Source organism: Anomalospiza imberbis, chromosome 10 (assembly GCF_031753505.1).
Source record: "Anomalospiza imberbis isolate Cuckoo-Finch-1a 21T00152 chromosome 10, ASM3175350v1, whole genome shotgun sequence".
Classification (NCBI taxonomy): Eukaryota; Metazoa; Chordata; class Aves; order Passeriformes; family Viduidae; genus Anomalospiza; species Anomalospiza imberbis.
The window spans coordinates 8,764,208-9,016,485 of record NC_089690.1 but is presented as its reverse complement, the minus strand read 5'-3'; the positions used below and the strand labels follow the sequence as shown (position 1 = coordinate 9,016,485).

The 252,278-nt window shown below is 56.6% G+C and overlaps 20 protein-coding genes and 2 non-coding genes across 59 annotated transcripts; 14 read left to right on the top strand and 8 right to left on the bottom strand.

Annotated features, from left to right (window-relative positions):
* Window positions 1–11,283: 11,283 nt before the first annotated feature.
* Window positions 11,284–29,509, top strand: EIF2B5 (eukaryotic translation initiation factor 2B subunit epsilon). The gene is made up of 16 exons (XM_068200488.1): window positions 11,284–11,465; window positions 12,557–12,681; window positions 13,060–13,245; window positions 13,342–13,519; window positions 14,705–14,785; window positions 15,482–15,559; window positions 15,640–15,952; window positions 16,600–16,745; window positions 17,032–17,167; window positions 17,621–17,722; window positions 18,361–18,468; window positions 19,359–19,449; window positions 20,215–20,338; window positions 24,988–25,113; window positions 26,615–26,725; window positions 27,788–29,509. The coding sequence occupies exons 1-16, from the start codon at window positions 11,313–11,315 to the stop codon at window positions 27,851–27,853; spliced, it is 2,124 nt and encodes a 707-aa protein (XP_068056589.1). The 5' UTR covers window positions 11,284–11,312; the 3' UTR covers window positions 27,854–29,509.
* A 3,573-nt stretch (window positions 29,510–33,082) lies between these two features.
* DVL3 (dishevelled segment polarity protein 3) lies at window positions 33,083–67,305 on the top strand. 5 transcript variants are annotated; one of them, XM_068200483.1, is made up of 17 exons: window positions 33,083–33,394; window positions 54,761–54,830; window positions 58,581–58,702; window positions 59,097–59,203; window positions 59,770–59,905; window positions 60,169–60,262; window positions 60,638–60,707; window positions 60,994–61,133; window positions 61,312–61,388; window positions 61,899–62,011; window positions 62,327–62,377; window positions 62,499–62,648; window positions 63,396–63,527; window positions 63,757–63,924; window positions 64,541–64,753; window positions 65,044–65,442; window positions 65,898–67,305. In XM_068200483.1, exons 1-17 carry the CDS (start codon window positions 33,228–33,230, stop codon window positions 65,927–65,929), a joined length of 2,241 nt encoding a protein of 746 aa, XP_068056584.1. In that variant the 5' UTR covers window positions 33,083–33,227; the 3' UTR covers window positions 65,930–67,305. The 5 variants fall into 5 exon arrangements, with proteins under 5 accessions (XP_068056584.1, XP_068056586.1, XP_068056585.1 ...); XM_068200484.1 differs by having other exon boundaries at window positions 33,084–33,394; window positions 61,899–61,966; XM_068200485.1 differs by lacking the exon at window positions 62,327–62,377.
* Window positions 67,306–67,880: 575 nt separating this feature from the next.
* On the top strand, window positions 67,881–95,632 carry AP2M1 (adaptor related protein complex 2 subunit mu 1). 11 transcript variants are annotated; one of them, XM_068200463.1, is made up of 11 exons: window positions 67,881–67,971; window positions 78,363–78,475; window positions 83,833–84,098; window positions 85,489–85,571; window positions 89,680–89,815; window positions 89,912–90,053; window positions 92,357–92,476; window positions 92,995–93,130; window positions 93,859–93,956; window positions 94,085–94,196; window positions 94,512–95,632. In XM_068200463.1, exons 2-11 carry the CDS (start codon window positions 78,402–78,404, stop codon window positions 94,644–94,646), a joined length of 1,302 nt encoding a protein of 433 aa, XP_068056564.1. In that variant the 5' UTR covers window positions 67,881–67,971; window positions 78,363–78,401; the 3' UTR covers window positions 94,647–95,632. The 11 variants fall into 11 exon arrangements, with proteins under 11 accessions (XP_068056564.1, XP_068056565.1, XP_068056571.1 ...); XM_068200464.1 differs by having other exon boundaries at window positions 67,941–67,962; XM_068200470.1 differs by lacking the exon at window positions 67,881–67,971 and adding an exon at window positions 68,132–68,153.
* Window positions 95,633–96,430: 798 nt separating this feature from the next.
* Window positions 96,431–107,280, top strand: ABCF3 (ATP binding cassette subfamily F member 3). 2 transcript variants are annotated; one of them, XM_068200461.1, is made up of 21 exons: window positions 96,431–96,586; window positions 96,759–96,906; window positions 96,989–97,068; window positions 97,395–97,450; window positions 99,157–99,254; window positions 99,370–99,492; window positions 99,764–100,030; window positions 100,231–100,311; window positions 100,859–100,918; window positions 101,249–101,305; window positions 101,509–101,531; window positions 102,099–102,154; window positions 102,290–102,490; window positions 102,646–102,722; window positions 102,966–103,010; window positions 103,358–103,490; window positions 104,078–104,166; window positions 104,374–104,465; window positions 105,011–105,143; window positions 105,497–105,584; window positions 106,379–107,280. In XM_068200461.1, exons 1-21 carry the CDS (start codon window positions 96,514–96,516, stop codon window positions 106,535–106,537), a joined length of 2,139 nt encoding a protein of 712 aa, XP_068056562.1. In that variant the 5' UTR covers window positions 96,431–96,513; the 3' UTR covers window positions 106,538–107,280. The 2 variants fall into 2 exon arrangements, with proteins under 2 accessions (XP_068056562.1, XP_068056563.1); XM_068200462.1 differs by lacking the exon at window positions 100,859–100,918.
* A 2,057-nt stretch (window positions 107,281–109,337) lies between these two features.
* Window positions 109,338–113,642, top strand: LOC137479841 (PHD finger protein 13-like). 2 transcript variants are annotated; one of them, XM_068200477.1, is made up of 5 exons: window positions 109,338–109,699; window positions 111,238–111,330; window positions 111,641–112,253; window positions 112,565–112,603; window positions 112,715–113,642. In XM_068200477.1, exons 1-5 carry the CDS (start codon window positions 109,598–109,600, stop codon window positions 112,939–112,941), a joined length of 1,074 nt encoding a protein of 357 aa, XP_068056578.1. In that variant the 5' UTR covers window positions 109,338–109,597; the 3' UTR covers window positions 112,942–113,642. The 2 variants fall into 2 exon arrangements, with proteins under 2 accessions (XP_068056578.1, XP_068056579.1); XM_068200478.1 differs by having other exon boundaries at window positions 109,343–109,699; window positions 112,568–112,603.
* A 174-nt stretch (window positions 113,643–113,816) lies between these two features.
* LOC137479840 (uncharacterized) lies at window positions 113,817–117,352 on the bottom strand. 2 transcript variants are annotated; one of them, XM_068200475.1, is made up of 2 exons: window positions 117,332–117,352; window positions 113,817–115,700 (listed from the first exon to the last, which is right to left on the bottom strand). In XM_068200475.1, exon 2 carries the CDS (start codon window positions 115,674–115,676, stop codon window positions 114,537–114,539), a length of 1,140 nt encoding a protein of 379 aa, XP_068056576.1. In that variant the 5' UTR covers window positions 115,677–115,700; window positions 117,332–117,352; the 3' UTR covers window positions 113,817–114,536. The 2 variants fall into 2 exon arrangements, with proteins under 2 accessions (XP_068056576.1, XP_068056577.1); XM_068200476.1 differs by lacking the exon at window positions 117,332–117,352 and adding an exon at window positions 116,118–116,131.
* Window positions 117,353–118,437: 1,085 nt separating this feature from the next.
* Window positions 118,438–131,575, top strand: VWA5B2 (von Willebrand factor A domain containing 5B2). Of its 3 annotated transcripts, XM_068200458.1 has the most exons (23): window positions 118,438–119,698; window positions 122,682–122,787; window positions 122,963–123,118; window positions 123,473–123,634; window positions 123,958–124,183; window positions 124,289–124,443; window positions 124,871–125,002; window positions 125,115–125,239; window positions 125,367–125,543; window positions 125,626–125,736; window positions 125,832–126,034; window positions 126,336–126,450; window positions 126,524–126,709; window positions 126,807–126,966; window positions 127,043–127,332; window positions 128,425–128,650; window positions 128,735–129,079; window positions 129,150–129,287; window positions 129,365–129,484; window positions 129,702–129,779; window positions 129,980–130,049; window positions 130,275–130,383; window positions 130,690–131,575. In XM_068200458.1, exons 3-23 carry the CDS (start codon window positions 122,980–122,982, stop codon window positions 131,296–131,298), a joined length of 3,876 nt encoding a protein of 1,291 aa, XP_068056559.1. In that variant the 5' UTR covers window positions 118,438–119,698; window positions 122,682–122,787; window positions 122,963–122,979; the 3' UTR covers window positions 131,299–131,575. The 3 variants fall into 3 exon arrangements, with proteins under 3 accessions (XP_068056559.1, XP_068056558.1, XP_068056561.1); XM_068200457.1 differs by lacking the exon at window positions 122,682–122,787; XM_068200460.1 differs by lacking the exon at window positions 122,682–122,787 and having other exon boundaries at window positions 118,439–119,698; window positions 123,958–124,171.
* Window positions 131,576–131,708: 133 nt separating this feature from the next.
* Window positions 131,709–134,835, bottom strand: ALG3 (ALG3 alpha-1,3- mannosyltransferase). The gene is made up of 9 exons (XM_068200482.1): window positions 134,612–134,835; window positions 134,117–134,216; window positions 133,883–134,030; window positions 133,543–133,703; window positions 133,286–133,406; window positions 132,817–133,022; window positions 132,523–132,599; window positions 132,194–132,338; window positions 131,709–132,097 (listed from the first exon to the last, which is right to left on the bottom strand). The coding sequence occupies exons 1-9, from the start codon at window positions 134,760–134,762 to the stop codon at window positions 131,908–131,910; spliced, it is 1,299 nt and encodes a 432-aa protein (XP_068056583.1). The 5' UTR covers window positions 134,763–134,835; the 3' UTR covers window positions 131,709–131,907.
* Window positions 134,763–140,692, top strand: EEF1AKMT4 (EEF1A lysine methyltransferase 4). The gene is made up of 3 exons (XM_068200480.1): window positions 134,763–135,049; window positions 135,908–136,191; window positions 138,589–140,692. Exons 1-3 carry the CDS (start codon window positions 134,878–134,880, stop codon window positions 138,889–138,891), a joined length of 759 nt encoding a protein of 252 aa, XP_068056581.1. The 5' UTR covers window positions 134,763–134,877; the 3' UTR covers window positions 138,892–140,692.
* CAMK2N2 (calcium/calmodulin dependent protein kinase II inhibitor 2) lies at window positions 139,898–144,094 on the bottom strand. The gene is made up of 2 exons (XM_068200481.1): window positions 143,837–144,094; window positions 139,898–141,206 (listed from the first exon to the last, which is right to left on the bottom strand). The coding sequence occupies exons 1-2, from the start codon at window positions 144,003–144,005 to the stop codon at window positions 141,136–141,138; spliced, it is 240 nt and encodes a 79-aa protein (XP_068056582.1). The 5' UTR covers window positions 144,006–144,094; the 3' UTR covers window positions 139,898–141,135.
* A 5,368-nt stretch (window positions 144,095–149,462) lies between these two features.
* LOC137479836 (mitochondrial ubiquitin ligase activator of nfkb 1-A-like) lies at window positions 149,463–152,940 on the bottom strand. Of its 2 annotated transcripts, XM_068200456.1 has the most exons (5): window positions 152,806–152,940; window positions 152,218–152,355; window positions 151,899–151,986; window positions 151,694–151,814; window positions 149,463–150,932 (listed from the first exon to the last, which is right to left on the bottom strand). In XM_068200456.1, exons 2-5 carry the CDS (start codon window positions 152,329–152,331, stop codon window positions 150,236–150,238), a joined length of 1,020 nt encoding a protein of 339 aa, XP_068056557.1. In that variant the 5' UTR covers window positions 152,332–152,355; window positions 152,806–152,940; the 3' UTR covers window positions 149,463–150,235. The 2 variants fall into 2 exon arrangements, with proteins under 2 accessions (XP_068056557.1, XP_068056556.1); XM_068200455.1 differs by lacking the exon at window positions 152,806–152,940 and having other exon boundaries at window positions 152,218–152,569.
* Window positions 152,941–153,421: 481 nt separating this feature from the next.
* On the bottom strand, window positions 153,422–162,106 carry ECE2 (endothelin converting enzyme 2). Of its 4 annotated transcripts, none has more exons than XM_068200452.1 (19): window positions 161,591–162,105; window positions 159,859–159,948; window positions 159,339–159,483; window positions 158,935–159,150; window positions 158,736–158,860; window positions 158,445–158,591; window positions 158,303–158,368; window positions 157,942–158,130; window positions 157,387–157,529; window positions 157,157–157,271; window positions 156,794–156,904; window positions 156,503–156,601; window positions 156,338–156,415; window positions 156,052–156,155; window positions 155,641–155,751; window positions 155,263–155,330; window positions 154,455–154,645; window positions 154,278–154,373; window positions 153,422–154,153 (listed from the first exon to the last, which is right to left on the bottom strand). In XM_068200452.1, exons 1-19 carry the CDS (start codon window positions 161,630–161,632, stop codon window positions 153,977–153,979), a joined length of 2,313 nt encoding a protein of 770 aa, XP_068056553.1. In that variant the 5' UTR covers window positions 161,633–162,105; the 3' UTR covers window positions 153,422–153,976. The 4 variants fall into 4 exon arrangements, 3 of the variants coding, with proteins under 3 accessions (XP_068056553.1, XP_068056554.1, XP_068056555.1); XM_068200453.1 differs by having other exon boundaries at window positions 159,859–159,945; XR_011002546.1 differs by lacking the exon at window positions 153,422–154,153 and adding an exon at window positions 155,024–155,082 and having other exon boundaries at window positions 161,591–162,106.
* A 1,187-nt stretch (window positions 162,107–163,293) lies between these two features.
* On the top strand, window positions 163,294–170,661 carry PSMD2 (proteasome 26S subunit ubiquitin receptor, non-ATPase 2). Its single transcript, XM_068200451.1, has 21 exons — window positions 163,294–163,467; window positions 164,203–164,259; window positions 164,636–164,800; window positions 165,047–165,168; window positions 165,542–165,766; window positions 165,870–166,028; window positions 166,298–166,442; window positions 166,632–166,692; window positions 166,954–167,100; window positions 167,271–167,377; window positions 167,767–167,894; window positions 167,974–168,061; window positions 168,403–168,565; window positions 168,661–168,762; window positions 168,850–168,995; window positions 169,214–169,297; window positions 169,430–169,598; window positions 169,697–169,791; window positions 169,957–170,083; window positions 170,171–170,289; window positions 170,371–170,661. The coding sequence occupies exons 1-21, from the start codon at window positions 163,333–163,335 to the stop codon at window positions 170,551–170,553; spliced, it is 2,727 nt and encodes a 908-aa protein (XP_068056552.1). The 5' UTR covers window positions 163,294–163,332; the 3' UTR covers window positions 170,554–170,661.
* Window positions 170,662–171,820: 1,159 nt separating this feature from the next.
* Window positions 171,821–190,086, top strand: EIF4G1 (eukaryotic translation initiation factor 4 gamma 1). 11 transcript variants are annotated; one of them, XM_068200437.1, is made up of 35 exons: window positions 171,822–171,927; window positions 173,006–173,066; window positions 174,352–174,460; window positions 174,558–174,644; window positions 174,944–174,976; window positions 175,553–175,573; window positions 176,103–176,276; window positions 176,621–176,720; window positions 178,442–178,554; window positions 179,615–179,707; window positions 179,788–179,854; window positions 180,217–181,098; window positions 182,027–182,115; window positions 182,319–182,505; window positions 182,861–182,994; window positions 183,248–183,385; window positions 183,577–183,750; window positions 183,830–184,027; window positions 184,290–184,436; window positions 184,531–184,767; window positions 184,848–184,952; window positions 185,363–185,516; window positions 185,624–185,721; window positions 185,821–185,923; window positions 186,043–186,145; window positions 186,771–187,027; window positions 187,123–187,238; window positions 187,413–187,585; window positions 187,719–187,844; window positions 187,928–188,009; window positions 188,233–188,331; window positions 188,446–188,580; window positions 188,669–188,750; window positions 188,825–188,965; window positions 189,081–190,086. In XM_068200437.1, the coding sequence occupies exons 3-35, from the start codon at window positions 174,386–174,388 to the stop codon at window positions 189,260–189,262; spliced, it is 4,905 nt and encodes a 1,634-aa protein (XP_068056538.1). In that variant the 5' UTR covers window positions 171,822–171,927; window positions 173,006–173,066; window positions 174,352–174,385; the 3' UTR covers window positions 189,263–190,086. The 11 variants fall into 11 exon arrangements, with proteins under 11 accessions (XP_068056546.1, XP_068056538.1, XP_068056543.1 ...); XM_068200439.1 differs by having other exon boundaries at window positions 171,907–171,927; window positions 173,010–173,066; XM_068200438.1 differs by lacking the exon at window positions 171,822–171,927 and adding an exon at window positions 171,994–172,085.
* Window positions 182,161–182,237, top strand: LOC137480301 (small nucleolar RNA SNORD66). The gene has a single exon (XR_011002796.1). It is a non-coding gene; the product is annotated as a small nucleolar RNA SNORD66 (small nucleolar RNA).
* On the top strand, window positions 183,428–183,502 carry LOC137480303 (small nucleolar RNA SNORD66). Its single transcript, XR_011002798.1, has one exon. It is a non-coding gene; the product is annotated as a small nucleolar RNA SNORD66 (small nucleolar RNA).
* Window positions 190,087–191,479: 1,393 nt separating the features above from the next.
* FAM131A (family with sequence similarity 131 member A) lies at window positions 191,480–197,331 on the top strand. Its single transcript, XM_068200448.1, is given in 7 exon segments — window positions 191,480–191,876; window positions 191,878–191,921; window positions 193,483–193,607; window positions 194,399–194,492; window positions 194,756–194,938; window positions 195,150–195,278; window positions 195,649–197,331. Coding segments are annotated over 7 exon segments (1,080 nt in total). The 5' UTR covers window positions 191,480–191,820; the 3' UTR covers window positions 196,098–197,331.
* Window positions 197,332–197,855: 524 nt separating this feature from the next.
* On the top strand, window positions 197,856–199,859 carry LOC137479832 (heat shock protein beta-7-like). The gene is made up of 3 exons (XM_068200449.1): window positions 197,856–198,055; window positions 198,820–198,971; window positions 199,504–199,859. The coding sequence occupies exons 1-3, from the start codon at window positions 197,914–197,916 to the stop codon at window positions 199,690–199,692; spliced, it is 483 nt and encodes a 160-aa protein (XP_068056550.1). The 5' UTR covers window positions 197,856–197,913; the 3' UTR covers window positions 199,693–199,859.
* CLCN2 (chloride voltage-gated channel 2) lies at window positions 199,814–212,740 on the bottom strand. 2 transcript variants are annotated; one of them, XM_068200446.1, is made up of 24 exons: window positions 212,509–212,740; window positions 207,976–208,120; window positions 207,388–207,519; window positions 207,145–207,273; window positions 206,491–206,624; window positions 206,328–206,405; window positions 206,140–206,218; window positions 205,415–205,540; window positions 205,263–205,347; window positions 205,062–205,163; window positions 204,893–204,977; window positions 204,660–204,815; window positions 204,152–204,221; window positions 203,857–203,967; window positions 203,414–203,627; window positions 203,182–203,315; window positions 202,918–203,069; window positions 202,732–202,837; window positions 202,591–202,664; window positions 201,997–202,047; window positions 201,070–201,108; window positions 200,754–200,858; window positions 200,595–200,681; window positions 199,814–200,515 (listed from the first exon to the last, which is right to left on the bottom strand). In XM_068200446.1, exons 1-24 carry the CDS (start codon window positions 212,557–212,559, stop codon window positions 200,300–200,302), a joined length of 2,661 nt encoding a protein of 886 aa, XP_068056547.1. In that variant the 5' UTR covers window positions 212,560–212,740; the 3' UTR covers window positions 199,814–200,299. The 2 variants fall into 2 exon arrangements, with proteins under 2 accessions (XP_068056547.1, XP_068056548.1); XM_068200447.1 differs by lacking the exon at window positions 201,997–202,047.
* Window positions 212,741–214,818: 2,078 nt separating this feature from the next.
* CHRD (chordin) lies at window positions 214,819–222,958 on the bottom strand. Of its 2 annotated transcripts, none has more exons than XM_068200432.1 (23): window positions 222,468–222,958; window positions 222,036–222,139; window positions 221,392–221,518; window positions 220,854–220,991; window positions 220,660–220,777; window positions 219,660–219,756; window positions 219,414–219,555; window positions 219,200–219,340; window positions 218,610–218,692; window positions 218,374–218,521; window positions 218,170–218,276; window positions 217,969–218,085; window positions 217,725–217,881; window positions 217,391–217,632; window positions 217,191–217,304; window positions 216,753–216,965; window positions 216,580–216,673; window positions 216,413–216,469; window positions 216,220–216,323; window positions 215,984–216,086; window positions 215,727–215,881; window positions 215,468–215,561; window positions 214,819–215,304 (listed from the first exon to the last, which is right to left on the bottom strand). In XM_068200432.1, exons 1-23 carry the CDS (start codon window positions 222,874–222,876, stop codon window positions 215,237–215,239), a joined length of 3,132 nt encoding a protein of 1,043 aa, XP_068056533.1. In that variant the 5' UTR covers window positions 222,877–222,958; the 3' UTR covers window positions 214,819–215,236. The 2 variants fall into 2 exon arrangements, with proteins under 2 accessions (XP_068056533.1, XP_068056534.1); XM_068200433.1 differs by having other exon boundaries at window positions 221,392–221,515; window positions 222,468–222,957.
* Window positions 222,959–229,631: 6,673 nt separating this feature from the next.
* THPO (thrombopoietin) lies at window positions 229,632–232,170 on the top strand. Of its 2 annotated transcripts, XM_068200429.1 has the most exons (5): window positions 229,704–230,188; window positions 230,980–231,107; window positions 231,191–231,277; window positions 231,482–231,646; window positions 231,744–232,170. In XM_068200429.1, the coding sequence occupies exons 1-5, from the start codon at window positions 230,149–230,151 to the stop codon at window positions 231,924–231,926; spliced, it is 603 nt and encodes a 200-aa protein (XP_068056530.1). In that variant the 5' UTR covers window positions 229,704–230,148; the 3' UTR covers window positions 231,927–232,170. The 2 variants fall into 2 exon arrangements, with proteins under 2 accessions (XP_068056529.1, XP_068056530.1); XM_068200428.1 differs by having other exon boundaries at window positions 229,632–230,188; window positions 231,482–231,877.
* A 271-nt stretch (window positions 232,171–232,441) lies between these two features.
* POLR2H (RNA polymerase II, I and III subunit H) lies at window positions 232,442–234,910 on the bottom strand. 2 transcript variants are annotated; one of them, XM_068200430.1, is made up of 5 exons: window positions 234,746–234,907; window positions 234,314–234,397; window positions 233,503–233,596; window positions 233,041–233,124; window positions 232,442–232,919 (listed from the first exon to the last, which is right to left on the bottom strand). In XM_068200430.1, exons 1-5 carry the CDS (start codon window positions 234,816–234,818, stop codon window positions 232,802–232,804), a joined length of 453 nt encoding a protein of 150 aa, XP_068056531.1. In that variant the 5' UTR covers window positions 234,819–234,907; the 3' UTR covers window positions 232,442–232,801. The 2 variants fall into 2 exon arrangements, with proteins under 2 accessions (XP_068056531.1, XP_068056532.1); XM_068200431.1 differs by lacking the exons at window positions 233,041–233,124; window positions 233,503–233,596 and having other exon boundaries at window positions 234,746–234,910.
* Between the last annotated feature and the right edge of the window lie 17,368 nt (window positions 234,911–252,278).

Sequence of the window (252,278 nt, the reverse complement as noted above, 5' to 3'; positions counted from 1 at the left end):
CAAGAAGGTTTCAAAGCTGTTGCAATGTTTGAAGTGTACTCCAGTGCAGAAAACCAGTTCAGGGCAGTTCATACCTGGATTGATTGTTTGATTTTTCTTCTATAAACCTGATAATTCAAAGGACAAGATCAATTCAAGGGCAAAGCACTGCCCAGGGACCAGAAGCCGGTGCAGACCTACACGGGTAGCAAGTTTAGTGATTCCTACGCCTCGCACCACACCCACGGCTAATGAGTAATCGATAGAAGCCGGCAGCACGGGTCAGGCTGGAGCCTGCCTGCTCTCACTGGCACAGCAGGCTGTGTTGTATGGCTGGTTATTTGATGAAATTAGTGGAAAGGACAAACAATGCTGTGATAAAAAAGCTGGAGATGTGTCTGGATGAGCATTAACGGGCTGGGGTGCATTCTAACTATACCACTCTGGCCTTGGGAGTTAGGTCCTTTCAGGTGGACCCCTGGTTCATTTCCCATACTCTGCAGATGTGCAGCAGTGGCTTTGGTTAGCCTGAGGCATGCAAGGAAAAACTCCTCTAACCCCTCTCCAAAAGCAGCCCAGGATTGTCCCCAAGCCAGGGCATGGAAAAAGGAAACAGCCACATCAGAGTGTTATGTTCAGTTCAGTTTGCTTTTCTGAAACAGTTTTCGGGTTGGCCAAGCAGCCATGGCTGGGGTCATGCGTAGGCTGTGGCAGGGAGAACTGGTTTAAACAGCACAAAATCCAGAGCTGGTGGCCAGAGCATTATACAGCACAACCTTTCTGCTGGCTCCCAGGGACACGGTCACAGCCTGGTGCCAGGGCAAAGCACCCTCTGTCCACTCCTCATCTGCCTCTGTGAAAACAAAGCTGTGGGTCCACTGAGGTGAAAGTGTCACCGCTTCCAGCTGCATGGAAACAGCAGAGCCAGGCACAGCAGCAAGGCCACTTGGCTGGCTGGTATTGGGCTGTGAGTTTCTGTTGGTTGGCTGCTTATGTGGCTGTGCAGAGCTGGATGGGCACCATCAGGATGTACCGTGGAAAAGCAATGTGTGGCTGCAGCAACGACAGCCCGGTGTAAAAATGCAAAGTGCTGCCCCCTGCTGCTCTCTCTGCCAGCACCCACAACACTGCAGCTCCTCTGAGCAGCTCCTGATTCATGAGCTGCAATTCAGACATTGACAGACACCACCTCTTTCAGCTTGCAGCAGATGATGAGCTTGCCACCAGCCATGACTTCACTCCCTTTACCCCAAATCCTCCCCATTTCCTATTTGTTGTCATGTGACCCTGCCAGCAAAGGGTTTGGGGATGCTGCATAGCAGTGACATCCAACACTTTCCTCTGCTGCTCTCTCCTCCCCCAGGACACGGTTCATGGGTGCCATCAGCTCTCTCACCACCTGTTCTCATCCTCTGCTTGTTGATGACAGCTCAGCTGGTCATTACATACCGGGAGAAGGCACTGCAGGGACTGCCACTACTTCTGGAGTCAAGGTCTCCGTTTCCTCGTGTCCTAAAATCCTGGGGCTTTTCCATAGTGGAAATACAGCCAGCTTGTATTTGCCTCCATGCTCTCAGGTGTCCCTCTGAGATGCATGGGAAGGATGAGCCAGCCTGAGCAAGCACACAGCAAACAGCCTGTGGGGAGAGGGCTGTTCTGTCCCATTGGAAACAGCATAAACAGCACGAAGGAAAAAGGCTTCAAAAAAAGGAGAAAAATAATTAAAAATGCTGGGAGCCCCTGGCGGTGCCTGGAATCCCACGTGGTGGAGAAAAGGCTGTCTGGGATGCCAGTTTTGGAGCTTGCCAGTGTGATCAGCCAATTTTAGAAGCAAACGAGGACAGCCAAGGTCAGAGAGCGTTGGGCATCTGGGATCATCGCTGTGCAGATGAAAACGGGGAAAAAGAGGAAGCTGCAAGTCAAACACAGCTCTGTCCTTGCTGCTGCAGCTGCACCTGGGCTCTCCCAGGTCTCAGGGTGGCCAAGCCCCAGGGGCTGGCCCCTGGCTGCACACAGGGATAATGGGGGCAAGAAGCTGGGTTTTTTTGGAGACTCCTGCTTGGGGTTGCAGGGGAAGGTAGGCAGTTCTGTGTTCAGAAAGCAAGGTGATGGGAACTCTAGGGAGCAGTAATTGTAAGGGCTTGGGAGACTTGCTGTGTTCTGCTGTGGGGGAGAAAGCAGAAGAGACAGTTGTCTCCTGCTTACCCCTCCCAGAAAGAGTAGAAGGTTTCCTGGGGGCTCAGACAACCCCCCTGAGTACATCTTGTTTTGCTGAGCTAATTGCTTTTGCTTCCTTGGGAAGTGCTGCCTGAGCACCAGCAGCCACTCTGCACTGCCATCACAGCCCCCAGGCTCCTCAGGAGCCCCATGCTCCCGTCTGTGCATTGCTAACCCCAGCCTCCACAGGGCTTGTGTGGGTCTGGCACGGTGAGGGGTGGATGAGTGTATGTGCCCTGGTGGACTCTTGGCCCCTGAGCAGTGGATTAGAGCCACAGTGCAAGGAGGCTGGGTCTCAGTCTGGGTGGCCACGGCACTCATTCAAACCTCCTCTCAGTGCTTCAGCAAGTGGGACCATAGGGATGGCCATTGTGGGCCACCAAAAAATTTGGGACAAAGCCTAGGCAGCAGCCTGGGTTAGCCATGGTGAAGCCTGCAGTGAAGATGTATACCCCAAAAGCAAATGCTGATCAGTCTGAAACTTAGAGGCTGTTGAGGCTGCAGAGATCCCTGAAAAGGAAGGCGTATGCCTGGGGTAGGTTTGTTTTGCCACACAGAGCCATGTCATGTGCTGTCCCATGTGCTTCAGGCAGGGACAATCCCTCAGCTGTTCTGAGCTACAAATAGGAAAAGCCCCCTGTGTAATCATGGCTTAGGTCAACTGGAAACAAAGCACTCCAGCTGCTGTTTGCTGTGCTCCATCATGACTTGGGAGGACAGGAACCCCCCCAAGCTGTGGCTGCAGGGATGAGAACAGTGCTTGAGGAGTGGGAAGCAGCTCAAGGGCCTGCAGTGTGGTTAATTCAAAGCACAGCCCCACAACCCCACAACACTTAGAACAACGGCCTAATACTGACAACCAGAAAATAGCCCAGCCTCCAGACTCCCCCTGCCCTCTGCCCAGGATTGGGAGTGCAGCACGTGGGAGCTGAGGGATGTAAAGCCCTTGAAGCATCAGGACCACTTCCTCCAGAATGCAATTACAGGGTGAGAGCAGGGAGACAGTGGTGAATTCTTGGGGTGGTCAGCAGCTTGTTATGTGACCACAACTGTACCACATTCCAAAAAAATGTGGCTCAGTTCCTCCTCCTAAGAAATGTGTGACTGCTGGAAGCCATGTGATAGAGGCAAAGGAGAGTCACTGTATGAAAAGCAGAGCACAGTCTCAAACCACTGCTGGGCAGAGGATCCTCCCCATGAGGGAGCAGCCTCTGGCTTCTTCTTAAAGACAAAAGATTGAACAGTTTGAACTAAAGAAACATACACTAATCAGACCCAGCTCCTTGCTGAAGTGAGGCACATGTACCATCAATCACCAGCTGCTCCTGACTTGAAAATACAGCAGCTCCTCATGTGGGTGGGAAAAATGAGCTCCAGCATTGTGCAGCTTTTGTGAATCCTACTGCTGCCTCCTCTGTCTTTAAAAGAGCCAGGGTCTGCACTCTGCAGTGCACCTACTGTAGCTACAGTCTGGTCCAAATTAAGTTCAACTCTCAGTATTTGTTTGTCCCCTTTCTGTTTCCTCAACGTGTTTGCAGTGATGCACAGAGATGGTTTTAAACAGATTTCACTGCAGGCATTTATCAGATCAATCAGATAACACCCTGATATCCTGGTTGCAGGCAGAGATAGGATTTAGATCAAGTTTCTGTCTGAACACCTGTGTCACCTCTAGGTGAGAGTAGGCCTGGGTAATGTCCCTGTAGGGAGAACCCCTGCACCATCCAGCTGTGGGGGGAAGAGCTGGGCCCTGCCAGTTCACTTAGAGCTGCATGCTCTGGACTCTCTTCTCGCATCAGCACGGAGAAGTTACTGCAGTCATGGTAACTTGGGCTTACCTTTGGGCTTGCCTTTGCCCTGTTTTGCACTTATGTCATTGCAAACAACCTTTCAAAGTCCAAACCAGGTTTTTACAATGCCCCTACCCAAGAGGTTGTGACTCCCTGAATTTCAGGGGTCAGAGCTGTTGTTATCTCTAAGAGCCAGGGATCAAAGCTGAGTATTACGATCCTGCTAAGTGTGTTTATTCCCATATATAGTATTGGCACTGCAGTCGTGTCTGAAGTCACTCTTTGGAAATAGAGGCCCTCCAGTGGGGACAGACAGGCCCAGAGGCAATCCAGACTGGCTCTGACAGCATGCATCCAGTCTGGCTGGGTCAGGAGCTGTCTGAATTCTGAGGAGGGGGTATATTCCTACCTGGTGGAAATAATAATTTCATTTCATCTCAGGTTTGTGACAATAACTATAAGGCAGCAGGTGCCAAAGCTTGTGACTGGTGGTATCACCAGTGCTTCAGATTGTGGTTGATTGCAAAAGGGTGAAAAGAAGTAGAAATAACATATCTGTTTAGGGCACCCAAGCCAGCACTGAAACGAGAGAGCTGCAGACAAGTGGAGACTGGGAAGCTGTTCCGAGAGAAAAAACATCCCAGCTGCCTGTGCCTAATACTCCCACTGATGTGACAGAAAAGTGATGGGAGCACTGAGATTAATTCCTCCATGTATCTTAGGTACAGACACTCCTCACATGGCTGAGCACATTGTGTTATAGCATTATTAATTGCTTTGACTTGGAAGAAACAGAAAAAAATAATCTTTAATCTAAGATACTTTATCTTTTCTGGTTTCCAGTGTATTACCTTTTCTTTGGTATCTACTACAGCTGGAACGACCACATCTACACTACAAGGAAAAAGGTCATTAATCAGCAACTTCCTTCAACTTCTGTAACCATGTGCATGTTGCACTTTGAAATATATCCCTCACAAATTAAAAGAAGTGTTGGAATGAGTCCATGGGAAACATAAGTTCAGTAACCAGATCTGTAGTATACAACATCTGTCAAGATAACGTGATCCCTCAGCAGCTTTGATGTGGTGGAAGGGGGCCGCTGAGTTTCCCTGAGAAAGTTTGCCTTCATTCTCTCTATTAATTAGATCTGTAAGCAGCCTCAGCAGAACCCTGGGTGCATGAACAACTGAATGGATCCTTGAAAAGGCACAGTTACTGAACATGACTCAGTTTCCAAACTTCCCTAGAAATCTGAAGCCCTTTGGGCTGAAAGTTCTAATAAATGTGCCTTTCTTGTGGAGCTCCAGGCTCACAGGGACAGAAGGGTTAAAGGAAATGTGCCCTCTCCTCTGAACAGCGCCTTGCAGGAAAGGCAGCGATCAGAGCACAGATAGCTGTGCCTTGATCAAAGCTCCCCCTCACTTCTGGCAGACAGGCAGTGGGAAGCAGAGCTCTCTCCTTCCTGAAATGATGCATCTGGGGCCAGCAGCAGGGAGAAGGCAGAGGGATGGACTCGTCATTCAGCATCTTCTCCAGGCAAAGCTGGGGTGGCTGTGAAGGGAATGCTGCAAGAGCCCTTTTCATCCTCTGGACAAGTTGAGGGATGAGGAATGGCCCTGCCCTTGAACAGGGGAGGAGCAGACCCATTTCAGAGCAAGGGAGCAGGAAGAGAGCAACAATTCCAGCTGGTGCCTGCTCTGTGTTGGTGACATAAGGCCTAGGTGGGAGGAAGTGGAGGGATGGGCTGGAGTCAGATAAATTGCTCTGGAAATGAGGGCCTGGGTCAGACAGTGGCCAGCCAACCTTCTCCTGAGTATTTGTCCTGGCTGTTTAGAAACAGGAAGTTTTCTCCTTGCCCCTGGCAGCCCTGACTTGGCACCATGGGTTCCCTTCTTGTGATGCAGGCAACACTAGATCTTGTCCCTGTACTGCTGTGCAATATGGCATTTCTCTCCCCATCTCCACAGTTCCAAGGTTGTGGTTACCCAGCCCCACACCTTCTTTTCTCTGGCTCATCCCACGTATCTCTTCCTAGGAGAGATTATTGAAGTGCGAGCCTATCTGGGCTACCCTGCTATACCTCCTTGGGGAGGCTCTTCCCAGCTTCTCTTGCTACACATATCCACACATATCAGAGCTGGAAATGGGTTAGCTGGGAAAACAGGAGGCAGCTCTGCTACCTCCCACCTTATGCACCACTGAACTGGGAGAAAGAATCTGCTCAGAGGCTGCCACCCCATTTCAAATGGCTCAGTGCAGAGACAAACAGGGGCACAAAGCAGGGGGTAAACCCTGCACTAAGGTAGGGTTTGAAGGTCAGAGACTCCAGGGAAGGAGGTGTTGCTGGTGCAGCAGCAGTGCAAAACATTGTATGTGAATAAGGAATTCAGAAAGGGCAGGGGAACTCTGCAGACTGAGGAGCCTTGTTCTAGGGTGTTCATGCTCAGGCAGTCCCCATGTGACTGGGAGTGCCTGTCCCTGTGACTGCTCCAGCACTGTCCCCCACGGGAAATGTGCTTTGCTTTTCAGGCTTAAGCAGCTTCTGGGGTCACACAGGGTGGCTGCCTCCAGGGACTGCTCTCCCTGTGGCTGGAACACATGCCAAGCTCAGATGGCCGCTGACTCATTTTCCACCCCTGGACAGGGTGTCCTCACTGAGCTCACTGAGGAGCCTGTGCCTGCCATGGCCAAAGCCTCCTCAGTCTCTGAGAGTGACCAGAGGGGTGAATCAGCAGAGGATGGAGCAGGAACAGTGACAGTAGAAGGGCAGCACACAGGTGCTCCTGCATCTGCACCATGGTTACCTGGGCAAGACCATGTCTGTTAGTTGGACATGAGCATCATCATGTCTCATCACTCTGAGGCTGGTGTTTCTCCTCAGGAGAGCTGCTGGTGAGGGATAATGGAAGCAGTGTCCTGAAGGATGAATCACATGACACAGAATTCATCCACGAGCTACCTAAGAACTCTGGAAGGAGCTATTGTTTGCTGAGGCCATGTGAAGAAAGAAAAACCATTGCAAGCAGGAGAAACTGGAGCAAAGCTTGTAATGGAAACTCAGCTAAAATATCCGAGGCACTATATGCTACTGCTCAGCCTGTGTCTATGAGGACAGAGACTGGGACCAGGAAAAGTCCCAAGAAAAAGCAAATTAGAGAGAAGTTTACCCTGGGACCTTGCTGTGCTTTCCCTCTCATTTCAGGTTCCTGAGCTCCAGGCAGGGCTGATCAGTGGCAGACAGTCACATGGATTTCCCTTCTCTAAGTAAGCAGAGGGGCACTTCTTCAGTCCCCTGTCCCTCCAGGGAGACCTGTGCCACCTGTGGGGAACCTGCTCAGCTTAACATACCTGTGTGGTATCCAGGGACAGAGGATGAACATTCATCAGAAGCACCTCTGTGTTGCGAATGCTTTGCTCCTTGCAAATGGACCCCTCCAGCCCCATCTCCATATTTTGGCAGCTGGGGAAGTGCTGATGCAGCTCCTGTCTCGTTGCATGTCCCAGCTGGTACAGCAGCAGCTGAGTACAGGGAGTTGTGGTAGCCCAGAGCTCAGGCAGCAGTAATGCATTCTCCCTGTTAGCAGGTGAGGAATGCTGGGCACATGTGGTGGAAAGGAATACCAGGGAGTTCTGCAAGCACTTCCCCAGAGGAGCTGGAAACACAGGGGGATGCAGACACGGTGGCTTCATGTCTGGTTCACCTTTTCAAGCCTGTCAAACCAGGATCCAAGAGTGGACGAGGCCCAGCAGTTCATCTGGCAGAAACCCTCTGCTGAGAAGAACAGAAGAAGCCCAAATGAGCAAAGAGTAGCCTGTGAGTCAGTTTCCCTGCTGTCCCTGCTTGGCCAGAGCCCAGGGCGTGGGAGGGAGGGAGGCAGAAGGGTTGGGGTGTAGAATCTGTCTGGCTTTCATGCTTACTGACTTACTTGCATTCTGCAGTTTTTCCCTGCAGAATTTGGTTCAGTGCTCAGGTAAATCTTGTGTCAGGCACTGAGTCATTCAGATGTATAAGAGGACTGGACAATGTGCATGTCCTGGCCATTGCCTACCTCCTCTCCCAGGGGCAGGAGCTCCTCCAAGGGTCCTTGGGACAGGCAGATCCCTCTCTAGACCTGCCAAGTGAGCGTCAGCTGTCCTGGGTAAGTCCAGGACACTGCCCTGTGTGCCCAGGGTTCTGTGTGCCAGGGTTCATGGCCTGCCCCTGTCACCTCTGCCACTGTGTGGGAATAGCCCCAGGCAAACCAGGCTCCCTGCCTGCATGCAGTGGGCCAAGAAGAGCTGAGTTTAAGCACTAATTGCATCCCTAACCTGGAGCTGAGATGACAGAAGTCTCATAGCTTTGCTGGAGGCACAGAAGGATGCTCTAAGGGCATCAGAGCTGCTGGCCACCAGGCAGGACACATGAGTGGAAATGAGGCTCGTGTTAGGTACATGGTTCTTCCATGCAGACTTCCTGTGACCCTCCTCTTTGCAAGTCTCACCACTCTGGGGACGCCCTGATTCCACTCAGCCTCTGTGGGGCCCCTAAGCTGTCTAAGATAGGACTAAACCAGGAGCTACCATAGGAGATGCCTCATGGGCCATTGTGTCGGCAGAGTAGAAGCCAGGAAAGAACCAAATGCTCAGAGAGAGTAAATGAAAAGAGAAAAGGGTTTAAAATGCAGGATCAGGGGCCAGAAAGATGTCCCAGAAATAGAGCATCCTCACCAGGCTCATCATTCCCAGAGTTGGTGTATGCTGCCCTGTCCAGGGTGTATGCTCTGTCCTGGGATATCCAAGGATGAGGCAGCAAGGAAAAGTCCCACAGTCTCTCTGTCTTCCCACCACCCTGCCCAGGCACTGTAGGATACTGGGATTGATAGACCTCCAGTCAAACCCAGTTCCATCTCATCTCAATTTTCATGAGGTAATTTCAGTTTTCAAAGCTCCCCTGGAATTACATTGCTTTCAGAAAATGTTTGGCCTTGGTGCTGCTGGCCTGCAAGTTCCTGGTGAGACCAAAGGAAAATGTGTCTGCAAAGCCTGAGGAATATTTATCAAGCCGATTTTGAGTTTAGTTCATTAGCAATTACCTTGATTTGTCTTCCCCTCTTCTTGCCAATTTACCAGGGCAACGTCTTGGAAAGTCGCCTCATTTGGAAAGAACAGGATGTAATTAGCCAGATAATCTGCTGATTCCCCTGTCAACCTCTCTGCGCCCGGTCCCAACACGCACAGTGGCTGTGCAGGCTGGATCAGACCTGATTTCTGGTGCTGTTTATGCACTTAGTTCCACACAGGCAGGAACTAAGATGCTGTCCTGCCCTCAGGCAATGACAAATCCACCTCTTGGATCACTACTCAGGCTGTAACCCCTGGACTGAAACCATCTGGGAGCTTTTGTTCTGGCGTTAGCTCCTCTGCCAGGGCAACAGAATTCCCAAGGGTACGCAGATACGTATTTTTGAAAAGGATGAGGATGAGTTACTTCCCATGGGCAGCTCCTCTCTACTTTCTTGCTGTGTCCATCCTTGCTGCTTTTTTCCAGACCACTAGCTAAGGTCAAGCGACTCAGCTGCAAGTTGCGGCACAGCAAGGGCTCAGTCACAAGTCACTGGGCACAGATGGCACCACGCAAGTGATGCCTGAACATTTTAACTGCTCAGGGAAATTTCAGAGAATACCCAATGCTGCAGAGTCCTTCAGGAGACAGGAGACTTTGTTTTCTACATCAGTCCTGGACCTTCAGTTCAATCGGTGGGGAGGAATACTGCATGTTGCCTGTTACAGCTTTCTTCCCTTTACTAAAGACCTCTCAGCAATGCCACGGGGGCTGTACAGCACTGCCCATGATATTGGGGCAGTGCTGTAGGTCTGTGGTTAAGTGGTGCCTCCCTTAATTTCCCTCCCTCCGGCCACACTGTGTGCCTTGGGCTGATAAGCATGTGCCACCTTCTGCCCTTGGGAGAGGCCCTGCCACGGAGGTAGGGGTGCAAATGCCCTGTACTTCTCTCAGACCACAATTGAATTTGAGACTCTTTAAATCTTTGGCTTGGCTTGCCAATCAGTAGCAGATGACAGCAGCGAGGACCAGAGCAGGGTGTCACAGTGGGCCAATCTGTGGGGACAGAGGGGCAGCAAGAGAGGCTGGTGAAGTGACAGAGCAGGGGCTGTGAATGGCTGTCCCATGTGGAAAGGGGCAGAAGTGTGACAACGGGGCAGGCAGCGAGCACCAGGTCCTGCAGCAGCCAGCACTAGAAAGGGCTGTCCTGCTGCCAGGCTCAGGACTCTCCATAGCCCTTCTGCTGCCATGCTGTTAGGAGCTCCCCTAGGGAGGTCTTTCAGCCTGTTTTCCTGGTTTTGAATGCAGGGTTATCACACAGCTTTTCCTGGGTGACAAATGAGCAGGTGACGGTGCTGTGAGAACTGTGCCAGGTAAGTCCTGCAGCCCTGGGACTGGCGGCAGGGAAAGGCAGCAGAGGGACCCAGCTGAGGGCAGGTTTGCTGTGCTGAGGGCTGTACATGGCCCATCCCCTTCTGAAGACCAGGACAGTACGGAAGCACAATCAGAGCTGTGCGAAGATGGAGCCTGGGCTGGGGCAGGAATGGCCGGAGGGAAGCGAGATCCATGGAACTGACAGTGTCCGAGCAGGGGACAGGCAGACACCAGGCCTGCAGCACCCCAGCTGCTTCACCAAGCTGAGGGGAACAAAAATGCCACCCCCACCCCCGGAAAGCACGTCTTCTTTCCTCCCATCCACTCTGGAAGGGTCTCTGAGCGGGCTCCGAGGGGTCTCTCAGGGGCTGCGGGTTTTGGGCCAGCTTTTTGATGGCAGGTGTGAGATGCGCACTGACGGGCTGCTTCACATCCAGGCTGTCCTTCGCAGAAGGAGCCTCTGGACATTTGGAAACGCAGCACAAACACGTCGCTGCTAGGAAGTGTATCAGAAAACATCGCTGCTCCCAAAAGCAGACACCACCAGGGTCACATCAAAGCACTGCACACACCCCGAGGCCACCTGGGGGTGTGTGTGGGACATTCAGGCCTCCCCCAGGCCGGGTCCCGACCGTGCCCGGCCATGGCAGGGAGCTGCGCTGCTCTACCTCCGCTCCCTGCTCGGGGGATGGCGATGAAACGCCTCTCCCCGCCGATCTTCGCCACGGAGGTGACGCCAGGAGGAAGGAGACGACGGAGAGGCAAGGAGCAGCTCTCGGCCCGCTCCCGCCCCGTTCCCGCCCCGCTCCCGCCGGGACGCGCCGCCCCGCGCTGTTGTGTCCCCGCCGGGCGCCCGTTGCCGCTCCCGTCGCGAGCGGAAGCGGAAGCGGCGGCGGCCGCGTGCGGCGATGGCGGCCCGCGGCACCGCGCGGCGCGGGGCGGGCGGGGGGTCCGCCCGCGGCCCCGACCCGCAGGAGGAGCCGCCGCCGCCGCTCCAGGCCGTGCTGGTCGCCGACAGCTTCAACCGCCGCTTTTTTCCGATCTCCAAGGACCGGCCGCGGGTGAGAAATCCCCTCTGGGTGCTGCTGCCTGCGCCGCGCCGGTGCCTCCGGGGCCGCCTGGCCGGTGCGCACTGTCCCCGGGGTGGGCAGGGATCTGGCGAGAGGCCGGGCTGGGTCGGGATGGGGCGAGGCTTCTCCCGCCCCCCTGCGCTCCGGCAGTTCTCGGCCGTGGGAGTTTCTGTCCCCCGCTGGAGAGGCGGCGAGGATCGATCGCTCTGTCGGTGCTGACCGCTTTTCCCTACGGCGTGGCGAGCTGCGCTGTCGGCTCCTCGCCTGTGGCTGGTGCGGGACTGGCAGCGAGTTTGGACAGGCTTTTTTTTTTCTGATAAAGGAAAGAAACGAAAACTTGGCCCTTGCCAGCCGTAATGCGTGAAAGAATATGGCCAGAAAAATTGATGGGGATAGTACTTCAATTATCCAGCTCGAAGGCTGTGTGTTAAAGGAACGTAAAAGGCTTCCGGAGACTTTAGGTCTGAATAATTACCTCACCTTGTTTGCTGATTAAGTGTTGGTGGTGCTTGTAATTATACACGCGAGCTCAGGCCTGAAATGAAACAGCATCAGAAATGAATTAAGGAATGGTATGCCATCACTCAGGTGTGACTCAGTAACTCAGTTTAAAAGTGTGAGTTGAATCTCAAGTCAAGAAAGTACTTACTTCACTTTAGCTTGGGTTTTTTCCCCTTGTTTAATTCTGTACACTCATATTTCTGCGGCTTCATCATTCATGTCTGACAGGTTTTTCTTGAAGCAGTCAGAGCCTGAGTCAGGGAATCAGCACTTCTTTTTTTCCAGTCTCTGTCATTTATCTGAGTCTTCTTGAACAGTTTTCACTGATAACTTCACATTTTTATGCCTTCCTTTCTGAACTGAGGATCTGCCCCTAGAAAATCACAAATTAGCTCTTACGGTTTAGATCAGCTCCAGAAGATTTTTATAAAACCTGGTGGAGCAGTTACTTGTGTTATGTTTCTGGTACTATCGATGACATTATATCCCCACGTTGGAAGGGGCTGTTGCTGATGTGGGGGTACTGAGTGTTTGTTCAGCTATCTGTATGGTTTTTTGGTATTGTTTTTTTTTTTTTTCAGGCTCTTTTACCTATGGCAAATGTGGCCATGATTGATTATACCTTGGAGTTCCTTACAGCAACTGGAGTGGAAGAAACCTTTGTTTTCTGCTGTTGGAAGTCAGCTGAGATAAAAGAGCATTTGCAGTAAGAATTCTCTTCTTCTTTTTAGTTTTATCATGGAAAGTATTCGTCTGCCCTCCAACAAGCCTCAAAGGCCTCACTGATTCTTATGAAAACTGTAAGAGACACCCTTTCAGCAGTGGTCTCCCAGCATATCTCAGAAAAGACTGTCCCTGCTGTGTAGGAGGGCAGTTGTGCAGTGTGTTAAAAGGGTTGAATGTTGTGGGACTGCTCCTCGGTTCCCCTTCTGAGTGTACCTGAGCCTGGCAATAGCAGGCTCGCTGTCACAGGATGCTCCTTGCACCCCCTTATAGGTGTGGCACGCACTGGGACTCTGTGTCCTAGTGTGTCTGTGGGAACAGCCTCTTTATGGCTTCCTGATGGTTTTTTTCCTTCTTCCAGAAAATCCAAGTGGTGCCGGCACACGTCTCCCAACACGGTGCGCTTTGTCACCTCGGACCTGTACCGCTCCCTTGGTGACGTGCTGCGGGACGTGGATGCCAAGTCCCTTGTTCGTTCCGACTTCATCCTGGTCACTGGCGATGTGGTGTCCAACTTCAATATATCCAAAGCCCTGGAGGAGCACAAGTAGGTGCTGGGAGAGTGGATGCTTGCCTGGTGTGCTGAGACTGCGGTCTGTAGCTCTCTGAGGAGTGTTCTCATAGTTCTGCCCTCCTTTCTCAGGTTGCGTCGTAAGATGGAAAAGAATGTGTCGGTGATGACCATGATATTCAAGGAGTGCTCGCCTGGCCACCACGCCAGGTGCAAGGAGGATGACATTGTTATTGCTATGGACAGTGCCACAAACCGTGTCCTTCACTACCAGAGAACGCAGGGGCTGAAACGATTCCGCTTTCCTATGGTGCGTCTGGAACCTGGCAGGTGAAAAAGGGCAGCCCACCCAAGGAGATCCTCCTTGAATGAGGGCTGGGGAGCTGTCCTTGCTGCTCCTCTAGGAGGAGCAGATGATAGGAAGTAACTTGGGGTAAACTGGCTTTTTCCCCCCTTTATCTTTATTTGAGGCTTGGTGAAATCGTGCTGGGACACACATGTTTGTGACTCATTCCAGTTTGAGCATGAGACAGATGATTTCTCAGAGTTCAGGTTTTGCCCTTTATTTGCTTTCCATTATGTAAAACAAGGCAGGGAGATTATTTGTGATATCACAGGGTCTCCCAAATTGGGGTGCGTATACCACTACCATACAGAGACCACTTTTACAAAATCATTTAGGTTGGAAAAGAGCTCTGACATCAGAGAGTCCAAACTTTGATCAGCCCCTTGTCAACTAGACCATGGCAGGTCCAGTCATTTCTTGAACACCTCCAGGGGTGGGACACCAGCACCTCCCTGGGCAGTCCATTCCAGTGTTTAGCAAGCCTTTCCTTTTTGAAGTGTTGTTGAGCCTGACATGGGGTGGAATTACAGAGGTGCAAGGAGTGGTACCTCCTTTTACCTGTTTGTTCACCTAGTAATGTAGTAAATGCTCTGTAAATGTCTGTGGAGGCCCTTTCTCCATGAGATAGATAGACCAGTTTCTTTCTTCAACTCAGAACTAAGGCTGTGATTGTATAATATTTTCATCCCCAAATCAGTAATCAGGAGATTATTTCATGTCTTCAAATGGAAGTACAAACCACTGTAGGAAACAGAAAAGGAGAAACAAAAAAAAAAACCCAAAACCCAACAATACAAAACTGACCCCCAGCTGTAAAAATTGTATTTGGGTTTATCTGTGGGTTTTTTTTGTACAGTTGTAGCTCCCAGAGACTGAGGTAAGGAGCTTCCTGGAGAAAAGTGATTGTTGGAAGTACAGGCTGTTTCTGGGAGAGCTGCACTGTGTAGGTGCAGGGATAGTCTCTTCTGACTGACACTCAGCTCTTTGTGTGACTGCTAAGATTGGGTCTAGTGTAGATTGTAGATTTCTCTGATCCTCAGAACTTCAGCTAGTTTAATAATTCAGTCAATACCGCCCCTGACTTACAGAAGGCTTTTGGGGTTCGATACTGCGTGAGGCACTCAGGTCATCTGAATTATTTCCTTTCAGAGTCTGTTCCAGAACTCCATTGAGAACGTCGAGGTGCGCCATGACTTGTTGGATTGTCATATCAGCATCTGCTCTCCACAGGTGAGCCCTGCCCTTCCAAGGGTCCAAAATTCAGTCTGCAGTGCTCCCTTGGCACTGCTGGTGTGCAGGGTGTGTGTGGCCTGAGTACCAGGTTTGGGAAACAGAACTGGCTGAGCTGAGAACCTGGGTGATCATGTGGTGGGTGCTGCTGTGTGGAACACATGGGGCCCTCAGTCTGTTTCTGGCATCCACTGCTCAAGCCCAGGAGATCTTAGAACTACATGGTGGATGCATCCAGAAACTGACTGATTTGGCACAGAAATAAACTATTTCAGGAAATAAGTGATTTCACTTTGGGTATAATAACATCTGTGGAGCAGAGGTGGTGGCTGTGCTGTGGAGAAGTGTCAGTACTTTTAAGCTGGTACCATGTTACGGTTACATTCAGGGTTATTCCAGCTAAGGCTCGCTAACATATCTTCCAGATCTGATAAAGTTTGTCTGCAGCCTTCCTATGGGGGTTAAACTACAAAGTAAGGCTGGGAAAATTGCTTGGAAATGCTAAAGCAATGTCTTGCCCCTTTTGAAAATCAGAATCTGTTCATGGATTCTGAAGGAGTAGTAGGGGGAGGAGATAGGAGGATCAATATTCCTAGCAGAAGGAGTCAGAGCTTTATTCAAGGCAAGACCATCACTTTCTTATATTGTATAACTTGGCTCTAACTGTGTTATTTCCATGTACTTTATTCCTGGCAGGTGGCTGAACTGTTCACAGACAATTTTGACTACCAGACACGGGATGACTTTGTGCGTGGCCTGTTGGTGAATGAGGAGGTAAGGAGAGGGTTGTTACAAGGGAAATCCTGTTACTTTGCCTTAGAGAACCTTCTGATGTGCTCCTGCCTGTCTGCCAGGTCCTGGGGAACCAGATCCATATGCATGTAACAACAGAAGACTATGGTGCTCATATATGCAACCTGCTGATGTATGAAGCTGTGTGCTCTGACATCATCCGGCGCTGGGTTTATCCTCTCACTCCAGAGATGAACTTCACTGATGACAAGAGCCAGAGTTACACCCACTCTAAACACAACATTTACCGAGGGGTGGATGTGAGCCTCGGCCATGGCAGCGTGCTGGAAGAGAACGTGCTCATCGGGCAGGGAACGGTCATTGGCAGCAACTGCTCTATCACCAACAGTGTTATTGGGCAGAACTGTAGGATAGGTGAGTGCAGGAGTGGGGGATGTGCCAGCCGTGCCAGGCCAGGGCACACATTTGCTGGAATTCAGTTTTTAAAGTGCGTTTGGCACTGAGAGAAGGTGATAGGTGGGCACTGGTTGATTGCTAATGGGGATAGAGGAGAAAAGCTTGGTTTTCCAGCAGAGGAGATAGATTAAAGTTTTCAGGGTACCATAATGAAGCTGGAAAGTACTTCATGAAAGTGAGTTGTTTCAGCAGCAGAGAATGCATGACCTTTACTGATCTAGAGTTATCAACCACCACCATCCTGCAAATGAGGAACATCTGTCCTCATTTTCATGAGCTGTTTCCTAGCAGCTCGCTCCTAACCTTGCTCCCTCCTAGCTCACTCCTTCTTAGCCTTGGCTGGATTTTCTTTTTTTTTTTTTTTTTTTTGTCCAAAACTGAGATGTCAGTTGTTACTCACAAGTCTCTTTAGAGAACAAATTTGTCTTTCAACTTTGGGTAAGAAGTGGATGTAGGTCTCTGAGGCAAATCTTCCCCTGTCGTCTAACATCCATCATGCATCAAGGGGGTTGGGAGGCAGTAAGATGCTTTCTAGTGGACTCAACAGTGTCAGAGAGCACCAGACAGCCTTCCTCAACATATTTGTACTTGGTGGTGTATAACAGGTGATAAAGTCACTTTGGATGGAGTTGTTCTGTGGGACCGAGTGCACATAGCAGATAATGTGGAGATCCACCATTCTGTTATCTGTGATGAGGCTGAAGTGAAGGAGAAAGTGAAGCTAAAGCCCCGCTGTGTCCTCTCTTCTCAGGTGAGCTGATTTATGTCTTTTCTGCTTTCTGCCTCTCCTGGCAGCTTACTCATCTTACACTGTACTCTTCCAGAACACAGGCCAAGCCTTTTTGCAGAGGTGGAGACTGTGCTACTGCTCCCACCTTTTTCTTCCCTTTGCTTGGCTGGGGCAGTATAGTATGGAAAGTAGCAGTGTTGGTGTCTTCAGTTACACTTATTAGTGACAGCTTGTCTGGAGCTGCTGGTGGAGGTACAAGTGGGCAGTCAGAGTGTTTGTCGTTGAGATGTCTTTCACATATTTTCAGGTAGTAGTAGGTCCTGGCATCGCTCTCCCTGAGGGCACAGTGATCTCTCTGCACCCCCCAGATGAGGAGGAAGAGGACGATGACCAGTTCAGTGATGATTCTGGTGTGAACAAGGAGAGCAAAGTGAAACTGAAAGGTATGAGAGTCTCTGTGCACGAAAGCTATGCAGAAGGTTTTGTCTTCCATGATCTTTTGGGGTCTTTACCAGCCCCATTCCAGACACTGCAGTGCCAGGGTGGAGCTTAGTGCTACTTTCAACCTGGAACCTGTTTTTTCATCAGGGCAAGCAAGGATACTCAGCTGTGTCCAAGGGCTTTGTCCTTGTGAAGTACTGTTGCTACATTGTGGGTTTGTCAAGGGATCTAAACATGGTCTGCCAAATGTTGTTGCTGTAAGAAGGGGTAAGCAAGTCACTTGTGAAGGCATGTGAGAACATGAAAGCTGAAATCCATATGCATCTGCAGGAATCCCAGCTCTCTCTCAATGAAGGCTATTTAGGGGCAGTAACATGCAGGTTATACAGTCTATTTCAGGTTTGCCTGTAAGCAGATCCGTTACATCCACACTCTGCTTGCTGATTCTTTTTCAGGTTACAATAAAAAGGACGTCGGCTCAGAGGGCAGAGGGTATCTCTGGAAAGCAGATGACAAGAATGAAGAGGATGAAGAAGAGCAAAGGCAAAGCCTATGGGGTGAGGAAAAGTTTAGTGTGGTCACCTGGGGGTGAACAGACAGGCATGTGTTGGGGAAACCGGCCAAGTGGAGTACTGGTAATTGTGTCTAGAGCAAGACCTGGGCTTTGTGAAGCAGACTGGCTCCAGATAACAGCTATGTGTGGAGGGAAGGTGAGAGGTAAAAGCAGGTCATGGACCAGATTCTCTACCTGTGCTCTGTGGAAGGTGTTTGTTAGATATTTGCCTTGCACTGGCACACAGAGCTGTCTGTGCTGGGAATGCTGCACTATGGGATATCAGGCCCTTCCTCAGATGGAAATATGCTTTGGCTATTCCAGGTGCTGCTGGCTTTCTTCCTGCCAGGGGCAGTGTCTGCTGACATTGCTCCATTGTGACTCAGCAGTCTGCACAAAACGCAGTTGCTTCTGTCCGTGTCGGAGTCTGCCTGCAGACTCCCAAAAAATTCCATTATCCTAGTGCCAGCTGTAGTGTTCCCTCTGCAGCAAATCTAATCATCTGGACCTGTAAATAGAAGCTTCCTTGCAAGGACAGATAGTTGCTGACTTGGTTGGGAAGTCCCTGGGACACCTGGTTCCTCATGGCATATGATGGTTGCAGCTTTTGAGTGCTGAATGCTGCATCTGCTCCTTCCTCAGGCCCAGCTATGCACTCAGAGGAAGAGAGCGAGTCTGACAGTGACCTGAGCATGGGCTCTGAGGAACCAGACAGTCGGGCAGCTTCCCCTCAGCTGGATGACATCAAAGGTGAGATGGGCTCTGAAGAAGAACAGTGACTGTGGATAATGCAGTGTGTGAAGTTTGTGCTGCTTTCTCTGGGTGTATTGGAAAATCTGTGCACCTCTGTGATGTGTTGTTTCCTGATCTCACTCCCTGCATTTTCTACAGAGTTCGTTAATATTCCATGTATCACTGCTGGGTTAACCCAAGGCAGACAAGGATGAGAAACTAGCAAAGAACCTCCATCTTTCTCATTCCTCATCACTGGACCTTCATGAAAGAGACCTCTCTGAGTTGTCTGTTTAAATGGCAGGGTCATTGCCCAATTCTAGAGAGTATGGGAAGGTCCAGCAGAGTTACTCTGTATGGACAGCTTGGTATTGTAATCATTCTGGAGAAATAAATGTCCTTGTAGGAGCTGCCTCTTTTAGCAGAGATGTTTTGGTTTTCTGTTTTGTTATGTTAAGCTTACCTGGATTTGAAAGAGGTTCAGGCCAAATTGGAAAAAACCAAAAACTTTGTCATGTTGGAATATTGCCCCAAAGGAAATTAAACCAATAAATTTTAGATTTGAATTAATACTTTCAGTTATGGGAAGATGAGGTTTGTCTGAATAGGAAAGGCTAGATTGTGAAAGTATAATAGAAACTCTGCTCTAAAAGGCTGCAGAGGTAAATAGCTTTGTACTGGTTTCTGTGGATAGATCAATGACATTTAGTAGGTGGTTTCCTTTGTTTGAATTATATCCAATATTTATAAGCATAGTTGCTGTGGGTTTGTGTCAGCGTACAGAGAACAAATAAACATCTGTGTCAGAATGCTTTTTTTTGTGAAGGGCATCGTTCCTTCAGTAATGAGCAGTTTGAAGAATCTGTGCTTTTCCCTCATGTCTAACTGCCTGTCCTTTCTTTCATTAGTTTTCCAGAATGAGGTTCTGGGTACATTACAGAGGGGTGAAGAAGAAAACATTTCCTGTGACAACCTGGTCCTGGAAATCAATTCCCTCAAGTGAGTTGGGGATGTCCTTAGGGATCCTCGGGGTGTCCTTAGGGCTATTGTCCCTTATGCTGAACAGTTGGGATTGACAGCAGGTATGTCAAAAGAAAAGGAGAAACCACGTGAATGCCCATTGTTAGACATTTTGTCAGTGTGGAGCATGAGAAATGCAGCTTAGACATCATGACTGAATGACAGCAAGAGTTGATGGAGAGCACCAGCTGCACTTCTAGCATCCTTGGTTGTTAGGCTTTTCCTGCCCCATCTCTGTAACAAGAGATTGAATTGCTGCTAAATAACTGTGGACTGAAGAGAAAAGACCAGTTCTTGGCACAACTTCTGGAAGTTCATGCAGAGTCTGTTGCTCTGGGCATTGCAGCATTCAGCCAGCTGCCTGCAGCTGGGGCTGTGCTGTGGCTTGTCCACAGTGTTTTTACAGCAGCAAGTCTAGAACACATAATCAGAGTGCCTTTTCTCTAGTGTTTCTCAAATCCAAACCTGTGTGCCTTCTTTTGTGCAAGAGCATTCCTGCAGCACTCTGGTAAATGTGAGGGTGCTGTCCCTGCAGCAGCTTGTTCCAATTGTGATAACAGATTTTCCAGGCCTTATGCAGGGCCTGATGCAATGCAAAGTATTTTATTGTCTGAATATTTGGAAAACAAAATAAACAAATAAGAAATAGGTTGAGAAGTTGAAAATCAGATTGTCTATCTCTGTGAATAGCCACAGTCTGCAGAGATCAGACAGTGTGAAATGTTTTTGCCTTTTTCATTGTAGGTATGCATATAACATTAGCCTGAAGGAGATGATGCAGGTGCTCAGTAAAGTGATCCTGGAGTTCCCACTGCAGCAGCTGGATGCAAACCTGGACTCCCAGAACTATTTCTCAGCGTTACTTCCTGTGAGTCCTGCTCCATTTGACAACTCTTTGGGCTTGTCTCCTAGTGTGCAGCAGTCTTTCCTTGTGCCCTGGGTAGTTCTTCCCTGAGAAATCTCTTTGTTTAAGCCTGGAGCCACTTGAACTCCTTGAGTTCATGAGCCTCTTTGTCTTCTGTAGAAGTAAAAATTAACTGAAACTGTTGTTCCTGTTTGACAGCTCAGCTGAGACTGTAGATGTGGGAGCTCTACTTCAGTACCTGTAGTTGTTTCTGTTGCCTGTGTGAGACAGTAGAAGTGCATAATTTGTGAAAGAGAAAAAAGAAGGTCTGTTAGAGATGTCTTTACAGGCTTGCATTCCAGCAACCCAGTTCCAGTCCATCTCAAGTCCTGTCCCTGGGGCAGTGGGGAGTACTCCTGTCCCAATGGGATCCTTTCCAAGGTCTTACTTGTCTGCATACCATACTTGGTGCCAATTTTTTTTCCAGCTAAATGCAAGGGCATGATATTGTTGTCTTTGTGCAAAGATAAAGTTCTGCTTTGTTTGTAGGGAGATGGGTTGTATAGTTGGGTGTACCAACTTCTATTTCCTGCCTTATGGCAGATAAAATAGGGTAGGCTGTGTTTTAAAAAGCAGGCAGTCTTCTCTTAATGTTTTTGTTCACCCAAGCTGAAGTCATTGTAGTATGTTTGTCTCCTTGTTGCAGTCCATTTATGTATTTGACTTTGCAAACTACAGACTCTGAAGAAGCTCTTTCAGAACGAATAGGTCTGACACATGTTTGGGACAGACTACTTCATTTTTTTAAGGACTTTTTTTTTTTAGGAGATTAAGAGGAACACTAGACTTCCTCATAATCGTTTCTCTGAGGAAGTATGTGCTTTCAATTGATGGGAAAGGGTGGAAAACTAATTCTCCTTTGTGTAGGTGTAAACATGCTACTTAATTCACCCCTTGGACATGTGGAGATGCCTTTTGCAGGAAACATCCATGTAAGCTGATCTGTTCTTCAGATGGCTCACTCTGTTTAAATTCTGCTTGCCTTTGTTCATTTTTCCAGACTGTTTTCTTGAATAGCATGTCCTGTCCTAGAAAAAGAGAATTGAAGGAGGAGGACCAAAGAAAATGTTGGAGCAGGTGTTAGATTCTGAGTGAGAAGCCGTACATCTAGACAACATCTTGTGTGGAATTGATAGCTATATAGGATGGTTTTTTTTTTTATCCCAGCTGGGATATGGCATCTCTTGGTCTCCCAGATTAGGCTCTTACTCTGGCATGAGTGGGAAAGGAGAATATCTCTGCAGCACCCAGTCAGATGATGTTCTAGTCTGGGATGAAGTGTGTAAGTGCATGAAGTTTTGTGTAATTGCCCCAAACCCCTAGAAGCTAAACACAATGGTAGTACATGAAGAGTTTCTCTGGGTAACTTTGTCCATATCTTTTTCATCAAAGGAAGGCTAATGCTCATGTTTAGCAGCAGAGAGAGCAAGTCAGCTCACCTTTAGTGAGAAGTAGTAATAATCAAAATGTGATGTTTAGAGTGGGCAGGTGGCATTTGTCTAGGCAGGGAATTGTGTTCATTTATGAAGTACAAATTGCCCTTAGATTTATCAAAGAAAGCCAGGTGTCAAACCAATTGACCATCATGGCAGCCAGTTTCTCCAGATTCTCCCTTGTGAAGAACAACCAGGAAGTTTCTTAGAGAATCCTTCACTGTGTTCGGGATTGCTGTGCTGGCTTTCTGCACTGCATTCAGCACAGGAGCAGTGTCCTGCTGAGCTGCAGGAGTGTTCACTTGCACTTAGGGTGTTTGTCACTGTTACAATAACCCGATATTTGGGATGAGATATACTAATAGATGTAGTGACCCAGCCTTCAAAGGCTTATTAAACACACATCACTGTTCTTCTGAGGCAGCAGCTTTGTGTATTTACCAGCAGTGCTCTGCAAAGATCAGTTCTTCAGGCAGAAGTTGTACAGCATCTGGAATGGTGGCTTCTCTGCAGCTTGCAATTCCCCAGTTAATAAAAAGTACACTTCATTAATTTACTAATCCTTATTTATACTCTGCAAATCCCAAGCACAGGCTCGGTATAGCTTAGTATGTAATGAAAGTAGTTGCTGCTGAAGTTTGCAGCTAAAACTGCCTTAGGCAATAGCAGTTTTGGGCTGAGAGCAGCTCATGATGGAGTAGTTATGGAAAAGTGTTATTTTGTGCGAGATGGGGCTACCTGCATTCTGAGAGTTATGGGTATCAGAAGCCCACTGAACCTTACAGATCTGTTTTATCTTTCTTACCCTCTTTTTAGCTCAACTCTGACCAAGAGATGCTGAAATAAGATGGGTTGCTTATGTAAAACCTATGGTAGAGCAGTCCCAGGCAGCTCAGGAGAGGAAATTGTGGGAATGCCATAGTTATGATGTATGGTTTGACTTGAAACTGCACTATGTGGTCTGAAGTGCTGGCCCCTGAGCATGAAGCTCTAAAGTGTTGCAGCAATTTTAGGAAACAAGCATCTGGTAAAGGATATGCCCATGGGTATTTTTTTCAGATGAAACATGGAGGCTTGACAAATAGAGGTATCCAGTTTGATGTATGTCAGGCATCTCATTCAGCTCTTGTACAAGTTATAAAGCAGAGAAGGTGCAGAAATAGACCTTTCCTAGAACTACAGACCTTTCCCAGAACTGGGATTCTGTAATGGTGTGCATGTGAACACACCATGGAATTGTTTATTTGGAGACCAAATGGATTTCTGCTGTCACTGAAGCCATTTATGGTGATCAGCACAGATGCTGTTGTGCTCTTACTATCCCCATTAGCACCAGTTACAGTGCAGTGCATGTTCTCAACTTGACATGGTATATTTTTTCTTTCCCTTATCCAGCAGCAGGCACACTGAATTGAGTCCTGGGGTTGTGAGTGTTTTCTATATAAATAACCTGCTTTCAGAAACTCAGTAGCTTCTGGTTAGATTTGTGCCTGCTTATGATTTGAAGGTGTTAATAGAAAGGTATTACAAAGTGTTTCTTAACCTGGAATGAACTTTCCAGCAGGATAATTTTCTTATCCAGTAATAATGGGGAGATGGTTGTAGAGGAGGGAAAAGTGTTTAGCATTAAGCATTTTGCTAAAGTACCTCCTGTAAATATGCCACAGAACCCTCAGTTGTTTTATTGCCTTACCATGATGATCAGGATCATTCTGTGCTGTTACTGTTGTTCCTTGAACCAGTCAATGTACCACTGTTCAGACGAGTTTGCTTGTACTAATCCACTTCTTTGTTTCTGCTTGAGGCATGCAAATTCCAGCATGGTTGCATAGCAGATGTGTCTGAAGAGGTGATGGAGTGCAGTACTACAAGTAGATGAGCACTGCTTCCTAGCTGAGGCTACCTTTGCTAGTCCACACCAGCCTGGACTATCTCCATAGCCTGGGCTGTAACTCTGCTGTGTGTCCTGGACTCTCCCTCTCTCAGGTCTGCTGCCTGTTAACAGTTATCCTGGACAGTATAATGCTGATTAACCCCAAATGTAGGTGACTCAAAGCATCTTCATCACACCCAAAGCCCCTGTGAATTGCCAGTTTTCCCTCAAAACAGATCAGCTGTGTTCTGTAAGCAGACACTGCTGAAGACACAGCAAAGCTGTGTATCTGTGCAGGCATGCCAGGGGTGTAGTTTCAGGATCACCTGCTGTTGAATTACTCCATTTAAAAAGATGTGGAACTCTGATTTAATTTCCTACGATGCTTTTGTAGGATGGACAGGTCATGATCTAGCCAATGAAGGATTTTTGTATCTTATCCAAGTTCTGATTCCTTTTAAAATTTTTATGGAGAGGGATCTAAGTATTATCTCCTGTCCCAGATTCAGGTCAGTCTGTGCTGCTTTGCAGAGCTCCCTGCTGTATATTTCCCAGATACGTACAAGGGAAAGAGCTGTGGGGGACTCAAAAATATTTTTTGAAGAGGCAGCACTAAAATCATTACACTTAAGACTTTAAGAAAAATAAGCCTTGGAGGAGAGAACAACTAATAGTGTAACAACTTTTTGCCCTTCATCCTTCCCACTCATTCCCTGCAGCAGGCTTCAGGATCCAAACAAGCCTCTAGGCACACAGCAAATGTGTGATTTGCACTTAGGGGTTGCTCTGACACGTTCCTGTTTTAGGGGTGGTTGTTTTTCACTGTTTGCTTCTACTCAGCTGGTAATTAACCTGGCATTATCTTTTTCTATGTTTCCTTATTCGTCCTTCTGCTTTGAAGGAAAATTCCACTGAAATGTCATCTGCTCTGTGGGGGGAGGCTGTGAGTAGCATGTAGGTATCTCTGCTTATCAGTGTGCGGTGAAGAGATTTTGTCTGAATACCAGACTTCATTGAACACATTCATTGTGATGATCTGGTATTCCATCCAGAGAGACAAAACCAAGAAAGCTAATAGATATTCTGAAAGCTTCTGAAAGTTAATAAAACCAGCTTCTGTCCTCACATGTGAGACTCAATATCATCTGTTTCATGGACAGAGAGGGTCAAATACCTGAAGTAGTCAGCTGAATAGTTTCATAAAATGCTTCCCTGGGTCACTTTCTTGGTGTAACACAGCTGAGACACAGGGCTGAGTGCACCCATCCATCTCAGCTCAGGAGCTCTTCTGTGTTTTCTCCCTGCAGCTGTTGAAGAACTGGACCCCGTTGTTTAAGAACTACATAAAACGAGCATCAGATCACTTGAATGCCTTATGTGCCATTGAGGAATTCTTCTTGGAACATGACAGTCTCTGCACATCGATAGCTAAAGTGAGTATCCTCTCCCAAATCTGTTTTTGCTAGATTCACCGTGGAATGCATCCTATTTACATCATCACCTCTCTGCTTCAAGGGAGGGAATTTTGGAGTCTCGGTGGAGAGGGTGTGTAGAAAATCCATTTATAACAATTTCTTAAAAAAAAAAAATAGTTCTGTGTCTGCCTGTGCCTCTGAGGGAGCACAGCTGAGGGTGAGTATTAATTACCAGCCTGCAGCCTGTGGGGAGCTATTATTTTGCAGCTTCCAACACAGATGCCCTTGTTGTGTGACGCTGGAAGAGGAGAGGCCAGAGACTTGCTCTAGGAAGAGCTTCTCTTCATTTATCTCTCCGTGGTCCCTGGGATCTCACTGCTAAATGGTTTATCCTACTTTGGAGTGCAAAACACAAAAGCTGGGAATAAAAGTGGAATTTTATTCAGGCTGAGCTAGTCATGAAATTGGGAGTAAAGGGAACCTGTCATGTGGCTTATTATCTGTCTCCCTGCTGCTGAGAATTTTCCTATATTCCTCCTCACCATCCTTCACAAATATTTTGTTCCACATTCTGTCTGCCTTATCACATAGAGAGCATTTGACTTGGATTGTAAGGCTCCTTTAGCAGCAACTCAGGAATCCCCTGTCTGTTTTGGAAGAGCTCTCCTTGAGCCTGCTTAACTCTTGATTCCTCAAGAAAGAGTAATCCTAACTTCTGCTACCAGTGCTTCTGGCTGATGGCAAAGCACTTAGGACTTGAGCCAAAAGCCTTCAGTTTGGTGAGCCAAAATGTCCTTGAATTACAGCAATTGTTTGGCATGTGTCCATTGTTCTAGGGGCCTGGGTTTCCCTAGAGGCTGGGAATTGAAGTGACACTTTCTATTCGGAGTTGGCAGCCAGCTTTGTTAGTGCTCTGCTGCAAGGAAACCGACCGCAAAGTGCCTGCACTGCCTGAGCACAAAGGACCCTGAGAAAGCCTGATGGCGTCTCCCCCTCGCTCACGGGGCAGGGGTTTGAGCTGAGGAATGACCAATTGCTTTGACACCTGCCATAAGGCACTGCAGAGAGAGAGCTGGCAGGAGGAGGGGCAGAGCTGGATAGGTTCATGCTCCTCTGCACGTGTCACTGTTGAATGTGAGCCGGCATCAGTTGCTTGTTGGATCTGCTTTGGGGATGGCGTTTGGGTTGCTTTAAAAAGAGAACTTACGTCTTGAACTGATGTCCTCTGTGACCCCTGGTTGCCCACTGCTCTCAGTCATACCCAGCATCCTCAGAGCTGAAGCTGATGGGCCTTGAACTTTGACTCATTATGTGTCGCAGCATCTGTCAGGAACATAAGGCTTGGTAAGAGAATCACGGTTATTTTTAACATTAGAAGGAAAATGAAGCAGACTGAGTGCCTTCTGGTGAAGACAGAGCTGAGAGACACAGATTACGTGCAAACTTTGTACTTGGACATGAGCTAGTCCCTCCCAAAAGAGTTTATAGAGAGCCTGTTGCTCTTTTCTAATTGATGCAGGTGTTGATGACATTTTACCAGCTGGAAATTCTGGAAGAAGATGTAATTCTCAATTGGTTCTCTTTGCGGGACACGTCTGACAAAGGAAAGCAGCTTCGTAAAAACCAACGGGTGAGTCCCAAAGGTGTTGGGAGAGGCTGGGGTGGGGGGAGAGAGACAGACAACAGCTGCTGAAAGAAACTTAGAGTAAAGTTTGGTGTCACTGTCACCTTCTGTGGAGCAGCTGCCATCACATGGTAGGCCAAGAAACACACCAGTGCACTGAACACTAAGCAACACAGATTTGCTCTTCAGAAAAGGCGTTTTTGTACATTCTGCCATAATCATACTGTTTGGATGAGGAATGGAGGTAGTATGAGAATTCTTTCTAGTGGGATGTCTGTAGCATGAGGCCAGCACTTTCTGGAGTAGCAGCACGGCTTCTCTAAGCCAACACCCATTTGAAACGGGCTTTAGGCCAATGCCCTGTGTGCTGGCCCCATGCAATTCCTTTGAAGCTTTCATTCCTGGCTCAGCAGTCCCTTTAAATATATTTCTAAGCATTTGCTGTACTGAGTGGTTTCATTTGGCTTCTGTTGCAAGGAGCATATAAACTTCCCTCCTCCATCAGTCAGAACTTTGTGCTGCAGTTTGGCTGAGCCCTGTTCCAGTCCTCCCTGGATCTGGAAGAGAAGTAGAGGAAAAAAAGCCATCTAAAGAACAACTTTGTTCAAGACCTTTGCAAAGTCAGCTATTAGTATAGGTCAGCAGTGCTTTCAGCTGCTTGTTCAAACCCAATTAAAACATAAAATGAGCTGCCTTTTTAATAGCAGTTTCTGAGGGATGAGTTTTTTTCCCAGCAGAGTTTTCCTAACATGTCAGCTAAGGTGCAGCTGCCATCTCTTTGCCCTGAAGCTCTGAAAACCTCTCAAGCTTTTGTCTTTTTGCTGAGTGTTGGAGGGATTGTCTGACTGGAATTAATTTCCTGTAGGAATTTAATCAGTCTGCATTTGTCTGTGGCATCACAGTTGTTTTTCACCTAATTGTCTCTCACTCCCTCAATCTACCTCCATTTCTGTTTCTTCTGGAAACACTTTCTCTTTCTTGTGCATGGTAGTGATGCTCACCCACACAGTGTATTTGTTATCTCCTAGGTGTCATTTGTTACCCAATTACATTTCATTCTCTCTGCAGCTCCAGAAGTTTATCCAGTGGCTGGAGGAGGCAGAGGAGGAGTCGTCTGATGGCGACCAAGACTGACATGGTGGCTCAGCATGAGAAGAGGCTCTCACTGCCTTTCTGGGCCAAGTGGGCAGGGCAAGATCAATGCCAGTGCATGGTGTATAGATGTGGGGCCTGACATCGAAGTGACTGACAATCCCATCATTAATTTAGTTGTGTGTTCCCAACTTTGCCACTTCCCTCCCTCCCTCCCTCATTTGCACCTTGTGTTGCAACCCAGTATAAAAACTATAAGGGAAAAGCAGGAGGCGGTGATACCCAAAATCCCTCTGGAGCCTGGATATGATGTACTATAAGCTATCTTTTGGGAGGTTCTTGTTACTAATACAAAGGGAGAGAGTAGATGCAAATGCATACGATGCCCCTGTAGATCTAACCATCAGGGTTGTGGAAGAATGGTCATACAGCTAAGGTATTTGGAGTCATTGTTGCTTCTGGAGCTAAAGGAACTCCTGCTGAAGAGACACCGGCAAGGTTGGTGAGAGCATGTGGATTAGGATCTGGAGTGCAGGACTAGAATTCAGGAGTTTTTGTGCCTAAAGAAGATGCAGCTGTCTCAGGATGCCCAAGGCATTTTGCAGCCTCGAAGGCACTTCTGTGATCTTTCCAAAAGGGAAAATCTCTTGCCATCTGCCATGCTAGGATCTAACGCAAATTGCACAGTGGAGTTGGTAAAACCATGTGTTTCCTGTGCTGTAGAACTGGGGGTGATGTATTGCTCAGCTTCCCCACAGGGTTGGTTGATGGTGGATGGCTGTATGGATCACCATATCCTGCATGTGATCATTCTTCTGTGCCCCCATCTTAGCAGACATGTTTTAGAGAAGTGGCTGTTTCTTAATTTTTTTATGAAAAGGGAGCAGAGGTGCCTGGCTCCTCCTGCTGCACCAGCTACACTTGTGTTTTGCCCTGGGGGCATTGACTGCACCAGCTGCTTTGAGGAGAATGCAAGTTACTAAGTTATGCTCCAGTGTGAAAAGGAGCAAATGGTATTTCCTTCAGCAGCACATGGTCTGTATATCCACATGATTTCAGTTACATAAGCTTGCTTACTTCATGGCCGTTTATTTATTTGATAACTTCCCTCAGCAAGGAAAGTGCTGCAAACCCACTGTGAGGCTCTGCAGCCGCAGAGCAGCTCGGCAGGCAGCAGGGAATGAGTGTGCCTCTGGCTCAGACAATGTGTGGCAGCAGCAAGGCCTTTAAGAACATCTAACTGGGAAGTGTCACTGTGCTGCATTCTGCCCTGCTCTCAAAGAACAGAATGAAAAGGGTACCGCAGCCATCAGCTTGTGTTCGTGGGTGGAGTATTTGTTGGATGTGCTGACCTAGCCTCTGCCCCTTCAGGAGGAGCATGGAATAAATCCTTTGCAGGGGGAAATGCACTGGAGCTGCCCACTCAGGATATTTACTTGGCCGTTCCGTGGTGCCACAATTGTCAGTGAGGGAACAGCATTGGATGCTGGAGACCAGGGATACTGCCTCTAAAAAGCTGATGTTCAGGCAGGGCCATCTTGTGCACTCACTATCAGTTGCCAGGATTGTGCATAAATGTCCTTGTTTTCTGACATTGCAAACTCAGTCTTGTAAATGTTGGGGAAATAGTTGGTATCTGAATTTTCTGTATCTGCCAATATTTAATTCAGGGAGCAAATAAAAACTATCCTGGTGTTACCAGCTTGTTTGTTTTTTTTTTTACTTGATATTGTATGTCTCCAGTTTTACATGCCTGAGCAGGGCTTCATGTGTAAGTTAAATAACTCATCACTGCTTTTTCCTCAGATCTTTAGCACACAATAGCCAGGTAGGAAATCAGCACAGCATTGAATTGGTGAAAATGTTTGATGGTAACTCATGAGCCCTGTTTGCAACTAGAGAACGATTCATTAAAACTTCTAAACTTGGAATCCTGAAGTGGGTGAGGTTTGGTTTTGTACAGAATTGTGTTGCAAAGATGAACCTTAAATCCAAAGAAATCTGTTATAATTTGTCATTATGGGAATTGATGGGAATGTTGGCTGATACATCGTGCATTGTGTCCTCCTGATGCTGGGAAATAAGAACTGGCAGAGGCAGGGAACTGGCAGAGGCATCTACAGAGCCCTTAGTAAAACCATTTACAAACCAGCTGCAAGGCTTAGTAATTTTAAAATCTCCTTGGACATCTCAATTATTTTTTTTTCCTTTTACAGGGTAAATATGGCTTAAGAATAAATTTAACATGTAGTGCTGTAAATGGCTCGGTTTTGCCAGAAGTTCTTCATTATTTCTGCCAAGTAACAATTCCACTTTTGTTTTTTCCACATTCCTTCCTTCTTTGCTCCAACTTTGTGGTATGAGCTGCTTTTTACCTGAGAGTTAAAATCCAAGGCAAGAATGTTGCTCTATGGCCACATCCTTCAGGCATTGGTGGTGTGTGTGGTGGGGTAGTTTTACAGATGCCAAGAATAGAGTAGCAAAAAATTTCTAAACAAATTAGAACACTTGATACTCTCCAAGGTGGAGTTCTGGCATGGTGAAGCATCCTTATGTACTGATATGTGTTGTACTTTTAAAAGGAGCATTTATTCCATTGCTGAAGTGTAGGGTGGGCTTGATGCTTTATTGTTGTTTCAGTCAAGATGTTTTTTTGGTTGGAAGACTAGAAATGCCTTTGAGAGCAATCTTGAATGTGGAATCATTGCTACCCATCTCTGAGAAATGTAAACAGTTAAGTACTTTATTTTCCTGAGACTATAATAATCAACAACTTGTCTGCCTTCCCATCTGACAGGGAGGGAGGGAGGGAGGGAGGGAGGGATGGATGGATGGATGGATGGATGGATGGATGGATGGATGGATGGATGGATGGAAGGAAGGAAGGAAGGAACCTGGTGTTCCTGTATCAAACCTACAACTTCAGTTAACAATAGTAACCCTTTTAAAAGAAGATAATAATTAGGGTTTGCTTAAAGGCGTAAGTGATGGAACTCAAGTACATCCACCTCTGCTTTGGGCTGTTTCAAGATGCACTAAAATGTCTGAAGCCTGTGTACTCTGTAAGGAGAAGCAATGTTATCAATGCTGCAATTTTTAAGTTGCAATAATTGCAAAAATAAGCCAATAGGCAGTTCAGAAACTTCCTTGTGGACCTTGGAGTGCACAGCACAATCCCCTCCTGCTAATTTCTTTGGCACTGTGTTCTTAACTTCCATTCAGTGAGTCATGCAGCACAAGGCCTCTGTGAGCAGTGAAACTGATCTATCATTGAGGCTATTCAGTCACTTGGCCTGTTTTAAAAGAAAAGGCAGCTGTAGCAATGAGATTTCATCTACTACTACCCTGGGGGTGTGGCACCCCTCCCCTGAGCTGCATGTACTGCCTTGGGAGCTCAGCACTACCGAAAATTGCCCTTTTGGTAACAAAGGTGTCTGATGTGTACAATACAGGCTCCAAGGTGCACCCACGGCTGTGCTGCGGGGTGGGTGAGACAGTGGTCCTGCCAGGGACACACTAGGATTCTCTCACATGTGCCTGCTTTTGGGGCAGGGAGGTGTTGCAAAAGGACTTTAAGATTACCTCTGTCAGGGTTGACACAGGAAGAAGCAACTTAAACTAAACTTTTCCATTCCTGACCTGGATTCTTCATTCCAGGTACACCAGCTTTTACCACAGAGCTCTGAGCATAAGGAAATTACAATCTTCCAAGAACTGTTGTGGAAACATCAGAGTCTCAGACCTCTTACAACTTCTGCTTACCTGAGGACTTCCCTTGAATTTTTATTCTTTTTTCAGTTTAATGTCAGGTTCTTCCCCCAGTCTAGCAGTGTTGCCCAGGTAATTACTAGCAATGCCTGCAGGACTCTTTAATGCATTAGAAGGCTTATTTAGCTCAGCCTGCCTGCCTGAGGAACTTGGCTCTGTTCCCTGTAGGATCTCTCTGGCTCCTTTTCCTACGGCAGGGGAGTCTAGTTTGAGGGCTGATCTAGTCTCATGCCCTGTGCAGGCCCATGGTGCTTCCTCTGCATGTTCCTTCTAATCCAGGATGGTGTAAGGCGGTTCTTGCCCTTCCTGTTGGTGGGTGTTCCCAAAACTCCATCCACCCCAGCTTTGCTCTCAGCCACAACTCCGGGAAACTGCTGATGGAGATGGTTCCTTGGTGCCTGCTGGGTGCTGGCAAGGTGTGCAGAGTGGAAACCAGACAACCTGAGACTGCTGCGAAACAGAGGCAAGTCCTAGGGGCTGGGGTCACAGTGCCGATGACTACGGGTAAGAATGTGCTGGGGTCTGGGGAGACAGGATGGGAAGAAACCACACAGCCAAAGGGTGCCCAGTTGAAGAAGCCATGGTATATGGAAGAGAGGATTCTCATGAAGAGCAGAGGAAAGGGTCTGCTTGGTGAGGAAAAGGTCTGAGCACTGGGGTTAGTTGTTGGATGGTGACAAGGGGTTCAGAGGGAAGCCTTAGCTGGGGAGGAGCTGGGGTGTGTGGTAGTCTGTGTGTGGTGGCCATCTGAGACAGTACGGGGAGCTCAAAGGGGTCTGTACATGGGAGGATAGGGTAGAGATGGATATGCCTCATGTTTTGTAAGCTGTACTCATGGGGCACACGCTGTATGAGGAGCATGGGGAAGGCTGGGAGGTGTGTGATAAAGGACCAGGGCTGCAGAGATAGAATGGGAGGCCTGGGGTGTGGACAGAAACAGAGGTTGTGGGACACAGGAATGACCCTGTGTGTGAAGCAGCATCAGAGGTTGTAAAGGGGATGTGAAAGCTGAGTGAGGGTGGGGACCCTGGGAGAGGTGTATTCCCAGCTGGCACTGGGAATGTGGGTACACGGGGAGTACCAGGCTGTGGATAGGAGAATGTGGATGTAAAGTATAAATCCCAACGCACCCACGGGCGATGGGGCTGGAGGTGGGCAGTCCCAGGGGCCAGGCTCCCACATGGGGCACAGCAGCACCGGGGGTGGATGGGTGTGCAGGGGGGTCCGTTCCAAATGAGAGTCAGCTCCAGCGAAGGGGGGGCCTCCTGTCGATGCGGGATCTGGCTCGGGGGCAGCGTGCGGGCCAGTATGGTGGGGGGATCTGGGCCCAAGCTCCCGGGCTGCCCGCTGAGCCCGGTCCCATGCTGGGTCCCGGGGTCGCTCCCGCGCCGCGGCCCCACGGGGCGCCGGTTCCGGTTCCGGCGGGGCCGGGACGGCGGGCGGGGCGGGGCCGGCCGAGGCCGAGCCTGCGCCGTGCAGCCGGGCGGCGCTGGGACCCGGAGAACAAGGGGCGCGGGGGGACCGGGCGTGCGGAGGCCGCAGCCGGGCCGGGGCACGGGCGGGGGCCGGGCCGGGACTGGGGGTCCGGGCCGGGGCGGAGGAGGCGGCGGAGGCAGAGGCGGGGGCCTGGCGGCCGGGCAGGGGCGCCATGGCGGCGGCCGAGACGAAGATCATTTACCACCTGGACGAGCAGGAGACGCCGTACCTGGTGAAGCTGCCGATCCCGGCCGAGCGCGTCACCCTCGGCGACTTCAAGGGGCTCCTCAACCGCCCCAACTACAAGTTCTACTTCAAGTCCATGGACGACGACTTCGGGTGAGCGCGGGCCCGGGCCCGGTCCCCCGGGGCCACGCGTGGAGTCCGGGCCCCGTGAGCCTCCCCGGGGAGCAGTGGGGGGTGGCTGGGGAACTACTGCCCTCACGGGGCCGGGGCCGGGGCTGGCTGCCCCCTCGGCCCCGGCAGCGCTCCCGGGACGGCGGGGCCGGGACCCCCGCGATGGGGAGGTGCCCCTCTCGTTCCCTCGTCGCGGGGAGGGTGATCCCGATCCATCCTCCATCCCCATTGCCTTTCTTTGGCGAGGATGGGGATGGTGACCCCCTTGGGTTTTGTCTGGAGGGACACACCCTCCGTGCACCCCAGGACCTCACCTGTGGGAGGCCGGAGGTGATAGCCCCCGTGCACATTCTCTGGGGTTCGTTGTCCCCAGGTGCTGCCTCCGGGGACAGCCGCACATCTCGGATCCCGCATCTGCTCTGGGGAAGCTGCGCCATGCTGACTCCTCAGTGAGGGAGCTGGTGACACCCTGCTTCAGGTGCCAGAGGCACCTTGGAGGAGACCATCATCCCCATCTGAGGGTGCTCCCTCCCCGTACTCAGGATGTTTGGCCAACACCTTGCCTGAGGTGGTATCTCCCATGCAGCCCACATTGGGGTGTCTAGGGTGGCATCTCCAGGTTATATGCTACTCAGGACTGTCACTCCCCACCAAAAGGGCCTGGGCATCTCCCACTGTGCCTGCCTGGGGAAAGTGCCCCTTGCTTCCTCCTCCAGAAGGGTGTGCCACCTCCATCAGCCCTTTCCATGGAATGGAATTGGGGACAGTTTTGGTCTCCTACCATCCATTTTGGGGAGGGACATCCATTTTGTCAGCTTTGTCCTCTGCATCTCATTTCTGGGAAGAATGTAGAGAAGACCAGCTTTCTCCTCCCCTACCTCCATGGAGAAGGAGTGAGAGTTCTCCAGGTGCTGCCCATCTCTGAGGAAGATGTGTGTGCAAGACCCATGTAATTGTCCCATCCTCAAAATGAGATGTCCCATGCTCAGTCTCTGGTATAGAAGAGGGGTGCAGCCCTGTCTCATATCCCATCTCCTGCAGGGCAGCTCTCTTCCAACAGTGGTGTTTCCATCACTTCTTTTGTGATGCCCTTTGGTTCCTCCCATCACAGGTGACTCTTTGGAGGTGAGGAGGTGTATTCTGTCTCTTGTTTGGATGTTGTACTCACCTATCTTCTGGGCAGCCCCTGCTGTCTCCTACCTGCATAAAGTTGGTTACTGTTCTGGGGAGCAAATACCATGTAAAGCCAGCTCCCTGTAAGACCCTTTGTCCTCACTCTGTTTTGTCCAGATTTCCTACATCTGACTTTCCTTTAGCCTTTTTGAGGACCTCTTTTTCCATCCTGGGACCCTCTTAGTTTCAACAACATGTGACTCTTTACCATTCCTAGCACTTTGGTGTTTGAAGGAGTTATGTGATACTTCCTCCTCTGAAGATTTAGTGTTTACAGCAGGTTTTGTGTACAAAGCTGGGATTGCAAAGTGTTTTCAGTTTTATATTCTTCCCAGTGTCTCTCACTGCACCAAATACCTCTCTAGGCTGTGATTTTGGCTTGTACCCCATGTTGAACAGGGCTGGGCCTGTTTGGGGCTTGGATGAGATCTGTGTGGCTGCCTCAGCAGGGGGTGCTCTCCCCTCCTCAGCCAAATTATCCCAGTGCCCAGGTTCCCGTTAGTTTGGGAGGTGCCAGCTTTCAGATGAGGCTTGAAATTTGGAGTCACTCCTTTGACCACAGGCTGGGACGCTTTGCCTCCCTAAATTCCTCCTGACCCAGTGGAGAGCTTTAGTCTTCAGAAGCTTTGCCGTTCTCCCCTGGCAAATAAGAAGTCTCCAGCCCTCATTTTCCATAAATTTCCTCAGCAATATCAGTTGTCTGTGGATCGTTTCCTGTCCCTCAGCTGTTGAGTAGCGTTGGGTGCTATGAAACAGCTGCCTCTCCCTGTCTCGGAGGGGACCATGTTCACTGGGGGGAGAAGTGACTTCTCCATGCATACTGTTTGTAAACAAATGCTTTGAGATAATTTGAAATGTTGTTCTTGAAGTGAATTCAAACTTGTCTTGAATGAAACATTGCCATGTGGGTGGGAGAGTGTGCAACTATAAACAAAGTTTAGTAATAAATAGCAGCATCTTGCATTGGGAAGAGGGGTCTGGTGGCAGTGAAGTTTTGTGCTGTGCTTTTTCATCCTCCTCTATCTAAGGTTCTACAAGAGGAGCTAGATGATAGATTAACAAAACTCAACAATAAAGCAGCATAGGGAGTTATAGTGGGTGATAGCAGGGAGAGGGGAGAGTCAGGAAGACACCACAAGATCAATTGCGTCAGAAATGTATGGGATGAGATTTTTGTTGTGACCAGTCCAGCTAATTTTTTTGGGAGGCTTAAACTGCTCTGGAAGGGGAAGGTGCAGCTGAGAGGGGGTCAGGGGCTGTGTATGGGCAGCCTGTTCCTTGGAGAAGCCCTGGGCCATGAGTTGTGCAGTTGGAGCAGTGTGTGCAAGGCCTGGCGTGTGAGAGAGAGAGCAAGCCTCTGTCACCATGGATGCTTCATCAGGAAAACTGTCTCTGCTGCTTTCCAGAGAGCTGAAGAATGAGCTGGTGGTTGGCTGGAACATGGTGGGAACAAGCAGAGCAGTCCAGCTGCAGCCTTGTCTCAGACGCCCTGAAGCCCTGGGCAGCACACAAAATTTCATGATCCCTGGTAATTGATGTCCATGAGAAAGCGAGCCATTGGCCTGCAGGGAGAATCAGAGACAGAAGGGCAGGAGGCACCTTGGCTGCTTGACTGCAAATGCATGGGCAATTAGTGAAAACTAGACTGGAGGTTAACAATGGTGGCATTCAGAAGCTGTGTGACAGGGAAAAGCATTTCTCTCTCACACATGTATTCCTCTCAGCTCCTTCCCTGAGGGGATTCCCTCAGGGTGCCTTCTGTCTGGCTTGTGCTGGGCTGCTGTCTGTCAGCTGGGCAGTGTCCAGGAGTAAGACCCAGGTTAAAGCCCCCTCAATGAGAGAAGAAGTAGAAGGCCTTAGGGCAGCTGATCAGTGAGGAGGAGGCCTGCAGCTCCCATGGTTCTGCTTTGGACCTTCTGCTGGATCCCTGTGGCATAAAACAAACTTTTGTTCTCATCTTATTAGGAACAGAGACATCTCACCTTCCAGAGCCAGCTGGAGTAGAATCGCCAATGTTTCCTCTCACCTCTGTAGCCCAGTCTGAATCTTTCTCACTCTTCCTCCTTTTTTCCAGGCTGTGGATCTCCAGTCTGGTATTCCCTTCAGCTAACCCCATCCCCAAGGCAGTATTACAGCCTCAGTCTTGGTGTGTGGGATTTTTCATTATTTTGTTTATCTTGTTAATATTTGTTTGCTCTGAGAATCAGAGTTGTGATGGAGCAGCTTCAGTGTTTACATCTCCTTGGAAATGTGAACTGAGATTCCCCTGGGTGGCTGTGGAGTTGTCGGGGTATGGCAGTAGTTAGTGCTCAGCTTCAAATAATTAAGACCCCAGAGTGGTGTCACTTCTGGGTGGCAAGGAGGAGAAATGAGAAGAATTCCTGCACCTGGTCCTGGAGACAGGAGTTGTGAGCAGCAGGAAGGCTGCAGGGTTATGTTCCTGATGCAGTGGGCTACAGCTGTACATAACAGGGTGCAGATATTTGTGGCCTTGTTGGCTTTGTGTGCTGCTAATCCCAGAAGTGGAGGCACATGAAGGTCAGCTGATGGATGGTGTGAGTGTGGCAGTGCACAGATGTGGTAGACTCTTCTTGGACCTGAGATGCTTTGTGTGGATGTGTCTCACCATGAAGTGTGGAACTACCCTTGGCTGCTAACATTGCACTCATTAGAGAGGGAAGGTTTCTTCCCGCAGCTTGAATCTTTTCATTCAGTGTTTCACAGGTAAGAGCTGTGTGCCAATCAGCAGGAGAGCACCTTAGATCAGTGCAGTGGTGTGACTGCTTTCGAGATCCATATTCTTCGTCAGACCTCCCCCAAGTTTTTCATGGGATTTTGAGCAGACTTTTTAATTTCTTTTCTTTTTTTCTTAATCCATAAAATGGAATTTCCAACTGTGCTTTATCTTGTCCACTTGACACTGGGAGCTTCTTGGGCAAACATCTGTGTGTCTCTTAGCATGACAGAGCTCTCAGTTCCATAGAGGTGCTGCAAGAATTTACAGGTGCTGTAAATTCTTCTGGGCACCTGTGCAGTTGGGAAGGGAACAACCATGCTGATGGTCTGTAGTTTGTAGTTTGCTGGGACATAGGCTTCAGTCACGTGTAAAATGTTGTCTCCTACCCAAGTCCGTCATGAGAAATGTACGTGGGCAGCATGGACTTCTCACCAGCCAGGTATTGTGCCCTTTTGCCTCAGCTGAACTATTTGTTTATTTATCTGGTACAACTCTGAGAATATTCTTATATCAGCTGAAATGTGATTTCTTTTGATTCGTTTTCTGTTTCTTGTTGATACTGCTCATTTTCTGTTGATCAAAATGTGCTCCCACAGGGGCATCCTAAAGTTTAAGCTAAACTTCTCGGAGCATTTTAATGAGTGCAGTTTGTGTGTCCAGGTAAATCCTTAGCACCTGGCCTGAAGTTCTGCCTTGTCTTTCCATAAATTGTGGAGTGCCTGAAAGTTTGAATTTCTTTTGCCCGTGAAGAAATCACTTTGGTGATAATTTCATTTATCTTCACTCGGCCACCTCCCCTCTTCTAGATTGGAGAGCAGAAAGGCCCCATCTTCTGCAGGGGGACCACTCCTCCCTCCCATCCTACTGGTTCTGCATTGCTGGGAGAACACCAGTGATCTGAGGTACAGTGGTGGGATGGTGCTGCTCCTCCTGCCGTTGCTGGTTTCTCCCTCTTGCAGGTCTCCATTCCAATTTTAGTTTCATAGCTGTGGTGAGTGATTCCTTGGTCTCAGCTGTGAAGTGAAAATTGGTATCCAGCTAATCACTGGCCCAATAGCTTATCCAGACCTGCTTAATTATCACCTGCTCTCCAAAGCCGGGTACGAGGCAGTGACTAGGACAGCGCTCTGGAGGCAGAACAAAGCGGGCGCTGCGGGAATTCCCAGTGTAGGGGTCAGATGCCATTGGTATTTGGCGGCCTCATCTCTGCACATGTGCATGAGGAAACGCGTTGATGCTCTCTGAAAGGCTGAGTGATTTATTTTTATTGCAGGGTCTTTTTGAAATTGATACCAGTGGTGACTGTCCTTCTGGCTGGAAATGCTGGGAGCTGGGGAAGGGATCCTAAACTTAATAAGCAGTGTCAGTTTCTAAGCAGTGGTGAGCACTGGCATGGTGCCCCTGCATTTCCTGCCAGCTCTTTGTAGCATGTGTTGGGGGAGTTGTTTTATTTTGATTTTGGGAACTTTTTAAAATTTGCTTTTAATTGGAAACTTTTGCTGTCTCCAGAAGACCTTTGCCTGTCCCATGTCCCTGATGGAGACTGCTTCCATGTCAGCATGAATTTCATGCTGGGAGAGGTTGGCAAGAAGTTTGTGAGTGAAAGGGCCTACAAAACTCCCTTGCATGCTCACGTCCTTTGTGGTGGTCTAAGTGACAACACTGGCCTTACTGGAAGGCGGCCATCACTTTTTTCCAGTTTCTAGTCAGTCCCTGTTCATTCCATGTGGAGGGGAGCACTTTACAGATGAAAGGCCACAGCACCCCATCTGTTGTGCTCCAGAGGATGTGTTTCCATGCCTGCTGTGAGGTGAGCTGCCCTGGTTAGCAAGGGCCCACCAGCAGTTACTTCAGACATTTTACATGTAGGTTACTGCAGCCTGTGCCTCTGTCTCCTGAGCTGCTGAGGATTTGGCAGAGAGCTGCTAACCACTGTCTGCATTTGTGGTGGGGAGTTCCTGTAATGCTGCCCGTGTTTGGGGTGGCCCATGGACACTGGAGCTGATTCTGGCTGGAGCTGCTGCTGGAGGCAGTTTCCAAATGTTGTGGTGGTGGTGGGGGCTACAGCAGTGCCAGGGTTGAGGTGAAGATGGAGATGGTTAGTTGACAGTGTTCCCTGCTTCTCTGGATTGTATTGTCTGTGCCTGGGCCCTGTGTATCCTGCTGTTCAGACCCAGCTATTACTGTCTCTGTAGGTGTCCAGCATTCTCAGTTGTGGTTGAAGCTGTGCTCTCAAGGCCACATTGGATGGCAGTCCCAGCCTGGTTTCTTTGCCCAGGGGTGGTGTTTGGAAAGCCAAGTTAGCCAAATCAGGCTGCAGACCAATTTCCCCAAGGCCTTGCGAGTCCTGTGCAAACAATGAAGCTTTACAACATCTATTGAACTAGTTTGCAGCCAGAACTGGTCAGAATTTTTTTTTGACTGAATGTATTTTCTCCCAAAATATGGTGTCATGTTGAAGCCAGCATTTTTCTTGGAGAGGCATTGTTTTCAGTTATGTGTTTGATGGGAATGCTTCTTAATTTTAAGCCTCTTTTGTCATTTCTGGAAAAAAAAGAAAGGTCAAGAAACCTTTACTCAGCCATGTGAATGCAGCTGTTTTGGTGCAGTTCAGTGTTCTGAAATCATCTGGAGGACTCCGGTCCTCCAAATTCCAGCACAGAGCAAGAACCTACCTTGATGTCTCAGAAATTGCTGCAGAGTAAATCAGTGTGCCCTGGCTGTGGTACAGCTGTTCTCCAGCATGGTTCAGCCTTGGAGGTGATGGCAAAATGCCATAAAAAATGGCTCATAAACCACCATAATTTGGGTCACAACCTGAGCATTTTTTGTTGTTATGGTATGATAGTTGTGGCCCCACTGATCATTTTTCTGGTTCCTGCTGAGATACATCTTTTTTCTAAAGTGAACTCTAGAATTTCATCTACAACTTTGCCATTCCCAAATCCTAGACATTGGCTCACCCACAAAGTGGGTACTGGGTCTTCTGGGTGGAAGTGTAAGCAGTGATGTTTCTTCCTACATGGCTGCAGCGAGAGCAGGGTGTTGCTGGGGAGGCTGTGTTTCATAATGGACTCTGAGAAGGGAGATGCTGGCATGCAGGGGTGGAGGTAGATGGTCCATGAGCCCAAGGTCATTGTGCTTGGAGGACTGAACTTTCAGTAAGTCCCTCTTTTCCATCATGCTCCTGGCCTCTTTCTCCTGTGATTTCTTCACCTGCTCTCCTAGCAGGTGTGAATTCTTATAGGTGGAGGCCACCCATTGCTATGCACGTGGGAATGCTCAGGAAAGAAGGGTCTGTGAATATAAGCAAAGAAAATCTGGTTTCCCCTGCAGCTTTTCTGCTGCACACATGGGTTTGGCTTCAGTCCTCTGTCAGGGTGGGCATCAGGCCCTTTATCTAGACTTGAAAGCTGTCTGTGTAGAGGTGTAGGGAGCATAGTTGAAATTCCTGAAGTCCTTTTTGAGTTCAGTGTACTTAAAGGGGTGGGAAGCCTCTTCCATGTCTGCATGGCTGTTGCTGAACTGTTCTGAGCTGAGGGTACGTGCTGTAATGAATTGCTACTCCTCCACCCTTGACTGCACCCAAATAGGTAGAACAATGTTGTGGTTTAAGATATTTGATATGTGAAAAAGCCCATGAAGAGGAGCTGGGCTTGCAGAGCACAGCAGATACTGAGTCTGCAGGAAATTGCCCTCATGGTGCACCAGCTTTACATCGTGTTGCACATCTGATGAAGCAGCAGTCAGGGCTGTGTGTTTTTGGTGTTTCCTATTGATTTCCTCCTCTCTCCATCCCTTGTTTGTTATTCAGAGCCTGCCCTTCTGACCTGTGCTGGATGGATTGTTGTTTTCCAGAAGGGGGATGTGGCACCACGTGGCTCTGTTACTGTTTGTCCCGCTGGTGCTGGCTTGTTAGGCAGCAGCTGGCAAGTTAAGTAAAACTTAATCCCGCTGGTGGCTGCCGTTGGAAATTTTTGGACCAAATCCTTTTGTAAAGGCTTTTTGGAAGGCGTTTCAATAAGGTACAAATAGGGGAATTAGTCTAATCTCTGTGACTTTGTCTGCTTTGTCCATGTGCTTATCTGTGTAATGCCGTGGTGGCCTTAGGAGAGAGTGTGAGCTTTTGGGCTGTGGTCCCTGAGGATTGCATTAGCTTGCAGAGCTGAAGCATTAGTGTTTCCCTGAGCCCCAAAGCTCTTGGTTTCACTTGTTTCCATTACTATGTTGTTACTACTGTAGCACTAATATTAAACCCATCCAGGAATGGGCTGGAGCTCTCGGGAGGCTTTGGCAGGCAGAGATGCCTGGCGCTGACCTTCCTGTGCTGTGTAATTCTGTATCACAGTGGAGGGTTGGGACTGTTGTGGTTGTTGTATCATTTATTAAAGGTGACATGCCAGAGGCGTTGTTTTTTCAGTCACAGCTAGCTATGGAAGGTAGCAGAAGCAGCATTTGGGTACCCTATTCCACTAAATCCTTTGTGGTGATTATCTCCTCACTGGGGTATTTGTCCTTGTGTCTTGTTGGCTACAATTTGTTAGGATGTTAGAGCTGGAGGAAAAGAGGGTGCAGTGTGAGCAGTGACTGAGTTGCTGCATGGGAGTCTGTCCTTCGGGTCCTGGCTGAAGACAGAAACTGAAGTGGGGAAGGCTTCCTCACATGACTTGGAGCAAAGCTCTGTTTCTGGGAGAGCTGTCACTGGCTGCTGTGTGGGGAGGTCTTTCCTCTGCTGGTTTTTGACCTGCCCCTAGGGTTTGGAGAGGAATTTATTTGCTACGTGGCCCCTCTGACTGCTGGCAGCTGTCTCTGTGATAGGCTGGGAGTTCTGGGTCTGGGTGACAGAGTTTGTGGAGTTTTCCTTGTTTGCTGGTGGCTACAGGCTGGTTCTGGGGACACCGAGAGTCTGCCAGAGGGGTCTGTGTTTCAGGAGCTTTGGCTCTGCATGGATTATTATAGCAGGGAAGCCAGTGTTAGCACAGTAACCTGCCCCTGCCTGGGCTTCAACTCTTTCCCTCAGCATTACTCTGACTACCTACTCATGGTCTTTTTGTGTCTCATGACCTGTGAGCAAATAGGTTGTCCCCTGGACACTGCATTGTGCTGTGCTGCTGTTGTTGACAGCCAGAGCAGTGTCAGCAGCAGGTGACAACCTTGGCTTGGTGGCCTGATGCCATCAGGGCAGGGAGAAAGTTGCTGTAGTGCCGATGGCTGTTGCCTGGTTGGCCCCAGGGAGCAGCAGCTTCTCAAACTGAAGCTTTTTCCAGAAGCTGTGGTGGATATGCAAACTCCATACTTGTGTTTGCATACAGCTAACCAGCTGTCCCAGTTCATTCAGCCCTGCCTAGCTCAACCAGTATGTTAGTGCCATTCACACAGAGACTGCCTGTGGGCCCAGATGGGGCTGTGCCTTACTAGAAATCCATACAGGGCCTCAATGCATGAAGTCTTGCTCTTGCACTGTGTTCATTTGAGTTTTCTTACTGTTTTTTGTGGCTCTGAGAGGGGTGGATATTAATGGTTCTGACTGCAGAGCTGAGTCCCTTATGGCAAACCTGCCTTAGACCTAGAGCTGGTAAATGCACCTTTAGGTCCAAAAGGGGTTCCTGTGAGGTGGATTTTTCTTCTAGAATAAAAATGTGGTGTTTCAGCTGGAGCCAAAAAGTTAGACTTGGGAAAACTCTTTAAGACTATTCTATTCCTTGTCTAGTCTTCCTGGAAGTGTCAGGGGACTTTGAGGATGTCAACATCTGCCTCAGTTTAGGGTAAGCTCTGGGTTTCCTTGGGGCAGTTCCAAACTAAAGCACGGTGTGCAACACCTCTGGCAGTGTGCATGATGTTAAGAGCTGGGTCTGACTTAGCTGTGCCATGTAGAAGGGTTTGTAGACGTGAGGTGGGGACTGTGTCTGGCCATGTTGACTGTAGGGTCCAGCTGTGCTCCTGGTTGATCAACACGTGGTGTTGGTACTAAGTGTTTGTGGTTGCTCTACATGTAGCTTACAGGAGAGATGCTTCAAGGGAGCTTGCTGTCAGTATTGGAGATAATTAGGAAGCTCAAAATCAGAGTGGTCTTGTAACTTGACTTACCAGCAGATCCACAGGCACAGGAAATGGCCCTATTGCAATAATAACATGTGATGAGTATTTCTGGACTGCTTTGGGAATAGCTAATGTGTAGAATGACCAGTTCAACACAGTTACCTAGCTCATGGGATATTTACAGACTTGTAGACAGGTTGTGCCACCTTCCCCTGCACTCTTCTGTCCTTGAAGGACCTAGGAGTTGGCAGTTGTGGCTTTGAGACCCTCCACAAGAGAAACATTCCATGTCCTATGATGGTGATTTCTGGAGGTCAATGGCCATTAACCAACCTTTGGTGCAGTTGTCAGAGACAGCTGGTGGAAGGTTTTGCATGGTATGTGACAGGGTCAGATCCAGGAGTTCACAGTGTCAAAGAAAAGCAGCAGTTGGACCCGGTGCTATAGTGATCCAAAACACTGCTCTTGTTGAAAAGGAAGATGATTCCTGGTGTAGAGGTGAGTCCTGGTAGGACCTGAACTGAATTCTGTACGTGTCAACTGTGAAGACTTCTAATTTACAGTATTGTATTGGGTCCTACTGTATGGCTTTTATCTGCTTTCTGGACCTCTAGCTGAGAAAGTTGTGTACCAGCACGATTGATTTGGTTGGGACTTGAGCACCTTTCTTGTCTCTTTCTTTGAGCAGTTGAACAGTATTTTCATGCTTGCTGGGTTGTTGGCTGGAGGGCAAGCCTGGCTGGCCTGGTAAAGGATGCTTGGTAGGTTACTTGTTGTATTCAAGGGTTTGTCCCTGTGTCTTGAACAGAGTTTGGTAAATAAGACTGGTGTTAGTGAAATTGATGAAGTATATTAAAGGCTACTAAAATGTGCTCTATTTGCTGTTTTTTTATACAGGGAATTTTTTGTACCATCCACTGCATGACACTGTCAAAAGCAGATGAGGAAGAAAAATAATTAAGTCTCCCTGGCCTAGCAATGGTTAGAAAAATTTCTTATGAGTGTTCAGACCCCTCATGCTCTCTTCTGCCTCCTGCATTTTAGGACCAGAGGGATGTAGTATGAGTGTTTGCCCATTTTTCAGAGTGCTGCCATAGCTTATGATCTGGGACAGAGTTCTGTCTTTGCCACCATGCAGCTGTTGCGACTCTTCTTTGCGTGAGTAATTTTCATTGTCTTTGGCAAATGTTTTGTGGTGAAAGTTTGTTGTGAGCTTTATTAACAGCCTGTTGGTTTTACGGGGGTTCTCTGTATGTCTTACAGACCCAGTTAGCAGAGCTGTTGCTGATGGCAGCCCAGCTGGATGTGCAGAGTAGGTGCAGCCATCTACAGCCTGTCATGCTTCAAGACCCTTTCCAATGGGGTAGGAGGTTGAGTCGGTTTCCTGGGGAGACTCTTGCAAAATTGTTTATGCAAGGAGAGAGTAATGTGAGCTGGTCAGTGTCTTGAGGAAGGACACATGTGGAGGCTGCTTTGTCATCTCCTCGTGGAGATCTGTCATTAAATTAAATTAATTATTAACATGATGAGGGGAAATGAACCTTGCTCCTCTTCCCCACAGACATCTGCCTTGGTGTGTGTGGTCCCAGATCTGCTCTGGAGGTATCTGGCTGGCAGAAGGGTGCTCCTAGAGCATAGGGCTGGTGCTGGGCAGGGCTGTTGTGCTGGCAGCCCATGACGAGGAGGTGCTGGTGAGCAGACTGTTCTGTGCTTCCCCAGGTGTGGAAGTCCAAGCTTTCAGACTTTGTTTCCCACCCTCCCCCTCTTCCCAATTTCCCCCTCCTCTCCTTTCCTTGGTCTCCCGCTGAGTTGTTGCTTTTCCAGGAATGAGCTGTACTGCTGGCCCAGCACATTCCACAGCAGCAGCGCTTTCTTGGCAGGAGCCTCACTTGCTGTTGGAAAAAGCAGGACTGACTTGGTGTCCCTCAGCTGAGGGCCAGAAAAGGAAGGCCTGGTCTTGCATTCCTGATGGTGCATGCAGAGCCTTCTCAGGCATCACGGCCTTCTCCCTTGGTTGTGATGTATGTGCAAGCCTCACCCTGTCCCCCCAGCAGCCCTTGGGGCTCTTTACAGCTCCTTACAGTTGTCTTAACCAGTGTGAAGTCCCTGAACGTTGCAGGGGAGGCTGTTGCTTTTCTAGCCAGCCTAGAAAGGGGGGAGTGACTTCTCACTCATGGGGAGTTGCTAGGAGCTCCCTGTGGGGCCCAAACACCTCATTCACAAGCTTCTTGATAAGCTGGTGTTGTCCTTTGTGTTTTGCAACCAGCAGTAGCCAGATAAACCCTTTGTCCACCTCTGCACTATTTTCACCTTTCTCCCTTTCCCTCTGTCGGCAGGAACTGGTGTTTTGCAGCTCTGCCTTTGGGCTCTTCCTGTTGTCTGTGTCCAGATGGAGCTAAGTGTCACAGCAGACCAAGCCTCCTTCCCCCAGTGTGCTTGCTGTCTCACATTAGTGTGAACCACAGCAACCACATCAGGATTTTACCCTCATACACATATATGTCTCATACATATCTCTGACTGGGGCCTCTTTGGGCCTGTTGCCTCTCACACCCTGAATACAAGCCCAGCTTTTGGCCACTGTTACTATGTGTGTGGAATTGTCTCCATTCCCTAAATGTCATTTCTGCAGATGTTTAACCTCAAATCTTTTTTTCTCGCAGTGAGTCTGTGCACTTGTCTTGTATCTTTGTGTTGTGTTGTATCTTTATGCAAGCTTTTAGTCACTGAGGAGCTGAAATTGAGCTAGCAGCATGAAGAACCTGACTAGGCTTCTGCTGGAAGTTCCCGTTTGTCCTGATTTCCAATTCAAAGAGACTGAAAGTGTCGCTGAACCTTCGGGGGCCTGCAGAATGCGCTCTTTGATGATGTCTGTAAATGGTCTTCTGGAGGTTGGAAGCATTGCTTGGGCAGGGCGGGATTAATTAGCGTGGAGGTGCCTCCTGCAGTCCCCGTGCAGCTTCCTGCTGCCGCTCGCTTGGTCGCTTGGTCGGTGGAGGACAGGCCTGTCGGGCTTGTTTGCAGAGCAGGGCTGCAGCCAGATGGTCACTCTGGGATCAAGGTGGGAGGGGCTGCTAGGGCTCTGCGTTCACCGTGAAATCAGTCTGTAGCTTTGCTTTGATAAGTGCTGCTCCTGGGCAGGCCTCTGAGCCTGGGTGGCTCCTTCCTAAATGCCATTCCTTTTCCAGTCTTTGGACTAGGTGAACAGGAGGTCTGATCTCTGTCATCTCCCACCCAGTGACACCTGTAGGACTGAGCACAGGTCTAGCTGGAGCCAAGTGTTGCCCAGACTTAGGGACTCTGCTTATCCTGGTGTTTGTCCGGTGGATTGGTTGCAAATGTATTGATGAGGGCTTCTCAGGGAAAACAGTTGGCATCTTGGATGTCTGTTCAGCCCTTGCCTGACTGACCATGGAGGGGAAAGCACAGAAAGCTGGGCATGGTGCATGAGGAGGCTGTGCGGGCAGCAGAAGTGAACATGGTTGAGGGAAGCTCTAGGCCCATAGCAGGGGGACTGGGACTAAATGATCTGTAAGGTCCTTTCCAACTCAAACCATTCTCTAAAAATGAAAGAGCCTGCTCTTGAGGAGTGCAGGTAGTAGCTTGAAATGGAATTACCTTTGAGGACTCCTTGTGATGCTCCGTGGACTGTTACGAAGGCAGGGGTGGCCATTCCTGCACAAGTGCAGGTGCTAACACATGATTTGTGCTTCTTGATTCTTGAAAAGCACACCAGGTATGCAAAGGAGTTCATGTTCACATGGCGTGCAGGGACAGACAGGACAGCAGGTCTGAGAATGAAACCATTGACAAATCTGCATTTTCCCGTTCACCTTGTACATAGAGGAGCAGTGCGGAACACCCTGTCTGGGGGCTTGGAAGGGGAATTAAATGTGAGAGTGACAGTCTGTTTATGGTCAGAGAGCCCTTCTCACCCCATGTAATGCAATTTGTACTTCTCTTCTTTGCACAGGAGGTGAAAATACAGTTAGGGAGACCAAGGAGTGCATTGGCTTAGAGAGACAGACAGCTCAAATCCTCTAATCCTGTTTGATTCATCCTGTTTGCCTGCAAAGCCCGAGGTCTCGCCTATACACGTGTGATCATTGCCATGTGTATCCTTTAGTTGGGTCTCTAGTTCTTGGGTGAATTGTATCCCCTTGGGAAATACACATATCATATCTGGGCTTAATCTAACAGGCACGTATTTCCCAACTGAAATCTCAACACTCATAGAGAATTGCTCTGTCCAGTTTTCTGATCTGGTGAAATGGCTGCAGAGTTCATCCCTGTGGCTTCAGCATTATCTTACAGAAGAGATGAGGATTTTGCTCTAGAGCCAGGAGCTGCTCATATTTGGATAGTAAAACACGAAGGTGCTTCCTTTTGCCATGCAGCATTATTAATATATACAATCAATTGGATGCAAGGCATCCCTGCCCTGAGGGCAGTATACTAGAGGTCTTGAAAATGAGATCACATTTCTAGTGTGTAAATCCCTGAAGCTTTTGCTGTTGGGTAGAAGTGTTTCCTGATGGGTTTTTTTTTGTTTGGTTGGTTGGTTGGTTGTTTTGGTTTTTTTTCTTCCTTTGTAAGTTGTAGGAGATGGGGGTTGTTAAGGTTACAGGAACAACCAACCTAATTGTGCACTTCTGGAATGTTGTAAGAGAAGATTGTTTATAATTTAATTTCTGGGCTTTGCACTGTTGGAAAGAACGTTGCTGCCATCTTCTTTCATCTGCTGTACTAACTTTGCATCTTTTCAGTATGAAATTGTCATTGCTCAGTTGTCTTCTCAATCTTGCATGTCCCCTATTTTTCATCCTGGCCATCAGGCTCTCCAACATGCTTGAGAGGTCCCCAACCCTACCTCCCTTCTTGGTACTGACCCCTCTGATGCCAGATCCAGCTTTTGTGTTTGCCACCATGTCTGTGATTTCTTCTCTCTGAGTATCCTCCCCGCTGCAAGCCCTTAGATAGGCAAGTTGGGGGACAGGACTGCCAGAAACAAGCAGTAATCGCTGCTGAACTCCTAGCTTGCCTCCAAATCTGAGGTTCAAATCGTGTGGAAGCCTTTGTCCGTGCCTCTTGGATTTCTTCTCTTGCTGGGCTTGTATTACTCCATCAGAGTTCTTTGCAGGGACCTCGCTGTGGCTAGCGGATGCTGCTCAGGAGAGACCAGAGCTGGCTGAAGCTAGAAACTTCCTTGTATCCACAGCCTCAGCCAGGCTGGAGGCCACTGAGGGGAAACGAGGAGGCTGGAGCAGAGCAGCTGCGCTGGCGATGTGTGCACAGCCGGGGTCTGACACGGCGCAGCCGTCTCCGCGGCTTGGGGTTTATGGCCTCCTTTCTCTCCTGTGCACACTCTCTTGTTCCCCACCTTCCCTTCATTCCTAGGACATGACTCTGTGATATAAAATACCCTCTAATTTCCTGAGCCAGGCTGGAACTCCCCGGAGAAGGCAGCGTCTGCCTGCCTGTCCCTCACCCGCCTCTGCATCCATGTTCCAGGCTGCCAGCTGCTCCCGCCGGCAAGGCAGCGGGAGGGAAACTGGGAGCATGGCACCTTCCCAGACCGTGGGGAGAAGGTCTGCTGGCTCCAAAGGAGGAGCTGGTGGGAGGGTAGGGATGGAGCCAGGGTTGGAGCTGGGTTTCCTTTGCTTCCCTCGCTGCTGCCGGGGTTGTCCCTTCCCCTCCCCCAGCTGCATGGGAGCAGATGTGCTGCTTGTGTCAGCCCTGGCAGCCCCCTCCGCACACCCCAGCCGGGCTCCTGCGCAGCCAGAGCCTCGCCCCCTCCTCCTCTTCTTCCTCCTCCTCCTCCCCCCCAGCTTGGCCCCGTGTCACTGGGGATGGCGGCGGAATCATCCGCCCACTCGGCCTGCCTCCCCTGTAACCCTCCCTCCTTCCTCCCTCCCGCAGGTCTCTTTGTTGGAAAATTCAAGGCAGATGAGTGCCGGGGAGCGCTGGGCCTGCGTGCAAGGCGCTGAGCTGCAGCTTGGCCTCGGCATGTCTGCTGGCCCCAGGATGGGAAAGGGGCCGGTGAGTGCCTGGCTGCAGGGCAATTCTCTGGGCAGGGCAGCAGCACCGAGGGTCCTGGACTCGCACTCGCGTGGGCAAGGCTCCGGTTGCTTCCACATGGAAGGGTTTTTTCCTGGCCACGATTCTTAGCCGTCTTGTACCGATCCCCCAGCAGGACGTTGGAACACTCAAAACCTGACAGTAAACTCAAAGCAGTCCCTCTGAAATCAGCCTTAGGCAGATGTTTTCCCTGGGCTCTGGGAAAAGGAAAGGCTTGGTGAGAACCAGAGAGCCTGAACTCTTTCTGGGTCTGCTCTTTCAGGAATCCTGGGCTCAGACCCCATCAGGTGGGGGCTGTTCACAGCGCATTCAGAGGATGGCTTTCCCTGCCAGCACATCCACGGGACAGTTTCATCTCATGGCCGCCTCCCCATTCAAGCGCGGAGCAGAAACGTGGCACTGTTCACAGCTCCCCCAGAGGCTGCTCTCTCGGTGGCTTCTGACGTGTGAACCTGTGGTCCTGTCCCTGCGAGAAGTGTGACTGGAAGAGTGGTGAGAGGTGGGAGGAGGAAGGCTGCAGCTAGGGCTGAGGCTGGAAAGGAATGGAGGAGGAAGGCTGCAGTTCAGGCTGAGGCTGGAAAGGAATGCAGGGCATGAATAGCTGGGATGGTGTGAGGGGTGACAGATGTGAGCAGTGCTGCAGAGATATTCCTGCAGAGATACTTCTTCTCGGCATGTGCCTGACTCCAGCACTATCAGGTTTTGCTCTGTAGAGTCTAAATATATAATCCATTGTGCTCTGGCATCTGGGTGATAAATAGTGATAAATAGTGTAGTGGGAGAAAACTGCTCTGGGGTGGAGCTGACCCCTGGGATGTCTGGAGCAGCCGCAGGGTAATAAGAGTGAGGAGGGACCAGCTCTCGGGACAGAGGGAGCTTGTTCTCCATCAGGCATTGCAGCTGAGGCTGAATGGGCGGGTCTTGGGGTTGGTTTCCTCTGTCCCCACTGAAAGTGGAATACTTGACTTGTGCTGAGCAGTTGGTCACCTTGACCCAACAAATATATCACCCTGTCCCTTCACCCACAGGCAAGTCTCTGTGTCCCTGAGCAGGCAGCATGTAGCACTGAAAATTGGCTCTGCCTGAAGTTCTCTCTAGGAATTGGACGCAGTCCAGGCTGCTGGCGACAGTATGAATGGATGCTAGTGCAGCCAGGGCAGGGTGCGTGTGTGTGTGCACTTGGAAGTGAGAAGACAACAACTTGCCTGCATTGGAAAGGGCTGGTGCGGGCACCAAAGAGGGTGGGTCCCAAGGGGACTGCCTGTATTTGACATGCATCTGGGCTGCAGAGGCTTTGGGCAGAGGCTGGCACAGAACATGCTGAAGAAGCGTTAAGCTATCAGGGATTTAATCCATCGTCACTGCTCCTTTCCTGCTTTTCCTGCTTCTCCATCTGTGCAAGAGGAATTACCATACATCCTGGGAGTGGATCAGACTGCTCAAACCATGACCTCCTCATCTGTGCCTTCTGGGGATGGGTAGCCTTAGTGCAGTCCCTTGCTGGCTCTCCAGTTTTGTCAGGGATTGTGAGTGCCAGCTGCCAGCAAAGGCCTGGCGACGTGCTGCCTTTCACCCCGTGGGACAGCCCTCTGCTGAGCGTGTGTGACACCGGTGCAACCAGTGGGGCTGGCAGGGTGGAGCGGACCTGCTCCCCAGGTCTAGGCTTCTAGCACTGTTCATTTGCCTTTTGCTGATGCCTTGTGAGTGTTGGCAAGCCTTGTGTCCTGTTTTCAGGGACAGGTGGGGTAGCTGTTGGCACACCAGGGAGCACAGCCAGGAGCCCAGAGTGCCTGTTTCTCCAAGCCCCAGCGTGCTGTGACTTGATGGCACTCTGGGGCAATGGGCCACAGCTCCATGCCCCATCCTCTTCGATTCCCCGTGAGTTGGGGACTGGCTTTGGGACCTTTCCTAGCTGTTGATAGGATTCCACTTCTGAGTAGTGTTAGATACTTATAATCTACTTACTTTTAATACATAATTTCTCTTAGTTTCACATTCTTTACTTGGTTCTTTTTCTTTTTTGTTGGACTTTCCCCCTACCCCCATAATTTATTCCCTATCTCGTTACTTCATGTTTTAAGCATAATATGTGTCAAGCTACCTTAAATATAGATTGGAAAGGGGAACATATTATCACAAACTAATTGTAATATATCTTTGTATTAAATAAGAATGCTTTAAATGTTGTCATTGGATAGAAAAGGAAATGAGCTTGTTAAAGCCTATTTTGGTATTTGATTTATCAAAGATAGTAGTAATTGAATCTTCTGAATTTGCAAGTTGTTTTGGTTGCAGATTATGTGTGGAAAAAGTATTTAGGGGTCCAGTGAGATTTATAATTAAAAAAATAAACTTTCTTTCTCTGAAGAAAACTGATTTTTTTTTTTTTTTTTACTTCTGGGGAAAAAATAAAGTTCTTCTTTCACTGTGAAGGCTGATAATAATAATGAAGCTGTTTGTGTAATGCAGGGACATGACATTATGGCACAACTATAAAGATTGAAGTGATGTTGAAATATTATGTATGTAATTAAAAAGCAACAGTATCATTTAGCAGGCAGCATGTTTAATGTATTTCACTTTCATCTATTAGAAATCTCTGGCATAGTTTGTGATACTTTCAGATCATTATAAAGTGGCTTAAATTATGTATTTCTTTAGAAAAAAGCAAACTGGTGGCAATATGTCTGCTGGAAATACAGTACAGTAGAAACAGTTTGGGAAGTTGCTGGAGTGTGTGGAAGAACTTCCTGATACAGTGGGTGAGGGAGCCAGCTGGGGAAGGCTGGCACTGGACTTGTTTGTGAACAGAGAAGAGCTGGTGGGTGATGTGATGGCTGGAGGCCTCCTTGTGCACACCAACCACAACATGATAAGGGTTTTAGATTCTCAGAGAAGTAAGGAGGAGGATCAGCAAAACTGCCACCTTGGACTTGCAGAGGGCAGACTTTGGCCTGATTAGGGGCTTGGTTGACAGAGTCCCTTGAGAGGCAGTCCTGATGGGCAAAGGAGCCCAAGAAGGCTGGATAGTCTTCAAGAAAGAAATCTATAAGATGCAGGAGCAGGCCACCCCTATGTGCTTGAAAGACAAACCAGAGGGGAAGAAGAATGGCCTGGCTTAGCAGGGAACTTCGGCTCAAACTCAGGAAAAAATAAAATATTTTACCTTTGGGAGAATGAGAGGCAACTTAGGAGTGCTACAAAGATGTTGTGAGGTTTTGCAGGAAGAGCTAGAAGGGCCAAAGCCCAAGTGGAACTTACCTGGCTACTCCTGTTAAAGACAATTAAAATGTTTTTACAAATAATGTCAGTAACAAAAGAAGGGCTAAGGAGAATGTCCATCCTTTATTGGATGTGTGGGCAAACAGTGACAAAAGGTGAGGAAATGGCTGGGGTACTTAATGTCTTCTTTGCCTCAGTCTTTAATAGCAAGATAGCTGTTCTCAGGGTGCCCAGCCCTCTGAGCTGTGAGACAGGGACAGGGAGCAGAATGAAGCCCGTGTAATCCAAGAGGAAATGGTCAGCAACCTGCTTAAACACACAAAAGTCTATGGGGTCAGATGGAATCCACCCAAAGATACTGAGGGAGCTGGTGGAAGTGCTTACTGAGTCACTCTGTCATTTACCAGCAGTCCTGGTCAACCTGGGAGGTCCCAGGTGACTGGAAGTTGGCAAATGTGATGCTCGTCTACAAGGAAGGCCAGAAAGACAATCCAGGGGAATTACATGCCTGTCAGCCCGACCTCAATGCCAGGGAAGGTCATGGGACAGATTATCTTGAGTGCCCTTATGGGGCATGTACAGAACAGCCAGGCAATCAGACCCAGCTGGCATGGGTTTTGGAAAGGCAGGTCCTGCTTGACCAGCCTGATCTCCTGTGACAGTGTGGCACAGTTAGTGGATGAAGGAAATGCTGTGGTTGTTATTTACCTGGGCTTTAGTGAAGCCTTTGACCCTATTTCCCACAGCAATCTCCAGGAGAAACTGGCTGCTTATGGCTTGGACAAATGCACTGTTCCCTGTGTAGAAAAGTGGATGGTTGGGCTCAGGAGGTTGTCAGGAATGGAGGTACATCCATTGGCTACTCACAGTGGTGTTCTCCAGTGCTCAGTACTGGGACCAGTCCTGTTTAATATCTTTATCAAGGATCTGGTCATGAGGATTGAGGACACACTCAGTTCACAGATGACTAAGTTGGGTGGGAGTGTTGATGTGCTGGAGGGTAGGACGGCTCTGCAGAGAGATCTGGGCAGTCTGGATTGACGGGCCAAGGCCAGTTGCATGAGGTTTGACAAGCCAAGTGCTCGGACCTGCACCTGGGTCACAACCCCACACAGCTCTGCAGGGTGGGGGAAGACAGCCTGGAAAGCTGCTTGGTGGGAAAGGACCTGCAGGTGCTGGTTGACAGTGGCTGAACATGAGGCAGCGTGTGCTCAGGTGGCCAAGAGAGTCAGTGGCATTGTGGGTTGTGTCAGCAGTAGTGTGCACAGCAGGACCAGGACAGTGACTGTCCCCTGTAGTTTGGACTGGTGAGGTCACACCTTGAACCGTGTGCTCAGTTTAGGGCCCCTCCCTACAGGACAGACATTGAGATGCTGCAGCATGTCTAGAAAAGGGCAACAGAACTGGGGAAGGGTCTGGAGCACAAATCCTGTGAGGAGCAGCTGAGGGAGCTGGTTGTGTTTAGTCTGGAGAAAAGGAGGCTCAGGGGGGACCTTATCCCTCTACAATTCCCTGAAAGGAGGCTGTGTCCAGGTGGGGATTGGTCTCTTCTCCCAAATAGGAAGCAACAGGACAAGAGGAAATTGCCTCAAGTTGTGCCAGGGGAGGTTTAGATAGGTCATTAGGAACATTTCTTCACCAAAAGGGTCAAGCACTGAAACAGGCTGCCCAGGGGAGTGATGGAGTCATCATTCCTGAAGGTATTTAAAAGTTGTGTAGATGTGGCACTTGGGGACATGGTTTGGTGGTGGCCTTGGTAGTGCTTGGGTAATGGTTGGACTTGATGGTCTTAAAGGTCTTTTCCAACCTAAACGATTCTATGATATGCACCTGAATTTTACTGTTACTGATTAAATTGTGATCTGAGGGATGAAACAGCTGTATGCACATAGGCTATATTCTGTCTTTGGCTCCTCTTCAGGCTGCCAGTCATGGCTGTGGGCATAGGAACCTGTGGCCTAGCAGCAGGAGAGAGCTGCCAGTCCTCTCCTGCTCCATCCCCAAGGATGCCTAGTGTTGTATGCAAATACCAATCTGGGAGTCTCCTTTTCCTCTGAAGTCTTGAACCCAGCTCTGACTGCCTCCTCTCCCCTCTGCAGGGTGGTGAAAGAAGAGATCTCGGATGACAATGCCAAGCTTCCCTGCTTCAACGGCCGGGTGGTGTCGTGGGTAAGCAAGCCCCTTGCTTCGGTGTCTCTCAGCCTGTTTGTGCCCTCTCTGAAAAACACCGTTTGGATGTGGAGTGCCAAGTAAGGCACAGGGGCTGCTCAGTACTGTTGGTGTGCTGGCTGCTCATAAAGCTGATGAGGGGGATCCCCATACTCCAGTCCCTCAGCTGGAGATGGGGGCTCTGTGATGCTGGGTCCCCTGTGCCAGGCAAGATGTGGGGGTACCTCTGTGAAGAGCTCCTGGAGACTGATGCCTAGCAGAGATCTTGGTTATGGTCTATCCACAGCGTAACCCCTGTGCCCCTATGGCAGGGTCAGCTTTCCAAGGAAAGTCTCACTCCAATGGCTGGTGCAAAAGGCTTAAGTGACTTTAGTGCTGGTGAAGCGGACTGGATTTGACTGCCCTGAAGACTAAAGGTACTGCCTGGGCAGCTGCAGGACAAGCTTTTCCCTCAGTACCATGCCATGCACATGCTCTGCTCCCTGCTCGCTTGCTTCCCTCTGTCCCCACGGGGACCCTCTGTTAGTGGGGGGAGAGTCTCCACAGCACATCATCCACTTTTCCCTCTGCTGAACTGCAGTTTTTGCTGATGAGGGTGTGGGGATCTACCAAGACTCAAGTGCCTTTTTCCAGAGGCCTCTGAACAGTAAAAATCCTCAGCATATCAGGCCAGGTCACACCTAATTCTGCTTCTATCCCTGCACCAAACAGTGACGGGGCAGGCAGGCACCCCGCTGCCGACAGGGCTGCCGCTGGAATTCCAGGCCAGGGAGCAGGGTGCAGGCTGGAGCAGGGAGGAAAGGCTGTGCTGGGCTCCCGCACAAAGAGCCAGGGCCGGACGCCTGCGTCCTCCCTCTAGCGGTTATCCAGGCCCTTCGGAAATCAGCCTGTGTCCGGCTCTCGGCCACCACACATTCCTCTGCATCCATCCCGCTGCTGCTGCATCTGCCCCAAGATGTCCCACCACCCCACCCATTCCAGCTGCCTTTTGCTTTCACCTGCCCTACGGGGAGTCCCAAAGTCTCTAAATCCATTCCAGTGCTCCTGTTTTATCTGGTGTGCTTTTCCTTCTGATCCATGTGTCCATATAGCTGCTGGCTTTCCTTGTAGGAGCTCTTTGGTTGTTCACTGTGAGTGGCACAGATCTGGTGTGGGTCTGTCTAGTGTGACCACCATGCTGCTGCTCTGCTGGGCTGGATCCTTGCAGGGAACTTGTGCCCAGAGTGAGCATCACTACCAGCTCTTGTGCATGAAGGGTAGTGGCAGTCCCAGAGGTCTTTGTGCACCTGATGATCCCTTTTACTACCACTGCTGGGAGTTTCCTAGTCCATGGGTGGTTTGGGGGCTGAGAGGGAGCACTTGCTTTGCTGCTTCCAACAGACAGGCTGGGATAATGCTATTTTTGGAACTCGGTACCAATTTTAGCAACAGGGAAAGACAGAGACTTGAATCCAAGTGAGTATTTCCTGACAGTGTAAGAGGCAGGAAAAGTGCAGGATGATTATCAGAACCTTCCTGGGAGGAAATCCCAGCACTGGGAGTGTTAGAGGAAGATAACATCAATCCCACCTGCTTGGGAACACACCCTCCACCCTCCTCACTGCTGTTTGACAGCTGCCTGTGGCTAGTTCCCTCTGTCCCAATTTATTTGCTTGATGTTGCCTTGAGATTTTCAAGCATAAAGTGTTATAAGACTTTTCCCTAGGCAATGCTGGTCACTTTCAGCATCTTTTCTACCCTGCATTCCTGGGCAGTGGCTACCAGAATAGGGATGTGGCCCTTAGGGAAGACAAGTCACCAGGAAGGTGCCAGGAGCAGAGCCAGGCATGTGCTTCGGGATTGCTGGAGGGAGAGAAGCTGACCTGAGTGTGAGATGAGCTGGTTAGACAGTTGTGAGAGCAGGAGCCGTTGGGCTTGTCCTGGGGCTTGTGGGACGGGCTCTGCAGCTTTGGACACCTGAGGCTGCTCTCTGCCCGGTCTGCTGCCTTGGCTCCAGCTTTTTCAAGGCTGCCCTGTCTTCCTTGCCCCAGCTACATCCCTGTCTTTGTTTCCAATATCTGTGGCAGTAGACCGCTCATCTGCTATGCTAATGATGATCATGTGGGGTCCATATCCCCCTTATGAGGGTTTCCCCAGTTCCTGAAGGTGGGCAGGGCACAGCTCTTTCATCAGTGATGCTGGGAAGCACTCAAGACCTGTATAAATGGGCTGTGCTTCTATCATCTGAGTTGGTATCTGCTCTTGGCTCCATGCAGATGTGGTTCCCTCACCAGCAAGCAGTAGTGCTGCCTCTGAATTTACACTGGGTATTATGGTTTGGACAGCAGCTATCAGCTTTTTTCCAGCCTGTGTTTCATATTTTGTCTGTCCTGAGCAACAATGGGTATCCTTCACCTCTATTAGATCCTTTCTGGGCCCTGTCACCTCTGCTCTGGAGGTCCTGAATGCTTCTGTCAAGGAAGAGCTTTTTGTTGCTTTCTTGCTTGACCCTGTTGGGATTAGCCCAGTTCATTACAGCTTGAAAGTAAGGGAGAGTGCAAATCTGGACAGGGAGCAATACTGGGGTGTCGCTGTAGAGCAGGATGGTAACAAGAAGACTCCAAGTTAGAAGGCAAAGAGAATGAACTCCGATTTATTTCAAATGCACCGCTCTATTTATAGAGAACATCATGCAGACTAATTTCATTGGTCTTAGAGTAAAAACACTCACACCATTGGTGTGCAGTGAATGACGCACGGTGGCAGAACCTATCTATAAACAATGTGAACAACAAGATAGATTGAAGAGTTATTTACATTCTTTCCCAACTGTCTCCCAGGCTCTCGCCTGGTTAGAAAACCCTCTTTCTCTCTGACTGAACTGAGAATAACCACATTTCCTCCGTATTGTTTACAAAAAAGAAAAAAAAGAAAAAGGCGGTGTTTGTGCCCTCCTGCATTGGGGAGCAGCTCATTTGGGCTATCCTCTGTTTCATTCCACTGGCAAGCCCATGGCCCCTGGGACAGTCTCCAGCTCATTCCCTGAGCCCTGAAGTTGATGGTTTATTATAGAGCCAGAATGCTGGTGTGTTGGTGTGCCTGGGCTGCCCCACAGCATGGCTGGTATAAAGAGGTTTACCCCTTTCTTGAATTTCTGCACTGGGGAATCCATTGAGCATCCCAGAGATTGGCTGAAGGTTGTGCTCAAGCCAATAAGTTGAACACAACATGAAAGTTTGTGAAGTACATATGGAAGCCAGTCTGTTTCAAGAGTCTATTTCAAAGCCAGTCTTGGCCCTGAGCTCTGTTATGCCCAGCTTCTGAGGGTTGTGCAGGTGAAAGTCCTGTTGGACCCACAGCTTGTAGGCAGAAGTGTAGAGGCTGCTAGAGCTGAGGAAAGGAATGACTCGTAACTGTCTTTTCTAGTGTGAGAACTGGGGGAATCCAGTCCCTGCTGCAGGATGTGTGCTAAAGGTTACCTGAGTGTGTGGTGTGAGTGTTCAGGTGAAGTTAGAGTGTCCAAGCACAGCTGTCACCCACACGGGCTTCACTGCTGGGTCAGGAATTCCCAAGCCACAAATAGCCAGTGTCTGGGAAGGCCTTGGGGGGGAAATGTTGCTACATGCTTGGCCTGTTCCGTACCTGCTCCTGGGCATCTGCTGCTGTCAATGGCCAGAAATGAGATCCTGGCCAGGCAGGCTTTTGGCCAGCTCCTTTGGCCACTCTTATAAATGTTTTCTCAGTTTCCTTTTCTGTCTCTCATCCCTCCAGCTGGTGTCTGCAGAGGGTTCTCATTCAGATGCTGGCTCTGTCTGTGCCGATAACCAGACAGAGCTGCCACCCTCCATGGAGCGCACAGGAGGAATTGGAGACTCCAGGCCCCCTTCTTTCCAGTAAGTTACATGGACGTCTGTTCTGGTTTCCAAGGGCCACATGGTGCATTTGCTGTAATCCAGACCAGTATCCCAGGCCAGGCTGGGACACTCTTACCCCAAATTGTCAGGGATGACAGCCAGCAAGAGGGGAGGAGAGTGGGGCTGGGAGCCGATTTGAAGTGGAGCTGCACTATTCAACAAACAAGGACATGCTGAAAATAATGCAAGGAAAGAGCCAGCACAGCATCCCCAGTCCTTTGTCCTGCACTTGTAGGTGTGCTGTGGTTGTTCCTGTCCCTCAAGAAGGAGACAGCTGAAGGCTGGAACCTTGTGTTGGTCAGGACAGAGGTAGAGAGAGCCTTGTCAAGTTGTTCTCTGTTGAACATATTTGTTTGCTTTTATCTCATCACAGCCCTAACACTGGGGGGAGTCGGGAAAACTTGGACAATGAAACGGAGACAGACTCAGTGGTCTCATCACAGAGGGAACGACCTCGTCGGACAGATGGGCCTGAGCATGGTGAGTGCTGGTAACATGGGGAGAGCTCTGCAAAGGCATGGGTGGGGCATGGTTGGCAGCACCAACTCCAGACCTGGGGCAGCTTCCTGCTCTGCAGAACCTTCCCAGCTCAAAAGGGCTATTCTGTAGCTTTTAGAAGGTCCATAGCCTCACATTGGAGGTAGGAGCTAACACCTGTGTTACATCAGAGCTTGGTGTTGAACCGTTTGGGGTCAAGGGAGATCTCCTGCAGAAGCCCCAAGAGCTGGAGACAGTTTTGCCTCTGTCTTCTTAGAAGAGTAAGCTTTAGCCTTGGCACTTGTGCTGCTTCTTGCTCTTCCAAGGAAACAGCTGCAAGTCTTCCACAAGTTTAGCAGCATTATTCCTACTGGCCCATCAGCCTCTTCCTATCCTGTAGTGATAGAAGAGGTATCCCATAGGAGATGGATCTGAGCCCAGGATAGACTGGGAGTTATTTGGCACTAGATGGGATTGACTGATGGCCACGTTTGTTCTGAGGAGGTTGCCATGAGCCCTTCATAGGGGAAGGGTTTGTCTCAAGCCCACTGAGCCTTGTCTTTTCACAGCACCCAGGGTGAATGGGACAGTGAAGGGAGAGCGGCGCCGAGACCTGGGTGGGTATGAGAGCTCCTCCACACTCATGAGCAGCGAGCTGGAGACCACCAGCTTCTTCGATTCAGATGAAGATGACTCCACCAGCAGGTAGGAGTGCTTAGGTCTTGGGGAAACACTAATTTCCCCCTGACTCTCAGAAGAGAGAGATGCCTTTGCAGGACACAGTAGTCCTGGGCTCAGACCTGCTTCCATCTCACCCAGCGGACCCATCTGCCATTGTCTGTCCCCCATGTGCATGTTCTCCCCTCTGCCCCTGCAGTCTTCTATTCCCTTTGCCATTTCCGTGGCTCTCTTGCTGCCAGAGCCACCACTATGGCAGCAGGAGAGCTGACTCTTGCTTTTGCCTGCAGGTTTAGCAGTTCAACGGAGCAAAGCAGTGCTTCCCGTCTAATGAGGAGGCACAAGCGACGCCGGAGGAAACAGAAGGCTCCACGCATTGAGCGGGTACCCAGGGAGGGGCTGGGTATCCTGGGAAGGGCAGTGCAGGTCAGGGTGGGCTCACAGGGATTCAGCTGTTTTTGCTGTGGGCGTGGCTTCGGACGAGTGTCCAAGGACTGAGACTTCAAAAAGTGCTGTGAACCTTTTCCAAGCCAATGTAGGCTCAAGAGCTCGACCACAGGCCTTGTCCAGGCTGTAAAGAGGTCATAAGGACCATGGCTGTTCTCTAGCTCTGCAGAACTCCCAGCATAAGACTGGAGTTGTGGGTGGTGGCTGTGGTGCCACAAGGTGGGGCAGGAAGAAAAGGACAAGTGGAGGAAGCTAGGGCTGGGAATGTTACTGAGGCACAGGAGGACATCTCATGTTTTGCTTACGTTGCAGTCCTCGTCCTTCAGCAGCATCACAGACTCCACCATGTCCCTGAACATCATCACGGTCACGCTGAATATGGGTGAGTGGGAGGTGTGCATGGAGCCTGCAGTCCTTCCAGAGCGAGACTGGGTCGTGGAGAGGGAGCTGGGGCAAAGAGAACATGTGGGGGAGGAGTGAGGAGATGGATTATGTAGGAGATTGGCTTCTCTTGTAGAAATTGTCTCTCAAGAGTTTGTGTGTCCCGGGACATTTCTCTGGGACAGGGGTGCAAATCACCACCATTAGGATGTGGTTTTACTGCGGTTAGGTCTGCTTGTGCTTGGTGCTTTGGGGTAACTTACTTCTTTCTCTTTCCATCCCTGCAGAGAAATACAACTTTCTGGGCATTTCTATTGTGGGACAGAGCAATGAGCGTGGGGATGGAGGCATTTATATTGGCTCCATCATGAAGGGAGGTGCTGTGGCAGCTGATGGCAGGATTGAGCCAGGAGACATGCTCTTGCAGGTACTTCACACCCACATATCTCCATCTTTGGGCCTGGGAAAGCAGTTAAGAAAAGACCCGGAAACCTCCCTAAGAACTTTGGCAGGCTAAACCCGGGAAGCTGAGTCACTGCTGAGCTGAGTGGGGAGTTCAGCCTCTAGTCATATCTTTGGGACTCACCTCTTTGTGTTGTTTGTAGGTAAATGACATCAACTTTGAGAACATGAGCAACGATGATGCAGTGAGGGTGCTGAGGGAGATCGTGCACAAGCCGGGGTGAGTACTTGGGTGGTTCCTTCCACCCAGGGACATCTGCACAGTTTGTGCTTGGAGTGTGTGAGTTGTATCTTCCAGCCACCTCTGCCAATGCCTCTGCAGAAGCTCAGAACTTAGGGTTTTGGTGTTGCTTTGATTCTTGGGTTTTTATGTCCAATGCAAGAATTGCAGCCAATGGAATTGCAGGGAATTGGGGTCTGTGCTCCTTTTTTGTGGGGATGCCATGTTGCTGCTCATTACAGGGCAATGGGACTAGATGACCTTTAAAGATCCTTTCCAAAACAAACTTTGCTGTGATTCTCTGATTCTATTTGGGTCATCAGCAACCCTCAGCAGGGTCACATCATTTTGTTCATGTCACTAGGGAAACCCAAAGCTGGAGGGGAACAAAGTCACTTTGCTAGCAGCTTCTCCCTGTCTCCCAGGAGAGAGCTGGCACACAGCATCCACTCATCATGCAGGGGTTTGTGTTACTCTGCTCTGGTTCTAACTCTCACCTTTTTGTTGCAGGCCCATCACCCTGACAGTGGCCAAGTGCTGGGACCCCAGTCCGCGGGGCTGCTTCTCGTTACCCAGGAGTAAGTGGATAGCTGACCCACCCTTAGCGCTGGTGCCCAGCTCATGTGAGAGCCCCGCCTTAAGCACTTACTTGGTTGTTGTCTTGTTCCTCCCCTATGTGTGTGACTCCATGGGGCACTGAATTGGGGTTTGATGGGGTTTCAGCTCTCCTTTTAGGAGGCTGCTATGTCCTATTCCCAAATCAAAATGCCCATAAGCCCAGCCCTTCTTCCCACATCACGCTGGGGACGCGTTTCACTGGGGCAGGGAGGTCACTTGCTTGGGGCGCCAGAGGAAAGAGAAACCCCCCCTTAAGCCATAGGGGGATCTCTCCCTCTGCACCTCTCCTGCTGACCCTCCCTCTCTTCTTTCTCTCCCAGTTGCTCCCCAGCGGATCTGGGCTGGGCCAGACTCTCCATGCTCCGATCCGGGTGAGTCCCGGCAAATACTGGGGATGGAATGGGCTGTGCTGAATCCCTGTCCCTCCCCAGAGGTTGTTTTGATGAGGTGATAATTTCTTACAATTACTGACTGACTCTTTCTTCGTTGCAGGTGAGCCCATCCGGCCCATCGACCCGGCAGCCTGGGTGTCTCACACGGCAGCGATGACTGGCACCTACCCAGCGTACGGTATGAGTCCATCCATGAGCACAATCACTTCCACCAGCTCCTCCATCACCAGCTCCATCCCAGAGACCGAACGTAAGTCCTTGTGCCTCCGTGCTGCACCCGCTGCACGGCCTCCTCACCTTCACTATGCTGTGAAGGGAGCAATACATCTGCCTGGGGACAGCTGGGGTGGGCCTGATCTGCCCTGCCAAGGGACTGGGAGGGCAGCAGCTCTCGCTGGGCCGGCACTTTGATCAGTGCGAGTTCTGCCTGGGAGAATTAATACCATGTTTTTAAGCCTTCTATGTGAGGAGAGTAGAGGAGCCTGGCTGCAATCAGGAGCTGTGGCAGGTGTAGAGGAAAGGCTCAGACCAGTCGGGGTTGGCTGCTGAGAATGTGGAGCCAGAGGGATTCAGCATGTCCCTGGAGCAATTGAGAGCTCCTCCCAGACAGCAGAAGGAGGAGGCAGCTGAGAGCAAAGAGCCTTGTGGTGGGGCAGGGTCCTGCTGAGCACAAGCCTCTTGGTTGCTTTCTGAAGGTTTGGGATGATTTGATATATAGAGCCCTGAAGCAAGGGTCTGGAGAGCTTGGGTGAGGCAACAAGCCAAGAGTTTGTTGTAAGTTTGTGACTCTTGCCTGGGCTTTGCCCAAGAGGAAACTGCTGACATGTGAAGGATAACACGGGAAGGCTGGAAGGGGGGTTACACAGCGTGTACCCCGAGGCTGTCTGCGATGTATTGTTCCCTGGCCCATTCCTCCCGTGTGTGATGCTTCCATGTGGCCCTCTTGTCTCTTCTGTTCTCTCTCACCTCTGCCTACCTTCCTTCATCCACACCATAGGCCTCGATGACTTTCACCTGTCCATCCACAGTGACATGGCCACCATTGTCAAAGCCATGGCCTCACCAGAGTCAGGCCTCGAGGTGCGTGACCGCATGTGGCTGAAGATCACCATCCCCAATGCCTTCATTGGTAAGAGACCGTGCTGCCTGCAGCAGAGGCAGGGACTGGGGAGTGGGTGGCCCATTTTCAGGCAGATGTCCAAGGGAGCATCTTTGTCACCATAAACAAACCGCTGGCTAGGCAAGAGTCACAAATTGAACCTTTTGACCCACTTTGCCTTTGCTCCAGTGTGGCTCACTGCCTCAAGAGCCGCCGTCTTCCTCTCTCTTGCCAAATTTAATTCTACATTTGGTGGCAGGTTCGGATGTGGTAGATTGGCTCTATCACCATGTGGAGGGCTTTACAGACCGCCGTGAGTCCCGCAAATATGCCAGCAATCTGCTGAAGGCTGGCTACATCCGACACACCGTGAACAAGATCACCTTCTCGGAGCAGTGCTACTACATCTTCGGGGACCTCTGTGGAAGTATGGCTCTTGGCATGGGTGGGAAGGAGAGGATGGAGGGGTAGTGGTCCTGCAGAACCCTGCTGACACCATGGGGACACACCTACAGCCATTGCCATCAGGCTGGGCCCCTTGTTCTACAGACTCTGTTAAAGGAGTGATGAAGAATATCCCAGCTCCCTTGTCCTGCTGCTGAGGTAGTGAAGTTGGAAGCAGCAGGTGACAGTGTTACCTACTATGTGATCTTTTCTCCTGGGCAGTCATAGCAGAGTCAGTCTTTACTGACTGTCTCCAGGCTCTGAATTTCAGTGCTGGCAAGGGGTTAGTGCTCAGGCAACTGGGTTCTGCTCAGATAAAATGGGGGAGGGAATTGGCAGGGTGAGCTGTAGCTCTGATGTGGTCCTTTCCCACCAGTCTGGTCTCTGTATTAGAGTGGCAGCTTGGACTCCCACAGCCTGGCAGTTGTTCAGCCAGGAAGCCCAAATGGTGGCATTGACTAACAGAGAGAGAGAGCCAACTTCTTGTGTCTCTTTGCATATCCTGTCCTTGTCCATCAGCAAGAATGGACAGAAAACTGCTTCACCACACACGGTTGTTTTTCTGCTTGGATTAACCCCTATTCTCTGCTTTCTTGCAGACATGGCTAATCTGTCTCTTCATGATCATGATGGCTCCAGTGGTGCCTCTGATCAGGACACTTTGGCTCCGCTCCCCCACCCAGGAGCCGCCCCCTGGCCTATGGCCTTCCCCTATCAGTATCCACCACCTCATCCATACAACCCCCATCCCGGCTTCCCTGACCCAGGCTACAGCTACGGAGGAGGCAGTGCAGGCAGTCAGCACAGTGAAGGTAAGTGAAAAGGACTAAAATATGCCTGTAGGTGGGCAGATGTCCTGTTCAGTACAGGACAGCAGCAGGAAAAGGCTGCTTGGGCAAGGCCCTGTGTGGGGGAAGCCAGGGTAGAAGCCGTCTCAGAAGGGTCGTGGGACTCGTTGCTGAAGGGAGACTGAGAGCACAGACTGTGCTGGGGCCTGGCTGTGCCAGAGCATGCTGCAGTCCTCCCTCGGCTAGAGGAGAATCCACGCGTTCTTCCTGGCTTGTCCAAGCTGGCGCCTAACCTTGCCTCATGTGCTTCACAGGGAGCCGGAGCAGCGGTTCCAACCGCAGTGGCAGCGAGAGGAGGAAGGAGAGAGAGAAGACCGGGGAGTCGAAGTCAGGCGGCAGCGGGAGCGAGTCGGACCACACCACGAGGAGCAGCATGCGGCGCGAGCGTGCGGCCAGCGAGCGCTCGGTGCCGGCCAGCCAGCACAGCCAGCGCAGCCAGCACTCCCTGGCTCACAGCATCCGCAGCCACCACAGCCAGCAGTCCTACGGCCCGCCCGGCCTCCCCCCTCTCTTCAGCCCCCCCATGTTGCTGATGCCTCCACCGCCGTCAGCCATGGGGCCCCCCGGGGCGCCGCCGGGCCGTGACCTGGCCTCTGTGCCCCCCGAACTGACAGCCAGTAGACAGTCCTTCCGAATGGCCATGGGCAACCCCAGTGAGTTCTTTGTGGATGTAATGTGAAGCGCCCGTCCCCTGTCTGTCTGCTGTCCCTCCTTCCCCCTTCTATCCCTGTTGTTTGTTTCCTAGGACCAGCCCTGGCTTCACCCCTTGTTTTTTTTGGGGTTTTTTTTTTGTTTCTTTTTTTTTTGTCTTGATAACGAAAAGAAAAAAAGGGAAAAAAAATAATAAATGGAACTAAACCTTGATTCTAATCCCTCCTCGAGCGGGGTGGACAGGCCTGGCAGGCCTGCTGGGTGCTGTCAGCCCATCCCGCCACCAGACTTGTGTATTTCCGATGGTAATTCCCTCCTGCCATCCTCTCTAACCCCATTAATCCGCATCCGTCCCAGCACCCTGTGCTGCTTGCCCGTGTGTCACTGCTGCCTCAGTCCTTTCACCCTAAACATCTCTTCTTTCTTTTCACCCTTTTGTGTTTCTTCTATCAAGCAGCAAAGAATTACGGGGTGTTTGACTTTCTCTGAGCCTGCCGCCCATGGGGGGGAGAGCTGGAGCATGGCGTGGCCCGACAGCTGGACACGGAGCTCCAGGGGCGCTGGGCACGCATGGCGCTGAAGATGGCTTCTTTCCTCCCCCTCGTGGAAGATGCCCTGCCCTTCCCACAGCCCTGAGAGGGGAGCAGGGACCAGCCTTATATATGTATTTTAAATCCCGTTGTAGTTGCCTTTTGGCTAATGCATGAATGTTCCAGGGCTTCAGTGCCTCCAGGGAGTGGAGAGATGCTGCCGCTTCCCTCTTGCCTCCCTTCTCTTGCCCACATATTGGGCCAGGTCCAAGCCTGACACTGACCCATGGCAGGACCCTCTTCACCTTGGCCAGGTCTCAGGGCTGGGGCTGTGATTGCCCAGAGAGGCAGTGATTGCCTGTGCACAGTCTCTTGCGTGACTCAGTGCTGTACACCTGCCCTGGGGTTCTTTGGGGAGATTTAAGGGCAGAGCTCTGCTCCTTCCATCCTGCTCTTTGCCCTCCTGCCTGCAATGTGCTGCTGCCTGTCCTGTTTGTAGGGGCTGTCCCGTGCCTGGGGCTGGCAGTGGCAGCTGTGGCCTTCTCCCTCCTGCTGTCGCGCTGCTGCTCAGCTGTGTGGTACCTTCAGGGGCCCGGACTAAGTTAGAAGGCGAGGGCGGGGCACAACTTTCATGCTTTGGAGAAACGTGGAGGTCCCCTCTGTTTGCCCTCGGAAGGGCCTGAGTCTGTCTTCTCCTCTGCCCACTGCTGCTGGCCTGGCTGCTGGGAGGGACAAACCTGTGGGACAGCCCCGTACCCTCTGGGCTGTGAGCGAGCTCTCCAGGGCTGAGACTGCAGCCTGAACCGTGGCCTCTGGGCTCAGTGCCCACAGGTGTGCTGGGACAGTTGAGTCTGTTTGCTCCAGTGCTCCCTACCTTTCTTCCTTCCACTTCTGGGTACTCGGAGACGTGCCTGGGGCTGGGGCAGCCCTTTCCCCATGCCCAGGGCCAAGCACGGTACAGTATGGACACACTCAACCCTGCTGCTGTTGGTGCTGGCGCCCCGGCGCCCTCTCCTCCTGCCACGCCGTGGCTTTCTCCACAGGCGTTGCCTCCTTTGGTCTTTCTTGTGTTCACAGTTTTTATACGATGGAGTTGAATTGTATTTTGCTCCCTGGGAGTCTGCATTGCCCCTGCAGCCCCCCTGCCAGCTCTCACGCGCCATCAGTTCATCTCCCTGACTCCCTAAAGCCTCTCCTTCCCTCATCCCGCTGGAGTCAGACTGTCCCCAGTAGCCTCCCTGGCCACTGTGCACTCCTTGCCCTGCCCTTCCCACTGGGTTTTATAAAAACAACACCAATCTCCTTGTTTTTATTTATAAACATAGTTTTATTGGACTCCTGGCTTGTGTCGTTCATTTATTCTTTTCCCCCAGCCTCCTCCATCCTCCTGCCTTTTGCTCTAAGGCGAGAGAGATCCCAGCAGGACGAGGGCACCCTGTGTCAGTGTGCCAGCTGTCTTTTCCCGGGATGCCGAGGGCGGCTGCGGCCTGGGTTTCTGAGGAGCAGGGTCTGGGCGGGGGCTCTCGGGGCTCCCTGGGTCCCCGTTTCCAGCAGCAGCACTGCGGGGAGAACCAGGGGCCAGTCCGACCGCGGGCGCTGCCCCTTGGCGCAGCGGGGCGGGGGAGCGGGGATGCCTGGGCACGAGGCCAGCGGGAGCCAGCAGCCCTCCGGAAGGGCGCGGCGACCTCGGGACCTTGCGGGGCGAGCGCGGCCTCCTGCCCGGGCGCACCCCCGGCCCCGCCGCTCGCCGAGCGCAGCCGCCGTGCTGTCCTCGCCCCGCCACAGACTACAACTCCCGGTACGCCCTGCGCGGCAGTGGAATTCCCGCCCCCGCCGCGCGGCCCCCCCAACCCTGCGGCGGCGCATGCGCAGTGGCGGGGCGCGGGCGGGGCGCGCGCGCGGCGTCTCTGCAGTGCGCGGGGGGGCGCGGGGCGAGGGGGGGCGGCGCCGCCGCCATCTTGGGCGCGGGGCGGCGAGCGGCGGCGGCGGCAGCAGCGGCAGGTGAGGCGCTCCGCTCCCCGCCTGGCTGCGCGGCCCCCGTCCCTCCTCCCGGCGGCTTCCTGCGGTCGGGCTCGCTCTGCGGCCGCGCCCGGGCGGTGGCGGACCTGCTGCGGGGGACGGCTCCCTGGGCGCTGGTTGGGGATTGGGGTCTGCAGGCCCAGGGGCGGGGAGGCGGCTGCAGCGTGAGGTGTCCCGCCGGCTGCCCTTGGGAGGGACGCGAGAGTGCTCCCGGAGCCGGGAGGGAGGGAGAGAAGCGGGACCGCCCGGGAGGGCTTTTCTTCAGCTTCCTCTGAGGGGGTGCCGGGCGACCCCGTCATTCGTTCGTACATTGCTTGTGGCTCAGGGGGGCTCTTAACAGCTGTTAATTAGCTCTCTGGCTGGAATACCTGTGTGGCAGCCCTGCGGTGCTGCACCGGGGGAGGGTGGGGACAGGGTCGGGCTGTGTGTGGCACAGGAAGGCCGGCACCGATGCGTCAGGTCAGCCTGAGCAAAGGTTTTTTTCAGTCGGATCGGGCTGGAACTTCACTGAACATTATTTGCCTGTCCTACTGATCCAAACGTGAATTACCTGGGTCATGGCTTGCACTCTGCTTCCTCCCTGGAAAACCTGCTGAGGCAGAACGCAGCGCTGCTGATGCCGAACTGCTTATTCTGAGGCTTAAAGCAGGCTCCTATCCAGCGGCTTTTCTGGATGTATTTCCACATCCATTCTTCCCAGGACTAGGTTTTTGGATTCAGTAAAACTGCAGGAAGCACAGCCTGTGTTTATCAGCCAGTGCAGCTGACTTCTCTCCCCACTGGGAAATGACTTGCTTTTGATCTAGTGTTCTCTCCGTAAGCTGTGTGAGTGCACGATGTGTTTTCTGCTTGCTTTAGTATGACAAAGCTGCTATCAAGTTTTAGCCTCGGGCTGCCAAAATCTGAGCCTGGAACTTGCCCAGATAGGTGAGTCTGGACGGCTTCTGTGGCTTGGAAGTCTCGGTATTGCAGGCTTCTAACTGTATATGGGCTCATGGTAGTGTTTGTTTGGGCAGCATTTACTTGAATGCTGTCAGGGCTGTAGCTACTGTTTTTTCCTATAGTAAAAGCTCTGTGTGTCCCTGTGAGTTTTGCTTGGAGGGACAGTCTCAATTCTGAAGAGATGCTGCCAAACTGTTCCATATTTTTCCTGTCAGAAGGGAGGCATCACTCCTCTTCTGTAGGAAATGCCATGTTACTGACATCTAGTGACAAAGATACCTGATGTTCTTTGGGCTGCAGAGTGGCCATGTTCCAGGGAGAGCATTGGGGTGTCTTTGAAGGGTATCATGGCCAGCTGCTTCCTCCTCCCAAAAGAGCACATTCCTAGCTTTTGGAGAATTGAATCTTGAAGCTGTGAATGGTTACATCTTGAGTTCTTTGAAAAACAGGGGACTGGACATGCCTTCTTGTTTGATACTTTTTTTTTTTTTTTTTGGAGCAACAGTCACCAAACAAAACAGGGTTTATAAAGAAACTTCCTGTAACCCTAGTTAAACTTTTCTTGCCTCATCCCTGCATCAAAAAAGGTAAAGTCAAGACTGTCTTTTGCAGCACAATGTCTTGCACTGGTTTTCTGAGCTTATTCTACTGAAGACCATCAGAGTATTTGAAGGCTGTTCCTGAGGCCAACTGGAGGATGGCCTGTGGTGCCAAACTGTAATTGGTTTATGAGGCAGAGTCTGCTTCTCTCCTTTAGTGAGTGACCTACTGAGTCAAAAGTTACTGGCAAGTCATGTAGTATTTTGATCTTGGCAGGAGGTCAGCAGCTCAGCTAAAAGCTTGCAGGCAGATGCACAGAATGTGAAATGCAGTTATCTGCTCTCCAGTAAGAGTAGTGAGAGAAAAGCTGACACATCAGGGCACCTGGACCATTAATAGTCTGCAGAATACAAGCTCTTACTCAAACTCCACTCTGTGCCTCTAACCTCTTCTGTTAGAAGATGCATAGGAAGCAAATTACTGTTCAGGTTTCTAGCTCAATAGTGAAAAGCAAGTAGTTCAAACTGACTTTAGAAATGCTTTGGTAGAACAGGTAGAAGTAGAAAAATGTATTGGGGCTGTTCACATCAGATTGGGCTCAAAATATTGCTGAGAGGTGTGTTAAATGCTGTATGTGTGATGTTTTACTGGAGTAAGGGAGCTTCTTGTGTTTTCCCTGTGTCAGTATTTATCTCTTGTTACTCTTCAGACTGGCTGCGTGCAGTATGGCATGCAGAAGTGGCCTGTAGGAGGAGAGCCTGGTAAGAGCGTGCTTCTCTTCCTGCCCACTGGTTATGGGGATTTATGGGATTGTGTTTAAAATAGGAACGGTTTCTCTGAAACTGATGGGTTTATCTCAAGAGCTCTTTAGCTCAGGGTATGCCCCTTAAGTAAATTATGCAGCCTGTCTTCCCCAGGATGAAGTGATTTCAGCTACTCTTGTTTAAAACCTAGAGCAGCCCATGGCCTCCTGGAAAGTGGCTAATGCAGCCATCTAAGCAAAGCTTAGGTGCTCAGATTAGCTGGTGGGGTAATGGCATTGTTTTGAGCCTTAAGTCTTGGGTTGATAATGGTTACTGCTAGCTGAAAGGATGGGTTTTCTCAACAACTTCCGTCTGCCAGAGCAGCCTGACTAATCCCTCTCCTGCTTCAACTGCTGTCACTTATCCAAGATCATACTGATTTCTGGAATGCAGAAATGGCTGCAGTTGGTGATTTGCCTTCAGTACCTCTCCTGATTTCTTCCTGGATAAAAACTCAACAGCTAATGTACCTTGAACTGCTTAGTTAGATAAGCTCATTAATGCACAGAAGTCTTACTTACTGTTAAGTCAGAACCCAAACTGTCTTTTAATAGACTACTAAAGGGGTTGGTTGCTTTACACCAGCTTATTAACTGATTTGTGATTGCTGTTTCCTGGATGTGCTGTGTAGATTACAGAAATCATTCCTGTTTGCATTCAGACTGAGTGATGTCTGTACTGTAGGAAACTTTCAGCCCCTTAATGGGAGTGACAAAGTACAAGTAGTTGAGTCTTGGGCTCACTACTGATCATCTTGTGTTTATTTGTACCCTGTACTGGATGGTCATGGCCTGTCTCACAGTGCGGTTGTGGCCAAAAGGGCTCTGCAGGTTAGCAGCAGTCCTGACATCTGCTTATCCAGCCTCAGTCAGTGGCTGGTTCAAGACTTATTTTCCCCACCTGTAGTGCCAGACTCTTTTTTTGGACTGTGGTAAGCGTATCACCCACACAGCTGGCTTGGGAAAATAAAGCTGATCCAAAGTTGCTTCCTAAAATGTGCTCACTGGTGATGCTGCTGGTGCTCATCAAATCCTGGCACAGCTGGGGTGATAACATGAAACTGTAGTTATGTTGTTTCAGGCAGCCTAAGAACTGCTGCAGTCACATTGCTCCTGAGCAGTTATTCTTGAGCTGCTGTGTCACCACTGCACCTCTGAAGAGAGGACATACAGGATATGCTGAGTAGATAGCATGAGAGCAAACAGGCCTGGCTCAAGAGTTCCTCAGCTTTGGCCTACACTGGACTTAGAGAAGCTGGCATGGAAGGATACAAAGAACTGTATTTGTTCTTTTCTGAGGAAGAAATACCAATATACACCCAAAATTTATGGTGACTCTGGTACAATTAGGCTGTAAACAAATTACATTGCTAGTGACACATTTCTTTCAGACAGTTCCTAATTCTTTTGGAGCTAGAACAAGTACTTCTTGCCTTGCATGTGAAACTGGAATTACTGCAGCTGTGTTCCTTTTACCACTGAAGAAGACTGAGTAAAAATTCACTGCTTTTCCTAAGCAACAAATTTGAGCAAATCAGCTTGTTTGTTTGTTTTTACTTGTGCAAATACAGTTACAAAAGGCAGAGAACTGTTTCAAGGTTTATGGTGTAGGTTGGAGCTACCACTGTCTGCTGGTGCATGGAAGGGTTAATGGTCTGTGTGGTGTCATGTGAAAGACCTCAGGTTATGGGACAAAGGTATTGGAGAAAATCACTCATTTGAATATCTGTATATCTGGGATTTAGGCTACAATTCAGCTTAGTCTTTCATAGGCTAATGAACAAATGACTGATACTGCAGTTGTGTCTTATTGATGGTGTGATGCTGTGGCTTCTCAATTAGAGAGACCATGGAAGGATGCTCTGAACAGAAGCTACAGCATTGCTACTGTGTGCCCTGGTGGTTCTGAAAGAGTTGCTGCAGATGAACAGCTGCAGAGGGAACAAACTGTGCTGGTTAGTTGATTCCTTATGTGTGCCTTGTTTAATCTAAGAAAGTGCTGTGCTGCTTGTTGTTCATTTTCCTGCAGCTATTATAAGTCAGAATTGATGAAGAGGAGATGGAAGAGGAAGGCTGGGCTCTCACATGTTGCAGGATGGGGCTGCTGTACCTCCACTTGATAAATGCAGGTTTAGTGCCTCATCCTACTAGGTAGCTCCCAGTCCAGCCACTTGTATCCCACAATATGTGAAACTGACAGTCCAGCAACAGGATCCTGTTGCCTGAGCTTATGCTCCTGACTTCACCCATGCATTCCAAGTGGGTGGCACACTGAAAGGATTAAGTCTGACTTTTGTAGAGCCACCTGTTTTTAGATCAGAGCTAATAAACAGAGCATTTTCCATCTGTGATAGAATCAGTGGACAAAAGCAGTTTTTCAGATACTGTGCTTTATTGTGCCTTTATCTTTCTCTGGACTCTCTTGGTTATGATCTGCAGCTCACCTGCTGCAGACTGACTTCTGGGGCTTCCAGCATCTCCTGGTTGGTTGAGAGAGGGGTGCTTATTGCACATTCCCTGCCCAGTGGGAGCACTGAGACATGATTTGGGGCAAGTATGTGTGATTCTTAGGAAAGTGCATGTTACCATGTCAGTCATTGTAGGCCCAGCTAATCCTGCTGCTTTTCTCTTATGTAACTACTGAAATGCATTAAAATCTTTATCCCAGTCTTTGGTTTTATACATGTACTTTTTTTTTTTGTAGTTGGTTTCTTAATGCTATAACTTTGCCAGAATTGCTCTGAAGGTATATTTTAATGCTCTCATCTTCACTTGAGTAAAAAGGCATTCTGAAAAGTCATTTCCATGTAATCTTAACTCCTGGTGGGTTTATAAGCATGTAAATAAGTGTGTGGTCTGTCTATGATGTTCTTCTTGCTTCTTTTCTGTATATGAGTTGAAATGGAAGTATTTAGGAATGTGAGCACTTGGTAGGAGGCCTTAGGTATTTGTAGGAGCTGCATTCAGATGTTCCATCTACCCTAGTAGCTGCTTGAAGAATGCAGAGTGTATTGGGAGAGGGCTGTTGTTCCTAAATTAAGGTGATTAGTCACCAACTGGTGTGAATTCAGCATGCATGTGGATTATCCCTGTACCTTAACTAGAATAAATCCATCCACACTGTAAGTAGAAAACAGGGCTGTAGTTACCAGTGTGGAGCAGGTTGCCATATGTTCAAGCTAGTGAAACAGAAGGAGTGAAGCTGCAAAGCTCTGAAAATGCAGCTGATGGATCATTAACCCAAAGGTTTCAGCTAGAGTCATCTTGGTTTCCAGGCACTTCATGGTAAACAGTTGAAGAAATGGTGGGCTTTGCTCTTAAGCTGTGTCTGACAGTGAGATATTAGGCTGAGGAAACTCATTAACAGTGTAGAGCAAGCTCCCTAGGAAAGGCTGACTGGAGAGGAGCAGAATGAGTCATTGAAAGCTGATTGAGCAATGCTTTCTGAGTCATGTTGCTAATGCACAGGGAGCAGATGAACCCATCTCCTGTGCTGGAGTTTTTATTCTGAGGCCTTCTGATTCCAGCAGCCATGAGTCACTGAATGTCAGTCTCAAATTAATTTCAGCCCTGTTCCCTGCAGTTCTTAACCACTGCAAGTACTAGGATCTTTAACTTCCACAGCTGATCTGTAAAGAAAACTATTAATTATTTTAAAATATGTGGAAGATTGTGCTGTGTCTGAACGGTACCACTAAAATACTCATTCTAGTTGGAATGTAACCTTGAAATAGTTGAAAGGAGTATCTATGAAACTTGAAACACAAAGGAGAATCAAAACAAAGCAGGCTTATTTTCACTGCAGCCACTTCAAGGAGAGGCATTGTCATCTTGAAGAGCCATTCTTCTTGCTGAGCTTTAAGCAACTTTCTTTTGCATTCTGCCCTTTGTATAGCTTTCTGCTCTGTTCATAGATCTCTGGGCTACTTACTCTACCTCTTGAGTTTCCAGCTGTGTGGACATGCTTCCATTAGCTGATGGAAGTAATTCTGTGTGGAGAGGGAGTGTAGTCACTCTGATCTTGTGTCTTGGAGGGATGTAATGCAAGTTGTGAACAAAAGACTGGAATGTTGTCCATGTTTCCTGAGCTCCCATCATGTGGGCAAGCTTGGTGAAGGCTGACAGAGAGCAGCCCTGCACCAAACAGAACTTGCTGGAAGTTGTGTTGATACCATTGTGCTGTCCATGCTTGTGGTGCCTGGAACTCTTCAAGATGCTGAACTGCAGAAGTTGAGCAGACCAAGGGCGATCTGCTTATAATTGTGATAAATACCTTGAATAGTTGAGACTTCCTTGTTCTCTGATGCCATTAGATGGGAGAGCAGCTGGAGGTTTATACTGCTTGTGTCCTTCAGCTACTGCAAAGAACTGATTGGTGGCTGGTACAGTTGGGTAGGTCATCTAAAACTCTTTCCTTATAGTCACCATTTTTAGCCCATATGACTTTGTTGGTACCTGGAAACACTTAACCATTTGTCTGTCAGAAATCATTAAATAAATTGTACTTAAATGTGAATTCAGGTTTAATTTTTAGAGGTGTAGAATTCTGGGTTCTTTCAGATTTGAGGTGAATCATAACTCATATGGAGGCATTCTGCTGCTACATGTGAAATAATGCTCGTGTGTGTCTCAGTATGGTTGGCTGCCCTTACAAAACAAGCTGTCAGAATTGTCCTGATCCTGTGGCCAAATCTGTAGTAGTAGGGAAAAGTACAAGCTCAGGTGTTAACCAGGGCCTCATGTAGCACAGAGCAGCCCCCTTCCGACTTTGAGCAAGTTCATTGTCGAGTTGTTTTGCCAGTGTAGTACAGCAAGCACGCATCAGCTGGTTGGTGGCAGATCTCTGCTTGCTTCTGTTTTGTACCATACAAGAATTTGCAGTAAGAGCACTCCTGGTCAGTAGTCGTTGGATGTGTGTAGATATGAGGGTATTCAGAGTAGTAAGGGCAAAGTAGACCAAAGAGCTGCAGATGGGACTACAAAATGGCACCCTAAATCCAAGGAACACAACTGTACAACAGTGCATATAGGAGGTGTGTGGATGAAGTAGCAAAGGCAATTCTGGCTTCACCTGTAGCTCTGCAATATGAACCAATGCAGCTCTTAAATGTGCCAGTGAAGGTGGAACCAGGAGCTAACTTTACATGGGCAGTCTGAAGCTTGAACTCACCTCCTGGGATATTTTGTGTAAGGAAGAAGCCTAGCATTTCATTGCATTGATGAAGAATTTTTGAAGACTAAAAGCCTTTGAATCATAATCTATCTACTCCATCAAACATGCTTTTACTAACATGTAAGATGAGGAAGCAGTTGACTCTGCTGCCTGATACTGTGATAGAATTAAAAATGCTGATTTTTTGCCTGTAACTTCAGCAAAGCTGTTAAAGAATATGTTCTAAACTAACATGAGAAAGCATGGCATCATTATTTCAGACAACATTTAAAATTTGTAGATCTTCCTAAGAGAAGGCTTTTGATTTCCAATGCAAAGCTTGATCAGCAATCTTCTACATGTTTTATAGTAATGCAGTAAATATTCAAATCAAGGCTTTTTCAAAATTGACTGAGTTGTCATGCTGGCAAAAGGCTTTATCTTATATGTTCTGTATGTCTGATCCTGTTTCTTATGAAAGCAGACATTTCCTTTATACTAAAAATAGTGAAACAAATAACTTAAGCAGCATTAAATCCCAGAGGGAGATTATTTTTTTTAAGACTAGGATGTGCTTTCTAGGATTCTTCTGGAAAGGGTTTGTAGGATTGTTATGATCCAGCTTTGGCCAGTTGCATAAGCTTCCAGGAAGCTGCTCTATACAATGCAAGTCTTAAAGAGAATGCAAGAACTCTTCATCTTTGATTGCAATAGTCTGTATCCCAGTGTGGAAGCCAGCACTGTAGAAGTCTGAAAACACATGCTTGTTTCTTATCTGGAGTGAAAAAACTAGTAAAGAGGAAAGAATTTTCTGGAGTGGGCAACAAATTGCCTTCACTGTCATAATGTTTATCATTTTTTTCATTGTTTGACCTGTGTGAATGACCTTGCAAATGTTTCAGCATCTTCCTGTCTTGTTGGGCAGTTGTGTTCAATTCTCCATGTTTTGGGTTTCAGCCCTCCATGTTATCTCTCTGTGGTCTTTTCATGCCTGTTAGGGCTGCGTGTGCTTTGTGTAAGTAGTTGTGAGTCTGTAGTACAGCCATTGCCTTAAGTCTGAGAATTTTGGTTTGTTCAGTTGACCAGTGGGATTGTCTTCTGCTGTGGGGATGCTGATGTTGCTGTCCCTACAGTTTCTATCCTTGGTCACAAAACATTGAGCAGCCACAGAAGGCTTTTCCCACTCTAACTGCATGGGAATCTTGGAGCTACCTACGTCTCAATAGACTTGGTTACAGAGACTTAGAAGTAAAGGAAATACTTGTATCCCAAAGTTATAAAGTGTTATGGTTGGGAATGGAAGAAAAACATATTTGAAAAGCTGTTCTGTGCTAATTGGAGGCTCAGACATGGAATTATGTTGGTGACAGTGCCACAAGAAGCCACTGACAAGTGGCAGAAGGCAGCCCAAGTAGCCAGAGATACTTGACCAGCAGAATGGGGGAATAAAAGCCAGAAAGCTCACTACAGAGCTTTGGGAAAACTGCTTATGTCTTTCTGTTTTGACTTAACTGACTTTTGGGCTCTTTTTTTTTTTTTTTTTTTTTTTGCTATTAATAAGCAGAAGCAGCCATCTGGTAGCTGAAGACCTGTAGAAGAGGAGTAGTGTTATTCTTTGAGGACTCATTAGATGTAGCTAAAAATGTTGATGTAAAGGCTTAGGAAATGTAAAATTTCTTTCTTGTCTTGCTGAAATTAAAAGTAGTGGCTGCTCTGTAAACCTTGGTTTAGCACAGAACTCACATCTGCAGTACTTCCTTCAGATGGGCAGCTACTGTAGTTTATTTGGTGTAACTTCTAGAGGATACATTACTCTTGATAATCCAGAAGTCCCTTATTCCCTCTGATGTGTGCATTGTTTTTGTATTCTCTTTTTTTCCTGACCTTTGAGGTGATCCAAGTCTGGGTCACTTCAGCGTTGTCATTGCAGCGTTCCTGTGCAGGCACGTATCAGTTCACTGTCAGCATCTGTCTCTAGGTTGGCCTCTCCCTATCCTTTTTACCCAGCCCATGCTGGTGGGTGTAGGCTAACCCGCCCGAAGAGCACTGTGGAGATGGTTGTTATCTAATGCTCTGCAGTGCCCAAATGAAGCAGTTCCTGTGTGATCACCCAAGGCCTGCCCTGTCAGGGTTGTAGTTCTCTTTTTGGGACTAAGCCAGCCAAGCAGTTGCTGCTTGTGGGTATTACAACTTTGACCTAAGTGAATAGGAGTGCATAAGACTCCAGGAATGGGATCTGGTGAAGTAGCTGTATATTTTAAAACGTCTTCTGTATCTGCAATGTCTACCCTATCAGTCATATCTAAGGTCTTTGGAGAGAGCTTTGTAGCTTTCTCCAAAGAAATCTTCCATTGAAGAAAGAGAAAATTAGCAGTTTAGGAAGGTAACTTCTGAGGGACTATCTCCCAGTTCAAGTGAGTCATGACTGTGACCACTCCAGTGGTACCTTGTAGCCAGATGGCTCTCGGTTTGAATTCTGAAGTGTGACTTGATATGGCTGCTAGGGATTATCAAAGGTTCTTACACTGATGTGTAAAAACTATATAAAAGTGGTAATAAACAGAGATGTACTTGTTGCTAGGATCCCTCTGTCGTGTGGTGACAGGCTTGGTGACATGTCAGACATTTGTGTGAACTGCATGTAAAAAGACTTAGGAATTATGTCTGATTTGTATCTCAGTCTTTAGGGAGATAGTTTATAGTAGAAGTAAGGGGTCTTTGATTTTCTTGTAGTTCTGTGGGGTTTTTGTAGGCCTGTGTTTTTTCTCACATTCAAGAGGTATGTTTTGGATACTTGTCCTTGAGGCTTAATCTGTTTGCGCTGATTTTTGGAATGAGCAGTAAGACAGCTTCTATTTCAGTGCCAATTTTAAGTATTAGTCCTGGCTATAAATTGTTTCTGTTCAGCCTACTTAAATACGCTCTTTCTTGCTTCAGGTATTAAGCAACATGGGAAGTGAAGACTAAAATTCCATCATGATCGGTGGCTTGTTCATCTATAATCACAAAGGAGAGGTTTTAATCTCTCGCGTCTACCGGGATGACATCGGGTAAGTGCTTCTGTTGCATCCCCAGTTTTTGCATTTTTGTCTCATTTTGGTGCAGTAAACAACACAGGGCTGCTTTGTTCTGCATTAGCTGTGCATGCATGTGAGACTGCAACTCAATTTGCTGCTCTAGGCTTAGCTTAGAATAAAGAAATTAAAGCCCTGGTCACCTACAGTGAAGGATGGCCTCCGGCCAAACCTGGGACTTTATTTTGGATGGTGAGGATCTGGCCATTATTCCAAATGCTTTAGCAGCATGGACTGCCACTGTGGGAGCTTACCTCACTGTAATCACTAAAACTTTACAGGAGCAGTAATGTGAGAAGTGTCTGCCACACACTATAGCCAGGGTTCTGAATTAGTTTCAGGCACTGATGTCTAACATCTAGTACAGGCATACAGGAGACTGTGGTCTTGGAAAGTTTTATTTGCAAGCAATCTCATAGCAGCCATGGCTGTACTGCTACAGCTGGCTTTCTGTCCTCCAGCTTTGTAAGGCAGCCTAGTGTGAAAAACTTACATTCATTGGGTAACTAAAGTTGTGGGAAGTCTTGAAAACCGTCAGTAGATTGTAGGTGTCTTGTTGCACTTCCCCAAGTGTTATGATGCTCACTTAGACTGGATCTGTGCAACCCTTAGGCTTGCTAGTTTCCAAAGGCATCTTACTAAAAATACGGTGTCTTGTAGGCAGTGGATAGTGCTGTAGGGAGCTGTAAGTGATAGTGCTGCTTGGGCTGAAAACCTTAAATTTAAGGGTTTCGTGCACAACAGTACTCTTTCTAGTGGTGTGTTTTCATTCGTGTCAGGCATTACGTGGAAGTTAGTAATTAAGTTGGTAGAGTTAAGACAGAGCTAACAGAGGCAGAGCTGTGGTAGGTGCTAATTCAAAGTTCAGTGAGAGAGAGAGCCTTCAGGCCAGTTTAGGAAAAAGTAGTTTGTACCAGATCTCCACAATGACTAGTGGTAGGATGTGCTGTGAAATAACTTGTTGCCATAAATAACAAAAAACAGTCCAGCCAGTCTGCCTTCAGATTACTCTGGTCTGAAGAGTATGTCCCTTCTGGTTATGGATTGTCTAATGGAGGTTAAAAGTTGAGGTAGAACTAGTAGTAGCTAGTCAAGGCTTGTACTGTTTCATCGAGGGAGTAGTCAACACAGTGTCTGTAATGAGGCTTCACCTAATGAGCTTTTAAGTCTCTTGGCTTGTTTTAGGTCAGCTAAGGCAAAGTAGCTGTTCTAAGGTTGACTGAGTTATTCCAGGACTTCCACACCTAGCTGAGCCAAGGAAGCATTGTATTTCTCAAGCAGAAAGCCAGTGGCTATGATGCTTTGCCTCTTTTCTACTGTACAAACTCTTATCAGTCTTCAACACTTGTTAGCTGAAGCTCTTCAGAGCAACTCATATGACAGGACTGACTTTGTAAAGCTGGTATCCAAGCCAGTCTGGATTATAGGTGACTTTGGAGTATATTTCAAGTGGGGGCTAGGGACACTTTAACTGCAGTTTCTGGCAAAAATATTTTGTGGTTTGCAAACTTGAAACACTTACAAGACTGTTCTCAAACTGATGTTTATTCAAGAAGGCCTTTTGATTTAAATGGCACTATGGCTGTAGAGATGCAAACTGGGGAGCAAACTAGGTATTTTTAATATGATCTTCTATTGCTTTTTATCTTGGCTCATTTCTCTTACAGAGTGAGTGCCTTATGTTCAGTACGTGATAAATTACTTCCTGTTGGCTGGCCAGACAAAGCTAGAAAATGGGATTTCCTGCCTGATCCTATCTTAACTTTTTCATTTGGCAGAGTGCCAAAATATTCCAGTGTTTTCTCTAGTACTTGAGGAGTTGGTGTTCATTTCAGTGAAATCATCCGTTCAGTTCTTGTGAAAGTGTCAGTCTTGTGACTTAGGTGGAGCTGGTGTTGGCTGTTAACCGAACTTGCTCCCAAGGTGCTGGATTTCTTCTCAAACAGGCCTTCAGTGCTGGTTTCGATTTTTTTTAAACATGTAGCCTTACACAAAAAGTTGTTATAAAATGGCTGTGTCTCATCTTGTGTAATCAAGAAACTGAGAGTCTTTCCATTTCCTAGTCTGAACATTAGCATTAATGCCAGGTCTGTTTAAAATTTTTAATGTCCTAGCCCTCAGTGGGAGGTAAGGAAAGGAATAGCTATGATACTGTAGCTTGTACTCGATTTTGTAGGAGTTCTGTCTCTAACCAGACAGCTGAGTGATAGACTTCTAGCATGCTATACAGTTCTTAGATCCTAAGCAGTAGTTCTGAAGTGCTGAGGGCTGAATCCACCCTGCTTGTTGGGAGGTAGTTGAATACGAAAAGAACGTAACTGCTCCCTCTCTTCATGTGTGATTGACCCATAGGACTCCTTAGCCTTGGCCATTGCCTTTGGCATTCTGAAGCCTCAGTTTCTGAGCTGGGAGATATTAAAGGTCATCTGTGGTTATGAGAACACCTCCCCTTGCAGTTTAAGGGCCTTAAAAAAGCACATAGCTCAGATGTAATGACCAAAGTGACAAACATCTAGGATATCCTTCTTTTGAGTTTGTTAAAGGCAGAAGTACCACAAAACTTGAACTTTCTTTGCTTGCAACTTAGAATGGCTTTGGTGCATGTAGCGCATCTGTCCATATAGCAGCTAGCTGCATGTATAAGCAGCCTTATTAAAAAGAAAAAAAAAAAAAAAGCAAAACACCACGCATATAATTCAGGATACCGTGGAGGGTTCTGCTGTAATTTTCGAGTGCCTCGTTCTTCAGTGACTTAGTCGTTGAGGAACCTACCTGCGTTTAAGAATGCAGCTGTGTAATAAAACTTCAGCTATTTGAAATGGAGCAGCTTACATGACAACCTGCATGCACTTTAAATGTAGTAGGTGTTTGGTTTCTGAGCTTCTAATACATCACGTCAGCTTCGTGGCTCTTGATCCTTAAGGAAAAAGTGCAAGCTGGATAGAGCAGTGTCTGAATCTGTAGGATGTGCCCTATCTCTCCAGATGTGCTCCAGCTCTATCAAACTTGCTGTATTTCCTGTTGGCTGGACCAAACCAGAAAGTATCGATCCAAACACCTTCAAATGAGAAGTACTGTCACAGGAATTCCCACCCAGACTTGTAGCCTTGTCCTGAGGCAGACTGGGAAGAAGATACTTGATACTCTGCAGTCCCCAGGTGATGCCTCTGATTGAGGCTTTGGGGTTTTTCCATACCAAGGCCTGCTACCTATATTAGCAGAGCAGACTGGGTTTCACTTTTGTGATACAGGTGCAGTTCACCTGGACTAAATGCCCAGTTATCCCTAAAGTTCAGCCAAACACAAATCTGTCCATGCTGACAGCCTGACCATGGCATGTCAGTGTTGTACCTTGTGAGGGCTTCATTGCTGCTGTAGCTTGTTACTGTCCATCCAATACCACCTTGGCCTTTTGTGCCAAGGAGCAGGGGGAGGGGGTGCTGTTTGGTCTCTTCTTATCTCTTTGGATTCATTGTGCCTTGTGTGTGTGTTTCTAACCCTTTCTCTTGTTGCTGTCACTCCTCCTTTCTCCGCTGGCGCCATTTCTGTCCATCCCATCTCATTGGCTGCTGTAGCAATAGGTAAGAGACGCGTGGTAGGCCACGACTGGCACTGCACAGTGGGCACCTGGTGTGCTAGCAAAGCCTCCCTGACCTGAAGCTTCTCCTCTAGTGTGCACCAGTCTGGTGACTGGTTCTGGTGCTCCTTTTAGCAGGTTAGAACTTGAGGCTGGGAGGGCTAATGCTCCAGAACACGCTGAACTTTCCTTACAAGGCTTACTGGAGGGGAGGATTTGGGCTTTTAGATATTATTTTATAGTAGATTAAATTACTTTCTTATGGAAAAACTAAAGTAGAAATGAAATATTAATTTAACTCCAACTTGCAAACTTTCTGGAGCAATAAAACCTGAGAAGTATTCAAAAGCCAGAATTTTGCTTGTGGGGAGCATGTTTACTGATGAATCTTCTGCATATGACCCCAGACCTTCAAGGAGCTAACACCTGCTGTGGTAGCATATGTTCCTTGGAATAGCCTTTGTTTTCTAACTTGGAACTGTGTGTTGGATTGTTGACAACCTTCAGTGCCTACAAGCATTTGTATGCCTGTATCCTTGCTTGCAAGGATGATATTACTGTCTGCTCTCAAACGTGTTTCTGCATAATCAGTACCATGGCCTTGATGCTGCAGTCAAACCCCCTGTTCTACAGAGTGTCTGAGAGTATGAGTAATAAAGCACAACTAAATGAGTCTTGGCTTTGTGTGTAGACTGTTGCTTTAAGTTTTGGTCTTGTATATAAAGCACTTGGGCTTCCTTCCTGTATTCTCAGGATTGGTGGACTTAATTTGGGAAGTTTATTCTGACTTTCAGTTACAGGATAAGGAGACTATTGTGCAAGAGCTGGCATCCAGAATGTCACTTGGACTCCTTGTGTAACAAGGAGGGCTTTTTCCCCTGTTGCTAGTGTACAGACAGTTTGGATCAAAGAGGGCAGCACTTATGGGCAGCTTGCGCAGCAGTTTTTCAGCACTGGGGCAGAACCCTTGACTGTAAATGGTCCTGGACCATGCAGTACTGCTGACATGTTGCACTGTGGGGACTCTTGAGTCCAGATGCAAGACACCTGTTCTGAAGCAGAGCAGTCTTGAGGTGACAGGTAACTGGAAAGCAAACAGTGATCCTAATCCTCCTGCTGATTTGAGCCTGTCCTCCAAGGTGTGCGGGGTATGGAGGTGAGCTGGATCTGAGAACTAAAGCTCCCTTCTGGAGTGTACCTGGGCACTGACATCTCTTGGGTGGCCTGGGCAAATTTTGCTGTTTTTTCCTTGGTTGTATGTCTGGGAGCAACTGCTATTGGCACATATCTTGGGAGACTGCAGCTTCCTTTGGGGCAAGAGTGTGAAGGCCTGGGCATGCAGAATAGACAAAAATTAGGTGTTTGGTCAAAACTGGACTCTCTGAGCCATACGTTGCTAATGTGTTTGTTTTCGGCTATGACAGTCAATTGGGAGTGCTGTCAAAATTAATTGAAGGTGAGGTTTCTTTGCTGTCCTACTCCAGATGGAGGTTTGCTTCTCCTTCTCACTATAGTTACACTGTAGTCTGAAGCTCCCTAGAAACCACTAGCACTCTCTCCTTGAACTTGTGCAGAATTAAGTGTCTAACTCTGCTCAGAGCCTTCACTTGCCATCTTAGAGACATCCCCAGGCACTCTCCCTAGGTGAGCTTGGTGTGTGTAGCTCAGTGTCTGACCGTAATGACAGAAGCAGAGCTGTGCAGGCAGCTGGTTTCACATTCGCTGTGCTGACTTGTCTTTGGTGGTGCTTTCGTAGGCGCAATGCCGTGGACGCCTTCCGCGTCAATGTCATCCACGCACGACAGCAGGTGCGCTCGCCTGTCACCAACATCGCCCGCACAAGTTTCTTCCACGTCAAGCGCTCCAACATCTGGCTGGCTGCTGTCACCAAGCAGAATGTCAATGCTGCCATGGTATTCGAGTTTCTTTACAAGATGTGTGACGTGATGACTGCCTACTTCGGGAAGATCAGTGAGGAGAACATAAAGAACAACTTTGTGCTGATCTATGAGCTGCTGGATGGTGAGATGTTTCTCTTATACACTGTGGCCTATTGCACTTGGTCATTCTGAAATCCTTAGCTTAGTATGATGTAGTAATAACCCTTGAAGTATTTTTAACATGTGTGGCAGAGTTCAAAATCACTTGTTCGGCTTTCTAATGCTACCTGAATTGCAAATGTGAATGGTACCTCAAGTCCATGGCCTTGTGCTGATTCCCTTCCCTGAGATGTTGGGAGCTGTGCACTAGTACAGCTGAGACAGCTGGTACTGGAGCTCAGCTTCTGGGGGGATCCTGTGTAGATGTCAGGCTTTCTTTACCCTGAGGTATAGCAAGAGGACTGTCAGTAGCACCTCTAAGGCCAACTGGTGCCCAGGTGGCTCTAGCAGTGTATGGAAGCAGTCATCCCAGGCTTAATTGCCCCAGTAAGATGCCTTTTGGGCTCAATTCTGAATAGAAGGAAATCAATAAAACCCAAAGCGCGCTGTCACAGCCCTACCTCCCCCACTGATACAGCTCCAAATTTCGCCACAGATTAATAATAGCGTCCCTTCAGCTGCTTGTGATATCAGCCTGCTTGTGGAGGTTGCCCTTGAGCTGCCCCTGTTTCACATATCATGAGGACTTTGTGTTAGTTATGTTTCAATTTGTTTCCCAGACAATGCACCACACGTGTGTGTCCTGAGATTCTTAGCCAAGGATCACAGTGACTGATGTTTTCCCTGTTCCCTCAGGGCAGACCAAGATACTGCCTATTCTCTGCTTTGGTCAGTCACTGCTGCCTCCTTGCAGGCACAGTGAGATCAAACCTGCCAGTGTGGTGTTGCTCAGTATCACATTAGTGGTCTTCTTTCCCCTCTAAATCTCTTGTGGGTTGTTCCCTTCCTCTTTTAGGGGAGTAGGTGTGTACTGTGCCCTGTGTGTAGTTAACATCTCTTTCCTTCCTACACTCATCCTGCAGTGCCACTACTCAGCTGTTGTTTTAGGCTTTGGTTTTACTACATCTCCATAAGAACAAAACTTTAAAAAACTGCAAAGATAAAATTGCTGTGGTGTTGAAAAAATTCTCTATTTTCCCTTGGATGTTTTTGGAAAAACTCCTCAGTGTGCCCTGTGCAGATGTCTAGGTTAGTTGGTACTTAGTCCTGAGGTCTGGTTGTGTTTAAAAACTGGCAAATTCATCACTTACACAGCTTTCCATCACCCCTTGTCTCTGAAGTATTGCTCCAGGAGCTCAGTGTAGCAAGAATGATTTTTTTTCCCTTGGTAAGGAATGCTACAGCAGCTTATCCAGAAATTCAATGTGTAAGCAGTATCTGTGCACTAATTGCCTGCCTCCTTATAGTAGCAGTTAGCCTAGTTGATGTGTTTATACCTTGTAGCTCTGAACTAACCTTTTACCTTTTTGTAGAAATCCTGGACTTTGGCTATCCTCAGAACTCTGAAACAGGGGCCCTGAAGACTTTCATCACTCAGCAAGGCATCAAGAGTCAGGTAATCAGAGAATTTGGGGTACAGCACTGTTCTGCTGGTTAATTTTTGCTAAACCTGTTCAAGAGAGTATGGTCTTAATTACTGTTTAACCATTTGACCCATATGGAAGGAAGGTGCCTGAATAGATTGAAAACACCCTTGCAGGGGTGTATCTCAATGGCACCTTGTTCTAGGTGTCCCTGCACTATGCCACCTCATGTTCCCTGACACATGATAAGATGCAGGAGGAAGAGCCCAGAGCTCGGATAATGTCAGTCCCTTGCATGTAAAAATATGGTTGCTGGCTTCAGGCTCTGCTCTGTGTCAGCTTCTGAGAGGATAAACAAATCTACCTGCTGAACCAGAAGTAGCTCTTTTGCATGTGAATCTCACTGAGCAAGTCTGTTCTCCACCAGAGCTGTCAGGATTTCATGCCTGCCTTATAATGAAGTATTCTTCAGCCTTGTGAATCTTGCTGTGAAGTCAGGAAGCTCATGTTGCTCTGTCTCTACCTGTAACATCCTTGCAGGTCAGTGTCAGTACAGCCTGAGCTTTCTTAGGTTAGAGATGAGAATCTCTGCTCTGCTTTTAGCATAGTGTTAACCCTTGCAACAAAGTTTACATGGACTTAGAAGATAAAGGACTTGTTGGGAAAAAGATGGTTAGTTGGACTGGTTTGGGGAATGTGTTTAAACTAGTTCTAATCCTCCTCCAAGTACAGCCCTCAAAACTAGGCTTCATGTCTCGTGAGCTTATGCTTAACCTCTGAATTCAAAGGAAACTCATAGTCTGTTTCTCATGTCTCCAAGGAATCTTGTCCACCTTGTCCATCTGACGCAGCTGTGCAAGTCAATAATAAGGACTTATAAGTCAATAACTTAGCCTTAAAGTTAGTCCTCTCCCCTGCACAGCAATGAGTCAGGAAGAAAAAAGCTGGGAGTCTGTAGTGAGGCAGTCTGTGCAGAGTAAAGCTTCAGCCTCAGCTACAAACAGAAGCAAAGGGCTAAATAAGAGCCTGCATGGTGACTGTTCTTGTTTAGGTTAGCAGAGGTCAGTCTCTGGAGGCTCTGTTTCAACTCAGTTCATCAGCACTGATTTCCTGAGAATTCCTTTTTAAACTTTTAATCTAGTAGCAAGACTAAGTGCATTTCAACAGGAGATGAGAGAGAGAAGCTGCCCCTGAGCAACCTATTTCCCACTAGAACGGCAAACTGTTTTGCAACATGGCCAGATGTGAATGCATCCGGTCTCAATCCCCATCACGAGTCCTAGTGTAAATCTCTGACCTTCTGCAGTCTGACAGTTTGGACAGTCAGCACTGAAGATAGCTGAATCAGCTCCTGTTCCTAAGAAAACTCAAAGCTAGCCACCCCACTCACTTCCTTCCCTTGCTCTTTTTTTTTGCTTTTGTTGGTTTTAACAAACTTCTGTGCTTGTTTGTGTGCAAACCACTGTCACAGCATCATGCTTAATTCAACAGCAGGTTTAGTCCTTTCCTTACAAAGAGGAGTTTGGCTTTCAGCTTTACACAAGTAAGCAGTTCTTCTGCTCAGTATTGGAATTTTGTGCAGCCCAGTTCAAAAACCAGAATGAATCTGTTGCAGGCACAGGATGGCAAGGGCACCAGTTGAAACAGTACGTGCCATATTTCCTTGTCTGCTCTCTACTCTGGTCCTTCTAGCCTTCTGCTCCTCATTGATTTAGAGCCAGTTCACACAGGTACCCAGGACCAAAATCCGGTTCTGAATTATCTGGCCTATCATCTGTGTTCCCTATCTTCACGTAGTTCCTGTGATGCTTTCCTTGGGCTTGTGTCCTGAGGAATTTAAGGAGCAAAATCCACTTATGGCAGACTTTCCAAACTTGACTTTTTAACTTTGTTTTCAATGAAAGATTGGAGGTGTACTGAGCTGCTGTGCTCTGAAGGCCTCCCTGTATGGCTACAGTGATCTTTCCAAAGCAGGTGATCTTGAAATGAAAGATCTGTTTTACTGTCTTTGAAAGCGTGTCTGAAACTGCTGCACTGCTTGCCAGGGAAAATACCTGTGTGCTCTGGGAATTAAGTGATGTGCCACACAGGTTTTTTAAGGTGTTGGTAAGCAACATGGTTTTACTTCTAGTCCCTACAACTGAAGTAGACCACTACTCAGATGGCAGGACTGCAGGCTGTGCTGATGTTCTATAGCGGAACTGATGAAGCCATTGACTTGAATATCTTCCTCCGACAGAGGCTAAACCTTGCTCTTACAACTTGAGGTAGCTGTGCTTCATGTACTGTTCTCACTGTTAAGATGCCATCTGCATTTTTCCAGACTTCACTAAATAGATGTACACTGTAATTTTCTTCCCTTCCTAGTGATTTCTGGGCATGTGAATTGGTCAACTCTTAGTGTTTCCACAAATCATAGATATACTTTAGTGCTGAAATGCTGGTGTTACTTTTTAAAGTGGGCAGAGGGCCGCCACTAGCTGGAAGATCCCAGGAAACCTGCTGGTAGCTGGCTGTCTTTGACCTAGTCAACATGCTGGCAACTCAGCACAAGGTGGGTATTCTTGGGCCATTTTAGCTGATTTATTTGTTCAGCTCTGAGAAGCACCCGCTCCTGAGAAATTCCAGATCCAGGCGTCTTCAGTGCCTCCCTTAGGGAATACTGATGCTGCTGGGTGGTCTCAACTTCAGCAGCTGCTTCCAGATCCATCCAGTCACTTTACAGAGTAAGTGTCAGGTCAGGGTACTGGTGCTGTTACAGGAGATGAGAATGTCATTACATGATCAGCGTCCCTTTGGAAGACAGAGCATTGGGTATTAAATCTGTGTGTTCTTCTAAAGCCTGAACAAAGCATTGAACAAGACAGTGTTTTTTTGTGGGACAGACAAGAGAGGTACTTTGCGTTCTGAGCATTTACTTAGGCAGTTCTCAGGGGAGTATAAAACTCTCTCTTAGATGATGAGACAGTGCCTGTGCATGCTCAGGAACTGACCACATCTGTGGCAAGAGTGTGTGTGAAGCTCAGATCATGTACTGCCACCCTGTGGGCCTACTGCAGGGCTGCTGTGGGAGAACCCACTTGTGTCTTGTGCAGTTGTTGTGGTGGAATAGCAGAATTAACAAGAATACCACTTTATACAGGACCCAAAGTGCCTGTTATTTCCCATCGTCTGGGCATCTGTGGCGTGATAGACATCCAGGATTTGCATTAGGAACACCAGCACGAGTCTGTTCTGCAGAGAAACATTATTTGGAGTGGTATTTTGCCTGTCTCTCCCTCTGCTCCACATTGCGTTTGGATTGTCAATAATGGGCCAAGTCTGGAAATTCATGTCACTGCTTGGAGTGCTGGGTTTCCTGCAGGGAGCTAAAGGTCAAAACCACTCATCTTGTTTGTGCTAATTAGCTACCTAATTAACAAAGAGCTGACCTGCTTTTTTCCTGTCCTCAGGTAGCCTTAAGCCTAATCTGCCTCTTTCTCCCTTCCTCCCTTCTCTTGCTATTGACCTGCTTGCCTGTTATAACCATGTCTACACTGCACTTGCTACTATACGCCTACTTCTTGACTTTCTGCGTGTGACTGGACCCCGCCTCTAGCATCAGGTAGGAAATCTCTCTGTGCCTCTCAGCACAGCCCTTGGTACTTTTCAGAGGTTTAGAGCCTGGGTGCTGTTAGACGCATTTTGGGTTTGTGTTGGTATGTAACTTTTATGACTGCAGTTATCAAGAAACAGGCCCTGGGGTTTCATGTTGGATAAGGGTGTGAACTGCTACATCAATCCATGTTAAGCTTCTCTGCTTAATATGGATTGATGTGACAGTCAGAGATATGATTTGAGTGCCATTGGTGGAGCCCATGCCTCCCTGCACTAAGAGTAGCCTAATGGACTTGCTAGCAAAACAGAACAACATTCCCTGCTGTTGCTATGACGAATTCTTGGTTAGGCATAGAATTTGATGTTCTGAGGAGGGAATAACCAAATCACGTGAGGTGTCACAGCTCCTGTATCTAAGTGACAAAAACTTTTATGTGTAGTAAATGGCAAGTGCTTGCTCTTAGATTCAGAGCAAGGTTTCTTAGTCTGTGAATTTATTTAGAGGAATTTATTTATGTCTAAGATGCCATTTCTTCTCTTCAGACCAAGGAAGAGCAGTCCCAAATCACCAGCCAGGTGACTGGACAGATTGGATGGAGACGTGAAGGAATCAAATACCGTCGCAATGAACTCTTTCTTGATGTGCTGGAGAGTGTGAATCTCTTAATGTCCCCACAAGGTAAGTAGGTGGTGTTGAGCTGGCATCCTTCTCCTGCTCAGGGCTTGTGAGTGGTGACTCTTGTAAGCGTTCTGAACTGTGATCTTCTCTAACCAGGTCAGGTTTTGAGTGCCCATGTCTCTGGCAGAGTGGTGATGAAGAGTTACCTGAGTGGAATGCCAGAGTGCAAGTTCGGCATGAATGACAAGATTGTCATTGAAAAACAGGGCAAAGGGACTGCGGATGAAACGGGGAAAAGGTAAGAAGTTTGGACCTGGTGACCACTTGCTACCAGGGACTCTTATGAAAGGGCAGCCCTTAATAGCTTTTCTGATCTGACAGACTGAAAGCTGGGTTTTTTCCTTCCCTTCAGATGGTACTGCTAACTTTGGGTAGATCAGTTGTCATGCAAGCTACCATCCTGAAGGCCTCAATACAGAGGGCTTCTCTACAGTTCTTTAAGTATTAAGATTCAGACATAGTTTTAAGTGTAGAGTTCCTGCACCTGGAAACACTTCCCCAAGATTGATTTTCCTAGAATTGTATCTCTAGCAGTTTTGCTCAGTGCAGAGACTCTTAATCATAAAAGCAGTAGCAGTACTCCCAAGAAATAGTGAAAGAATCCCTCTGCCTGCTTTACCTGGACTGTTCCCACAAAGTAGAACAAAGACTGGGGAAGCCCCTCGTGCTGATTACAGGTGATCAGTGGTTTTGTGAGTAGGATGCACATCCTTTCTGAGAGCCCAGCTACCCTCCCTCCCAGCTGCACCTCAGTCAGTACCCACATTGAAGCTGAAAACAGCTCTTAACGCCTTCTCCAGCTTTCCTGCTTGGGGTGAAGAGACAAAAGCAACGAGACTGCCACTTTCCTCTCACTAACCATTTGCAACTCATCTGTATTTCTCTTGGTTGTCTTTTTTTTTTTTTGCTGACCCCCAGTGAATTGGGAAGGTAGATAATCTGCTTCAGCTTTGTGTGCACTCTGCTCTCCCTCTGTCTCTTGCTTTGTGTGACTTGTGCATGTAACTTGGATCTCAGACACTTTCCATGATGGTTCCTGTAAATGGAGCTGAGCTACTATTTGCCTTGTCTCTCAGAACCAAGCCAAGAGCTATCGCTTCACTGTCACCTTTAAGCCATCTTTCCTGTACCTGAACTGAGGTAGTAAAATGGATGGGCCTGAGATGGCTGATGGGCCCAGTGAGGATTTACTCTAGTGAAAATATCAGCGACACAGGCCTTGAAGAGTTGGTACATTGCCCCAAAGCTCCTGTGCCAACTGCCTTTGCTAGTAAATATGCTATTTTTTTGAGTTACAGAAGTAAGATGAACAGGGATTCTTGGTAGGTAGTTCCGTGATTATCCAGTGGGCATCTTCAGCTTGGAGACATTTCTCTCCAGAAGCATTTAGTTATGAGGTGACCAAAGGTACAGCTTCTATTAGTTGCTTTTTGGGATCTAGCTTGTGGCAAGGCCAACCCTGAGTAATGCTGCCTGAGACCTGGAGCAATCCTAGGCAGAGGGCTTTCTCAGCTGTTTTGCAAAGAAATAGAAATCAGTTGACTAACATTGGTTGTTATCTAGGCAACAGATTAGGAAAGACTAACTCCCTTTTGAAGCACAAACCAGACCGCTGGTGGTTGTGTAACTAGACAGCCAGTCAGCCTGGGGTCAGTCTGCTTCCCCTTTGTGTAGGTAGTGGTGCTTCCTAGGACAGCTAAACCTGCTGTAGTTCTCACACTATCTTGGCGTATTGGCATGGTTGTCCTGTTACTTCCAGCAGTTGAGGCAGCCTAGATACCATAGTGATACACTGCTGCACCTTCTCTACACTGCTGCCTCTTCTGCTGCTCCTGCCTTCTGGTCCTTCTCAGTAGCTGAGGGGTTTTGGCTGGCCTAGGACCTGTATTTTCAGGAATTAGTACCTGGCACAAGTTCAGTGCTGGCAGGTTAGGCTGGTGCACATACATGGACAGGTGGTAGCTCATCAGATTTTTAGGAGAGATGTACAGACTTGTATGGCACGATATCATGGTTTTGGCAATTTGGTTCAGAATCAAACCACCTGCTGGCAGTGTGGAAATGAACAGCTGTGAAGAGATTTCTGAACAGGAAGACTCTGAACCTGGCATTTCCTGGCTGTGTGGCAGTGGGATAGCTTTGTGGACAGGAAAGTGTTTTCTCTCCTTTGAACTGTGCTGTGGGAAGACTTGGGCTGGCAGAGTTGCCTTTGCAGTACTGAGTGCTGTTGGCAGGCAGACCCAAGCATTGTGTTGCTGGCTATGACAGAAGGGTTCTCTTCTAAGCTCTCTCCTCTTTGGGGAGAGGACAGAGAAAATTCTTTCAAACAAGCTTTCTGAAATACGATTTTTCTGGTGGTGAAACAAGGAAAGTCTGAGCCAAGAGGCTGCTGTCCCCTAAATCTCTCCCTGCCTCCCCATTTCCTGGACACCTGCGATGGCAACATGCTCTGTAGAGTAGTTTCTGCCTGGACAGATTTTGACTGCACCAAGATACCAGAGCTGCAGCTTGTGCTTCTCTAACTGTGTTTTGTGTTTTTAGCGGCAAACAGTCAATTGCCATTGATGACTGCACTTTTCACCAGTGTGTGAGGCTCAGCAAGTTTGATTCCGAGAGGAGCATCAGCTTCATTCCACCAGATGGAGAATTTGAGCTTATGAGGTACTGTGGGTGGAGGGTGAACAGGCTGGTGTTGGCATCTGCTTGCTGCTACAGTAGTGTTGCTGCTCCCAGGCAGACTTGCAGCCCTTGAGCACTTAAGAAATACACACTTACCACCCCCTTTTCAGAGCAGAATCTGTAGGGTGTCCCACAAATCCATCTGTTACAAATGTGGAAGCCCAGCTGTGTTTAGTTTTCTTTACCACAATCATAATGTTGGATTAGGTTTTCTTACTTTTGAGGTTGTTGTATCTGTTGTTTTTAGTCTTTAACACTGGTGTCCTTGAACAAGGCTGTTGGCAGGAGCCAGATATAAAACTTGAGACACAAGAAACCATTGCTGCCCTACAGCAGCACAGATCTTAACTGCTGTTTCCTTCTGGCATGTTTTCCTTTCTGGATGATGTTTCTAAGCTGTTTGGCATATTCAGAGGCTATCTCTTTAGGAGCATGATACAGTTTGAGGCCTAAGGGAGTTAACTCCTCCTCAGAGTTCACTGTAGCTTCCATCCCTGCAGATACCGAACTACGAAGGACATTATCCTTCCCTTCCGTGTGATACCACTGGTGCGGGAGGTGGGCCGGACCAAGCTGGAAGTGAAGGTGGTGATCAAATCAAATTTCAAACCTTCCTTGCTGGCCCAGAAGATAGAGGTAAGAGAAAAAAAAAAAGCCACAAAACTGTGGTATCTTTTGCCTGGAAGTCATGCCTCTAGTTTATGTCCACTGCAGTGGAGTCCTCACAGATGAGTCTTCAAGCTTGAACAGGGCTAAAAAAGTGAACTGAGTTATCTCTTAGATGTATGGTGCTGCTGTTTTGTGGGAAGGAGGTGCTGTAGAGTAGGGAGGTGGAAGCTGTTTTCATTTGCACAGCTGCCTTGGCAGGGGCCTCATTCCATCCCTGCAGCAATTGTTCACTTAATTCCTCAGCCACTGTGAAAATTTCATGTTCTTCTGTCTGCATGATCTGATGGTATGTCAGACAGGCAGCAGGCTGTGAGCTGTGTAAGACAGGCTAGGGGTGGCTTTGCAACTTAGTCCCCATCTGAGAAGGCTTACTGGTGCAAGGCTGGGCTGTCCAGAGCCTGCTGCAATGCCTGGCATCCTTCCTGAGCTCATCTTCCCAACATTAGCCAGGATTCCTGCAGCGTGGCGATCTCTGCCCTGTTCCTTACTGACCTTTGTATATTATGGAACTGTGAACGTGTACTTCAAAGCAAGAAACTGGATGCTAGCCTAGGATGCCTTGTGATAGCTGATGTTCTCTGTGCCCTGAGCTGGGAGAGAGAAGGTCCAAGGGGTACAGGACAGACCATCTGAGACTGCCCAGAGTGCCCAGGCTGCCATCTCCTTGTCCCTGCTTACCAGACTGTGCCTTCCAGGTCCGGATCCCAACACCCCTCAATACCAGTGGAGTGCAAGTCATCTGCATGAAAGGGAAGGCGAAGTACAAGGCCAGTGAGAATGCCATTGTCTGGAAGTAAGTGAGCGTGTTGGGGCTGGCCTGCAGGGGCAGGGTCTGTTTAGTGCTCCTGTCTGCCCTGAGATTACGTAGTGATGGGGAGCATAAACTCTGGCACCTTCTCACTTCTGAGCTTTCTCCAATAGGATAAAACGTATGGCTGGAATGAAGGAATCCCAGATCAGTGCGGAGATTGAGCTGCTGCCCACCAATGACAAGAAAAAGTGGGCTCGACCTCCCATCTCCATGAACTTTGAGGTGAGTACCTGTGTGCCTTTCAGGATGCACCCAACCTTGGAGAAGCTTTGTCAGTCCCTCTTGGAAGTTATGCAGGTTTGAGCATCCCCTGTGACAAGCTGACAGGTGAGGTCAGCCAGATGGTAAAGGTCATGGAAGAAAATTGTCCTTATAGCCACAGGAGTCTGGCACCATGCATGCAGGGAGTAGGGAAGGGAACAGTGGCTCTCGATGTCCATTTCTAGATGCATTGCTCAGGGGTCCTCTGGCATTTGTGTACAGAGAGCATCTTACCCCCATTCCAATGCTCTCTGTTGCCTTTCCCTCTCTCAATAGGTCCCATTTGCACCCTCTGGGCTGAAGGTGCGCTACCTGAAAGTCTTTGAGCCAAAGCTGAACTACAGTGACCACGATGTGATAAAATGGGTGAGGTACATCGGCAGGAGTGGGATCTATGAGACCAGATGCTAGCCCCAGCAGGCTGGCAGGCTCCCTCTTCTCCAAGCCATGCTCTGCCTCTCCTCGGTCTTCAGCTACATTCAGAGATGTCTGCCTGGCCCCTCGACGCAGATTGAAAGACCCTGTGGCTCACCCCGGGAGTGGACTCGCCTGCCTGTGTTCAGTTACCACCCACGCTGCAGATGAAGTTCAGAACCCAGTCGTGTGCAGGGGTGCAGTCAGCCTCCTGCTCCCCGTCCCAGGGTGGGCAAGGGCTAGTCTAACTCCCATCCTCTCGTGATCTTTCTAGGGAATGTCCACCATTAAACTCCTCTTCTGTTGGTGTCTCACTACTTGCATCATATCCTAGTATTTTTGAAGTTCTTGTGCATATGTACTCGTAGAATAGACCTAAACATAGACTGGACAAATCTGAGTTGAAGTTACCCTGGCTTCTTGTACTAGCTATTGCTGTTGTGGTAGATGTTGCTGGCCAGTCTGAGATGTCTGGGGTGGTGAGTTTGTTGGGCCCCTACCGCAGGAAGATGGTGGGCTCACCAGATCTCACCACCACCTTATTTCTTGCAAAATTGTCCGTATAGAGTCCTGCCGTGGGAAGGTTTGTGACCAAAAAGGATGATGAGGGTTTAGGCTCTTGCTGGTGTGTATGTGGGTGGCACAGCATTTCAGGTCCTTGAAGCATTTACCCTTACCCACTGCTGGCTTGAGCCAGTCTGTGCTTTCCAAACAAATTGGAGATGTGGCCCTACTGTCCAGGGAGTGTGGGTCAGCTGAGCTCTGTCAGGATTTGAACAGGGTCTTGTCCTTGGGGAACTCAAATGCAGTTGGCAGTTAAGAGCTCCCTGACCCAGCTGCCCTCTCCACACTTCTACCAAATGCTTCTGGGCCATAGCAATGTTGCTGCAACCCACAATCCTGCTTCTGGTAGTGTGGTCTCCATTTTGTACACTTTGTGATTTGTCCAGCTCTGAATCTAATAAAGTATGTAGAATGGAGAAGGCTGCCTGCGCTGCTGTTTGGGACTGGTGCTGCGAGAGCCTGGGCTGTGCCCTGGGCCTGTGCCACAATGTCTTGGGGCTTGCTTGTGCTGCTTCCCCAGCCCTGGGCTGCTTGGGGGCTACTGGGTGAAAAGGACAAGTGATGCTTTTGTTTCCAGCTGTGCCAGTGCTGCAGCTCCCTGGAGAAACGATGCTCTGGGTTTCCTTGGGGCTGTAGCTGGGAAGAACTGAACTCAGTGGAGTGTGTCCCAGCCCCCTGTAAGTCAGGCTCCTGTGCTGCAGCCAGGCTTAAGAGAATCTTGATCATATTTCCTTGTGCTCACCTGAAAAAAACTCAGAGGCTGATTTCTCCTTTTACCTTGGCTTTTGGCGGCGGGGGCCAGGGTGGGTGCTGTGTGGGGTAGCTGAGGGAGTCAGTAACTGCTGAGCAGCTGGACCTGGCCCTTGGCTCAGCCGCTCTGCCTTCAGTCTGTGAGCAGGTGACGATGTCCAAGTGCTCATTCCCCATCGGTGGATGAAAAAATTCAAACCCAAACCCCAACCTGCAGTGTCTCGATTGTGGCTTAAAAGCAGAAACTCTGTTTTTAAAAGAGGGAAGAAAAAAAATTCCAAGTCCTCCCAAAACCCCTTTCCCTGGGCGACAGGACAAGCAGGGGCTGAGCGGGTTCTGGGCCCGTCCCGACCGCTCCCGGTATCGCTGTGCCGGCACGTGGCGCCGGGAGTCCCCCTCCCGGCGCCGTAATGCGCATGCGCAGTCGTGCCCGGACTACATCTCCCGGCGGTCCCCGCGCCATGGCGGCCGCCCGCCTCCTTCCCGGCAGCGCCCGCCGTCCCTTCCGGCTTCGAGCGGCGGCGGCTCCGCGGGGCGGGCCCGCCCCGCCATGGCGTCCTGCGCCGACATCCTCCGCTCCGAGTTCCCCGACTTGGACGGCGAGCTCTTCGCTTACGTGACGGGTGAGCGGCTCCCGCCTGCCCGCCGTGGCTCGGCCTCCCGCGGCGCCGCATGTCGCGACACCTCCCCGCTGTGGCGACAGGCGGCCGGGCAGGGGCGGGGTGGGGGGACCGGGAGGGTGCCACCTGTCGCGACAGCGGCGAGGTGTGCAGCGCCGGCGCCGTGTGCCCGCAGGGATCCTGCACGGCAGCGGGGCGGACTTCGAGTCGGTGGACGAGCTGGAGGAGGCGGTGGGCGAACTGCTGCGGGAGGTGTCGCAGGACACCAAGGACGACGGCGCCATCAGGGAGATCTGCCAGCGCCTCTTCAACACCCTGCAGCTGTAAGGGTACCCGGCGTCCCCTCGCGCCTCCTCACCCCACTCACGCACCTCACCCTCCTCCTCCTCCTCCTCCTCTCCGCAGGGACGAGGGCCAAGCCCAGCGCTGCAGCCAGGTGTTGCTGGATGCCCCCATCCAGCTTTCCCAGATCAGTGATGGATACGGTGAGTGATGCCCTCGGCTCACGTCCTGCCATCGGGGTGCTGGAGCTCGGAAGGGCTCGGGGCGCTGGGTGTGCTCACCTGACCTTGGGGAGGGGAGCCTCAGGCTCTTCCTCACAGGCACACATCTGATTCTCATTCTGCTGCTGAGCTGCGGGCAGCAGTGCCCACCGGGTAAGCTTAGGTGGAGGTGGAGAGATGCCCTTTGGTCCCCATATCCTGTCAGGAGAGGGATCAGTTACGTCTGGGCATGGGTGGTCCTAAGGCAGGGCTGTGCAGAGCCTCCCTGCTACGTGCTCCCCAACCCCAACCCCACCATCTCCTTGCAGGCGACGCCAGCGCGGATCTGCTGCCGGGGCTGCTGCTGAAGAGAGGCCAGACCTCGGTGAGTGAGGGCTGTGCCCTTCCTTGTGGGAGCAGCTGACACGTGGGGCTGCAGGTGCCCTGCCCTGCTCCAGTCCAGGTTGCCCTCGGAGAGCAGCCAAGGCAGGCAGCATCCTGGTTAGGAGTATAGCTGCAGGGGGTACTGCTCCTCCTTGTCGAGCTGTCTGTAATTTGGGAAACTCTTGGCCTTGGTCTGGTGAAGAGGCTCCAGATGAGTTAGCAGCCTATTAATCTGACGAGATCTATTTTGCTGTAATTTCTTAGTGAACTCTGACTTTTGCAAGGGCCTTTGGCTCCTACAGCCAGGCCTTTGATTGAGAAAATAGGATGTCCCTGAATGACATCTTAAATATTCAGCAAGGGGTAAAGCCCTGGGTAATGGCAGGAGAGGGAGGTGTTACAGGTGGGAAGTTAGCAGAGAGCCACTGCAGGGACACTTTAAGCTCTAGAGCCAGCTGTAGATTGTTGTGATTTGGGAAATAAGATCAAGAGCTGAGAAGTTCAGAAGTAGTTCCACTCCATGACCTGAGGAAATCAGGATGTCTGTATTGATGGAATGTGTAGCTGCTCAGGAACAGCCTTGGCTTGCTGTCTGTGTTGGATGTGCCAAAGTCTGAGCATGGGTGAGGTGCAGGTGTACATCCACAAAGCAAGGATGGCAGGGGCTGTACAGTGTGGGCAGTGTTATTGCCAGGCTGGTCCCTCACAGAGCTCCCTTTCCATGGGTTAATGTGTTGAGGGTGAGAGCCCTTCACTTGGAGGCTGAGACCTAACGCGGTTCCCACACGTCTGAACACGAGTCTTAAGCAAAAACTGGCAGCTCTGGCTGGTTTTGGCACCAGAGTTGTTGCAGCTGGATTCACTTTCCAGCTCTCGTGTCTGCAACTCAAAAAAGGATCTTCAGAAAAATTGGAGACGATTCAAGGAAGGCCTTGGGAGGCCTGTCAAGCTTTGGAGGACATGTCCTCCTAGGAGATTCAGAAAGCTGGGTATAGTTTACAGAGTGATTCTGTCTGTAGGTGCAGAGTCACAGCTCTAGTAACAAGATACTCCTCAGTCTGGCATGCAGGTCTCTAACGTGTTCCATTGCCTGCAGAGTTGCCTAGAAATACCTAGGAGTGTTCTTGGTCAGCCACAAATATTCGACTCTGTGCAGAAATAAGCTGGAGTGGGCTGAAAGCCTGGCCAAAGACCAGAAACCAGGTTAAAACACTTGGCGCCTTCTTGCCTTCAGGGTTAATTAAATGCTTTTTGTCTCTGATCCACTGCTCAAGAAGAGTTTGTTCCAAACTGGCTAATATTTAACGTGTTGGGAAGGGAAACACCTCATGGTGCACTTCAAGCGTGGGTCCAGGGTATTCCAGAAGAGGCGCTGGGGTGGCAGGTTGCTGCTGTTGAAGTGACTTGGCTGATCCAGGTCCCTGGAACTACAGAAACTGACTGTACAATAGGGTCAGCCAAAACCTCTGCCTTGCTGAGGTAAAACTTGTGTGTGAGCTGTTGATTTAGGACTTCATTCCTGAGGTAGCTTCCTGGCCTGATTAGCCTCCTCAAAATATGCTTGAATCTGTCCCACTTTCCCTGTCCTTCCTCCCTCTCTTTCTTCCAGGCCTGAGAGGTTGATTGATCTTTTTTCTCCCAGAGCTGGGCTTTTGGGGGTTTTGCTGAAGATGTTCTCTCTTCTTCAAACTCTGTTCTGTGTCTCAGATGGTGAATGCCAAGAAACTGGAGAAGGCGGAAGCCAGGCTGAAAGCCAAGCAGGACAAGAGGCTGGAGCGGGATTCCCTGAAGTCATCCGGCCCTGTGTGAGTATGCAGGGCACTTTGAACATTCCCATCCTGCTCTGCTGAGCACGGCTGGGATCTGGCCATACCAGAGCTTTCCTGTTGAGCCCCCTCTCTGTGTTCTGCCTGTCCACAGAGTCCTTGAGGAGGCATCTGCCAGCCAAGCTTCCAGCAAGAAGGAGACTCGCATGGAGTCATCAGGCAAGAACAAGTCGTACGATGTACGCATCGAGAACTTCGATGTGTCCTTCGGTGAGCGGTGAGTGCCGTGGGGACGTAGGACAGACCCTGGCTGGGATTTTGGACCCTGGGGGATTGAGACTGGATTGGAGAGCAGTTGAGAAATTACTGAGGGTGTGGCAAAGATCAGGAAACAAGGTGGGCACTGACCCTATTGGCTTTGGGCAGAAGAAGCCTGTGGTTTTTGCTTGGCTACAGCACGGCCTGAAATACACCAGGGGCAGGTGGCTGTCAGTTATCCCCTCTTCATGGGACAGTCTGACCAAGGACCTGCCTGTTCCCTTGTTCAGTGTCCTGCTGACGGGAGCAGACCTGAACTTGGCTTTCGGACGGCGCTACGGGCTGGTGGGCAGGAACGGGCTGGGGAAGACCACGCTGCTGAAGATGATCGCCAGCCAGAGCCTGCGCATCCCCTCACACATCAGCATCCTGCACGTGGAGCAGGAGGTGGCAGGGGATGAGACACCAGCGCTGCAGAGTGTGCTGGAGTGTGACACCACTCGTGAGAGCCTGCTGCGGGAGGAGAGGGATCTGACAGCCAAGATCAGTTCTGGCAGGTGAGGTGATCCCCTGGGTTTGCAGCCCTTCTGTGGCCTCTTGACCACAAGGTCTCATCCTGAGGTCTGTCCCTTCCATAGACAGGGGCAGGGGCAGGCTGTATCTTGCCCACCTTAGTCCTACCTGGGGAGATCAGCCTCCCCCAGCACTCAAACCCTGACTTGGTGAGTCCCACCCACTCCTCCTTTTTCTGCCCTAGGGGAGAAGGGACAGAAGGTGCCAGACTATCGGAGATCTATGCTAAGCTGGAGGAGATTGAGGCAGACAAGGCCCCAGCAAGGTGAGACAGCCCTGTGAGCACTGCTGTGGGTTGGCATGGCCAGGGCTGAGCAGTGGTCTGGGGTATGGAAGGGTCATGCTGTGGCCCTGGGATCCAGCATGTGGGGATGGGGGTTTCCCTGCTTTTCTTCTTGTTTCTTCTCTGTCACAGCTCTGCTGGTTTAGGAATAGTTGAGCTTTCTACTGAAGCTGGAGAGACTTTTTTTGCCCTAAATGGCTTGTATTGTTGCTGCTGCTGCTGTCTGACCTCCCTAGGTTCCTGGTGCCTGGGGAGCGTTTTTGGGATGGTAATGGTGGCGTGACTCTTCCTGGCCAAAGAGATGAAAACTCTTTGCAAATCTCCTGGGACTTCATGTGGATGCTGTGCCCTGCTGGGCTGCATTTCCTAGCCAAGTGCTTCTCTTGGGTGTGCAGGGAAGTTTTCCTGCACCAGAATGGCTTTAAAATATGTAGCAGAGTCCCCTTGGTGGTTGTGAGTCTGAGACCTCAGACTGTGCCCTGCCATTGGATGCTGTAGCTGGATTCCAGTTCTCTCCCCTTTTCCCCAGGGCGTCCGTCATTCTTGCTGGGCTGGGCTTTAATGCAAAGATGCAACAACAGACTACCAAGTAAGTTTCCAAACTTTGGGCACTGAGGTAGTGATGAGGCTGGGAACTTGTTCCAGTTGAGCCCCCAGGCACTGCTGTGGCTGTAAGGAAGAACAGGGGTTTATTCTTGTCCATCCAGTGTGGTCTCCTGCCCTGGGGGTGCCTGTGGTCTCCTGCCACCTTCCTGCTGGACCGCAGATCTTGTGCTGTGCCTGAAATCTCTGCAGGGACAAGTTGCCTCTGGGTGACAATAGAGCCAAAAGAGCCGTGGGGGAGCAGGGATCCTGCAGGCAGGCAAACACAGTGGTTCTGTGTTGAACAGTAACCCCTCTCTGCATCTTCTCTTCTCAGAGAGTTTTCTGGAGGCTGGAGAATGAGACTGGCCTTAGCCAGAGCCCTGTTTGCCAGGTTGGTGTCCAGACCTTCATGCTCTGGGGTTAAGCCTCCTTGTCTGTGCTACGAGGTGCAGGGGTGCTGCCTGAGGGCCCTCTCAGCCCAGGCTCTTGAGGTGGGGGGTGTTGGAGGCACTGCAGCTCTGTGTGAGTGATGAGACACTCTGCACTGACCCTGTGCTCCTTCTGCTTCTGATACCCATGTCTTGTTTTCCCCAGGCCAGATCTCCTTCTGCTGGATGGTAAGTTGATACTGTGAGTCCCCTTCTGACACTGCTGGGCCTGCCTGTGCCCTTCCAGGGGTTGGGAACATGCCATGGCCTTTATCTGCCTGCTGAAAATAGCCCTGGGTGATGGGCTGGCCTGGCAGCACAGTTGGCAGCAGTGGCATGGGGAAATCTGCCTGGGCAGCAGCTCTCACTGTGCTCAGCAGAGCTTTGCCCTGTGCTCCAACCAGGTGGTCTGCATGTCATCCTGCCCCAAGTTTTTGTTCCCTTTCCCTTGCTAGTCCCTGGAATGCACCCTGGCTGCCAGTCTGTGCTGGGGGAAGTCCCTTCACTGCAGAGCATGCCCAGGTTGGGTTGGGAATCTGGTTGAGATGCTGCTGTGAGGAGCATCCCTGCCTGAGCCTCAGCCCCCATGCACACACCACATTACACCCTACACATGAGTCCCCTGAGCTGGGCAGAGAAGGTCTCCACGGAGGCTCTTTGCTCCCCAGTGCAGATCACTAGCCTTTCCTATGGGAAAAAATAAAATCCAGCCATCCCCATCCCTCCTGACCTCAGTGCCTTTTCCCCTTCCCTCAGAGCCAACGAACATGCTGGATGTGAGGGCCATTTTGTGGCTGGAGAGCTACCTACAGGTAGGGGGGTGGAAGAAGACCTTGATACAAAGAAAGGGTGAGGGAGGGAGATGTCCTCACCTCCCTGGGTGGTGGGACCAACCCCTGTGCTCTGGCTCCATGGTGCTCAGGCCTCCCTCTTGCTGTCTCCTCCAGACCTGGCAGTCAACCATCCTCGTGGTGTCCCACGACAGGAACTTCCTGAACGCGGTGGCCACGGACATCATCCACCTGCACTCGCAGCGGCTGGACATGTACCGTGGGGACTTTGAGAACTTCATGAAGATCAAGGAGGAGCGGCTGAAGAACCAGCAGCGAGAGTATGAAGCCCAGCAGCAGTACCGTGAGCACATCCAGGTACTGCGAGAAGCCAGTGGAGCTGGGGCATTCTTCTCCCAGCCTTGTCCCTTTCTCTCTGCCTTAGTGGTTGTATTGCTGTAGGTTTGGCAGTGGAGCAGGGTGGCCGGTGCTGAAGGGGACTTGGGGCTCTCTGATGCTTTTCTCTCTCCCAGGTTTTCATTGACCGCTTTCGCTACAATGCCAACCGGGCGTCCCAAGTCCAGAGCAAGCTCAAGCTGTTGGAGAAGCTGTGAGTGCCTGTCCTGCTCCTCTCTCTGGAGGTGGGAATGGGGCAGTGCTCATGGAAAGAAATGGAGGCTCCCAGGGTACCTGGCAGATACAGTTGTGGTTTGGGTTTTTGGGTGCCTGTCTCTGGTCCAGAGGCTTTGGTTAGGATGAGGTGTCACAGAGCTAAAGACTCTACCTGGGCTTCTGGTGTGGGAGCAGACCCACAGTGCAGAGCACCTTGGTTATATGTTTCCTCTTCTTTCAGGCCAGTGCTGAAACCTGTGGACAAGGAATCTGAGGTGATCATCAGGTAAATGTCCCCATAGCAATTGTTTTCCCCACAGCAATTGTTTGGAGGGCACCTGGCTCCATTTCTGACATGAACTTCTCCAGGGTGCTCTCCCAGCTGGGACAACCACCCCTTCATGTGGGCCAGTTTTATTCTGACAGGGAGACCAGACAGATCCCCTCATTCAGGCTGGGTTCCCTCCTGGGGCTAGGGCTGCAGGTCTTTGTCACTTTCTCCTGACCGTCCTTCCCTGAGGCCCTGCATGGCAGGGAGCCCTCCTTGTCACCTGGGGAGTTGCAGAGGTGGTTCTGGGCGGTTGGGAGTCTCTGAAGTTCATGGCCATCTCTCACCTCTTTCTGCCTTCTCAGGTTCCCTGATGGCTTTGAGAAGTTCTCCCCCCCAGTCCTGCAGCTGGATGAAGTAGACTTTTATTATGAGCCAAGTCACTACATCTTTCATTCCCTCTCTGTCTCTGCTGACCTGGAGTCCCGCATCTGTGTGGTATGTGGGATTGCAGAATAATGGAGGCTGTGAGGGACCTTGGGAGGACCCTGCTCAAAGCAGGAATAGCTTTTGATTATAGGTCAGCTTGCTCAGGTCCTTGTCCAGTTCAATTTTGGATGTTTCCAGGGAGGACTATTTCTTCCATTCCTCTGGGTCCCATCACAGCATTTGATCATCCTCATTTTGAGGAACACTGGGACATTTTTCCTAGTACCATTTAGAACTTGTGATTTTGTCCTTTCACTGGATACCTCTGAGAAGAGACTGGATCCATATATGACTCCTGTTAGATGACAGCAGCATGTAGTGGGGGCCCTGCTACGTTGGATGGGACAGCAGACACTGTGCTTGCAGATGAGGCTGGGACCGAGTAATCCTTAGGCTTGAGGGTTGGGGAGGGAACATCTGTCACTGCTGCCAGTGCTGCTTGTTAATGATAGAAATGCAGCTTCCTGGTACACCATTTGTGCTCTGTCCTGCTCCCCCTCATCATCTGCAAGAGCTGAAATTCCCTGATCACTGCCCCCCACTCCAAAGTGCCTTCATGGATTTCACATTCTCCGATGCTGCTGCTGCTTCTCTAGGTTGGGGAAAATGGAGCTGGCAAGTCAACCATGCTAAAGATCTTAATGGGGGAGCTGGCACCAGTCAGAGGGATCAGACATGCTCACAGGTACCTGGTTGGAAGGGCTGGGAGGAATTGTGCAGCTGGAGGGCTCCTGGGCTGTGCTTGGAGCAGTGGCTGCCGTAGTGACCGGGATGGGTCCAGCACACCCACATGCCCCCACATGCTGCATGTGCCCCCTTATGGCACTGCAGCTATGAAGGCTGTGGTTGTAGAGTCTGGTACCAGCTCCCAATCGCTCTTCTCATTCTGCAGAAACCTAAAGATCGGTTATTTCAGCCAGCACCATGTGGATCAACTAGACCTGAATATCAGTGCTGTAGAGTTACTGGCAAGAAAGTTCCCAGGTGAGTTTTTGTTGATCCCAGAGGCCACTTTTGCTTTGCATGGAGGAGCCCATTTGTCCATGCTCCTGGGCAGAAGGCTCTGTCCCATCAGTGCTTAAGGGTCACTGCCAACACTGGGATAACTCCCCTCATCCCGCCAAGTTCAGGTCATCAGCCATGAGAAGCAGGGGTAGCTGGTAGTCTGCAGATCTCAGGCTGGTGCCACGTTTTGGGGGCAGATAAGCTGCTTTCCTGCTCATAGGATGAGCACTGGATCCCCCTTTCCTAGCTGCCAAAACCTCTGGTTCCTTTCTGGTTCCTTTCTCCATTACTTGATACAGTGACGGGGACTTGGGAGTAGTATCACTTGGTGTCAGTCACCAGCCCTGCAGCCCCTGTCCTGACTGTGTCCTGTCAGTCAGGATTTCCATGCAAACCCCCTGCATGGGAGGGAATTGCCGGAGTGCTGCTGATCTCCCATTTGCTGGTCTGGCAGAGGCTGTCCAGCTGTGACCCTGTGTCACACCAGGTGTGTGCCATAGCTGTGTTGTGACATGATCCTGCAGGGAAGACGGAGGAGGAGTACCGGCATCAGCTGGGGAGCTACGGCATCTCCGGAGAGCTGGCCGTGCGTCCTGTGGCCAGCCTGTCCGGAGGTCAGAAGAGTCGGGTGGCCTTTGCCCAGATGACTATGCCCTGGTAATGTTCTTCGAAATGCTGTTAATTTTTGCATGATTTCATCCCTGGAGCTTGCTTCACCGGGAGGAAGGCAGGCATCTAGGGACTTTCTGCTGCCCCACAGAAGCCTTTGCCTTGGGGGTTTTTATGGAGAGGGAGGTTACCCTGAGAAGACAGTGTGGAAGGAGACAGGTGTTTTTCTCCCACTGCTTTGGGCTCACAGGGATAAGTGGCGTCCCTGGGACTGGGCAGTGCCAATCCTGGGGCCAGCCACATGCCGGTGGCTGTGGCTCTAAGCAGCTAAAGCAGCAGTCAGGGTGCAGACTCGGCCTGAGCCTGTTTCACTGCATCCTCAGAGCTGTCTTCTCTTCCAGTCCAAACTTCTACATCCTGGATGAGCCAACAAATCACCTGGACATGGAGACCATTGAGGCACTGGCAAAGGCACTGAATAAGTTCCGGGTAAGGAACATCTCTTGTTTTTCTAACACCTCCTACAGCCTCCAGATCAAGTTACTTGGTATCTCAGCCAGAGCTGGATGGTGAAATACCAGCAGTGACTTCAAGTCTAGGACAGAATTTGGGAAATTGGTCACATTTCTGCCTTAGCCATCCATCCTGGTGGTTTGTTTACATGGTGGCTTTGGCTAGGAGTGGCTGTGAGAGGCAGTACCACCCCAGAGAGCACCTTGTCCCATCCTCACCTACACTCTGACTTCTCACATGCTGTGTCCAGCTCCCAGCCTTGCCTTGGGGCCACTCAGATCTTCCTTAGGCACGTTTTATGCCTGATCACCAAAGACTCAGCCTCCAGATACCACTGTGATCAACCTGGATCTCACTGGTTGTTGCTCAGGTTGGGGCAGTTTTCCTCTGACAGAAAAGCTTAGCTGAGGCTGCTCAGGGCTCTACCCAGACACCTCTTCACTGTTACTGATTTTGTGTGGATTCTCCATCCTTGAAGTTATTGGATGCCTGGAGAGCCAGTAACAAACCTTGCATTTGCCTTCTGAGAGAGAACATCAAATACATTACTACTGCACATGGCTCCTCCATAGGTGATCTGTCTGTCCTCCTGAAGGGAGGAAAGGCTGGAATGAGCTCCCTGCCAGTAAAATACTGTTAAGTTTTCCCTGAAGCTGATGGAAACCAGAAGTGTGGGGCACAGACAGAAGCACAAGATCTCCATGCCACCAGTCCTGGGCCCTGGGTTATGCTCCACTAAGTTCCCCATTTTCCCCCTTGTATATTGACAGGGTGGTATAATCCTGGTGTCCCATGATGAACGCTTCATCCGCCTGGTGTGCCAGGAGCTGTGGGTGTGTGAGAACGCCACCGTCACACGCATCGAGGGTGGCTTTGACCAGTACAGAGACATCCTGAAGGAGCAGTTCCGGAAGGAGGGTTTCCTATAAGGGAGGTGGGAGCCGGACTGCGCCAGGGGCTGGAGGGCAAAGCTCAGCCACCTCGGCTTCCATCCCAACTGTGCCTGGCAGAGCGCAGAGGACGCTGCTGCCCACATGGACCGTCAGCCATGCCATCAAACTGCCACCTGACCTGCTCTCCCCTCCCGGGGCCGGGTGGAAGGACAGCACGGGAGCAGGAGCCTGGTGTGCGTGGCCAGGGGCACGCCAGGGGCTCTGTCACTGGCCAGGGCTGTGCCTGGCACTGGGCATGCTGGAAGGCTGTGCCTGGAGCTGCTGCTGTGCCAAGAGGAGGGAAGGCAAAGCATCCTGACCCTTGGTTTAACTCCGTGCTCTGCAGGGCAGAAGAGCTGTTCTCCGTGTTTCTTCGCTTCACCTTCTGCCTTTTTCTTTCTTTGTTTTCCTGAGCACTAGTCTGGCTCCATCACATGCCACTGTCCTCCCTGCTGCCTTGGAGGGAAACGAGGCATTTGCTGCTAAAAGTGACCCCTGCCTCTTCCCCAGCCCCCTGATGCTGGGGCTTGCTTACGTCTCTAGTGCCAAGGGAGCCAGAGCCCGGTTCTCCTGGGCGTGCTCCCTGCTCCTTTCCTTGTGCTGCTGCTGGTACTGACTCGCTGCCTGCCTTGCCTTTGAGCCGGCTCGGGGGTGGACTGCCCTGGGGTGGGCTGCCCGGCATCCCTCCCTGCCCACCCACACAGAGGTTGTGGTGTAAATAAAGCCAGGATGCAGTGGGTGCGATGCTCTCCTTTCCTTGGGGGGCTGTGGGGCTTGATTTTGGAGGAAGGAGGGGGGGGGATTGTCCTGCTGTTGCCTCAAGCACAAGGCTGGTGAGGGGGAGATGCTTTCCAGATTATTCTCTCTGAGTTAAATGGGAGCTCTGTGGTGCAGGTGAGGCTGGGACCTCCTGGATGGAGCATGCCAGTGTCCCACTGGGCAGTAGGAGGCCACTGGCCACCTTTCAGAGCATGGAGCTGGTGTGAGGCTGCGTTGGATGTCAGCTCTGGAGGGTACTGGATCCGGTTGTGGTTTGCGGGGGAAATGGGCCCAAGGTGGGCAGGAGGAAGGGGACAGAGCTTTAAATTGTATTGAGCAGGGAATGGGGATGTATTTCTGGGTGTCAAAGAGGAACTAGGAAACATCAACATCTTAGGAAGCAACAGAGTAATACCCATAAATCGTCTCAAAGGAATTATTAGACAGGGCTCTTCCCAAACGGCAAAAAGGCCCCCAGTGCACACCAAACCATGCAGCATGGGTAACAAGCAAGAGGAGTTGGAAACCATGGTGCAATTAAAACTGTAACATAATTGCTGTCAAAGAAACAGATGTGCCACATATCTGGAACACTGCAGTGGGGGGCTACAAGATTTCAGAAGAGAGGATGGGAGGGAGGGGCAGTGGTGGTGTACTCTCCTGAGGAAGGGACAGACAGTGAAGAGCTTCCTCTGAGTAACAGCCATGAGCAGACTGAGAGCCTGTGGGTAAAAATCAAGAACAGGACCAGCAAAAGACAGCCTGTGTTTGGCATCTACTACAGGCTGCCTGGTCAGGGGGGTCTGCTGATACAGCTGCCTTACTTCAGGTATGTTGGCAAACTCAGTGTATCTTTGAGTCCGGCATCCAAGTTGTTAATGAAGATTTGAAGAGCATTGGCCTTAAAATTGAGCTCTGCAGAGCCCCACTAATGACTGGTCACCAGTCTGATGCCACCCATTCACTATAACCTGACCAGTGAGCCTATGCTCACCCACTGCATTATATATTTATCCATCTGTGTGCTGGACATTCTGTCCAGGAGAATCCTGGGAGAGGCAGTATTGAAAGCTTTACTGAACTCCAAACTCTGTATCAAGGCTTCCCTAGATCAACTACTTGAGTCACCTTGTCCTTAAAGGAACTTAAGTTTCTCAAGCAGAACTTTCCCCTCATGAACTTGTGCTGGCTGTGACAGATGCCTGTGCTGTCCTTCAGGTGTTGTTCCATAACTCTCAGAATAATCTTCTCCATAATTTTACCAGGCACTGAAATGTGACTGACAGGCCTATAGTGCCCAGGATCATCCCTCTAGCCCTTTCAGGGAAAATGTTTGCCAATTTCCAGTCAAGTGGGATCTCTCCAGATTCCCATGGCAGTTCAAAAATCATTGAGAGAGGTCTCATGATGACATCCACCAGCTCTTTTGAGTACTCTTGGATGAATTCTGTAAGGCCCGGTATAGCATCCCTATAAAAGGATTCAGCTGGAACGGCAGATCCTGCACAAGTTTGGGAGTTAATCATTTTCACAGCCATGGTCCTCCAGCTCAGGGACCCCTAGAGCCCATCACTGGTGTTGAAAGTTGAAGCGAAGAAGGCATTAAACATCTTTGCCTTGTCTACGTACCTGGTACCTGCTTGTGGGGTGCCCATCCTCATCTAGTAAGGAGAAAATTAATTCTGGGATGGCTTTTGTTGTTGACATATTTTAAAGAGAGGGAGTGACTTTTTACACAGGCAGATAGGGATGAGAGAAGGGGGGATGGCTTTAAAGTGAAAGAGGGGACACTTACTTTGGATATTAGGATGAAATTCTTCCCTGGGAGTGTGCAGAGACAGTGGCACAGGTTGGCCAGAGCAGCTGTGGATGCCCCAGCCCCGGCGCTGTCCCAGGCCATGTCGGACGGAGCACCCCGGTGGGGTGGGTTCCGGCCCCGGCGGCGGGGACCGTTCGAACGCGGCGCTCCCCCCGAGCCCCAACATTCCATGAGCCGCGACCCCGCGCGGGCGGCGGGCGGTGCCTCGGCGTTGCCGTTGGCGGCGGCGGAGGGTCCGGGCGAGTCCAGCCCGGCTGCGCTCCCGTACTCGGTACCGGGAGGGGCGGACACTCACCGGCACCCCCCCGCACCGGGACGGCCGGCGAGAGGCCCCGCCCCCGCCTTCCCCGCCACCAGGTGGTCCCGCCCCTGCGGCCGGGGCGGCGCTCGAGCCTCGCTCCCACCGGCGGCGGGCACCGCACCGCACCGGGACTGCTACCGGCACCGGGACTGCTACCGGCACCGCCACCGGCACCGGCATGAGCGCCGGCGGGCAGCCGGCGGAGCCCTGCCCCCGCGGCGGGCCGTGCTCGGCGGGGAGCAGCCCCGTGCCCAGCCCCGCGTCCCCGGCGCCCGAGGAGGTGAGCGGAGCGGTGGGGAGCGGATCGTGGCGGGGGCTGGCTGCGTGCTGGGCTGCGGGGGAGCGGGGGGGATCGTCTGTGTGTGCGCGGATGGGGGTGGGCTCGTGTGGCTGTGTGCGTGCGGGGGGGTCCCCCTGTGTGTGTGCGGGGGGGAGTCCCTTCTCCGTGTGTGTGTGCTGGGGGGGTCCCCTGGGCGTGTGTGTGGAAGGGGGAGGGGGTCCCCTGTGTGTCTGTGTGTCCGGGCGGGTCCTCTCTCTGTGGCTGTGTGTGTGTACGGGGGGGTTCACTCTGTGTGTGTGTGTGTGTGTGTGTAGGGAGGGGGGTGGCCTCTGTGTGGCTCTCTGTGTGTACGGGGGGGTCTCCGCTGTGTGGCCATGTGTGTGCGGGGGGGTTGTGGGTCCCTCCGTGGGTGTCTGTGTGTGCTGGGGGGGCCGTGTGTGGCGGAGGGCCTCGTGGGGGAGCGCTGTGTGCGGGGGGGTGGTGGTGCCGGAGGGGGAAGCTTGCTGTGGAGGGCTGGGGGGGTTCTGTGTGTGTGAGTGTCTCTATGTGCGTGGGGGGGGCGGCTCCGTGTGTGCCCGCGGGGGCCGTGCGTGGGAGAGGAGCCCTCGGGGGGCGGCTGTGGGCACGGGCGGGGGATGCTGCCCCGGGGCGGCGGTGGCGGCACTCGGGGTCCCCATGAGGGGGCCCGGGGATGGTCGGTTGGGCTGGGGGCTGCGGGGGTGCCGGGGTGCGCGTGTGTGTGAAGGGGAGCGGGGGTGCTCCGCGCCGGTTCGGGGGGGAACGGGGGGTCCCGTGCCGGCGCGGTTGCCGCGGGCGCGGGGGTGTCGGTTTGGGGGGCGGGGTCCCCCCCCGGCCGGTCGGTCGGTCGGCCGGGGCAGGACCGGCAGCGCGGCGCCATCTTGGGAGCCATCAGGTGCCCGGCGCGGGGACGGGCGGCACGGGGACGGGCGGCGCGGGGGGGCCGCCCCGACACCCCCTGCCATCCCCGGCCGCCGCCGCGGGGGGAGCGCCGCGGCCCGGCCCCGGCTCCCCTCGATCGGCCGCGGGGTGCGGGGCCGCCCCGCTGGGGCGCTGGTGCTGCCGGCGGCGCCCGGCCCTCCCACCGCTCCCCCCGCGGGACCGAGCCCCGAGCGCGCCGGGCGCTGCTCCGGGAGCGTCCCCCGTCCCGGAGTCACCGCCCGTAGGCGGACATCCCGGCACCGGGCCCCCGAGCCGCCGATTCAGGCTCCGCCAGCCGCTGCCCGGCTCTGGGTGTCCCGGCATGTCGTCACGGTGTTGTCGCGTGTGTCCGGCCCTCCCTCACCCCCCCCGCCCAGCCCCGCCACCACCCCGCCCGGGATCTGGGTTTAAAGGGAAGGGCTGCATTTGTCTGGGCAGATGATGAGTTACGGGAAGGATGGGTGTTTTGGGTGACCTTGATATTCTGTGCTTGTTAAACTGCCGGGTGGTCCAGGGCTGCCGCCAGAGCCGGTTGTGATATCTGCTTGGTTGGGATATCCCAGGAGTGGAGTTTAATCCACTCGTGGTGCTTGTTGCAGCCACTTCAGAAACGGCGGAGAACCGTGGAGGATTTCAATCAGTTCTGCACCTTCGTACTGGCCTATGCAGGCTACATCCCGTACCCTGAAGAGGTTAGTGGACTTGCACAGTGTTCCTCTACAAAGACACTGGTTCTCCCGGTCTCCCTGCCATGTCAGACTCAGCTCCCTAATCTTTGAGAATCATGGATTGGTTTGGGTTGGGAGGGACCTTGGAGATCATCTAGTTTCAACTCCCCTACCATGGGCAGGGGTGCCACCCACTAGATCAGGTTGCTCAGGGCCCATCCAGTCTGGCCTTGAGGTTTGGGTAGACACTGCTGGAGAGTCGTTCTCTCCTTACCCCAAATACCTGTGTTCTGGTCTCCCCTGCTAATCCTTCATCTTCACCTCTTGCCACTAGTATGTGCCCTGGACCCACGGAGGCAGCATGAGCCCCCAGAACAGCACGGGGAGCACTCAGGACAGCGATAGTTCAACCTCATCTCACTCCTCTGATGGCCACATCCCCATGGACAATAGGAAGAGCAGGAATGCTGTGGCCAGGGGGGCTGCGGGCAGTGGCCTGCTAATGAGCAGCCCTGCCTTTTCCACTGCCTTCTACAACGTCCGGCCCCAGCAAATCAAACGGAAGAAACCACCAGCAAAGAAACGCATTTTGGAGCAGGAGGTGAAGAAGAGGGTGCCGCTGAGTGCTTGGAAAGACTTTGGGGCAGAGCAGGATGGGGTGAAGCAGCTGGCTGCACTGGCAGGACAGCTGTCTCCTGTGAAAGAGGAGCTATTGGAGCCTTCCCTCAACCCGCCTGGGGACCCCCAGCCCAATTCCCTCTTGGAGGAGCCAATGACGGAGGAGAAGGACTTGGTGTATGGAGCACAGGGAACTGAGAAGCCAGCAGATGATCCTCAGCTTAAGGAGCACGACCCCTTCTCTGGAGAGAGGAAAATCCCTAGTCCCTGTAACACCTTGGACCAAAGCACAGGGGAAGATACAAGCAGAGAGACCTCCCAGCTCAGTGGTAAGTGTCTGGGGGACTACAGAGGGCCCTGTTGTGCTGCAGCCAATGCCAAACATTGTCCCTCCCTCAGCTGGAGCCACCCTTGCTGGCCACAGGGAGGGCCTGTCCATGGCCCAGGCTTCTCCCAGCAAGAGGAATATTTTTGGGACTTGGGGGACTGAAGAGCAGAGGGCAGGAAGCTGACCAGCCCTTTGGTAGCTCTGTTCTGCAGAGCAAGTGGTGCAGACCTGAAACAGGTCTGAAGTGGGGTGTAGGGCTGCCTTACTCATCTGGTTTTGATTTTTTTTCTTTTCCCCCTTTTGCAACTTTAGCAGTCGAATTCGCAGAAGTTCCCAACACCAAAGCAGAAGGTGAGTGGGGGTCTGTCCCGTTGAACACCAGTAGAACTGGCTGGTCTGGCCACAACCAGACCTGCAGCTGGTAAGGTGGTGTCTGAGCGGTGTCTCTCTCTCCCTGAGCAGATGACGATGCCTGGGATCTCATCACTTGCTTCTGCATGAAGCCCTTCGCAGGGAGGCCCATGATCGAATGTAACGAATGCGCTACCTGGATCCACCTCTCTTGTGCCAAGATCCGCAAATCCAACGTGCCTGACATTTTCATCTGCCAGCGGTGCCGCGATGCCAAGCAGGAGATTCGCCGCTCGAACCGAGCTCGGACAGTGCCCCGCAAGCGCCTCGTTGACTGATGCTCCTGCAGAGCAGGAAGGCCGGGGGTCCCTTTTTAACCTGAAGACTTAGACAATCAATGCACTGGCAGGGGAGGGGCTGGGACACAGGGCCGGACTGACCCCTCACACCTCTGGCCCCTGAAAGCTGCCCTGCGTGTTCTCCCCGAGGATCATATTGGCCATAGAGCTCGGTTATCCCAGAAGTGTGCAGGGGATAGGAGGGTGGTCCAGATGCTCATCCCTGTGGGTGGTGTGTTAGTGTTTGTGATCTCCTGGGGCCCCACATGCACTAACTGTTGGATCCCACCTCCTCCTCACAGCCCCTCCAAAGAGCCCTGCCCATGTGCCTTCTGCACTTTCCCTGGGGGATGCAGGCCCCGCTCCTGTCCTGGTGACACTCAGCTCAGCTCCCACCTGCCAGTCCCCGTGACTTTAATTCTTAACTGGGTTCTTTCCTACTTGCACATCTGGTTACTGTGGGACCACAGCTGGGGGCAGGGTGTGGGACAGCCCCCTGTCACACAGCAGCCCCCAGGCTTGTCCCTGTGCCTCTCTCCTCCTGTGGAAAGCCTGGGCCCCAAAAGTGCTTTATGTTTTTATAGTTAATTTGTATTATAGTTTATTTGTATTATAGTTTATTTGTATTATAGCGAATTCTGGTCCTTGCCCTGTGGAGTGTGACTGGAGTCTTATGTATATAATAAATACTTTTGCCATAACAGTAGTGGCTTTGGCATAGGTCAGTGACCTTGATTCTCATGTCCCTTGGGGACCCAAGTGCTCCCCTGCTTCCCTTCTGCTGTGGCTGGGAGGGGACCTTGTGTAGGGACACCTCTCGGCCCTGATACTCCCCCAGGTAAACCCCAAGCTGCAAAAACAACAGGAAACGAGCAGACCAGTGCATCTGTGTTTAATTTGGCAATGACCACCTCCCCACACTGCTGCAGTTTACAGGGATGCTCCATGGGTAGGTCCTCAGGAGGTGCACGGCCTGGAGAACGACCTCTTCAGTGGGAATCATGTTCCAGAGCCTGCTGCCATCTGACGGGGAATGTCATGGGTTATTCCACAGAATCAACAGGTCTGATGGCTCAGGGAGGACGGGTGTCCGTGTGCCTTTGCTCTGATGCTTAAGGCACATCACTGGCTCAAAAGAAGAGTTTTGCTCTTGGGTTCTGACAAACCTTCCTTGTCTCTGTCTCCACTCTGGAGTGCAGTTAGAAATTCGTCCGGACAGCAACTGAGGTGCCAAAGGTTCCAGTTTTCTTCACAAAATAAGCCTCTAATTCCAACACAGAGATGTCATTGGTTTCATTTGCAGATCCAGATGTGTGCCAGCTTCCATCTGGCATGCTCTTGGGACAGGTGGGGGATGCAGTGAGGGTGACAGGACAAGAAGGCTCTGGGGTCTGAAAGCTGGCCTGGCTGAGGCAGCAAGAAGGCACTTTTTTGGGGACCCTTAGAAAGCTGGGTCCTGCTGGTACAGCTTTTCATTTCCAAGGCTGTGAACGGTTCAGGAACAGCAACTAACCTGGGTCTAACTTCTATGCTAGGGAACAAAGACGGAGTTATGCAGCCAAACAAGTATCCAGTCGCGGTTGGCAGGCAGTGGTCTATTCCTCCTTGGCGTAGACAGAGCTGCCTGCCTGCTGCTCCAGGTGGGGAATCACTGCCTCTGTGTAAAACTTCTCCAGCTTGGGCACCGTCTTCCTCCAGAACTCCCTGTCAAACTCCACAGGGACCACAGCCGTCTCCTTGTTGGTGTGCACCACAAAGTCGGCCCGCTGCAAGCCAGTGGTTCCCAGTTGGCACTGGACCTGGGTAAAGTAGGGATGATTCTTCTTCAGGGCATAGGAATCCCCATCCACCTCCAGGCAGAAGTCCTTGTCCTTGCAGGCCTCACGCACTGTCCTGTTCCTGTGCTTGTAGGGACACTTCACCTCCAGCAGCCCCAGGTCCTTCCCTGTGGCTGGATCCTTGATGATCCCATCTGGGCTGGCAGCAAGCCAATTCTTCTCTGGGTGAATGAAGAGGCCACAGTCCTCCACTTGCACTGGCTTGCCCCCCTTCTGTAACTTCTGCTTGTAGGCCTCCACAGCCACCTTCTCATTGCAGATCCCCCAGGACATGGCTGGGGTCTGCACCTTGGAGCCAGAGCCCACCACCTCTTTTAGGTAGGACTTGGGCACTTCATCTGTCTTGTTGTTGGCAAACTTGCTGTTGGCAATTTTGGGGGCCACGGAGGCAGTGATGCGGTTCTCCCGCCACTCGTACCACTTGGGGTTCTCCCGCTGGCCCCGGGTCTCCTTCTCCACCCTCGGGATGTCCTTGCTCTTTACAGGGGGCAGGAACCGGTCGCAGGCCTTGCTCGGGTCAGCCCCAGGCTGCTTCTTCTGTGGGTACAGGTCAGTTCTGGCAGGACCGGCGGCTCCCTTGGCATCAGGTGCCTTCTGGCTTGTAGAACTCCTGCTGGGTGCTCTGCTCTTGTCCCCAGCATCTCCTCGGGCTCCACGGGATGCTGTGGATCGGGATGCTGTGGATCTCGGCTGAGCAGAGTCTGCTTTTGTCCCCAGCCCCTGCGTGGGGGTGGTAGCCTTGGCAGCCGAAGTGCTTCGGGATCGGCTCCCTGCAGCTGTGGCCTTGGCCCGGGTGGCTGTAGTGGAAGGCGGGGGTGCAGCGGGAGCACTTTTGGAGGCAGTTGTGGCTGGTCGGGGGGATGATGTGCCAGCAGACTCCTTCCTGGGTCTCCCCATTGCTACAAGTCAGAGGATCTTACACTGTGGACATGGAATGAAATTTAATGCAGATCTTTCTAACACTTATTTCCCTTGTCTTGGCCCTCCCTGCGCCTGCTCCAGGGCACACCGTGTCCCTGCCAGAACTGCTACTGCCACACCTTCCCTCGGCTCACGTGTCACGGTGAAATGGCAGCTGGCCCATCTGGGGTGCTCGTTCTCTCCCCCTTTCTCCGCACAACGGCCCCCCGGAGCCACCTCCGCCGGGACGCGGCAGCGGTGCCCGCCGGAGCCACTTTTGCCCGGGGACCAGGCGCGTTCCCCTCGGGCCCATCCGCTCGGCCAGGCGGGGGTGCCGGGCGGGCATGCGGGCGGGAACCCCCAGCACCACCCCGGGGATCCCAGGCGCGCTCCGGGACCGCGGTGCGGAGCTGCCCCGCCCGGTGCCGCCGCTCTCACCGCTCCGCCGCCGCCGCTCCGGAAGCGCGTCCCGCCTTCACCGCGTGCCGCAGGGGCGGCGGCCGAGGGTGCGGGAGGGAGGGAGGGAGGTGCGGGGCTGGGCTGGGCTGGGCGCAGCCGTCGGCCGAGCCCCCGGTCCCCGCTAGAGGGAAGCAGCCGCTCGGCCATTCGCGCCGCGGGTTCTGCCCGGGCATGCCCGCTCCTCTCCGGCCCGACATCCCTCTGCCTTCCCCCGCATCACGCCGCCCCCGACACCCCCGAACATTTTACACCGGGCTGGTGACAAACCCCGCGTACCCCGCCCGTGGGCAGAGGGCTGAGCCTCTCGAGCTCCACTGTGAAGGGACAGGCTGACCTGAGGGGACCCCGCCGAGCTCCGGTGGCCCAAGCTGATCTGAGCCTCCACGTCCCAGCGCGAGCAGACGTTCGGGAGAAGGGCAAGAAGCTGGAGCGGCGATACCCACCCGGGAGCGCCCGCGGTGCGGCTGTGCTGCCGTGTGAGCAGCTCCCGGCGCAGGGATGGCACAGCCCCACCTCCGGGCCTCGCAGAGGGCTCGGCCCCCCTGCAGGAAGTTCACTCACCGGCACGGGAGTTTCGGGTTCCTCAAATCCAGGCAGTTTCGGTTTCTCCGGGGAGGCTGCTGCGAGATTCCCCCACGGGCCCGCTCCACGGCTGGGAGCCCCTGTTATTTTCCCCTGCCGAAAGCAAATCCAGCAGCCACCAGTGTGTGGCCTGGGTCTGAGTCAGAGCCAGCCCCACAACAGGGGCTTCCAGCCCCTCCATCTACCTCTGCCAGCATCCCGGGAAGATTTCAGTTAGCCAGGCTAAAGTGCTGGCAGCATTCCCAGTCCCTCTCCCCAAGGATCCCAGATGTCTCCACCAGCCATCTCTATCTCTGCTGGTGTGTCCTTTCATTTCCTCCCTCCAGGCCCTCTGTAACTCCCCACAGCTGGGCAGACCAATATTACGCTGGTTAAGCCGAAGTGTGCCTGATTTTGACCAGAAACACCACTGGCATCTTCCTCCCACATGGCTACCCATCCTCAGGATTTGGTTTAGTTCTTGCTTATTATGGAGCAGCTAAACAGGATGCCCCTGCCCCTCTCCCTGCAGGCAAGCCTGTGCAATCTTCAGCGGGGTCTGAGGAGCTGCAGCTGCACTGAGCACAGCTCCTGCCAGCCCGGGTTTTGGGTTGTTTCCCAAAATAATTCACACTAAATTCACAGGGCTTGTCAGCGACTCGGGACCTGAGAGTATCTGAAAAATCTCTGTGGTCTGTGCCTCCTCCAGCAAGCCCTATCAGTGGGCGATAATTCAGCTCCAGAAAGAGGTGATTTGGGGATAAATACCCAGATCCTGATTGGCCCCTTGGGTTGTGCTGCAGCTGCTGGTGAGGTGTTACTGGGGTGTGAGGATGCTGAATGGAGTCATGGGTTGAGCTGGGTCCCTGTTGGCAGATTTTAACACGTCTTAGCTCAGCACTCTGCTGAAGAACAATGCCAAGCTCTCCAGGCCTCTTGGTGACGGTGGTGAACTGCTGAAGGGAAGCTGTGACAGGGCAGAGCAGGGACACAAACACCTGATGCCTGATGCTGCTGGGAGCAGATTGAGATGGAGTCTTTCTGTGTCTCCTGCTGAAGCTGCCAGCACGCTGGGGAGACTCAGCTGTGTCCCCAGTGCTGCACGTGCCGTTGTTACTCACCTGCTGTCACGCCGCGGCCGACGTCTGACGCTGTGGGCTGGCCAAGCTCCATCGCCACGGCTGGTGGCACTGAACCAGTGCTCACATTTGGATGCTTTTCTTCGCCTCAGCTTGGCCTAGAAATGATATCTCAGAGAAAAATCAAAGCTTGTGGGTTTTTTTTCTGGGGCTGGTGTGGCTGTGGCGCTTGCTGTGATGATGGGAGCAGGAGTCCCATGCACGTCGCAGGCTATGTGGATGTGTTGTGGTGTGTGCAGGGCCTCCAGCAGCTCCCAGAGCTGGTGGCTGTCACGGGGGGATAACACATGGATTAGCACCCTTCTCCTGTGGTTGTAAAGGAGAGGGAAGGGGAGCAGCTGCACACTTCAGCTCTCCTCTCTGCACCGGGAGGGGAAGTGATATGCCATGGGGCATCTCACATGGGGGAGGGAATGGCTCAGAGTGCTCTAGCAAGGACCCTAGGGATGCACAAAGTGCCTCTTGGCCAGATAATTGTTGACTAAAGCTCAGGGTGAGGGGTCAGGAAGGAGGAGTGTGTCTCACGCTACCGTGCGCAGCCAAGGGCATCTTCCACCAAGATTTCCCTCCGTTGCTCCTGCTGTCACCTGTGAAACCCGTGCCAAGGAGCTGAAGCTGCAGTGGCATATGGGTCAGCTCAGAGGTGAGATCTAAAAATACCTGCTGAGGACTGGGGACTGCTCCCCTTGTGGTGCTGCTGGATTTTTCTGCCCCAGTTTGTGCCTGGACTGGCTCCAGGTTCGGTGTGGCTGTGGCGGTGGGTTCTGCGGTGCAGGGGGTGGGGGGGACTCCTCTCTGTGTGCTCTATAAAAAAAGCTGCAGCAGCACAGTCCTATCTATAGCATTGGGAGCTGCCTGGGAAAGGCAGGGCAGAGATAAGCCCAAATCTGATGGATTTCTCTGGTCCTGCTTGGGAACATGGGGCTGTCAGTGGCTGAGGGAGTCCCAGTGCGCCCCGGGCTGTGAGAGCTCCCTGCCAGCAGACACGTCCTGACTTTGCTGGGATTTCCTGACTGTCTGCACCTTCCCCAGGGGGGCTTGTTGTCACACTTGCCTCCCAAAAGCTGGGCTGTCCCTGAATCCCCGCTCTTTCCTGCTCCTCAAGGCTGTGATTTCACTGCAGCACATGGAGGCTGATGAGGAAAGCCCAGTGGTACCCCAGGGCATCTGGGTTTGGGGTGGATATTGAGCATCTACCTGCTCCCAGTCATTTTGTTATGGTCTCAGGGCAGCTGAGACCTTTTCTCATGAAGCTGATTGTGACACTTGTGGCCAACATGATTTGTACTGGAGAGTTCAGCTGGTTGATGAGGGCTATTTTGCCTCATGATCTGTTGGGGGGGCACACAGGGGGTGGTTATATGTCCCAGTTAGACAAACCCCATGGTTTTTCTTGCTGCAGCATCACCAGGGGTCTCACCACTTTGCCTGGACATTGCTATTCTGTGGGTTCAGAGCAGCCACAGCCATGGACTCTGCTCTTGAGTGGTGCCTGTCACTCTCTGAGGGTGTTGGCTGTCCCCTGAGACCCCCAGCGTTCCCCGTGAGAGCATCCCCCCACCCCCCCCAGGGTGCCGGTATAGGGAGTGTGTCTCTTTAATGAGGCTGGGCTTGGAGCAGCTCTGCTGCTGGCACAGGGAGTGAGGGATGGAGCGAGGGCGGTGAGGGAGCCAGTGCCAGAGAGGGAGCCTGCAGCAGGGAGAGGCGGGGAAGGACCGCTCATCCCCCGGGTACCGCAGCACCCAGACAGAGGAACGGGGAAACCCATCCCCAGGGAAGAGGGCTCTGCAGAAAGCGGGGACCCAGCGGGTGCTGAAAGGAGCCTGCAGCCTCTGTGTCATCCTCATCCTCCTCCTCCAGGTAAGGACCAGGGCCAGGGGCAGGCAGGGCAGGGACCATGGTGGCCTGGGACTCTGAGGGTGTCCCGCAATTCCTCGGTGTCCCAGGGTTGCGCATCCGCTGTCAGGGCAGCTCTGGGTCATAGGAGGGGTGAGAGGTGGAGATGAGACAGCAGGGCCACAAAAGTGCTGAAATCACCATCCAGCGGGGACCAGACAGGGCTGGCTCCAGTAACGGCTGGGAACACGCTCCAGGCTATCAGCAACGGGTCCCTGGCCCATGCCACAGATGTCCCGAGGCGGGGGACACTGGGACCCGTCTGTGGGGCTGTCCTGCCAGGATTTGCCTTTGTCAGGGGAAATCCATGGGGCTGAGACTTTTCTTTTGGGGAGTGCCTGTGTGTTAGGGTGCATTGAGGACAAGTGACTCCCGTTCTCTGACAAAAGGATGGGTTTTTCCAGGGGTTTTAGCGGCTCTCGGGAGGTGAGCGCAGCAGCTCAGGTCCTGGAGATGGTGGTCCTGGATGCGGTGTCGGAGTCAGGGTGTGAGTGCCAGCTTGCACGCGCGTGTGCAGTGGACTCTGCTCTCTGTTCCCACTCCCCAGCAGACAAAGCAGGAGGCACCACGGGCTGGAGACAGTCCTTTGCCCCATCCAGCAATTCCTTTCCCCTTCACTCCTCTTTGGGTTCTGCAAAGTGGTGTGTCCCATGGGTATAGGGCAACAGCACCATCACCTCCTGGCTCCATGGCCTTCTCCATGCTCCAGGAGATGGGATGGATCCTGCTCTCCTGCCTTTGTGCCCCACGGGATGTCTCGCAGGGAGGGGAGGCTGGGGAAGCAGGGGGTAACGCAGTTGAACGGGAGGGCAGCAATGGCTCTTCACTCCAGGCACTCTTGCAGAGGCTTGGGTTCCTCTCCTTCCATCCTTTCTATTGAACCTGCCTGTGTATCTGTCACCAATGGAAATTTCCCCTGGGTTTGCCTGTGTCAGGTTTGGCCTCCTCCTTCCCCCAGACCGTGCTGAACCCCAGCTTGGGTGGCTTTTGCTGCAGCAGGTGAAACTCTGGCAACTCCCCAGGCAGCTAAGGAGGGTCTGCTGGGCTCTGGCACCTGCATCCCTTTCCAGCCTTGCTGGAAAACTCAGCCTGCCCACAGGCGAGAAGAGAAACATTGATTTATTCTGACCTAGGGAAGAGTCAGCTCCTTCTTGCCTTCAGACAGTTTTTAGCTGCCAGCACAGAGAGCTATCCCCAGCCTGCTGTAGCCCTTTTATACTGGGGGTGTTGCTGGTTAAACCAGCTCCTGCGGGCAGTAGGTGGAGGGGAGGAAGAAGAGAGGGCTGTGAAGGTACTGGAAATAATGCTGGAGATGGGGAGAGGGCTGGGGACCTGTTGGTGATGCCTCATTGGCATCTGGGGACAAGTTGCTGCCCCAGGGAAAAAGGATAGAGAGGCTGGGGTGAGGACCAGCAGGTCTGGTTTTATTCATTACCACAGGGCTTAGAGCAGCCAGCACAAAGCGTGGCAGGGCCAGATGGGGCCTGTTTACTCTGTGAGGGTAAATGTAAGGAGAAGTGATAAAACGCGGCCGGGACGGCTTCTCCAGTAAGTCCCTGGTAAACAAGATGGCAGTGACCCGGCCGGCAGGCGGCATGGCAAACAGTGGGCACGTTGCTGGGCATCAAACTGGGTGCCTTGGGAACAAATTAAACAGCTTTGGGGAGAAGTACATCTTTAATGGCTCAGTGTGGCTGGGTTGGAGGCATCCTGGTCCCCAGATCCCATCTGGGTGCTGTGGTCAGGGCAGGAACCAGCTGTTGATGTTCCCAGCAAGTGTGGAGGAACAGCAGGCTGTGCAGGGATCCTGTGCCACCTCGAGTGCTGGGAGCAGTTTGGGGGGTGCAGCAGTGCGTGCAGCATCCTGCACAGAGGGTGGAGGGCTGGCGATGATGGGGTGTGGTTGGGTGGCCAGGATCTGCCAACTTAACCCTGCAATGCCAGATGTAAATGGCTCTCCTCTGGTGTAATGGACTGATTTTCCTGGGATGCAGCCATGTTGCTAATGCACTTCTGCACTTCTCCAAAGCTCCCTGTTTTGTGCCAGCTTAGAGTTTGGTCCCGGTGCTGCTTCCAAGGATGTAGCCCTGTTCCGCTTTCAAGGATGCTCTGTGAGAGCCACTCTGTGACCACATGCCGAGGGCACCCCAAGCCTCCCATTACCAGAGCTCTTATCAGCTGTTCCCAGGATGAAGGCCACTGGAGTGGGGGCACCAGATGGCTCACTTGTACCTGGCTTTGTCCTTGCCCTGGGCACACTGTGTGCTGGAGCACCAGCACACGGCGTGGGGCGGGGGCCTTGCTGCTGCTGGGTCACAGGTGCTTGGGGCAGAGCAGAGGTGCAGACCCACGTGTGGAGCAGGCCCCATGCACCCTGTCCACAGATCCACACAGCCAGGGCTAAGGCTGACAGGAATATCTTACACAAACACTTGATGCCACAGAGTGGGCTGATGTTGGAGAGATGCCTTGACTCCTGACAATTATTTGTGATGCTGCTCCTGGGTGTTTTTCCCAAGGGGAAGAGAGGTGTGGAGTGGGTTGGTGCCATGGCTGGAAGGCATCCCCAGCCACCTCTCTTCCTGCCAAAAGGTGGGACCCTAGACACATCCATTTCTGGGCAAAGAAGGTGATGATCATCCACTTGTCGGGCTCCACCCTGCAGAGCATTCCCTCTGTGCTGTTCTTCCATGCAGCACTGACCTTGTTGTTAATTATTAAACCCCCAGCAAACACTGCTGGCTGCTTTGTCCTAGTTACACTGTGGGCTTCTCGCCCTTCTGGTTGGCTTTGTTTTTTAACAAATTACCCTGGTAACCTCTGTGGACAAATGGAGGTGGGAGCAGCAGACGCTCCTCTCCCAGCCAGTGCAGGAGATGGCCTGGAGAGGCTCTGGGGTGGCTGAGAGATCGGCTGCATGTGGTTGGCCATTATCCATTTTGTTCAGGAGTCCCTGTTTGTCTGCCATGGCTTGGGGCTTGCATGTAACCACTGCCCACAGGAGTTTTGTTGCCCTCTCTGTGGGCTCCTGTGGCTCCAGACCTGGTTTGCAGGTGGGCTGGGGTGAAAGGAGAGAGCTGGACCCAGGTCCATGTGTTCTGTGCATGCTGAAGAGCAGCCTGGGATGTGGGAGGGCTAGAGACCTGCTCTCCCTCGCAGGCTGGGCAAAGCCCCTTCCACCAGACCCTGTCCCTGGGCACCCAGTGCCTGCCTTGCCTCTGCTCACAGCTGCCCACTGAGGGACCATGCCAGGCCTCTACGCCCTCTTGTCCTGGGAGGCTCTGCCCCTGAAGAGCTCCACGGTGAAGGCTTGTGCCAACGGATACTCCCTGAGCATCACTGCTCACCTCACATACACCAACCCCCACAAGGAGCCTGTGGAAGGTAAGGGAGGGCTAGCAGGTCTAGCAGGGACCCCTAAAACCCCTGTGCTGGAGAGCATCCTCTCTCCAGCCCAAATGTATCCCGACCCCCAAACCTTGCTCAGTCTGGGGAGTAGAGATGGAGGCCAGCAGAGGTGGGGCCACTGTCACACGCTGTGGGCAGGAGGAGAGTGAGACTGAGCAAACAGATTGCCACCACCAGGAATAGGAGGATTTCATCCTCGCTCTGGGTCGCTCCTGTATCTCACTCGCCTGCGTCTCAGTCAGACGGGCTCTCAGCGGGGCTCCCATGGGCCGTTCGTGCCACAGCAGCAGCCATGCCGGCATCTGCCTCGGGGCTCTCTTCTGCCTGCAGGCATCTTCATCTACCCGCTGGAGGAGTCGGAGGTGGTGGCCGGCTTTGAGGCAGCAGTGGGCAGCCGGCAGGTGACATTCCAGGTCCAGAACCGGCACCGGGTGCAGGACTGCTGCCTCCAGTGCAGCCCCAGCCCTGGCCGGCTGCGCTGCTGTGCCGGTGGTAAGTGCCTGGCATGGGTGCAGCTGTTGGGTGTTCCTGGCCAGGAGGCTGAGAACGGGCAGGGGGGAAGTGTGGGGGAATACGAGGGGCTGAGAGCCCCTGCCAGGCCACCCCAGTGCCTGGCAGGTCTCTGGGACTGGATATCTCAACATCTCCTTTCCCCTCCCTCCACCTTTTCTGGGGCTCTGCCATCATGCGCACAGCCTTCGTGACACCTGTGCTCTGCTGTCACCTTTGGGAGCAATTAGGGCCACTAAGGACTCCCTCCACAACCCCACATGCCTCACTGACCTTCCCCCATCCCTCCTCCCTCTCCCACCTAGGCCACCTTGTCTTGGATGAGGACGTGGAGCGCTCCACCTTCATCATTGTCACTGGCACGCTCTGCCCATCGGAGAGCCTGGCTGTCACCCTGAACACAGTGCAGGAGCTGCCCACGCTGCTGGATGGGGCCCTACGCCTCCTCCTGCCCCCCATCCTCACACCCCACGTCCCCGCCGACCCCGAGAGCGAGCCGGCAAGCTTGTGTGACGACAGGTTGGCCCTATGGTGATTTTCATGGCTTCCTCAGTCTCTGCCATCCCAGGGGGGCAATGCCAATGCTGGGCGAGCAGGCCGGGGGGGCAGGAGCCATCACCCCCTCTCCCCTTGCAGCCCCACAAGCTGTTTTGGGGGGCCAGTTGCCCGGAGCCAGTCACCCACTGTGGTGCCTGTGGAGAATGTGGATGTCTTTCGCGGACGACCCTACAACCCTTTTCCTTACGAGTTCGCCTTCGAGCTGCTGGTGAAGGGCCCCTGCTTGCTGGCAGGTAGGGAGGGTGGCTTGGGTGTTATCAATTGGTTGTGTAAAACCTCCTTAAAATGTGGGTGATGTTCCCTGGTCCCTCCCTTCTAGGAGGCTGTGAGGGCCTGTTCCTGGGTATCCTCTTGCACTCCCTCCAGGTGAAGAATCCCTTTTTCCATTCCATCCCTGGGGCTGGGACCCCTCAAAGTCATCCTGCCTGTGCTTTTGGGTAGCTCTAGGTCAGCAGCCTCCTTCCCAGGGGTGATGTGAGGCACTGGGGAGGGGGTGGGTGAGGAGGGGAAGACGGTTGTTTGGTGGGGATGTGCTCCTTGCTGCTGGCCCAGGCAATCCCGTTAGCTCTGTTGGAACAAGCCACTGCTGTGGGGCCTGGTGGGTGGGGGGCTGAGGAGGGGTTTGTGAGGGACTTACCTGCTGCCTTCCCTTCTTTGCAGGGCTGGAGAGCCCATCCCATGCCCTGAGAGCTGACGCCGACCCCTGGGCCAATTCTGCCACCACCACCTGTGTCACCCTAGCCGAGCCCCACCGCTACGACCGGGACCTGGAGATCATCCTCTACCCTTGTGGTGAGGGGAGATGGTGCCCTTGGAGGGTTTGCGGCATCACCCCAGGAACATCCAGAGCATCCCCCAACCCCTTGCAGCACAGGGTAACTCGAAACTCTCCTGTGCCCCCCAGAGCCCCACAGCCCCCACCTGGTGATCGAGGATGGCACCATGACATACCCTGAGTACGAGGCGCACATCCGGAGCCGCCGGGATTACATGCGGATTGCCAGGAAGGACAGCAGTGGCGAGAGACAGGTGAGAGTGCAGAGCTACTGCTGCTCCAGCCAGGAGGAGGAAAGGGAGAGGTAGTGGGCTGTGGATGAGGAAGACGTTGGTGTGGTCTGGAGGGTGTGAGAAAGCCTCTGACCTGCCTGGCTCGCAGGTGGCTTTTGTGCAGAAGCGTTTCCACAAAGACATCTTCCCCAACCCTGTGCTGATGCTGAACTTCTGCCCGGTTGTGGAGGGCGTCCCCGGGGACCTGCAGAGCGTCACCCGCGAGATCCTCTTCCTCATTGACCGCAGCGACTCCATCAGTGGCACTGACCTTGACAAGGTCAAGGTGAGGCACGGCCATGGGTCCAGGGGTGCTCCCTGGGTGGCCAGCCTTTAGCAGCTGTCCCTGGTCCCTGCTGTCACCTCAGGAGGCTTTGCTGGTGGCCCTGAAGAGCCTCCCGTCAGGAACACTGCTCAACCTTGCCAGCTTCGGCACTGACATCAAGCCGCTCTTCCCATCCAGTCGCCTCTGCAGCAACGTGAGTACCACAGGCAAATCCTGGGGATCCGCCAACCCCTCTTTGTCCTCCCAGCTCCTTGACTTGGGGTGGGGGCCGGCTCTTTGTGCTGACAGGAAACATTGCGGCGTGCCTGCGAGCACCTCGGTGGACTGCGGGCAGACCCTGGTGGCACCAACCTGCTGGCAGCCCTGGGCTGGGCGCTGGCACAGCCCCTCCACCATGGCTACCCCCGCCAGCTGTTCCTCTTCACCGGTGCGGCAGTGGGCAATGCAAGCAGGATCCTCCGGCTGGTGCGCAGGCAGGCCAGCACCGTCAGGTACGGCACCGGCACTGCGGCAGGTCTCGGTGGTCCCTAAATCCCCCGCGCTGTTCCCACTGATTCCTCCTTGTGCAGCCTCAAATCTTACCTGCACCTGCTCCAAGGGTGTCCTTCACCCATCGCACCCTTCAGCCCATGGCCTCGGCTCTTCCTGGGGTGTCCCGGCCCAGCACAGAGCCAGGGCAGCACTCTGGCTGTCAGATACCCCTGCCCATCCCTGCTAAAGGGCTCACCACTGGATTTGCCAGCCCCCGGCCCCAGCCCAGCCATGGCTTTCCATCCCCTGGCTCTCCTGCAGGTGCTTCAGCTTTGGCATGGGCCCATGGGCGTGCCGGCCGCTGCTGAAGGCCATGGCCAAGGTGAGCCGGGGCCGTGCCGAGTTCCCAAGTCCAGCCGAGAGGCTGCAGCCCAAGGTAAGACCCAGGTGGGGCAGGGGGGCACTGGGGACACCGCCGTGTCTGACACTGTCTCCACTCCCCACCCCAGCTGATCAAGTCCCTGAAGAAGGCGATCGAGCCAGCCATCAGTGACATCACCATCGACTGGTACGTCCCCGACAGCATGGAGGCTCTGCTCTCGCCCACCGAGCTCCCGGCCCTCTACCCCGGTGACCGCCTCATCAGCTACTGTGTTCTCTACAGCATCGCCCGCTTCGGGGACAGGCGCCCACTGGTACGACTGGCACTGGCCTGGGAAGGATGGCATGGTCCCTGTGCTACTGGCTGCTCCCCCAGCTGGGGGGCTGATGGTGGTGTCCTCTCTCCCCCAGGGCCGGGAAGGGGCTCGCCAGAGCTCCCGGGGTTCAGCCTTTCTCTCCCAGCAGGAAGCGCCCAGTCCTGGGGAGAGCCGGCAGCCACCCCAGAGCAACCTAGGAACTGGGGATGCTTCCCTGGAGCTTTTTTCTGGAAGTACAGAGGTGTCAGAGCGGAGTGAGTATGGTCCAGAGCTGGGGCAGGGAGCAGTCATGGGAGCCATGGGCTAACAGGGTGTCTGCTCACCGGGCAGGTGTCGATCCTGTTTCTGGGGGAGACATCTGGAAGCGGATTTACCAGCCCTCCTACATCCAGGAGCAGTATGTCCTGACACACTGTTCTGTCAGCACTGACCGCAGCCAGGGGCTGCTCTCCCGCAGCTCCACCAGCAGCGAGTCCACTGGTTCCCGGGATGTGGCCCCCGAGGGTGGCTCCTCGGCCCCTGGTGCTGATGTCACCTCCCAGCAGGGCCAGAAGAGCCTGTCCCTCTGCGAGTCCTCCACCAAATCTGCCCCGCTGCCCTCTGCCCCAGCTGGCACCAAGGTAAGGAGGCCACTGGGGTGCAGGGGCTCATGGTGTGGGAGTTGTTAATGGCTTAGCTGGAGCCTCACTGCCCTGTTGTGCCCAGGCTTCTGCCCACTGGGCTGGGAAACAGAGGGCTGTAGCCTGAATTTTAAGCAAGGATCAGCAATGGATGCCATGAGGATGTTCCTAGGTGGTTTCGCCCTACTGAAGTGGGACAGCTGGGGAACAAGCAGCTGGTCCCTTAAGTGTCCCTGGGCAGCAGTCAGCTGAGTCTCTAACAGACCCCTGAGCCAGCTCAGTGACACCTTAAAGCTGCAGAGACCAATTGAAAATAGCTGGGATGGAGTCACGTAACAAATCTGTTGAGCCAGAGAGGAAAGGCTACCTGGCTGGACTTCAGCCTGGCTCCCCCAGCCAACACTGCCAGACGCTTCATCAGCGATGGGCCACATCCCTGCTGCTTCATACCTGGGTTTAAAACCCAGCTGGGTCGCTGGGATGTGGAAAGGCAGCTGCCCCGCTGACGATGGCCCCATGGCTTGGTGAGGCCAGCTGTCACCCAGCACCAGGACACGCTCCTTCCCAGTGGCTTAGGTAACCCACTCCTGTCACACAGCAGCACAGCTGGTGCCCTTTGCTGCTGAAATGTCAAGCGTAAGTGATTTCCCTGCAGAGTAAATGATCCTCCCAACTCCCTGCTGCTGGGGCTAGAGGTGGCATGGGTGCCACTGCCCTGACATGGCTTTTAGGGGAAGCATCTCATTGCAGGGACATCACTCTGCACTGGGGAATGCATCCCATTGTAACATCATCCAGCCTGAGTATCCTAGTTAACCTCACTTCTGCACACACACACACAAATCCCTGGCAACTCCAGCATCAGCCTGAGTCAGTCCCCAGGGATGTTTGCAAACTCCTGTGTGGGTGCTTCCCATGTCTATGGTGCCAGGGCAGCATCCCTGGGAAGCAGCTGGTGCCAGCCTGCAGGGCACTGGGGCTGATGACAGCCAAGGCTCCAGCCAGCAGCTGGAGAGGTGCAGGTGCCCCATCGCTGCTCAGGGCAATCTGAGCTCTGTGCCAGGCTTGCCAACAGCCTTGTCCCCACTGCAGGTGACGGTGGCCCTGAGCACGGAGGAGCTGGCACGGCAGAAGAAGGTGCTGGCACGTGCTGCCCTGGCTGGGCGCAGCTTTTCCACGCCACACGGGGAGCTGGATGCCCATCGGCTCTGCCAGGCCCTGGAAAAGGTGTCACAGAAGAGGAACCAGTCCCTGGAAGGGCGGCTGGATGAGCTGGGACCCCAGCCACGGCAAACGCAGCCCAGTGCAGTGGAGTCAAGTGTGTGCTGGCTCTGGGGACGGGGGCGGTGGGGTGGAGCCAGGTGCCCCCGCCTTGCTGAGCCCAGCCTTTGCCGTTGCCCAGATAACCTCCTCTCGCCCACCCACCTGGACTGGGACATGCTGGTGGAGCCCTCCTACCTCTTCAGTGCCTCGCCAGCGCCCGAGCCGGGGCAGCCCAGCCGGGGTGATGCCAGCATGCCCCTGCGCTGCCAGGTGGTGATCCACGCGCTGCGAGCCGGCAAGCCGGTGTCCTGGGAAGTGACAGCCTCGCTGGAGTCACTGCTGCAGCCCCGGGAGGGGCCGGGCAGGGAGGACCCGCCGCGGCGGGTGGCCAAAGCTTGGGACAAGCCACTGCATCGCCTGGCAGCGCGCTCCGTGGTCCGGGACAATGAGAGCGTGGCACAGCGGGAAGCCAAGCTGGAGCAGGGTGGGTGCTGGTGCGTCTCCCCGGTGCGGCTCCGGCATCCCCCCCGCTCTAACCACGTTGCTCCGGGCAGGTTTTGCCCGCCGGTTCCGCCTGAAAGCCGTGCAAACCAGCAAAGCCTGCAACGTGCCTTCCCTCTACACCCGCCTGGTGCCCGTGGACGGTGCCACGCAGGCGGCCCTGCCCGCAGCCCCCGAGGTGTGGGGCATAGGTACGGACAAAGGGCCTGGTGGGAGGGGGAGGGGGCAGCAAGGGGACAGAGGGTTGAGGTGGCATCATCCCTTGCAGCTGGCTCAGCCAGCCGGACACGAGCTGCTGCGGCAGGGAACTGGCAGCACCGGAGCTCCTCAGCGGGTCAGGGGCAGCAGCAGGATGTAGAGGAGCAGGATGAGACGCCTGGCACTGCAGGTACTGACTTAGACCTTTATATCAGCTCATGCTCCCCAGGGATCTGCACTGGGGTCTCTGGAGACCCTCAGCTGCTGCCTGTGTGGGGCTGGTCCTGCCTAGGGTGCTGTGGGTATCCGGAAAGAGGCATCTGCCCCGTACTGGGGAGGGGGGCGTGGGAGGACAGCATAGCAGCCCTTGAGAGCAGCTGTGAGCACAAGATTTTGCTCTTTTGCAGAGCGAGACGAGATTGCCAGGTCTCTGGGCAGCATCTCCTCCCCTACCTTTGGCTGGGAGAAGCAGAATTACTCAAACGGTGTGTCCAGGCTGGAGGGGGCCAAGGGCTGGATGAGGGTGGGAGATGGGGTACCTTCAATGCCCTGCCACAGCTGGAGCATCCACTGTGCCCTCAGTACCCTGGGCACATGGGCTGAGCTGCCCTCCCAGGTACTGGGCAGTGGGACACACCTCTGGGTGCATCATGTTCCCACTGTGCTGAACTCTTCCCCCTTGCAGGGCCTCCATCCAGCCCCTCCACCACCTCCATGGGCTCCCAGAAATCCACAGAGAGCATCGCAGGCTCCAGGTGACACTGTGGGATGGGGGGATGCAAAGGACCAAAAAATGGCGTGTTGTGGGGAGAGGGGGACAGTGCCACTTTTTGGAAGCTGCTGGTCCCCTGTCCCCTGCCAGCTCCTGCAGCATAAGGTGGGGGGGTTTGGTACTCCAGCTCCTTTCCTGCAGCAGTTTAGTGTCCAGCTGTCTTTCAGGAATTCCTCCCAATCCTGTTATCTTGCCTGTGACCCCACAGGTTTAGCCTGAGCAGGCGCAGGGGTCCCAGCCTGGTGCTGCGCCCGCAGTGCCTCAGCCCAGAGAGCGAGCGCTCCAGCAACCACTCGAGCCATGACTACCTCCCGCTGGTAAGGACCTGCTGCCTGTCCTGTCCCCATCCCAGCGGGGGGACCTGCCCTGCTGAGCCACCCAGGGTGGTGGGTGCCAGCTGAGCCACCCAGGTCACGCCCGGCAGCACGAGCAGCGGAAGATGCTCCCAGTAGGTGCCTGCTCAGCCCTGCTGCATCTTTAAATGTCTCTGGGGATCTTGGCTTTTTGGGGGGCATTTGACTGTCCCTGTGCCCCAGGGACACTCCTGCAGCCCCCAGTGTTTGGTGTTGTGGTGGGTCTGCACCCCTGCCTGCCTCCCCACTCGTCTGTCCCCCTCCTTGCAGGTGCAGCTGCAGCAAGCCCGGGGGCCGTTCCAGCTCACCGAGAACTTCTCTGAAGTGGTGCAGATCCCCCTGGACCGCCTGCGCCGCGCCTCCCCCTACGCCTCCCACCGTGCCAGCCTCAGCCCCGTGTCCCCAGGGGCCAGGAGCATGCCTGAGGCACGACCCGGGGCTGAGGAGGGTGAGGAGCCCATCCCAGCCCCGCAGCCCAGCTCGCCCCCATCCCGCAGCACTTGCTCCGAGGTGCCCAGCGCAGCCGCGTGGGCGCAGGCGGACAGTGGGCACGGCTCTGAGTCCGACACCGGGCCCCACTCGGCTGCCCCCTCTGAGGCTGGTGTGAGCTGTCAGGACACGGGGCCAGAGGATCTGGAGAGTGCCAGCTGGGCCACAGCAGTGGCCTTGGCGTGGCTGGAGCATCGCTGCGCTGGGTTCTTTGAGGAGTGGGAGCTGGTGGCAGCCAAGGCGGATGCGTGGCTGCAGGCACAGCGCCTGCCCGAGGGGGTGGACGTGGGCTGCCTCAAAGGGGCAGCCAGGCACTTGTTCCTGCTGCTGCGTCACTGGGACGAGAACATCAAGCTGAACATGCTGTGCTACAGCCCCAACAATGTCTGACGGCCGCCCAAGGGGCCAATAAAGACACCTGGCTCCAAGCCACCTGCACTGGTGTCTCTGTTATCAGCAGAGAGCTGCTGGCTCCATTCAGGCCATGCCAGGACTCACCAGAATCCTAGGAGGGGGTGACCCCCTTCCCAGCCATCTCTGGTGGGAGGGAGCAGGCAGGGGAATAGGAAAAGCTGTACTGGAGGGACTCCTGGGCTCCATCAAAGCAAATGAAACGTTGATGCAAAGCAGTTTTGCAGTCCTCTCCTAACCTCACCCCAAAGGCTGCTGCCTAGCCCTGGGCACTCCTTTCCCACAGCTGGGAAGTGAGAGTGCCCATGGCTCTAGAAGATGCTCTGCCTTCCCTCAGGTGGGGCAAGTCCAGGGACAGCTGTTCCGGGGACATCATCACAGGACAAGGATTTTGGGGAAGGGCACACAAAGACCCCTTTATTCGGGAAGTCCTGCCTTTTGGGGTCCCCACACCTGCCCCCTTTGCACAGTTCCAGGGCTCATGGCCTTCTTGGGACTGCTGTGGGCAGCCTGGGAGTCAAGTGGGAAAAGAGCAGGCAAATGGGGCAGTTCCAGAGGCCAGTTCCCACTGGCCAGCCATCCCCACTCTCACTGGGCTTTCTTGGACATGGCTGTGGGTTTCCTGCTCGGTGCAGGCGTGTGTGACACTGGCGTGGGGGCTGTGCCGTACCAGAGTTGGAGCAGGATGAGTCCATGGCAGATGTGCAGGGAGAGGGAGCTGCAGACTGTGGAGGGGTAGGTGTTCCAGCAGAGCTCGATCACACCCAGCAGCAGCACCCTGTGCAGGGGGGAAGCTGGGGGGTCAGCGTGGGGGACACAGCAGCCATCCTCGCTCACCAGCAGATGGGTGCTCCCCCTCCCTGCCAGCACGTACTTGGGCATGTGGGCGAGCTTGGTGGTCGGGGTGCACCAGAGTAAGTAGGGCAGTGTGTGGAAATACCAGACGTAGAACTGGTAGTGCAGGGAGCGGCTGCAGCAGACACCCAGGAAGTTGGAGGAGAAGAGGATGAAGACAATCCATGCACTGGCATTAAGGGGGCAAACACAGGAGGCTGGAGGTGTGGTCCCACAACAGCTCCCCAGCATAGCTCCTTTTCCCAGGGCAGGCTGGTACAACAGCACTGCATGACCTGGCACCCAACCAGGTTTCTCCCTGCCCTGCCCTCTCCCTCCCTCCTTGCTGCCCACCCTGCCAAAGGATATTGTTGACAGTCAAGCGAGGGGATGCAGGTTTCCTTTTGGCAGGATCCTTCAGCAGAGTCAGGATGTTCTCTTTGGAACTGAGAGGGAAGAACACTGATCTCAGCTGCTGGAAGTCTCTCCCACCCCAATGGTCCCCTGTGAGCCACAATGCCTGGGCTGTACATTCCCCAAAATGGAACAGTGACTGCCCTCCAACTCACGCCTGCGGCACTGCAGGGGTGGGGGAGTCATGGATCTGTATCCTGCACATGGGATTGGCAGGGATTAACACCCGTGGGGAACCCCAGGTCTCACCTGTGCCACCGGTGCAGTGCAAAGAGCCCCAGGCCTGCCAAGTGAGCCAGGAGCAGAGCGGCATGGAAGACTCGATTCTGGAAAACCTCTTCGGGGAGGAAGCGCCAGTTCACTGTCCATTTAAACTGGAACTGGCGGCCCAGGTCAAAGGAGCGGGTCAGGTACCCCACGGGGTTCACCAGCAGGAAGGGCAGGCCCAGAAGCACCTGCCAGGGACAAACAGCACCATCACAGAGCCCTGCACCAGGTCACTGTTACCCCGGCGACCTCCTGAGAAGCCCAGTGCCACGTGTGGTGACAGGAACAGTCAGCCAAAGATGAAAGTCACGTGAGTTAGACTACTTATCAACACCCAGCTTGCTGTGAGAGGCCACAGATGCTGGTACCACTGTCTCCACCCATGGCTCTGCAGCCTGGCAAGGCAGCCCACTATTCCCTGCTGCGGCAGCCAGTGCAAACAGGGACCCACCTGGAGCAGGGCACAGATGCAGAGCTTGGGGATACAGCCCAGGAGACCAAACCGTTGCAGGAGGAGAAAGAGGAGTCCAGGGGCAAAGAGCAGGACGTTCATCTTCACGGACACTGCCAGGCTGAGCAGGAAGCTGCATTATCACTGTGGACCCCACACGGGAGCCCAGGCAGCCCCTGAGCCAAGCGCAGCCTCCTCCTGGGGCTGAGCTGGCTGACACACCCAGCACCCCATGGAGAGCAGCTCCCAGCCCTCACCTGAAGAGGAGGCAGCCCCAGGACCAGCGCTCCTCCAGGAAGAGGTTGACGGCGAGGAAGAGGATGGCCATGGCCACAGGGTCATTAAAGAGCCGCAGGACAAAGATGGAGTGGATGCGGTATGAGGCGCAGCACATGAAGAAGAAAACATATGGAGGGACCTTGCAGGGGACAGAAACACAAAAGGGTCATCAGCAGCCTGTCCTGGACTCCCTGGTGCTACGGAGCTCCTCCACACGCCTGCCCTGACCCTGTGTCCGTCCCCGCGGGGTGAGGGCTCAGCAGAGCCGTCCCCAGGGGAGGTCCCGAGGCGCCGGCAGGAGCCCTGGCCTCAGGCTACCTTGTTGGTTCGGCAGTAGATGCGGAAGACGAGGAGCAGGTTGAGGAGGTAGAGGCCGGCGAAGAGGTACTGTGCCAGGCGGATGTCGGAGCCGCGGCCCGTGGCATGGTACAGCCCCAGGAAGATGTAAACGAAGCCGGCGGGGTAGCTGAGGGGAGACGGGAGTGAGGGGCCGGGCCCTGCGGCCCCTCCGGAGCCGCTGGTCTCGGAGAGCTGGGTGTCCCTGTCACTCACACCAGTGGCCCGGTGTCACCCTTCAGCTGGGTGTAGTCGAGGGTGCCGTTGGCGAAACCCTCCACCTCCTGCATGTAGGCCTTCCAGTCGATCTCGGTGTCTGCGGGACGGCGGGGTCAGAGCTCGGGGGGCACTGCGGGGGGGTGTGGGGGCCGACCCACCTCCAGACCCGCCAGCCTGCCCCCGTGCCTCCCCGCCACGCTGTCAGCACGGGCTCTTCCCCTGCCGGCCACACCCAGGAGCCCCAGCCGGCCCCCGCCCGGCCCTATCCCCCTGCCCGGGGATGCTGTCACCCGAGGGGCCGGGGCAGGTCTGCGCCCGTACCCGCGGCATCCCCGCCCCCCGCGCTGCCCCGGGACAAGCCCCGCCGTCACCTCCCACCCCGGGGCCGAGCTGTCCCTGTCCCCGCACCGCCCCGCGCCGTCCTGGACCGGCCCCGCCATCCCCGGGGCCGGCCCCAGGCAGCGCCGGGCCGGGCCGGGCCCCGGCACTCACAGGGGACCCTGCGGATGACCCAGAGGTTGACGCCGCCCTCGGCCAGGCAGAGGCAGGCGGCCACCAGCGGGGTGTAGCGGGGCTCCAGCAGCGCCGCCCGCCGCTCTCGCCATGCCCGCCGCAGCGCCGCCGCCCCCCGCCCCGCCGCCATTCCGCTCCGCGTTTCCGCCCGGAGCGCTTAGCGCGGCGCACCGGCCCGGACCGGAAGCCGCACGTGGGGGCGCGGGCGGCACGTGGCGCCCGGTGCTCCCGCCCCGCTCCCGGGCATGGAGCGGCGGCGCGCGCCCGCCGCGCCCCCCCGGTACGGGCGGCGCCGATTCTGGGACGCGCTGTACCGGCGGGAGGGCGCCGAGACCCGCGAGTGGCTGGGGGGGCTCTCCCGGTTTCTCCCGCAGCTGGAGCCCGAGCTGCGCCCCGGTGACCGCATCCTCGTTCTCGGTACGTGCCCCGTGCCCGGCGTGCCCGGTGGAGGGCGGGTGGGCGGGGCTCAGAGCCCCGCCGGTGGATGCGCTGGCGCTAGCCGCCAGGGGGCGGTGTGGCACCGGGCCGGCACCGGGAGCTGCGCCCGGCCCGGCCCGGCGGGGTGGCCCCGGTGCCGGGGGTGCTGTCGGGCGGCGGAGGGGTATAACCACCCCGTAATCCCACCTGCGGTCTGATCCGCCGGCAGGATTAAGAGGGTGTAATCACCGATCTTGTTAGCGGATCAGCCGCTGCCAGCTGCGCTTAATAGCCCCCAAATCCACCCCCCTCCTCGAGATCCCCCTCGGCCCCCCCGGTGAGCGGCCGAGCCCCGGTGGAGCGGCTCCGAGAGGAGCCCCCGCTTGGTAGCGGGACTCTCCCCGTGTCTCCCCCCGTGTCCTGTTGAGACACCAGTTCTTCCATCCATCTCGCCATCGCACCCAGTTAAACCCCCCCACCGAAGTTCCCTAATTTCCCACTGGAGTTATCTCTTGGGACCACGGCCGGCTCCTGCCCCACAGCACAGCGGGAGGGATAACTGGGGACGCCCCCTGTCTCTTTCCTGCCTCCAGCCTCCCCGCTCATCCCACGCCAAGGTGAGGGGATCAGGTGTGCAGGGCTGCCCCAGCACCCTGGAGCCCAAAGCACCCACCTGGCAGGACAGGGGGAATTAGTGACTGGCCCAACACTCACTGACTGGCATCAAAGCCATGACCTGCCCCTCTCCAGCAGCCCCAGCCCACCTGCCCTCCCCCCACCCCGGACCACAGGAACAGAGTTGGGGTGCCAGCACCCCCCAGGGCACCCCGAGCCCTGTGTGAGCTGTGCCCCACACAGGCTGTGGCAACAGCGCCCTGAGCCACGACCTGCACGAGCTGGGCTACACCGACGTCACCAGCATCGACTTCTCGCCCGCCTGCATCGCGGCCATGCGCGCCCGCTACGCCGGCTGCCCCGGCCTGCGCTGGGCCGTCATGGACATCCGTGCCCTCGCCTTCCCCGACGCCTCCTTCGACGTGGTGCTGGAGAAGGGCACCCTCGACGTGCTGATGGTGGAGGAAACCGACCCCTGGGACGTCTCGCCCCAGGCGGCCGCTGCGATGCGCCGGGTGCTGGCAGAGGTACGGGCTGGGGGGACCTGAGTAGGGGTGCAGAGGGTGGACCCCATCCCCATTTGGGGTGGGGGAAGGTGCTGAGTGCCTCCTCACCACCTTGCTTCCCTGTGGGTGCCCCAGCCGGTGTTTCTGTCCTCCCAGCCGCTGCTGCCCGCTCAGCTATGTTGCAGGGGGGCAGCTGGGGAGCTCCCAGCACTCCTGGGGGTGGGAGACTGCTCCCTCTTACAGCTCATCATTTCCTCCCCAGGGAGGTGGATGGAGCGGGATGTGTCCCTGGGTCCTGCTGGGGAAGTGGATGACCCCTCTCTTTATTTGCATGCTAAATACAAAGAGTTGGCAGGAAAAATGGGCCCCATCCTTCGTGGGTGGCTGTAGGGGACCTCGGGGGACACACCGATGTGGCCCTGCCCGCCCAGGGCAAGGTGATGACCGTGGGGCTGTGAGAGCTCTGGCCCCCCCACGCCCCCACCCCAGCTTCGATCGCCTTAGCTGGGGTCCCCATCATCTGGTCTGGTGTTGCCATGGCAACTCCCATCAGCATCGACAGGGCCGTGGCGTTGCCACGGGGACGGGTGATGCCTCGGGGCCCTGTTAATTGGCGGCGTCGGGACCGGATTGAACCTGTCCTGGCGCGGGGGTGCGGGTCCTGGCAGCCTCTCCCACCCTGCGGGAATAACTGCCAGGATAATTAATTGCTGCACCTCCCTGGCACCCCGGGGTTGCAGGCACGGGGTGCTGGAAGGGTGCTCATGGCTGTTGACAACTCTCCCAATCCTCTCTTGCCTGGCTGAGCCTGTGAGGGAGTGCAGCTCCCAGCAGGGCAGTGGGGCTGTGCTCGCTATCCGTGCCCTGCCCTCCTTGCCAGCGCTGCTGCCTGTCCTTGTCACTTTGCCAAACGGCAGGGATTTAATTTTCCCTTTTTTTTTCCCTTTTTAATCCTCTGCTCAATCCCTGCCCTCCCCCAGCATCGCTGGGTACCAGCTTCCACCCGCAGCCGGTCCCTGCTGTCCTCATCCCCAGGGGGATTCGCTGGGTGTTCCCGCTTGCTCCCTGTTTTGGAGGTCCCTTCAGAGGGGTCTATCCGTAGTACCTCCCTCCCCACCCGCATCCTGCTTCATTGGGAGCTTCACAGCCTCTGTCTTCCTCTCCCTGGGGGCATGTAAGAACCTGAAAATCCACCCTGCCTGTGGGGACACCCCAGGGACACCCTGTCCCAGCGAGCTGGGGACAGCGGGTGTGGCGGGAGCGGGAAGCAGCCCCCTTGGCCCCCCTGCTCCCACTGACGATGGGAAGGTTTCCTGTGCTCGTCTCTAAGCAACGGCCATTATTGCTCTATTAACGAGGGATGGGATGTGGACATGCGGGATGCCTCGCTCAGTTCCAGCCGGAGATCCCTGCCTGCCCCCACCTCCGGGGACCCCCCTCCCCACCCATAGGTTGGGAAGCTGTGGGGTCTTCCCAGGGCAGATTTTCAAACGCTTAGCAGGAGGGATACTGAGCCGGGTGCCCAGAGAGGGATGTAAGGACCTGCCTTCCCTTTTTCCTGGCCAAAACCGGTAAGGTTTGGTTCAAAAGCCACCGCCGCAGCAGGGGAGGACACACAGGCTGCCTGTCCCCTCCACTGGCCCCAGCCAGAGCTCCCCAGCTGGAGCTTCCCAGCAGGATTAAACCAGAGCTGGGGAAACCCCCACCTTGGCCTCCAGCCCTGTCCCCTGCAGCGGTGACTCTCTGCCCTTGCCGGGGGGTCTGGGGGTGTCCCCGCCTGGGGCAGGGTGCCAGGGAGGGGGCTGGACGCCCGCCCGCCCCGGGCATTGCCTTTGCATGCTGAGCACGCGGGAGCTGGCCGTAAAAGCCTTTTGACATTGGATAAAGCCAAGCAGGAAAATTGATGTTCTTTTCCATCCTGTTAGCGGGGCTTAATTCCAGCAGGGAGAAAATGGTGATTAAAAGGGTTGAGTCCTTTCCCATCAAACACCCCCCGCTTCCCCCTCTGATTCTGGGTGTTGGTGGTAGTACTGGGTGGTCTGGGGAGGGGTGGGTGGGTGGGTACTCCATGCTGTGCTTGGAGGGGGGGCCTGTGCTCAAAAGCATGAAGCTTTTCCCATGCCAGGATTGGGTTTCTGTGCTGTCTGCTGTGGGTGGGAGTGAAGAGTTTTGGGGTGCAGGGAGAGGTGGAGCATGGGGACCCCTGTTCCTGATATCCCCACCCTGTGGGTAGGCTGGGAACAGGCCAGACCCGGGGTGTCTCTTGGGGGGTCAAGCTTAGGACAAGAGATATAGGGGTGTGATGGGAAAGGCTGGGAGGGGTCTTTGGCAGATGGTGATGGGGTCCCTGGGAACGGAGCCAAAGCAGTGAACCTCACTGTGTTCCCCCGCCCCATCCTGGGGGTTTTCCTGACGCAGGTGAGCCGGGTGCTGCGCCCAGGGGGCTGCTTCATCTCCATCACCTTCGCCCAGCCCCACTTCCGCAAGCCCCACTATGCCCAGGAGGCCTTCGGCTGGTCCCTGCGCCACGCTGCCTGTGGGGACGGGGACGCCGGTGCCTTCCACTACTTCCTCTACGTCATGCGCAAGGGGCAGCCCCTGGACCCCCGGGACGTGGCCTTGGGGCGCCGGCTGCACCAGCCCCCCCCGCCCCCCGCCCCGCCGCCGGCCCCCGCCCCGCCGGACGACGATGAGGACTATCTCCTTGCCATCCAGCTGTGACCCAGGGGGCTTTCCCAACCTCCCCCCACCCAGCAAAGCCTTAAGATGCTCCGTCCTCACTGGTGCATCCCCCTGCAAGGTGCCCAGTGGTGTGGGTAATGGGAGGGAAGAGGGGCATACTTGGCCTCCTCCGGGGGGCACAGGTATGTTGTGGTGATTCTGTGCCCCCTCCCTGGCCTTTCCTTGCTGAGCTGGAGAGCAGCCAGGACTCCAGGCTTTGCAGCCAGTAATGAAACCAAATCGGGTTTAATTTCACCCATCCATCTTGCAGGGAGTGGCTCCCTGTCCCCCATCTCTTCCCCTTGGCACGGACAGCCGGGCTGAGGGCAGAATGGGGGTGCTGCCACTGGGTATGGGGGCAGGATTGGGGGTGCCCACTGCAGCAGGACCCCTGCCCCAGCTTCCCTGGACATGGGGGTGTGCAAGGGCATCGTGTCCTTGTCCTTGTCACCCCCCAGGTAGTGGGGGATCCAGGCTGGAATGTGCCAGCATGGGGCAGGCGGTGCCACCGGGCAGGAAGGGCAGCACATCTGCTTCTTTCCCCATCCATCCCCACTCCTGCCTGTGGTGACAATCCCTGTGGTGACACGCCTGGCCTGTGTCCCCCTGTGCCTGGGGCCGTAGCACAGTGACACGCGTGTGCCAGGGTGGGTGACGGGTGGGCCACCGCGTGCTGCTGGGACTGGCTGCGCGTGTGTGCTGGTGTGGCAGGTGCATGGGTGCCACTGGCAGTGTCCCCAGAGGCTCTTTGGGCACCAACTCCCCCTGGGGTGGGCAAAAGGGACCCCTCCTGGGCGGGCTGGCGGTGACACCACAGAGGCAGAAGCTGCTGGGCTGCTATTTCAGGCAGGAGGTGTAAGTGGGTCAGCCAGTGGCTCCCCCTGCACCAGGAGCCAGCAGAGGGCTCTGGGGTCAGCCCCATGCTGGCCATGCCACCCCATCCCACAGGCACCCCAAAAACCAGCTGGCGCGAGGAAGGGACTGAAAGGAGCAGGCGGCTGCCGGCTTCACCTGGGTACATGAATGTATTTTATTCATTGCATTTTGTTCACCAGTACAGTGAAAAATGGCATTTAAATTTACAATGGATCATTCGTAGAACATCATGACACAAGTATCTTTTTTTTTTCTTTTTTTTTCTTTTTTTCCTCAGTTTTTTGTTTGTTTTTTTCGTTGTGGTTTTTTTTTTTTTTTTTTTTTGCGTCGTTGTCTCCATAAATGCCACTCGTAGGTTATTGAAAAAGATGACAAGTTTCTCATGCACATCAGAACCCCCCGAGAAGCTTCTTAAAAAATAAAATTAAATTAAAGTACAAAATTAAAAACAACGACTCAGGCTGGTCCCTGCCCTCCCCACTCTCCCCCGACCCCACCTCCCTCAAGCGAGGGGCAGTGCTGGGACCCCCCCCGGCACCTGCAGCTGGCCCCGGTGGGCTCTGCCCCGGTGCTGCGGGAAGGAGCTGCAGGGCCGGTGATGCTGCCAAACCCTCCGGTGCGCCTGCTGCCTGCCAGCGGGGGGTCGGGCCAGGGGTCCCTGCTCCCCTCCCTCCTCCTGTGGCTTTCCTCATGCTCCCTCCATCACTCTCGCCCCCCTTTGATTTTTGCCCTCGTTTTTTTCTTCTTTTTTTGTCTTTTTTTTTCTTATGGAAAAAAATATGAACCTTTTTTTTGTTGGTTGGTCGGTTGTTTTCATTTGTTTTCTCGATGCAGTTACTTTGACATCTCAACGTCAGCAGATCGTTTTTAACAAAGATTCGGATATAAAAATACAAATATGAGGAGTTTCTGTTTAAAAAGAAGCGTGCCGGAGTGGTGGGGCTGACCCTCGGCCCCCAGGCCGGCCGCCCGGGCCACCAAGCTCATGCAAAAAACGATGGAGCAAAAAATGTCTCTGGACAGCAGCGCTCCCCCCCCCCGCTCATGGGGCCGGGTCGCCCCGGAATTCGGGGACCCTCCGCCAAGGAGGATTGGGGGGACGCGCCGCGGAGCAGGGGGCTGGACCCCTTCCCCGGGGAGGGGGGTCTTCGCCCAGGGTGGGGGGCTCGGCGGTTTGTCCCGGCCCCGGGGGAGGCGGAGGGGTAAAGTGCATGGCTCGGGGGGGGGTGGTGGTGGCTGCAGGGCCCCCCCCCGGGCCGGGGGGGGCAGCGGGCATGGCCTCCCCCTCCTCGTCGGCGGTCCAGCCAGCATGCGGGGCGGCGGGCTGGAGCGGGGCTCGGCCGGCGGGTCCTGGCGGCGGGTCCCGGCTTACACCCCCGGCGGCGACTTCTCCGTCATGCCCTTGAGCACCTCGTCTATCCGGTCATCCTCGATCACCACTGCGGGGACAGGGGGGGCGCGTGGGCGAGGGGACGCGACAGTCTCTGCCCCTCTACCCCGGCTCTCGCCCCCTTCAGGCTCCAGGTGTGCCCCCAGGTGCTGGGCAGCCGGGCAAAGGGGGTTCAGGTGGGTACAATCGGGATGAAGGGTGGGGGATCACCCCCCTGCCCGGCTTGGGTAGGGGCAGCATCCCCCCTGCAGCCAGCCGGCTGCCACTGGATGGGTGATTAGGGAAGGGGGGGCAGGAATAGACCAGGAAGGACCCCCCCCTCCTCTCTGCGGCAGGCGCTGATGAGAGCAACAGGACTGGAATGGGTAATGACCCAGCGGGGGGGGCACCGCCTGCTCGGCGGGGGTGGCAGCCAGACCCCCATCAGCATCACCCGCTGCGCAGGACACCCACCCTCGCCATCGGCATCACTGGCAGGGGAGCCGGACAGCCCCCCACCAGCACGGCGGGCTGCATGAACCCCCATCAGCATCACCATGGGGGGCTGAAGAGCCCCCCGTCATGTCACCTTCCAGATAGAGCCCCCCCCCCCCCCCAGCATCACCCACTGGGCAGCCCCCTCCCCAGCAGCAGCAGCAGCAGCAGCAGCGGTGGGAGGCTGGACAGACCCCCGGTAGCATCACCAGGGAGCTACACACACCCCTTCCCCCTACCCCACACCTCGGCCGGCTGGGCAGGTACCTCCCATCAACACCACTCTGGGGGTGGAGGGCAGACCCCCACCCCAGTATCACTACTGGGGTGGTCAGTAATCCCCCCGTCACCCTCCTGGGGGTGGATTAACAAGACCCCCCCCACCCATTGCCAGAATCACTGTGAGAGCAGATGGATCCCCCCAACACCACCGAAGGAGAACCATCCCCCCATCAGCCCGGGGGGTGCTGCTAGACCCAGCCTCCACCACTGCAAAAGGGGGCAGTGGAGCAGGCAGCGCTCACCCCCCATGGGGCTGGGGTGTATTTGAGCTGGGAACCCTCCCCTCCCTCCTTACCCCCGCAGCTAAAGGAGGGGTGTTTGCCTATGCAGGACCCCCAAGCAGGTGGGATGGGGGCTTCAGGAAAAGTGGGGGACATTTTTAAGGGTCCCCAAGGCATTGGGAAGGATCAATGGTGACAGATCAGGGTGCAGGCAGGAGAGGGGGGCAGTTCTTTGGGTCCCGATGGAAGCAGGGGAGATGCTGCTGTAGATGCTGCTGGGGTCTCTGCAGCAGGAGGTAAAGTATGGGGGGGCAGGACACAGCTGTGCTCATGGAGTCCTGGGGGACAGTAAAGTGGCAGGGGGGATTTGCTGGGCAGCATGGCCAGAGGCTGCTGGTGGTCTCTGCGGCAGGCAGAAATGTGAAGGGAGAGAGGGTCAGGGGGCCAGGAGGGCTGTTCCTGGTGATCCCCGGGTAAAGGCTTGTTTATACAGAATGAGAAGGGGGCAGTCCCAGGGGTGCCGAGGAGCAATTCCGAGCGGTCCCAGGGGCACTCATGGAGGTGCTGGGGGATAGTCCCAGGGGCAGCCCCAGGGATGCTGCAGGGTAATCCCGGGGGTAGTCCCGGGATGAGGCAGGGGCTGTTGCAGGGCAGCACTGGGGGAACAGTGTGGTGTCTGGAGCAGGGGATGGGGGAGCCTGTGTTTTTGGGGGCGGCTGTCAGTCACAGAGCTGGGGAGTCTCAGGGTTGCCGGGGGACAGTGCTGGAGCTGATGTAGGACAGAGATGGAGATTCTGGGGATGCTGGAGGCAGTGCCAGGGCTGGCAGGGGACAGTGCTGGGGATGCAAGGCAGAGCCGGGAGCTGCAGGAATGCAGTGGGGCAGTGCTGGGGATGTTGCAGGGCAGAGACAGGGGCTGCCATGGGGCAGAACTGGGAATACAAAGGCAGAATCGGGAGTCTGGGGATCCTGTGAGGCGATACTGGGGGTGCCAGGGATGCACTGCCCAGTGCCGGGAACGCCGGGGAAGCAAGGGCAGAATCCTGGATCCTGGGGTTGCTACGGGAAGGTGCCGGGGATGCCGGGGGGCAGTGCCGGGGATGCTGCAGGGCAGATCCGGGGACGCTGCAGGGCAGAGCCAGGGATACTGCAGGACAGAGCCGGGGATTCCAGGGCAGAGCCGGGATTCCAGGGCAGAGTCGGGAATGCAAGGACAGATGCGGGGGTCCCGGGGATGCCGTGGGGCAGCGTCAGGGATGCAGAAGGCAGTGCCGGGGACGTTGCAGGATAGATGTGGGGGTTCCGAGGATGCCGTGGGGCAGTGCCGGGGATGCAGGAGTCAGCACCAGGGTTAAAAGGACAGATCCGGGGGTCTCGGGGATGCCGTGGGGCAGTGCCGGGGATGCAGGAGTCAGCACCAGGGTTAAAAGGACAGATCCGGGGGTCTCGGGGATGCCGTGGGGCAGTGCCGGGGATGCAGGAGTCAGCACCAGGGTTAAAAGGACAGATCCGGGGGTCTCGGGGATGCCGTGGGGCAGTGTCGGGGATGCAGGAGTCAGCACCGGGGATGCCGGGGATGCTGCAGGGCTGATCCGAGGGTCCCGTGACAAACCCGGGGATGCTGAAGGGCAGATGCGGGGGTCCCGGGGATGCGGCGGGGCTGAAGCGGGGTTGGGGGGGCAGAGGCGGGGGTCGGCGGTACCTCTCTTGGCGCGGCCGATCTGTCCCAGCTTGGGGGGCCGCTTGCCCTGGTTGCCCCCGAAGAAGGCGTTGGTGTCCTGCAGGCGGCAGCTGAAGGGCAGCTCCCCCGCCTCGGGCTCGGCGCCGTAGCGGCCCACCTTGTCCTCGCCGTAGGGCAGCACCTGCGACATGGCGGGGCCGAGCGGGCCGAGCCGCGCCGCGCCGAGCCGGGAGCCGGTCTGCGGCGGCGGCGGCGGCGGCGGGGAGGAAACCCGGGCGGAAGGATGAAGTCATGCATCCGGGGGGAGCGGGGACCCCCCCGGCGGGGGGCGGCTCCGGAGCGCCGCGGCCCGGCCCGGCCCGGACAGGACAGGGACGGGGGACCCCCACGGCCGGTGCCCGGTGACCGCCCGCTTGGGATGGGGACCCTGCCACGCCACCGCCCCAGCCCCTGCCCCGGCTCCAGAGCACAGTGGTCCCCCCGGCACAGCCTTTCCGAGGCGGTCGCCTCTACTCAGAGGTGCCCCCAACCACGGGGTGCCCCTATGGAGAGGTGAACCCTTGTCACAGCCGGCTGCCACCGGGTCAGACAGCTGAGGACCACCAGACACAGCTGGGCCCTCCCCTAGCATGCAGAGGTGATGTCCAACTGACCCCAACACCCTGCTCCGGTCCCCCAGCACCCCACAGACCAGAAAGCTCAACCCTCAGGATTCCAGGCCAGCTCCCACCCTGGGTCTATCTCAGCCCCTCACTTGTGTCCCTTGCCCAGCATCCATCCAGGCACCCATTCTTGTAGCCCCATTCAGTGCTGGGATTCCCCCTTGGAGCCACACCAGTCCTGCCTCAACCCCTGCCAGCCCTCTTGGCCCCCACATGTGCATGTGTTTGTACACATCCTCCCGTTCTGTATCTTTGCAGGAATGCAGGGGCACACAGGTGTAATTCTGCAGGTGTCTGTAAGTGGGGCCACGTGGGGACTGTGCCCTAGGACACCCTTTGTCCCACTGACCCTTCCCTAGAGGCTCTCTGTGGAAAAGGGGAAGGGCTATCCCCTCTGGGGACCTGTGATGGTGCAGCAAGGGGTGATCTCAGTGTCCCCCCAGAGCCCCATTTGTATCTACACACCCCAGACCCACCCTGGACCTTTCCTCCTACATTGTTGACTGCCAGGGCAGTGATTGTATTAACTGGTGGTTGATTAATTAGCATTGGTGGTTCTGAGCAGCCTCACCCACTACCTCCCCCATTCAGGTCACCTGGGGCAGCTGGGGGGCTATTTAAGCTCAGGATGAAGTTGGTGCTTCTTGAATGAAATGTGGGTACAGCCATGACCCCTGGATCTTGGAATGATGGTGACAGCAGCAGGGCTATGGCTGGAGAGGACCATCCTGTCTTGGAGCAGTCCGGTTCCTGCTGTTCCCTCATACCCAGGTCCTGCTGCTCATATGGAGGTCCTGGGTTGGCAGCAAAGCCAGATCCCTGAATGGAAATGGCACTTCATTCATGCCAGCCCACAGCCCAGTGAGAATATCTTGAGGGGGTGAGAGTGGCGTTTTCCAGACAGCCCTGTGGTCCATCTTGTTGTTCCAGCATCTCCATAGTCTGAGATCTTGTTGGAAGGTGGTGCAGAAGAGCATCAGCTGGGCTGGTCCATGACAGCAGGCAGGTTCTTCTATTCTGGGAAGGCTCAGCCATGCTTTTACCTTTGTGTCTGGATCTGCAGAATATCGGTCCCTGCTGTCCCCTACCAGAGCCAGGTCGGGGCAGTGGTACCTGCTCTCCTGGCAATACAATTCTTTTATTCATGCCTTTGCTGGGGAACCAGCTTGAACTTTTTAATGTGAAAGCTTCTGCTCCTGTGAAAAGTGCCTGGGAAAATAGGCAAGAGGCCCACGCTGAGATGTGTCCTGCTTTTCCCGTTGCTGAGCCCACGTGCCACTGCCCGTGGGCAGGGACAGGCAGACCGTGGCACGCGCGGGGCCGGGGGTGAGCGACAAGAGGAGCAGATGGGCTGTGTGGGTTGTGAGTGGCACCGGTGCAGCGCTCCAGGAGGGTTTCCAGCCTGGCAGGCTGCTGGGGAGAGGCTGGAAAGGGGTCACCATATGTGGAATGGCCCCACATATCCCACACCTGTATCTGTACAATGCCTCACACCTGGGGGAGCTACTTGACTTGGCTATGGGGTGAGTGGGAGCTCTGTGGGGCTGCCTGGGATTTGGGGTGTGGGAAGGACCATCTGCCCATCCCAGGCAGGAGGAGGGCTGGATTTGTGCCAACACAGCTGGCCTGTGGGTGGGACAGGGCAATGCTGTGGCTCTGGGCTCTGCATCTCCTTGGGACAGCTCTAGTCTCTGATTCCCCAAGGGTGCTGCTTGTCACGTATCCCTGAGTAGCAGGGGAAGGTAACAAGGACCTGAATGTGAGTGGGTTGGCAATGGGGTGCATAAGAGACCCCCCTCATCCCCTGCCATTGCATGTAGCATTCCCCCTGGTGAGCCAGATGAGCACCCTCCTTCCCCTGGCTCTCATCCCACCTTCCTTATTCGTCTTTTAGCAGCCACGTAATCTCCTTTCTTGCTTCCTTTGCAGCCTTTTGTCCAACACAAAGCCAACTCCACCGGAAAGAAGGGGCTGTGGGGGTGGGAAGCAGGGTGTTCTTCCTGCCCTGGCTCCTTAAACCTGGGCAGCAGCCCCTGAACTGGGACACCTTGGGGATGATGCAAGCGGCTGGAGGCCAGCCAGGCACCCCCCCGGTGGATATGGAGCTGGGTAGGAGGCACAGCATCAGACCCAGCTGCCGTGGGGCAGGCAGTTGAGGTTGTGCTGCATCACCCACGCTTGGGCAATGCTCTGGGAGCTCACCAGTCCCTGCCATGCCCTAGCTCCACACCTGGATACTGCCCCTGAGCTCTGCACCCTTGTGGGAATTCAGGGGCCTGGTCCAGGTGCTGTGATGGAGGTGAGAGCTTTTCCTGCAGTCACTGAGGGTTCAAGTGGTTTTATGGTGGAAAATCACCTCGTGTGTGTGCAAGTGGCTTGTGGTGGAGCACGTCCTGCCCGTGCTCTGCAGGGACCCCGGGCAGCTGGAGCTGGGAACCACCAGGCACTCCCATCCAGTCCAAGGCCCCAGGAATGGGGTCGGTATCCTGGCAGGCAGTGACTGGATGTCAGGGAGCTGAAAGGAGGCAGGAAGCATCAGCCACAGGACCCAGGGCTTTCCCTGCTGCACGTCTGGGAGGTAGTGCTATCACCTGGGGCTGGTGCCACAGAGCTGGGGGCTGCCAAGGCATGCCAGGAGGCCAGTGCGGGTGTCTCCATCTGTGTTGCTTCCAGCCCTGCCAAAAAACGTGAAATGGCACTTGTGTTTCACAGCAGTGGCAGCCACTGGGGGCCTCACGGAGTGCCTGCTGTTGGCACTGATGCTCTCCCTGATTCTCCATCCCAGCACGAGGGACTATGTCCCTGGTAAGGTTGGGGATGTGCCCGTCCCTGGCTGTTGCTGCTGGCTCTCAGTAGCCGCAGTCCAGATGGGGGTGGTGCTTTGTGCGCTGCCTGTGCCACAGTCCAGGTGTTTTGGGGGAGCAGAGACACACACTGGGCTGGGTACCGGCAGTGGGGATGACCTTGTGAGACGATGGTTGTGGTGAACACTGTCACCACAGGGCAGAGATGTTGGGGGACAGGTGTCCTGCTTGGCAGCTGTCCTGTGGGTGAGCCCAGGGCAAGTGTGCAGGAGTGGCATGCTTCCCATCTTCTGCTGTTCCTGCAGCAGCTGCTCTGGGAAGATGAGGCTATCCCTGGAGGGACAGTGTCTCCCTCTGGGAAGAAAGACAGGTTGTCATCACTGAGATGAGTTTGTCTGTCTCTGTGCACAGCCTGGCTTTGAGACGGAGTTCCCTGTCAGGGCAGGTGGAAAGACAATGGCGCTGTCCCCATTCCTCACATGAGCTGCCTGGGACACAGCTGCAATCCTGGCATCTGAGCAGATGGAGCACCCCCAGCACACTGCCTGGGGCAGGGGCTTCACGGAGGGTCCCCTGCCGAGACCCGGGGGTGACAGGGGAAGAGTAGGAAGGGGGGGTAGAGCCAATCCTGCTGGGCAAACAGCCCCGCTGGGGTGTGAGGCTCCATCCTCGCCTGTCACCACATATCTGGTCACCATGACAACAGACAGGGAGGCAGGCGGAGCGGGCTGGCAGCCCTGGGGGGAGCGGGTGGAGGCCATGGGCATGGGCTGGCACACAGGGACACCCTGTGGGTGTGAGGAGGCAGCTGTCAGGATGCGTGGCCTGTGTGATATGGAGGGAGGCTGGGCAGTGCTCAGCCCAGGCATTGTGAGCTCCCCACTGTCCTGCTCCCAACCAAATACCCATGGGAGGCACACAGCGGGTTTGTCTGGGCATGCGGGCACTGCAGCATGGCCGGGCAGCCCCTGTGCCAGCCCCTGTGCCAGCCCCTGTGCCAGCCCATGCCGCGGGTTTGGCACGGCAAGCTCTGGCTGGTGGTGAGCTGAGCGGGTGAGTCATGCTGCTGCCCGGAGCCATGCCAGGCAGGACTGGCAGCTGGGTCTGCAGCCAGGCCACTGCCGGGCTGGTGGCCTCCTGGGAGTGGCAGAGACCCGCTGGGGCTAGAGTAAGGCTGTGCCCCAGCACTGGGGGTGGCAGCCTCCCTTCGAGCCATCAGCACAAGGGATGTGTTCCCTGCCCTGGGCACCTTTGGGGGCAAAGGGGAGTGGGGGGGTGCAGACCCCTCTCTAATTGTCCCATCCTTGTCTGGCTCCTGGGCCCTGGGGAACGAGGTGAGCAGTCTTGGGGAGCAGGGGCACCCCCCGCCCTCCCCAGCCCACGCGCCCACTCGCGCCAGCAGCTCTTGGCATGCAGGGAGTGTGTTCCTGGCAGCCCGGCCCTCTCCCATCTGGTATTTATCTCCTTCCCGAAATCCCTCCTGCTGCGGGGGGGATGCCCGATGCTGGGGGGGGTGAGGGGGGAAATCTGGGCCCCACTGCTCACTCTGCAGCCCAGGGAAGAGGCTGGACTGAGAAAAAGGCGGGGTGGGGGAACAGAACTTCCCCACACACCGCCACCCCAAAAATGCATGTGGGTCCCAGGAGGCCTTATTGGGTCCTCTGGGGCCTCCTGCCTGGTTGTGAGTCCTGGGAGCAACCCTGCCAAGGTACCTTTGCCCCAAGCAAGCTCCCAGCCCGGCTGCAATTGTGGCCACTGCCCTGGGGAGGAGGCACATCATCCCCCTCCAATCCCAACACTGCTGCCTGGCTGACAGTGGCCTGCCAGCACTGTCCCCCACCTCCAAACCCTGGGTGCCCCAAAGCTGCAGGAGCCAGGAGAGCCCATGGGTTGCCTGGGCAACTGCAGCCAGGCAGTGATGGGGAGCAGTCCAGGGGAGAAGTTGCCATGGAGACCCGAGGAGCACAATCACCTTGGCAACTGTCCTGTGTGTCCTGCCACCCCCCATCCAGAGCTGCATCTGGAGGAGATGCACCTGGGCTCCATTGTGAACCTGGGCCAGCTCCTTGGACGAGGAAGGAGGGGAAGCAGTGGTGCCCACCCCTCCAAGGGGAGAGCCTTGGCTCCCAGCACCCACCCAGCCCCCAGCTTAATGGCGCGAAGGAAGAGGTGAGGCCAAGCTCAGCTCCTTGGCTTTATCACTCCACACACCACTGCAAGTCATTCCCATACCCGGTCCTGTCCGGGAGGTCACCAGGAAAGCCGGGTGTAGTGGGGCTGGACATGAGGGCAGGCTCTGTGGCACCCTAAAGCTGTTCTCCCTGCAGAGAGTGACAGAGGGACAGAGCTCCCGTCTTGGTGATAGAGCAGCTGGCAAAGGGACTCATCACTGCCAGCCCCTGGGTGTCCCCAGTGTCATCTGGGCAGTGGCTGTAGGCACATGGATTCGGGTGGCAGGACAAAGGTGGCACCAAGGTATGTCACTGCAGTGGGTCAGGGGGGTTTGGGTTTCTGCCACTCCACTGTGCCTGCTGTGTCCTACCAGCCGTGGTCTTGCCCTCATAATCCTCCCCATAAATCCACACACTGGAAGAAAAACACAAGGGAGAAGTCCTGTGTGGCTTTTGGGAGGTCATGGCTCAGAAAGAGACACAAGTCCAATAGCTGGGAGCCAAAGTAGTGCCCCAGTGTGGGGTTGGGGTCTCAGCTCCTCATCTCAGGCATTGTGTAGATTTCCCCCAAGCCTTCATGTTTAGGGGGCTCCTTCTGGCAGACAAAGAGAGGATGAGGAGGCTGTGACTCCCCCCCTCCCCAAAACAGACTGAAGGGCACACCAAGAGCTCTCCTTCCCAAAAGGAATTGCACAGCTGCACATGAGGAGTCAGCTGAGATTTCTGCAGGCTCCAGGCTTGGCCTGGTTCACGCTGCCCCTCCCCGGGCACCCCCAGGTGCTCTCAGGCCTGGTAGAGGGGCACCACGCGGTCAATGGGCCCCCGGCAGATGGGGCAGAGGCGGGTGGGCAAGGCTTGGAAGCAGCGGAAGCAGCAGCAGATGTGGCCGCAGCCCAGGAGGACGCACTCGCGGGGCCGTGACAGGCAGACCACGCACGAGTCCTCGGGCGCGCGGTCGCTGGCCTCCTCCCCATCCAGCTCCTTGTCCTCCAGCTGCCGCTTGGGACGGGAGCGGCGGTAGGCGCGGCACAGGGCGTGCAGGAGGACGGCCAGCCCTGCTGCCGCGCACAGCAACGCTGCCCCCTTCCAGAGCCCGCTGGCCGACTCCAGCTCCGCCAGCACCGTCTGCCAGTCCCCCAGGCACAGGAAAAACTCGCCCCCCTGGGCCGGCGGCTGGAGGTGCAGGGAGCCGTCGGGGTGCAGGGACAGCTCCCCGATGCCCGTCAGCCCAGCCCCCACCCGCAGTATCTCCTCCGTCTCCAGGATGCCCTTGGGCTTCTCCCCGATCAGGTACTGGCCCAGCAGGTCGCGGAAGCCGTGGGATGGCTGCTGGAACCGCTCGTACACCATCTCCAGGGGCAGGCAGACGGCTTGGAGTGGGCTGTCCACACTCACCTGTGTGGCTGCCTCAGGGCCTGGCGAGGCCAGCAGGAAGGGGACTGTGTAGATCTGCTCTGAGAGCACCCGTTCGCTCTCGCTCCTGCAAGTGCAGAGGGTTGGGGTGTGGAGAATCACACAATCAGTTAGGTTGACCTCTGAGATCATCATGTTCAACCTATGACTGAATATCAGCCCGTCAACCAGAACATGGCACTAAATGCCATGTCCAGTGTTTCCTTAAACACCTCCAAGGATGTCAACTCCACTGCCTCCCTGGTGGTGAAGCCTCCTGCTCCCTGGACAGCTCATTACAATGTCTAATCATCCTCTATGTGAAGAAGTTCTTCCAAATCTCTAACCAAAACCTCCCCTGGCACAGCTTGAGGCCATTTCCTCTTGTCTTGTCACTGGCTGCCTGGGAGAAGAGGCTGATCACCACCTGGCTACAACCTCCTTTCAGGAGGTTGGAGAGCGCAATTAAGGCCACCCCAGAGTCTTCTCCAGGCTAAACATCCCCAGCTCCCTCAGCTGCTCCTCATCAGACGTGTGCTCCAGCCCTTCACCAGCTCTGCTGCCCTTCTCTGGACTTGCTCCAGCAGCTCAGTGGCCTTCCTGACTTGAGGGACCCAGAAATGGACACAGGACTTGAGGTGTGGCCTCACCAGTGCTGAGTACCAGGGGATGATCACTGCCCTGTTCCTGCTGGCCACAGCACAGATAAGCTCTGATCTCTCAATGCTAAGCTAAGATAGGGACTAAAGTCTTTAACCAAGTTATTTTCTGCCTCTCACACGGCCCCAGACGATGGGGTCTGGACTCGCTGCTGCAAGCCCCCTCCTGCAGTCCCTTCCCATCACTCACCAGCTTCGGGCCAAGCTGTTCCAGATCAGTCGGTGCTCCTTCAGCAGCAGTTTCTGGATCACGCCCTGCAGCCCCTCATGGTAGTGGCTGGTCAGTGCAGCCTGGGCTGGCAGCACTATGCCTAAGGACAAAGGATGTGTCACAGCCAAAAGAGGAGATCCTGGCCCTTGTCCCTCGTGCAGGGCCACAGGGTGTCTGTCCTTACCTTCCAGGGCAACATATGGCAGGCACCGCCCCTCAGCTGCAGACACCAGGGTTGGCAAATTGTCATCCACCTGGAGCTTTGGGGCCTCCTGGAAGAGCATGGACTGAGTGTGAGCATGGGCAGGGACAGGGCAGTGAGAAGGCCAAGAATGCCTCTGTGGAGATCTCTGGCAGGATGTGGCCTGCTCAATTCTGTGTGTCATGAAATCACCAGAGGATGGAGCAGGCTGCAGGCATCAGTGTGTGCACCCAAATCAAAGCGTGGAGGGCAGTAGGGAAGAGACAGTGGGCGGGAAAGAGCACCGAAGAGACAGGGCTACCTGTATGCGTGCCACGACTCTGGCTTTCCTCCTGTACAGGTAGTAGAAGAGGCCAGAGAAGGCGAGGCTGGAGCCCAGACACAGCAGCTCCCCCGGAGTGATGGGTTTGTCCATGGTGCCAGGCTTGGGCAACAATGCCTGCAAGGTGAGCATGTTGTCTGGGGAATGGGGCCGTGTCACCCATGACAGGGACATCCCACTGCCCCTGTTCTGAAGGCAGGGGTGTCCCTGGATCCCCGTCCCCAAGGCAGCGCTTTGTCCCATTGCCCCTGACCCCAAGGCAGGGATGCTCCTCTGCCCCTGTCCCCACGTTCTGCCGCCCCAGGGCCAAGCCTGCCCACGGCCCCAGCGGGGGCAGTTCACCTCCAGCACCCACAGGTGCCCGGTACCCGGCTCGACCCTGCATCCCGGGCCCGGCCGGGGCCCAGTCCCGCACCCGGGATCGGGCCGAGGCCCAACACCCGTGACGCAGCCCGGGGCCTGGCCCAGGCTTCCCCCCGGGTCCGGCCCCCCGATCTGTCCCGGCCCTGCCCCCGGCTCGGTCCCGGCCCGGCCCCGCCGCGGCGCCCGGCCCCGATGCCCCCGTACCCCCGAGGCGCCCAGGTCCGGACCCTGTCCCTACCGCGCTTCTTGCTGGGAAATGTAGTTCAACCCTCGCGGTGAGGCGCCGGGCCTGCCGTGACCGAACTACCCCTCCCAGCGTCCCTCACGCTGAACTACAGTTCCTGTCATGCCCTGCGTCGTCCGCGGGCAGAACCACGACTCCCAGCAGCCTTTGCGAGCGCCTCTGTCCGCGGCCGATGAGTCCCGCGGGGTCCCGGTACCGGGGAGTTCGGGAGACCCCGGCGTGGGGCTGGGGCCGCGCTGTGCGGGGCGGGACCGGCCGGGGCGGGCCCTGGAAGCTCGGAGGGGAGGCTCGGGCCAGGCTGGGATCACCCGCGCTGAAAGCAGCGGGACCCCCGGGCTGGGCTTTACCGGGGACTCCCGTGGCTCTGACTCGTCCCCACCAGCCTTGCTGTGTTCTTCCCCACACCTCTGCTTCCCTCCTTCAGGGAATGTCCGTCCAGACGTCTCATCCCCCGCTCCCCTCCCTCGGGATGTCTCACCTCCCACGCGTGCCCAGCCCTGGAGTCGCCCCCCAACAGCGCTCAGATCCCAGCTCTCCCCCCGCCCCGGCACCGCCAAGGACCCGGAGCTGCTGCAGTAAGTGGAAACTGCTTTTAATCGTTAAATAAACTCGGCGACAGCCACCCACAACCGAAGGCACCAGAGTCCCCGCTGCCGCCCGCTGGTCCCAGCAGAGGTGGATGGGGAAGCCAAGCTGGAGTGGGAGGGGACAAGGGAAGCGCGGAGCCCCCAGCCTCCATCTCCGGCAGGGTGGGGGGCAGGAGCAGGGGGATCGTGGCTCTAATGCTTTCCCCGGGACCGCTGTGACCTGCCCGCCTGAGGGGGGGACGCAGCGCAGGGGACACTGAGCTGTGCCCGACTCAAGCACATCAGGGCCGGGGGACAGAACTGCGTTTTGGGGATGCTACAGCCTCTCTGCCGGCCGCGTCCAGCCCCGAGCCGTGGATGGGGCTGCGCTGGGTGCCTGGTGTGGGGCCGTGTGTGCCGGGGAGGGTGCAGAGGTGGGGTGTGCAGTGTGAGCACAGGAGGGGGACTGCTCTCTGCCCGTGGCCAGCTCCGGCAGCCACTGAGGTCTGGGGAGGGGGAGCACAGCAGAGTATCATCCCCTCTGTCCCCAGCACCCTCCCCCTCCCTACCACACCTCACAGTGCTTGCCGGGGTTCATGGGGGAGCCCAGGGGGCAGCCGAAGTGTTCGACAAAGTCCCGGGAGTTGCTGAGGGTGCCGATGACACGATACTTGTCGGGGCTGTGGGGGTCGGTCACCAGCCCTTCGTGGGAGCTCTCGGGCGTCCGGACGGAGCACCACACCTGATGGAGCGGGAGCAGCCTCAGGGATGGGGACAGAGCATCCCCCGGTGCGGGTTGGGGAGCTGTGGGGTGGCTCCGAGCAGCCGGGGAGGGACGGGAAGCCCATCATCTTGCTCTGCCCTACCTGCGCAAAGCCCACGAAGAAGAGCTGGTGGTTGGTGAGCCCCAGGGCTGGCAGGCGCTTCTCCTCCCCGTTCTTCTGTAGCCAGGACTTGTAAGCCTGCGGGAGAGCTGGCCTGAAGCTCCGGGAAGGGACAGACAGGCACGGGGGTTCTTGTCCCCTCCGGATGGCGGCACTCACGTTGTAGGCTGCCTTGAGCCCGCCGTTGTCGGCGATGTTCTCGCCCAGTGTCTGCCGCCCGTTGACCTTCTCGCTGTGGACGGTGTAGCGGCCGTACTGCTCCGTCATACACGCCGTCCGGTTCTTGAAGGCCTCCAGGGAGGAGTTCTGCCACCATGGCCGCAGGTTTCCCTCTTTGTCATACTCTCGTCCTGCAGGACCGAGCCGTGGGTTGGGGTGGGACCAGGGGAAGCCGTCTCACTGCAGCCCCTCTGCTGCTGGGGCTCCCGAAGCAGAATGGGGTGTGGTGGGGGAATGGGCACCGGGGGATGCCAGGGGGACCTGGCACCTTGGGTCCATGCCCAGGGGAGAAGGTATCCCCCAGCCATGCACTTGGGTCCCCAGGCATCCTCCAATGCATTCTTGCTAACCCAGCTCAGATCTGTGACCCCAAATTCCCTCATTGACCCCATGTCGGCTCCGGGGCTGTGGCAAAGGTGCAAAGCAAAGTGGATGCAAGAGGGACCCATCCCACACCCTGGAGGGAGGAGGATGAGAAGGGGCTGGGGCTGCAGACACTGTGTCCTCACCAAGCAGATGAAGCGAAAGCTGCACAGAGAAGCCGGGGGAAGGTATCGGCAGGTGCCACCTGGGGAGACAGGATGATAGAAGGGGGTGGCCAGGGGGGCACGAGCACACATGATGCAATGGATGGCAAAGCGGGACCCCTGTGCACCCAGGGCACCTCTTCCCCATGCCAGGGGCAGGGGCTGGGGGGGGGACAGGAAGGTGACAGGGGTCGGGGCCAGTGCTGCCTCTAGGCTCTCACCTTGGTCATCAAATGCATGGGTCAGCTCGTGCCCCATCACCACGCCGATGCCACCAAAATTAAGGGCTCTGTGAGGCCATGGGAAAGAACCATGTAAGTACAGGGTGTGTTAATGATGTCATCACAGCCCACCCCATCTCTGTCTGGACACCCAATGAAACTCTGCTCCAGCTGGGACCCAGCTGGGAATCACTCCTGTTGGGGACACTGCTGGCCCTAAGGGGACTCGGGCTGTCTTGACTGCAGGATATAAAGCCTTGAGGGACACACAAGCCCTTCAGGGCTTTTATTTGTGACTGTGGGGGGGGGGGGGTTCTGTGGCATGCTGGCCCTGATCCAACTCATGGCTCCAAGAGGTGCCCCCCATGCCAGACTCACTTGGGGTGGTTGCGGGCGTAGAAGGGAGCCTGGAGGATCCCAGCAGGAAAGACGATCCCGTTCTTGGTGGGCAGGTAATAGGCATTGACAGTCTGTGGGGTCATGCTCCACCTGGGGCAGGGAGGTGGGACAGGGTACAGGCAGGGGTGTGTCCTTCTCACCCCAGCCCCAGCACCCTGCTGTGCCACTGCCCACCACGGGCCCTGCCCGAGGTTGACGCTTTTGCCCCTGTCCTGTAACCAAGGTCCTTGCCCGGGGAGAAGCCACAGCTACGACAGGTGACCTGTGCAACCACAGGTGACCCACTGTGCTGTGCTACCCCATGAGGGTGACCTCCTCCCCACCGAACCAGTGCCATCCAGGCACCCAGGATCACATCCTCCCCTCCTCCCCACCAAGCCCACCCCTTACTGGTCGCGGTTGGGAGGTTTCCGGAGTTGGTCAGCCATCACTTTGGCAGAGAAGTTGTAGAAGTTGAGCATGTTTTGGAAGAAGGAGTCCTCAGAGACCTCGTACTGGTGAGGAAGAGGAGGGATGAGGACAGGTCCACTGGGGTGGTTCCCCACACCCTGGCCAGGAGGAACTCAGTACTTGGGTGGCTTTGCAAAACGTCCCAAATAGGGACATCACTCGACAATGGGGCCCCCCCAAACTTGGCATGACCAAGATTCTTCCCCACAAGCCAGGTGCCCCCTACCCCATCATAGACATCATCCAGCTCCTTGTTGTCCAGAATGAAGTCAGGGAAGCCAATCATGTCGTAGATGGCATCCGCCTGCATGGGGAGAGGCCCCAGCAGTGAGACTGGGGGGCTTATATGGATAGGATGAGGTTTCCCATCCACTTCCCTCCCTGGGTTCACCTTCTCCTTTGCAGCCTGCCTGGTCTTCTCATCCATCCAGTCTAGCTGGTCCAGGGATACCTCGAAGGCTGCACGGATCTCACTGATCATCTCCTCAGCCTGGAGAGGGGAGGGAATGAAGGCCCCCTACCCCCCACAATGCCTCGGTGGGGACAGGGTGGACAGGGTACAACCTCCCCAAGGCTAGGGGCCCCATTTTCCAGCTCCCTGCCTTCCAGCCCTGGGGCTTGGGTGGAATTGGGATTCCCACAGATGGTGGTGGGGAGGGGATGGGGACAGAAGTATTCTCACGATGGCCTTGCTGTCCCGGTCAAAGGTGGCCTTGACAAAGAGGGAGCCCAGCGCAAAGCCCAGTGTGTCATCCGTGTTGGAGATGCAGGTTTGCCAGCGGGGCGTGCAGGACTGTGGGAGCGAGATGAGGGTCCGTGAATCCCTCAGCCCACTCCCCTGCTCCCTTGTCTTCACCCAGCCTGGCTCTGCCTCCTCATCAGAGGGGAGATAGGCAGCAGCAAAACCCCCATCCCAAAAGATAATCCCTGGGATCCTGCTGAAGCATCCAGGTCTTAGCATGCCAAGGGCATCTGAAGGATAGAGGAGGTCCTGGCTGCTTCCAGGCTGAGTGTGGAGAGTTCTGATCCCAGGGCCCTCCGTTACCTTCCTGGTGCCATAGAGTGTCTCCAGCAGCCTCTCCTGGGCTGTCTCGAAGCGCTGGTCCAGGCTGGAGGCCGTCTTCTGCACCAAGTTCCAGATCAGGTAGTTATTCAGGATGCTGTGGGGGCAGAGAGATGCTGCAGCTCACCACAGTCTATGACTTCAAGACACTGATGAGTCCAAAATGTGTCCCTGCCATGGGAGCCACAGCCAGGGATATGAAGGAGCCTCACCTCCTGTCAGTGTCATTGATGAGGTCAGAGACCTGCTGAAGGTAGGTGTCCCCATACACCACCACAGGCTCCGTGTCCGCCAGCTCCAGTGGGGCCAGGGCATAGGAAAGGTAATCCAGCCAGTCAATGGCAGGGGCCAGCAGCTGGAGGGGACACAGGAATGTGGCACCAGGGGCTTGGATTGGCTCTGCTGCATCCTGCTCAGCATGGAGGGGATCTCCTGGGGCAAGAACTGTGTTTTCTGGGAAGGACCCAAAGTCCCTCACCACTCCAGATCCTTCTCTTCACCCCTTTGCTGCTCTTAATGCTGCAGGACAGGGAGGGGACCCCTGGACCCCACAATACGAGGGGGCACCTTCCCCCAAAAAGTAACAACTATGGGGATGGGCACTACTCTTCAACACCCAGTGCATGTCCCACAGCAGATGGGGCTGCCCAGGGTGTCCCAGAGCGAGGGCAGCAATGGGCACGGACCCCTGGGTGCCCTCTGGACAAGTCCCCATATGTCCCAGAAGGGTCTCCCTGCCCACCTGCTCTCCTCTGGGCCATGCCCACCTGCAGCTCAGCGATGCTCATCTTGTGGTAGATCTTCTCGTCGTCCCGCCGCTCAGCCTGGGGCACGGTGATGTTGGCCAGCTGGGTTTCAAAGTCCAGCACCTGCTGCATCTGGAGGCGGGTGGGCTCCGGGGTGCCCCCCAGGAGTGTGCCCAGCTCCACCATGTAGTCCAGGTACGCTGCCAGAACCTGTGGAACCCCAAGCCCTGCCTCAGTGCCAACCACAGCTCATTCCACCTCCCTGGGGTGGGCACCCAACAGGCAGGATGGAGATGCCGGGTGTGTTCCAGTGCTGCTCGCACACCATTGCCATGGGTTTCCCCTGATTGCTGTTGGCAGCATGCCCAGCACCCAGCCTCACCCTCTCGTTGGCAGTCTTGTTCAGATAGTAATCCCGGGATGGGAGGAAAAGCCCCGACTGGTCCACCTGTGGGAAGAGAGAGGCAGCATAGACATTCTGGTGTCCCCTGGTGTCTGCCACCCCTGGGGGCCAAGGTGCCAACCTGGATGATGTTGCTGTTGGAGCTCTTGGAGTCTGCACCCACATACACCGTGAAGAAGGGGGTTGCCCGGTATGTGCCTGACACACTCTTGAGTACCTCCATGAAGCTGGTTTGGTTCCAGGAGCCAGTGATGTTCCATCCCCCAATCTGCCAGCAGACAGACCCGGCACCTCAAGGAGGGATGGGGTGCATCCCCGAGGTCTACTCCCTCCCCAGTTATGTGAAGAGCTAAGCAGGACATGTGCTGGGCCGAGCCCTGACAGCTCAGCTCACCTGTGGGTGTCTGCCCACCTTGTCGATGAGCTCCATAAGGGGCTGGGAGCCCAGCTCCTCTATCCTCTGCTCCTTGAGGCAGGACAGGTAGTACTGCTGTGTCTTCCGCTCTGCCTCGCTGCTGGAGTTGAAGGTGGCGTTTTCTGCGGGAGGCTGTGGGTCAGCCCCAGTGACACAGGGGTCACCCCCTCAGTGTCTGCAACCCCTTGGTGCCCACCTAGGAGATGCTTCATGATGGCCTGATTCTGGTCCCAGATGCTGTTGAAGGTGCTCCACTTGGAGCGCCCGTTGGGCAGCGGGTTCCTCTTAATCCAGCCCCCACACGAGTACTGGTAGAAGTCCTGGCATGGGTCCATCTCTGTATCCAGGGCCTCCAGGATCTTGCTGGCCACCCGGACACAGGCATCCGTCAGGCACGTGCTGTGAGAGGGATCTGGCAGGGAAGGCATGCCTGGGGCTGGGCTAGTGTACTGGGGGAAACCGAGGCACGGAGCGGGGCCAAGCCCTGTCTGTACCCCAGGATGGGCAGAGCACCTGGAGCAGGTACCCTGGGCTGACCCATCACTGCTCATCCTCCCGTGTCTTCCCGGGGGTGGGGACGCCACTGCCAAGTCTCCCTACCTCTGCGGTACTGAATGGCCAGAGTGACGACGGCGACGCTGAGCAGCAGGGCCAGGGAGACGGCGATGGCGCAGAGCACCAGCTCCAGCTGGCTGCGCGAGGCCAGGCGGCTCAGCAGCGTCCCCGGCCCCTTCCGGAACCCCACCTGGGCAGGAGCAGGATCTGCCATCGCACCATGGGGGGCCGAACATCACTGCCCCCCCTTCCCTCCCTGCCACTCCCCAGTGCCTGCTGTGGCTGCGTGAGGAGGTGAGGACCAGGGCATCCCTCCCCACCAGCCCTGGCAAGCCAGTGGTGGGTCCTGCAGCCCCCTCCAAACCACAAGGAAGGACGATTGTCCAGGCACACTCTGTGCCGCATTTTGGCTGACTCCCAGCACATCCCTGGGGACAGCCATGTCTGGCTTGGCTCCCAACCCTGCTCCCACTGCCTACTTGGTTGCAGGCAGGCCCCAGAGGGTGAGGACAGGGGCTAGAGAGGATGGAGAGGGGAAGGATGGAGGAGCCGGGGCAGACCTCACCTCCACGCTGTCAGGAGAGGCGCTGCCATCCCCCGCTGGCTCCGGCCCCTCCTCGTCCTGCAGCGTGGCACGCTTGTAGTTGGGCATCTGCTAAGGGAGGGAGCGGGCTGGGGCAGGGGCGTGGGGGTAGCTGCTCCCCGCCCTGCCACACCCTCTGGCTCTTATGGCAGTGCCTGCTCAGTGATTACACAGCGGGGCTGAGGCAGCCCCTGAGCCCCCTCAGTGTGCCTGGGCCTCCCGCAGAGGTTGTCCCCAGCCCTGGGTGGCCCTGGAGTGTACGGGGAGAGCTGCTAATGAGGAGCTTGGGGGCCGTCACGGGAGCATCCCTCTGCATAGCCATGGCATCAGCCCTGCCGACAGGTGACACATCGCCTCGGAGACATGGTCCCCGTCACCAAGCAACGGTTTCCTAGTACTGCTGTCTCACCCCTCCTCCCCTGACTGGAACTTTCCATGCAGATGTGCACGGGTCTGAAACATCTGGAAGTGCTTCCAGCTCCATCCTGGCTCCGGGGGTGACCAGGATGCAGGACAGAGCATGCAAGGGGAGAAGAGGCACTGCGGTGTTGTACCAGCCAGCAGGGCAGGGTCCCCCTTATTCCTGGCCTTGCCATGCAGCTTGCACAGATACAGCCGTGAGGGCTGCTGAGGACGCAGCCAAGAGGGAGAAGGTGGAGTTGAGCCAGCAGGATTGGTGGGGGGGATAAGCTAGAAGAAAACGCTGGAGGCTTTGGTGGAAGAGAATCAGCAGTGCTGCTGGTTGTGAGCTATCCTTAGGCTTCAGAGTTAACGCCTGGGTGGGTTGAAGCTCACCCTCCAGTCTCTGCTGCAGACTAAAGTGAGTGCCCAGCATGCAGGGCTGGTGTCATGGGCCAGGAAGGAGCTGGGGTGGGATGGATGATGGGCAGAGGGGAAATCAAGGAGAGTGCCTCATGCCCAGCTCTGCCCACTGGGCATTGCTGGGATAGGGAGGGGGCATCGCCAAGGGCTGCAGCAGGAGGGTGGGATTGGCAGGAGATGACAGGAGCCCCCCACTGAGTCAGGCTCCTGGAAGATGCTGGCATTAGGAAGGATTGCTCAGCATCCTGTATGAGCTTGGCCAGCCTGGCCCCCCCACCACCCCAGCTCTCCTCAACATGCTCCTTTCTGCTCCTGGGTGGTCGTCATCCTGGGCAGTAGCCAGCACCCCCTCTCCAGCATCCTCTATGGCATCCTCAACGCAGGAGCGTATTTCTGGGGCTCCTCCTACCCCCTCTATAGGGCTGAGAGCCATGGGGACAGGGCCCCCTGCCCCCTCCAGAGGTGCTGTCTTGGGGCTCACCCTATGAGCAGCATTACCGTACTCGGTGGAGTGGGGTTTGTGGTGCCGTGTCTGAATCACCCCAGTTCCCTCTGTCCAGCCCCAGGCAGGGATTTGGAGGGGTCCCTTCTTCCTCCACCATGGGGGACAGGGACCCTCTAGCCACTCAGTTCCCTTAGCCCCGGCACCACGCAACCCCTGAATCCCATAGGCTCTCGCCGCCCCCTGTAATCCACCAGTCCCCCCCGCCCTCCCTCCCTCCCTCTGGTTCCCGAAGCCCCCTCAGCCCTTCCAGCTCCTTGAGTTCTCCAGCCCCGGCGCTCTCCTGTACCCCGACCCCCTCCTATCCCCCTTGCCGAGCACCTCGCCGGTGTCCCCCATCCCCCCTCCTCTTGCCCTCCTCCCTGCCGCGCCGCTGCCCCGGGCACTCACGGCGTGTCCAAGCTCCTGTAGGGCCACGTTCATCCTGGCCATCCCGGGCCGCCTCCTGCCTAGCTCCGCTCCCCGCCCGGGCCGCGCCGGGCCCCCGCCGCCGCCGCAGCGCCGCCTGCCTCCGCCGCCGCCATGGCCAGCACCGGGCGCCGCGCTGCCGCCAAGACCGGCACCGGGGCTGGGCAGGGATGGGGCCGGGTGGAGATGGGGCCGCGCCGGTGAGATGGAGCCGCAGGGGTTGAGACCGGCGGCGCGCGGACTGCAGGCACCGGGCGGGGGCGACAGGGGCCGGCGGCCCGGGAGGGGCTGGAGCGGGGACCCCGGTGCCCAGCCCAGTCGCACCGCTCAGCTCCACTCGGCCTGGCCACCCCAGCAGGGTGACCGCCGTGCGCACGGGAGGAGCTCCGCACCGGCACCCGCACCGGTATCCGCACCGGCACCGCCGCTTGCGCCCCGAGAGAGCCGCAAAGGCACCCGCAGCCTCCCTCACCGACACCGGCACTCGGACCGGCGCCCTCACCGGCACGGGCAGCAGCAGAACTCGGGCTCACATCCCACTGCCCGCAGCGGGCACCGGCACACGCACACAAGGGACACAAGGACCGGCTCCTGTCTTCAGCACTCAGTGGGGCACAGCAGCGCCGCACGGTACCGGTCACTGGCGCCGGCAGCCGCCGGTAATGGTGCACAGCCGCAGCAGCACGCCCTGCTCCGGCATGCGGGCACACCCCCAGCGCAGCAGCTCCCGCGCAGGTGGATGCACACACGCACACCGACGCCCCGTCCCGGTACCTAAAGAACGGCACCCCGATGTCACCCTTAGGCCCATGCCACAGCACACGCACCCAGGGGTGCGCAGCCGTGGTCAGAGCCTTGGCAGTGAGGAAGGAGAAGGCCGGGCCTGTGCGCAACTTCACACACTGCCTCGATAGTTCCCAGCCCTGTGTGACCACCTGTCCGGGACCGGGCGTCCCCGCAGGTCACCCGCTGTTCAGGGGGTGAAAGTGCTTCCCGGGGTGCCAGACGGGACAGGGTGAAGGCAGCGCCACTTGCCCAAACTGTGGAGCCAGGGACACAGCATGGAGGGGTGCGTGTGAACACAGGTGGTGGGGCACCAGGCCGCCCACGGGTATCTTTGACGTGTGGGGGCCACGGCAAGCCTGCCAGCAGTGCTACTTCACTTGCCCAGCTCGGGTGGCAGCGTTGCCCGTGCCAGGGTGCTGCAGCCCCGGGTCTCCAGCTGCCAGTGCCGCTGCCAGTGTCAGCGTCAGTGCCGGTGCCACGGTTGGTGCCAGTGTCGGTGTCAATAGTGGTGTGTCAGTGTCGGTACCGGTGTCAGGGTCAGTGCTGGTGCCAGCGCTGGTGCCGGTGTCAGTATTGGGTCAGTATTGGTGTCAGTGCCAATGTCATTAGTGTCATTGTCAATGTCGGTACCGGTGTCAGTGTCGGTACCGGTTTCAGTGCTGGTGTCAGTGTCGGTGCCGGTACCGGTTTCAGTGCCGGTGTCAGTGTGGGTGTCGGTACCGGTTTCAGTACCGGTGTCGGTGTCAGTGTCGGTACCGGTGTCGGTGTCGGTGCCGGTACCGGTGTCAGCACCGGTGTCGGTACCGGTTTCGGTGTTGGTGTCGGTGCCGATGTCTCCGCACGTGGGGCCGCCCCGCCCTTGGCCCCGCCCCCGGCGCGCGGCGGTGCCGTCACGGCGTTGCGCAGACGCGGTGCGGCGGAAGCGCGGCCGGGCGAACATGGACGCGGGCGGTGGCGGCGGACAGAGCCGGGTGCAGGGCGGCCCCGGGGCGGGCGGCGACGAGAAACCCACACCGCCTTGGGGCCGGGACCGCCGGGACCCGCCCGCCGGGCCCGAGAAGGAGCAGGAGCTGGTGAGTGCCGCCGCGCCGCGGGCCGCAGCTGAGTCACGGCCCGTTCGGGCCCGCGTCACCGGCCGGGCAGGACGTCATCCCGCGTCACGGGGTTGGCCGGCATCCCTCCGCGGTCGGGACGTCATCCCACGTCCCGGGGCGGCCAGCATCCCTCCGGGGACTCCCTCCAGCAGCGAGGGGGTTCCCTTCGCGGGGCCCGGGACGTCATGGGGTGCCCGCGTGGCGCAGTGAGGGTCCCCATTTCTGGGCGGGGGGCTCGGGGGTCTCAGAGGAGTCTTGGTGAGGGAAGCTGTGGTGTAACCAGGGTGTGTGTGTGACAGCGGGCACTGTGGAGGGCTCCCCGCTTTGCCCAGCACGGGGGTGACCTTGGCTCTGGGAGTCCCCGTGGGCTGAGGGACACAGTCTGTGGGTGAAGGGGCTGCTGTCAGTGGGGAGCCCCGCGTTGGGCTGTGACCTGACGTGCCCCTCTCTGTGGGGTTGTTTTCATACAGCACAGAGTAACAGGGAAGGTGCATCTCACACCCTGGGAATGGGTGGTATCTTTGGGAAGGTATCCCCAGTAATGTTAGCATTGCTCCACCCTGGTAGCACTGGGGCAGGGTGGTGCCCTGAGCAATGAGTGCATCACTTTGTCCTGGTACCCCTGCGGCTTGGGGTGACATCCCTGCCTCTGTCACACTGAGACTTCCTGTGCTCTGCACCATTAACTCTGCTGTCTCCTCTGCATTTTGGCAGTCTGAGGAGGACAAACAGCTGCAGGATGAGCTGGAGATGCTGGTGGAGCGCCTCGGGGTAAGTCTGTGCTGTGTCCCTCAGCAAGGAGTCCTGGCCAGGATTTGACTCTGTCTGTCTCTTGCTTATGACTGTTCCTAGTGCAGTGGAGATGGGGGGATTTTACCTTGAGTGGTGTGGGCCCCTGTTTGTCTGCTGTGATCTGTCCCCCAGCATTGCTGCCTGTCTGACCTGTGCCTGAGGGACCTCTGTGTCCCTAGTGTGAGAGAGGCTTTCTACCCTGCTGTGCCCTCCTTCTCTAGCTCTTGGGCTGAAGGAGGCACCCCAGGGTGGGGGGCTGTTATGCTAAGAGCCATGGCTGTGTTTGGGGTGGGCTGGTGAGGTGGTGGCTCAGGAACCAGCCCCTTGCTCCCTAACAGACAGCTTCTCTCTGCAGGAGAAAGACACATCACTATACCGCCCAGCCCTGGAGGAGCTGCGGAGGCAGATTCGCTCTTCCACCACCTCCATGACCTCCGTTCCCAAACCCCTCAAGTTTCTACGGCCCCATTATGGCAAGCTGAAGGAAATCTATGAGAACATGGCTCCAGGAGAGAACAAGGTAGAAACTCTTGGCCCCACCATCCCATGTGACTCGGGGACAGTGCTGGGGCGGGCAGTCACAGAGTCCTCTGGACCCTGGGATCTAACAGCAGTCTCTGTGACTTGCTCCAGAGGATTATAACTTGTCAGGACAGTACCTTTGCCACCTGTGGTGGTTTGCAGGCACAAGGAGGGTGTTGTGTCCCTGGCTGCCCCTGGTTCCCTGTGCCTGGCCTGTGTCTGGAGCTCTGCACTCTTTCTGCAGCGCTTTGCAGCAGACATCATTTCTGTCCTGGCCATGACCATGAGTGGGGAGCGGGAGTGTCTGAAGTACCGGCTGGTGGGCTCCCAAGAGGAGCTGGCATCCTGGGGGCATGAATACGTCAGGTAAGCCTGAGGGGGACCAGAGGGGAAGGATAAGGGCTCAGGGGAATTTCCTGGAGTGCTTTAGCTCTGGCCTGTCTTGGGATGTGTCTTGACTAGCTGGTCATGTGTTCAGCTGCCCCTATCACACCTGTGTATGTGTCACTTCATGCTTTATTCAGGATGGTTTTCAAGCTGCAGAGGTCTTGCTGCCATGGCCTCTGAAATCTCTTGTCTTAACCCTGTTTCTCCTCTGGCCTTGTCCCCCATAAGGTCTGCAGAATGCAGAGCCTCCATAAACAGCACAGAGCCCTGGCTAACTGGGAGCAGCTGCTCCCCGTTCTCATGGCTCAGTGAAACTGGTTTTTGTAGTGGTGATGGCCCTTTGTTCCTGCAGGCACTTGGCAGGAGAGGTGGCCAAGGAGTGGCAGGAGATTGATGAAGCTGACAAGGCTCAGAGGGACACACTCCTCACCCTGGTCAAGGAGATTGTCCCCTACAACATGGCCCACAACGCAGAGCATGAGGCCTGTGACCTGCTCATGGAGATAGAGCAGATGGACATGCTGGAGAAGTACATCGATGACAATGCCTACTCCAAAGTATGCCTCTACCTGACCAGGTGAGGGGGCTTGGCAGGCTGAGGTGCTGGATGGGGCCTGATCCCTGTTGGGCCAAGGTTGCCTGATCTGTTTGTCACCCTCATGTCTGTCTCCTCCTTAAAGCTGCGTAAGCTATGTCCCGGAGCCTGAGAACTCGGCTCTCTTGCGCTGTGCCCTGGGCATCTTCCGCAAATTCAATCGCTACCCTGAAGCCCTGCGCCTGGCTCTGATGCTCAATGATGTGGAGCTGGTGGAAGACATCTTCACTTCCTGCAAAGATGTGTAAGCAGAGATGTTTCCTGCCCTCTGCAGCCTTTGCTCATCCTGGTGGGGCAAGGCTCCCCATCTGGGCAGAGATAGGTTGGATCTGTCACTGTTAGAGGTGTCTGGGGGTTTGGATTGAGACTCTTGTCCCTGAATGAGGATGGGCAAGAGTGGGTCATGTCTGTATGCCCTTGGCAGGGCAGGTTGGCTCACTGCTTGGTGAACCTGTGTTTGTGCTGGGGCTTGCTGGGTTGTGGGCACTCAGGAAACCCCTCCCCTGTGCACAGAGTTGTCCAGAAGCAGATGGCCTTTATGCTGGGCCGCCATGGGGTCTTCCTGGAGCTGAACGAGGATGTGGAGGAGTACGAAGACTTAACAGAGATCATGTCCAATGTCCAGCTCAACAGCAATTTCCTGGCCTTAGCCAGAGAGGTGAGTGTCCCAGATGGGAAAAGCACCCTGGGCTACCTCCAGCTGTGGCTGCCCTGGCTGCCAGGCTCCGTGGCAAGATTTGAGAAGAAATCCATTATCCCTATGATCTGGGCCAGGCACCTCCTGGAGAGGTTGCCATTGTAGGATGTGCTAGCCAGGAGGTAACCCCGTTCTCCCTTGTCTTTGCAGCTGGACATCATGGAGCCTAAAGTGCCAGATGATATTTACAAAACCCACCTGGAGAATAACCGTAAGGGCTTGTGTTGTAGCTTTTTTCCTCCCTGCCTGTGTGGAGGTCTTAAGGCTGCCAAGCACCTCTGAGCCTGTGTGTTCAGATGTGTATCTGTGGTGGGCAGATGGCCTGTCCATGTTCTCTGACCTGTGGATTTGGGCTTCTCTTTCCTGCTGGTGATGGGACAGGTCCTTGTTCCCCTATGGTGTGGGATGGCTGCATGTTGAGGGCTGGCAGGGCTTCTGTTGCTGCTTTCCTCACCCTGTCATTGTTCCACAGGGTTTGGGGGAAGTGGTTCCCAAGTGGACTCAGCCCGGATGAATTTGGCATCCTCCTTTGTGAATGGCTTTGTGAATGCTGCCTTTGGACAGGACAAGCTGCTAACAGATGATGGCAATAAATGGTTGTACAAGAACAAGGACCATGGTGAGTTAGCTGGCTGGGCAGGGCTGGAAGTGCCTCTAGGCTTGGGGTTACCACCCTGTCCCTTTTGGGGTAAGGGTGGCTGAGTTGGCCTATGTCCCTGGCTACCGCAAGCCCCAGACAGGGCACATCAGTTCAGGCCTGATGGGGGCCTTTCTTCCCTGGAACCACAGGGATGCTGAGTGCTGCAGCCTCACTGGGCACAATCCTGCTGTGGGATGTGGACGGGGGGCTCACACAGATCGACAAGTACCTGTACTCCTCAGAAGATTACATCAAGGTCAGTGGCAGATCCTGGCTCTGTGTCTGTGTGGGGCAGTCCTGCCGTGAGCTGGGCATACAGCTGGCTGGGGAATGTCATTGCTTTGGGCCCCTGTGCAGCTCAGCTCCTGCACAGAGAAGGGTTGGATGCCCTGTGTTCCAGGCTTTTGAGCAGCTCACAGCGAGGTGCTGGTCTCTTGGGGACTATCTGAAGCACCCTGGGGGCTCCCCTTGTCACAGAGCTATGATCTTTGGATTTCTCAGCTTGATCCAGAGTGACGTTGTCCACTTTGTACCAACTTGCCCATCCTGGGGAGTGGGAGTGATGTGTGAGGTGACATCAGTCACTGGCTGGCAGGGAGCTTTGTGTGTTGGTGGCTAGTGTGTGACAGTGCTTTTGCCTTGCAGTCTGGAGCCCTCCTGGCCTGTGGCATTGTCAACTCAGGGGTGAAAAATGAGTGTGACCCTGCCCTGGCCCTCCTGTCTGACTATGTCCTTCACAACAGCAACACCATGAGGATTGGAGCCATTTTTGGGTAAGGGCCTGGCCCCAGCCTCCCCGCGCTGCACAGGGTGGTGCAGCTCCTCCCTCACACCCCTCTGGACTCTCTGCAGGCTGGGACTGGCGTATGCGGGCTCCAACCGTGAGGATGTCCTGACTTTGCTGCTGCCTGTGATGGGAGACTCCAAGTCCAGCATGGAGGTAGGGCGTGAGGCAGGGTTTGCCTGTGATTCCTCCTTCCCCATCCAGTGCCCCGAAGCTCCTGGGAATACAGCTGCTGTCCTGCAGCCAGCTTGAGCTCCAAGAGCAAGGCCACATGTCCTTGCTCAGCACTGTGCTGTGGCAGAAGAGCATGACCCTGTTTTCCTTATCTGAGCTGCTGCCACAATGGGATTGCAGCAAATTTAGGAGGGTAGGAAACCATCAGGTCTCACAGTAGCCCAGATTTTCATAGGAAGTGGAGACCAAGGGTACCTAGTGCTGTAGGCCAGCTTACTCTGAGCTGTCCCTGTGTATGACATGGCTCCTTCCCCCATCACTAGGTGGCTGGTGTGACTGCCCTGGCCTGTGGGATGATATCAGTGGGCTCCTGCAATGGGGATGTCACCTCGACTATCCTCCAGACCATCATGGAGAAATCAGAGACAGAACTGAAGGACACCTACGCCCGGTGGCTGCCACTTGGCCTGGGCTTGAACCACTTGGGTAATGCTGGGCAGTGCCAGTGGCTGATGGGTTGGGGAATGGGGTGGGAGCATCCCTCCACTGCTGTCCTTTAACCACTATGCTTTCCTTGACAGGGAAGGGAGAGGCAATTGAGGCCATCTTGGCAGCGCTGGAGGTGGTGTCGGAGCCGTTCCGCAGCTTCGCCAACACGCTGGTGGATATTTGTGCTTATGCAGGTGAGTTGGGCTGGTCAAAGTGGGAGGAGGCAGGAGCAGGTCCAGGGTCCTCTGCCTGCTGATCCTGGCCCTCTACTTTCTCCCCAGGCTCAGGGAATGTCTTGAAGGTGCAACAGCTCCTGCACATCTGCAGTGAGCATTTTGACTCCAAGGAGAAAGAGGAGGACAAGGACAAAAAGGACAAGAAAGAGAAGGAGAAGAAAGAGAGCTCAGCTGACATGGGTGCTCACCAGGTGGGGAAATGTGGGCTGGGGTCTGTGTTCTTGGAGCAGGAGCTGGCTTTGGAAAGGTCCCTAAGGCCTTTGTGGTGTCAGAGCAGAGGGAAAACAGCTCCCAGCAGGATCCCCTGCTCACCCTGTCCCCCTACGCTTGGGGTGGGCACAGAGGCTTAAGAACTTGGGTGTTGGGCTGGGTGCTCCCTGCCTGGCGCTCAGTGCCTGTGTCCCTGCAGGGTGTGGCGGTGTTGGGGATCGCGCTCATTGCCATGGGTGAGGAGATTGGTGCGGAGATGGGCCTGCGCACATTCGGCCACCTGGTGAGTGACACCATGGGGACAGCACAGGGCTGGGAAGGGACCTCGGAGTAGAAACTGGGTAATGCCTCACATCTCAGTAGACCTTGCTGCGCTTGGTGATCTAAGTCTAACACCCACCTCCCCTCTGTGCAGCTGCGGTACGGGGAGCCCACACTCCGCCGTGCCGTGCCCCTGGCCCTGGCTCTTATCTCAGTCTCCAATCCCCGGCTCAACATCCTTGATACCCTCAGCAAGTTCTCCCACGACGCTGACCCCGAGGTCTCCTACAACTCCATCTTTGCCATGGGCATGGTTGGCAGTGGTAAGCCTGGGGGCAGCCTGGTTTGAGGTTTGTTTGGGGGGAAAAGGTGGGAGACCTGTGCCTTGTACACTACTCTGCCTGCACCTCCTTGTCCCCAGGTACCAACAATGCCCGGCTGGCAGCAATGCTGCGGCAGCTGGCCCAGTACCACGCCAAAGACCCCAACAATCTCTTCATGGTGCGGTTGGCCCAGGTGATGATACTGCGCTCACTGCTTGTGTGTGGAAGGGGAAGTGTGGGGTCCCTGCCCTGGGTGTGGGAGGAGAGTGTTGTCCTGGGGGAGTCACCCTCCTGAGGGCATGGCTGGGAGTCCCAGGTTACTCCATCACTCCCTCATGTACTTTCTCTGCCACACCAGGGCCTGACTCATCTGGGCAAGGGGACACTCACCCTCTGCCCGTACCACAGTGATCGCCAGCTCATGAGCCAGGTGGCTGTGGCTGGGCTGCTGACTGTCCTCGTGTCCTTTCTGGATGTGCGCAACAGTGAGTGATGTTGGCTCTGTCCCCCCAGTTCTCTCTGCCCCGCAGCGTGGGCACTGCTCAGTCCCTTTACTTCTGTCTTCCCTCCAGTTATCCTGGGCAAGTCCCACTACATTCTCTATGGCCTTGTTGCTGCCATGCAGCCCCGCATGCTGGTCACCTTTGATGAGGAGCTGCGGCCTCTGCCCGTGTCGGTTCGGGTAGGACAGGTAAGGGACAGCCAGGGCTGGGGAGGGTGTGTGCTGATGTCCCTCTGTGTCCCTGGCATTGATCTCTCTCTTCTCTCTCAGGCTGTGGATGTGGTGGGCCAGGCAGGCAAGCCCAAAACCATCACTGGCTTCCAGACTCACACAACACCAGTGCTGCTGGCACATGGAGAGCGGGCAGAGCTGGCCACAGAGGAGCACGTGCCTGTGACGCCCATCCTGGAGGGATTTGTTATCCTACGCAAGAACCCCAACTACGATGTTTGAGCCAAGGGGAAGCTGGGGGGTGGGTAGGTGGTTTTGGGAGGGGAGGGAAAAAGCCTAGTTTGTTTTTGTTACTGAGAGTCAAGGAAATAAACTATGTGGACACTAGTGCTGCCCTCTTCTCCTGGTGCTGGGAGTGTGTGTTGGCCTCTCATCCTTTTGAGTGTGCCTGTGGCCCACGGAGGCAGTGCACAGTGCAGATCCCAACATGCAGGGCATGAACGCAGTTTTGGGGTGCCATGGGTGCTCCTAAACTTCAGCATCCAGCTGTGCCCTGTGTGTGTGCCTGGCACAGCCTCATGTGCTCAGTGTGCAACTCCCCTTTAGCACAGCATGGCCTGTCCCTGGCTGGGACTGCCCTCCTGGGGGGTGTTGGCTGGCATCTCTGAACTTTCAACTGCCCTGCTAGATGTGCTGGGCTCTGCCATAATTTGGTGCTGCTCCAGAGCTGACATTGGGGTTAAAAGCAGTCAGGGAGGTGGGGATAGAAACCACATGGGAAGTATTTTTAGCGAAGAGGAAAGCCCTGCCTTGTTTCCAAAACTGACAGTGTCTGGATCCTGCTGTGCCCAGCTGGGTGGACAGGGGAGGCTGTGTCTGGGTGGGAGTGGGGTGCTGAGTACCAAAGGGAGTGGGATGCATGCAGGGTCGGGGTAAGGTGCTACATCCTGCGGGGCACAGGATGGGGACCATGTTCCCTGTGGGTGTGAGGTGCTGGGTGGGTTCTGGGCAGGTGCAGCTCCTGGCCGGGAGAGGGGTGGGTGCTGGATGGGTGCAAGTCTCGCCTCAGAGCAGACCCTAGGTGAATGCCGGTCCTGGGAAGGTGCTGGTGCAGGACGGTGCGGCCACGGATGTGGCCAAGGCTGGATGGAGCACGGGCGGGTGCACGCCAGGGCGATGTCAAGTTCTGGGTGAGGCCGCGTCCCGGTTGTGCCAAGCACTGAACGGGTGCCGGTCCGTGGGTGGCTGTGGGACCCGGGTGGTGTCAGGCCCCGGGTGAATGTGCGTCCCGAACGGTGCCGGCGCCAGGTGCGCCCACTCACCTCGTGACCCTGCACGGGGTGCGCAGCGGCGGGACGGGACGGCGGCCGTGGCTACCGAGATGGGGTGTAGCCACGCGTACCCCGGCCTCCTCCGGGACGCCCGGGCCTCGCCCCGCCCCGCCACGTGACCGCGGCGGCGGCGCAACGCGCGGGGCGGGGGCGGGGCCCGGCGCGGCTCCGGGCGTGGCGGCCCCGCCCCGTCGCCCCTCCCCCGCGGCGGCGGCGGGCGCGCGGCCCCGCGGCCCCGCCCCCTGCGCGCGGCGCGGCTCCGGAAATGGTCGTGCTGCGCTGCGCTGCGGCTGCGTCGGGCCGCGCGCGCTGAAGGAGACTGAAGGTAACGGGCGGGGGCGGGGCGGGCGCGCGCCCCGCGGGGGGGTGGGGGGGCGGGGGGGGGGGGCCGCCGGTACCGGGGCCGCGCGTGCCGCCCTGTTCCTCCCTCTTCCCCGGGCTTCGCTTCGCCGGGCCTTGTCGCGCCGCCGCCGCCGCTACCACGTGGGTGCCGCCCCGCCGCCGCCACCCCCCTTCCCACGCCCCGTCCCGTGCTTCGCTCCGCTGCTGCGCCGGGCCCCCCGCTCGTCCCGATGGTCACCCAAGTCCCGGTGATCCCGCGGCGGCGGCGTCGGTCCGCGCCCACGTGCTGGCCGGTGCGCCCCGCCGCCGCCGCCGCCGCACACGTGCTCCCGGCGCCGCGCCCGCCTAGGCCCAGCGTCGCCGCCGCGTGTGTTGCGAGTACTGCCGCCCCCGCCCCGCCGCGACCGTGCTCTCGTGCCGCCGCCGGTGCCCGCGGGGCCGCGGTTGCGGCCGGCAGTGACACGTGTCCTTGGCAGAGGCCGCCGCCGCCGCGGGGGGGAGCGGGGCCGCCGGATGCCGCACCGGGCACCGCACCGCGCCCTCCCGCCGCCGTGATGGTGGTGCCGCCGCCCCGGGACGGAGCCGGTCGCAGCCGCCGGTTTGGCCGCCGCTTCGGCCTGGGGGCGAGGCTGCGCTTGGGCCTGGCGGGGCCAGCCGCTTTCGGGCCATCGCCGCGGCCTGTCCCAGCTCCGCCGTCGGTGATCTTCGTCTTTTGCCCCACTCCCTCGTACGTTCCCGTCTCCCCGAACTGCTGCTCCCGTCCCCCGGCCCCTCACTCGGACCGAGCTGGGCCTTCCCGGATCCCCCCCCGGGCAGGACCCCCCGCCCCGTCGGCGGGCCCAGCACAGGCCGCGGCCCGGCCGCTCCCGGCGCAAGAGAGGCGGTGGCGACTCCGATTACAAACAGCCGCGGCGGTGCCCCGTTGTCCCCCCGGGACGGAACCCGCATTCCCCGGCCCGGCTGGGCTACCCGGGCCAGTGCGAAGCCGGGGCCAGTCCGGGGCCCGCGGGGCCCGGCCTGATCTCTCTTTCTCTCTCTCCCCCCTCCCTCCTCTCTCCCAGTCAGTCGGATGAACGGTCTCTGCAGGCCCGCTCAGCCGGCCCAGGTTTTTCCCGCGGGGGGGTGAGTATCCTGCTCGCTCCCGGTTGTGTCTGGCGGAGGAGACCAGGTCTGGCTGTCCCCGGGTGTCCCTGTCCCCTGTGAGACAATCCTGCTCCTCTGTTTAGGGGTGATTGGTCTCAAGGCCTGGCTAAGCTGGCTCAGGTACGGGCTGTCCATGCCAGGTGCTTGGGTCCCCGGTGAGAAGGGACCTGGGGGGAGCACTGGGGGGTGCAACCCAGTCCCTGCCACCTCCTGAAACCCTGGCAGGGCCCATCTCCACTGGGGTTGTGGCTCAGGGGATCCCTGTGATGGGGTGGCACCCCCATACCAAGGTGCAGCCCTTGGGGGGATTGGGGTGCCCCATTTCCCAGTGTTGGTGGGACGTGTCTGGCAGTGCCCGCAGCTGGGCCGGGGGCCGGCAGTGCTGACGCGTCCAGGCGTCAGATTACAGGAGGCACTAGGGCTGCTCCCTTGGGTGTCTGGCCGCAACGGGCTCCCTGGGTGCCATGGGGTGCAGGCCAGCCCTGGCAGTGTGCGGGGTACTGCCTCTCCTTCCTGCCCCGGTGGCCTTTGCACCGGGGCGGGGAGAGCGGCACTGGCTGCCAAGTCCTTCCTGGGACAGCCGGGAGCGTGTCTGGGCTGCCTGGGTGCTGGCGGTGGCTGGGGGCTGCAGACTCCCTTGGGCAGGGCAGTGGGCAGGAGTGTTGGTGGTGTGGGGGGACCTGGGAGCTGCTCCCTGCCTTCCCGGGTAGGCGTTTGTGGTGTACGCTGGGGACCCGGCGCCACCGGCAGGAACAGGTTTGGCCGGCCGGGGGAAGCGCTTAGTAGGTCAGCCGGCCGGGGTGGAGCTGGGCACGGCTGACGCCGGGGTGCCGCCGGCCCACCCAGCCCCCCGGAGTTAGTGGTGGCCTAGGTGCTGGTGGCAAATCATGGGCACTGGTGCCCACTTTTGTGTAGGACCCAGACAGGGTTTGTGGGGTCACCTTGGGTGGGTCAGTCCTGCTGGTGGGCATGGCTGCATTTGGGGCATGATGGGGGTTGTGCTCTGAAGGGTGTGAGGACCTACCCAGGCTGGGTGACTTGAAAGTACCTACCCCATCTTCCCTGTGGCCCAGTGGGGCAGGAGGAGGTGGCTGGGGGTCCATGCCTTGGTGGGATGCTGTCTGTGGGGCATGGCTGATGCCTGGCTTTATGCTGGTAGGCTGTGGGGCTGGAGATTTGCAGATTTTAGGGCTTACGTGTGCAGGAGACAGATGCCTGGGGTGCTGCCATCTCCAGCTTAAGCCCACTGTCCCTGTTCCTGTAGATAGCGAGGGGATCCTTATGCACAACCCCATGAAATGAACAAAGCTCCACAGCCCACAGGAGGAGCCCCGACTGCCCCGCACCCTGCCCCTTCTCCCGGACTGCCGCAGGTAACTGTCCCCTGCAGGGCTGGGGGACCCAGCTTTGCCTCTCCAGTTGCTGCCAAGGGCAGTGGTACCATCTCTCTCCCTCCCTGCCTTCTTCCAGCCAACGTTCCCACCTGGTCAGACGGCACCTGTGGTTTTTAACCCGGCACCGACTTCACAAATGAATACGCCTTCTCAGCCGCGCCAGGTAAGGATTTTGTCCAGAGCTGCAGAGGGTGATAAGGGGTATCCAGCAGCTTTCTGCTTCCTGGCCGAGTAGCCCTCACTGCCATGGAACCCAGGGGTGTTAAGAGCAATGTGGTGCCTCTCGGGCATGGTGTGTGCCTTTGAAGGGGGAATGAGCCCATGATCTGGACCACGACTGCCACCTGAGGACCTCCTGGCCCTGGGGTGGGAGGGCAGGCGCCTCCAATGAGGATGCCCACAGAGTGACTGCTCTTCTCTCCTTCCTCCCCTGCCCCAAACCTCCCTTTCCTCCTCTCTCAGTTTCCAGCAGGGCCTCGGGCTATTCACCAGCAGGTACTAACCCGCTTCCCCTGCCCTGCATGCTGAACACCCTTCCCCGACACTGCACAGAAACGCCCACCTTGGGCATGAAGGGGCTGGGGAGCGTATGGGGACCCTGGACTCTGGGGAAAGTGCGGGATGCCTGCTTGACTTTGGGTAGGTTTCTCTGCAGTGTCTCTCCAGTTCCCTCCTTGCATGAAGCCTGCAGCATGTGGCTGTGCCTGTGCTAACTCTGGCCCAGGCTGTTGCTTCTGCCTGTGCCCTTCCTCATCTTCCTTTTCCTCCCTGCTTTGCTTGGTCTCCCAAGGCCCTGCAGTGGCGTGCAAGGCTCTGGATCTCCATCAGCCCTCTTGTGTGGAGGAGCTGCTGGGGACACATCTGGTGACATCCTTGGCTGTGCTGTCTGGGAGCTCATCAGACCCATCCCTGCCCTTTGGGAGGTCCCTACAGGGGACCTCAGTATATTTGGGATGTGGGCACAGGGCTCCCTGACCTCCTGTCCGTTCCTCTGCTATCCCTGTCCCAGTGCCAGTAACTCCTGTCTCTCTCTTTCCCCCTTTCCCTCTGTATGCGTGCGCTTGCTAACAGGGAGGATTCAGGTCTCTTCAGGTAACGCTTTCTCCTTGCCCCGGGGGTGCATGCGCGGACCCTTCATTGCCCACTCATCGCTGGGCTGGAGCTGGTGCTCCCGGGGATGCTCTTCCCGGCAAACAAGCTGGGTCGGGATGAACGGCATTGGCCGCGGTGGGAATACGGAGCTCCACATGTTGTCCGGCTCCGGCATGGCGGGACTACAGTTCCCAGCATCCACCGCGAGCGCCGGGAGCCGGTGCAGAGCACGCCGGGACCCGCCGCGGCCGAGCTGCGTGCGGCCGTGGCCGGCCCCGGGCGCTTGAGCTGCCGGCCCAGGGAGGGCTGGGCCGGGGCCGCGCCGGGCATGAGCTGGGTCGGGTGGACCCAGGCGGCCCCGCAGGTGCGTGGGGACAGGATGGTGCCGGGGTGGGGGGTGGCCTTGTGAGCTGCCGAGGCGGTGCTGCATCCCGGCAGCGTGGGGGGGCTGGTGTCTTCCCCCGTCTGCGGTGGTGGCAGAAGAAGGTGCTGGAGTTCCTGCTGACGCTGTGCCCCATCTCTCCCCAAGCATTTCTACCAGAACAGGGCACAGCCTCCCGCCAGTGCGTCCCGCGTGCAGAGTAACACGACGGCTCGGCCCGGCCCTCCTGCCCATGTGTATCCAGCTGCTTCCCAGGTGATGATGATACCCTCCCAGATATCCTACACACCTTCCCAAGGAGCCTATTACATTCCCGGACAGGTGAGGGCTATACTTTGGACTCTGTGGGAGGGGGTTGGGATGGGCACCGGTGGGAGGTGTCGCCTGGGTTTGCAGCCCGGGTCTGTTTTGTGGGGGTGGAAGGGGTCCTGAGACTCTGAGCACCCACTGATTTGAGCAGGGTGCTGCTGGCTCTGTAGAGAGGCAGCAGTACTGGTTCCCTCCCCAACAGTTCCCTAGGGCACCTGGTGTCTACCCTGCCTGTGTCCTGCTCACTGCCCTGGTGTACAACTAGTTCACAGGTTTGGGGTTTCGTTAGTGTTTTGGGGGTATGTCTGTGCTCTGCAGGGGACATAACTGACTTTTCCTCTTCTCTCCTATTGCAGGGTCGCTCCACGTACGTTGTCCCGACCCAACAGTACCCGGTCCAACCTGGCGCCCCTAGTTTTTACCCTGGAGCCAGCCCCACAGAGTTCGGGACTTACGGTACAGACAGAGGGGTTGCCTGCTCCCCGGTGCTCTTTCAGTCCTAGCACTTCCCCGTTTTTTTGCTCCCGTGGCCTCTGTGCGTCCCGCCGAGCTGAACACAGCTCACCGGGGCTGACTCTGTGACTCCATTGCAGGCTGTTTTGGGCGACAGTTGCTTGTTGCCCAGCGGCACATCATGTCCCTCTGGTCCATTCGTACCAGTCCACTCACCCCTGTCCTTTTCCAAATTGGGGCTGTTTAATATTTAACTCTGCTGGCGGAGGGCTGGGGCAGACTTTATCCCCTACTTCCCCTCACTTGCTGTCAAGGTGGTGAGCAGTTCAGTGCTTGCTGACCCCCCTCAGCTCCTGCTCCCAGGAGCTGAGCCGGGGTGCTCCGTGCCTGCCCCCTCCTGGTGCCTGGGGAGTGTGATGTGAGCAGCCCCTCCTCCTTCCCCCTGCTCGCATGTGGCCACCCGGGCTGTGACTATATTTAGGCTTGGTTGGCCCCGGGAGGCCCAGCAGACACAGAAATGTGAGCCGAGGCCTCCGGCCTGGCCCCAGCACAGCAGCAAAGCATAACCGGGGCAGAGATGGGCTTCTCCTGAGCCAGGTACGTGCCCAGCCTCCCTCCCTCTTGTCTCAGGGCCCAGCCAGCCCCTCAGAGGAGTGAGGTGGTCCCTGGCTGTGGCTGTCTCCTGTGCTTGGGCCTTTGTGCACAGCCCTGGGACATGGTCTGGGTATCTCTCTGAGGTTCCAGGATGGGTGTACCCCCAGCCTCTGCTTTGGTGCTGCTGTGGTTCTTCCTGGGGAAGCTGGCAGCACTTGCCTCTTGCCCACAGGACTGGTAGGGTGACCCAACATGGTGTGACCCTTGACAAATGAATCAGACTGGGTCTCCTGTCTGGTCCTTAGGGCTAGGCAGCTCAGGGTCTTCTTCCTTCTCTCCATGCCCAGCCCATCCTAACGTGTGAGGCCCATTCAGCGTCCCTGTGAGTCTCTTGAGCAAAGGGAGGGTCCCTGACTCAGGGATGAGGCAGTCACCAGAGCACCGTGGTTGACTTTGTGTCAGTGCAGCAGGGAAGGTGCTGGAGCCACAGGGGTCCAGGACCCAGCTGTGCCTGTCCCATCACACCCATATCCCTGTGGCACTGCTTTGGGGTGATGCTCGCAGATGGTCTGGGAGGAGTGGAGCACCTCTCGAGGGCTGTGCCAGCCCTGGATGGGGTCCAGCTCTGCCTCTGTCCCTTAGCACAGCTCCTTCCTCTGGGCTGGGCTCTCCAGGGACTCGGGCTGCACGGGGAGCCTGAGCCCCTCAGCCTGGGTGTGAATGGAGGCTGTCTGGTGCCGCCCTCGGGCTGGAGCTGTCCCTGGGGAGATAAGGGCGCAGGCAGGAAGGCAGGCGGCCGCCTGCGGAGCCAGGACGCCTGTACCTGACATGGCCGAGTGTCCAGGCAGGGCTCTTGGTGGCGTGGAGCTGGTGGGCACGGTGGATGCCTGTGGGGCCTGGCTGGGCGTGGGGGTGGCGCGGGGACGCTCTCTGCTTCACAGGGAAGGAATTCGGTCAGGCCTGTCAGGCGGGTTGGGACAATCCAGGCCGGATGCGATGGGGGTTCGCTGCAGAGCAGCAAGGGCTCTCCAGGCTCCTGACAGACCCCTGTGTTTGAGAGATCAGGGAGTCTTCAGGACAGGCTCGGAGGATCTGGCTTGGCTGGTCTGACGTTCTCTCCTCTCCTTCAGCGGGTGCGTATTACCCAGCGCAGGGGGTGCAGCAGTTCCCAGCGGGGGTCCCCACTGCCCAGGTCATTGTGAGCCAGCAACCACCGATCCCCCCGAAACGAGAACGCAAGACGGTAAGGAGCCATCTGCCTCCCGGCATGGGGGATGTCATGTGCAAGAGGGTGTGCTCATGTGCGGGAGGGGGGATGGTGTCAGCCCCAGGGGCTGGTGGTGTGTGGGATGGGATGTGGTGCCGCATGCCAGGGAAAAGGGTTGGCACACAGTTGTGTCCCCATAGGCTGGAGGGCTTAGCAAGGGAACTGGGGTGCGTGGTGGGTGCTGGCGACCTTGGTCGTCCCGGCGGGCAGCATTGTGCTGAGTCACAGCTCCCGGGAGGGCGGGGGTGCCGCGGCTGCCAACTGCTGTCTGCTCCCGGAGATGCCGGTGCTCAGAGGCCTCGCATGGGGCCTATTTATAGCGGGGAGCCGGGTGGCTGCCGGCATGGCCCTGTGCCGGGAGGCAGGGGTTGCCACTGGGAGGTGGGATGCTGGCATTTTCTCATCAGAGATGGGTTGAGCTCTGCACTTGGTGTTCTGGGAGCAGGTTGTGTTCAGAAGGTAGAGGACAAGACTCCTGGCTGCACTTTGCCATGCACTGTGGTCCCAGCCAGACCCACGTGTACCCCTCCAGTCACCCCGCAGCAGGGTGCCCTGTAGCTCATGCCACGCCCATGGCAGACACGGGCAAGTGAGGCTGTGGGCATATAGGGTGTGTCTGGGGTGACACAGAGCTCACTGTGGTTTCTGTGTGCTGAGGCTAGTCCCCTGTATTGTCCCCAAAATGAGGGGGGGTCCTTGCAGCCCCTGTGCCAGCACAGTGATGTATTGGGGTCCCCTGATTTCTGATGGCACTGGCCTGGGGACCTGCTGGTTCCAGCTGTGTGTTGCGGTGACTTGCAAGGCGCTGGAACAGGCCAGTGTCTCTGGATCACTGTGCCCTGTGGTGAGAGGATGTAGCACCCACTGTTCCCCAAACTGTGTGTGGCCAGGACAGGCACTGCAGTGAATGAACCTCCCTTTTCCCTTTGGAGCACGGTGTCCTGTGGGGTGTTGGGCTCATGGAAAGGGGGTGGCCCGTGTGTTGCGTCCCGCACTCTGCCAACAGCTTCCTCACTCTGCTCTGATTCTTGGACAGATCCGAATACGAGACCCCAACCAAGGCGGCAAAGACATTACAGAAGAAATTATGTCTGGAGCAAGGACCTCATCCACCCCTACCCCTCCACAGGTAAGTGGATCCTCTGACTTCGCAGCTGTGGCAGAGGGAAGTGCACATGGCTCTGTTCAACTCCCTTTTTGCCCCCTCAGGCTGGAAGCGGTTTGGAGCCCCAGGCCAATGGAGAGACCCCCCATGTAGCAGTTATTGTCCGGCCTGGTAAGTGCCTATGCCAGGGCTGGGTGTGCCAGCTGGAATGGCAGCAGCAAGGTTCCCTGGTGTTGGCACTACTGGATGTGAAATGCCACCTCTGCTATTCCTTAGTTCTCCTGACGCTTGTGGGGTCGGAGGCCATCCCTGCATACCTGGGGACCTTGTTGGATCCAGGAGAGTTTATGGGGGCTGTATACTCATCTCAGCTGTCCTCTGGGCACTAGAGGACCTCTGTTTTCCCCATCCCCCATTTGTAATGTGGCTTGGTACATCTGTCCCTATGTCTCCTGAAGATAGAGTGATCTGGGGAGGAATGTGGGATGAGCAGGGAATCACAGAGTCATCCATTAACGCCGTCCACCTTGCAGATGACCGCCCGAAGCCTGCGCTGGTGGTGAGCAAGCCTGTCTCCCTGGAGCCCAGCAAGTCGGCATCCCCGTCTCCTCCCCCTCCCCTGATCCCCGAGGTGGAGCCTGTGGTGCTCTCGCCCGTGACACTGGTGCCAATGGAGCCTCCTGTGGACACGGACACGAAAGCGGAGCAGGGCGAGGCGCCACCTGACCCGCAAAAGACGTTAAGCGCCATCACTACAGTGCCAGGGGCTGCGGAGCTGCCCCTTGTGCCCGCGCCCAACATGGACACAGTGGCTGCGGAGGAGGCAGAGGAAGAGGAGGAGGAGGTTGCTATTCCCCTCCCAGAGCCCACCCTGCAGGAGCCTGTGCCCCCCGAGGTGCCGCCAGTGCCCGTTGTTCCCTCAATGCCAGCCGTGCCCCTGGTGCCGGCTGTGCCGTCGCCACCACCTGTCGTACCACAGGCCCCTGAAGCGCCTGCCAAACCCGCCTCCCCCAGCCCCCCACCACCCCGGGAAGAGCCCTGCCCCGAGCCCACTGGTGAGGCCAATGGGGTTTTGGAGGAGACGCCTGAGACGGTCCCTGAGGCGCCCGTGTGCCAGCCAGTGCTGGTCTCTGAGCCGGTGCCTGTGCCCACCCTGGACTCCCCCATTGCCCAGCCTGAAGAGCTGTCCCTACCCAATGGTGTGGAGGGCACCAGCAAAGTGGAGCCGAGTGAGGAGCAGCCCGAGTCGGATGTCAGCCCTATTTCAGAGCCTGAGGAGCCAGCCCAGCCTGGCACCCCTGCCTCCCCACCTGCAGAGGAGGAGGACGAAGAGAGTGAAGGCCCTGGTGAGACCCAGGAGCGAAGCTTGAGCCCAGCCCCTGCCCCTTCGCAGATCTCAGAGGCGACCGCACAAGGTTGGGAATGCTGGGCTGCAGGGTGCCCCAGGGTGGGTGTTGGGTGGTGGGGGGCGCATGAGAGGGAGATGTGGTTAGGGGTACAGGATGCGTATGGGATGCTGAGAGGGACAAAGTGTCTATGGGTGGTGGGATCAGGGAGATATCTGGGGAGTACATCTATGTAGTGATGTATGGGATGGGTATAGAGGGCTGTGTGTGGGGGATGCCATGGGGAATGGAAGTGCGTTTTATATGATGTCTTACGCAGGGGTGTAGGGTGATCTGTCAGGGTTGTATCTCAGGATTGTCCCCAGTCATTGAGGACACTGGGAGGTGGAGGATTGGCAGGGAAGATGTCAAGCATGCTGTGTAGGGGTATGCAAGTACAGAGGGGTGATTGAGGAAAGTGGGGTGCCTTGGGGATGTGCTGGGGTTTCTCTTTTTTTCTTTACGCACCCTGCACAGGAGTGTTTGAGTTACATAGGAGTGACGGGGAAGATGGGTTCACAGGATGTGTTTATATAGAGTGCCTTGGGCAGGGATACAGGGGTGCTCTAGGAGGGCAGCCTGGGGGCAGATACATTTCTGGGGAGCACATGTATGGGCTGGTGTATAGGGGTGCCAGGGAGGAGACTGTGTATGGGAACAGAGATTTGTGTGGGAGTGTCCCTGTAAGGGCTGCCTGTAGAGCAGCGTCTGCAGGGATCCTCTGACAGGATGGAGAGCGCGCACTAGGGTAGTGGTGTGGCTGGGAGACTTTGATGAAGGTAAATCGGGGTGTGTTTGGGGATGGGGGCTGTTATGGGGTGGCAGGACCACATCCCTGTGGCTCCATCTTGAAGCTCACCTGCTGTTACTGGGGCCTTGCTGGTGACCCCATAGCTAGTGTCAGGGTCCTGGGGACTGGGAGGGTTCCTGTCTTTGACCTTCCTGCCTCTCCTCCCAGTCGCCATGTCGGTGCCAAAGAAGAAACGAAGGATGAAGGAGCTGAACAAGAAGGAGGCACTAGGTGATTTGCTGGATGCCTTTAAAGAGGTGAGTGTCCCAGGAGTGTCTGGGGATCACCCTGTGTCCCATCTCCTCCTGTGATGAACTCTGCTTTGTGCCATCGTGTCTGGGCCACTGATGCTCTGTGATGGTAATGAGGATCTGAGGTGGGGTGGACACCAAGGAGTGGGGTGAAGGGGACAGGAACAGTCTCGTGTGGGTGACTGCTGTCCCTGTCCCCCTCGCTGCAGTCTCAGACCGGTGATAGTGCCTCGGAGGCGGAGAACAAGCCCCCCACATCTGCCCCTGCCAGTGAAGCAGAGGACGTGGCTCCTGCCCGTCCACAGGAAGAGTCGGAAGAGACGTGGGAGGAGAAGGAAGACAAGTTGGCCCCGGAGAAGGGCAAGGCTGCTGGCCAGAAGTATGGCTACAAGGAAGGTGAGCTGTGCCTGGGCACAGTCCTCTGCTGGCAGCCACCACCTCTGGACCCAGCAGTGGGTGGCATGGTCCCACTGTCCTAAATTTCACGTTCTCCTCCCATCTTGTCCCCAAGCTTGGCGTGAGGTGTGGAACAGAGTTCCCAGCACAAGGGTCTTGGCAGGAGGCAGGGAGCTGGTGGCATCAGGCTTTCTAAGCATGCACAGTTATGCTCATGGTGTACCAGGCTGGGGCAGTTCTGTGGTTGTCTACATCTCACCTCACTTGTCCTTGTGTGGACCCAGACCCACCACAGCTCAGGGTGGAGAATATGGGACAGGCCACATCAGAGTCTCCCTCTTGCCCCCCGCTGCAGAACAATGGAAGCCACTGAACCCTGAGGAGAAGAAGCGATATGACCGGGAGTTCCTGCTGGGCTTCCAGTTCATCTTTGCCAGCATGCAGAAACCTGAGGGACTGCCCCAGATCACAGATGTGGTGCTGGACAAGGTCGGTGCGGCCCTGGAAATTGGGGAGTTGTGGGTGGTGGTTAGGTGGGGGTCAGGCTCCTCTTTATGCCTTGTGAAGGCAGGGCAGGGACTTACTTTTGTGTTCAGAGTCCTGTTACTGCATCTGCAGTGACCTTTGAGCCTGGGTTTGGTGGGTGCGGGGGCACCTCTGGGGCTTTTTTTCCAGTTCCTTGTCCCGGCGCTGAGGCTGGGGGATGGATCCGTCCCGCTCCTCTGCCCCCGGGCATCCTCAGCCGTGTGTACCTTCGCAGGCCAACAAGACCCCACTGCGGGCAATCGACCCCATCCGCCTCAGTGGCATGAACTGCAGCCCTGACTTCACCCCCTCCTTTGCCAACCTTGGCCGGCCTGTCATGGGCAACCGGGGCCTGGTGAGTATCTCCTCATCTCATTCCTGCCATCCTGCTCTGCCTCTCTGTGATGATCAAGCTTTTGAGCCGCTGTGTCTGGGCCACTGATGTCCATGATGGAGTTGAGGATCTGAGTAGGTGGACTGGGGACTTCTGGGCGCCAGCTCACATGGTCCCAGAGCAGAGAGCTGAGTTTGTTCTCCATGTGTCAGCCCTCAGGGTTGGGTCCCCGCCGCTCCCAGCAGAACCCGAGGAAGGAGCCCCGCAAAATCATTGCTACTGTGTCCCTCAATGAGGATGTCAAGCTGAACAAGGCCGAGAAGGCCTGGAAACCCAGCAGCAAACGTGCTTCCGAGGAGGAGGATCCTGAGAATATCAAGACACAGGTGGGAGCTGGTGTGGGCCGGCAGTTGGAGGGCCTGGGGGAACGGTGTCCAGCTCTTGCTGACTCTGCTGCCCTTGCAGGAACTGCTCCGCCGTGTCCGCAGCATCCTCAACAAGCTGACGCCCCAGATGTTCCAGCAACTGATGAAGCAGGTGATGGAGTTGTCCATCGACACGGAGGAGCGGCTCAAGGGTGTCATCGACCTCGTCTTCGAGAAGGCCATCTCGGAGCCAAACTTCTCTGTTGCCTATGCTAACATGTGCCGTTGCCTTATGGGGGTGAGCAGAAGCTGGGCGGTCTCCTGCTGAGTGGGCAAGGGTTTTTTTGGCCATCTCAGCTGAGCTTAGTAGTGTGCAGGTCCTTCCATGTGGAGTGGGGAAGCTGGGGTGTGTGGATGGAGGACCACGTTCAGAGTCTCAGCAGGGCATCACAGTGTTGTAGGGTGGCTTTTCCCTGATTCGAGTAGTGCCACCTTAGTTGCCCAGCTTTTGGAGGAGACACAACTCATGCTCTTTCTCTGGGTTGTACCTCTCCCTGCAGCTTAAAGTGCCCACAACAGACAAGCCCACAGTGACTGTGAACTTCCGCAAGCTGCTGCTCAACCGCTGCCAGAAGGAGTTTGAGAAGGACAAGGATGATGATGAGATCTTTGAGAAGCGGCAGAAGGAGATGGATGATGCCAGTGCTGTGAGTTGTGGTGGGAGTCTGCTGCTGAGGGCTGGTGTGGGTGTCCTTGGGCTGACTCTGGACACTGAACTGCCCTGGTGGGCTTTTCGTGCAGCCCGAGGAGAAGGCGCGTATGAAGGATGAGCTGGAGGAGGCGCGGGATAAGGCCCGACGACGATCCCTGGGCAACATCAAGTTCATTGGAGAGCTCTTCAAACTGAAGATGTTGACAGAGGCCATTATGCATGACTGCGTGGTGAAGCTGCTCAAAAACCACGATGAGGAGTCTCTTGAGTGCCTTTGCCGCCTGCTTACGACTATTGGCAAGGACTTGGACTTCGAGAAAGCCAAGGTACTTCTTGCCCTGCCCTACCTTGCTTGCTCTTCCCTTGCCTTTAGGAGGAATGTGACCATGGCTCTGTCCCCCTATAGCCCAGGATGGACCAGTACTTCAATCAGATGGAGAAGATTATCAAAGAGAAAAAGACATCATCCCGAATCCGTTTCATGCTGCAGGATGTGATTGACCTAAGACGGGTAAGGTTCATGGAATGCAGTTGTCTGGGGACTGTCCTCTGTTTGCTGCTTGGTCCCTTGGAGCTGCTGGCCTAAGTCCTCTGAGTGCCAGCAATCCATGTGTTCCCTCTAGGGGTGAGGTGGGTATGTGAGCTGTGGCCAGCCCCAGAGACACCATGCTAGCCCCTGCTCTTGGTTATCATGGTAGTGGTAGTGGGCACACAGTAATTGGCAGCTGTTTAATGCAGGGGGGCTCTGGAACCTGAGCCTTTTTGTGCCAAAAGCTGCCACAATACATGGAGAGTGGTAATGGCCGAGGCAGGAGACTAACCTGAGACTTGGAGAGTGGGATGGCTGAGAAGGGGGAATCCCTTTCCCTCCATCTTTCAGCCATCACAGTTCCCTCTTCCCTCCTTCCCTGCCCTCTACAGAATAGCTGGGTACCGAGGCGAGGAGACCAGGGCCCCAAAACCATCGATCAGATCCACAAGGAAGCAGAGATGGAGGAGCATCGGGAACATATCAAAGTGCAGCAGCTCATGTCAAAGGACAAGAGGAGAGGACCCCCTGGGCCATCCTCTGGTGGTGAGTGTCTGGGTTTGGGGGCACTTGAGTTTGCTAGGAGTGGGTTGCTCCTGCAGGACTCTGCTCAAGGCTGGTCTGCACCTTATGACTGTCCCTCTTGTGCTCAGGGCGCAGTAGCCTGGTTGCAGATGATGGCTGGAGCACGGTGCCCATCAGCAAGGGCAACCGGCCCATTGACACCAGCCGGTTAACGAAGATCACCAAGGTGAGGCTGGGGGTGCGTTGTGGCAGCTGAGCTGGCTGCCTGGCCTAGGTCCTGCCTTGGTGGGGGGGATCAGGCCTGACTGTCTCTCTGCACTTGCAGCCTGGATCCATTGACTCCAATAACCAGCTCTTTGCACCGGGTGGGCGGCTGAGCTGGGGCAAAGGCAGCAGCGGAGGGTCTGGCGCAAAGCCCGCAGATTCAGGTAGGCAGTGTGGGACTGGCTGGGTGCTGTGGGACAGAGTGGGAGGAGTGATCCTTCCCCTGGCAGTTCCTGTACCAGGGAGTTGCCAAACTCTGAGACTTGCCTCTTTTCACGCCCAGCATCTGATTCAGGGCGACCAGCCACAAGCACCTTGAACCGCTTCTCAGCGCTCCAGCAGTCAATGCCTGCCGAGAGCCCAGAGTCCCGCCGTGTGGTGCAGAGGTGAGGGGCCAGCCCTGCCTTGGTGGATGGGTGTGTGGGTTGAGGGAGAGCCCCTGATTCAGTCTTGTGGTTGATCAGTGTATAGGCAAGTTATGGTGTCTGGACTTGCCCTGTGGCAAGATGGGGCCTTAATGGAGCTCAGAGTCAGTGGTGAATCCTTGTGGCAAGGAAGGTTGACCTCACCCTGGATGTCCTCCCTACTCTTTGGCGCTTGGGTGACCACCCCTGGGTGCTTGGTCTGGCCTGGGGGTCCTTGAATAGACATTAAAGGGCGGGAGTGTGAGGTCCCTAAAGAGAGCTGGAGTGTGAGGAACCCAAAGAGAGCTGGAGTTTGGATTTGTTTAGGAGAAGAGGAAAACAAAAGGGGGCTTTGCCACCGTCTGTGTCAGAAGGAAGGTGCGGGTAGGACAAAGGCAGGCAGTGCTCAGCCAAGGAGCAGAGTAAAAGAAAAAGGGTATGAGTTGGAATGGGGAAGAAATAGGGGAAAAGTTTTTCCCCAAGAATGGTCAAGTGCTAAAAGAGGTGGGGATTGGAGTGAGACAGCCTTACCTTACAGAGCTCTACATTCTGGGGTCAGGGAGGGTGGTGATGGGTTCTTCATGCTGTGTGTCTTTCTCTCACCCAGGAGCAGCTCCAGCCGTGACAGGTCAGAGAAGGCTGGGGACAGAGGGGACCGGGAGTCACGTTCGGAGAAGGCCAGCGACCGTCTAGAGCGTCTTGACCGGGGGGAGAGAGTAGACAGGAACAGGTCTGCCCTCACCAAGAGGAGCTTCAGCAAAGAGACAGAGGACAGGAGCCGAGAACGGGAGAAGCAGGGCGGCCCCGAGGCCGTGCGCAAGGCTGCGAGCATGACGGAGGAACGGGACCGGAGCCGAGAGACCAGTGAGCTGGGGAGGGGCAATATCCCAGGGTCTGGCTGCACCACCTGCAGCTCTGCTTGTCCCAGGTGATGCCTAATCCCTGCTCTTCTCTTGCAGTTAAACAAGAGCCAACACCTCCTGCAACATCCACCAAGCCCGCGCTGTCGGAAGAGGAACTGGAGAAGAAATCCAAGGCGATCATAGAGGAATACCTGCACATCAATGACATGAAGGTGAGAGAAGGGGGTGGCCAAGCACCCTAACACACCATATATGTTCCTCTGACATGCCATATGCTTCCCTCCCTGTGCGGTAGCACTGTTGGGCAGGGTCCTGGTGGTGCTTGGATTTGGAAGGGGGAGCCAGAGCTGGCTGTAGGGCAGTACTGACCTCCCTTTTCCCTGCAGGAGGCCCTGCAGTGTGTGCAGGAGCTGGGCAGCCCCTCCTCACTCTACATCTTTGTGCAAAATGGCATCGAGTCCACGCTGGAGAGGAGCACCATCTCCCGCGAGCACATGGGAGCCCTGCTCTGCCAGCTGGTGAAGGCAGGCACACTCTCCAAGGAGCAGTATTACAAAGGGTGAGGGGCTGGGGCAGCCTGGCTTTGAATTTGACCCTGCCTTGAGTAGGACTCAACACTGAGACATCCTGAGGTCCCTCCTAGCCAAGGGTATGGGGACTGCTGAATCCCAACAGCTCCCTCTGCTCTTCAGGCTGCGGGAGATCTTGGAGATCGCAGAGGACATGGAGATTGACATCCCACACATTTGGCTGTACCTGGCTGAGCTCATCACCCCTATCCTGCAAGAGGAAGGCATCCCCATGGAGGAGCTGTTCAGGTGAGGGCTGTGCTCCTCAGCAGGGCTGGCACGGGAGTCCTCCTTGGGGCAGGTAGCTCACCCAGATCTCTTCTGCCCCACAGGGAGATCACAAAGCCCCTGGTGCCCATTGGGAAGGCCACCACGCTGCTGGTCGAGGTGCTGGGCTTGTTGTGCAAGGGCATGGTAAGTGCATGGGGCTTGTGGCTGCTGGCTGCTGTCTCAAGGACTGGCATCCTGCTTGGGGGCCAGGTGGGCATGTGGGGATCGAACCCCCTACCACAAGAGAGGATGGTGAGGGGCATCCCTCTTAGTGTCTGGGTCATGGGGCTGGCATGGCCAAACCACAGTAGCTTCCTCCCTGGAGATGGAGGGCATGCCGTGCTGATGCTGACTGTTTGTCCCACAGGGCCAGAAGACGGCAGGAAAGCTGTGGCGGGATGGTGGCCTGAGCTGGAAGGAATTCCTGCCTGAGGACCAGGATGTCAACAAATTTGTCACAGAGCAGGTGGGGGCTTGGTGGCAGCAAGGGGCAGAGGTGGGCCATGGGCAGATCTTGGGCAGTGTGAGAGTGGCACTCCCCTGTGCTGCCTTCAACAGCTCTCTCTGCCTGCTTCCCCAGAAATTGGAGTACACGATGGGGGACAGCTCAGACATGCCAAGCCGTAAGGAGCTGACCTCAGAGGAGCTGTGCAAGCAAATGGACAAACTGCTGAAGGAGAACCCGAACAACCAAAGAATATATGACTGGATTGAGGTGAGGGTGGGGGCACAATGCCTGAGTGTCTGGAGGCTCCCTCTTGGCTCCCTCTCCAGCTCACAGTCCTTTACCCTCCCCCCTCTAGGCCAACCTGAGCGAGCAGCAGGTCTCATCCAACACGTTTATCAGGGCCCTGATGACGTCTGTGTGCCACTTGGCCATTGTCTGTGAGTACCAGGGTGAGGTGGGAGTGCTGGGGGTTCCCCTGCCTACACTGCCCCCTCACGCCGTGTCCCTGCAGTTGAGAACCCATACCGCGTGGACGCCACGGTCATCCGCAACCAAGCCAAGCTGCTCCAGAAGTACCTGCGGGATGAGCAGAAGGAGCTCCAGGCACTCTATGCCCTGCAAGCCTTGGTGGTGAAGTTGGACCAGCCTCCCAGTGAGTATCGTGGGTGCGGGTGGTTGGAGGAGAGGGTGGCAAATGTGTCCCCACCCCAGCAGGGTGGCTGGTGGCTGGAGAATAGCAGAGGTTCCCCTTTGTCCCCCCACCCCAGACCTGCTGCGGATGTTCTTTGATGCCCTCTACGATGAGGATGTCATCAAGGAGGAGGCTTTCTACAAGTGGGAGTCCAGCAAGGACCCGGCCGAGCAGCAGGGCAAAGGGGTGGCTCTCAAATCGGTGACAGCCTTTTTCACCTGGCTCCGGGAAGCTGAGGATGAGTCGGACAACAACTGAGCACCTGTGAGGAGGAGGAGGAAGGGGGGAGAGAGAGTGGGGCACCCTGGGGAGTGACTCCATCCCTTCCCACCCCTGGCCCCCATGGACTTGCTGATGCCAGGGCTGAGGGACCTGCTGTGCCCCTTGCAGCCCCCCTCTCTTTTTTTTCAGTTCTCCTCTCTCCTCTTCCTCTGTCCTGGTTCTGTTTGTAAGGCCTGTACGAGTTTGTCATGATAATAAACAGATGCTGACTGAGGCGGTGGCTGCCACGGGTCCCCTTGGGGACCCTCCTCGCCCCCCTCCCAGTGCAGACACACCGGGTCTCTGGGAGTGGGGCAGAGCACCCTGGATTCATGTCATGGAGAGGGGGGGATGGGATGGGGACATATCTCTCCCCTCCTCTCCCTCCTCCTCTTTCTCCTCCCCGCTTCTTGATGAAATATAGAGAGATTATATATATATAAACTTATTAAATTTGGTTTGGGGACAGGAGTGTGATTTCTCCCCCTCCCCTGTCCTCTCTCTATTCCTCCATCACTGCCTGGACCCCCTCCCCTCTATGGTTTTTAAATTTTAAATATAAATCATTCCCCCTCCAGCTCCTGCTCTGACACCTGGGGAGGGTGCCGGGGAGGAGGGGGGGTGGCCCCTTCTCTCTGGGCCAGGCTGAGTCCCCTCCACGACCCCAAAAGCCCCCATCCTCCTCCCAAACGTTTAAGGCCACAATTGGGCAAGCGACAGGGCGGCCCCCTCATCCGCGTCCCCTGTATTTATAGAGCGCCGGATGTGACGAGCCGCATGTGTAATTATTAAAACAAGGATTCAATTACTGGTCACGTGAATTTGTAAATAATTTTTTTTTTGCCTTTTTTTTTCTTTATGGAGTATTTAATTGAAGATTTAAAGGCATCTTTTCACCTTAAAACTGGAAATAAAAGAACATTGCTAAATAATGCCCCGTGTGCCGCTGTTGCCGCCCCCCCCTCCATGTCCCTTGTGCCTGGGCTGGTGTGGGGGTGCCAGCCTTGAACATGGGCAGGGACCAACCTCCCCTGTCACTGCGAGGCAGGTAGGTACCCCCCACTCCAGGGCTGGAAGGGTGGCAAGGGGGTTGGATATGCCTGGAGCCAGGCCCCCTGGACTCCCCTTGCTGGCACTGCCAGGCACAGTGTCTTTGGAGGCAGAAGAAACAGCCCTCCTGATGTCCCCAAATGTCCCTTTTCCCACAGGCATGAGTGGCAGAACCTGTGTGGTCTCTCCTGGGGCAGGAGATGGGATGTGTGTGCCAGGTGCCCCCTACACCTTCCAGTGTGGGAGGGCATTTTTCTATCAGCTCCCTCCTGGCCTTGTCTTGCAGTTGGAGTGGAGATGGGGCACAGCTGGCCCCTGCTGGGCTTCCCCTGTGGGGTATCCCTGCTGGGACCAGAGGCTGGTTCCCCTGGGGACTGGAGCCTGGTCTTTGCTGCCTTGGGCTGCCTCTTGCTGAGTCACCCTGGCCGTAGCCTAGAGGGTACAGAATAATTAACCGGAGGCTGTTCCCCAGATTAGAGGCTGATCTGTCTGAGCTGCAGCCCTGGCATCACTAATGCTGGGAAGCATTTGGCAGGGAAAGGCCTCGGGATGGGGACTGGACAGGAACTCCCCGTGACTGGGAAGGAGTGAGTAAGGAGGGAGGGAGGCCCTTGGAGCTGTTAGGGTAACCTGCTTGCCAAGGGAAAGAGAGGGTGGCACCACAGCAGTGCCCTCCTGTGCCAGGGAAAATGTACCACAGCGTTAATTGCCATCAGTACGTTTCAGAATGAACACGGGTTGACCCATCAGCCTGGCCATGAGCGCTGGCCTGCATCTCCTGCAGGGGCCGTTGCTGTCAGACGTGATGTTCCAAAGCCTGCACCCACCTGTCCCCAACCCAGTTCCATGGGGGTGGGAGGCTGTGTGCTCCCTCCTGCACCACCAGGCCCTCGGGGGAGGTCTAGAGCTGAGGGATGCCCTGTTTCTGCAGGGTCTCAGCCCTTGTCGCCCCGGGGGGTGTACGGGGGCCGGGGCCGGGCGGGGCGGCGCTGTCCGCGGTGCTGGCACGGCGCTCTCCGCGGTGGACGGCCTTCTTCCCCTCCTCCTCAGCCCCCTCCTCTTCCTCCGTCCATCCTCCTCCTCTCCGCGCCCCCTCCTCTTCCTCCATCCCCCTCTTCCTCTTCCTTCAGCCCCCCTCTTCCTTCATCCTCCCCGGCTGCCTTCATCTCCCCTTCACCTCTCTCCTCATCTCCCCTTCCTCCTCTTCCTCCCCGCCTCCCTCTCCCCCGTTCTCCCCTTCCTCCCTCTCCCTCGTCCCTTATCCCCCTCCGCCTTCTCTTTCTCAGCCTTCCTCCCGCACATTCTCCTCCTTTTCCTCCTCCTCTTCTTCCCGCCTCCCCCTCTCCCTCCTCTTCCTCCCCCAGCAGTGACGTCTCTGGACGTGCTGCTCCCGGCGCGGCGCCGGCACCGCTCGGGGCTCCGCTACTGCTCGGGGCTTCGGTACCGCGGCCCGGCCCGGCTCGGCAGCGGCTCCGGCGGGGCGCGGGCGCTGTCCGGGGCCGCCCATGCGGCCGGGGGACGATGTGGGCGGCGCGGAGCCGGCGGTAGTGCCCGCACCGGGGCCCCCCCGGGAGCATGGGCTGCATCGGCTCCAAAACCACCATCGGTGGGTGAGCGACACCGGGATGGGACCGGGCACCTGAGGGAATAGGGGGTCCTAGGGTATGGAGGGTGTTGGGGGAACTTGAGCGTGGGGAGGGGGGTGTGCGGGGGCTGCTGGCGGCGATATGATAGGGGTGTGGGGGGCTACGGAGGCTGGGGGACATGGGAAGGTGGAGAGCAGGGAGCTGAGGGGGATCCAGGGGATGGCGTGGTGGTGTATGGGGACTGGGAGGTTGTGAGGGCTGTAGGGTACAGGGAATTACGGAGGTGGGGGGGTACACAGAGAGAATTGGGGTATCTAAGTGTGTTTGTGTATACAGAGAGCTTGAGGGCTCTGGAGGACTTTGGTACATAAAGGGTGATGGGGGCTATAGATGGGTGGGGGTTTGGGAGCCGGGCGTGCTGCTCTGGGGCAGCTGAGTGGCCCAGGGAGTGCAGGGAGATATTGGGGGGCTGGGACGATTGGAGAGGTTGGACTGCAGCTCTGGGGGAGCTGGGGGTTGGGGTGGGGGTACAAGGGGACTGGGAAAGGAGTGTGGGATTGGGGTGCTGGTTAGAGTCCTGAGAGGTTATGGGGTGGCTATGAGAGAGACAGAGTCATTCAGGGGGGTGTTGGAGGCTGGGGTTTGCTGCGGTGTGTGGGGTGCAGCGGGGGTGCTGCATATGTCCTGGGGGTGCTGCAGGAGGGATGGGGGCTGTGATCAGAGGGAATTCTGGAGGCTGGGTTCCTGGGGGCTAGGACAGCGTTGAGAGTGTTGCAGGCATGCCGGAGGGGCCCTGGGGGTGTTGTTGCTAGGATGTCACCACAGGGTGCCCCTGCCCACAGCTGGGAGTGGGGGCGATCCTCTTTGCAATTTCCCAAGGAAGCCAGGGTGTACCCTCAGATGTGGGTGGGAGGCCGCACTTTTGAGCTCCCCTGTCTCCCACTTCACAGCTGGTTTATGTCAGCCAGGCCCACCTTGGTGCAGGGGAAATGAGGCTGTTGATAGATATCCCATCTTGGCCCCTTTGGGACTGGCATTTCATGGCATCTGCATTGACAGGAGCCCCCAGTTCTTGGGAGTCAGTGCCTGAGGGTGTAGGCACCCATCCATTTGAGGTGCCAGTGCCCAGAGGTCAAGCTGTTGTGGCAAAAGATGGGTGCAGATGCTTTTAATTGACCCTGTCCCTTCTTGCCCCTTTCCCTCCTGACCCAGCAGGGAACTGGAGAGGGGGATTTTGGAAATAGTGGAGGAGCAGCAGCCCCCTGCAAGTATGGCTCAGTGCTGCCTCCCTTCACACCGCCAGCACCTGGCCCAGTCCAGCCTGGTCCAGCTGCCCCCACCCCTCCCAGAGCAGCTGCCAAGCTGGGACAGGCGCCTGGTCCCCAGTGCCAGGCTGGGGACGTGCGTTACCGCTGACACAGGCGGAAGAGTTGCCCGGGCGTGAGTCACAGTGCTGCAGCAACGAGTTGTGTCTGGTCTCAGACTGGACAAGAAGCTGCTGCCACAGGGTCAGTGGGTGGGGGACTGAGAGGGCTGCTGGGGAAATGGAGGCGCTGAGGTTGGCCTCGGCTCTTCCTGCAGTGGCCGTGGACACAACGTTGTGTGTGGAGTGGAAGGAGGTGAAGGCACTGTCACCCCTGAGTGTTGCCCACCCGCTGCCCCGGCTGGTGCGCCAGGCCTCCTTCGACAGCCAGGACTTCCTCCAGGTACCACCGAGCCCAGCCATGCCCGGCTGAGGTAGCCATGTGCCCGTACCCCATGGCGGGGCACCCGTCCTGGCCATGGCCCTGCCAGCTCGCAGTGGCTCGGGGCTGCTCTGACGTCAGCCATGAGCCGGGCTGTATCCTGGGAGAAATCAGTCCACGGTGCCTCGTTGCCATGGCAATGCAATTTGTTGCGCGCCTCCAAATCCCACATCGCTTCCCCCGTGGCCATGGGCTCAGGGCCTGGCACGGCCAGGATGGCAATGGGGACATACAACAGGATGTCCTGGCATGGTGTGTGCTGCCAGGGAGTGGGTGCTGGGAGCCAGGCTGAGGTGGTCTTGCACATACACGTGTGTGTGCACAAGCTGGGGCAGGCACACACACGTGTGTGTGGCACCATCTAGCACAGGGCACGGAGATATGTGAGCGCACACGAGTGTGCAGATGCACATGTGTGCACAGTGGAGTTCAGGTGTGAGTGTGCAGGTGTGTGTGGTCAGTTTGTGTGTTTGAGTGGCTGCCTGTGTGTGTGGGCACGTGTGGCTACCTGAGCAGGCATGTGCAGGTGTGTACAGAGTGCCAGTGTGTACTGACAGTGTGCACTGACATTGTGGGAGTGTGCTCTGCTGTGACCACCCCTCTGCACACACGCATGCCTGTAATGTGTGTGTGCACAAACACCCCAGGCCCGCCGGGGTGGGCACCAAGCAGGGACGAGCACCCTCCTGGAGCAGGGGGCTCCCAGAAGGGAAATGGTGCCAGGGCTGTGACCACGCTGCCCACTCTGGCAGGTCAATGTTGAGGACACTGTCGAGATGCTGCCCAAGTCACGGCGCGCGCTGACCATCCAGGAGATCGCTGCCCTGGCCCGCTCCTCGCTGCACGGTAACTGCTCATCCAGGGGCTCATCTGGGAAAGGGGGCTCTCCTGAGGTGAGGAGTCTGGGCCTCTTGGGGTAACCCCGGGTATCACCTGTCTGGAGTTTTGGGGGAGACCAGGGGGTTACTGATGGCACTCTAGAGGAGGGCATGGGGGTGCCATGTCCCATGGACTAGAGGCAGGGAGTGGTGGGTCCCAGGGTTATGTCCCACCTGTGGTGGGGACTTGAGGTGCCCCAGGGCATGCTGACCTCAATGCACACCCCATAGGCATCTCACAGGTGGTGAAGGAGCACGTGACAAAGCCAACGGCCATGGCACAGGGCCGTGTCGCCCACCTCATCGAGTGGAAGGGCTGGTGTAAGCCAGTGGAGTCCCCTTCTGCCCTGGAGAGCGCTTTCAGCTCCTACTGCCACCTGAGTGAGGGCGAGCAGGAGGCGCGATTCGCTGCCGGTAGGCACCGCAGGCACGGCCGGTGGGCATGGTCCCCTCTGCAGCCCAGGGCAGGGGTGGTGGGGTGGGTTTGCCTTCATCCATCCATCCATCCATCCATCCACCCACCCACCCACCCATGCCATGGTACTATGGGCATAGAGGTGCTAGGGCAGTGGGATTTTGGGAGCACCTCCCTGCGTGTGTGTGATCCCTGCCTGTCCCATGCCAGGTGTGGCGGAGCAGTTTGCCATTGCTGAGGCCAAGCTGCGAGCCTGGTCCTCAGTGGATGGGGACGACTCCAATGATGAGTCCTATGATGAAGACTTCATGCCCTCCACAGAGAGCTCCCAGCCCACTGGTAAGTTCTGTGGAGAGTGGGCAAGTTGTCCCACTGCTGGCGTGGCTGTCCCGCCACTGAGGGTTAAAGGAACAGAGTGCCCACTGCCGGGCACATTTCCCAGCCTGGTCACTCCCATACAGGGCAGTGCCCCTGCCTTGCACTCTGGCAAACGGTGCCTGAGCCAGGGATGGGGAAGCCCTTAAATGCAACACCTCCGTGGTGCCAGAGAGTATTTTCCTTTTCCTTTGGTGGTTACCAGTGCATGCAACAATTTGTTGGCAAAGCATGCACGGGACTTCTCCCAACCTGCGGTGCACAGGGCAGGGGGCAGCTGACATCCCTGGTGCCCTCAGCTGTGGACTGACCCAGACATCCTGATTTCCCACAGAGCTGACAGGCACGATGCCCGCCAGCGCGCTGCTGCGAGACCTGCTGCAGGGCCACCTGTGCCAACTGGGCGTGCGGCACGGCTCCTGCGAGCCCGAGAGCGACTCCTCGCACACCCTCTCCCCTGAGACTCTCTGCTCCAGCCTCTGCAGCCTGGAGATGGTGTCCCCCTCCGAACTCACTGCCAAACTGCTGGGCTCCCTGGGGGGAGAGGACCTGCTGCTGCCCAAGCTGCCGCCCCCAGCCAGCCAAAGTGCCTTGCGGGGCCTGGCACGGCTCCGGTGCCAGGACTCCCTCTACTCCGTGTCCTACGCCGAAGCCTGTCTCTCGCCCACGGAGGACGAGGTGGTGCTGAGCAAGGACTTCCCACTCCGCCGGAAAATCTCTGACGTCGCCTCCTCAGGGGTGGCATCGCTGGAGGAGGAGGAGGAGGAGGCTGAAGAGCCCTGATGCCTCCTGGGGTGCCCTGCCTCTCCTGGTGGGGGTCCAGGTCCCCTGCTGAAGCCCTCTGGCCAGACCCCACGCTGGGTGAGGGACAGGCCCTGCCGCTGTTCCCCCTCGCTATCCGTGTGCAGGAGGGGTCCGGGGGCCACTGCAGCCCCCCCCAGCCAGTGTGCCCCCACTGTGCCCCGGCCCTGCTTGGCCACATCATTGCCCTCCTGGATTTTTGCATGAGAGCAGGGAAGGGGCGCAGGGAAGGGCTTGGAGGTTCTGTCCTCTGCCCTGATGCCCAGATATGCCCCCAAAAACTGACAAGACTAAATAAGTGGGGCTGGTTGTTCGCATGTTCTCCCCCAAACCACCCTGGGCTCCCCTTTTGGGCACAGTTCCCTCTCCCCCAATGGCATGGCTGAAAATCTCCAATCATCCTGTGGTACCTCTACCACTCCAAGCCAGGGTGGTGGTGGGGGTTTCGGTGTGGGAAGGGCTTTTCTCCTCTCTCCCTGGCCAACTTCTATTGGACCGAGTTTAAAACTGTGAACTGCTGCCTTGGAGCATGGAGCTGCTGGAGGGCTGCTGTGGGGGTGCCAGGGATGCTGGGGGGCTGTGGATGTGCTGCGGTGCTGGGACTTTCTATACTTTTGTAATTGCATGGGGCTGACACAGGAAGACTGCAGGGCCAGGTGGGCACAGGCCCCCAGGCTGGGGGCTTTGGGCCACCAGAAGAGCAGTCCCAAACCAGCCCTGCAGTAAGGGGGTCACTCCAGCCAGGGGTCCCCAAGTCTGCTGTGAGGCAATGCAGGGTGGAGAGAGGGGGTAGGACGTGGGACTGATGTCCCTGTCAACAAGTCACTCACCCCTAGCAGGGAACCAAGTGCCTACATGAAGGGCGACCAGCCCCCCCTGTCCTGGCTGGGGGTGGCACCCCCCCTCGAGGACCCCCCAAGCCCACGTGAGGGGTTCCAGGCAGTCGTTTGGGGGAAGAATGCCAGTTTTTGCCAACCGCTTGCGCTCCCCTTCCCGCATGGCACGTGTTCTCGTGGGGCCCCTCTCCCCTGCATGCTGCTCCTCACCCAGCCGTCACTGTTCCCTGTCCCCGCACCCCGGGATGCCCCCCAGCACCCACTGCACCTCTGCTCCCCTGCATCCCCCAGCACCCCCGCCAGCCCTGCCAGGCACAGCTCCTGTTCTCCCTCCGTGCCATGGGGTGCCCGCTGTGGGGCTGGCCCTCCCTGCCCTGCATCACCGAGGGGCTGCAGGGGCCAGCAGGCCTGCCACCATGCTGATGGCTCCCTGCCACCCGCTACCACTCGCTCCCGGGGGCAGTGGATGCTCCTCACGGTACTGGGGTGGGCTGGGGGGTGCGGGTGCCTGTGGGTGGCTGGGGGACTTTGCTCTGTGTGTGTGTGCATGTGCACACCTGGGAGCGCATGGGCGTGTGCACGCGTGTGCATGTCTGTGGGAGCTGCCTGAGCCCCCCGCCCCGCTGGGGCGGTACCTGTGGAGTATCTGTGGGGTGCCCACACCATGGCACCCCCTCCTCCATCCTGCCAGGTCTTGAATAAAATCAGTTGTGCGACCGCTGCACCGGGCACCTCTTCTTGCAGGTGGGGGGGCACCTCCTCCCCAGGGGAGCGGGGGGTGGCAGCCCAGCGGTGGCAGGGATACATCCCCCTCCGCGGCCCCACAGGGTGACGGAGGCCTCGTCCCTTATCTCGCATTCCTGCGGACAGGGTGCCTAATTATGGGCATCTGGCGGTGGTGGCTGGCGGGCGGCTGGACCCTCCCCACGGCAGGGCCCTGGGGGGCGCGGGCAGCAGGCGCCATGGCATCGCTCAGCTCGGCCTCCGCGTACCGTGCCGAGCTCCTCGGTGCCTACGGGCAGGGGCACAGCGAACCCCGCTTCGAGGGCGACCGGCGGCATGGACCCTTTGGGGCACGGGGACAGGAGGCGTTCGGGTACCCAGGTACCGGGTGTGGTGGGTGGGGGGCCCCTGCTACCCTGGGGGAGCCCTGCTGCCTTGGGGATGGTCCCCCAAGGGTTATCCAGCTGACCTGTGCCTGGGGACAGCGTGGGACTCTCCCCCCAGCACAGGCTGGGAGGGCTCAGACTTCCAGCTCTTACTCCCCAGGTGCTTTTGTGCTCCTGCTGTAAATCCCCAATAATCCCAGCATCCTTGCTGTCCCCAGGACCACCATGCTGCCTCCTCCCCCTCCCCAGACCCTTTTGATTCTCCTTTTGTCCCCAGAATCCCCCATAGTTTGTCCTCCCCAACCCAGACCATCATGGTATGTCCTCAGCTCCCCTGTGACCCACACCCTTTGATGTCACCTGCTAGGCCCCCACTTTTTTGTACATCCCCAGTAACTCTAGTGTCCTCCTCCCCCTAGCCCACTCCCCCCTGACCTTCGTGGTCATCCCCAGTGTCTTCACCCTCCTGTGCCATTCCCCTGCTGTCCTCAGGTTGTCCAGTGGAACAACTGGAATCTCCCAGTGCCCTCAGGTGCCTCGAGACCACCCACTATCCCTCCAGGCCCCCAGTACTCCTATACCCCTGGAACCCCCATTTTCCCCTGCAATTATCCAGCACCTTCAATATCCCCAAACTTCCACTGACACCTGCTACCCCCAGCCCTCCCTCCCCCAGTGTCACCAGACTCTCCCAGACCCCCCAGTGCCCCAGCCCTGGGTACTGTGGCCCCATGCTCAGCAGCTCTCCAATGCCCACAGAGCCCCCAGGTGCCATGTACCCCTGCAGCCTGGGCACGTGGGTGCGTGCCCAGGGTGACACCTACCAAGTGGTGGCCGACGTCAGCCAGTTTGAGCCCCCTGACATTGTGGTGACCACTTCCAACTGCCATGTCGCCATCCAGGCAGAAAAGGTGAGGCACCCGAGGGGGCAGCATCCCCTCTGGCCATGGCACAGTGGGGGTCCTGTCCCATGACACCCCCTCCTGTGGGTGGCAGGGACGGGGTGGTAACTGGGAATAGCCCTTGCTAGCACTGGGGTAAATGGGAGCTGTGCCTAGGGAGGGACAACAGGTAACTCCTGCTCTACTGCACCTGTCCTGTACTGGTGTAACGGGGAACTGTCCTCACTGAGAATGGACAACCGGGAACTCCTGCTCCATTGCCTTCTCTGCTGGAGGTGGCAAGTGGGAACAGTCCCTGCTGGCACTGGAGTAGCTGGAATTTACCCCACAAGCCCAGACTTGGGCAGCAGAGGCCTGCTTCCTGCTGGCAATGGGCTACCTGGGAATTGCCCTGGAGTCACTGGGATCTTTCCTGTTGAACTCCCTGTCAGAGTCAGGGTGTCTGCGACTGCCCATTAGAAGCACTGGGGTAACTGGGAATGTGCTGTGGAACCCACCACGGCACACTGCATTCCACTGCACCGGTGCTGCCTCCCCGCAGGTGGCTGAGGATGGCACTGTCTGTGACACCTTCACCCACAAGTGCCAGCTGCCCGAAGACACGGACCCGCTGTCGGTGAGCTGCACCCTCACCGAGACTGGCACGCTGGTCATCACCGTCCGGCGCCGCGCCAGTGCCGGCCCTGGGCAGCCCCCGCAGCTGCTGTACCGCAGCGAGGCCATGCTGTGAGCGGCTCTGCGTGACAAAAGGCTCCTTGCCCAGAGCGATGCCAACCCCAGCACTGTGGTGAAGCTCAGCCGGTGCCCACTGGCTGTGGCCCTCTCCACCTCCAGCCTCATAGTGCTTCAGCTCTGTTTATAAAGTCCTTTTATTAAATTAATATAAAAATCTCTGTATTTACATGGGGAGAGGTGCACGGCAGAGAGGCAGCAGAACCCCCTATTCCCAGCCATGAGGTGCTGAGCACAGGGGGCAATGCCCACCCATGTCCCCGTGGACACCCCAACCTGATGCCCCTCTCCACCCCGTGCCACCCTGAGAAGGGACATTGTGGTGCTCATGGAGGGTGTGAGGGCAGTGGCCATTCTGGGGGGCACCGAGGGCTGGGGGGGTACAGAGGTAGCAAAGTGGGAAGCCCCAAGAGCTGGCAGGTAGTTGGGGAGCAGGGGCTGGCTGGGGCTCATTTGGCTGTTCCCCAGCCCAGGGAGGGAGCAGAGGCACTGGACTGAGATTGCCCACTCCTGTGCTGAGCCTGGCATCAGTGAGTTCAGGGTGGGCCCACCCCAGCACCTGCCAGGGGGCCCTTGTGGCCTCCAGGGACACAGAGGGGTGGATCTCAAGGGTCTCGCTGACCCTTGGTGGTGTCATCATTGTCGTCGCCCCCAGGACCAGCCTCGCGGGGCATGTGGTGGTGCTGGTGGCGATCCCAGAGCTGGTGCAGGGCGGTGGTGTCGGCCTCGGTGGTGCTGGCGGTGCTGTCGCGGAAGCTGGCGAGCGGCGGGCGCACCTTCACCCCCTTGCCCGTCAGTGAGCCCTCGATGGCCTTGCGCAGCTGCGGGCACCCCAAACCCATGGGCAAAGAGCTCCAGGTGCTGCTCTGTGCCCCTCCAGCCTCCCTGTCCCCTGCTCACCTCCTTGAGGGACACCATGCCCACCAGCCGCCCAATGCTGGTGACGAATGCATGGTCCAGGCCCAGCAGAGAGAAGATGGTGTGGGTCTGCAGGAAGAGGGGGCTGAGTTGAGGGTCTGGGGGTTGTGGGTTGGGCTCTGGGGTGGGGTGTGGGCTCACCTTGTGCAGCGAGGTGTGCTCCACCAGCTGGAAAGGCGCGGGGTCAATCTTGGCACTGCTGAAGTCCACTGGTTGGTCCAGCTGCTGTTCTTCCCACTCCAGGATCTAGGGAGGCGCCATTGGGCAGGGTAAAGGGTACGGCCTGCCCACAAGTGCCAGCAAGGGCCCTCCCATCCTCCTTACACCCAGTCTTATGGAGAAGTCTGGGTTATCCACCCCCTACCTCCCCATGCCCACCTCATGCTCTGGTATCCCTTTGGGATGTCTGGGATCCCTCTCGCAGGAGGGTCCTGCCTATCTCTGCCCAACCCCTCACCTCTGCTGGAGTCATCTTGTCACCCAGAATCATCTCCTCCTGCAAGAGAGGTGTGTTGGAGCAGCCCTGCGGGCGGCAGGCGGTTCGTCCGCACGCCGCTGCGGGCAGGGCACGGGCAGGGTGCAGCAGGGTACCGCGACGGCATAGGCAGCACACGCGGGAGGGCACAGGCAGGGCACAGGCAGGGTACAGGCAGGGTACAGGCAGGGTACAGGCAAGGTACAGGCAGGGTACAGGCAGGGTACAGGCAGGGCACGGCAGGGCACAGGCAGGGCACAGGCAAGGTACAGGCAGGGTACAGGCAGGGTACAGGCAGGGCACGGCAGGGCACAGGCAGGGCACAGGCAAGGTACAGGCAGGGCACAGGCAGGGCACAGGCAAGGTACAGGCAGGGCACAGGCAGGGTACAGGCAAGGTACAGGCAGGGCACGGCAGGGTACAGGCAGGGTACAGGCAGGGTACAGGCAGGGTACAGGCAGGGCACGGCAGGGCACAGGCAGGGTACAGGCAGGGTACAGGCAGGGTACAGGCAGGGTACAGGCAGCACACGGGCAGGTCCGCTAACATGATTGGTTGACAGCACATCGGTCACACCCTGATTGGCCACAGTTGGACAAATCAAGCTTGTGATTGGTGGAGAGAATGCAAGGTGTGCCATGATTGGCTGAGTAAAGTGGGGCAGATCCCGCGGTTGTGATGGCTGGGAGGCTCCACACCCCGATTCCTGGGAAGGTTTGGGATGGGGAGGATGCACACCAGGATTGGTTGGACGGAATCGTAACTGTCCAAGATGGACTGCACGCACATAGGCCCAACGTGATTGGCCAAGCAGAATCTTGCCAGGCCCCTGATTGGTTCAGAGAACTCCTGCCAGGCTCTGATTGGCTGGGAGGAGCTGTGCCCACGCTGTGATTGGCTGCAGCTTACCACAATGGAAATACGGACGCGTTTGACCTTGTGATAGGCTGTGCCCTGGGCCTGGCCCGTGGGAGAGACAGCAGTTAGGGGATGGGATGGGATGGGATGGGATGGGATGGGATGGGATGGCATGGGATGGGATGGGATGGGATGGCATGGGATGGGATGGCATGGCATGGCATGGCACGGCACGGGATGGCATGGCATGGCATTACATGACATGGCACGGGATGGCACGGGATAGCATGGCATGGCATGGCATGTGTGGAAATGGGATGGGGTGGGATGGGATAGCAAATGATGGAAAGGGATAAGAAGGGACAGGCAGGGTTGAACAGGAATGGAAAGGGATGTGACAAGAATGGGATGGGCCAGGCACAACTGGGCAGGGCCAGGCAGGGGCATTCAGGGATGGGAAGGGATGGGCAGGACCAGGCAGGGGCATTCAGGGATGGGAAGGGATGGGCAGGACCAGGCAGGGGCATTCAGGGATGGGAAGGGATGGGCAGGACCAGGCAGGGGCATTCAGGGATGGGAAGGGATGGGCAGGACCAGGCAACGCCATTCATGGATGGGAAGGGCTGCGGAGCGCCAGGCTCTCACCTCGGTGGGCTCTGTGGTGGCATTGGCACAGAAGAGGCTCTTGAGGGCGATGCCAGTGTGGTCAGTGCTGCCAGCTGCGGGAGGAGAGGTGGTGTCAGTGGCGGGGACACAGCGGGGCCAGAAGGCCACATGCAGACTCACCTGGGGGGCTGTCGGCTGGGCTGCTGGACACCCGCTTCAGTGCCGGCTTCAGGGGCTTGCGGAGTGCGGGGCGGGCAGGGGTGCCCGAGGAGGTCTCTGTGCTGATCTGTGGGGGGATGGGGGGGTAGGGTGACGGTGGTGGGGGCACTCTGACCAGGCATCTCCCAAGACGGTTGCAGCCCTCACCTGGAAGCGGATGCTGGAATCGGAGAGCCGGTGCCCATCCTCGGACAGCACCTTCTGCCGCAGTGTCAGGAGCCGGCGCTGGGGACTGAGCTGGTTGCTGAGCAGGGCCCCCACCTGCGTCCGCTCGATGGAGCCCAGCAGGATCATGGACTCTGCCAGACACAGCAAGGTGCCACGTTGCCTCCTGACGTTCCCTCTGCCACCCACCCATGGCACACTCCACGGCTGCTGTGGATGCTGGCAGAGTCCCTGCCTGTGTCTCACCAGCTGACTCCACCAGTGGCAGGTTCTTCATCTTGGTGCTGTGCAGAACCTGCTGCAGGTCCCGGTACCTGCAGTTGAGGGTGACGTAGCGGATATCCCGCACCATGATGTCCTCCACCCGCACATTGTATTTCCTGCCCAGGGACAAGAACAGTGGCCTCAGAGTAATGCCACCGCCTCCCCTTGTGCCTTGGTGAGGGGCTTGGGGTGGGGACAGGGGACACAAACTCACTCGTGGTGGCCCCAGCCCAGCTCAGGAAGGTAGGGAAGCTTCTTGATACGGATTATGCTGTCGTAGAGGGAGGGCTGGAGACTCTGGGCGACGGCATTGGCCAGGATGACAGCAATCATGACAGGCAGGATGTGTGAGATCTGCCCCGTCAGCTCGAAGACGATGACGGCCGTGGACACCGTGTGGGTGACAGCACCTGACAGTGCGGCCGCTCCTGTGACCACCGCCAGGAGATGGGGGGAGCTGTCAGGTATTGCCAACCAGGCTAGGTCCCCGCCCTGGGTTCCCCTCTCTAGGGCATCCACCACGTATGGAGCCCTTGGGACCACCTGGGGACATGCCCAGTGGTGGTATCACTCCCAGTTCCAGGGATCATCCCCACTGTGGGGCAGCATCTCCAAATGATGCCCACCATGGTGTTCCCATTCCAGTTCAATGCTTACCCACCACGGCGTAGCCCCCCGGCACGATGCGGTAGATGTTGCTGTCTGTGTGGATGCCATCGGGGAACCAGGCTGCCATGCTCTCCCCCACCAGGCGCCCAAAGGCTGCCCCTGCAGGGAGAGAGAGGCTGGGAATGGGCACAGGGCTCTCCCAGTACATGGTCCAGCCTCATGCCCTCTCCTCTGCCTGATGCTGCCAGGGAAGGGGACATCTGGAGGCACCCACAGCTGCCCAGTGTGGGTTGAGAGGTGGCTCCTTCCTCCCACTGTGCCCACACAGGGTGCAGGGTCTCACCAATGACGAAGACGGGCATGAAGGCTCCACAGGGCACTGGGATGGTAGTGGCCAAGGCTGACATCCAGAACTGTGGGGCAGACACCCATTAGTTGCCCTCCCTGACCCAGCCCTGCCTCCTGCCCCTGCTGTGACCCTCAGCTGGGTGCTGTGGAGCAGCACGTGGACACCGCACCCTGCAATGGGGCATGGGCTCCTCCCAGGGGCACCCTGCCAGCATCTCCCTGGTGGCACTTGGTGGCATCTGGCCAGCACCTCCCTGGTGGCACCTAGGAGCAAGCAGCCAGAACCTCCCTGGTGGCATATTGGTGGCTCCCAGCCAAGATCTCTTTGATGGTGTGCCAGCACCACCCAGCAAACACCTTGGTGGACTCTTGGAGCAGCCACCCAGTGCCTGCTGGTGTCACCTTTCTGGTAACAATCTGGCACCTCTCTGATGGCATCCAGAAAATCCTCTCCATAATGTCCTGGTGGTACCTTGGGGATGACACGGAAAGTAGGCACCCACCTTCATGAGGATGAAGACAACAAGTGTGACAAAGACGTTGGAGCGGGGATGGAGCCAGGCTTCCAGGATGCCCAAGTATTCAAACTCATCACTGATCCCCTGCTTGGCCCACGTCTGGTTGTCAAAGAGTGTCACCAGGGTGTCCTTCTGGGTGAGCTGGTGATGGGCAGGGGTCAGCTGGGGCTTGTGGTGGCCCTGGGGTGGGGACAGGTGTGCCACCCCACAGCGGGTACCTGGCCAGCCATGAACTGTCCAAAGCCGGGCGGGAAGGTCAGCGTGGAGATGATCAGCGTCACCAGGGCAGGGAAGAGCAGGCGCCTGGCAGGGCAGCATAGGGCAGGGGGTGATTTTGGTGCAGCCCCAGCTCCACCATCCTGCTGCAGGGGACTGCTGGGCACCTACTTCTTCATGAGGAAGCGGTTGATGGTCTTCTGGCGGCGCATGAACTGCACAATCTTGCGGTTGAGGTAGACGAAGAGTGCGCCCCCGAAGCCGCTGGCGATCCTGGGCAGAGCCAAGGGAAGAGGTGTCCTGGTGCCACCACCAGCGCCACCACTGCCACCCCTGGGGCCGTGGGATGGGTGCAGGGATGGCCGCACTCACCCGATGACGGCAAATGCAGGCAGCTCCTGCAGGTCGAAGGGGAAGTCGAGGCGGAAGCGGGTTTTGAACAGTGCCGTGATTGTCTCTGGGGGATGGTGGGGCTCAGTAGGGCTGGGCAGGGGACCCCTGTGCCCTCACCCTGCCTGAGGTACCTTCATCCTTGTTCCAGACAGCAAGGACACGGAAGATGAAGGCGCTGAAGGTGGCAGCGAAGAAGCCGCGCCAGTAGTTGCGGACAGCAAAGAAGGTGGAGGTGACCTCGATGCTGAAGAGGACGCCTGGCATTGGGGGGAAGTGCACAAGGGAGGTGGAGAAACCTAGGCAGGCCCCCGGTGCCTGGCATGCTTCCCACCCTGAGTCCACACTCGTGCACAGCCCACGAGGGTCTGGCGGCCCCATGGACACACTATGGGGCGGTTCAAGGGCTTCCCTGGCAAAGCACGTGGCCGGTCCCACCTGGGCACAGTGGACACAGCACAGTGGGCCAAGCACGAGTCTGCACGAGCGAGAGGGTAGCACAGGGATATGGGCAGCGACACGAAGGGTGGCACTGGGATGGAGTGGGGTACACACAGATGGACAGACAGGGCAGCAGGCAAAGGGCAAGGAAAGAGTCAGACACATCACCAACCTACGGGCAGGGCTCAGCGGGACTGGAGTGGGGAGCTCCCTGGAGCGCAAGGCGGCAAGGGAGAGGATAAGAGCAGATGTTACACATCTGGGAGGATGGTGCCCGCTCCTCCCTTCCTCCTCCCTGCTGAGCAGCACTGCCCTCTCCCATGCCACCTGTCCTGGGGGTCCTGCCTGCCTCTCCAGATGGACCCTGCTGCCTGGGTGGGAGGTGTGGGGACTGTGGGGAGGCCGGGGGGGACCCTACCTCCAATTGGGGCGGCGAAGCAGCAGCCAACACCAACAGCGCAGGCAGCTGCCAGCATTTCAATGTTTCTTGCCTCATTCTGTGAGGGAGACAGGAATGATTGGGGCACTGCCCCCACAACCATAGGTACTGCCAAACCTGATGGTGGGCACAGGTTGATCCTTCTGGGGCCAGCCTGCCTTGCTCACCTCGTAGAAGCCCCCAAAGAGGGAGAGGAAGCGGCTGAGCAGGGCTGCGCACATGCTGGCGATGTGGACAAAGGGACCCTGAGAGGACAACAGGGGACTGAGGACATTGCCCTCAGCCTCACTCCCTGGCCTCCTGCTCAGCCTGCCCCGGCACTGCCCTCACCTCCTTGCCCAGGGGCATACCACTGCCCAGGGCACACGTCAGTCCGATCACCTTGGCCACAAAGGTCTTGAGGGTGAGGTACTCCTTCAGCACGACGCCCCGCAGGATGGTCTTCATCTCGGGGATCCCTGAGCCTGGTGATGTGGGGACAGCTTTGACCAATAGCCATGAAGGGGGTACACTGCCCCATGGTTCTGGGGGCTAACCCTTGATGCTCTGCCACACCCCACTGCCACAGGGAGGTCCCAGAGACACCTCTTCCCTCAGTACAATTGGCAGGAACAGCCCCATGATTATGTAGGCACAGCTCAACCCACAACCCCACAGGAACCCCAATTTCACAGCCCCCAGGAAACCTTCTGAAGATCAGGTCTTAGCCCTAGGAAGACACCCAAGCCTGCAAGCCTCATAGACCAGGAGGAAATCCACCCCTTAACTCAGAGGAGACTCTCTAAAGACCTCTCTCTCATAGGCTTTAGAAGATCCCTATCCCCATAGCTCAGGATGGCATCCAAACCATAGTCCCTTAGGAGACCCTCTGAAGACCAGCCCATATGCCTGGAAAGACTCCCAGGACCACCAGGGAGACACCCAGGCACAGCCCCAGGGAGTGGACACCCTGTTTAAGGTGCAGGCAGCCCCTTGATGCCCTACCCACAGCCTGAGGGGCAAGGATCTGGGTGAAGCCAGCTGAGAAGGTGATGAGCACAGTGGGGTAGGTGACCCAGGCCATGTACTGCAGCAGCACGTTGGTGTCCAGGCCCCCGTACATCCACTTCTGAGCTGTGGGAACAGCCATTCAGGTGGGTGGTGGGTGGCAAGGCACATGGCATGGCCCTATGGCATGGCCACTCCCTGCCCTGCCATGGCCCCAGGAAACCACCCGTACCTGCTTACCTTGGAGGCACGTGGCGATAGCGAAATCCATGGCCCAGCTGACCAGTGCCATGACCAGTCCCAGCAGTATGAGGAAGACCCAGTCCTCGCCCACCTTGGAGATGAGGAACCGCTGGCACTGCAAGGCACAGACTGTGGACACAAGGGCGGGTTCAAGGCTGGATGCCCCAGGGATGGGCACACTGAGGTGGCAGAGCCAGGCTGGCAGCAGCAGAAATGCTCACAACCAGCAGCACCGACCCAGCACAGCTGGCCCTGTTTGGTGCAGGAGCACGGCTGTGTCCAGCTGTCACAGCCATCTGACTGCACAGTCACACACGGCACCACTGGGCATGCACCTCCCACCAGCACAGCCTCCCTGGCATGGCCCCAGATAGAGGGGCTGGGGGCCCCCAGTCCCTGCAGCGTGCCCGGCTATTTCGGGCCATTGTGTCCCTGCTGCCCGGCGGGCAGGTGGCATTGTCCTCGGCGCCGGTGTCCCATGACAGCCAGAGAAACTCTACACCTCCTGGTGGGGTGGGCAGCGGTGTCCAGGCTGTGCCGTCGTAGGGCTGTGCCCACCCGTGTCCGTACCACGGTGACCCTTACCACGACAGGGGGCACAGCGGCCCTGGGTGTACTCCAGCAGCTCGGAGGGGCGGCGGGGCCGGGCTGTGTCCCCCTCCTGCAGCCGCAGCCGCGCTGCCTCGTCCTTGGCGAAGGTGCCCAAGTCCTGCGTGTAACGCCCATACATCTGGGGGAGAAGGAGTAGGCAGGAGTGTCAGGGCGGCTGGTACCCCAACACTGGCACCCAAGGGGGAAAACTGAGTCAGGGCAGCAGTGGGCATACTGGCATGGCCTGCCAGGTGAGGGAACAGGCATAGCATCCCAAGGGAAAGGCGTGGAGGCACCTGTGGGAGTGCCCGACTGGCCTCCAGGGCGTGGGAAGGAGCCAGGCAGATAAGGTGAGTGTGGATCAATGCTGATTGTTTTGCCTGCATGCCCAAAGCAGGCAGTCGGTACCAGTCTCTGGCCCTGCCCAGGTGCCCCAGGCACTGGACTGGGGTGGAGGGTGGGGAAGGGCCTCCAGCGATGGGAGCATGGCCAGCTTGGCCAGGAAACTCTCTGAGGGCTGGTATTGGGGTTGTGCTGGAGCTCTGCAGGCACCACATTCCGACATTGCTAAGAGCAAGGCTGGGATACCGCCTCCAAATGCAGCCTTGGCAGGTCATATGTGACATGAGCTGGCTGGTCTCAGCTGGCAGCAGGGAGGCAAGAGGACAGTGAGGGACAGGATGTACCCCTAGTTCCAGGAGAGGGGGAGCACAACACCAAGGCCAGGGCGGTCCCTGGGCTGTGAAGAGGGGGGTCACATAGAGATCACCCCCCTTTCCTCGGGTGCCTCCTGCCTGGCTGTGGCACGTGGCCTGGCCCTGGCAGGGGGTGGCCCTGGCAGTGCCCCTCATGCTGGCCAGGAGCTCTTTGTGCCCGTCCTCCCCGCTGAGCCGGGGGCATTTGTCCCGCACTGGCGGGCACTGCCAAGGACTCGGTTGCTTGGTTTCCGCCTCACTTCCCCCCGCACGACCTGAATGCCAAGCGCCAGAGGTTGGCCCGGCACAAAGGGAGGCTTCAGGGCTGTGGGGACCCTGCCAGGCTCCCACGTCGGGACAACGTGAGCCCCATGCTGATGGCGTGCCCACCCGCCGTGCCGTGCCAGCGCAGCGCGTGGCTGCCCGGCTGGGGCGCAGCCGCCCTCCTCCCCGGCACGGCCCGTGCCCGTGCCCAGCAGAGGGGCAACGCCACGGGTGGGCACCGCGCTCGGCACGTGGGCAGCCCAGCCCCGGCTGCTGGCGGCAGTGCCCACCCCGCATGCCCGGGTCCCGTTCACAGCCCCCTGGCCTGCTGGCACATGACAACTCCCCGTGGGGATGGTGTGAAGGTGCACTTCTCACGGGGCAGCGCTCCTGCCCAGGTCCCTTTGGTAGAGAGCAGAAAGCAGTCAGAGCGGCGCCGAGTGGATTCTCTGCTGTCTAATACCCGGGTTGTGCCCAGCAGCGGGAGGGAGGGTGGGGATGTAGGCAGGGAGGGGAGGGTGAACTAAGTTCCACTGCTGATCCTGTCCTGGCATGGATTTTCCCCCAAACTCTTGCTCAGCACGGGCTTAGCAGCTCTTTGCCCTGTGGAAAAGAGCTGGGGGGAAAGGCACGACCACCTTGAGGGGCCAAATCCAGCATCGGCTGCCAGAGGAGGACCCCGGCCCCGCACGGGGTCTTGAATTCAAAGGCTCCCTTTGGAAAAAGCTTGTTTGCTCTGGAAGATGAAATGGGCCAGCACCCCAGGAGTGCTGTCACCCTGCCAAGCACTTGCCTGCCTGGCCCCACTGCTGACCCATGGCCAGCCCAAACCACGATGGAAGCAACCCCAGGCTGAGTGCCCCCCAAACCAGCTCTGTGTCTACTTCTTGGGGCTATGCCAGGGGCTGCCATACTGTCCCCCCAGGTGTTGGGGCACACTTTGGGATGACCAGTCCCAGGTGCTCCAGCCTGGTTGAGGGGGGTGGAATTTGCTCCCCCTCTGCCTCACTTTGGAGCCCATCCCACTTGTAACAGGGATGCAAGCAAAGGGGTCATGCCACCCTGCTGCCACCTGCCACCCCGTGCCATCCCATGCCACCCCTCTGCCCCATGCCACAGCCCCACAGGCAGGACATGGGACCCCCCATGAGTGCCCAGTGCTGAGCAGCCACAGCTACTGTGCCCACAGCCCTGGCATGGCTGTGAAGGCCAGTGGTGGGCTCTCTCCTTCCTCCTCCTCCTCCTCCTCCTCCGCTTGGGTTATTTTTCCACAAAGGCCTTTTGAAACACAAACAGCCCCGGGACTCCGGCCTCTGCCGTGAAGCAGCTGAACAATCACAGTGCCGGGCGGGCAGGGAGCGGGCACAGGGGGGGCTGGCGGGGCACTCGGGGACACAGGCACGGGCCAAGGCCACTGTGTTGGTCCTGAGCTCCTGCGCTGCAGGCACCGGCTGTGCCACAGCCCCTTGGGCTCTGCCAGCCCATGGTGCCTGCTGTGCCCGGGCGATGCTGCGCCTGGGGCGGGCACTGGCATCTGGTGCTGCTGTGTCCCCGTGCCAGCCTGTCCCACAGCACTGAGCTGGCTTGGCAGTGGTGCACACCTCCTCATGGCCAATGCCAGCCATCCTTCCCCTCCAAATTTCCCCTAGGGGAGATTTTTAAAGGCAAGGGGTTGGGGGGTCCTCTGGGCTGGCAGCGGGCAGGCAGAGGCCAGGGGTTGTGTGTCACGCTGCCCGTCTTAGCCAGGCTCTAATCACCCTGAGCAGCTCTGCAATGAACAAGGGCAGTTTGTCAAGCTTAATCCCCCCCACGGGGCTCGTTGCTCCCTGCCACGACACCCTGGCATGTGGAGGACACTGGGGCTGATGTGCACCCCAGCACCCTTGGCAAGCCAGGGGTTCCCACAGACACCTGCCCAGCATGGGGACCCCAGGGAGATCTTTAGGTCTGGGGCCCTAAGACCCATGGCATCCCAGGGCTGGTGAAATCTGGGGAGGGGAAAGGCACGTGGACATAGCTGGGCACAACCCTGCAGGCTGGTTGTGATGGCTTGGCTGTGGGCACAAGCAGCAAGAGCTGTCCCCAGGCTGTCCAGCTCAAACCAGCCCATGCCAGGTGCCAGCTGGATCCTGACTGTCCTGGCAGGTGCTGGCAAGAGCTGGTGGTGCCTCAGATGCAGTGGGGAGGGCTGGGCACTCCTCCTGCCCAGCACGTGCCCAGGCAGCTTCCAAAACGCAGGTGTGAGGCTATGGGACAGGATCCCGCACCCAGCCTCACCCATGAGCCCCAGGCGCTTCCACGAGCCTCACTGAGCCCAGAGGTCATGGGGATGGGCACCACGGAGCACTCAGGGCATGGGTGCTACCCTGCCCAAAGACAAGGAGGGCAAAGTCTGCTGGTGCCGAGCATGGCTACCCTGATGCCAGTCCAGCGTGCCTGTCCCCTCACGCGCTGCCTGCAGGCTCCTCCGCCCCGTGGTGCCCGGCTGGGATGGCCTCTCTGCTCACCCACCGTGACCAGGGCGCCCAGGGGGGCCATCCGGAGCTGGCAGCAGGGAGAGGCACCGCCACCACTCACCGCTGTTCCTGCCCCCGACTGCTCCCTGACTCAACCCTGCCGGGAAGGACCGTGGGGTCAACAAGGTCGTGGAGATGACGGCAGAGCCGGGGCTCCCATGGCCAGCTGGTGTCCTGCAGCCACCTGACAGCGGTGGCGCAGAGGCAGCTTGGGGTGAGCACTGAGGGGCACTGCCAGAAGAAGGGTTTGGGTGCTGGGAAAGGCAGTGACGAGGGTACATGGAGCAGCAGTGCCCTGACGCTGCCCCGTGCGCCCATGCTGGGTGGGTAAGGCTCAGCAGGGCCCGCCCCGAGCACAGCAGCCGGCTCAGGCTCTCTTGGGCAGCCGTGGGCACAACTCTGTGGCCACGCAGTCCCTGCTTCCCTGCACACCTCCCTGGCCCTGCCTGTCCGAACGCCTTTGCCAGGGCAAAGTACCGTCCGCCTTGGGCACCGTCCCAGGTGGAGGCCAGGGAAAAGAACCTTTGCCCGTGATGTTTCAGGGCCATGGGCAGTGGAGTGGCTGGGGAAACAGCGGGGAAGGAAGACACCCCAGGACAATGGGACATCCTGGTGCCAGTGGGGAGGCCTCTGAGGCAAAGGAGTTGTAAACATGGGGCTAAGGTTGCAGGCAGGGGAGATACCGTATCTTGGGGGCAGAGGGCTGGGGACACGCAGTGCTGGGGAGAGAGGCATGCCCGGCTGGCGCCTCTGGGAATCCCCGCAGGGTGGGCATCCCTTCCCAGTGAAGAGGGGTGTTGCCAGAGGGTGGTGAGGTCTGTGAAGTCCTGCCCTGGGGTGGGGGCTCAGCTAGGCTCCTCCACAGTCGGAGGGGGGGCTGGGAGTGACATCCCAAACAGGAGACAGCATCCCAAACAGGGCACCACAGAGGTCTGCTGCCCTGAGCAGGGCAGCGCCTCCAGACCCCCAAAACCCCCGGGTGTTCCATCGCACCCCGTCGCGTCCTGTGCCACACCGGTGCTCGGTGCCCGCCCGGTGCCCCCGGTACTCACCAGGGTCTGCTCATATTGCAGCGCCCGCTGCGCCTCGCTCTCGGAGGCCATGGTGCCGCCGCTGCCGCCGCTCCGCTCCGCTCCGCGCCGTCCCGGGGCCGGTGCCGCTGCCGGTGCCCGCGGCGGCCGCGGCTCCTCCCGGACCGCGCGGGGCGGGCCCGGGGCACTGCCCGGGGGAGGGATCGGCCGCGCTCCGCCTCCGCCGGCAGCGCCCGGCACCGGCAGCGCCCGGTACCGGCACCGGCGGCGCCGGGCACCCAGGGCCCGGCTGAGTCAAGAGGAGTCCGGCCGGAAACTCTGTCCTGTGGCGGGACCCCATCCACCGTGGCCTTTGCCCAGGACGGCACCCCTGGGCAACCAGTAGGTGCAGGTGAGAGTAAGAGCCGGCGTGGGTGACGTGAGCACGGGCCAGCTTTCCCCGGGACACCGTGCTCCCTCTTCCCACAGGTACAAGGGGCTGGCTTGGGGCTGGGCGCTGCTTCCCTGTGGGTTCCCCCTGGTCAGATGTGAGACAGCTGTGCTGGGGCTCTGCAGACGGTCACCTCCAGGCTCATGGCCATGCCTGGCTGGGGGACAAATCGGTGGGGGCAGAGTGCCTGAGGTCTGTCTTGTCATGAAGGGCGCGGGGGCATCTGTCAATGCCCAAGGAGGGCAGGGCACCTTGGCACTGTGGGGACTTCACCACGCAAAGCTGTCAGGGAGCTCATCCTTACCGTGATGCTGTTCAGCGTCCCGGGACTGTCAGCCCCCAGCGAGAGAGGTGGGCTCCACTCTTCCTTGCTGAACTCGCTGGGCAGTAGAGGCTCAGTCCTCTCCAGAGAGGCACACGGGTCGACCTTGGCACCGGCAATCCTTGGGGAAGGCGCTCCAGCATGGCAGGCTGGCTGCCGGGACCTCTGCCTCACCGCCACCACGGGCTCAGGGGCGACTGAGGCAGCTGGCAGGGCCACGCTCACCCTCCTCCCCAGGGCACAGGATGGCACTTTTATAGCAGGAACTGGGTGCAGGGAAAGCCAGAGCTGTGGCACTGCTGGGCTGATGCTGCGGGATCAGGAACGGGCTAGTTCTTACTGCCCAGATGCCACCCTCTGGTTTGATGCTAGCACCCTCAAGGGTAGGTGACAATGGCTGAGCTGGGGGCTGGGATATCTCCTGTGCCAGTCTGGGAGGGTTCATTGCCCGACATGAACCAGTTTGAGGCAGGGAGGTGACAGAATGGGTTGCCCGCTCATTGTATCCCCAGGCACGGAGCTCCCTCTTGCTCGTCAGCTCCTGGCACTGCCCCGTGGCAGCAGGGATGTTCATCCGGAGAGGAAGCCCTATGCCAGGACACATGCTCTGCCCGCTGCCACCAGTGTGCCTGGCTGTGGGCCACCAGCATAGTGCAAGGCCACCACAGGTGATGCCACCCTGCTGGCACAGGTGCCTGTGTGGCTGTGGGTGAAGGGCAGGATACCCAGCTTAACATGCAGTCCTCTGTCCCAGGCCAGTGTGCCCCAGTGCCATCCTTCTATTGCTCTACCAGTACTCCAGTCTAGCCTAGTGTCACCCTGGGTGCAGCCCCAGTATAGGCTAACACTGTCCCACTACAGTGTCATGGTTGTGGCACCATCCCTTACTGCTATCCCAGTAGAGCCCAGTGTTACTTTCCCTACAGCTCTGGCACTGTTCCGGTATAGCTTTGACTGTCCCAGTCATCCCAGTGTATACCAGCACAGTACAAATGGTCCCAGAGATCCCTCAGTCCTCCACGTTAGGGATCAAAGGGCAGGTGGCAGCATTGGGTCTCCCCATGGGCCCCCCACGGGGCCTTAGCCCAGTGCCAGCTGTACTGGGGTCACCGGGGTTGTGCTGCCCCAGAGCATGCACAGGGGTCTGCCCTGCACAGCCATGGGTGTCTGTGCCCAGCGCTGGGCATGTGGCTGGTTGTGGGTGCTGTAGGACAAGGGCCTCCATGGACGGCAGCTGGATTGGTGCCCCAGGCTGGGCTCTTTTTGCCACCATGGAGGTGTGGGGAACAGAGTCCTGCTGTCCCTGTACTAGCAGGCACCATCACCAAGCACTGTGTTGGCAGCCTCCACCGTGGGCAGAGGTTGGCATCGTGGCTCCAGCTCTGGGCACTGTACACTGCTCTGGTCTTCTCCAGTGCCACCCCACAGCCCATAGGGGTGTCCTCACCCTGGCATTGGCTTTCACACCCCATATCCCCAAATATACATCCCCAACCCCAGCAATGCCAAGGCCTGCAAGTTCCCCATGGGATGCAGGGGCACAGCCCTGTGCCTGCTGCTGCTAGGAAGAGACAGGAACCAGGTGGGCAATAGCTCTGTTTTTAATAAATACATCTTGACCTCCATCCGCTGGCACCATAAATTTTGTGAGAAACCCGGCCGAGACAGGGTGGGTGCAGTAAACAGGGGCCAGAAGGACTTTACACTATGTACAACATGGGCACGATGCCCGCCGGCCAGGGGGGCTTGGAATGGCAGGGCAGCAGGTGCCCCACCTCCACGAGCCTGGCCACTGCCCACTGGCACAAGTGGGTAGGGCAGTCCTGGCATTGCAGTCATGCTGAGATGGGGTGCCCAGGCTGGGGGCCAGGCCATGTGCACCCCACTGTGCTCCTCTGTGCCCCCTGCCCTGCACAGGCAGGGGCAATAAGTAGGGGGCCCCCCCATGCCACCCAGCTTCACTGTGTGCTTGCCCTGCTCTGGGCAGCAGTCACTGCTCAGTGGCTCCGTGACTCCACCTTGGCATCGTGGACCTTCTCCCGTGCATCTGAGGGGGCATCAAGGGCTGAGGGGGGGAAAAGTGGGGTTGATGGATGGGCACAGGGGGTGCCAGGAGGGCATTTGGGGTAGTTGTGCCAGCCCAGGCTCAGCACCAAGGAGAGTGGGAGGTGCAGGGACTGCCACAGAGTGTTTGGGCAGTGGTGCCCATGTGTGAGCACTGCACTCACCACGGCACTTGGCACAGCAGGGGTTGTCCCTCGTGGCAGGGCTAGCACAGGCGGATGGGGGGCACTCCTGGCGCTGGCAGTGTGTCTCCCCCGACTGGGGAGCAGAAAGAGGGGCTGAGCACCAGGGTGGGGGGACAGCAGCTCCTCAGGGTGCAGTGGGTGTCCGGGGTGCTGCTCTCCCACCCATTCCCAAAGCCCTGGGGACTGGCACAGTGGCACCTTCCCTTCCTCTGTTGCTGCCCTAGGCTGGCACACTCACCACACACCAGCACAGGATACACTTCATTTCTCCGAAGGGGGGCACGGACGGGTGCCAGCTCTCGTTGTTGAGGTACCAGCGACGCCCGAAGCGGCACGCCCGCGGGGCATCTGCCTGCATGGAGTCAGCCAGCTCCGGGACACTCTTCTCTGGGGCTGCAGGAAAGGGACTGGGAGGATGCCCGCCTGTGGCATTGCCAATGGGGGCACACAGGAGCTATGCAGGGAGAATGGAGGGCAGGAGAGGGGTGCAGGTACCTGGGCACTGCTTGCAGCAGTCGGAGGGGCTGGCGCGCACGGGGTTGGCGCAGGTGAGCCGTGGGCACTGCACCTTCTCGCAGTGCACTTCACCTGTGGTGCCCTGCAGGGGCACGGGAGGCACAGGGCAGTCAGCTCCCCATGCCCTGGTTTGAGCCTCAGCCACAGTGCCTGGGAACTGAGAGCACCCACAGGTGCCAGACCAGGTTTGGGGCAAGTCTGGAACCCACACCCACCTTGCAGGTACAAATGGCACATTTGATGAGGCCAAACGGGGGCACGACAGGGTGCCAGCGAGTGCCAGAGCCTCGCCATGTCTTGTCGCCGTCAAAGTAGCATCCTGGAAGAGGAAGAAGAAGAGGAAGTCACAGCCCTTGTGACTCAGCTTTTGCAGAGCTGACCCCTCAGCCCATGCCCACAAGGACTCACCCTCACTACTGTCCCGTGCCCTGTCCAGCTTCAGCTCTTCCTGCTCTGTCTTCTTCTCTACAAGGAAGAGGCAGGCCGTGAGGGGGTGCACACGGTGCCAGCAAAGTCTCTGAAAGGGACCTCCACCTTGTTTTCACAAGGAGCCCCCCTGGCCACCCCCCAGGTACCTTCACAGATGGGACAGCACAGCTCTTCGGGGTGCACCTGGTGGGTACAGTTGAGGGGCTGGCACAAGATGGGGTCGCAGATCACTGTGCGTTTCTGGAGACAGCAGAGATGGGGCTTAGAAAGGGGCATTACTGATGGGTTCTGCCCCTTCAGCACACCCCCCAGTTCACACCTGGCAGCTGCAGATAGAGCACTTCTTGTCATAGTCAGGTGCCCAACGGGTGCCATGTGCCCGGTGCTGACCCTCAAAGAAGCAGGAGTTGGGGTCCTTCTTCAGCTGCTCCAGGTCCCTGGTCTTGGTGCTCTCAGAGAGCTCAGCCTGCCCCAGGGACTCCCCTGGGGCCAGGCGGGTCCCTCCTGCATGGCACTGGTTGGGAATGTGCACCTGGAGGGGGCAATGAGCAGGAGGTCACTTCCCATGCCGATGCCTGGCTGCCTTCCATGGTCAGGCTGGTGAAGGAGCCACCCATGACCACAAAACACATCAGGCTGTACTGCTGGGACCTGATAACAGAGTGATCCTGTGCCCTTCCACCCTGCTCCAGGCAGTGCCACCCGGCCACAGGCAGCAGTGGGGGTGGGTAGGGGTGCCCTGCCCGATGAGACCTACCCGTCCCCGCATCTCCCCATTGGGGTGTGCTTTGGTGCTGACTTGCAGGAAAGCAGTGCCCTGGGCCAGGTGCTGCAGCAGATCGGCATCCAGGTCCTTCACCACCCCCTGAGCCTGTCGTGGCAAGAGGGACACCAGGGTGGGGATAAAGTCTGGCCCAGCCCCTGCTGTGTGGTGCTCTGACCCGCTGCCCACCTCACCTCAGTGCTGTAGAAGCCCTTGAGCAGGCGCTTGTGCTGGTGGGGGCGGGTGCCCATCTCCCCCAGCTCAGCCACCCCATGGATGTGGGCGCTGACAGTGCCATCGCTCGGGCGTCCCAGCCCTGCCACTGAGATCTCGTAGTGCAGGTGGCAGTGCTCATCCAGCGAGAGCCAGGCATGCCCCCCAGCGCCACTGTGCACTGGGGGGGACACCAGCTGCCCTGCCAGTGCCACGGGCATCTCTGCGCACAGACAGGGACCGTGGGAAGGTGTGGGTGGTGTGCGGGAGGGCTGCCCCACTGCCCCCCATTACCACCCCGCGTGTCCCTGGTACCTGTGTAGCGGGCGAGCAGTCCACTGTAGGGCAGGGAGATGATTTGGCCCCGCAGCTCACCCTCTGCCCAGTCTTTGGTGGCCACGTTGAGGAAGAGCTCATTTTGTAGAAGCATGTGGGCATCGCGGGCGCTGGGGCTCTGCCAGGCACCCCAGGCCTGCCACACATGGGAGACCATGCAGATTGGGACAGGGACTCACCCAAAGTCCCCATGCCATCCCTCCCAGCATCCACTCGTGCTCACCTGCCCATCCTTGTAGCTGGGTGTCATGTCAAACAGGATGTTCCTCTTGCTTTTCCGTCGGGGTTTGGTCTCCAGTGTGATGCCCGCCACCTCGCTGGCAGTGCCCACCACCTGCACCTGTGGGTGGGATGCCAAAGGACAGTGTCAGGGTGGCAGATACACCTGGGACCCTCGAGAGGGAAATGGGTGCCCACCACTCACCTGGTACTCCAGGGTGCCATTCTCATGCAGCGCCAGTTTGGCTGAGCCCACAGCTCCGGTCTTGGTCGGCAGCAAAGCGTCCGCTCCGCATAGCACACTCTGGATGGCTTCAGCCCGGGGAGAGAGGCACAAGGGTGGGTGAGATTGGCACGGGGGTGAGCACAGCAATCCCCCAACACCCCAGCGTGCCTGCCCTGTGCTCACTGTCACAGCTGCGGCGGGTGGTGATGGTGCCAGCCAGCTGGCGTGCGTGCCGGCCCTCCGTCTCAGCCACGATGCGGAGCTGCCCCTGCACCAGCCACTGCAGCTCTTGGGCAGACAGATCACTCAGCACCTCTGCAAAGTCGGGGTCCTGGCAGGGGTGTAGAGTGCCATGGATCAGCCCTGGTGCTCTGGGCACCGTGGCTGCCAGGGCATGTGGGGGGAAGAAAACGCTTTACCTCCACAGTGATGTTGGCGTGGACCTCCCGTAGCGTCTGGCCCTGGTGCAGGATGCGGACCCTCAGTGGCACCCACGGAGATTCTGGACATGGCAGAGGGGAGTGGACCCACTGGACCAGGCGTCTGCAACCACTGTCAAACCTACACCTCTGTGCCTACCACCTCCAAGCTCCTGGCACTTTCTTGCCAGTTGCCTGCCCCTGTGTGCCTGGGCCATCATCATTCCCTCCAGCATGCCCTAAATCCTTGCAAACCCACAATGCAAACCTATCCTTCTTGCACAGTGACCCTCACCCCCCATATGCTCTGCAGTACCCCCAGCCCCCCTGCATAGGAGCACACCATCCTCTCCCCACCAGGCGCACTCCAAATCACATAACACACTGTATGCACATCTCACCCTCCACCCCATGGCAGACACAGCCCCTATACCCACCCTGAGCCCCACACCCAACCCAGCCCCCCATCCTGACCCCACAGATGCTGACCCATGCATCCTGAGCTGCAGAAATGCCATGCACTCCTTCAGGTCTACGCAGCCCCCTCTGGGCAGTGCCTCCCTCCCCTTCCCTTCCCTGCCTGCCCTCACCTCTTGCTCCAGGCTCCAGCAGTCCCCGGGCCATGAGGATGAAGTGCAGGTTGTTCTCTGTGTCGCTCAGTGTCAGCATGGCCATGCCCCCAGCACCCAAGTGCAAGGGGTTTGACGAGGTCAGGATGGCACCGAATGTCTCTGTGCAGGGACAGGGACATGAGGGACATTCTGGTGGGCACCCACTGGGTGTGCATACGGGAGCTGGACTCACCTGCAAAGAGTGCCCGGTGCTTGAGGATGTGCCCATGGACCTCTCCGGAGGGCTGTGCCCGAGTGATGAGGGACACACGGAGTTGTTCCCCCCGCAGCAGCTGGACGTTGGCTTTGGACACCGTCCTCCACATTCCACAGAGCTGTGGGTGATGAACGGAATGGCTGGGTGGTGGCTGGGGGGCACCACATGCCTGGCAGGGGTTGGAAGGGGCACCGTGCCCCCTGCCCTCCCAGCCCCTCTCACCATGCCATCCTCGGGGGCAGCGCTCTTCTGCACGGGGTGTTCAAACAGCACGGTACCCTCGGGGTCACTGAAACGCACCCGGCTCGGCCGCCCCAGCCTGCGAGCATGCGAGGGGTGAGCAAGGACCGCGTACCTGCCCTTCCCCTCCCCCTCACTCAGCATCAGGCGCAGGGGTGTGTCGCACAGGGCATACAGGGGTCACCGGGGGTTTGGGATGGGCAGGAGAAGGAAGATGTTCTCCTGGTGTGCCAAGTGCTAGGCTCTACCCGCCCATTCCAGGACTAGCCCAGCACTGCTGTCCTGCCAAATGCCAGCTTGGCATGGATTCTCTGGGCTCCCCTATCCTGGAGCGGTGTCTAACTGGCACAAAGCTGGATGAGGGTCTCTGTCGGAAAAGGCACCATGGCAGGACCCGCGGGGAGCTGTGTTCAGGCTGTAAATAAGGAGCATTTTCGGCTCTGCTTGGCTCCCCCTGTCAGGACTGGAAATTAGTCACCACTTTACTATGCAAAGGGGCCTGGAAGCGAGGAAGAGCAGAAGAAACTGGAGCGGGAAGGAGGGAGGGAGAGGAGAGGCTCTGCTGCTGGCGGGCATCCGGGCAGGGCATGGCAAGCATGGGAAACCCTGGCAGCAGTGCCAAGGCACTGCCCTCCAGCAGAGCCTGCAGGGTGGCACAGCAGTTCTGCCAGCTGCACCCACGGGAGCCCTGGAACTGTTCCCATTTGTTTCCAGTCCAGATCTGGAGGCAAATGGGTGAGGCTGGGCCGACACTGTGGGTGTGCCGAAATTCTGGCTGCTGACCTAGGCTGGAGCCCAGCACACTGCCCCCCCTTCTCCAAATCTCTCACTCTGTGAGAGAGTTCCCCCCTTCTCCAAAGCGGTGGCACCATGGGGGGATATCAGAAAGGAAACTGAGGCACAAGCACTGTTGCATCCCCCCGCTTTTCCAGAGAGCTGCCTGCTGTGCCAGGCTGAACAGGGGACAGGGGGCAGGACTCACCGCTCGTAGCTGATGGAGAAGAGCAGGGAGGAGCGCAGCAGGGTGAAGCGAGCCTTGGCCACGGCGCTGGATGTGGGGTGCCATGGCTCTGGGCCACTCGTCAGCAAGGCCACAAACTCTGGGGAGGAGATGCTGCTGCTGAGGGGGTGCATGGGGGGTGCCCCACACTGCTGCTGTCTGGGTGGGTGGCTCACCTGTGCGGGCATCATCGCGAGCCAGACTCTCAGAGCTGAGGTAGGAGCGGTCATTGTAGGGCTTGTCCAAGTCATCCTCCTTGTCCTGGAAGTACTCGAAGGTGTCAAAGCGGAGTGCAGGGCTCTTCTCTGGGGGGCCTGGCAAGGTTGGCATGGGGTGGACACAGGAGGAGATCATCAATCATCACACCAGGCTGCTTGTGCCCAAGAGCTTGGGGTAGGGGACAATAATAAATCACACCTTTTGAGATATACCAAGATGTGCCCTGTGAATCACTATAGGGCTCTCAGATGGGGCATGCTGTGCACAGGCACACGGTCAGGCAGGGCATTTAGCCCTGTGTGCCTTCCCTGCACTCCTTTCAGGCTGTTCCCATCAGGGCTTTCCCCTGCCCATCACAGCATGGGCACTGGTGACTTTCATAACAAATTGACCAGCCCTTTTCAGGGGGGTGTGCAATGCCCCCTTTCCCAGGCCGGCAGGGGATCCTGGGGGACTGGTGGGGGCTCCCTGCAGAGAAGCACCCATTCTCCTCACCTTTGGGGCAGGTGTGACAGCAGTGTCCAGGCAGCAACGTGGCCCGGGGACAGGTAGGCACCGGGCAGTCCTGCTTCATATTCTTGCAGTTCACTTTCCCCACAGGCTTCCCCCGGTGGTTCCTCTGCTGTGGGGGGCCAAGAAGACCCCAGGAAAACCGTGCCAAGGTGTGCCAGGCCATTTCTAGGTGTGCCAAGTCATGACCTCCCAGCACAGCATGGCTTCCCCCATATTTTTCCATCTGGAGCCCTGGACACCTTGCACAGTCCCCAGATGCCTGTATGGCAGCCAAGCCAGGGCCCCCTCCCCACAGCCTCCTGAGCAGCTGTGCATGGCCCCGCCAGCCCCACAGCCCCAGCCTCGGGGAGCTGCTCGGAGGGAGGGAGGAAGGGGCCCAGAGGCCATCCCCCAGGAGGGGGAGGAAGAATGAAGCCTGATCCTTTAAACCCCCCTTCTCCTCCCCCTGCCGCGGGGGAGGACATCCAGGTGTCCGGCTGGCTGAAGGGATCCCGCTTCCCTCTTCCATGGGAATGAGAGGAGTGTATTGAACAGAAGGGTCGAACTCCCTCTTTGCCAGCCCCCTCCCCAGCAGACCCAGGTCCTGGGGGGGTCTCCCAGGGAAAGGGGTGTGTGGGGGCACTCACCGGCTCACAGTGACAGATAACGCAGCGCATCACCCCGAAGGGCTCCCCCAGGTCCGGGTGCCACGTCTCCTCCAGAGCATAGAAGTGCCCCCCGAAGGCGCAGCCTGCGGAGACCCCACCACCGCCGTCCCCAGTCACCTCCGGGCCGCGGGCACCCCCCTGCCGCAGCCCCGGACCGGCCGGCACCGCCCCGCCGCCCGCTGCGCTCCCGGTGCCGGTCCCAGTGCCGGTCCCGGCCAGCCGGGGGGCCCGGGGCGGAACGCGGGGTGCCAGAGAAGGGGGGTGCAGGCATGCGATGCACGGACGGGGGTGCGGGTGGCAGGGAGGGGGTGCCCGACGCGGAATGCGTGACGGGGGGTGCGGCAGCGGCTTGTACAGGACCGGGGGTGCGCGGAGCGGGGGAAGGAAGGGTGTAGGGCAGGGGGCTCCTACCTGCCGCCCCGCCGGGGGGCAGCGGGTCCGTGTCGGGCCGGATGGGCAGGGCGAGCTTGGGGCGGGCGGCGCGGCCGGGCAGGGGCCGGAGCGGGAGCAGGGCGAGCAGCAACAGCGCAGCGGCGCGCATGGTGCCGGCCGGCCGGGGCGGGCGGACCGGGACCGGAGGCGGCGGCGGGGAGGGGGGGCCGGGCGCTGCCGGGCGCTGCCGCCGCCTCTGCCCGGCTGCCGGCTCCGGCTCCGCTTTATAGGCGGCGGCATGGGCAAGCGGGAGCTGCGAGCCCTGTGCAAACAAAGGCCCCGCTAATGAGGCGCAGGCAGCGGCCGGCCGGGGGGGGATGCGCCCCCCGCCGCGCTCCGACCCCCCCACATATCCCCGGGCCCCAGCCCAGCCGCCCCCGCCTGGCATGGGACGTCCTGTCCTGTCCCGTCCTGCGGCACCCGGGACACGCGGCTGCCCCGCCAGGCAGGGGTACCCCCGCACTCGGGATGTCCTGGGGACCACCCCCCATTCATTGCTCGCCTTCTCCCCGGGCATGCGGTTCCCCCGAGTGCAGAGCATCCTTACTCACATGCCAGCCCCAGGGCATGGGGAATCCTGAGGGATGGAGGTTGGAACTAGATGATGTTTATGGTCCTTCGCAGCCCAGACCAGTCTGTTATACGATTCTATGATATAACCCTCCCTCAGAGCATCGGGCACCCTTAGGTTTTGGGCATCCTGGGGATATCCCCTCCCAATTCACACAGCACCCTCTGGGATATAAGGCACTGTGGAGACATGACCACCACCATCCACACCCCTTCCACAGAACTTGGGGTGTTCCTGAGCACTGGACATCCCAGGTATGCCCCCATTCACGTCCTCCTCTTCAAGGGTATGAGCCCCACAGGAGTCTCCTCATCCAGATAAGCCCCCTCGGGAATAAGGCATTTGCAGGGCACACGCATTCAAATGCCGCTCCCCTCAATCTGTGCACTCTTCCCGGCATGGGGCATCTCCTGGGCACAGAGCATCCTGGAGTCCCCACATCCACACAGTCCACCTTCAGTCAAGAGCTCTTCCAGGGCTCATTGCCACCCCCTCCTCAGGCATGAGACATCCTGGGGACTACTCCATCCACTCAGTCCACTCCCAAACCCCCTGGCACCCCAAGACAAAGGGCACTGCAAGGCACTGTCCATCTGCTGTTCCCCTGCAGCCAGCACTTCCTCCATCCACTCAGCACCCCTGAGCGTGGGCTCCCGAAACAGCCAGCCTCCTCCCCGAATCCATACTGCTCTCTGCAAGGCACAACCAACCCCCTCCAGCTTGTGCCTTCTACATTCCTAAATTTCTCCAGCTGCTGCCCACCCTGGGCAGAGCAAGGCTCCAGGATGGGACCCTGGGCTCCTGCTCACCAGTGACAGGGGCTGCAGGGGAACAGGAGCTCTTGGGTTCCCTTGTCCAGGGAGGGAAGGGGCATCTGGAGGAGGGATGCTGTGAGAGCAGCACCCAGCTCCAGTCCCATTCTTCACCCACACCTGGGCTGGCAAGGGTGGCAGCAGTTGGCAGTGAGTAGGCATCCATGGAAAAGTTTGGGGAAAGCATCATCCATCTGGGGAAACTGAGGCATGAGTTTAGGGGAGGGGGAGCCTATGAAGAGTGGGGGCACTTTGTGTCACCCACGTCCCTGTTGCCACCCCCACCGAGAGTGGCAGGGAGAGGCTGAGAGTGGTGGGTGCGTGGCAGGCGGGCGCCCGGCAGGGGGAAGGCGGGTGGGGAGGGGAGGAGAGGAGAGGGAAGCGCCGGGCTGCCAAAATCAACTCCGGGCGGTGCAAACACCCGGCCAGCTGCGCGGTGTAGCTAGGGAAACACGGCACAGCTGGAGCACAACAGGCCCCTGCCTCCCCAGAAAGCTCCTCCTGGGCCTCCCCGCAGCCCAGCGAGCAGCTGGGGGGGCTGCAGCCCACCGCCCCGCACCCCAGAGCCAGCATGGGATTGCCCATCCCCAGCTTATCCATGGCTGCCCCATCCCATTCCATGCCTTGGCACATGTCTCCACGCAGAGCGACACCTCTCCCGGGGAGGGCAGTGGGACAGGGGGGCTTGGCCTTGCCGGGGACCTGGCCAGTGGCAGGAGCTGGCAAACGGCAGCAAAGAGTAGCTGGGCTTACCCCAGCAGGACAGCCCGCTGGCATCACCAGGACTGGGGCACTGCCAGGACCTCGGGCATCCCCCGGGCACGGCTGTCCCTGACACCCTGCTGCTTGCAAGCACGTTCTGCGAGCAGCGACCATGACTGGCAGCAGGGCACCCCTTGGCCCTGTGCCCTCCCCGCGGTCCCCAGCCGTGTCACTGACCTGTCCCCTCTCCTCTCTCCCGACGTCCTCGCTGGCTGGGGATCCAGCGACGCAGAGGGCAGGGAAGGGTTGGGGTCTGTGTGGCTGTGCCAGCGTCGCTGCACGGTGCCCGCTGCAGCACGGCAGCGGCTCTGGGGACGGCGGGACGTGAGCGGGGCTGAGCAGGGAGGAGGCGGGCGATGGCTCCCAGCTGTCCCGCCGATGCCAGGAATCCGGTGCTGGCTCTGTGCACCCAGAGCTCGTCACAGTCTCCTGGCTCGTCTGCGGGACACGGGGAAGAGATGAGGGAAGCTCCCTCCCCTTTCCCGGGGAAAGGAAAGAGAGACGGGGAACTCGCCTGGCTGCAGCCCCTCGACACGGGGGAGTCTGAGACACGGGGTGGCAGCAAGAGGGAGATAGGGGCTGCAGGCACTGCCAGGCTGGGAGCAGGGTGGGATGCTGGCATGGGGCCGGTCAAGTCAGGAGGGTGCTGGGCATCCCTGCCCAGGGAGGGGGGCATGGCCACTGCAGTGGGGGCACGTGGGCAGGAAGGAAATGAATGCTCCAGCTGTGCCTACGCTTCCCTCGTCCATAGCCTGGGCTGCCCCTGGAAATGCCAAGGGGTGCCCTCATCAATAGGCAGACGTGGCTTGACAGAGCCTTGGGGGTCCCTGTGTTCTTGGAGAGGGGATGGTGCCAGCCAAGGGCAGCGCTGGAAAAGGGTCCTGGTCCCACTAGCTGCTTCCGAGCGCCCGCACTTGTGTGAGAGGAGCAGTGCCCTGCACAAAGGCACCTCTGAGGCTCCAGAGCTGGGCCTGGCACTGGCACATCCCCAACGGGGCTGGCAGCTGCAGCCAGGTAGCTGGAGCTGCACCGCGACAGAGAGAGCTGGCCATGGGCAGCCTCAAGCCGGGCACCTTCACCCCTCCACCACCTCTTCCCAGGGTGGGCACTGGCTTCTTCCCGGCTGGGGGGTGATGGTCCTTTGGGGTGTCTCCTGTCCCAGCAAAGTACAGGTGGGGTGCCCCAACGGTGCCCTACAGAACAGCCTGTAGTTCTGCAGGGGCTTTGTGGGCATGTGCCCTGCTCAGTGACAAGGGTCCCGTGGAGTATTCCAGAGGATCGTGGTGCCAGGGCTGTGCCATGCCTGGCATGGGGGTGTCTCAGCACACCCTCACCAGAGCTCTGCCCTAGCAGCTCCCATTGTCTGCCCTCATTAGCTGCTGCCTGCTCGCGGCTTTGAACATGAGCCCGGCTCAGGGCGACAGGAAGGAGCCTCTGCTCCCAAGGGATGGGGTCGTGGTGAAACTGCATGCCATGGGCCCCCCTTCTCACAGCCTCCCACTGTCTTCTGGGCATCCCAACATCCCCTCCAGGCCTAAGCCTGAAGACAGGAAGGCATGTGGGGCACCCCCTCTCTCCAAAAATCCCCCCTCGACTGCCCCGCCCCATTGTGGGATGCAGAGAGCCGTCAACCTCCCCAAAGCTTTGTGCCGATCGATCGTGGCTTGTGCCGTGTCTAATCCCCCCGGCCTCACACACACGCGGTGGGGCGGGGGGAGCTGTCGTAATGGGTGGAAATATCTCATAATTCACGTTGGACACAGGGATTACAGCCGTTCCGGCAATATTTGCACAACTGGTAGGCGACTCGCAGGGCTGGGCCATCCCAGATGAAGGCCAGGGAGGTCTGGGGATGCAGGGAGTTTTGAGGGTAGTAGGTATGGAAGGGGGATGCAGTTTGGGGGGCAATGGAGCAGGGGAAGTTGGCTATTTTCTGTCTGTGAATGCCTGGAATTTATTACGGAGGGTGCGTTGCTTACATGGCGGGGATGGCTGGGGCTCTCGCCTTCATCTCATCCTGCTGTGGTGGCCACGGCTCGGGGAGCAGAATGGAAACCCCAAAACAGTCTCATCGGCCACGCCAAACAGATCTTGGCAGTGTTCCTGAACAAGATACGTGTTCCGAGCGCCTGGTCAACCCCATAGATCTCCCTGCTCATAGGAGCACCTAAAGGTGCTGGTGCCCCCCTGACCCCAAATGTCCCCTCCTCAAAGGCTTTGCAGGGTGACCACAGCAGAAGGAAGACAGAGGGCATGTGGGGCATGTGGGGGCCTTGTTTGGCATGGGGATTAGCAAGCTCCCAGAAGCGATGGTGGTCTCCCCCCTCCCCACCGGACATGCAGGCAAATATTTGTGCCCAGACTTCGCAGGACAGCGAGAAGGAATTTCATTCTTGCGCCCACCTGCGGCTCGGCTGCCTGGCATTAACCCCTTCTCCTCTCCATGGGATGGAGGCGGGGTGCCCTCCCAGCACACTCCGTGTGCCCCATTGGAGTGGGAAGCTTGGCTGAGAAGCAGGATGGTAGAGGAGGCACAGTGGAATCGCCCTAGATGCCAGCAGAGCCACTGGCATTAGGTGCCCTTGTTCAAGGCAAGGAGGGTTTGCCCATGGACATCCTCTGGGCAGCACGGAGGGCTTTGTGCTGGGGTGCTGGGCAGCATGTGGCTTGCTGAAAATTGGGAAAGGTAAAACCCTGCCATCCTTCACCCCCAAGCTGCTGCACCCGGACCAAGGTGCCCCTTGCAGGTCCGTTAACCCCGCAGCCTGGGTGTTCTCCTGGGACGGCTGTCTGGAAGCAGTGCAAGGACCAGGCTGCGCGGGGAGCAGGATTTGCCCACGGATGTTTATTGGCAATTTGCATATGTAGTAAAAAAGCCCGGAGGGTCCAGGAGGGACCCTGCGCCCGGGGACTGCCCGTGCTCGGGGAGGGGCAGCCCGGGTAGAGGGTCCGCGGCTGCCTGGCACCCGTAGAGCCCTGCTGTGCTCCTTTCCCTGGCCCCGGAGCCAGCTGTGTCCTGAGCAAACGGGGCTGTTTGCTCACGGCGGGATTAGCCGCTCTCTTTGTTCCTTTGACTTTCTCTTTTCTTTATGCCAGACCCTTTTATGGGGGCTTCAAAGGGGGCTAGGACCCCCTCCCTGTCCCTGGAAGGCCAGGTTTGCTTCCCATGCTAGCACTGACATCCTGGGGGTGCCCACCGAGCCACATCTGGGTGGCCTGCAGGGACAGCAGCTGTGTCACCGAACCACAGTCTCCCCCCAATCCCGACGTCTTCCTCCTCTTCCCCCCCCCTTCCTTGACTCCTGGCACCTCCTGCTGTCTTCAGCACCTTGGCAAAGTGGGTGCGAACGGCTGTCCCTGCAGCGGGATTCCCAGCACTTTGCACCCTGTAAGGAGAGGTGGGAATCTTGGCACCGGGATCCGGCCAGCTGTGCAGCCCCGCGGCCCCCGCCTGGCTTCCTGTCCCCTGCCGGAGCCCGGGCTGCCTGGCCGGAGCCCCCGTGTCCCTCTGGGATCCCTGTGCCTCACTTACTGCCCCCGTACTCTCTCCCTCTACAGCCCGCAACATCCGTGGGATTGGGCTGGGGCCAGAAGCAGGAGCTCTCCCCCACATCCTCCTCTGCCCCCCCGGCATGGGCAGCAAAAGCTGGCATTGCCCTTTCCAGCAGAGGAATACCAGGCTGCCCACGGGCACAGGCTCATGCTGCCTGCCAGCTTCTGGCATTGTTGTAAAGAATATTTTGGAGTAAAGGGACTATTGTGGGCACCTTAGGCTGACCATGGGGGTCCATTAGACCTCCAGTTTCCAGTTGCTCTCCAGTTTCCCCTGTTGGGTTTGTTTGCCTAATCAAGAAGGAATGCAGGGCACTGCAGCTCTCCAGCCTGGCATTGCAAATAACTTTGCAGCCAGGGAGGGACAGGGAATGGACATGGTGGGGCCATGGCAGGGACTGGCATGGGGACGGCAGCGGGCCTGAAGCCAGCGCTGGCAGAGGGGCTGAGGGTGTTGATGGGCGTGATTGCGGCCGTGATTGCAGCTTGTCACGTCCGCAGAAGGGCCACGGCCGTGTGGGGGAAGCCTGGAGGTGTTTGACCCCGGTGCTCACGGGTCCCTTTGCTGCCAGATGTGCCCAGGCGAGCCGGCGCTGCCAGTCTCGTCCCTGCACTCGCTGGACCCCCCACGCAGGCACCCTGCAAGGTGGGCTGTTGTGGGCTGAGCAGGGCATGGGGCAGGTGGAGCGGGGCTGGGGTGTTTACTTTAACTGTTGTCACCCGGCCAGGCGCTGCCGGGAACTACTGTCCCTGGGGACAGGGGTGGGAACGTGCAAGAGTGTGCGAGAGCCGGGGTGTGAGAAGGAAACCACGCGCTGCAGGGAGACAGGAGCGAGAGGACGTGTGCTGGGAAGGGGGTGTCCCCAAATGGAAGCCGCGGGGGGCTGCCAGGGTGGAGGGTTATCTGAGCGCAGGCCCGACGCGTGCCAGGGAAGTGCACGTGTGTTGTACACGTAGGTTTGAGGGTGCACGTGGTGGGTGTGTACCTGTGTGCAGTACGGGGGGACACACACGTACACGTGGGCATGGGGACGTGCACCCCCTGCCAGAGTGCCCAGCGAGAGCTGATTTTGCCAGGGAATGTCACAGCCAAGCCAGGGCATGGTGCTGAACAGGCCCTGGTGCTTCTCCTACTCAGGGAAAGGCCATCTGTGGGTGCCTCACCCAGCCCACTCCCAACCAATAGCCCATGTGAAACAGCCCTGGGGCTATCCACTAGCCCTGACCCCTGTGATCCACAGTCATCCCCAGCCCAGAGGGATCCCATGAACCACAGCCATCCCAGGGGTCTCCAGCTCTTTGAGTCACCTCTGGTGGATGCAGGGGTCAGATGCATGAGGGTCAACAGGGATGGGGTCTAACTGGATAAAGGTCACCACGGATGAAGTCCACCTCTGGAAGAGGATCACCAGGATTATGGTCCACCTCTGGGAGAGGGTTTTTGGTGGCTTTCATACCTGGCTGCCACAGCCAGGAGCAGGACTTCATTAGGGCTGATGCTCCTGGGGCTGTCCAGTGCAGAATCACTGACACCATCTCTTCTGCAGGTACCAGGGCCACCCTCTACCCCCAGACAAGCACAGCTGAGGCACTGACCACTGAGGTGCTGGCTGCTGAGCGCTCAGGCCTGGGGCCAGGTGAGCAGCCACGGAGGGCGCCCAGGGACGCCCTTCCCGTGCCCCGAGCCAAGGGAGGAAGCGGCCGGAGGCAGGAAGCCTTCCCCCAGGCCCGGGGCCCCTGCTGCGATTTAGCTGGAAGGTCAGCGGCGACACAACAGGAAATCGTGCTGCCTCGGCTGGGCGGCCAGGCCGGAGCCGCAGAGCCGCGCCGTGCTGTCCCGGGGCCGCTGCCGGCCTCCGGCCCTCCGTCCTGCCTGGGCGGCTCGCGGGGAACCCGCGCCACCACTGCCCTCCATGGAAGGGGGACGGGAGCCGGGGAGCAGCCGCTGGCCCCAGGGTGGAAGATGCAGGGCCGAAGCCCCCAGCCGAGCATGGAGCTGAACAGTGAGTGTGTGGCTAAAAGGGGGGACTGGGTGTGCAGGAAGGGACAGTGGATACTGTGGCCCCACAGCCAGAGTGTCCCCTGCACGATGAATCCCACAGATTGGCATCGAAACCCAAGGGTGGCTCTGGGTTAGTTGGACCTGGCCACTGCCAGCATGTGAGGGCAACCAAGCATCTCTGCATGCCCATCCTAGGTAAACAGGCTGCACTGAGGATTTTTGGTGTAGTGCCAGGGCAGGCAGTGAGGCAGGCAGGAGGATGCAAAGAGGGTATGGAGAAGCTAGCAGGATGGGCAGTTGCTGGGCACAGCGGTGTGCAGCGGCACTGGGGAAGGCAGTGCCGACAGGAGAGCGCTCAGCCAGGGCAGCGGCCAGGAGCAGATGTTCCCTGTGGGACACTGCAGGCTGGGATTCCCCGAAGTGCACATGACGCCTGGAACTGCTCTTGGCAGGGATCCGGAGGGCTGGCCCTGGTCTGCACAGGGAGTACAGCCCTGCTTCCTTGCCTGGAGCGTGGCCGAAAAACCTGGCAGACACGGTTGTGCGGCCCCTTGGCACACACCACTGCACGGAAACCCCGGCTCTCCCCCGTGAGCACCGGCACCCCTCGCTGGCTGACTGGAGAGCAGCACCGGGCCCTCCTCAGCCACTCACACCTCCCCCTGCACCCCCTCCACGGGGCCATCAGGACCACCAAAGGGCTGGGGAGAGGACTTGCCACTGCAGGTGGTTCTGGGCTGGCACTGCCCAGGGAGACTGGCACAATGCACAAGGCAACCCCATCTCTTCCAGGACTGCTCCTCCTCACATCCTTCCTCCTGCACGTGAAAGAGGACCGTGCCAGCCCAACACGGCTGATCTGTGACAACAGGCTTATCCAGAAGTACATAATGGAGGCCAAGGACATGGAAAAGAGAGTGGTGAGGACAGAGCCCCCCACAAAACCCAAGACCAGGGACATGCACAGTTCCTGGCACCTCACCTTGACATCTCTCCTCACTAGGGCCAGTGCCAGGCCCTGCCTGCACTCAGGTGCCCTGCAGTGCTGCCCTTGGTGGACTTCACTTTCCCGCAGTGGAAATCCAAATCGGTGAGAGGGGCTGGGAGGAGGGTGCTGGCACTGGTGTGCTAACAGGACTGGAGAAGGAACCTTGGGTTGGCACAAGCACCAGAAATGCTGAACAAGATGCTTGTTGGCATATCTGGTGGCACAGGGAGGGTAGAGGACTCCATCCAGACCTAAGGTGAGCACAGAAAGCAACGAGGCCCTGGGGGTCACTGTCTGCTCCCCCAGAACGAGACCAAGCGGCGGGAGATCCTGTGTGACCTGGCCCTGCTGGTGGGTGCTGCAGCAGGGGCCCAGGGCCAGGTGAGCGACGAGTGCGGGGCCAGGCAGCTGAGCCAGCTTTACCGACACGCCAACTCCTTCTTCGTGCTCCTGCAGACCTTCAGCTGGGAGGTGAGACCTCCCCACATGAGCCAGACCACCCCAGCACAGGTGCCAGCTGGGCGGGGTTGGGTGCAACAGTGTTTGTCACCCCTCTGTCCCATCTCAGGCAGGACACTGGGAGCCGAGCTGCTCCCCACACTCCATGGAGCAGACCCACATCTCCAGCATTTTCCTCACCTACCGGCAGCTGGTACAGGGCAAACTGCGCTTCTTCTTCTCTGACCTGGCCAAGGTCTTGTGCAAGCAAGGACAGGGGGACAGCAGAGACCCTCCATGCGGGGCCCGGTGAGGCTGCACACAGGGTTCAACCACAAAACGATGCTGGAGCAATCCTGCAGGACACTAAGCTGTGCCCTGGCTGCCCAGGAAGATGCCCACAGGGAAAGGGTTGGCCCCTGTTCTTCAAGTCTTCACAACCATGCAGCACGTGGAGGCAAACAGTGACACACGTGCCAGCAGGCACAGGCCCTGCTCCCATCCGGGCAGGCACCTCTACTGTGAATGCTTTTTGATTAAAGAGCTATTTTTCTAAAGAGTTGTGTGTGTCCTCGTGCCTGGGCCCAGGGCAGAAGCAGCTCCTCTGGGACATGCTCCCAGTTCTGCCCAGTGCCCGCTCCCACCCATGGCAGCTGCCAGTGCTGCAGGATCCCCCGGCACAGCCCCACCTGCCACTCCTCCTCTCTGAACCCACCTGCTGCAGTTTGGACTCCCCATCCCTTGGGAAGTGTCAGGGTCCCCCTTTTGCCCCTGCACAGGTGTATCCACTCCCTGCCAGACTCATCTCTCAGCAAGCAGAGCCAGGAGTACAAAACATCCCAGTTTAATCAAAACCAAGGCAGCCTGCCTCAGGATGGCTCCTGAGGGAATGGTCCTCAGAGGCAGGCAGGCAGCTGTCCTAGTCCAGTTGCTCCTGGACAGAGCCAGGGCTGTTGAGCACAGGCAAAGGTGAGGAGATGCCATCAGGCAAGACCGGAGCACCCAGCATGGTGTCCACTCAGATGTCAGGCACCTCTCTCCTTGCAAACAGAGATGTGGATCCCAGCAGGAGTCAGAAGACACTGGGATGAGGAGGGGGACTGATCCCGCCTCCTCAGCTCTGGGGAGGCTGGGCAGCATGGACCAGGGCTCCAGCTGGATGTCTGTGGGGCAGCCCATGGAGGCGTGCTAGAAGGCCAACTTCTTCATCAGCAGGTAAACGCGAGAGTCCACCTCAAACCCGTGCAGGTTGTTTGCGTCTCCCTGGAGCCGCATGAGCAGCCCCCCGTAGGACACATAGGCAGAGCTGAGGTGGGAGGAGAGGAGTAGTGAGAGCAGCAAATCCCATGGGAGACCCGAGCCGAGATCCCAGCGCTCCCCACCCCACCCTGGGGCACTGTGTCCCCCCACTCTCGACAGGCACTCACAGGCGCGTGGCCGCCTCCGTGGAGGTCTCGTCCCCCTCGATCCGGTATACCTTGCCGTACATCACGTACTCAAACTGGTCTGCCCTGCAACAGCGCAGCCTGAGGTCAGCAAGGAATCAAACCTGGCCATTCCCCCAGCTCAGTGTCCTCTGGGAGAAGGTACCTCCCATTTACAGAGTCAAATAGACTGGAAAAGACCTCTCAGATCATCAAGTCCAGCCTGTGACTGAACACCACCTTGTCAACTAGACCAACTAGACCATGGCACGAGTGCCACACCCAGCCTTTCTTTAAACAGTTCTTGGGGATAGGGACTCCACCATCCTCCTGGGCAGCCATTCCAATGTTTAATCACCCGCTCCATGAAGAAATTCCTCTCAGTGCCCAACCTGAAACATTCAGCCTCAGCACTTCACTGTGTCCCTTGTCCCCGCGCGCAGGGGTCCCAGCTGGGCCCCGTACCTGGACGGCCGGTCATCCGTGGGGTTGTACTCGCCATCGTCCAGGGTGCCGTCCTCATACAAGGTGCTGGCGATGACCAGGCGAAACTTGTCCCCTGTGAGGAGGCCAGAGCAGCAGTGAGAAGGTTAGAGCACAACCAGAACAGCAGCACACACAGCCAGAACTCAGGGTGGTGGCAAAGGGCCACCCTGACAGCGGGTGCTAAACAAGCTCTGTCCCTGCTGCCAGTCCTCCAACAGGACTGTGGGAAACATGTGAAAAGTCACACTGGATCCTGTGTCTCCTTGTTCCCCACATCACAGAGGAAACCAGAGCCACAAGGACACTAATGCTAGTGTTTTCAGGGGACACAAGAAGATAGTCACTTATATCCCCCCAGAGAGCTTGGCTGGACCCTTGGGCAGGTACATGAGCCCCCTGCAGCATCAGCTTCAGCCCTTCTGTGCCTCATCAAGGGTAATATTCTCTTTTCCACACATTTAGTATATTCAGCTGCAGAAGTTAATTTCAGGAGGTCTCCCTCAAAGCCTGGTTACCACCAGCTGAAGCAGCTTCCCCAAACAGCATCTGTGTGGAAAGGGACAGAGGTGAGCCCAAATACACACGAGGAGGCGAACCAGAAACCCAGCTCAGCCTCAGCACACTGGGAGCGCCTTGAACCTCCTGTCACCTGGGGACAACACAGGGGCACAAGGAAGCCTGAGGCAGCTTATTGCTTGATCACAACAATTCCTGACTCCATCCCCTCTAACCTCGCCCACCCAAGCTGACACCGGCTGCCCCGCCCTGTGCCCGCAGCCCGATGGCTCACCGAGATCCACGGGATAGATCTGGATGTTCACGTCCAGGATGAGATCCATCTTGAAGGACTCGCTCTCGCAGTGCAGGCGCGACACTGGGGACAGCAGCAGGGTCAGGGACAAGGGCATAGAAGATCCCCGCGGGCTGGGTGGGAAGAGGGCCATCTTCCCAGCCCAGGCTGGCACCGGAGCCGTTTTCGGAAGGGGCTGGGCTGGATGCCAGAGCCCGGCAGCGGGCGGAGGGGTGCACAGGCAGGGAGAGGAGCACGGTGGGGCGAGGAATGCAAGACACAGGGCCCGCGGGGCCGTGGGCGGCACAGCAGCCGGGCTGGGGAAGCCCTGGGCAAGCGGGGCGCTCCGGGGGCTGCCAACACGCGGAAGGGCCAGCGCCGGCGGGAGGGGCGGACGGGGGACCGGGAGAAGCGGGCCGGGGCCCAACTCACCGCGGTCGAACTTCTTGCCCTCTGGGTCGATGTCCTTCACGTCGAAGATGTCCTCGAAGAGAATCCCGGCCATGGCACCGGCGCCGCTCCCGCTCCCGGCGCCGCTCCAGCCCGGCGCACGCTGATGACGCAACCTCCCCGCCGCGGCCGGGCGGAAGCGGCTTCACGGTGGGCGGGGCCCCTTCCCCGCCAGGACCGGCGGGAGCGCGCGCGGCCCCCGCGCCCCCGCCTCCCGCGCGCGGCCGGCAGGGGGCGCTGCGAGGCCGCGGATGGACCCGCGCGCCGCGGCCCCGCCCCCGGCACGGCGCGGGCACGGCAGCGCCCCCGCGCGGCGGACTCGGGGAGTCCCCGGGAGACGCGTCCCGGTGTCCCGGCAGGGGTCCGGGGTGTCCCGGGAGGGGTCCGGGATGTCCCGGGAGGGGTCCGGGGTGTCCGGCAGGGGTCCGGGATGTCCCGGGAGGGGTCCGGGGTGTCCGGCAGGGGTTCGGGGTGTCCCGGGAGGGGTCCGGGATGTCCCGGGAGGGGTCCGGGGTGTCCCGGGAGGGGTCCGGGGTGTCCCGGGAGGGGTCCAGGGTGTCCGGCAGGGGTCCGGGGTGTCCCGGCAGGGGTCCGGGGTGTCCCGGGAGGGGTCCGGGGTGTCCGGCAGGGGTCCAGGGTGTCCCGGGAGGGGTCCGGGGTGTCCCGGGAGGGGTCCAGGGTGTCCCGGGAGGGGTCCGGGGTGTCCCGGGAGGGGTCCAGGGTGTCCCGGGAGGGGTCCGGGATGTCCCGGGAGGGGTCCGGGGTGTCCGGCAGGGGTCCGGGGTGTCCCTCGGGCCCTTGCAGCCCGCGTCCACCCTCGCCGCACGGGACAGAGGGGCTTCACCCGCGCTCCCCGATCGCAGCCGGACATCGTGATGAGCTGCGCGGACTCAGCCAGCGATGGGTCTCGGGGCTGCCGCCCCCACCGGCTTCTTCCTCCTCGCCCGCCAGCCACGGAGGGAAGGGACGTGTGACACCGTCCCCCGTGTCCTGCCGATGAACCGTGAGGGGAGCAGGGGTGTCTGGCACGGCCGGGGGCTGCTCGCACGTTGGGCGCCACGGGGTGCTCCATGCTTGGCATCTGGTCGGGAGCTGCCGGTGCGGGTTCAAGAGTTCAGCCCTGTCCTCCGCGTTCCCCGAATGCCACCGCCAGCCTGCCTGAACAAATTCTTCCCTGCCTCCGGAGAGGCTTGGCAGTGGGGACCCTGCGCCTCGTTTGGGCAGCGTGTGCCCGCCTGGATGTGACGCAAAGAAGGCCGGTGGAGCCGGCAGGTGTCCCGGTGTGATGGGGACTGGAGAGAGCGGGTGGCACGGCGCTGTGTGTGTGTCACATGCCACCATCACCCTAGGGACCACGAGGTCGTGAGCCGGGACATCTATGGGATATGGCTCTCCGTGCATGGCCCCTGCGCCTGCAGCGAGATGGCTTCATGGGGACATAGTCCCTGCTGTCCCCAGGAGCCAGACATTTCCAGGTCGTGGTTCGGATGGCACCCAGAGCCCAGCTACCCCAGCATCCGCACCGGGAGGCCTGTCACAAGATGCTTGTGGTCCCCAGACACACACAGGTGTGACCTCTGCATGGCACGTCCCCTCCGTGACACGGTGCCAGCGCATCCTCACGCATGCCTGAGGCGCAGGCAGCGGAAGGGGGCAGGGGTGACACGCAGCGGGGACACTGGCGTGAAGGGGGGTGCAGGTGCCAAGGGTCTGGTGACTCGTCGGGGGAGCGTGGGCGGTTCACGGCGGGGTCACCCCGCGGCGGTGGCACTCAGCGGGGACAGTCTTATTGCGCTGGGACGGAACCTCGGCTTCCTCTAATCATCGCCTGGCTGGGTAACTCCCCCAAGCCCCGCAGCCCCCTCCACCCTCTGTCCACCCTGGCTCCGGAGGGGCAGAAACCTCCTCCCTGCCAGAATGTGATGGCCGCAGACAGGCTCCCCTCTGGGGCAAGGTGAGAGGTGTGGACCCTTCCCCAGAGTCCCTGTGCCCTCCTGGCATCCTGCATCCCGCGTGCCCGCTTTTTTGGGGTGCCGGACTGGGCTGGTGCAGCGACACCCCTGCGTGAGGGGTTGTGGGGGACACCCGAGGCTGTGCAGGTTGCCGGGGGGTGGCAGCAGCACACCGAACATGGCAGGACAACCCCAGGGTGTGCCGGAACGGAGGGAGTCCTACCACAGCCAGGCTCGCCAGTATGACCAGTTGCCCTTTCCAGAATCCTCAGGGTGCCGTCCTGGAGGGACGTGACCTCCCTGGCGGACACCAGCCGGCCGGGGCAGGGTGGCGTGGGGACCAGGGCTGTTTTTCGGGGAGGTGTCCATGTGCCAGCCCCAACTGTCCTCAGGGGTACCCATTGGGATCCTGATGTGATTCAGGCTGGAGTGCCATGGCAAAGCTGTGCCCCCTGCTTGGATGCTATCAGGGCCACTGCGGGGTGACACAAAGGGCTAATCCCACCTGGCTGTGCCTGTCTGCCCCTGCTGAGACCTGGCACACTCGGTACAGGCCAGCAGGCAGCTGGGACTGTGCTCACCAGCCGGCGAGGCAGTCCCCAGGGGTGCTGCTGCCCAGCGACCCTGCCAGCCGGCACTGCCATCTGCCTTCCTGCCCTTGCGGGCAGGGCACACCTGAGCCCCCACGCTGGGCAGGGTCATGGGCATGCAGCCACCTCCAGGGCCAGATGGGGAAGGGGGGAGTAGATTTCCAGATGCCCCAGAGATGCCACAGGATCAGGGTGGCAGCAGGAGACTGGCACATCCCTGAACCTCCTGAGCACTGGCTGTGTAGCAGGACCACGATGCCAAGAGCTGTCCTTGTCCCTAAGCCCCCTTCTTGGGCCCGTGCCCACGCAATCCTTGGGGCAGGATTGGCCAGGGGGTTGCTGGCCCTGGTGTAAATCTGGCCCAGGTTGGCAGAGGATGGGGCACCCTGCTTTTCCCTGCACTCCATGCCCATCTGCCCTGGCTGTGCCGTGTGCCGGCTGCTTCGCTGACCCCGTGCCATGTGCCATGCCATGCCATGCCATGCTGTGCCACAGGAGTGCGGGTGGCCAGAGGGACTCATGTACCCAGCTAACACCAGCCCTGTGCAGCTGAGGCTGAGCAGACGGTCCTGGCGCAGGTGCTGGGGGAGGCTGGGTGGCCAGCACTGCCTTCGCTGCTGTTGCCCAGGGAGCACCCGTTTGCCAGCCAGGTGCCTGGCGTCGCCTCCTTATCTGGGATTAAACAAACTCTCCTCAGATCCGGCGCCAGGTGCTGTCCCCGTGCCCGTGGGACCAGTCCTTCCCTACCCTGAGCCTCTCCATGCCTGCTGCCCTTCCCCCATGCTGGAAGTCCACATGTCCCTGGGGTGAAGAACCCCCAAATACTGGACCCGGGCTCCCTCTGCTCTGGTCGTGCAGTAGTCCCTGGGGTCTCTGTGGAAGGCAGGCAGCAGCTCCAAAGCAGGCACAGAGCAGGACCATCTCTGGCTCTGCCGTGGGGCATCCCCAAACCAAAATGGGACCTACACATTGGCCAGGGAGGTGTGCGTGCCCCCACTATGATGAATCCTGGCAGCACCAGTGCTGTGGTGCCAGACTCCCCAGAGCAGGGGTACAGCCCCCTCCTTCGTTAGCCGCTTGTCTGTTATCTCCTGCCGATAAATTATACAACACAAACGTCTTTGAAAGGCAGCCAGGCCTCCATCCGGTGGGGCGGCCTTTGGGGGCCCCACATCAGCCATCGTGGGCTGCCGCCAGCTGCTTTTCCTGGGAGAGGGACAGGGACAGGGTTTTGGGCACTGCCCTGGTGCTGGGGTGCTGGGGATGGGCTCATGGGCTGCAATATGGACCCAAAAGCAAAGCAGAAAAGCAGTGGGGGTTTGAAACCTGCCTGCACCCCATGCCCACACCTACTGCTTGCAAGTCTGCCTGCACTCCTGCCCATACCTGCATCATCCTTGCTGGTATGCCAACATGCTGCTGCCCAGTTTGGGGTGGGGGCTGGTGGCCGGCACTTCAGAGGCAGCGGCGATTCCTGTTATCCGCAGGCACAAAGGAGCCGAAAGGCCGCCGCCGTTAGAGGGAAGCAAACAAGGGCAGGGTGAGGCCAGGAAGGTGGGCAACGGCCAGCACCTGCCATGCTGGTATCCCTGCCCATCCCAGTGGGGCAAGGAGCAGGGAAGCGCTGTCCCCATGCCGAGGAATGGGGGTCCCCTCCTGCATCCCGATGTCGGGGAGCCATGGCCATGTGGGCTGCCCAGGGCAGTGCTGCCAGCCCATGTTGTGCACTCCTCTGCTCCCCCACCGGCTCCGCGGGTACCCCCATGGGGTGCAGCAATGTGGTCTCCGGGTGCCTGTCCCTGCACCCTGCTGGGCCAGTCCCCACCTGGGCTGGGGTCGGGCAGGAAGAGATGAAGCCGAAATTAAGCCGTTAATGAGCCTGTCTGTCACCAGGCCACCAATTACCTGGACTGGGAATGAGGAGATGATGGAGCGTGACTGGGAGAGGGGGGCAGGATGTCGGGGTCTCCAGCACGGAGGCAACTGGGAGGTGTCACCATCTCTCCACAACTTCTTCATCGCCACCAGGCACATCCTGTGGGGTGGGGGATAGAAGGCACCAAGGAGTGAGCAGGCCATAACCATACCAGAAGCCCCAAGACAGCTGGGAAGGGATTAGAACTTTCTTTCTCCTCACTGAGATCCTGAGGAATTCAACCCCAAGCATTGTCCCTGACTGGCACAGGGGGTGTCACCGGTGTCATGAGCTGGCTGTTCTCTGCAGGCCGAGCTTGAACGGGGCTGTGTGTGCTTACAAGAAGCATAGTCAGTGACTGTACCCTGGGGATACACACAGACCCTCTGGGCCACTCCTGGCCCCCAGGAAGGGGTACAGCAAAGAAGGGGGCTTATACCACCCCCCTCCTACTTCACTGTGCTCAAGTCTGCTGTGGTGCGTGGCAGAGGCCCCTGTCTCTGTCCCTGTCCCCAGCTGGGATGGGCCAGGGAGGCCGAATTCCTCCGGGCTGATGCTGATGTCAGTTTTTCCGCAGCACCTCTCAGAGCGGGGCCGGGTGCCTGTCCGGGCTGGCAGAGGGACAGGCCATCTCCCCAGCTGTCATCACAGCCGCCTGTCCCCATGATGGCCCTTAGCGGCACCCGGCCCCAGGAGGGACCTAGGGGCTGCTGGAGACTGGTCTGGGAGTCTGCAGGAGCGAGTTCCTGCTCCTTCATGATGGAAGGGGCTCTGTGTTGGACACTGGCAGCATCTGCCTGCCACCCCCTGCCAGACCCATCGAGCTGGAGGGTGGGCTGCGATGAAGGCCGTGGGATTTTCCTGGGTTCGGAATTAACTTAACAGCTTTGGAAGGCAAACAGATTAGGGAGCTGCAGGGATCAGGGCGAGGATCAGCTAAATTGGAAACAGAGGCAGGCAGCAGCATCCTGCACAAGCTCCACTGCCCCTGCCCAAACCCCCACCCCAGCCCCATCCCTGCAGCCCAGGGTGCCTCTATGGGGTCCTCACAGTCCCCTCCCATGACCAAGCTGATGGTGGGGCTGGTCGGGGCTGGCTCTTTCTTCCAGTCTGGGTCTTGGCCACACGTCAGCAGCCTCTGAGCATTGCTGCCTTCCCCTTCCCCTTCCCTGCCTGTCCCCTTCCTGCTCTCAGTGCCCCCTCTCCCTGCCCTCCCTTTTCCCAGCACTCTGCATCCTCACTGCATCCCAGCCATGTCCCCTCACACCTCTCCTCACATGCCATGAACCCACAGTTCCAAAATAAGTGGTCCCAAAATAAGCTTCCTCCTTGGACTCCATAAATCTCAGCAAAGCACTGAGTCATGGGGTCAGTTCTGCAGTCCCCTTTGCTGGCAGGGTGCCCTGCCCCATCCCCACGTGTCCCCGCTGGCACCCCAGGAGGGTTTGGGGTTGTGTTGCTACCCTGATAGCATCAGGTCCTGGGGCCAGCCCCACTCACTGGAGATCAGATCACCAGTAATGAACAACAGCTGGGCATGGGGGCTGGGGACAGGGAATGGAGGGGACAACCCTGTCCCCCCTTCAGCAGCCAGGCACGTCTCTGGGGACACTGGGCAGCATCGGACCAACAGGCTTCACTGCCCTTTTTAGGGTGACACCCCCATGGCAAGACCCCCAGTGCTATTCGTGACCTGAGCCTAGCAGCTCTCAGCCAGGTTTTGATGGTGCAGTGGGGAGAGAGTGCCTGGCCTGGGGGTCCCCGAGGAGGAGGGGGCCGTGGCAAGGAAGGCTGGATGCGGGCACAGCCTCCTGCTGCCGTGGCCCCCCCGGCGCCCCCGTCCCCCTCCCGCCCCCGCTTCCTGCGCAGGCGGCCCGGGGAGGCGATGAAAGCAGCCCCAGCAGATGTTTCTGGCTTGTTTTCATCTCATTAACTGTTTCCTCTTTTATTATGGGATAAATTATTAATTGTTCAGTGCGAGGAAGAAAGGAAAGAGAAATCCTGACGGAGGACCCGCAGGCTCTGGGGAGGGTAGCAGGCAGGAGTTGGCACAGCCTGGGGCAAGGGGAAGGCAGCAGGGATTTGGGATCTGTAGGGTGGAGGCAGCCCCTTGCAGTGCCACCAACCCCCTGGTATCCTCCCGAAAAAGGGGGCAATGTGGGGTGCAGGAGGTGCTCTGGGAGTGGGGCGGGGTTGGCTGCTGGCACCTGGCCTCCGTCAGCAGCAAGGAAGGTAACCCAGACAGACAGGGCAAGAGGACAGACTGCCCCCATGGGACCCCGGCATCTGGGCACCAGACTTCAAGCCCTCTGCCCGGGGACCCTCAACCCCTACTCCCCAGCCTCTCAGTCGCCCATGGTCTGAGAACAGACACACTGAATCTCCTGGCCAAGGAACGGGGCTCAGCCCCAGCCCTGTCACCCCTGCCCCCCAGCTCCCCAGCCCCTGCCCCCCTGAAATATTAATGGCCTGAAATGACGAGCTAATTTAATTGCCCTGATGAGAAGCTGAATAATTTACGTTCTTTTCGAGCAGGGTCAGGAGACATCATTAGCAGCTGATCTGGGAGCAGGGAGGGGAAGCGGCTGAGCCCCAACCCTGCTGCTCGGGGACACCAGGTGGGCAATGGGAACCCCAAAAGCTTTCCCACCCTGGAACCCGCATGGCTGGGCTGTATGTGTTGAGGTCTGAAGTACCAAACCTCTCTGACCATCCTGTAAACCCCCAGCCATGTGGGGTGGGAAATTGTGGCTTCCATGATCCTGGGATCCTGGTGGGCCCTGAGACACAGCCTCCCTCCATTCTGTGGCCTTGACAATGTTTAAGGCAATTGTGATCTTTAAGTCTCTTACACATCCCCATCATTGTTGCTTTGGTTTGCAGCCAGCAGGGATGGCTGGGATGAAATATGGCTGGGAGAAGGGCCCGGCGCACTCCGGATTCCTGAGATAAGGGGACAGGCGGGACAGGGACCTTTATTTACATTTTTCCTGGAAATTTCAGCCTCTCTCTGGTGAGACCCCATCCGGCTGCCATGGAGATAAGAAGGGCTTGTAGAGGGGCTGCTGGGGGCCAGGATGCCTTTCAGGGGTCTTAATACCCCCCCAAGCCTGATTCTCTCCCCAGTCTGTGTACCCTGTGTGAATGGGGGGCAGAGAGGAGCACCAAGGTGGGGCTTAGGAGTGGCTCCTTTCCCATCAAAATCCATGTTTCTTCCTCTCCACTGGTTTGACAGGGATCTGGGGGCCTGATCCACTACATACCCTCACCCCCGAGGTGTCAAGGGGAAGCTTGGCTGGACCCCACCTTGGTGAGGAAGGCACAGCCCGGGATAAATGCTGTTGTGATGGCCATGCCAGGAAATTTCAGGCCAGAGGCCACGGCAAGGGCTGCAGCCGGCTGCCTGATAACGTCTGGATTTCCTCCCGGCACTGCCTAGCGTCCGGCTGGTGAGGAGGGATGTGGTGTGGGGGTTGCCCGGCAGCAGCACCTTGTACCCCGGCAGTGACAGCCCCAGGGGACACAGCAGATGGGTCTGGCAGTCCAACAGTGCTGGGGGTCCCAGGCTGTGCCCCTTGCAGCACTGGGAGCATCACTGTCCCAAGGAGGGATGGGTGAGGGAGAGGAGCTGCCATGACCTGCAGGTGCCTCCTGCACCTGAAGCCCCGAGGGTCCTGTCCCTGCTGCCCCCACGGGGTCAGCTGGGGAGTCTTCCTGGGAGGTCCAGCACGGCTGGGGTGGAGGACAGAGCCAGGATCCACTGCAGCCACCCCAGATGGCAGAACCGGCTGGGTGGGGACACAGGGGTGTCTGCACACCCACGTGTGCAGACACAGGCACAGCTTTGCACACACACACAGAGGACTACACGCAGTACTGATGTCCCAGCACGGAAAGACACAGGCACCTCCTCCTCCCCCAGGCACTCAGACATGCACAGACAGGCTCACAGGTGTGCACAGATCTCCATGTTTGCACACAGCAGCACACGTACACCAATACACGCACACCAACACAGCCAGATGTGCACATCAGCAGATGTGTGGGTGTGCACACAAGGGCACTCAAGCGTGTGCTTGCACACCCCCAAACCCACATGCACACACACATAGGTGGCCCCTGGGCACGTGCACCCCCCAAAAACGCACACACATGAACACACGTGAGCTCACACACACATACACAGCCGCCTGGTTCTGCCGCACGTGTTCTGCCTGCCTGGGGTGCCGGTGGGTGCTCCCCGTGCAGCCGCTGTCCCCGGCCGCTCTCCCGAGTTTGAGATCGAGGAGGAATTTTAAATGTATTGACCCCTGACCCATCCCTGCCTGTGAGGGGAAGCCAGACCTTGAGATGCCCCCAGCCAGATGGGGATGGGGAGCTGCAGGGGATAGTGAGCCCTCAAAGTTCATGGAGTGCAAAGGGGGCACCCTGCCTTGCTCCCCCTTTTTCTGCACCCCGTGTGCCCCCTGCCTTAGGGAGCACCGAGAAGGATCACTCCAAAATCTTGCTGTCTGGAGCACTATGGCTTGGGGATGCCACAGCTGTGTGCCCCACACCAGGAGGGTTCTGTGGGAGCGGGATGCCCCTGCCATGCCCTCTGCAAAGGGTCCCAGGCCCCCTACCCTGCTCTTGCCTGGCTCCCAGCATCCCTGCATCCTGCGGAGGGGTTGCCGCGATGGCAGTGTAATTAAAAATGCAATTAAGCGCTGCCACTTAGCAGAAAAGTCATACAGTTTGGGGATAATTATCTGACAATATAACAAGTTGCCCAACATTAATCAGGTGCTGATCTGCTCCGGCAGCTGTGCTCCCAGCTCCGGACGCTGTCTTAATGGCATCCTTCAAGAGACAGTAATAAATCAGGCCCTTACGGGGGCCCTGGGGGCAGCACACTGTCCCCTGCCTGCTCCCTGCCTGCATTTGGGGGCTTTTGGGGTGTCAAAGCAGCATCCTTCCCACTGAGCCCCATGGTACTTTGCTCCTCCCTCAGGGTGCTGAGAGACACCCAGGGCAGTGGGGCATGTTCTGGGGATCAGCCCTCACCCTAAGTGTAAGGGATGGTGGGGCACCCTTGAGAGGAGACCTCCTGGTGGGGATGGCTGTGGTGGGGGACATGCCCCAGGCTGGGGGTTGCCCATTCTTCTCTTTCAAGGGGTAGACGGAACTCCCTGCCCTCTCTCAGGAAGGCAAAGGGACCCCGATAGTTGGCGGGCAAGAAGTGGAAGGGGACGCACGGGCTGTCAATCCCGTCAGTGAGGTGGGATTTTAACAAGTATTTATGGCTTCTATTTGTCACTGTTAATGAAGCCTTTGCTCTGTAACAATATGAACTCTGAAGCAGAGGCTGGTCCTACAGCTGCCGGGGCCGTATTCATGCCGGGCCAGACCCATAGATTTCCCCACCCTAGCTGCCCTCCCACTGCTGTTCCGTCTTGGATGCTGAGGGGTCCCAGGCCACAGAGACCTCTCAGTGCCGTATCTCCCTGACCTGGAGATGAGTCCTTTTGTGCCCCTTCCCTAAATTTATTCCCGCAGCCAATGTTGGCACAACTCGCTTGCAGTATGTTCCTCCCATGCTTTACCAAAGCCCCGAGCTCTGCCGGTCCATGTCCCCATCTCTGTCCCAGCCTGCCTGTTCCGGAGGGGGAAGCACAGCCCTGTACAGCTCTGACTTCTAAGGACCCGAGATAAAAGCAGAGCCTTTGTTCGAACTCCGGCCGGCGTGGGCTGGGGAGGGGGAACCACCAGAAAGAAACCAGCAGCTTAACACATTCACTTCGCCCCTAATTTGCCGGTTCTGCCACAAAATCCCATTACAAAGGGCTTAGCGCTGCGCCCAGGAAGAGGTCACCGCCGGGGGCCCCCGAGGAGATTTTCCAATCACAAAAAGCACGAGAAAAGAGCAACCCCATCTCCCTTGGGCAGTCCCCGGCACGGTGAGGGATGGGCACTGTGTCCCGGGGTCCCCTGCCCCTGCCCTTCTCTTCCACCCTGCACCTGGCAGCAGGGGAGAGCAGTTGCAGAGGTGCAGCTGGGTCAATTCACCTTTATGACTCCAAAAGCAAATAAAATGCGGATTGGCATTGATCCGCAGGTGTTGAGTAGGGCCATAAAACACCGGTTCCAGCAAACGGGCACTGCTGGAGAATCAGCTGCGTGGGCTGGCTCCCTGGGGTCTGGTGGGGAATGTGGCTGTCGTGGGATGGGGTGACCCCCTCAACTGGGTGTGCAGGGAGGATGCTGGGAGCTGTGGGGAGCCCAGAGTTGCTCATGGTATCCCTGTGCCATGGGGTCTGGCTGTGCCGGGCTGGACAGAGCTGCCTGCCAGCCCCAGGCACCCTGCTCAGCTGGGATAGGGGGATTTGGGGGACCCTGAGGGTGGGGGATGTGCATAGGGGTGTGAAAACGGCAGAGCGGGTACACATAGCTGGAGCTGGCCGCAGGTGGGTGGGCAGGTGCACACCAGTGGGTGCAGCTGTGCAGGTGGGAAGCACACACACCCTGAAGGTGGCAGCCCGTGCACGAGTGGACACACCCCCGTGCACAGACCCTCAGCGGGACTAGGACAGCTCAACAAGCACCGCATGGGGCAGCGGCACCGGGATGGGGCATGAACCCCCGGAATGGGGCCAGTGGCGGGCTGGGGCACAGCTGTGCTCTTGGCACTGCTGCCGCAGGCTCGGGCGCGCTGGTGGAGCAGGGAGCAAGGCTTGTCGGCACTGAAAGGAACGAGGCGAGCGCCCGGGCGGGATGGAAATGAGCCCCCGGGAGTCCGCACAGCACAAAGGCGCCCGCTGGGGTGGGCCGAGACCTTCCCAGCCCCTCGCCAACAATGTTTGCAAATACCAAAGGCCACTTATGGCGGGGCCGCCAGCGGGGAGGGCGAGGGGCCCTCCCTGCAGCCCCCTCTGACTGGGGGCTCCTCCAGCTCCGCGGTGCCCCATGGATACCCCACGGCACCCCAGATGGTGGGGCGAGGAGGGCAGCGGCTGCCCATTGCCTTTGTCGGTGTCTCGGTGCTGAAGCCAGGGGAGCAGGGAGTGTCGGGGAGGAATGTCCCTGCTCAATGCCCACCATGCTGGGCTGACAGCCCTGAAATCGGGTTGTCACATCCCGTCTGGGCAGCCCTTCACCTCCATTTGTGGGGGCTTGTTCGGCTCCCGCCTCATTCAGCCAACACAAACAGCACTTAACCCTCTGCCTCCCACCGGCTCCGGGCGGGGACTGCCGGCCCCAAGCAGAGAATTGGCCACCGGGATGTGCCGCTGCCATCCTGCTGCAACGTCTGAAGGGATGATATGAGACACCTCATGGAGCCAGGCTCTTTAGAAGGGAAGCTTAGGGTCCCCAGGACCTCCCACCCTCACCTCAGAGCCCCCAAGAGACAACCTGAGCCAGGACTTGCTGCCAGCCCCAGGACTGGGGGGCTCACACCAACCCCTCTGACACCCTACACCCTTCCAGCGCTGCCTCCCTTCAGCCCCTGTGACCACCCTGAGACCCCTTCCCACCCCCCCGCAGGGACACCCACCCCGCAGCAGCCCTGGCTGCCAGTGAAAGCGGGAGCAGGAGCCTTTCCTTTGACACAATTAAGCAGCCCGGGGTCCCAGCGCCTCGGCTCGCCGCAGTGTGTTAAATTAATGTAGCAGAAAAAATCATTATGCGGGGACACAGATGGAAGTGACCAAGCAGAAAATGCGATGTGCAGCGGCAGAGGACCCCTCTTACCCGTGTAAACACCACGGGGAAGAACAGGTTTCCCAGCTCCCAGGCGAGGAGGTGACCGCAGCCTGCCAGGGGGTTTCCCTCCTCCACTGCCACTGGGGCAAGTCCTGCACGCAGCCAGACACGGGGTCCCATGGGCAGGTGAGGGGCAGATGGTGGGACCCACCGGGCAGCAGCTCCCCCGGGTTTGGGAGGGCTGGCCAGCGAGCTGGGCAGTGCGTGTGGCCGGGCCTTCGCTCACAATTACCATGTCATTATGTGCCGGCACAGCCGTGGCTAACGGAGCAGAAAAGTGGCCCCTGCTCAGCACCCGTGGGGAAAGGGGTGAGGAGGGCCCCAGGGAGCACCGGCTACACGTGTACATGTAGCCAAACATGTACCCAGCACACGTTCCTGGGGGTGGGGGCTTATTCCCCAAGTGCCACCACCCAGGACACCTCTCCCTGGGTGCACGTCCCCGTCACTCTTGCCTTTCTGGCCCCAACTTAAGGCATCAAAGGGACCTGCACTTACCCTGGGGACCCTCTCAGTCCCAAAGAGAGTTGCCCTGGAGAGGGCTTCTGCTCCCCTGGGCGGTAAGCCCAGGGTAGACACGGTCCTGGGGCTTGCCCCAGCAAACACTGAGGGCCACAGGGCCACTCCCACACATCTTGCAGATCAGTAACTCCAAACACTGGGCAAAGGGTCCCCACAGCAGGACCACACAGGGTCCCCACGCATGGGGCACAGCAGGATGCAGAGGTAATGAACGGGTGCTGAGCACGTGGGAAACAGGGTTGGATATCACCAAGGCAAACCGTCTTCTTCCTCTCTTACGGGTCCTACCTGCCGCTTGGGCAGGAGCTGGAGCCTCCCACTTTGAATCCACAGGTGTTTTAGTGGTCTGGGACTGCTCTGGATGTGTGGGAGGCTCCCACCATCACTGTGGGTCCCCAGACAGCCCAGCTCCCCTCCTGGCTGACCTTGTACCCTATGGCCTCCTCCAGCCTGGATTATCCCCAGCTGGCCAACCTGTGGCAAACAAGGACTAGTTTACACACTTGCCTTTGTTTGCCAGGAGCTCCCAAGTGCCAGCGTTTGGATATTTCCTGTGCCACTTCCCTCTGGGGCTTGCCATAGTGGGACATGAGGATGGACACGAGGTCAAGGGGGTGGCTGGACGCTGGTGCAGGGTTATCGTACTGGGGTGGTGGGGGATGATAACCAGAGCTCCCTCCTGTCAGCACTCTGCGGTGTGAAAGTAGGATGGGGACAGGGACAGTCCCCAAGCCCCTGTGCCCCCCCATCCTGGGGACACCTTGGGATGGTGGGTGCCTGCTCCCTGCTGCCTCCCTGTCTGGCTTTGTTCCTACCGGGCTGTGTTCCCACCCGCCCAAAATTCATGTGGGCCCCTTCCCTCCCCGGGGGGCTGCTAATCCCCCCCGAAACGGGCCAGGGATTGTTGACCGAGCTGCCGTATCCCTTGAACAAGCAAGCCTGGGCCCCGCAGCTGCTGCCGGATTAGGAGTCACCCTTTCGCTGCCACAGCCCCCGCGCCAAAGCCCCTGCCCCCCCAGTGTGCTCGGCCCCCCGTCCATGGGGGGGGGCAGCCGACAGGACGCCAAGGAGATGGTTATTTGGGGCACTCCTGCAGTCAAATCTGACATGTTTAGTGTGGCTCTGCCAGCACTCGAAATGCCTGATCTGCTGGGTCTGGCTTGTGTTGGCAGTGCCTGGGGAGTGGGGGTCAGGAGTGTGCCAGCCTACAGGAAGGAGCCCTGGAGGGCATTGGTAGCGTGACACTGGCACTGGCATCGGTTGTTCCCCTTCCTGCTGCCACCAGTCATGGCAGGGGCACAGCTGTTCACAGCAATGGCACGGGTGAGGAGCAGCTCTCACGCTCCAGAATTGTGGGTCATTGGAATTACATTAATTAGCGTGTGCTAATGGTATCTAATTAACACCCAGCTGTGCTGATGCAGAGCTTGCTAAGCCAGACACCTGACCCCTGCCCTGCTGCCTCAGTTTACCCACCTGCAGCAGGGTGAGCCTGGCACCTGGTACTCCATGAAGCCAAGAGACATGAAACCAAGAGGGAAATGTTGCAGAGAGAGGGGACCAGATGCCGGCTTGTTATCGGGGCCAGCCCTGCCAAGTGCCCCATCCGGGGCAGCCTCCGGCTATCTCGCTATCTCAAGAGCTCGCTCTGGGTCGGGGTGGACATGTCCGCGCGCCAAGAGGGTGTTGCTGGATGCCCAAGTCAGGGTGGCTGGGGGGAACCCAGGGATGTCTCAGGGGGTGAATAAATAGAGGTGGGAAGAGCAGAGTACCACGGTTCTGTCTGCTCCTGCTGCAGAGAGGAATGGTGAGGCTGCCCTTTGTAGGGGGAGTCGGGGACCCATGGGTGCTATTCATACCTGGAGAGATTAAAAAAACATCTTTCGACTCCACTAACCAGTCCCCAGAGCCCTGCAGAAGCTTTCATCCTGGTTAAGTGCACAGAGCAGATAAAGGGTCCTCAAGAGTCCCCACGGAGCTGGCTGAGATGCTTGCTGTCCTCAGTGTGCATTTTTGGTGGCAAGCAACCTGTCCCTCCCTCACAGGGACCCCCTGAGCTCTGCAGCAGCCTCAGCAATGGTGCTGGGCACCTACTATCATGGGCTGTAAAGAGGAAAAGCCCTTTACTCATGCTGTGCCCATCTGAGCCTCTCCTAGAGAGTCTCTGCCTCCAGGTGACATGTGACACCAGCTCCAGGATGAGCCCTCCTCCCAAACAGCTGGTGTAATGGGTGCCATCCCCCAGCTTGACCCCCCAAGTGCTGCGGGGATATCTGGAGGCTGTGGCTCCAGGGAACACAGAGGGTTCCCCAGTATCGGCATTTTGGGGCCAACCCCATCTGGGCAAGGGGTTGGTGAAGGGGGAAAGGGTACTTCAGAAACTGCAAACCCCGGCACAAGCTGTCCTGCCTTCAATGCAAGCAGTGAGTGTGAAGTTAAGAGATAAAGAGGGAATTAGGAGATAAAGTCTGCGTAATCCCAGTTGCTCTATGCAATTAAAATGAGCTTCACCCCGCTGTAATTGGATGGAAGCTGCCTGCCAGCGTCAGCCCAACCGGGAGCGTTGGGCGAGCAGGCGCGGAGGATTCACCGCACCGATCACGGAGACTTATCTCCCCACCAGAAAAACTGAGAGGGCAGCGGCACAGAGAGCGGGAGTTAATGAGATGAAAATGGAAAGCCTGGCACAAAGGATTAGCTCCCGGCCGGCTCTGCTACTGAAATCCCAAGGTTCCCTGGAAAGGCTTTCCTTGCATCATGGAAGCATTCCTGCCTGGGCCTGCTTTGCAGAGGAGGCATGTGCTTGGGGCAGGAAAATTTGGCTCCTCTTCACCACTTTGACCCCTCAGCTGGAACTGGGCTGTCCCAGCCTCCAGCTCCCCCTGCTCCATCGTATCCATGCCCTGGTGCCCAGCCTCCCCCCAGAGAGTCCCTGCACAAGATGATCCCTAACAGCATTTACAGCTGCTGGTATTAAGCAGAAATAAAAAAACCCCAAGTGCAGATTAAAAGGACACTGATGGAATGCCAGGAGAAGAATTACAGCCCTAATAAACTGCTGCCTTCTGCTGGGGGTGGGTGACAAGGGGGTTTACGAGGCCATTTAAACTTCACTGTCAGAAAGGTGTATTAAAGCTATAAAGGTCTCGTTGCCTCTCCTGTCCCCTGGATGCTGGATCATGGCTGTGGTCATAAATCCACCTGCTTGCAGCCTGGGGCGAGGGGCCCAAAGCCCCTTGTCCCTGGGAAAAGCCAGGAAGAGCAGTGAGGCCCCCTTGGCTGGGGTCTTGGAGGGTGACGTCAGTCCTGGCATGAGATAAATGCCGGCCGCGGGCCGGCAGGGATAGGATTATCTCGGCATGGAGGCCTCGTCCATCACCCTCTGCCCACCCGCCGGGAGTGTGTGAACGGGAGCCCACAGCCCTGGTGCCAGAGCACCCTGTCCCCTGCCTGCTGCCTGGGCACAAGGGGCAATGGGGCAATGGCTGGGACCACAGCACGGCTGCCATCACACTGTCAGGGACGCTCCTGCCTCATACGAGCCCCCAGATGTGCTGTGCTACGGCTCCATCCCCTGGGTTCTTGACCCCTGAGCCCCAGAGCTGAGGGTGTTCTGGGACAGGCCTTCCCCATTCCTGTGCCCGGCTCTCCCCCATCCCTGCGGTCCCGTGTGTTTGTTTGCACAGGACTGATGACGCTGGCTCACACACCTTGGCACTCCTGCTCCAGTGTTCCTGCCCCGGGCTTGGCTCATCCTCCTGCTCCACTTCCTGCAAGGCTGGGCTGTGGACAGAAACATCCAACGCCTCCATGGAGTTTTTACCTCCCTCCTCTCTATCAGTGACTCCTGTGGGGTCCTTCTGTGCCATTATGGGATGGGAATGGGGCCAGGCACAGGGACGGGAACAGGGATATGGGCAGGGACAAGAATAGGGATGGTGCTGAGAGGTGCTTTCCAGCAGAAGTCACCTGGCACAGCCTGACTCACTGCCCTGGGGATGGGTCATGGTTTCACCTTCATCCTCCCCGGGTGCAGTCCTGGTTCCTCGCCTGGGTGACAATGGGGACAGTGGGGTGGGGGGAAACTAGACCAAGGAGGTGGCAGAATCTGAGCCACCTGTAAGGTGGTGACATGAGACATCCTTCTTTCCAGGCACCAGGGTGGGGCTGCTGGGATGGCAGGGATGTGCGAGGGTCAGCGGGGCTGGCTGGGGAGCACAAAGAGCAAGCAGGACTCAAGGCAGGGAGTTAAGGGTGGATGATGGTTGTCTCTCCCCCCAAACATGCTCTGCTAGGAGCCGCTCTCTCCCTCCACTGCCCCAGTTTGGAGGCCCTCAGTCCCTGCTGCTTCCCACGCAGGCTCATTAGCGAGTTCGGAGCGAGAAAACCCGTTAATGGCACGAAATGGCTTCAGGCTGTGACATGGAGAGTGGGGATCCAAGCCCAAACCCTCACACACAGTGGGGCTGCTGCTTTTCCTCTTCCCTTTGAAGTTCCCCAGCTGCCCCGAGCTGTGGCTCTCTGAGCACGGACCAGGGCAGCTGGTTCGATGGGGCACAGCAGGGTGTGGCAGCCGAACTCCCCACCCGCTGCCGCACCGACCGCTCCCCAGGCTCAGCCCATCCACCCCGGCTTCAGGGCATCACTCGGGAGTCTTTGGCTCTTGCAACACGATGGGTCATCGGAGTTTTGGTTTTGCCAGGCTCCCGGACATGCCATGCTCAGGGGAAAGCATGGGGAGAGGGTGCTGGCAAGCACCGTGCTGGTGGGTGAAGCCAGCGTGCGGGAGGTGGCCC

Excerpts from the sequence above, each read along its gene's own strand:
- LOC137479836 (XM_068200455.1), bottom strand. The coding sequence starts at position 152,481 with ATGGGACAAAGCGCTGCCTTGGGGACGGGGATCCAGGGACACCCCTGC. Across the intron at positions 151,987-152,217 it reads GAGTCGTGGCACGCATACAG|GAGGCCCCAAAGCTCCAGGT; the intron begins GTAGCCCTGTCT and ends ATGCTCTTCCAG. Across the intron at positions 151,815-151,898 it reads GCCATATGTTGCCCTGGAAG|GCATAGTGCTGCCAGCCCAG; the intron begins GTAAGGACAGAC and ends CTTTGTCCTTAG.
- PSMD2 (XM_068200451.1), top strand. The coding sequence starts at position 163,333 with ATGGACGCGGGCGGTGGCGGCGGACAGAGCCGGGTGCAGGGCGGCCCC. Across the intron at positions 165,169-165,541 it reads TGGGGGCATGAATACGTCAG|GCACTTGGCAGGAGAGGTGG; the intron begins GTAAGCCTGAGG and ends TTGTTCCTGCAG. Across the intron at positions 169,298-169,429 it reads TGCGCACATTCGGCCACCTG|CTGCGGTACGGGGAGCCCAC; the intron begins GTGAGTGACACC and ends CCCTCTGTGCAG.
- CLCN2 (XM_068200446.1), bottom strand. The coding sequence starts at position 212,559 with ATGGCCTCCGAGAGCGAGGCGCAGCGGGCGCTGCAATATGAGCAGACC. Across the intron at positions 206,625-207,144 it reads CCTTGCCCCTCAGGCTGTGG|GCTCAGGGATCCCCGAGATG; the intron begins GTAGGGCATCAA and ends CCACATCACCAG. Across the intron at positions 202,838-202,917 it reads ATTCCAGCATCCGCTTCCAG|ATCAGCACAGAGACCTCCTC; the intron begins GTGAGGGCTGCA and ends ATCCCCCCACAG.
- EIF2B5 (XM_068200488.1), top strand. The coding sequence starts at position 11,313 with ATGGCGGCCCGCGGCACCGCGCGGCGCGGGGCGGGCGGGGGGTCCGCC. Across the intron at positions 15,953-16,599 it reads TGGGCAGAACTGTAGGATAG|GTGATAAAGTCACTTTGGAT; the intron begins GTGAGTGCAGGA and ends GGTGTATAACAG. Across the intron at positions 25,114-26,614 it reads TCTGCACATCGATAGCTAAA|GTGTTGATGACATTTTACCA; the intron begins GTGAGTATCCTC and ends TAATTGATGCAG.
- AP2M1 (XM_068200463.1), top strand. The coding sequence starts at position 78,402 with ATGATCGGTGGCTTGTTCATCTATAATCACAAAGGAGAGGTTTTAATC. Across the intron at positions 85,572-89,679 it reads AGCAAGGCATCAAGAGTCAG|ACCAAGGAAGAGCAGTCCCA; the intron begins GTAATCAGAGAA and ends TCTTCTCTTCAG. Across the intron at positions 93,957-94,084 it reads GAGAATGCCATTGTCTGGAA|GATAAAACGTATGGCTGGAA; the intron begins GTAAGTGAGCGT and ends TTTCTCCAATAG.
- EIF4G1 (XM_068200437.1), top strand. The coding sequence starts at position 174,386 with ATGAACAAAGCTCCACAGCCCACAGGAGGAGCCCCGACTGCCCCGCAC. Across the intron at positions 184,768-184,847 it reads TGGACTTCGAGAAAGCCAAG|CCCAGGATGGACCAGTACTT; the intron begins GTACTTCTTGCC and ends GTCCCCCTATAG. Across the intron at positions 185,517-185,623 it reads CCCTGGGCCATCCTCTGGTG|GGCGCAGTAGCCTGGTTGCA; the intron begins GTGAGTGTCTGG and ends TCTTGTGCTCAG.
- ABCF3 (XM_068200461.1), top strand. The coding sequence starts at position 96,514 with ATGGCGTCCTGCGCCGACATCCTCCGCTCCGAGTTCCCCGACTTGGAC. Across the intron at positions 96,587-96,758 it reads GCTCTTCGCTTACGTGACGG|GGATCCTGCACGGCAGCGGG; the intron begins GTGAGCGGCTCC and ends GTGTGCCCGCAG. Across the intron at positions 102,723-102,965 it reads CTCAAGCTGTTGGAGAAGCT|GCCAGTGCTGAAACCTGTGG; the intron begins GTGAGTGCCTGT and ends CTCTTCTTTCAG.
- ECE2 (XM_068200452.1), bottom strand. The coding sequence starts at position 161,632 with ATGGCCAGGATGAACGTGGCCCTACAGGAGCTTGGACACGCC. Across the intron at positions 157,272-157,386 it reads ATCAATGACACTGACAGGAG|CATCCTGAATAACTACCTGA; the intron begins GTGAGGCTCCTT and ends CTGCCCCCACAG. Across the intron at positions 155,752-156,051 it reads AAACCTCCCAACCGCGACCA|GTGGAGCATGACCCCACAGA; the intron begins GTAAGGGGTGGG and ends TCCCTGCCCCAG.
- DVL3 (XM_068200483.1), top strand. The coding sequence starts at position 33,228 with ATGGCGGCGGCCGAGACGAAGATCATTTACCACCTGGACGAGCAGGAG. Across the intron at positions 62,649-63,395 it reads CTCCATCCCAGAGACCGAAC|GCCTCGATGACTTTCACCTG; the intron begins GTAAGTCCTTGT and ends TCCACACCATAG. Across the intron at positions 65,443-65,897 it reads AATGGCCATGGGCAACCCCA|CAAAGAATTACGGGGTGTTT; the intron begins GTGAGTTCTTTG and ends TCTATCAAGCAG.
- LOC137479840 (XM_068200475.1), bottom strand. The coding sequence starts at position 115,676 with ATGGGGAGACCCAGGAAGGAGTCTGCTGGCACATCATCCCCCCGACCA.
- CHRD (XM_068200432.1), bottom strand. The coding sequence starts at position 222,876 with ATGCCAGGCGGGGGCGGCTGGGCTGGGGCCCGGGGATATGTGGGGGGG. Across the intron at positions 219,556-219,659 it reads CTGCCCCCGAGGATGGCATG|CTCTGTGGAATGTGGAGGAC; the intron begins GTGAGAGGGGCT and ends CATCACCCACAG. Across the intron at positions 217,305-217,390 it reads AGGGCTTCTACAGCACTGAG|GCTCAGGGGGTGGTGAAGGA; the intron begins GTGAGGTGGGCA and ends TTGCCACGACAG.
- ALG3 (XM_068200482.1), bottom strand. The coding sequence starts at position 134,762 with ATGGCGGCGGGGCGGGGGGCGGCGGCGCTGCGGCGGGCATGGCGAGAG. Across the intron at positions 133,023-133,285 it reads GCATCTGTGCCCTGCTCCAG|GTGCTTCTGGGCCTGCCCTT; the intron begins GTGGGTCCCTGT and ends TGTCCCTGGCAG. Across the intron at positions 132,600-132,816 it reads GCACTGCACCGGTGGCACAG|TTCCAAAGAGAACATCCTGA; the intron begins GTGAGACCTGGG and ends CTTCCCTCTCAG.
- THPO (XM_068200428.1), top strand. The coding sequence starts at position 230,149 with ATGCAGGGCCGAAGCCCCCAGCCGAGCATGGAGCTGAACA. Across the intron at positions 231,108-231,190 it reads AGGACATGGAAAAGAGAGTG|GGCCAGTGCCAGGCCCTGCC; the intron begins GTGAGGACAGAG and ends TCTCCTCACTAG. Across the intron at positions 231,278-231,481 it reads CGCAGTGGAAATCCAAATCG|AACGAGACCAAGCGGCGGGA; the intron begins GTGAGAGGGGCT and ends CTGCTCCCCCAG.
- CAMK2N2 (XM_068200481.1), bottom strand. The coding sequence starts at position 144,005 with ATGTCGCAGGTGCTGCCCTACGGCGAGGACAAGGTGGGCCGCTACGGC. Across the intron at positions 141,207-143,836 it reads GATCGGCCGCGCCAAGAGAG|TGGTGATCGAGGATGACCGG; the intron begins GTACCGCCGACC and ends CTGTCCCCGCAG.
- LOC137479841 (XM_068200477.1), top strand. The coding sequence starts at position 109,598 with ATGAGCGCCGGCGGGCAGCCGGCGGAGCCCTGCCCCCGCGGCGGGCCG. Across the intron at positions 111,331-111,640 it reads ACATCCCGTACCCTGAAGAG|TATGTGCCCTGGACCCACGG; the intron begins GTTAGTGGACTT and ends TCTTGCCACTAG. Across the intron at positions 112,604-112,714 it reads TCCCAACACCAAAGCAGAAG|ATGACGATGCCTGGGATCTC; the intron begins GTGAGTGGGGGT and ends CTCCCTGAGCAG.
- POLR2H (XM_068200430.1), bottom strand. The coding sequence starts at position 234,818 with ATGGCCGGGATTCTCTTCGAGGACATCTTCGACGTGAAGGACATCGAC. Across the intron at positions 234,398-234,745 it reads GGGCAAGAAGTTCGACCGCG|TGTCGCGCCTGCACTGCGAG; the intron begins GTGAGTTGGGCC and ends TGCTGTCCCCAG. Across the intron at positions 232,920-233,040 it reads ACGGAGGCGGCCACGCGCCT|CTCTGCCTATGTGTCCTACG; the intron begins GTGAGTGCCTGT and ends CTCCCACCTCAG.
- VWA5B2 (XM_068200457.1), top strand. The coding sequence starts at position 122,980 with ATGCCAGGCCTCTACGCCCTCTTGTCCTGGGAGGCTCTGCCCCTGAAG. Across the intron at positions 124,184-124,288 it reads GACGACAGGTTGGCCCTATG|CCCCACAAGCTGTTTTGGGG; the intron begins GTGATTTTCATG and ends CTCCCCTTGCAG. Across the intron at positions 126,035-126,335 it reads AGGCAGGCCAGCACCGTCAG|GTGCTTCAGCTTTGGCATGG; the intron begins GTACGGCACCGG and ends GCTCTCCTGCAG.
- LOC137479832 (XM_068200449.1), top strand. The coding sequence starts at position 197,914 with ATGGCATCGCTCAGCTCGGCCTCCGCGTACCGTGCCGAGCTCCTCGGT. Across the intron at positions 198,056-198,819 it reads GGAGGCGTTCGGGTACCCAG|AGCCCCCAGGTGCCATGTAC; the intron begins GTACCGGGTGTG and ends CAATGCCCACAG. Across the intron at positions 198,972-199,503 it reads TCGCCATCCAGGCAGAAAAG|GTGGCTGAGGATGGCACTGT; the intron begins GTGAGGCACCCG and ends GCCTCCCCGCAG.
- EEF1AKMT4 (XM_068200480.1), top strand. The coding sequence starts at position 134,878 with ATGGAGCGGCGGCGCGCGCCCGCCGCGCCCCCCCGGTACGGGCGGCGC. Across the intron at positions 135,050-135,907 it reads TGACCGCATCCTCGTTCTCG|GCTGTGGCAACAGCGCCCTG; the intron begins GTACGTGCCCCG and ends TGCCCCACACAG. Across the intron at positions 136,192-138,588 it reads TGCGCCGGGTGCTGGCAGAG|GTGAGCCGGGTGCTGCGCCC; the intron begins GTACGGGCTGGG and ends TTCCTGACGCAG.